We start from the raw sequence: 224,769 nt of genomic DNA, 5'->3' as shown, positions 1-224,769 counted from the left end.
CACGCACTTCTTTGCCGATTAATTTTGTGTATGCTCAAGCCTCTCAGGTTTCCTGTCCTCAACAGGGCTTTCCCTGTCTTGTCGGGCGACATCTTCAGTTTCTCAAGGAGGAGTTTCTGTGGTCAGCCAGAGGCTGACAGTGCGTGTCTACACCCACCACTTTCATCTTCGTGCTTCCTTTGTGACCCGCTGCGTTACAGGACCTGTTGCTCGGTCAACTTGGATCTCACCAATAATGACCACAACATCATTTGGAGATATATTTTCTGTTCAGGACTGAAGATTTTTTCTGCATTGGAGTAGTCTCCTGACCCAGCTCTTACTGTTTTACAGGAAGATTAATCCTGAAGGCATGAGGCATGCTTGCCCTCTCCCATAAGAACTCTTGCGTGAGAAGAAAACTGTATTTTTAAATTCCAATGTATATTTATTGATCCATTTTTATGCTCAAGTCAAAGTATGGTCAATATGGCTGAATTTTAAAATACTTCCTCTAAATACTTGGGTTGGTTCCCATTCTAGCCCTTTATTGGGCAGTGATCCTTTTTTGTTCTATGCACTGGACATGCAAAGTGCCATGAAACTGCAATCCATGGCCTGGCTTGTTTCTCTTAGTGTCCCACCTCTGCTTCCTAGATAACTCAAGTGTAATCTGTAAACTCTTCAGAGCCAAGACATCGTCTGATACCTACAACCCAAAATTCCATGAGCTCCGAGATGCCTTGGAGTCCAGAGACAAAAGATTTATAATTCCTAAAATTATAAAAACCTTATGTATTCTCCACTGAAAGCTTGAAATTGGCAATGAACATATTGTTCACCCTTTTAATAATACCTGGTTCAACAGAGAAGCCAACACATCCTGATGATACCCTAGTTCAGATCAGGTGCTGGCCTGTTTCCAGGCACGATCAGTGGCAATCTGTGTGAACCCCGAAAGGAGACAATATGAGTAAATCAGATATTTGCTTTTGATGCAGCCATGTAACGTCATGATAAAACTTTTCTTTTTCAATTCTTATCTGCAGAATATATACTCCTCATTGTTGCATATTTTGTTAAAACCCAACAACTTGGTTTGACTCCAGAGGGAGTTTTGCTTTTAGGAAGAGGCTTGCATAAATTGAGACACCAAAATTAATTTCTAGAAACAAGCAATGAGTTTCTCTTAGTTCTAGTACATCACACTGCATTTTTGCCTTTGCTTCTCTTAGAAATGAACAATAAATGTTCTTAAAGAATTATCTTAAACAAAACAAACTGAAAGAAATGTAAAAAGCGGTGTTCTGAGGACACAACTGAAATTCTGTAAATGAGTTCTATGCTGTAAATGACTTGTACTCACCCTTGTGTATCCTTTTGAAATATGTTAAATCAATTTTTGAGACTTCTGCAAGTGCAATGTATTCATCTTTATTCCACATAACATTCAGATGCAATGTTGGAGATTTAAAAAAAAATTAATTTTATTTTTTCTAGATATTTCTTTTCAGAGGAAGAGTTCCTAACATTAAATAAGTCATAATTGCTACGTTTAACTGATAGATTGGCATCTGGCATAAACTTTTAACTAACTTGTGTTGAGTAATGCTAACAGACAGCTTGCAAATACCATACAGCTACTAAAAGGAACTAAAACATCTAAAGCCAAAACTACATTGGATTCCTTAAAAGACAGGGTCAATCTAAACGCTTACGTAAACAGCTCTTTCAACCCAAGATTATGAGAAATGAGAATGTGAGAAGAGAATATGAGAAATTATTTTAAGATGGTTTTGTAAAGCCTTTTAGTTAAGACAAACAAAAATAGACTATAAAATTAAACAGAGTCTGATTCTTCAAGCCTGATGGACAAGTCTTCCCTGGCCTTCAAAGGAGTTCCTTCCCAGCTGTACTTTAAGGATAACATCTGAAAATGTTTCATAACTGTATTTTAACTCCTAATCAATAATTTCATTTCTTTTTTTACTACAGAGTCAAAGTTCATCTAAAAATAAGCGTATCTGTTCTCTTTTTCCTCTGAACTTGACACTAAAGCTTTTGCTAAAAAATAAAACTTGAAATCCCATTTTTAGTAACTTGCTGCCGAAAGCAGATACTGATGATTGCACAAACCCAGATATAAATGAGCAATGGGGAATTAAACTTCCTAGATACACTAAAGCTAAATGAGTTGATTTTTCCAAAAGAAAACCAAACAGCTTGTAGGAAGCAAGTCATTGGTAAACAAAAGAAACCACAAAAGCAATAAAGAACATCATAAACCTATTAACATTACACAGAAAAAAATGCTAAAGAATAATCTCCATTCCAAAGTAAAAATGATTTGCCAAAATATTAACAGCAACAAGCAAAAGGCAGCCTTGCATTAAAGGCAGGGGTGGAACAAAGCACGCTTTGGGGGAACACACACACTTTTGTGATAGAGCCGTGTCTTGCTGGATCGTGTCCTTTCCTATTTGGTGACGTGGGGCTGGCTGTGGTACTTTGATGCCAGTCCCACTGCCCCACCTCTGCTCCCATCAGCTCTCTTTCTCATAGCTCCCGTGATCAGAAGCAGCAAGCAACTTCCCAACACACAAAGTAAACCAGCTACCTAATTTCCTGTTGCCCCCAGAGCAGTGCATGAGTTCAGTTTGAGGGGGGCAGGCTGAGGCGTTTACTGTATTTTATTTCATTCTCATGGTTTCCTGGCGAAGTAAAGGGATCCTTAGTGGTCACTGGTGCCTGATCTTCTCAACAGGTCTCCACATAGGCGTGCTCTTGTTCTGGTGGGTGACTGGGTGCATGGCCACAAATGACAAGAATACAAGCATTTTCTCTTTAACCCAATTTAAATTAAAGCTCCAAGTGAAGGCTGTGGAGGGAAGCGTGGCACACTGCTGCTTTGCTAGCTTCTCACTCTGTTTCCCGACATGAGACCACTGTGCCAAACCTCAGGCGGGAGGACTCCTCCTCAGCACAAGCTTGCCTGACGGCTACTGACATACCAAATACATTCTCTGTAATCTCAGTACTCCTTAGGTGGCATCTTTATGGTTTCCTAATGCATTGCCTCCTGTGCCTCACCGGAGTGAGGGCTGCTCTGCTATCTACCATGAAAGGTTTCCCTCTTCTCAAGGCTTCCCCCATCAAACCCCAAAGAAATGACAACAAAACACCTCCTGTTGAGTTTGTATACAACTTTGAGAATAACACAGCTAGTGTCATGCTTAAAAGGGATGGATACTTCCTCATAGAGTGGTGAGATTTCTTGGTGGTTTTTCCTGAGACATTTGCCCAGTCCATCTTTTGAGTCTGTTACCACAAACCTGTCTTGAAAGGTTAAGCTTTCACCCCAGCCAAAACAAGTCAGACAACTGGAAAGGGGAAAGAGGAAGAACCTTGACAGCTTTACAGATAAGTCTATCTCATATAGATAGCGGCCAATCAGGAAGACTGATCTGGACCTAGGACTACTGGCTCCTAAGGCTGTAAGAAAGAAAAAACATGTAACATGCACACCCATGTATACACGGATACACACTATGTTACAGCTAAAGAATGTTAATCTGTAATTGCTAACATTAATTTTGCTGTGTTCCTTGTTTTACTGTTTAAGATCTTATGTCTAACTGCATTTTGGAATAAAAAAAAGTTATTTACTTTTTCATTGGGACTTATTTTTCCCCCAACACTTGCTTATTATAACCTTGAATTCCTGAGATATTGCAGCATTCCCTGTCACAACTAAGGGACTTATTACTAAGATAAAGCAACTATTTGTTACACGCTCACCTTCTGCAATACAATTAAAGCAACATAATTAGGACTCAAATTGTAGCTACAGCTTTTTATGATAGAATGAAGATTTTTGCTTCTCATTTACACTATTTGTTGAAGAGGTCTGAGAGACTTAATGCACATTCATAGATCAATGTGCAACTTTTAAAGCCTGTATCAACAGTCTTCTATTTCCAGTTTAATATTATCATCATGAAGGTAGACAAACCAGACATCCACACAGGATCTGGTGGAATCATCCACCAGAACTAGCACACGAGCAGTTCACAGTAATGAGGGCACGAACCACATGAATTTTCCTTTTTGATTTGGGATAACTTGATTTGTACGGATTGCGCAAGTGGTTTCGCCTTTTGGACCTCTGTCTTTGCCAGGGAAAGAGAACTGCTGTGTTGGTGGCTGAGATGATGTCCACTCTTTCAACAGGAGATGATATTGCCGTGACGTTCCTGCCAGTGGCCACTATTAAAACCTGTGTATCCTCTACGCTACTGCACAAGGTCAGACTCCACAGGGGAGTAAACAACACTATTCCCTAGAACAAGAGTACTTCCGTATGGAGGTCAAAAGCGACAACAGTTCTGTAAACCAAACTGATTGCACTAGAACGACATAAGATTATTGCATTAGAAACTGGGTTAATTAAAGTTTAACTAGAGTAAAAAAAAAAAAGAGTATTTTTGATTCAGCTATTATGTAAACAGGACAGACAAACCCCCCTAAATAACAACATTTATAGCAAAAGAACAACAGACTGCTTTAAAAAGGACTTTTCCCTGTTTGCTTCCACACTTCTTTGGCTCCTTTAATGCTTTCTCTTTTCACACACTTCCAGTAACCTTGAATGCCTTGCTGTTGCGGTACCTGTTAATAAAGTTAAAGTATGTTTAGTAGTTACACAAAAAAGACTCTTATTCACAGACCGTGTAAATATAATATGTGATGCAATGCTGTTTCTCCCATAGTTCACATGCATAATAAGAAGTTCTTGGTGGCAGCACTCCTCCCAGATTCATAAGCAGTAAGGAATCTTCAGTTTAAAATATAACTTCTTTTTATTTGCTATCGCTACTTGTGTTTCTATAACTGTTAACAAGATAGTTGTAGCAATCATCTGTGGTATTTAAAAACAATGATGTCAGCTTGTTACCCTCAAACCTCGATGAATTCGGTTCCTCAGGACTCCAAGAAACTCGCTGTGGCTCAAGCAGTCATCTCCATCTAGATCAAAAATCTTGAAGATGGTATCCAAAACATTATCTGAGAGCTCCTGTCCTGTTGCCACCTTCACTGCTCTCTTAAACTCAGCTAGTAAAGACACAATATTATATCATAAGGGATTGAACTTGCAAAGAAATGGAAAACACATAAATAGCAGGATTCTGTGCAATTTACAATGTCTCATGAGTATCCTCACTGGAGAATTTGAGATGTGTGAACTAGTAAACTATTAGGAGGCCTCATGCATTCTTGAGCTTGCTTCACCTTTCATAACAATCTTCAGTAAGTACGTGATAAACTTTTGAAATGCACTACTTCTCAAGCAACAGTGAGAGTGGTAATTTTTGCTAGAAATAGCTGCATGCTGAAAACTTATGTACTTTTGGCTGATACCAGTGCACATGGATGACAAGTGTTTGCCTCACTATGGTCTCATTAAAAAATACTACTATTTTATCTCAAACCAGTTTCATGCTGATTCATTCTGCAAGAAAAATCTTCTCCTCAGAGAACAGTATTTTACAATACGCTCCACCTCAACCAACAATCCCCTCAGCAACTCTGTAGAAATACAAATCATCAAATACTCAACGCACTGTTTACAGCACATGGCTTTATATACCTGTAGTTCTGTTCTTTAAAGAAGTCTGTTACCTTCTCCTAAATCCTGATGGAAGAATTTATGAGGATTTATGGCAGAAAAAGCTGTCATACCTCTCTGGACATCTACTTTCCTCTTCAGCTTTTTTGCCTTCTCTCTTTATAGTACCATAAGCATTACAGTAATACCTACTATCTCCACTTTTGGTCTTGTGGTGTAAAGAATTTGGAGTTTTGACTCAAGGAAGATGAGGAAACGTGTGGGGTTGCCATAAATCAGAAGATAGCAAGAGTGAAACGATTATTGTTTATGACAGCAAGCACAATCACAACACATGAGTTGGGTGCATTTTTGAAGGTATCACAGAAGAGTGAATTTCAAGGAGGGACTGGAGGTTATTAAAGTACAGCAGTATTGTAGGTTATTACAGCAAGTTGTTCAACAAAGTCATAAATATAGTAATAACGTGGTTCTGCTTTCATAAACAAGTGCTGTTTATAAATAGCGCTATAAGTAAGATTAGTTCTGAAGCTTACTAGAGGAAAGAGCACTCCTGACTTAGCTCTGATCTTTGCCTCTGAACAATTCCTGTATAAATGCAGTTGATTAATTTACAGTTGATTTAAACATAATTAAGTTGAAAATCCTTCTGTAAAAGGATATGCCACAATTTGAAAAGGACATGAAATATGGGATGCTTATAGTAGAGTCTTAATTTTGCCTTTAAAAAGTTGTTAACTCTTTTAGCTCTTGAAGGTAAATATAAATCCAGAGGTGGCACTGCACTCTTTTGAACAGAACATGAAGAAAAGAAGGCGGCTCTTCTAAAATGGTGGAGCATAATAACCTTCAAAGTCAGAAGGGCCACCTTATCAGAGAGAAAAGATGAGCTGCTAACTTATAAGAAAAAAAAGTCTAGAATAAAAGGAAGGTCTAAAGGACTGTCTTATTTTTAGATAAATATTCATATGTGTGTGAATACACACATGTACACACATGCAAACAGCAAGACAAAGAACTTAGTGAGATTCAGGAAAGAATTAGACATGTATACATGTAACATCCGTGAGTTACCTCAGGAGCTGACTGTTTTCGATCACAGTATGGTTCAGTGCATAAACAGAGTCACAACTGCCTGTTGGTTAGGTATGAGTTTTTACAAGGAAACATTACCAAGGTCAACATCAACTGTTGACCTCATCAACCTTTGGCACTTAAAGAAGTGAGCTAAACTCTCGTATCTCACCTATGACTATTATTTCACCATTAACTCATCCTCTTCCCTCTCCACTATTTGTACACCTTGTGCAAATAAAATCTGTCTCCCCCCACTGAAGAAAGATGTTGTCAAACCAGCAGAGGAGGGCCATGAACCCAGCTGGGAACTGGAGCACATGATGGAAGAACAAAAGCTGAGGGAGCTGGGGAGAACAGAGGTGTAATGGGGGATCTCTGCAGCCCTCGGATCACCTGAAAGGGGTTATAGGGAAGAGAGTGCTGTATTTTTCTTAGGGTGCATGGAGGTAAGACACAATTGTTGTAAGTTGCAGCAAGAGTTTGACACAGAAAAGTCTTCACGATGAGAGTGGTTAAGCACTAGAACAGCTGCCCGGAGAGGCTGTGGAAGCAAAACTCTTCCTAAAGGCTGGATTAACCAGTGATGGAAGTCGCAAGTTGTAACCCCCTCAGTTTTGGCCTTCCTTCGTTCAAACGATGTTCACACTTCTCTCTCAAGAATAGTGAATTATCTTCCTGTCTTCTCATATATCTCTCACCTTTTTCACATGAGCCCATCAAATACTTATTTCAATGAACGTTAATATCTCAACAAATTTCCTTAGGGACTCTTTACGTTGCTGTTTTCAAATAACTTACGAGAGCTGTCTTTCAAGTCTAACAAGTAAGAACCACCTCAGGATTACAACAAAAAGCATTTTTATGTCCATGAAACTTTTGTTGCATTGCTCCTATTTCTACTACATGGGAAAGAAGCAACTTCCCTCCTCCAAATCTTTATTTTAGAAATCACTTTAGTACACTGTTTTTCATAGCCGTGATTGCATAATGGTACATAAGCACATGGAGACGGCATGTGGAGGCTTAAGTGTAACACAGCAAGATGCCACAGATCCTGCAAAAGAGGAGATTTCTATTGTTTAGTTTCCTCAAAAAACTAGTTTCACTATGAGGAAAAAGCTTTGTTACCACAAACTGCTACTGAAGCATGTATTGTTTCAATAGATCTAGAATTTAGATTGCACTGAGAGCAGCCCTACGGAGAAGGACTTGGGGGTACAAGTGGATGAAAAATTGGGTATGAGCCAGCAGCATGTGCTTGGCAGCCCAGAAGGCCAACTGTAGCCTGGGCTGCATCCAAAGCAGCGTGGCCAGCAGGCCGAGGGAGGTGATTCTGCCCTTCTACCCTGCTCTGGGGAGACCCCAGCTGCAGTCCTGCATCCAGCTCTGGAGCCCTCAGCCCAGGAAAGACATGGACCTGTCAGAGCGGGTCCAGAGCAGAGCCGCAAAAATGGTCAGAGGGATGATACAGCTCTCTTGTGAGGACAGGCTGAGAGAGTTGGAGTTGTTCAGCTTGGAGAAGAGAAGACTCCGGGGAGACCTTATTGTGGCATTTCAGTACTTAAAGGGGCCTTATAAGAAAGACGTAGAGAGACTTTTTACCAATGCCTGTAGTGACAGGACAAGGCAAAATGGTTTCAAACTGAAAAAGAGTAGATTTAGACTGGACGTAAGGAAGAAACTTTTTACGATGAGGATGGTGGGACACTGGAACAGCCTTCCCAGAGAAGTTGTGGATGCCTCATCTTTAGAAGTGTTCAAGGTCAGGTTGGATGGGTCTTTGAGCAACCAGTGAAAGATGTCCCTGCCCATGGCAGCAGCGGGTTGGACTACATGATCTACATACATCTTCCAACCCAAACCATTCTACTATTTTATGGTTTAGTCTGCTGTGAACTGTTCAGCATATTAGAACTTACAAATCAAAACATTTTGGGAACTTTATATTCCTGTTTTTTCATTAAATAGAATTAATTCAGAATAAAGAGCGGTATGGTATTTTTGGACTTCATAGTGCTACTTTGGGATAACTTATTTACATTAAGTCTTTAATAAAAATGCATTATTTCTTTTAAAAAAATATGTGAAAGGTGTGCAGCACTTACCCCGTTTAACAGGACGATTGGCTACAGTAAACATCTGCATGGCAATAGAAAAGTCTTCCAGGTTGTTTGTAAACTTGCAAAAAGTCTTGAATTCTTCCAAACTGATATTCTAGAGTACCACAAAATTGAGATGGTATATAATGAATAATACATTCACACCCTAGTAAATCTATTTCAGGAAATCTGGTGAGACCTAGTGTTTAAGTATGATTGCTTACTCATTGTTGATATTTGTATTTTTCAGTTGGCAAATTATCTTAGCCGCATAAAATGCAAAAGCTGCAATAATTCACCTGGAAACTAGTTACATTATTAGATACTCATATTCAAATGAAAACCTGTACATACAAATGAAGAAGCAAAACAAAGCATATATACCAACCTCTCCTGCCTCAATTCTGTCTTTCACATTCTGCCAGTAAATTTCATTGTTTTCCTCATCGGTGAAGTACAGTAACCATTCTGCAAAGTCTTCTTTTCTCATGACATTCAAACCCTTTGAAAACTTTATGAATTCCATTTCTTGGACTTCTGTTTGCAGATTTTCCATGAATCTAAGGGTAAACGGATATCATCCAACAGTTGATACTTGCATCACTGTATCACTTCTACTACCTTAGCTACTAAATGCAGGAGACACTAACCCTTAATCACAAATACTATCTATGTCATTGTTTAAAATGTCACTGGTTTAATTTTTACCTGTGTGTGCAGATTTGTTTCCACGGCTGCATTTCAATAATGACACCAGTAGGGTGCTCTCTAAGTCTGCATTCATAGATTGCTGCTGCCAAGATAATTTACTGATACACTTGGCATATAGTTTTTACCAGTGTTTAAAAAAGTGCAAATAATAAGATAAAATGATTGGTAAGGCAGTATTATAATGAGTGAATGAAAAAGAACATGGTGACTAAAGGCCTGACACATGATTTATGAAATTTCATATTAATAGAGAGAAGAATGACAAGGTTGGAAAGTGCCTTAAAAGATGAGGCCCTAATAATCACAAAGGTGAAAGAAAAGAGGAAACTTGAAATCATCACTGCAGGAAAAGATGACTAAAAGCCTCAAAGATTATAACTGCAAAGCGGGGTTTGGCAAATCAGTTCTGCACTCACTAGAGGATGGATTAGAGAGGATTACAACTGACGTGTACAGAGTTCAGAAAAGCACAGAAAATGATGTTGCAGGTGTTTGGGAAGGTACGAAGAGACCTGTCTGAAAAAGGAAGGGGTGAACATCAAGGTTTTTAGGAGACACCCATTCTTTTAGAAAGAAGAAAAAAACATATCACGAGAAGCAAGTAACAACCTGCAGGTACAGAGCTAGATCTATAAGCAGAGTTGTAGCTTTGAGTTTCCCCAGTTTGGTCTATGTGGCCATTATAACTTCTTCTGATATGAATTTTGAGTAAGTAAAAGACAATGCTGTGCGATCCATTTGGTAATTTCCACTTCAGAAATGGGGCAATCCAAAATTGCTGATTTTTAAACATGTGAAGGATAAAAACACAGTGCTGCTTGCCAGAATCCCTTTAGTACTTTGAAAGAACCCTGCTTTATTGAGTTGCAAAAATTAGTGATGGGAGAGAATTAAATACTCCTATACTGGGACAAAGCAATTAGTTGGAGAAGGGAACAGCTAAGGGTCTGTGTAGCCAGTATCAGTAGGGGCTCATTTGCTCATAAGTGTTTGCATGGCCTCACTGGGTTTGAATTCTTTCCCCTGAAATTGCGGCATTTTAGTCCACACAGCTATCTTTAGTTCTTTAATGAGATCACTTGGACAGTTAGTAGCTTGAAGATCTGTGAAGTCTATATGGGATTAGCTGAAGACTGCTGTCACAGCATAAGCGCTCTCTTGCATTTTTTCCTCTAATAATTAGAGCTGCACATGCAAGGGCCAACAAATACTTCGCATTTGTTGAAGCTCGGGACACGCAGGCAAATGAAAGCCTGACAGTGGAAGTGATTTTATGTTTCAGGCTAGTTTTATTAGGGTAATACTGAGGAGGGGTACGATACGCTCTCACATTTTATATGGGCTTTTTTTTTGTCCAGTAAAGGGGGTTACAAGGCCTCCACAGCATAGTCAAACACGGGTATCTTCCTCCACAGTCCACCTTAAAACCTGTCTCCCTTTCATGTCCCCCAACCGTCCCTCTCACAAGGGGATGAAACACAAAAGGACCTGTTTGTACCACCAATGTGAAGAGGAGGCCCCTTGTCTTACAGACCGGCGAGTGCTTACTTGCACAGCTTGCAAACCACTCTTCAGTTTTCAGATGCAGCTTGTGAGGTGACTGCTGCCTGCGGCCAGCCCAGCACTCGGCACGTGCCGGGGAGATCAGCCAGCACGGGCTGGCAGAACCAAGTCCTGCCACACCACTTGCACGAGCCTCCATGGATCCTGGGAAAGGAGGTCAAGCTGTGGGTGGAGAGGACAGCATGGACCAGGCATGCGGACCAGGCATGGAGTCAGTCTAGCAGAGACTGACTAGGGCCACTTGGCTGCGTTTTCGGAGTGTCTGTCAAGGGCAAGGAGTAGATGGTATCTGGGACGTGGGGCTTGTGCTTGGCTGGAAGTCACAGCAGAGAGCATGCAGAACCGTAACTGCATCTTTGACTGTCGTTTCCAACCCATGTAACATCTGGTCTGGGGGAGGAGAAGCTGCTGAAAATGAGGTCACTTTCAGAAATATGCCTAAAATGTGGATGTAGGGAAACAAGACACCACGTGCTTTATTTTCTTGGCTTTTAATCTATGAAAGGTAGACACATTTTGCAACAGATTTAAGGTCTGTTATTGGAAGTATGAATTCTTGGGGAACTAACACTCAGTACTGGTCAGTAGCCACAGGTGATGACAAACCATGTATTCTTCCATCTTTTCTAAATATTGTATTTCCTTAAGGAGAAAACACTCAGTGACCTGCCCTCTAGCCATACCCATTAAAGGCAGGACAGCTCAAAGACCAAGCATGTCTACGTGTTGAGGAAGGAGCAAGTGGCCCATATAGCCACACACATAAGCCAGCTGAAAGGTGCAGCAAAGCCAAAGAGGAAAGTGAAGGGTTTGGCTGTGGCATTTTTGATGTGTTCTTCCTTCTGAACCCTCCTCTAGTCAGACAGCAAATGAAGCATTATATTTCCCTAGCTCCACTGTGGGTTTTCCACTGCCTTTTCTCAGGCCTGAGTTCTTGCCCTCCCCAGTTGCTTTGAGGCAAGGACACCCTTCCTGTGGCACAAGAGCTGTGCCTCTTGCTGCCCTGCGCAGATTAGGGAACGGAATGGGAATTAGTTATTTAGGTACAAAAAAATTAATGGGTATTTCATTTCAACTTGTAGGTTCGCTCCTGGCAAGCCAGAGTGGGAAGATTTCCTGCCGTACCAAATGCTACTTGGAGCAGCAGCTGAAACGTGCAATTTAAAATTTATATGTGATAGCTTCCCATATTATAAAAATTAAAATACTATGAATCATCGCATCAGCATTCTAGGTCACTCTTATTCCCAGATGTGAGAGTTGAAAATCCTAATGAGTTTTTTTAAGTTATTAAAAGTTATTAAAATAACTTTCTGGTTAGGATGTAAAACTTGATACTTAAATGCCAAGACACCACTAGGGATCCTTGCTTTTGTATCTTCTGGATCACAGTGTGATGAGTTTCAGCTGGAAATTCCTTAAAAATTTCTTCAGGTATTAGGAAAAGCAAGCATAGGTATGAAATTCCTGCTCTCCCAAAGTCAGGGGCAGCTTGGCTGGGGACTTTGAAGGGAGCCATAATTCAACTATGGAAACAGGATTCTGACTGTAGATGTGCTTTACAATTAAAAAAATAATTACACTGGGAATAGTCTTATGCTATAGCAGCTTGAAAATAAAAGCAAGCCCTAAGTTTCCAAATAACAAAAAGGAAGGTAAATCAGAGAAAAGTCTGGGAACACACAGTACTTTCTTTAAGATAGCCTGTTTTATCCGCACTCTCTAAAACACCCACATTGAAGGCCAATGGCCAAATTCGTTATCGTGTTACAACAGCATCCAGAAACCTTATCAGGATTTATCCCTCATTTTGTAATGTGCTTTACAGATCTATAGAAAGAGGGAGTCTCTCAAGACTTTTTGGCAACTCAGCTTTAATAGAAGCAAAAATGCAGTAAAAGTGGGGAGACCTGAGGAATGCAGCTGTTCCCCCTCCAACCTGAGATGTTGCAATGAAGTGCTAGGAACACAAAGCAGTAGAATGAAACACAAAAGGAAAGGTTAGGGAAAGTTTTTCTTTCTATACCTCTTGACCTGAACTGAAAGTCTGTGTAGAGCTTTAATATACTGATACAGAACTGACTCGTTCTTGTTGCACTGATTTATAGGAAGGAAACTTAACAACAAAGATAGTGATGGATATACCACCCTGGCATTTGTACTCTGCTTTGGCTCCTCTTTGGATACCCAAGTCCTTCTGAAGACCTGATAACCCTCTCTGCACCAAAGGGCTGTTGCAAACCAGCTGCAAGGTTGCCTTTTTGCAAATCTGAGTTTCAAAACGGAATATAGAAAATCTAATAAGGGCTTGACCATTAACCTTTACAGAACATTTAGACCTATGCTTGTAAATTCAGTTTTGCAAGTGGTAAGACAGTTAACCAATCTTACCATTTTCAGAATTACAGGCAAAAGCCCCTTTGATTTACTGTCCTCAATGTTTCCAAACCAAACATAACAAAACTACTCACTTTCATTTATAAGCATCCTGTAGAAACTAATCAAGCTATTCCTTTGCTAAGTATATAGGAAAGGAAGAAACAGAGATTCTTCTCAGCATCATTACTAAACATTTGGAAAACATTCAGATTCAGCTATGATAGGAATACACAATCACGGTGCCAGATTTTGTCCCCATCTCTACCTCCTCCCCGTCTGATCCTGGTTGCACAAGATGTCATCCCTACGTGTATTAGGGGTCTATACACACGCACAGAGATACAAGTGTAGGTACAGAGACAAATGAGGAGGCAATCACATTCTGTATCTGCAAAGCACTTCCAAATCCCTAGATGAAAACCACTGAAAACATACAAGCTATCATCACAGCAAAAGCACTACTGGTTGATGATGCTACCTAAAAGAGATCCTGCATCCATGCATTGGCACAAACACAGCATAGCATCAGACAAATGTCAGCACTAGCAGAGTGGTTCAGCCTGGACCATTCTGGTTTCTTAAATATAAGGTTTCAAATGAAATGTACCAAGGAATTCAAAATACTGAAGGAAAAAAAAACAGGCCAGGCAGGGAAAAGGCATGTTTCGTGTATGACTATATAATTTGGGACCTTCAAGCTAAAGCGGAAAATAAAAAAGAAACCATGATTAAACAGTATTTCTGCTTCAAAATTCTATGAGGAATGTGGAAGCAACAAACCAGATAAGAAAATGTCATGAATTGGATCTGAAATGTTAATTTTCCTTACATGATTACAAGATACCCATTGTTTAACCGTACCAGGAAGTACGTTTTTGTAAGCCGTCCCAGGAAAAAAATACAAAGTTTTTTGAATATTTTTTCCATACTCTCTGCACTTTTTCTTTCTTTTTTTCCTTCAAGGAGATTGTGAGAGATTTAAGTTTGCTTGGGGACAGATTACAGAAAAAAATAATAGCAGTCGTAAACTGTTTAGGGAGTGAATTACTGTCTCCTCTTTTATTTGGGATTAGACATACTTAAACAAGATCAGTAAGGGACTTTTTCAGGAAAAAAAAAACAGTGGCTGTCAGGAAGAAATATTTGCTATACCTAGAAAGCTAAATAGTCTTCTACTCTGAATAAAAAATAGTATATACAATATAGCTGGAAATTAAAGCATAAGTGAAACATTTTTGGAAGGAAAAGACCAAAAATTATTTGTCTCAAAAAACAGGGGAAACTGCTATGCATAAGAAAAAAAACCCTGGAATCCCAAAGAACATCTGACTTCATGATTGAAATCTGACACTCTGTAAGATGGGACCTGGTATTAGAAGATGACGTTATTGTTGAGGTGTAAAACTGAGTGGTGGTCATCTGAAACAGAAATTTGTTCAGGTCTTCTGAGAAGAAAGTCTCACCTGGTTACAGCTTCTTGTGTTAAATTTAGCCTTCTGTTACATGATTCTAGGTAGGTTTGCTGCATATTGTTTTATGTTTTCTTAAACTCATACAGGGTAACAACGATTCCAGCTGCACTTGACCAGGAGGCACCACTGTTACTAGCGATGTACATAAACATGCTCCAGAATAATTTAGATTTAAATTTCCTAACTTTTGCCAGGGAAACAAGCTGACACTTTTGAAGTGGTAAATTATTAGTAATAATTATCATATTGTCCTTATGTTACAGACAATACAACTGTCAGGAAACCATGTAGCAGTCTGGAGCTGAACATGTGTTCCTTGAGTCCTACCTTAGGATCTCTGAAACAGCCTTGTTACTATGGGAAAGACACAGGATGGTTGGGTGGGCTTCCTGGACTGCTTCCACTACTTCGAAGCAGTCCCTGAAGAAGGAAGCGGGAGTCCCACCACTGCTGCTCAGCAGAGAATGAAAAGAAGCAGCTTTGGTTGCTGTTTTGACTATGCTCTGGAGGATAGTGAGAAAAGAGCTTGACTGGTGTCACAAAATACCTATGAAAATGTTATTTCTCTACTCTCATGCTCCCAGCAGCCCAAGGAAGATTGAAAAGTGATCTGATATTCTGTTTCATTCCTTATGTCCAGTAAAAAACTGCCTGAGGATTGTCCTTGTGTGTATCGCCTACCTATGATTTCCAAAGACCATGAACCAGGTGGAGACAGATGGAACACAGCCGGCTTAACCATTTTCCCTCCCTATAATCAGTGTGCCTCCCGTGTTCAGGGCAGTAGGAAGGGAGGCACAAAAGCTGGCTTACATCAGGTCCACGCTGGCTGAATGATGTAGACGGTTTCCATTTTCTGTGTGCCATCTGAATGCAAAGAAAGGAGAACAAGGCAAATTAATTGCCCTGATATATTGACTGTGGCTGCCCAACATGTTTTAAACGTTTCAACTATGGGCTAAAAGGGTCGGACATCAGTGGTGTACATGTAGATACAGATGGCTGCACACTTACAAAAGAATTTTTTTAACGTCCGCCAAACTGAAAAGGAGGAAGCATGAGGAAAATATACGTAAGTAATGAGGTGAGAATGCTAGTCTCAGCTTTCTGAATTCCCATGTAAGTACAGTGAAATTTCACAAAGAAAGCATTCCTGCTTTTCTTTTTTTTAGTTTCAAGGACTCTACAGCACAGCAATATCTGTGTATTTAACTAATGTGACAAGTTTTAGTGTATCCTAATCAAATCTAATCACCCCTACTTTCTACTAGGTACTACACTGATCAATGGAAAAGCTTTCTAGGCAAGAACTTGGAAAATGATAAAAGCATTTGCCATCATTATTTTCTGCTTTTGACAATGATCTATGTCTGTACAGCTCATCAGTCATCTCTTGTAAAAACAGCGTGGCACTTTGATCAAACAGCCAACAATAGCTTCCCGCGTAAGGTAAAATGTTATGAGAGGCCATCAGATAGAAATCACATTTTCTCTGAACAATAGGAACCCAGAAATGATGTGCTTGATTTACTTGCAAATAAAATCATGTGAAAGGTGATATGTTCACACAGGTTAAAAAGACAGTGATCCTTTTATTCACCTTTCTGAGTGTTAAACAAACTTCACTGTCATGTTGCAACTGAGATGGAGTGTCTATGCAGTGATAAAGAGGCACATTCCAGCTCTACAAAACATAACTGCCACTGTTGAAAAATTACCTGCATTAAACCTTACACTTATCCCACAAATTTTAAGAGCAAGATGTGGGAGTTTGATTTTGATTACAGGCCTCTATCTGTGTGGTAGGTAAAGGTCTTTAACCTACATGTACTAGGTACATAGTTTCATCAATGTCATGCCTCATTGGGTCAATGCAGGATTTTATCTAAAACCTAAGGCTTTTCAGTTTACACTGTATATGCAAACACAACCTTTTACTGGTGCTTTCTGCCTTTCGTTTCATTGAGGGGATCTATGGTATTTATAGAAAAGGGAGCTGGAGGCGTCTTAAACTGATTTTACTCACTTTGATTCCTATTGAGTTGAGGTCTTCAAAAGAGAAATTGTGTTTATTTGAAGACCAGTGTGTGCCAGCGCCAGTGGAGCCGAATGCTCTTTAGTGTTAGAAAAATTGTCACTCTTCCTTTTCTATTCTGGCTTTCTCCAAACCTCCACTGATTGCAACAACATTCATTTTTAAGAGGGCTGACAGATTCCTCTTCTTCTGAACATAAGTTGAATAAAAACATATTATCCCAATTTATTTTTGCAGTCTGTAAATGACTGATTATTTTTGTACAAAAGGTAATACTGATGTAGATAACCTTCTCTGGATGTGGTGCTACAAGATGTGTGTCAAGATTCACAGAGGTATTTAGGCACTTCCATTTATCTCAAAGAAACTGTGCATTAGGCTTCTAGGCCCAAGTTCACATAGCAAGCTGTGTCTGGAGTTCATACTAACAGGAGACATTGATCTCCCAAGTAATAGAGAGTTTTAACCAGTTAAATTGTGATACTGTGTAGGTGGTGGTCATCACGACTGATTGAAATAAGCACTGGAAGAAAGAATCTCATCCAATTAAACACTAACAGCTGATACCTGGTTGGGTTTTCAAGTCAAGAGCAACCACAGCAGAACTTCCTACTCCAATGTAGACAAGGATTACACCATCCTTCTGACATGTATATGATGTATAAACTGAATGATTCCCTACACTAGTCTTAGAACTTTCTATTAACTTCTGATTTTGCAAAGCTTATGGTGAAATAGATGAGTATACAACATTACGTTTCCAGGAGTAATGGCCACTTGGTATTACACAGCAGTTTCAGTCTGATGTGGTGTTTGCCATAACTTAATTCCCAGTTCCGACATAAGTGCCACGAAGTATCTGCATAGTGCCATTACAAAAGTAATTCAAAGGGTAAAGGAAAAGGCACAGGTAAAGTTTCAACAGAAGCTGGAATTTGAAAGAAGCAGAGAAGTTGCCTGTAGCCTACCATGACAGTTGTAATGGGGAGGGGGGTGTCTCAGCTCAGAAAAGCTTCTTTGATTGATTAGAAGTCACTCTTCTGGTGATTTGATCAAGAAAAAGAAAATACTCGTGAATCATATTGTCATGATCAATTGCTATGCTATTGCACAGTTGCCAAGAATGGTAGTCTCAACCCTTACGGCCTCCAGGCCCATGGCTGCTTTGGAGTTTTCATGGTGCTCAACTCCTCCTGCAGACAACAGACTCAAGGAGCTAAACTAGAAATTTAAACAGGAAAAATCATGAATAATCTCCTGCTTGATTACCTGCTTAACTTTCTGAACCAGCACAGTGTGAGGTCAGATTAATGCCAATGCTGGTGCAAAGTAGAAGGGGTAGGAACAGGACTGGTTGCTGTTAGGCTTGCCTAGCTGAAAAAAATACCTGAAAAACTCAGAATAGCGAAGTTTTTCCTTTCCTTCTTTTCCAAAGAAATGTACCAGCAACATGGTATTAACACCAGAGCTTTCCAGTTCTGCTCCCTATAAAACAAAAAAAATGCATGATTAATTATTATGCCTTGTATGATTATTACTATTTATTCACCACAAATCTGGAAATATTTATTTTAACTAGAATTTCACAAGAGATACTTGCAATTTAATTACTGTTCCCAAAGCTATCACACAGGATCTCAGAGCTGAAGAGTTCTTTCACATCAACTGGCAACAGTGTATTGTATGTTCTGCTTCTAAATATTCTGTATGAAAGAGGAGTACATTTTTTACACATACATCTGTATGGAAGATGAGCACAATTTACAACCACGATCAGTGTATTTTATTATTCGAACTGAGAGGGTTGCCAGTTAAATCTTTAAAAACCTTTATGCTTAGGTGAATAGAGGCTTTAAGTAAAGTTAACATCTTCATAAAAAAGTTTTTAGTCAGATATTTCTAATTTGATACAGCCATTTAAAAACATTCATGATCGTCTAAGAAACAAAACTAGAAAAATACAAATATTCAAAGTGCTCTATTATAACATAGTCTTACAAGGCTTCTTGCAAATTTTCAGTGTTAGTGACTTTTCTAGATATTTTAAAAATCTGATTAAGAGATTTCTGCAGAAAAAGGATGCACATTATTTCAACTCAACAGCATCTTTAAGAAGCCTAAAACCACACATAACGCTGGATTTCTGTTCTATTCTTCTTTCAGCACTAGCGTACTGGCATTTCTTTGAAAGCAACACTAAGCAACATGAAGAGATTTTTTTTTTTTGTAAGTCCGGAGGGATTTCAACAAACTATTCTTATGACATCTAAATAGCCTCTGTGTCTTTTATCTGGTTGAAGAGCTAAGATGAAAGACAAGACTCTATTCATAAGATTTAATACTAATGGTTATTTAGCTTTCAGCATCATCAATAACAAGGCCCATTAGTCCACTGTGTATTTCATGCTTACTGCATATGTGACACAGTTATTTTATAGTTAAAGAAGTAACATTCCTCATTTCTACTGCAAGCTACAATTCACTAATGCCAGTGATACGACATACGTATGAGTGAACCTAGGAAAAAACCCAACTTTTGAAGCTATATACATACTGTACTTATTGAACTTTACCATTTAACTGCAGGCAAAAAAAATTTAAATACCCACAAGATCCATCCTTCTAAAGTTTAAACACTTCAGATTACTGTGAAGATTGATGCATAAACATTAGTATATGCTTTTTTGAAAGTCAGAAGTCAAACATTAATGTATGCTTATTTGAAATTCAAACCCAAACTATTTATGTCAGAACACAAAGTTTTCTAAGAAGAAACAGAGAAGAATCCACACATTTCTCATTGCAGTGAGATTCTAATCTCCTTTTTGTGTTTTTTGCTTACATGTTTAAAAGCGACTTGAAAAATGCAAGAAATAAATTTGTTGGTGTAATTTTAAAAACTGAACTCATGATTATGCAATTTAAGGCTTCCAAATTAATTACTTCATGTTAAAATCAGTGCTGTCCTGAAAACAAACTGAAAAATGAGGTTTAAAATAACCTTTTAAAAACTAAGTCTGCAACAGAAAAAGTTTTTTTCTTTTATTCATGTTTCTCTAGTTATAAGCTAGAAGACATACAAACAATACCTATATCATCTTATCTAAGATGACAAAGCCTACCCCTGGATTTAAAACAAATATGCACCTACTTGTTGGCTACCCTCTTTACCAGCTGAAATTCCAACGTGGAATTGGCAGATGTCCAAACGCTATGTTAGTGAGAGTTAAATGTATTTTAAAACTACAAAACAGTACATTTCTTTAAAACAGAATATGCAAGAGCAGACCACAGAGACTACAGCTTAAGGGTAAAATTTCAAAAAATTGCTTTTCCTAGAGTTAATGCTATTAAATTTAAGTACATGTTAGTACATAATTCCTTTTTGTCCACAGAATCATTAGAAGCTTTTGCTGCTGAACTGTATAAATTAGTACCGACATGACAAATCTTTGTTAGAAGATAATGAGAGCTCTATTAATATTTCCAACACCTCACCCTCCTTGAGCTTAGGTAAAAGAATAACTTAACGTTTGGAATGTCTCTCTTGGCAATGAGAATGAAATGGTAACCTAATCCTGGAGCTGTAAAAAGGACCAGACTGGTAGCTTTGAGTCACAGAGCTACTATCTAAATTGAGTGAAAGTTTGTATTCTGGTGTATCTGGTGGCTTCAGCCTGGGCAGGGTGCAGCACAGAACCCTTTTGGGCTGTGTGCTTTACAGAAAGCCAAGGCACAGAGTGGAGAAGGGAGGGTGATGTTCTGAGTTTGATCTTGATACAAGCACAGGATGGGGCAGCGACATGTATCTCAACTGGGGAGCTCAGACATGTTCCTGGGGCCCTTGGTTCACACAAAGAACCCCGAAGACCAAGCTCTGATGCCACACAAGTCTATATGATTTAATGAACACGTGTGTACATATTACAAACATAAGCTTGTGTTCCTAGAGTAATGTTAACACCTTGTACACTTTTCAAAAGCACCATGAACTGCTGAATTATGCAATTATTCCTTTTTAAGCAAGATCAGATAACACAACATTTATTTCCTTATTACATTACACAGACTGTTAACATAGAAGCCTGATGCTGCAAACACTGAGTCACGGGCACAGACCCACCTAATCCTGTAGCTCCTCACTGAGCTTTTGACATTTAGGACCTGATACTGCAGCAAGTAGCAACAAGCGCCACTGAGAAGAAACTTATCACACAGTGAGACAGGATTTTCAGAATAATGTACCTAGCTGATTTTCAAAACTCATCTGAAATGTTAATAGACTTACTGTCTCTAGATTCTTACTACCTTTCATTGCAGAATTTGCCTGAGGCATGACTGGAAAGCATTCATCATGATTAAAATCTGTAATATGTTCCTTGTTCTCTTACTCGCTTCCTGGAGATGGTATTTGCTGTTCAATGTCTTATTTTTACAATTTTTATTGAAACAATATATATTTTGGATTGAAATTTTTTTTTTGTTAAGATAGAAGGAGAGTGAATAGATGAAGAACAGAGGCAGAAAAGAGAGAAGGGTCGAGGACAACAATATCTTAGTTTCTGTCTGCTAGTGATGTCCCAAGTCTTTCCAAAGGTAAGACTAAATCTTTGCAAATATTTCTGAGCCCACTTCTTTGATGTTCTTTGTTTTTCATCTGCTAGGTCAGTCAATTCATCATGGCAGGCTCCTATCCGTGGAAGCAACGTAGACTTCAATCTAAGCAGCCTAGCCTCAAACACTGCTCAAGACCATCAACCTTTCTATCATTTTGAGAGCCTCCAAGGCGTTGGGATATATCCTACAACTCAGTTCTGGGAAGAAGGTTTAAAAAATGTATCCATTATGAAATTAATCTTGCCAGGTACAGCTAGTCAAAAGAACTGAGAACAGGCAAGCTAGTGAGACCAGGAGATCCAGATCTCCAAAAGCAGTCTTTTTTAGCAAAGCCCAGGCAGCCTCAAGTGGATGCCAGAATGAACAATACATCATTTTTTGAGTAATCAGCTTTTATCACATAAATCCATACTAAAGTTTTAATGTTTTGCAAGACACTTTCTTACAAGGCAAGATTCAAGAATACATCAGGTCTGATACAGATAGGGTAAACTGCACGTTTCTCTTTCTACAGAGGGTGTAACAGACAATATCTGAGAAGAAATCCGATGGAGTGTTTTCTAAGCAATTAAAAAGCTTATATCCAGCATTCAACGACACCCAGCATTCCCATTACCTAGAGATGAATTGTTTTTTCATGACAACTAATGCCATGGAATTGCTATGCTGTACTGTCAGTGCCTTTAGCAAGGAGGAAGATGTAACTTCATGGACATCCTCACCTTTCAGTGCGTCACCCACGGTTCCGCATCAATTCACAAGGAGGTACAGAACAAAAACGGTTTCCAGCCAAGTGGGCTAAAGCTAATCTGGGAGCAGACATTGTAGGAGGTACTTCATGAAAAAAAATATGAACAGGTTGAAACTAGTCTTGCTGCCAGCAGGTTGAGAGGGACTGCATCAAGCAGTCAGGGAATGGCACTGTTGCACTGCGAAGCCTGAGGCTGCCTGACCAGTGCACTGCTGCCAGCCGGGAAAAGTGGCTTCTGTACACAGTTGGGGACAGCCCCTCACAAGAATTCAGACCCCCTCAGGAGGGATGATGTTCAGTGACGGACGCTCTTTTGATTAACATGGACTTGGCCTCAAAGGCAGAGCACACCCATTCTCAGCACACATTAACCTCCTTGCTCTCGGCGCGAGCATGGACACAGTTCATGAGGAGTCGAATTCCCGCACCCCGCTGTCCGAACACATCCCCAGTAGTCCACGTTCAGGCTGCCACGCCAAGTTTCAGTTATCACAAAATGCCAAGTGTGCAGGCTTACGTGCACCATTTCCAGTTTACTCCAATTAATTTTACAAGCAAATACACTAGGTAGCCATCAGAGATTACAACCAGATTCATACTGGTTTGGATCAAGGACTAGAGCTGTTAGTGCAAAGCCAAATCGTGTGTTTTCCTTGGCCTGTCAGGAGCCCACACTGCTATCTGGCTTCTCTACCTATACAATTTAAAGCACTTCAGACTAGGTTAAGTAGCAGAGACTAAAGGGGTAGCCTTGCCTCACACATCTGTGCAATGGAAAGGAATGTTACTGTGACCACAGCACGCTTCCAGATGAATTCCTTGGGGGAAGAGACTTTTGCTATACAAGCCAAATTCGATGTACTAGCAAAACAGGTACCTAGAAAGATGCCAGAAAGCACGTTTCTTTGTCTCTCTTCAGCTTATAATGTCATCAGATCACGTGGAAAAATAAAATAATGTACTTGTCCATGAGGTAAACAATAACCCAGCAGTTTTTTAATAGCTTAATATTTTAATGCCACACAGCTTGGTTCTTTATGGGGTTTACCTGCCTGGAATGCTTCCTTTAAAACATGCAGGAACACTGCAATACTCCTTGGTTTAAAGTATCTAAAAGCTTTTCAACAGAATTTAATGTTAATCTGCTGATAGGAAACATACACATTTAAGTTGGAGAAGACAGGTCAAGAAAAAAATGTGCATTCCATATGAACTGAGAGGTGACAAGATTAATGACACACTCTTTTGGGGAGGGATATTAATTTTAGTCTTGGACCAGATTCTTGCAAAATTCAATGTGCTGCACAGATATGCTGCACCTCTGTATTACTGCACTAGAAGAGCATCGCTGTCAACTACCATCCTTCTCCCTTCAGTTTAGGCAGTCTTCAGTCATTCTGGGCCCAGGGCTTTACAGACTTTGAAGCTATGGGTACAAAACTTCAAGTTAATTAGAAGTTCTAGGGAGCAGATGGGCAGGTTATGATGGCCCGCACAGTCTCTGTGCCGGAGGAGATGCATCACAATGCTCCAATGTCTGACGGTCCAAGTGTAAAACCTTGTGCTGACCAGCTAAGCGGTGATAAATGTGTGAATGAATAATGAAGAAAGAAAAGTAGAGAGCTTAAAACAACTGATACACAATCAATATGAAAATATCCATGTGTGTGTATAAAAGTATACTGCTTCTAAATCAGACTCAATTTTAGTTCAAAATTTTTCTGTTTAAAAGAGATTAATGGCTGTGTCCCCAAGTACGAGTTAAATGTTTTAAAAAAAACATGTAAATGAGATGCTTTGTATGACAATGTGTTCATTATGGAATCCAGAAGCATATGTTTAATCATTTGGAAATGAGACAATGCACGTATTTCCCAACATGAATTCCATTTTAAGAACAAATATAGAACATTCTGTATCGTCATTCCTTTCCTAAAAATAGCTAAAATTAACTTCTAAGTTTAGCCATTGCACAAAGCATATTAAATTAGAGGTGTTGAAACTACTTGATAATTCATTAATCTAAATTGAAGCACTCAAGAGCAAAGTCCCTGGTCTAGACGAGTGGGCTGTACAGTAGATATCTGCAACCATTAGCATTGTTTTCACTCCCAGAATGCTAGTGCACATATCACTATTACAGTACCCTTTTAAGGAGCTCAGGGCATTAAGACAAAAGCTGTTCACTGGGCAACACCTTTTTCAAAACACACCAAACTGTTCTAGCACATGCACTTTTCTCCAACACCCTACACCACCTTCAGGAAAGGATTCTGCCTCTCTTCTTCTGCAAAGCATGGCCAAACACTCAGCTGGATGTCTCAAGTGAAGCAGAACAGCTGTGCTAGGAAGCCAAGTGCAGCATTTCCTTTGGCCTACGGGAAGATGGGTGAGATGAGATAGTCACTGACTCTGTTGACTTTTGCACTGATTTCTCCAGTCTAGTTAGAAAGAACCAGGTTGCCAGTCTTGTACGTCTGCCTGCATCTCTCCTTCATTGTGTGCATGCATGCCTCTGCCATGAGTAAATCAGATTGCCTGCTCTGCAAAAGTCAGCAAGGAACTTCCCAAAAGACTGGGCCGGCTAAGGCTGGGCAGATTTTCTGGCTTTTCTTCCAGCATCAATTATAATATTGGAAAAAGAAAATCCCTCAACTGAAATATATTTCTCTGGATAACGGAGTCCACTGCAATCCCATTCAAGGGCCAGTGCTAGTGGTGAAATCTTGAATTTTAGACGTGTATGTGCAAGTCTCAGTAAAAGAGGCAGAGATACAAGCACCCTGGGAGCACAGCAACCAAACTGCTTTTTCTTTTCCTAATACAGTATCTCAATGGGTATTAAGTGGCATCGCCATACAGTAAATGAATAACTGGGACCTTTGTCTACATACTGGACTTGGAACATACCTGGATATACCTGGTGGTTAAATAAAGTTGCAGACTACCAGCTATACCTTATTTTCATAAGTCAGTGACATTTTCCATCTGGTATCAGAGATTGGGATTACTGTGAAAAAAACAGCAAACTCACATGCAAATTTTGAAAGTGTTGTGGAAATACAGAACTATCCCAAACATGAAACAGTAGTATCTCAGTTGCAGTATCTCAGCTTTCAAAGAACACAGATATTTTAAAAACTGTATTTTTATGCTTTATCTGCTTAGCTGGAAAGTAATACTATGACTGTCATAATTATTAAAAACAAGAGGTAAAAACATATGCACTGACTACATTGTATAGTCAGATTCACTGCTTATAAAGATAATCAACTTCTTTTGTGAGAGACAGAGACAGGAAAGAAAATAAAAATTAGAAGAAAAGCAGTAATTTGGACTTTGCCAAGTAGAAATATAGAGACCAGAAGAATTTCAAGATAGCTGTACTTCCCAGAGCTATTTAATTCTTCTTTTGAACTGACTGTAAATCCATTTATAATCTGCTACAAAATCGTATTAAATAATATGTTCTGGTTACAATAACTTCAGATTTTTCGCAATGGAGAATTCTGAAGACAAAATCTGAAGCAAGACAAAACCCAAAATAGACACATTCAGGCTCAGGTATTTAATCAGCACCCAATAAGCTTATGTGTTTATAGTTAAATCTGTCCAACTGTATCAAAGTTTCTCTGGAAATGTTATACTATAGCTGTGCATTCATGCAGAATAAAGATCCTTTTTCTTTCACTGTCATGGCAGTTAAGTCTCAATTGAAATTGGTTTTGAGGAGCAGACAACCCTATTAATCCTAGGTATTTTAATCTGGTGACTGATGAAAAGATTCAAGAAAGGAGATGGTTATTAGTCAGTCAAACAATTTTTAACTGAACTCTGGATGCATATTGAGGGAGCAAAACCTTTATGCATCAGAAGACAGTTTTTGTTTATGCCTAGTAAATATTAAAGGTGTTCGCAATACTGCCATTTCCATTTTTTCCCCAGGCAGGTGAAAAAGTAAAGAACACAAGCTGGACCAACCCTTTGTAGAAACTGCTGATGCAGTTTATAGGTTTATACAGCAGAGCCCTGTATAAATTTCTTACTGAATGCTCCCAACATGAGCAGTCGCTGCCCCGTGCCTAATTACCCATTTTCAGTTTACAACTGAAAGGAAGTTTGTGATAAGAAAAATATCCTTCAGCTACACTATCCAATTTAAGCACACAACGAAAGTTGTGCTGCTGATGCAAGCAGCGCCTTATAGTAACAGCGGGAGATAATCCATCTGTACTCTCCCCCTCCTTTGCCCTGGTTCATCAGCTGCTTCTGAGGTGTTTTCAGTATGCTCAGGACTTCCCCCTTTCTGTTTTCAGTCTCATTCAGTCTCATCCAGGCTACATAATATCTTGTCTCTGTGCTAACTAGAGGCCGAAGAAGACATGGCAGCTAGCAAAGACTCAACTCAGAGAAGAAGGTAGGTTACACTGGCAGGATTTGGGGAAAACAGCCAGAAGCGAGCAGGAATTTACCTGCTCCTTTCATTGACGAGCTGTATTTGCCATTTGCTAACGGTCTGCAATCCAGTGAAACTTCTAACCCAGTCAGAAGTTCATCCTCTAAGACTGTCTCTTCTTCTGGTCTGCATCTAAGCCATTTCCTTCTGGAAGCAGACCTAACTAAAGTAATCCTTGCCTTTGTCACCTCAATGACAGCAATTACATTTCGAACTAACTCAGAATAAGCTGGTATTACTGCAACAGCAGCACTTCAGTAAGTTTAAGATACCAATTTCTATTTGGAAAGCCATCTTTTCATATGGTGATACAGAGTTTTTTCTGAGTTTTTCATAAATAGAAGAGTGTTACTTTGAAACAGAGGCTTACAGAAACTAATGGAGTGACCACACAGTAATAAAATACATGAAATGCATACATTTCATCAGGAGGTTCAGTTAGAAAATAGCTGACAAATCATGCACTTTCATTTAATTAAAGCACTAATACTGATGCTTATACACTTACCTAAAAACTCTGAAAAAAACCCAAAGTTCACAGGAAATACGACAATGCTTTTGTAAATATATCTCTATTTCATACCCGAAATACTGTTTCGTCTCCAGCTGTTTTCAAATCATCTTCCTTCCCAATGATTCTCTGTAGCTGTATTTGTTAAAACATGAAAAAAACCACAGGAAAATTACAAATTGGGTCTTACAAGAGCCTCCTTTTTCAGAAACTTGCATTAATTTCACCTTTTCTTAATTATAAAGTCATTATGTTTCTGCGAGGTTCTTTAGTCGTGACAAAATATTTGCATACTTGAGGATATTTTGCTATTCAGACACACTTTTTCCCAGGAATGTCTTATCTACTGTGGTTAATATAGCCAAGCAGAGCATATGAATCTATCTCTTGCAGTCCAGCGCTTACCCTATTTTTAGAACAGATTTTCTTGCACTAAAAGCTCAGCATTCACTCCATAAGATTTTGAAACTCAGGGGTATAACACCAAGGGTCAGTTGGAAAATAAAAATTATCCCGTCATATTCACGCTGTCCTCCTAGACAGCTTTACATAGTTATGCTACAGACATGATTCTCTAGACTTGAAAAACATACCTGTTCAAATGAGGTAGTATACAACTAACAACAAAGAATAATTTAATTAAATAAGCAAATGTATTTTCAGAACTAGCTTTAAGGAGAATGTGGTTTGAGTTTCCCCTCCACCCTACAAATAAAAGAATCTTGAATGTGTTAGCTAAGATGATTTTTAGAAGTACTGAAATGAGTCACATTTAAAAACACAACTTCCACTGTCCCAAACAGAGCTTGAAGGTAATATCGAAAGTGCATTAATTTGCAGGACCTCAAGTATAACTCAGCTGCAAGGTTTCTTCGACTGTATTTTAGCTTGGGAGGTCAACACTGCCACAAGAATGAGTGATTAACATAGCACAAGGTATACCTACCTTTCACAGACATTTGCGTGAATCCTCAAAAGGACAGCAAAAATGAAAGAACAAGGGACTTATTATCTTTCAGGTATAGATATGGACTTAACACCGAACACTCTGGATTTGGAGACTTTAGGAAAGAAGCTTTTAAAGATCAGGGTTTTCAAAGCTGCTGCTTTGCTTCTCAAACATTTCTGAGTGATTCCTCACCCTGTCCATTCAAACTGGGGAAAAAAATCCATGACACAGCCGTTATTTTGTGGGGTTTTCAAACCACTTCTTAGGGCTTTATTTTTTCACTTTTTTTGTTATGTTGTTCAGAGAAGCAATAGGAGCTTGTAAGTAGCGAGCAGGGAAAAACTGCTGTTTGTGTTGCCAAAGGTCTTCCCTTGACTTTCAAATTTTGACTAATTCACCTGTTCTGGTTTTTTTATAGCCTCATTTTTGAGCTCCTCAGGATAGTTATTTCCTATTATTATTTTTAAATGGCATGCATTGATAGTATTTATCAAAATAAATACTGCAACAAGACAATTAAATGGTACCAGTCCTTCCAAGCTTCTCCAATTCTTTTAATTTTTCATCATTTACAAAACAATTGACTAGTACAGTAAAAGCATTATGAAGTTCTTCATGGCAAAATAGCAATATAGAGCTCTGGATAAAAACACAACTGCTCGTCCATATTCTCACTGAAAAAGTACATTTTTTTCTTACCTGAAAAATCCACCTTCTGCTCACACACAAGAAATACAACCATAAATACTTTCCAAACAAGAGAAAAGAAGAGTTTTTCTTTTGGATTTTATTTTTAAATGACTCTTAAAAAAGTCTGCAGAGACTACTAAAGAACACAGACACACAGTGTAATTTTTTTTCACATGTGTTCTGGAAGATTTAGTTGATTGTTTTCTTACACTGTATGTAAATCCTTATAGTGCTTGAAACTGTTTCCAGTAGTTTGCGGATTTTTTCCAGCACAGTGCAGCAATTACTCACAGAGGGAGAAGAATTCTGCCCTTGAGAAATGGACTCTAATATTCAACTGCTCCATGTAACATTTATCTGTATTTAATATTTATCTGTTCATCACTGGAAGATACTAATGGCTAATTCAAAGATAATGAGACCTATTACGCAGAACTGATGCCTCTTTACTGAAGACATACCAAGAAGTAATCTTTTCTGAAGAAGACAAGAGGTGGCAGAAAGGCTATGTCAGTCTTAAAAAAAATAAAGGTGATTTTGCATCTTCTGTTGTTTAAGAGAAGTTACTGCTTGTGCATGTTCTCGGACTGCAGAGGTGTCCTGTCCCAAACCACCACAACTGCTGACAGTGTCGGCTGCTGGTTCCTTCAGTCCTAGATAAACCTCTACAAGTTTTTTTGTGGTATCTACTGTCCAGGACAAGTGTATAACGACAGTCTATTTAGACAGTCTAAATCACATAGCTCTTGCATGTGCCATCACAGTTACCCTACCTCCATTCCAATAGTTTCAAACTGTCACTGATTCTACTTAGAAATCTTTCATCAGGACAGAGTTAGGGAAATTCCTCACTTGCTGGGGATTTCGGGATCTTTGGTAGCCTTATTCTTGATGGGAGGTCTCAGATTAATGTGCATGGGTTATTATGTGCACATGTCTGGAAACCCCCCTCACCAAGTCTCATGTCTTGGAACTGCAGAGCACACAGAAGTATCGTACTGTCCTCAAAAAGATGCAGATAATATGGCTCTGAGAAACAATTCTTTGCCCTCTGGCAGGGGCTGATTAAAGGATGGCAACTAACATCTATGAATATGCCATTTCTACTACATCTTCTTCACCCTAGAGTTGCAGGGCAAAGCAACAAATCCATGCAGGTGTCTACCTCAAAATACAGATTGCTGTGATTCTGGGCCCCAATACTGAAATGTCTCTTGTATTGTGAATGTTTACCACTGAAACATGGATGAAGCAGAAATTAAAAACAGACTGACTTGAATATAAAGAAATAGGGAGGAGAGAGAACAAAGAGTCTTGTTCTTGGGAAGGGACTGACTTTTAACTCCTACCAGAAAGGAGGAAAATGTGCACAGAAATGGAAAAGGTACGGAGCACCTCTCTCCTTCAAAACATGGAATTGCATGCAAGAACTCCTTTCCTAAACATTCATTCATATATATTAGCAAAGGGCACTGAAGCTACTGGGAAATCCTGGATCTCACCCTCCTTCAGTGTCCGATCCTATGCCCCCTCCCAGATTCTTGTGCACCTCCCCGCTGGCAGAGCATGGGAAGCTGAAAAGTCCTTGACCTCCTATAAGCACTACTTAGGAACAACTAAAAACATCAGTGTGTTATCAACATTATTCTCATACTAAATCCAAAAACAGCACTACAGCAGCTATTAGGAAGAAAACTAGCTCTACCCCAGCCGAAACCAGGATACAGACATGTTTCAGTGATCAGGGTACTGCTACTCTGATAAAAATTCACTCGAATTGTACCAGGTTTCGTAGGTTAAAAATAAAGGCTTTTGTTAGAATTTGATTTTTTTTTTTAATCAGCAGAATAATTAAATTTTAACAGAGCAAATTCTTCAAGCTTAAAAGATTTTCCTCAGCTACAAATGAGGGCAGGGTATCTGCAGGCTCAGTTAGGGGCTTCTGGGAACATTGTCTTGGGAAATGGTCTAATTTCAAGTATTATTTTCAAATAGTACTACTAAGTCAAAAAGTATTTTAAAAATATTTTTAAATATATTTAAGTACAACTCACCAATTGTAATCTTGCTAAGAGAATTCACTGAAAAAATGGCTATCAGTGCAAAGCACAAGCTAACAGCTATAGTATCATTAATTCAGAGTTTAAGGCTATGAAAGTACATGCAAATAAATTTTTGGTAACTTCTCTATCAACAGGTGCATCTTTAAGTTTTAGATTCTTACCTAAAGTCTTACATTCTTAGTTTTGGTTCTCTAGAGTTCTTGCATTAATGATCATCTTTAACTTTATCCTAGTGACAGGAAATAATTTGCTTTGTAGTAGCCATTTCAGTTTTTTGTAAAACGGTCTCTCTAGTTACCTCCAATGTGAATGAAGGATCTGAATTAGGCTGACGGAGTCTATTAAAAACTATGTTTGTTAACTTTACATTTGAGTTTTGACAACAAGTATTTAGTTACCAGCCTCCTGTTAAATACTTAAAAGTTGAATAAGTGATATAATGAAGCCTATTCTTCTTTAAAACATCAGAGCAAGATTTTCTTCATTTTGAAAGCATCTGCCTGTCTCCCCCATATTTTATACAAAACATGGGAAAAACTGCTGTTACTCTCCAAAGTGTGAATTGCTAAAAACCCTGTGTAATAGCAAACAAAACTAATAAAAAACAAGAGAGGATGGCAAATTTTAAAAATTATTCAAAATATTTAGAAAATAAAAGACTTTTCCTGATGATTATTTAAATTAGTTCATGGGATTAAGGGATGTACACCAACTACCTTCCTAGTAACAGATCTTTAGACACAAGTCAAAGGTGACATTTATAAAAGTGGATTCAGATTTACGAAGTACTTCTATAGCAATGCTTTGGTATATGCTCCTTTCATATAAAGTAGTAAGTATGTGATCATAGATTGGACTGAAAAACAGGCTTGGAGATTTTAATGAATCTTCATTTAGCAAATATAACCCATGGAACTATTTAAATGCGTTGGAATTAATACGCATATAAACACACATACCTTAAAAAATTCTTTCTTTTCAACTTGCTCGTTGCCATCTGTATCCAACATTTTAAAGGCAATTTGAAATCCAGTCTGGGGTTCTGCAACAAATTGCGAAAGAACTTTATTGTAAACACACACACACACGTACTTAATTATTTAATGCAAAAGGAATACTGCCCATGGTTCAATTCTCCATTGTTATGCATGTACATGACATTTCCAGTAAACCATATGTAATTCCTCCAATATAAGCAAACTTTTTAAACACCTTTTTACTACCATTTCAAGGGATAGTTAATGCAATGGCAAAGCACGAAATGCCAGCAGTGCCTAAGTACAGCCATGAATGTCCATCTGATCCCAATGATTGTGAAAATGATTGTATGTCTTACTGTCCTGGTCTTAGATATTCGCTATAACTGTCTCCATAATCCCATGTCACTTCTGAAGTCTAGCTCTGCCTTGTTTATTAGAGCTCTTTTTCAGGTGAGAAGACTGGAAAGTGCCTTGAGAAATCAGTAATTACTCCCAAATGGCATGAAAGAGCTAGTGTACTCCTCAGGTACTCCTTGCACGCATTACTGTATGCCAGGATTTGGAGTCTTCCCTGGTCTTCCCTAGCAAACAGACTGATGTTGTAATCGCGGCCACCTCGCTCGGCTCCTGCTCCCGCTGTGTTAGCCCCAGGCCTTTTTTTCCTTCCCTTCTCCTCCCTCTCTAAACAATGTACTCAAATGTTACTGAGAAGTAATATGCCACTCTTTCTGGCCTTTTTGGACAAAAGCACGTTTTGTATGACTGCCATCAAGCTGATTTTTTCAGGAATTTTGAACAATTTTACCCTGCATTTCCTTCACCGAGTGGATGTTTCTTTTCAACACAAAAAATGTAATGAGTTCTGAGTCTTGCAGGCGCTATAAAAACACAGTGTGTTTTGAGCTCCTTCCCACAATTTCCTGATCTTACTTTGCTTACAGGAGGTGGCCTCGCTCATTAGCAAGCCCACACAGGAGCAGCGTGCTGCTGAAATGTAGTTACAGTTCACTGCAGTAGCAAGAACTTATTCCAGTGATTTTTGGAGCAGGTGAATTAATTCCACAACCCAGTCAAGTCAGGCATTAATATGAAAGCCACTGACTTAACGTCTCTAGAATATATTCATGTTTCCAAGAACAATGTTGGACTCATGAGGGCAGTGAAGCAGTATCTCTAAAAAACTCCAATGCCTTCAAAGTTTTTCTTTTGGAAATATATTCTTCCAGCTCCATCCTGTAAAGTTTTAAGTCTTGCTTTATATTTAGAGGATCTTTCTGCAAAGGGAACAAATTAAAGAAATATCCCGTTCTTTTTAAGCCATAACAAGACGGTTAAAGACAGTACTATTTTTACATTTTAGTAATAACTACATCTTCAGCAGCCAACTAATGTTCTCTGTGGAGCAACCTGGTGATGCAGGGATATTTTATAAATACTGTTGCAACTGCATAGCAGAGGTCCTCCCCAGCAACTGGGTTGTAATAATCAAAACTGGGTTCCTTTCCATGGAAATGCCACACACTAAATTTGCATTACTAGTACAAAAGCAAGAAAAAGCCTATCCTATAACACATTTAGAGAATAAAAGTAATTGATGCATTTAATAGTAATTCATACCATCTGTGTTGCAATTTTCAGATAAGAGAGCTGTTACTGAAAATATAGGACCTAAAGCTGCTTATACTGTTCAGAGATGACATACTTATCTGATATGATGTAACCCCAAAGGTATGTGTTCGTAAAATAAGCATAGTTCAAAGACTACCTCAGATAGATTTGTATTTAATTAGAATCAGGCAAAATTCCAAAATCTGAACAGAAGAGCTTCATCTTAGCTGTGAGTGCAGGTAGACTTAGGTGCTTCCCCTGCAACCATTCCTACATTGACCAAGCTGTGTGACTGGCTAATGGAAACGAAGCTTTGAGTCAAGGTGACAATTTCAGTTCCTGGGCTCCTTCACCAGAAGCTCCATTAACCAATTGCTGGAAATGAAATTCAGTACAGCACTGGAAAAAAAAAGATAACAATGATACAAGGCATACAGAAAGAGAAAAGGAGATCACAGGGGGCAAAATAAAGCCTTTGTCTGCCAAAGAATTACATTTTCAAGTTCAGTGTTGTTACAGATGGTGCTTTTGTATGACGGGCAGCTGGGACTCTGGAAACATGGTCACTCTTTCCCTGTTTCCCTATTGCTCTGTTGGTGACTTAGAAGAAGATATTTAAATATTAATGGCTGCTTTAAGAAATTTCACGTTAATTCTCACTAGTGAGAGAGACATGTTGTGTAACTGGGGGCTGACTGACATGGGATACTTGTTAGGCAAAGATAGAGGCACTAACACTTGTTGACATTTGCTTTCAAACTGATCGGTATGATAACCCTCTGTGCAACCAAAACAGCGATGTTAGCACTGCATTTTTATCCTGCATCAAAAGGTGCCTTTGTTTTTGCAGTTCAATACATTCCTATATAAATTCTGTAAAAAATAATGTTACTTGATTATCTGGAGAAGTGGAACAACTTGCTCTGATACTGCCTCAATTTTCTAATTGTTTCAGCCAATAAATCAGCATGAATTTACTTTCAGCTGCCACAGATTTTTAAGGAAATAGAATCTTTGGCACATATTTCTGCAACTTTAAGCAAGCTATTCTTCTGAAGTTATAATGTGGTTGTGCTTTTAAAAAAAAAAATCCCTCTTCTTTGAGTTGCCATAAATATTTTTAAATTGGCTTTCTAACTGGGCTAGACGCTTATTTCTGATTTTAAAAAGCACTTGAACTCATGTTCAATCTTGTGTGTAGCACTGGACAGTCACTACTGGTGAAACAAACATTTGTATGGTAAATAGGTTATATTAATATGCATATACTACGTAATATTGTGTACTAGTTGAAGTTCCTAGTAGAAACCAATGCAGTTCTGCTGAGAAATGATGTAAGCTGTAAAAGGCCTACCTAAACTGTGTGAGAGGTGTCTACCGACAGACATTGTCTGTGAAGACTGGACTCTGGAGACCAACACTACCATGACGGAGTGTATTTCTAGAGGAAGGAAAATTTGTCAGTTTGTTTAAGCCCTTGCTATGGACCTTGCAGCCATGGAAGTGATGAGGCTCAAGCATCTACAATCTATTGGGATAAGAATGACTGATTCCTTCTCACCTTTCCCCATCCACTGATACCATGAGATCTACTATGCCTGGTTTTGTCCCTTGCTTAAAATGTTAGACCTGTACAAGTCAGTCAAGCAAGACTGCATGCGGACTATTACATGGACACGCATGTGAATTACTTCACTACTGGTCTATGGGTCTCACTGCGTAATCCTCATCGCACACATCTTATCTCAAATCTCGGTATTTTCCAGCATCACCTACACTTCATCAGAACTGCACAGGGAGGTGGCAAGCATGGCATAGTGTAAGTATGGGTGAGGAAACTGAGAAAATCCAAGATCACTTCCAAGGCACAATCAAAAAATGCCTGCTGTTTGCAGATAATGCAAGTACAAAACAAAAAAGTTTTTAAAAAGACTGTCTGATAGAGAAAAACAAAGGGAGCAAAGGAGAGGGCAGAAATACATGCAAAATACTTAGAGGAAATAAAGTCAAAAGGAACAGAGAAAAAAAAAAGGATTAAAAAGTCAAACAAAAAGACACTGCAGAAGTCTGCTGCTTATGTATATCATCCATTGCATATCTGAACACATGAATAACAGGCAACAACCTTTCAGACACCACAACAGCTTTTTACACCACTGCATGGGCAATAACATTAACATCTCATTGTCCAAAATGACTAAAACTACCACCCAGAAGACAAATTATTTATCTTCCCCCACTGTTCTTCTTCCCCTTATTATGTGGTCCTGTAACCAATATCTCTCCTCTCTCAAAGTCTCTTGAAAGACTTTACTGATCTCATGGTGCAGGGATTATCATGATTTTTGAAGTACTGCTATGGACCAGTGATGACACTATGGAAGTAAGTTGCAATCAATTAAAGTTATATCCATTTATATTAATGCCTTATCACTCTATATACAATAGTTCTTTATGTTTTACTATAACGTAGAAATTTAGAAGTTAAAAAATATCAGAAGAAGTTCCTGGAAAGCTGTTAGTAGCTGAGTATTTATGCATATGTATTTTAAAAATATAATACTTACTCGTAAGGATTGTCAGCAAAAATAGGTACTCTGCATAAGATATCAACCCTGAAATAAAAGAGTTAAAAAATGACTTGCAAGGAAAAATTACTTATAGCAAGACTTGAAAGATCAAATCTTATAAATATAAAAAATGTAGTTTAACATCGTATTAAATAGGTTATTAAAGTAAGCCACATTACTATTTAATAAAGTTTTTACTTCTGTTTTTAGTGCTCTGAAGGTAAAATTCCCTATCCAGAGACTCATCAATGTTCATGTCTAATCAAGAAAGTAAGGTTTATTTGGTATTAATAAAAGGCCTACCCTAAATCTTTGGATTCTCACTGAAAACATTCAATGTTTATTTAAAAGGCAAATAAATTAAATGCGCTTTGTCACATTTAGTACCTGGGAGGAGAACTACTCTAACGTTACCCTGAAGGATCAAAGTCCTCCATCCCTTGGCAGGCTTGTGAAGGCGGAGAATAGCTTCCCTCTAATTCTCAAGGGGAACATGGCAACACGCAAAGCTGCCAAGCTGCTAGATTGTGCTGATAGCACTGCTGGGCAGCACGCCAAGAGGAGGCTTCTTTTTTTTTTTTTTTTTTAAATAGGAACATGTCCTTTCTACAAGGTGAAAGTATTTTCCCCCCTTTTGAAGGAAAATTCCAGTGTTTTCCTTTGAAATACCACTTTAAGTGAAAAGCCTGAACAAACACAAAGATGTGATAGCGTCAAAATAGAGCGTATGAGCTAAAGATAGTGCATAACCAGGGTGGTTAAACGACAGAATCTGAACCATCTGCCCTGCAATAATGTTTGGGGGGGAAAAAAAAAAGTAAAGGGCTTTTTTATAAATCACTTTTCAAAATAACTGGGCTACTTTTAACTTGTGAGCTAAACGTTGTATAATGCTGAAGTTGCTCCAAAAAATGAAGTTCAAACATGCCTATCTGTGCAAAGATAAACTATTTTTTGTAATTTATATTTAGTTAATTGATAGATAAGGAATCTACTTAAGCTTCAGAGATAAACAATAACTTCTGATAAATTACTATGCAGAGCTAACAGCATTTGTATTTGACCTCAGATAGTGACTTAACAACTTAAGTTTTAAGTACCAGAGTTTAGAAATATTAAATTGCTGAATGCAAGAGTCTGAAAATCTGAGAACAAGTCTTAGCTAAAGACAGGTCTAATGCTGATCTTGTTGCCAACTCACTCTGGTTCCATATCTCAGCTTTCCTCTCCATCAAAATAGGGCTAGTAATCCTATTACCCTGCATGCATCATGTGTAAGTCAGCACAAGTACTACAGTCATACGATAAACTGTGGAAATAAAAAATACTTTAAACTCAAAGATTTAGTTTTGCTTACAAGTTTTAGGGTTACTGCCATTGCAAGAATGTAAATTATTATTTGCATTGCTGTAAAACTTGGAATTGTGTTCCTAGACAACAAGTCCAGGATTTCTACAAATTTGAAACCAAACAGAAAGAACTCCTACCCCATTATTTTAGCTTATATGTCTAAGTATAAGACAAGATAAAAAAATGGCTAGAAACAAATAGGGAAGGAAAAGAAATTAAGAAAATAGTGTGACAGGCAGTGATCAGGATTCCTGCTCCCTAATTTTGTGTGTGTCACAGAAAGAGGGTGGTTAAAGGAAGAATATAAAGTAAAACAAGGAGGTAACTTTTCAACTCTGTATAAAATACACCTCCCAACTGTGGACTGCAACGGTATCAGCACAAAGACCTCTGCCTGAAAATTTAATCAGCAAGTTATGAAGGCCAGCATCACTGGCAAGGAGAAGTGGGAGTCTGCCTCTCGGCTGTCTGGAGATGCGCTGCACAGGGATAGTCCAGGGAAGAGCTGTAAGGTGAAGACAAGCAGCTTATGCCAGATAGAACAAGGAGAGCCCAGTGTTGGGATACAAAAGAAGAGATGACACACTCAAAGGAGCGATGTAAGAAAAACATCTTTATCAAAGCAATTTAAAGGGTATTTTACTCTGGAGAAAAGGAGGCTGAGGGGAGACCTTATTGCTCTCTGCAACTACTTGAAATGAGGTTGTAGTGAGGTAGGTGTTGGCCTTTTTTTCCCCAGTAACAAGTGATAGGCCATGAGGAGATGGCCTCAAGTTGTGCCAGGGGAGGTTTGGATTTGATGTTAGGAGAAATTTCTTCACCGAAAGAGTTGTCAAGCATTGGAACAGGCTGCCCAGGGAAGTGGTTGAGTCACCATCCCTGCAGGTATTTAAGAGACGTGTAGATGTGGTGCTTAGGGACATGGTTTAGTGGTGGAGTTGGCAGTGTTAGGTTTACGGTTGGACTCGATCATCTTAAAGGTCTTTTCCAGCTTACACGATTCTATGATTCTATGATACCAACCTGGAAGATTATTTTGTTAAAGTCAGAGAAAAAAAAAGTCATAATAATTGAGATACAAAATGCTGAGGACCTGGAGAGTTTTAGCTATATGGGTAGACATGGAACATTGTACTTTATAAAATTTTGCAGAAAGAATCTGCAAAATTTCTATGGAGATGGTAGGATGTAAAGAAAAGATCAATTTAAAGACAACACTCTGGTTATCGGCTCAAGGGAGACTCCTGATGGCTCTATGCACTAAAATTGCAGAGGGTTGGAAAGGAGAGCCTTGCAAGAAATGGGAGAGAAGAGACACAGACTCTGTTTTCATCATCTTATCACAAGCTGTTTGAAAAGTCACTATAGTGAAATAGGTAAAAAGGTAAATATAATAAAAATATGTAAAATTTTCTTGACTGTTCTTTAAAACCTGTCTCAGTGCCTTAAAGCAAAGCCACAGCCTGTAGGACATTTTCAGGCAGACTGATTATACTAAAATAATTTGAGATAAGATTTTTTAACTTGTGGACTCATTTCCATATAAATTCTTCTTTTAATTTTATTGTCCTTTTACTAACTGTAGTGAATGACCTTTATTTACCATAAAGTAGATTAAATATTTTGGTAATCTTTTTTTTCTGCGGTAATCATTATGAAGTTACTCAAAGTAAAAGATGCAATGCAAGAAATTTAAAAGAATAATAATCACAGAACATTATATTCATGTCCAAGCAAAATTTAAAAGATAAAAGCTTCACATACTGCTGAATGACTCAGCATACTTGCAGCCAAGTGTTTGCAGTTAGCATTGGCAAAATACCGTCATTTTCTAACATTAAATGAACCTTCCCTAGTCCTCCCTGGAAATCTCTACCTTCAAACTTTATAGCAAATGCTGACAGTACAATATTCTTGTTGCTGAATAAATCATAAGTATACCCACAAAAAAACATGAATTTAAAAACTGCCCACTAGAAGGCAGAATTCCCTAGCGTTATGTGTTACAAACTGGACTGATGACAGTTTTCTCTCTACTTGATATTTAAATAACAATTTGAAGGTAGTTAGAATAATCTCAGCTAAACAGTGGAAGAAGTGTAGATTCATTATTCTGGTACTTGTAAAAGCAGCTTTTAATACATAAATATTTACATTTAAAAATATAATACTAATGCATCTCAAAGCAAAAGCATCAAAGTCACTAAAGAGGCATCATGACCAAAACCTGTGAAAACTCCATGTGTTGTGGAGGCCTATGGATGACTGCACTGAATGTTCCTGCATCATCTCAAACTCCTACCTGACCTTTGAAGGACAGAGTATACAGACCCAGTCCTAAGCACGGGGAGATCAATGCCTTGTCCAGAATGCAAAAGATGCCAGGCTGAGCATATCATCGAGCCCACTTTCTGCCAAGCAGTCAGCTGGGAGAGGTGCAGTAAAAGGAAGCTGTGCTGATGTGCATGTTTTCACTTTCTGTTGGTGGATTCCCAGCTTTCCCAGGCAGAGTGCTTTGGGGACTTGAGGTGTCAATCACTAAAAAAAGAAAGGCACTAGGGAAAGCAGGGACAGAGAAAAAAAATAGCCAAGAATTAAAGACTGGGAATCCTTTAAACCCAGTCCTGGGAAGGCGCATGATGATTGGTAATTTGAAGAGGTGGGAATGGCTATTCAATACAAAATCCAGCCTTCTCTGGGATAGGAAAAAATTGTTCAACTTGTTCAGAGATCTTTCAGGGCTGCTGGGGTATGCTGGGGCTTGCAGGAGTGGACTGACAAGCAAGGTACCCAGCTGAAGACCCCTCCACATCTGCACAAGGACGGAAGAAATGAACCGCACACGGACTATGCCATGAGGCCAAAGGGCAGGCAAAATGCTGCAGGCTGAGCTTGAGGTCTGCTCTCTTGCACAAGCTGCCAGCCATGCCCGGGGATCTGCTGTGCATGGAGAGAGAGTGGCTCATGCCTGCCAAGGAATTGCAGCAGTGCAAAGGCTGCTTTATTTTCCAGGAACATCCATGGGATAAAGGATTCAGGCCGAACTCAGTGATACAGAAGGTTTCTGAACAGACACTGTTGGTCTTTCTCATTAGTTTGGGGATTTCAGTCTTTGTTACTGGTGAAATGGTTAATTACTCATCTCTTTGGTTTCCTTGATCCTTGTTTGTTGTCTCCTTTCAATTAATTTATGCTAATGATGTATTTATTTGTTGTTCTTTAATTCCCTGTTGTTATACAAACAATATCCCAGCTCTCAGAATTTTCTCTTTATGTAGCCCGATATAAGGTGGAAATGCTGGGTGAAAAGAAACTGAAGCACATTGGTGCTGTGAAGGGTCACCGAGCTCCTGAAGAGGGGGAAATAAGTTCAGTTGCTCTTGGAATCAGGGATGTCACTTTACATAATTATTTTTATTCTTAGTTTCCATGCATTTAAGTTATACAGTGAAACAGCAGCTTATTAACAAGTAGTTTTAAAAGTCCATTTTGTACTCAAGTTTAGCCCCTTTCTCTTCTCCAAATAGGCCTTCTGATTTCTTTCACATCTCCTCCTGCACCTCAGAAGGCTTTCAACTCCCAGCCCTGCCTCTTTACTTTCTCTTGCATAGCTGAGAGATTTGCCAAGGAGGCAGCTACTGGCTAGAGGGGGATGAAGTCAAATCCATGAAACCTTTAAAAATACATTCAATTCATACCATAAAATGAGATAAAAAGAAAGATGTACTTTTCGATATCAAAAGTGCTTGTTACCTTTATCACCAAGCTCTCTAAAAAAGGTTGGTCCTGGTTTAGCTTTGGCAACACATAGCAGTGCAGCATCTACCTCCTTTAAAGACACAAACAAGAAAATATAAAGCCAGTTTTGAAAGAAAAGTCTATTCAGTTGGGTAACAAAGAATGAAAGTTTTTTGAAGAGCAAAAGGAACATTTTGCTTACCTTTTTTGTGAGTTTCTTGGCTGAGGCTTTACCTATAATAAAAAAAATCATCATCATTCAATAACAAACTGACTTTAAACTTTGATCAGGTTCTGTGGCATTTCTTCAGAGTTTTAAGGGAAAATGCTAAGTAATATGAAACAGAGTATTTTGCAGCAGGCAGTTTGTTTCTAATTCCCACAACGATCAAGAAAGGACAACATTTAAAAATAATATGAGCAGTCTGTTCAAATGTTCTTGCAACCTAGATGAAACCATAGACCACTTCGGTGCCTATGACTGACTTACTAGTGTGATTTTTGCATACTGTGAACTACAAATGTAGTACAGAGTCTAAAGCAAGATTATACAGCAAGAAACAACTATATTATTTAAAAAGGGATTTGCATGGACACATAATAACCCTTCAAGTGCATGTTGAGTATGCAAAAGCTAACAAATACTAAAAAGGAGAAAAAAGAATGAAAATCAAAGAATCATAGAATCATTAAGGTTGGAAAAGACCTCTAAGATCATCAAGTCCAACCATAAACCTAACGCTGCCAAGACACTAAACCATGTCCCTAAGCACCACGTCTACATGTCTTTTAAATACCTGCAGGGATGGTGACTCAACCACTTCCCTAGGCAGCCTGTTCCAAAGCTTGACAACCCTTTTGGTGAAGTAAGTTTTCCTTATATTGAATCGAAACCTCCCCTGGTGCAACTTGAGGCCGCTTCCTCTTGTCCTATTGCTTGTTACTGGGGAGAAGAGACCAACAACCACCTTGCTACAACCTCCTGTCAGGTAGCTGCAGAGAGCAGTAAGGTCTCCCCTCAGCCTCCTTTTCTCCAAGCTAAACAACCCCAGTTCCCTTAGCCGCTCCTTGTAAGGCTTGTTCTGCAGACCCCTCAGCAGCTTCACTGTCTTTCTCTGGACACGCTCCAGCACTTCAATGCCCTTCTTGGAGTGAGGGGCCCAAAACCGAACACAGTATTCGAGGTGCGACCTCACCAGTGCTGAGTACAGGGGCACAATCACTTCCCTACTCCTGCTGGCCACACTATTTCTGATACAGGCCAGGACGCTGTTGGTCTTCTTGGCCACCTGGGCACACTGCCGGCTCATATTCAGACGGCTGTCGACCAACACCCCCCAGGTCCTTTTCCACCAGGCAGCTCTCCAGATACTCTTCCCCAAGCCTGTGGCATTGCATGGGGTCATTGTGACCCAAGTGCAGGAACTGGCACTTGCCCTTGTTGAACCTCATACAGTTGGACTCAGCCCATCGATCCAGCCTGTCCAGATCCCTCTGTAGAGCCTTCTTGCCCTCCAGCAGATCAACATTCCCACCCAACTTGGTGTCATCTACAAACTTACTGAGGGTGCACTCGATCCCCTCATCCAGATCATTGATGAAGATATTAATGAGAACTGGCCCCACTACTGAGCCCTGTGGAACACCAGTTGTGACTGGCCGCGAACCGGATTTAACTTCATTCACCACAACACTTTGCACCTGTCCATCCAGCCCGATTTTTACCCAGTGAAGTGTACACCCATCCAAGCCATGAGCAGGCAGTTTCTCCAGGAGAATGCTGGGGGAAACACTGTCAAAAGCTTTACCAAAGTCCAGGCAGACAACATCCACAGCCTTTCCCTCATCCACTAAGCGGGTCACCTGGTCATAGAAGCAGATCACGTTGGTCAAGCAGGACCTGCCTTTCATAAACCCATGGTGAATAGGCCTGATACAAACAGCCTGGTTGTCCTGTACGTTCCACAGGATGGCACTCAAGACAAACCTGCTCCATAACCTTTCCCCACACCAAGGTCAGGCTGACAGACCTGTAGTTCCCTGGATCCTCCTTCTGGCCCTTCTTGTAGATGGGCGTCACATTTTATAACTTCCAGTCAATTGGCACCTTGCTGGTTAGCCAGGACTGCTGATAAATGATGGAAAGTGACTTGGTGAGCACTTCCGCCAGCTCCCTCAGTACTCTCGGTGGATCCCATCCAGCTCGATAGACTTGTGTGTGTCTAAGTGGTGTAGCATGTCACTACCCATTTCCCCTTGGATGATGAGGGCTTCATTCTGCTCTCCATTCCTGTCTTCCAGCTCAGGGGGCTGGATACCTGGAGAACAACTGGTCTTACTATTAAAGACTGACGCAAAGGCGGCTTTAAGTACCTCAGCCTTTTCCTCATCCTTTGTCACTATGTTTCCCCCTGCATCCAATAAGGGATGGAGATTCTCCTTAGCCCTCCTTTTGTGGTCATTGCATTTGTAGAAACATTTTCTATTGTCTTTTACAGCAGTAGCCAGATTTAGTTCTAGTTGGGCTTTGGCCCCTCTACTTTTCTCCCTGCATAACCTCACGACATCCTTGTAGACCTCCTGAGTTGCCTGCCCTTTCTTCCAAAGGTCCTAAAGTCTCTTTTTTACCCCGAGTTCCAGTCAAAGCTCTCTGTTCAGCCAGGCCAGTGGTCTTGCCTACCAGCTTGTCTTTCAGCACATGGGGACAGCCTGCTCCTGCTCCTTTAAGATTTCCTTCTTGAAGAATGTCCAGCCTTCCTGGACTCCTTTGCTCTTCAGGAATGCCTCCCAAGGGACAAACATAAAAAATATTGATGTTTCTATTAAGCAGAAGTAAACTGAACAACTCTGCCTCCTGAAACAGCATCAGATGAAAACATGCAAACTCCTGTTTTATTAGCAGGTTCAAGTCTGTGTGCTCCAACAGGGAAGCCACTGGCAGCAGTATAGACTGTATTCCCCTGTAAATCACCCGTTCGAGGAGCTGCCATGTATTATCAGTGGAATGTTTCAGCTGGTGAGGCAGGGAACACAGAAATCCTGTGGTCATGGACTGGCAGGAGCTGTGCTCCATCCCTTCTCAGTCTATCTGCCCTGTCACACCAGTCTGTCTCCTCGGCACTTCTCCTCGTACAGTTCGTAAAACCCTGTGTCCTTCACTCTTACCACTCTCAGCCCATTGCTCCCTTCCTTCACCACCAGTTCCTCTGGATACCAGCCAGCCACTCCCTTCTATTTATTCACACTCTGTAAGCGCAAGCCAAGCTGCTCGCGTTTGCTCTGAGGAGTGGTGCCGCTGTGTGCAGCAGCCTGCTTTGCTCCATGCTCAGGCTCCACGGCTTACTCTGCTGCACCACGGGCATCTTGCATCCAAAGGGTCACCAGCGCTGCACTGCTCTTTGGAAACTGACATGATGGAGGCAGCCTGGTGAGCAGCCATCAACAAACTTCTACCAAGCGTTTTCACAGGCCCATAATTTAGCCAGATGGAGGTCCATTCGCAGTAAAACAGTGAATTTCCATAATGCTGGCAAAAGACACGCCCAGTTGCAGGGGAGCCTCCACTGGCAACTTTTGGCTTCGGATGAGAGAAGCTGCTGGAACATCTCAGCCAACAATAGCTCATTTTTCAGCACAGGCAAACCAGTGCCCTGGCCTGGGCTCCTGAACTGGCAGTAACAGTTTTGCTGATAAATTCCTCTCCCTGCCCCCCTCCCCCAAATCAGCCTAAGGCAGACACCTGGCACATAACATTGCAACCCAAATGTTTAAGTTTGACAAAAGTTATAAGCAACTAAAATTAGGGTTTTAATACCGGAGTGTTGAGTGACCCCAGCGACAGGTGTTGCCAGCACCACCTGTTAGTGTGGATGAATACATTTTTGTGCAGTGCACGTACATATGTTTACACACATATATAAAGCTACACAGCTAGATACCTTCTAGCTCAAAGGAAGTGTGAAATCCTCTACTTTGCCTCTTTTGAGATAAAGGAAGTCAGACTAATAACAGTCTGGGAGATCAGGTTTAAAATGCCTATATCCAGCAAGGCTGAGTCCTGAGCAGTGCTATGTAACACCACAGTTCAACACTGCTGACTGCTGCAGAGCATTTCAATGAATGGTTACTTAGCAAATTAAGTGATTCAGATAATCAGTTTTGAAGTGTCACCTCCTCTGCACAGTGCATTTCAATGTGGCATTAAACTACAGCAGCTCTTTCGGCTCTGGGCGACCCACACGGCAAGAAGCCTTACCAGAGGGAATGAGTCAGGCTGTAGGTCTGCAAAAAACAATGTCTGAAAGAATAAAAGGGAAAACCACCCTGCAGTGATTTTCACTGTAAAGGGTCAACTTAGTTGCCTGTTTCGAAGCCAGCCATGCACTCTTATTTGGTTAACAGCAGCTCCACTCATTCCATTCTCCTGGTGGCCCCAAGAGCATCATATCTGGGACAGGAACGGCTATCGCAGCAGCGTACTGGGCAGTAGCCTTTTGCCAGCACTCAGGAGGATGACGAAGGGAGACAAGCTGAAGTCTGTGAGCTGGAACCGCAAAGGCATGAATAATTGATGCAAGGTAAGGAGAAAGCACTGGGAGCTACAGCTGAGACAGCAGTTGGCCAAGTATGCGAGGCTCTACACTTGCTTAAGTCCATGTTTCTCTTCTTCATGTTGTATTCAGCACAGGAACTCTGAAACGCTTCAGCTACCCAGTTTTAGGGAACATACCCTCAATGAGAATTACTCTACAGTGATAAAAATTAAGGAAGGGAAGGAAAACCTGTTGCAGACATGTGGACCCTCTTTTCACCAGTCCGCAGTCACACCTGCAACTGCTTAGAGCTCATATAAATGGCTGCGGCAGCCATCAACATCCGCCCTCTTGCATTCAGCTATGGCCACCCTCCAGAGGACATCTGAGATGTTGACATGCCTACTGAGCTGGTTCAGAGATGAAAAGACAGCAACAACAACAATACAGAGGTACTCGTGCTACCCTTGACTGGGGAATCTTGGCATGGGTGAAAAGACTACCAGAGGAGAGGAAGCCTTTGCTGAGTGGCAGAAGAGGAGGAGGACAGTCACATCACCCCAGGACTTGGTGAGGAGCAGAACCAGGTGGGTGAGTGTTGGTCCCTACCACAGCTGACTCCACAAGGGGCTGCTGCTACAAGAAAAGAGGAAAAAAGGTAGGAGGGAAAGGGACAGACTGAGAAATAAACAAAGGCTTCGCTACTTTTCTAAGTAGTAAATACAGCAGAGTAATAAATGTGGAGCCTTTTAATGGTGCTCTTCTCACATGGGCTTCAAAATCAGAAGATTTAATAACCTAGTCAAATGAAAATGGCATACACATGTCAGCAAGCATGTGTACTGGTAGGCCAGGCATTTTTTTGAAAAAACTGACATTTGTGACACTAGTGTTATTTTCCATATTGTCATTTGTGTAAAAGTAAACAAAGCTACAGGCTTGGGGAAGAGTGGCTGGAAAGTTGCTCAGCGGAAAAGGATCTGGGGGTGCTGGTTGACAGCCAGCTGAACACATGTGTAGACGTGGCACTTCAAGATATGGTTTAGTGGGCATGGTGATGTTGGGTTGACGGTGGACTTGATGATCTTAAAGGTTTTTTTGAACCTTAATGATTCTGTGAAGTATTAGAATACAATCTTATAATAATGTAATAATTTAAACGGTAGAATGAGTTTCCTCCAACAATTATTTGAATATTTTCTACAAATTAAATCCAGTTATATTCTTTTGGTACTGTCACCATATAAAATAATCTGTGAAGACTCAAATTCCAGTTTCCACTTGGAAGCATTAGATATTTTTATTGTAGCACTCATAATATTCCTTCAATACAAATTTAGCTCTTGGTGCTTATTCTTTCCATTTATTCACTTCCTAACAATGAGATCCCTTTATAAACAACAATAAGGAAAGCTCTGTTAGTATCGCACACTACCATACCAGACATACAGCCCTCTAAGGAACCAGGTCTTTTAAGGCCTTGTCTACAATAATTAGGAAAAGAAGGTTAACTCCTCTTTGCAGAAAATGCGCTGCAAAGGTACGAACGGTTTTCTTAGCCAGTTTGGACGCTGAAGAAAAAAATAAAAAAGCCTTTTCCTTTCTATCAGTTAAATCTTGGTGCTGTCATTCCTGACACATGACTACAAATATATTAGGATCTAAGTCTCCCTCTAAGGAATACAAGCAATGGTTTAAGTAAAAGATCTGTATGATGCATTTTTCTATTGTTTTATTCCTTTACCTTGATAGAGTCTCACTAATACGTAAATTAATGACATATTAGAAAACTTGTTTGTAGTAGGAACAGTTTTACTTTGGTATCAGAAAAAGAAAGTTGGAATTTTTATTGTTTTGAACTTGAATGAATGAGAAGAAAAACAACTTTTTTTTTTCCTACAGATCTGCCAAGACTATGATGGAATTCTGGCTTAAAGGACAATGAGTATTTTCAAGGGTGTCTACATATTTTACAGATGCTATCACCTAATTTTCACCATCTATAGTGGATCCATGAAACAACAACAAGGTACAGACACACCTTTCATGGACAAAAAGCCATTTTAGCTTTTTAAGTTGAATGAATAGTGAGTCTACTTAGAAGCACACAAATTCTGTGCTGTTCGCCAAGAAAGTAAGTTGACAACTGTAATTAGGAAAACACTGCCAAGAGCAGCTACATCAGCCTTAAATTGCCGTCGGCAAACTTGGGTATTTTGTCACATACATTTCTTACAATAGAAGTGTTTCCATCATCTATCAGGGTTTTTTTACAGTAAGATGCAGAATGGACCCGACATCAATGTTAGGATTAACATGAGGAAAGGGCTGAATTAAACAAGTACCCACTTGCACTCAGTAACACCCATTTACACCTGTATAGCTAAGGAAAGGCTTAGATCTGACAAAAGACATTTAGAGCCAAAGAATGAACAAAATCGCTATGACCAACAATTGTAACAACAATAATCAAATGCCAAAACAAAAGCAGAGAAGTTACTACTATCTGAAGGAAAGCATAATTTTACATGTCTGTAAGATTGCACTATGTTTGTAACATGGAAATGAAAATCAATTTTTTAAATGACCTTTCTCCACAGCCTTAACTTCAAATGCAAACAGTACAAAATAGCTATCTTTTCCTAGGAGGACAACAAACTCCTGTCCCTTTTATCAGGAAAGTCACTGAGATGGTTTGACCAGGATCTCTTTTTAGATCCATTTCAGATAGACACTGTGATAAACAAGTAAAAAACAAATAAATTTGTCCTCGCAGTTTTTTTATTATAGATGGCAACTATTGCTATCTTTGCTGAAGCTTGGCAAGTTCAAAGTCATACTGGGGTACTAGGAAACCATTTGTTTTTTCCTGAAAAAAATAAGAGAATAGCATTAAGTATGTTACAGTTCAACGAAACCCTGATTCTGCAAAACGAGGAGTGAAACAAACCTTTTACGCTGGATGGGATTTCAGGGCAGTTGTAATCTGTGGACAGGATCAGGGCATTTTAAAACCTAAACCCACTGTGTGCAGCTCATGCTGTGGCCTTTACAGCAGCGCCCACCTCGCAAGCCTTGCCCGCTGTGGGAACAAGAATTTGTATTTCTCCCTTTTAGCCAGCTGCCACCTTTCACACAGGCTGAACTCTGAGAATCCTGCCCCTGCGCCCTGGAGAGCTGGGTTAGAAAAGAATCGTGTATGTCAACTTCCTAGGGGAGATCCCATTAAAAATTTTTGTTTAAATTGGCCTCAAATAGAAGATCATTGAAATGCAATAGCTTGTATTTCATTCCCAGCTTGCTCTCTCAGATATTTTTTATGATACTGGACAAGTACCTTATCTCAACAAGGTGTGCTTTTGTTTACTCGTCTTATTTACATTTTCAGCTCTTTAAAAAACATTTATAAATGCTTTATCTCAGCTCTATGTATTTACAAAGTACTTACTGCTAATGAAACCAATAATGTAAAGGGCAAAAATTCAAGCCAGTAATTAGTTCTTTAAGGCCTCCTTTTGAAATATTGTTGATATTGGTCATATTTGAGATAAATCAAGGATAACAAAAAAAAAAATCAAGGCTTTTTGAAAGCATGACAAAGCAAGTGGTCAGATTGCTATGACAGCTCCTGGCAAACCAATATCTGAACAATAAATGAGCTTGCCATTTAAATGAATTAAGAATCCATTTCAGCTACTAAGCTTTTACTGAAATAGTGCATTGCTCCACTGAAAGATAATTGATAAAAGTCATTTCAATCACACAAATTAGTGAATTGAACCACCTGAATTAAAATCCAAGTATGCCCAGTGGAAAAGGCAATTTGCAGTAATAGAAGCTTCTGATATGCTTTACAAAACAAGCTTTGCATCTGTCCTTCTTTATTTAGAGCAATCGTTCCTCTGAGGAAACGAGAAAGATAGAGTCCTGGGCCAAGGCCAGCGTTGGCAAATCTCCATTTCAGAAGACAAGTTGCATCAGAGTCAGTCAATACCAGAAGGTTTCTCAGTGAGTAAGGCAGCCCGGGGAAAAAAGGGTGGGATGCTGATGCATGGAGAAAACATCAAAGGACAACACAGTCTTTTAGGAGACTGAAACAGACTGAAAAATTAAGATAAACCAGTTTTCAAAACCTGTTAAAGAGACCGTGGCACCAAGTCACCAGCAGTGCCAGGAGTTCCAAAATAATCAAAGGCATCAGGGTAAAACCAGATTTTTGTGGTGTTCACTACAGAGCACATGAGCAGCTCACTGGGACCGTAGCTGCTGTCGGGACGGCAAGGAGAGCAGGGGAACAATTTTTCCTTAGGTATTAGCCAGGGAAAGTGACTTGCTCCCAGATCTGCTCTCTTTCTAATAACAAATCCAAACTGCAGACAGGAAAAGCTGAGAAGAGGTTCAGACTTCCGGGCTCACCACTGCAATGATATATAGCATACAGAAAGTTATTTCTTCCAAAACACCAGAAAAGTCTAACAGGCCTGTGAGAAGGCAATCGCAGATGAGCATCTCTCCAGCAGGAGAGGCTGCCAGCCCTCTGGGCTGGTTCTGAGCTCAGGACTGGAGAGAGCATCCAGAGGAAAAATGTGTCACGTGAAATGCAAGTCCTCAAACTCCCAAACAAGAACCTCATGCTTGGTTCCTCTGGCTTCATTTAGATGTCTAAAAATTAGATGCCTAAATCTGAGTTAGTGATCTCTCTGATGCTTTGCTATAACTATGATGGTGTAAGGACATAAGTAGAAAAGGATTTATAATTAGCTTTGAAATCTGCTGCTCCTATTTCAGATCTGAAGAAGAGCTCTCATGCCCAAAAGCTTGTCTAATTTTTCCAACTTAGAGCAGCTGGTCTAATAAAAGATATCTCTGTCTACAGATCTCATCCTGACTAATGACCCCAGGCTCCTTTACAGTCAAAGGACAGAAACAGACAAGGCAAAAAAGCAATCTATTCCAGGTTGACAGACAGCTGTCTAGTACAGGCCTTGGACTTACCAGTTTCCTTCTATTAACTTTAAAGAGATGCTATAATCACTCACTCTGACCTGCCACTCAGGTTTTATATCTCTAAATTGAGTAGATTAATCCTTCTGCACGCAACCAGATAACTCACACTATGACTGTTTTTGTATTTGTTATGTCTGTAATCTGTTTTTTCCAACCTCCTATCTACCAGCCTGATGTTAGCAGTGCTAAGGGCACGTATTCTCTGTTTTATTACGAACTTAATCAGATACAAGGACAAATTGTAGTACAGTTCAAGAGGCAGAGTGGCTGCGTAATTGGAGCAATAAAGTGTTATGAAGGACAATTAAGATTACCTGGAAGGAGCTGTTTCCATAATACATGTTTCTGAGACCAGAAGGGTAGAGAATGACTCCTGACAACCTACAGAGAACATTAGGTAGTTCCAACTTTTGGGATGGACGGCATCCCTTGAATCTGCACAAAACCATGGACCTTCCACAAAAAGCAAGCAGGCAGAGCCTCAACTCAAGAAAAATGCCTGAGATCGTAGCCAGTCTCATCTAGCAAGGAGAACAGCATAAGCTAGACTAAGCCTTCAAGAAGACTCAGTTAATGAACTCTGATCCTTCCCTGAAATAAAGAAGAGATGAGGTCTGTAGTGTCGCTATGCTTTATGTTGTCATCTCCTATTGCTAACAAAACCTAGGTTTTTAAATACCATAGTGCCAGAGCATGTGCTAGGTTAAGGTACTAACGACAGATGAGGAAAAACTATTATGATAGCCTCGTAGTACTAGAGGTTTAATTCTGTTCCTCTACTAGACAGTGTTAGAAGTCATGACCCCTGTTCTAAGGTCTCTGTAAGCTACTTTACAGCTAGAGAAGGCAAGTATAACAAAAATTAGATGAACAAATAAAGTAGGATAAGAACAACAATAAAATGACACAGTTAAAGATCTAACTGCATGCATAACTTGAGGAAATTGCATCTTAATTGTAAGCAGAGATTAATTTGGATTCAGAATGAAAATGTGTGCAAATTAATCATTCCACAATCCAAATGAAGGAAAAGGTCGACACCTTAACAGCAGCAGAAATTGATTCTTACTGTGATACACTGTAAACTCTTTTGTTCATCAAACTTTGTGTCAGATGCCTGTGATAGGTGTTATACAATTAAGTCCTGTGAAAGTTTTCTTAAAGCATTAAAGTTTAGATGGTAATGCTAAGAATGAAAGAACTGTATAGTAAGATGGAACGGCATGATAAGAAATCGTTGCTTAACACCTTGAATACCCCTGGCTACAAGACAGAACAAGCCCGGCAACAAGACAGAACATGCCCTGAGGTAGAAGGGGAGGGGGGAGCGGAGTAGATTGCAATTGGAAGATTCGAAAGAAGGCGCGAGTGAAAACGGATTGTGATTGGAGAAACTGACAACCGACGAAAAGTATAAAGAGAGGACCGAAAGACTGTTAAGTTGCCGGCCGTTGGTGGAGCAGGAGACTCCCCGCCCGCCCCAGCGCTGTTTTGCTTACTTGTCGCTTGCTTTAATAAATCAAAAATTTCTAATTGACCAGCCTCTGTCACTCAATTAGACAGGTAAATTTATAACGCTTACCTCACTGTGTAAGACTTGATTTAAGCTTCTGTGCTCAACAGAAAGCCACCATCACCACTGTAACAACAATCTCTATCGTTCCTCATTCAGCCATATCCTTTAAAATTTGTGGTGTTCCATACATCTGAAGATCTTCCCTACCATGACAAACTGTTACTTTTCATGTGCATCTTAAAAAATATAAAAGAATATAATACAATTAAAGACTAAGGACAAGAATATTAAACACTGTTCATTATTACAAATTGGATTAACTTGCTGGCAAACATAACTGAGGTGTCAGTTGAAGAATTCGTTCTTTTTGTGGGGATTTATCACTAGCATAAAGCTACCTTACTAAACCTGGAATAAGGAAAAAGAGGGCACATGTCAGAAAGGACTATCTTTTTCACCTTCTTGGTTTGATGCAACTTATCCCCTAACCAGGAACTGTGAATCATATAAAACTGTGTCAAATTGTATGAAGTAACTGTATGGTTTATTTATTGCACTTTGATATGTAACAAACACTCCAACATGCAAGAGTTACAGATAACAAAGCCTGAAATGACCATGTGGGTCACCTACTTTGTCCTGTTGCTACCAGCAGACTTTTGCTCATGCATTATCTCATCAGTTTATATACACATAAATACATGTTTGCACATTTTGAAGACAGTATTAATACTAAACTGTAGTTTGGGGTTCAAAAGACAATAGTGACATTAATTCAACTGCTTTTTTACACAATAGGTTGCTTTTTCTTAAACTTACTCATACAAGTACAAAGTTCAGGGTACTGTTGATATTGTTTATTCCTAGAGGAACAGAAAAAAAAGTAATAACTTGATATAATTTAAAAATTAAAACTCAAAATATTTTGTGAAAAAATTTAGGCTATTAATGGTATCAGCATGAAAAATGCAGTGCTGTTACCATAATTCTGTTCAGATGCAGGGCATTTATAGCACTTGTATCCAAGCAGTAAATAGCTGACATATTAGTGCATCAAACCAATTTAAATTACTGCAGTGGGTAAGTAACTGGGAGCACTGACATTTCACATAAATTGAGTGGGTTCTCAAGAGTCCTGTAAATATAAAAAGCTATTTAGATCCAGTTTATATAGTAGCTCACTTTTTTTGTGTTTCACCCTATCACATATCAAAATTATTTACACCATCATTAATGCTTTCTTTTTTGTTAAAACAGTATTTTTCTTTTAAAGATTAATTTACTTCCACTACAACAACATGCAGTAAAATTTCTTAGAAATATTGCAAAAAATGTTCCAAGAGGTGACAGCTGATTGGAAAAGTACAATGGAATTTTGCTACAAGTTTGGGAAACTTTCGTTCATCATCTCCCAGCAACCCCTAGTCAGACCTTTGGGAGGAAAAAAAACCACAACAGAGAAATGGCTGAGGTCCTTCCACACTGCTGTTGTGAAATCTGGAAAGCTCATCAGCAGAATGCCCGATTTCTATTGCTGCACTATTCTAACGATGGTGGTAATAGTTGCTCCTGTTTCATTCTCCTAGTGCTTTGTCCTTCCATCAAATATCTAGAATTTGACTCCTTTAGGGCTGCCCTACATGTTCCACCGACTAAACACATCTTTTCCAACATCTTATTCCTTCCCAGTAGTAACTATTCAAGGGAATATAGCACAAACAGCACCTTTTTGGTGATTGCGGAAGATCGTCTCAGAAGTTTGCGGGAAGACGCATGAAGTGGGGCTCCTCTTCCTCCCAATGAGGGAAATTGCCTCATTCACAGAACAGTTGAAATTGACCTTTAAAGGTTCCTTCCAACCCAACCTATTCTATGACAAAGTTGGAAGGGAGCTCTGGACATCATTGTAATCAGAACGTCCTGATATTCCCACAGTTACAACTGGAAAAAGCTCAAAGCAGGGTCAGTCAGGGCAGGTTGTCCAAGACCATGTCCGGTTGGGTTTTGAATATGCTTGCAGACATTTGTTTCTAGAAGGGCTATGAATACAAGACGTCTCTCTAATTTAATACAGTCACCTGAGCAACTTTGTAATAGGAAAATATCAGGTTAGGTGCTTTTGTAACCTACACTAGCACCAAATACAAGCAACAGTTGGTAGGTTTTATATGGAGTTTTACGATTTTTCCCCCTTGCTTACATCAAAGGCAACAACATTCTTATGCAGCTGAAGACTGTACCCTGGCTTCCGTTCTCACCAACGAATCAGGAAGGAAGAGACAGCATTTTTACCTGATTCATCAAGACATGAGAGTACTAAGTAGTGTATTTAATGATGAGTTTGGGCATTTCATTGAAAGGAAACAATTCTATGTTGGTAATTTCAGTAATGAGAGCTCTGTGTTTAAGCTCAAGGCCTGGGATATTTTTTCTTGCTGTCCAGAGGACAGTAAACACAAAAAAAATTCAGAACCTTATTATGCTTATCTTCCAGAACATAAGCCCCATTCATGAACAAGCAATTTATGGTGACTAGATGTCTGAGGGCATAGCTACTGAGCTTGCAGAACAATTTGTAAATTATAACCAATATAAATTCTGCTTAGGAATGAAAGGATTAAGTGAACACCCACTAGATGGTGTTCAGTTACTGCCTGGGATGACCTGGGCTAGGTACAGGTCTAGCTCCTGTTCACCTCTGCTTTGCAGCAGACTTTTTGTGAAGAAACAACAAATACATTTGTATAAGAGGACAAAAAGGGCTGAAGTTACCCTCTTTACTAGAAATTTGGAAATGCTTCAGTAAATTAATTACCACTTGTGTTGAATGTAGATAAGTGGAACTTCTAAAACATATGATAAATCTAAACAAAAGAAAGTACACAAAATTGTTTTGGATCCACTTGCTAATATTCTATGGTGTTACTCAAGATACTTGTATTTTTGCAATTGGTGATATTATCCATCTGTTCCTCACCCTTCCACATTCTCCTGACATCATCCATTGAAAGAAACGGGTGAATAAACACTCACCAAAGAAACATATCCATTTTGGAATTAGTTTTATTAAAAGGATGAACTGAATTAGTGTGTCTCTTCTAGAAGAATCTAATGCATCACTTTCTTTTTCAGCAGAACTGTAATAATTGCAACTAATTCCCATTAGTGATTAGTGAATCAGCATAAGGAAAAAAAAAGGATAAAAGTACTATTTTAGGGGAAGAGGCTTTTGGCATAGGTGCAGTACTGTAGCACTTAACTTCAGATATTTTAGATTTCTGGAGATTACAAGGATGACTAGTGATAAAGGGAATTGCTATTCAGAGCTGAATTAAGCTGATCCTGCCATGTCAGAATTTCCAGAAGGAACCTTTTCCCTTTATAAGGCTCTGAAGTGCAACCTTACATGAAAATTTTAGGAAAGCCATTTTAATGCAGATGACCCCAGTGATGACATTACTTTTTCCAATTGCCACTGTGAGAAGATAAGGACATTCTAATGACCATGTTTGGGAATTTTCCTACAGAAGACTGCCTACTGCTTTGGGCATTTTACTGATCCTGCACAGCTTTACTTCATTATTTCCATAACTCTCCAGGTTCAGGCATTATTGTAATCTCTAGACTTTCTTTCTTTCTTTCTTCCTTCTCATGCTTAATCGGAGTTCCTTTCAGTGGCTTACTTGCTTTCCTTCAGTTGATGGTCCACATCATTCTTGCATTTACCTTTAAATTAGCCAGGAGTTTCTTCCTACTTCTAAGATTAGCTCATTCTGTTATTAGCACATACAGAAGCTCTGAGCAAACCAGTGGCAGCCCCTGCTGAGTCTGACTTGTTTACACATCATTAACATCTGTCACATAGCAATTAACAGATGTTTGGGAAGTCTTTCTACAGCAGGGGCTCCAAGGGTATGGAAGTGATAACAGAATGCTCCTGTATTTTAAGCTAAGCAAGGTTTATCCTATTTTTGCCACACAGAAAGACTACTAGAGCAATGTAGTTTTGGCCAGTTTTTGAGAGTACCAGAATGAAATTACATAAACCTAATTTGAAACGTTGTCTTTATTCAGAAGATAAGGTGGTAATGGAAAGAGGAGCAGGATCATGAAACATCTGAGAACTCCCCTAAAAGATCAGAAGCAATGACAAATCATAGAATAGCTTAAAAACAGATGTTAATCGTGCCTCATCACAGTGGCCAAAATGGTTTGGTTGATTTGCAAGTTAGAAAAAAATAAATGCTGTCAATAGTACATTTAATAATAAATTACCAACACAATGTCCATCAGCCTTCACTACTAGTAGAAAAAAAAGTCTCATGCACCAAGTAGAACACCTCCTCCACTCTAAGGGGTGAAGACTGAATAAGAGAAGCAAAGATAAGCAGTTTCTTGACCCTGTGACTTCAAACTCCTCACATTCTAAAGAAAAAAGTTCGGCAGAAAGAAAAAAAAAAATCTAGACAAAGATGATCAATATATCTTTCAAAAAAATGAAGTTACTCTTTTCTAGAATTTTCTTATTTTCTCCAGGGAAAAAAGCTTTCTCCCCTCAATTCAAATCATTTGATGATGCAAACCTCAAAAAGACATTTAGCTTTACCCTGACTTTAATTTTACATTCAGATTTTCTAAGGAATTCTGATCTTACTGAGCACCAGAGGGAACACTGTACTAGGTCTGTCAAAACAGAACTAGAACAGAAGTATTTGTTCAGTAAAGCTAACGGACGAGACAAATCTAAAAGCATAAATACACTTTACATCAAAATTCCCACTAACATCTTCTCATTTAACTTGTAGTAGCCTTCAGTATACTGGGCTGCCTCCAATTATCCTTGCATTGTTTGCTTCCTGCCATACTCAGCTTCTCTGACAAAACTAATTGGTCCTCCAAGACCAATCTTGGACTGAAAAAATGAACAATTTTTCCTGTTCCTGTGCAAAGGTGTACATTACCTGGGGGCATCAAGACCTTAACCTCCCAAAAGGATGTTCTTTGCCAGATCTGTTTTTTTGTCTTAATCATGATGCCATGATTACACAAAAACTTTCTTCACCTAAGAACAGAGAAAATAATTTGCTTTGCTGTACTACCCTCAGCCTAGCATGCACATGGAGCTACAAAAGAGGACCAAAGCCCTTGTGGTGCTGGAAGCTGTTCTGCATGTAGCAACTGTGAGTAAAAGCACAGGCTAAATGAGTTTGTTTTGCTCTAGTGAGCATTGCTTTGTACTATTTTTCTCCTTGTCTGAAGCTGCAGTCTGACAATTCAGATGTTTCAGCAACAGTATTAATTTTAAAAGTTCCTGACTTCCATCCTTGTTCCATCCCTTAGGCCACAGTGATTGCTACTGGATTGTGCTGTGAGTCAGGGAATGAAGCTGGCTTTATAAAACGAAATCAAATTCAGAAAAGCATGGAATAAAGCTACCTACATGAATCCATGGAATGCATGGCCTCACCCAGCCAGAGGAGATAAAAAGAAACTTGGGTTTGCTTAACCTAACAAGACCAGTGCTGAGTAGTAATATAATTATCTATAATGCATTATGGGGTTAAGACTCAAAAGAAAAAAACCCCTATTTTAGGTAATGGGAAATGCTGGCACAAGAGCAAGTGGGTTTAAACACACAGTGATTAATTTTACGTTGGATATCAGCAGAGTTTTCAAGCAGCAGAGGAGGTACTGTGTCACCATTTTCCAATATAAGCAGTGGTTACGAATGATTTTAAATTGAGCATGAAAAATTTATAAAAGGGCTATATTTTAAGTTTTTAAACTAAAATAGGAGCTCACTTTTGGAATATATATGATAAATTTTGACATACTTAGCCATGAAATGCTAAAAACCAAGTGCTAAGCTGTTACATATCACCCTAATAGAGGACACAAATCCTTAAAAACACATTACAAGATATTACACATTAACTTAAGCGAGCTGTGGTAATAAGTCCAAATGTTCTTACAATGGTACAACTAAGCAGATATTCTTTTTCCTCCTTACTGCAGTAATGGGCATAAAGAATAGGGACTGTCCTCCTGAAATGAGAATTTATTTTAGCTGCAAAGGAAAGAGACTGAATTGAAATTTACATCGAATTCTAAGTGGCCTTTTTATAATTCTTGAAGTGGGTGCAAATGAAAAGCAAACAATAGATGGCTTTCTTTTAGTGAAAGAGTAAAGTCATTTTATGTTGCCCACTGTACTTCTAAATTGACCATACTGGTTTAAAAGCCCGTCTTACTTTTTCAGCAGCAGACACTGCCTTTACCACCACACACATACCAAAACATGTTGCTCTTTTCTGCTAAATAATTGTGCTCTCTGCCAATTCAAACAAAGACAGAGATGCAGATGAAATATAAAACCTAACATTCAAAAATTTTCTCCCAAGAAAGTAACAGCAGAACAGAAGTGAGCTCTCACATTATCTATCACCAAAAAATCCATGTAGAAGAAATAATTGCTATGTCAGGGTGTGGGTGACTGTTCAGAAGTTGTCAGACACAGTAAATAAACACAGTCCCAATGGAAAAGCAGATGTCCATCCACATGAGACAAAATGACTAATTTTAGTATTCTCTATTATAAGAATCTGCTCTGCCAGGCCCACAACTGTTTGGATCCAGTCCACAGTTAAGAACAAACACACCTCTCTCTTCCCCAGGAAAAACAAAAAACAAAACCAAAAAATATTTGGAGAGGAACAAAAGATGACAAAAGTAGTCTGTTTTCTGGAACTGGCAGTTTCTCCAGTGGGATACGTGACTCAGTGCTTGCCAATACCAATGCAGCAGCAAGACTTCTTCTGTCCCAGTAGTCCCAGCAGTATCGGAGGAATTGGCGCAAAGGACACAAATTCAAGACTTGAAAAGATGGCTAGGCACTTGGGAAAACGAGCTGTATCATACTAAAGACTTCAAATGACAGCTCTTCTGAAAGACGACTGAAATAGTCTGGATAAGGTCAAACGGCAGCTGGCTTGGCCATGTTTTATATTCAACTTGCATATCAGGAGCCCATTTTTTAATTTTTATTAAGCCAGGCAGGATCGCAGCTCTTGGTGAACGAAGACCCAGGATACTGGCATTTTCTATATACTGATAAGCTAACTAGAAAAACCAAGAATGGCCAGTTAGGACCTAGTAATGATGATGAACTACCTTTCACCTGGCAGGACAAAGGCAGGATTTGTTGGAAAGCGTGGTATCTTTTGTTAGCTATGGCTGAAAAAATCCTTACGCTTTCAGGTAGGTGCACAAACCTTTTCCAGGTCTGAGAGGAAAGATATTTAACGAAAGACATAGCCAGCAGAATGACCAGGTGCTCGCCAGCATTATGGATGGTGGTGTGGGGACCAGAGCTCTCTGATGGACTGGACAACGTTGGAAGATGGATTCAATTACTAAGATGGCTCTCGGCTACATTCTCCTCTGCAGTAACAAAGCTGGTAAGCCCAAGAGAAGGCACGGCCATGTAAGCAGGTGGCTCTAACAAGAGAAACCTGTGTGTTTTACACATGGAAAAAAGTCTCCGAGCTCAGTATTTGCTTTTGTTTCACAGCAGATAAGAAAGGCTACTGAGCACAGTCTGTGCTATAACCACTGCAGGTGCAGGGCTGGGGAGTAAAAAAGAGAACATAACATGGGGAGTTTCTCCCCTAGGAAACTGATGCCAGTGTTTTGCAAAGAGGGAGCAGTGGAACTTCCCAAAGGTCTCCCTGGAGACCGCAGCCGTGTGGCAGGTAAGGACAGCTCCTCTTGTCTACCAAAGCAGGCTGCACACCTTGCCTGCTATTATCGTCCAGAAGGAAAGTGATTGATACTTGATGGTTCTACCTTAGATATTAAAAAAAAAATAGTTACATTTCTTATGAGAACATGCAGGGGAAAGAAAAAAATCAGTCTATATCAAGATTACTCACAAAAGGATAAATCATACAAATAATACAATAAAAATTCAGCGTTGGCCTAAGGAAAAACACAGAACCATCAGCACCGAAAGAGTTACAAACAGCTGAAAATGTGAGGCTAGAAAACATGCCAGATTTTGGCAAGAGCCTGACCTGCACTCCTGGCACCTGCTATCGTCCACTGAGGGTCCGCCAGATCCCCATCAGTTCTAAATATCTGAATGCAACCCAAGGAATTTTAAAAACAGATTGTACTTTGCAAGTACAAACCAATACCTGTCTGTGTTAAGGACTTACATTGCAAGAAATTAAAACACATTTAAGAGTGATAAAAATTAATTGAGTCTGATTTTCACGCTACATCTGTTAAGACTTAATTGTCAGTTAAGCAGGATGTTTCAGAACTGATTAAGTTCCACTGAATTTATTAAAAAAATAATACTGAAGTAATCTGTCAAAAAGTATTCAGAACCCGTGGCAGAAAAAATCCCAGAGATGTTTTCTGTGGTATGCTGACAGATTGTTATAAATGTAGTTGAAATAGTGTGTGGTGTTCTACAAAAATAAAAAAAATCTTTACAAATAGGAAAAATATTCAGAGACCAAGAATGATTGTACCAGTTCTTGAAATTTGTTCATATGTATAAAAAAAAAGTGACTTCTCTGTTAAGTATTTTAAATATCACAGTAGTATGTCACAAAACTGGAATACTTGACTAAAGCAGAAACTGTTGCAAGACTTCTGAAATTCTAAGGCAGCTGATGTTTATACAACAAGCAGACTCCTGTTATTAATAACTAAGTATTTCCATTACTTGTACTACAAGTATTCTGTATGCGCACAATATATTTTCATTTGTTTCAAGGAATCTGTTTTCCATTCAGATGCCATTAAATAACCAATAAGTTTCACACTTTAAATAACTAAATCCTTCAAGATGTGCATTGAGACCACTTGCTTCTTGCTTGCAACTCTGCTGAAACCTGACCAGTTTTATTATTGGTACTATTTTTGTGCTGAGTTTTAAAAAATTGCTTTCATTCATTGAGAAGTTGCAATATATCTTCTCATTAACAAGTGTTTTTCAGAAAGCTAAATAGCCAGCAATGTATTTTCAAAACATAACATCTTGCCAAAGTTTTTACCTATCAGTAAGCACTGCAGTCAATCAAGACAAGAACTGTGCTTCTGTGTCATTGTCCAGCTAGGCAGCAATGCAAAGGGAAAAACAAGAATTAATCACAACAAAGCCATGAGGTTATTATAATCTTACTGTCGTCTCATGCAGTCATAACCACAAAAATACAAATGTAATTAATACAATGTCAGTATAATTCTAAGGATCAAAAATATATTTTCCTATTTGACCTTACATGGAATGTATCTCAGGTACCTTCAGCACTGTCTCGTAACATGGTTCAAGGCATGGAGATGGAACAGGGGACAAAGAAGGCCAACTTCTCCCTGTGCAATGATACGCTAAAATCTGCTGCTGCTTAAGTGATTTTGCTCCATGGGTCCCTTTCCCCAAAACATCAGTGCTCAATCCTTCCTCCTGCTCCCCCATCCGACCGTGCACATTTCCTTGCTGCTGCAGCTGCAGGGGCTACAAACACTGGAAGCCAGCCCTCGCCTAACACCTCTGCTCTAATTGCAGCACCTCTTGCATCTATTTTCCAGATTCTCAACCTAACAAGTTTTTCTGAAAAACGAGAGCAAACAAATAAATCAGTGCAGTGGCCAGTAGTTAATACACCAAAAAAGCAGCCTGGTCAACAAATCAGATTTGATTGCTGTGGGGTGGAAGACCCCATTTCTCCTCAAGAATTCCATCTCCAATTCTGCTACGTAGTACCTCAGGATGCAACTGCTATCTTCTAGTCTGGAGAAGAGGAGGCTGAGAGGAGACCTTATCACTCTCTACAACTACCTGAAAGGGGGTTGTGGCGACGAGGGTGTTGGTCTCTTCTCCCAAGTAACCAGCGATAGGACAAGAGGAAACGGCCTCAAGTTGCGCCAGGGGAGGTTTAGATTGGATATTAGGAAAAATTTCTTCACTGAGAGGGTGGTCAGGCATTGGAACAGGCTGCCCAGGGAGGTGGTGGAGTCGCCATCTCTGGAAGTGTTCAAAAAACGTGTGGATGTGGCGCTTCAGGACATGGTTTAGGGGACATGGTGGCGCTGGATTAATGGTTGAACTTGATGATCTTGAAGGTCCTTTCTAACCGAGTGATTCTGTGATTCTGTGAAAATGCATTAGTCTTTATTTTGATTTCACAACAAAGCTTATGTCCAGACATAAATACACATTATCAAAATTGTACGAATTTCTGCAGTATTTCTACTGTTTCTAGATAAAGAACTATTTCCCTTCAAATTAATTTTTAGATAAACCAATCCCATGAAGATCATTGCTGTTCCATCAGACAGCCTATGTAACCAAGTTATCAATGTTAACATACTATTGCTGAGGAGAAAAGAAGAAAAAAAAAAATCTTATTTATCTTATCTATTTACCAACAGTTGGCTGAGGTACAACGTTTTACCCAAAATGATCTTTTATCCAGAACATCAATTTTTATGTTGTATTTGGACACTTAAGGGAAAGTAAAAGGCCAAATGTATGTAATATGTAACTTTAAAGACTTTCTTAGGGCTGCAGCAGGATTTCCTAATGCTGCTTGGGTGATGAAAGACAGCTGAAGATGAAAAATTCACCATATGGGCTGGTTACAGAAGCAGAAATTTTCCGCAGTCTGCTTATCTTCGCTTACGTGTGCAGATCCCTCAACAGGAACATCACTTTCCGTCGCTCATAACCCCACTTTAAGAAATGAGTAAACAACAATGACTAAGAAGCTTTGGCTAGAAATGGCTGATTTGGTTTCATTTTTCTAAAACTCAGAAGAGATTCATACAATGACCTTAAACCATCATGCTGCTGCTTTAGCTTTGCTTTACCTTCCATCTAGCACTGGGCAAGGTATCATCGCTGTCCTGCATATCCCAGCTTGTAGAGTTCTCTGCTGTGTTTGGAGGATTTGAGCAACATCTTAATCTTTAACTTTGAACCGTAGGTTTTAGATCTTACACTCATGCATGACTCATATCAGTCTTGTTAGTTATTGTATATGAAATTCAGGTCAAAATGAAGACACTGAAGTATAGGGATCTGAACTCTCACTGGAGGCAAAAACTCAAGATCCAGAAACGAAAAGACTGACTCAGCTCATTCTGAGGTGCCCATTTACTGGCTGGTCCCTCTTGGCTCTCCGAACCCCACCAACTGCACCAGCACTGAACTCCACTAAGGACAATGGAGAACTCAATTTTGTAACCATCACAGCCTTGCACTGTATCCTTTCCTCAGATTCATCCACAGTCACGACCATGCTGACGCTGCAACAACATGAAGCCACACATCCTATCAAACCTTGCAAACATACCACGACTTTGCACCAACCGTGTTTCCACAGAAAGCTTAACCAACTCAAACAACTTCTCTCAGAAAACTTAAAACACGCTAATACTCACTGACAGGACTCTGCGTGGAAATACTGCCTCTGGCACCCTGGTGCTACAGAACCCACGAAAACCTGTTTTACCACAGATAAAGAAGTGGTTTGGGACGTGAAGGTGCTCTGATATATTAGATCTGGACTGAGTATATACAGAAGGATCAAGATCTTTATTTACCATGTATTAATTGTCATCAGACAAGCTAACCTCAACGTTTGTCTTCTACTTGAAAGAGGAAGGTATTTCTGGAATAGAATAATCTCCAGAAAAATGAACATATACACAGTCCAGATTTAATATGCAAAATCATAATTTTCGTCATTCTTGTCCTTTTCAAAATTTAATACAGTTTTTCTTACATATTCTACAACAACAGCACACTAGAGATGATATTTCCATGGAAAAGCTCTAACACAATATTGGCTGTATAATCTGGAATATGAGTCTAAGTATGCACAACTGTTTAAAATACAAGTTTTACATGAAGCTGTAACGGTCTTTTAAAAACACTCCTGCATTGTAATGAAAATTCAGTGTAAGTCAGCTGAGCTTTATCCCTCTTATACCTGTTACCTTAAAAATTCTAGAATTTCTGATGCACCACAGCAAATTCATATTATTCTTATTAGATATTACTAGACATTGAGAAGTGTTTACATCACAATAAGAAGAGTAACAGAAAACACTTTTTCACTAAACCATCACTGCATCAGATGTGATAGTTTAGATGAACATCACACAAATTACCCAGATGACCTTGGCTGGTTTTGCAATGGTTTTCCACACATCACGGTGGTAACATTGTTTTAACAGGAGATTACATGCCATATAGCCATGAATCCAAAAATCCCAATGGGGCATTTTGTATGCACTGTGTTAACTAGCACAAAATTCTGTCATAGATGTTTTGTACCAGCACAAATGCTGTGCCAAACGACCACATCTCATTTACTGTTTGCCACTGTTTATAAAGAGGTGGCTGCTTCCTTTCATAAAATAACTAACGGTAATAGAATTAGGCAAATATTTACAAAGGTAATCCAGCGTGAAACACTGCATCTAAAAGCAAGCAAATTTTCTTTGGATGGTGCCTTTCTTCCTTTATAAAGCTCTTTGTCAACATGCAGAACAAAATCAGTCTGTCAAGAAACTCTGCATTTGTTATCAGCTCATTCTCCTTAGATGGCAGGACTGTAAATATTTTTCTTCATTATCACCCTGGCAGTAAATAACTTTGCAGGTGTGATTTAATCAACAGGAATGCCAAGATTTCACAATTTTTGGCCTGCCTTAAAGACAATCAGTAATAGAGAAACCCATGCACCAGGAAACAAATGAGCAGAACTAGTGAACTAAGGTCTATCAAGCAGGGTTCAAGATCACCTGGGTTGGATGACAGGTGATATATTTGCACTACAGTTCATCTGTTTTCTTATCTGGGAAAGTGTTCTATAATAAATCATAATTTATTGCATGTTTTGCAACCTTGTCAAAGGGAACACCTAAGATTTTTGCTTCAGTAATAAATTCCACCCAACTGTGTACAGTAATTCACTTGACAATCTGGACATAGCTAAAATACTTTGGTATTTTCTAACGTCAGCACTTTTGATCTAGCACCAACGACTCATCTGGTTTACACACCACCACATTTACTTTCTTCTAAATTTCATTATGCTTAACAACTAACAGGGGATTTCAAAGTGATTCTCCAATGACAATCACCAGTGAGCAAAAAACCGGCAAGCCTGTTGGACAAGGACCCCTATTCCTAAGTCGTAAGTGCTTCTCATCCCCTCTTTTGACATGCCTTTTTGTCCTTTGGGAGTGTTTACCTCTGAATAGGAACAAAGCAACAGAATGTTGTGATCAACCTCAGCAATATTTCTTGGTGTACACAGCTAAATTGCTCATGAGGCTGGTCATATGTTCCTGCTTATTATCTGTAAAAAAGATAGCAGAAACAAAACTTTAGAACAGCCCTAAGCCTTCCACATTATTATATACCTTATATACAGCAACCAATGGGCAAACTCCAAGCAAATATTGATGAAGACGAATGGTTACTGCCAGGGTGCTTCAAAATTTTCCTAGAGTTGTTTTTTTTAATTAGTGATTAATCAAAAATAGGTAGCGAATAACCAAATTGCTACAGCTTTAAGTTCAGCATTATAAGACTCACCATTTGTATACAGTATCACATGTTAAAATTGCACCTCAGTATGCCAGTAAGTGAAGGGCTTTCTAGGATTAGTGTTGGCATGCCTGTTTTCCTTTCTACAACCACTGTTCAGGGTGAAAGGGAATTAATTTTATGATCTAAGCAGAAAGTTTCCAAAAATAATTGCCGCTTTTTTCATTAGCTATGAAGTTCACCATCTTGAGCTACTCTGAATATACCTGGAAGGACACTTGAAAAAAACAGACAAAAAATCTTGTTTATTTTCCTTATATGAAACTCTTCTAAACCCAATGAACAAACCACTGCCTTTAAAATACTTAAAACACCATACTTCTCTGCTAACTAATGCTATGTCTGTTTGCAGATCTAAAGAAAACCTAAAATCCCAAGCAATATGGCTTGAAGAGAATTGCTTACTATTGTGTTTATGTTACTGGCCAATAAACCCACACCAATGATGGTTAAAAAATGTTTAGGAGCATTAGATTAAAGTATAAACATTTTTCTATGAATTGTCTGTGATGCTATTGTTGTAAGCCTGACCTCAATTTGAAATGCTAAATATGCATTAGTGCAAAGATTTTTTTCTTGTCATTATTTTCTCTTTTCTGTTTAACGCTGTTTCCTACTCATATTATCAAAGTAACTGAAATTAACTTGTCTGAATTACAAATAAATCTTACCCGCATACCACTTCATTAAAAATCTGCATGTGTACTATTATAGTTGGAGTAACCAATTAATATGTATGAACTGCTAAGACTGAAACACACTTATCTTTCTAACCTTGCTTTCACAGACAACTGTCTGAAACCCACACCTTCAAAACTGAAATTTCAGCATTCACTATCTTTCAGTGTTTCGCGCTGGAAAACTCAAAAGAAAATCCCTTCTAGGTTTTTAACTTTATGACCTAAGTTTCGAAGGGGAAAAAACTCTTTCCGTTAGCCATGTATTAAAAAAACCCACTTATTTTCAGAGTCTCCAGGACTCTCAAGGTCATAAAGTCCTTTTAAGGATTTATATGCAGCTTTGTAGAATATTAGAAGCTGTGTGTCAGCAGTGCAGTTGTGTATCCTTATCACCTATAGATTTTTGGCAGACACAAGAAAACTTCTTTTATTACAGGTTGTTGTGTCCTATTCTTTGATCACTTGCAGCTCAGTAAGTTCAATTCTGCCCCAGGTTTCCCACAGGCTTGAATCGCAGTGCATTCTTCTCCTTCTTCCTCCCTTGCCTCTCAAGCCTTTCCACATTACCTTGAATTCCCTTCTCTATTTCCTGCTCAATACCCCCAAGTCACTCGGACATTCGCTGCTAGCTGGGCAGAGCATCCCAGGCTATGCTTGGCTTTTGCTAGACAACGCGCTCCCCTGGTCACTACGTGCAGACTGCAGCAAGCAAAGATTAAAGGTTGGGATCTCCTCCTCTTTCCCTCAGCAGACATACTGACAGAGTATTCGTCCTCTGAATGACAATCCTCTCTGAAACTTTGAGAACTTAACCTTTCTACAGCAAAAAAATTCTTGGGATAGCTGTAAAAGCCATTTTTTTTTGAGGAAAGACATATACCATTTAAAAAAAACTTACTCTAACATGGAAATTACAGAAGATGATACAAAGACAGGTAAAAGAAGCTTAAGAAAAGCTTAATGGCAGAGTTAATGAGGCCAGAAAACCAGGAGGAAAGTAGGACCATTTGTTTGCTGGTCCTATCTTCTCCTCAGAAAGCATGCTTTTAAAAGTACTTTTTTAAAAACCTGCATACAACTGTGATTTGTTCTTAACTAGGTTTTGTATAAACCAGAGGAGATTTGAAAACCAGAAACCTAGAGCTGAGCTCAATGCTTTATTACACTCATTCAAGTCTCTCCCATCACCGCCTCTTGTAGCAAAAACGATCACAGAGTACTTACTGGTGAAACGGAGAGACAGTTAACAGGGCCAGGAATGGTATGAACACTATTATATTACAGTCCTACTACTTTCTGTGGCATGTAAGTAATTGAGGAACTACATACTGCTCAGACATGCAAATGATGCAGAGACGTAATGTCATCATCAAGTCACCAGATTTCTAAATTTACTTCACTGGTGTAAATGGTGGTGGTGCCTGTGAGAATCCATATGCACAACATGTATAAATTGGCTTCTGCTGGTTTATGTCAGATAAAGGATCTTATCCCAGTGATTTGCAAATTACATCTTTAAGGGAACCTGCAAGTTTATTTTCCTTCACACATACAGTGATGAGAAAAAAAACTTACGTTCAACTTGATCAAACATTACTGAGAACAAGAAATCTCTTGGTGTCATGTAATATTCTCCTTCATATTCCAGTGATGCAAAATGCATGAAGCGATGCTTCCGAAGCGACAGTCTTTCATCCCTTTCTGCATTAATGACATCTTCCTTCTGAAACAGAAAAAAAAATCCATGCAAAAAGATGGTTGCTTTTGTAGACCAACTCTGTAATTAGAAAGAATACTATACCCGATCTTGATTAACCTCAATATTTTGCGGGTAGCCACAACAAGAGACTACCAGGAATTAAAGCTTTTATGGCATGGTCTTAATGAATTACATGCTTACATGACATTCAAAGTATTTTTTGGCTTCACTGTGAGCATGCCTTAACAACACAGCTCAGGCAAATTAATGGCTTGCTGTCACCAAAGGCTGCCCTTGCTTCCCACTCCCCTGCTCCTGGACATATGGTCCTACACCTCCTCATTTGCCAGCCCTGCTACTTGTTGGACTCTCTGCTCAGCCAAATTCAGCTCGCTAACTCAACAAATAAATAAACTGACCAAACAGCAAATAGCATTTTGCCAGCTTTGTGACTGGCTCAGCAAAGGTTGAAACATGCTCTGCATCTATGCAAATGATCCACTCCTGAAGTTAATGATCAAGTTGTGGAGCAAGTCCTAAGATGGAAGAATAATGATGTTCTAGTTTAAGTATGGGCCTATCTTTCAGAGAACATAGAAAAATGGGAAAAGCAATGAAAACAGCAGGATGGATCTGCAGCTAGGTCAGTGCCCATGGCATTACTCGGTGTGTGACGCAGATGAGCGAGTACACCCCAGGATCATTCAGATTATTCCTATGGACTGCTTGGCATATGAGCAGTCCAGTACAGTGCTGATGTATGTTGCATTTTGCAAATTGGGTTACTCCTGAGAGTAACTGCAGCGTAAGCTGCTCCTGGTTACACTCAGAGCAGCTGCAGGTGCAGCGAGGGTCTCACCAGTTGATGTTAAAACACAGGGTCTGCTGTGCTGAGTGTGTTCAGGGGGCGAACTGTGGGACACAGACAGGCAGACAGGATGTGGATGGAGGAGAGGGAAGACCTCGCTTGGTTTTGCTGAAGGCAGCACTGGTTATATTGATGTGCAAGGTAACAGGCACGCAGCTGCACAGGAAGCTGTTATGAAAATCAGGAACGTGCACAGATATTTGCAAACAGCGTAGCAGGCAAACAGGGCACCTGTGTGTTTGTGTGTATGCATCCAAGGAGCAGGCAAGTGAGAAGAGAATGGGACACTCTGAACCACTTAAAAGCTGTGACCAGATTTCCGACACTTTAGTTTTAACTTGCTATTCCTCCAAGATGGGGACTGCTAATTCAGTCTCCTCTGCTGAGTTTGAACCATTGCAGAATCAAGTGCTGGCAGTTACATTTCCTCCACCCAGCTGACAACATGCCAGGACTTCGGTACGAAGTGGCAAAGGCAGGAGGAGAGCTAGCTGATAACGATGAACATACAAGCTATGTTGGGACAATAGCTTCTAGCTCTTAGACAGAGCTCTGAAGTTAAAATAGAAAACATTAAGTTTAGTGTGAGGCTTACAAGAGAGAAGAAAGAGACGTAGGACTGATATTGATACAGGCAGCTCCAAATAATGGAAGCCATGGTGGTCTGAGAGTAACGACCCACTGCTTCGATGTGAAGCACTCTGGGAACAGGAGTGTGGACCTCAAGCTGTGGCCAATAACCAGTCCATTGAAGAAAGCGTGAAAAAACAGTTCAGAGGACAATGAGACATCAGAGAAGAGGATGGAGCATTTCAAATTTGTGTCGTTAGGTTCCCTTATTCTCTACCCACCATGGTCCCCAACTGGATATGAGGACCATATGTGTGTACGATTTGGGGATCTCAAGACAAGGGGTACAACTGGCAAACCTATAGCCATAGCCTGGATGCAATTATTACCATCATATATGATATTACACTTAATTATAGTTCTAAACAGAAGGCTGCAATTTGCCATTTAATCCCACGCCTTGCACCTTTGTGTTAGCATTAAGCACTTGTTAAAATTCTTCACTGAGTGATACAAGCACCTTTTACAGTCAATTTTAGTTTCCCCTTGTAGCGTGTTTGCTTCCCTCAAACCTTGGGTTTCAATGAAGGCAGGGCAGGAGGGGACCACCAACAAGGAAAAAACCAAAATACTCATAATTTAGAATTAAAAGTGTCATATTCTGATATGCAAGGAGAATGAGGGCTACTTCTAAGTATCTGAAGCCAAGGCTTACTTTGTTTTAGATAGGACCATTTCATATCAATATCCCTGCTTTAAACTTCTTACATAGTATGGAGCTTCATCATGGCCTACAACCAAGCTGCACTGCTGCTGTTCTATCATTCACATCTGTACATTCTGGAAAATGCTGTTTAAAAATAAATCTAATGCAATGAGAAGTTTAGCTTTATTCTTTTTAAAACTTTGGGGGACAAGTGACTCTGTAATTGCTTGACTAACAAGATTCAACAAATGTTGCAGATATCGAATGAATAGTTCATAGTTGCTGAGTATTAACATGTGGCATTCTTATTAAAAACATCTCCTTCTCAGAATAACATGAGCAATTTTTGCCCGATGGCAAATTTTAAAGAAATGGAAAATTGCTTCACAGTTGTCCTTTAACTAAAATTATGGAATGAAAAGCAGTCTTTCCGCACAAATACAAATTTTAGACAAGAAGTAAAGTAAACCAAACCAAACCAACTGGATTTTCAAGTTTCTTAAGTCTTGCAGTATATGTCTGAATTCTCCTAAAGCTAAACTTGTTGCTGATACCAAAGCACTGAATTTGAGCAATCCACAATTTTAACTGAAACAGGTACAAGTTCACATACTAACTCTGAAGTGCGCCTCATATTTAGAAGGGAACGTATTCCCACCAAAATTACAACAATGTGTGACTACAGATTCATCAAGCCCCTTTCTTTTCGTGAAACTAGCACCCCCAATTTGCAAAACCGCCTTGGGAACATGGGTCATTTCTTACAAAGTCAGCTTCAAATACTAGCACAAATGAGATAAGCAAACCTTACAGGATGAAATGCATCAGCGTGTCATCTCCTACTTTGTTTTTAAAGCTTTTGCAGAATTCCTGACATCCTGTTACTGTATGAGAAGCTCAGCGTCTGCTAAAAGCACTCTGACCCCTCTGGACACCAGCACGAGCTCAGCATGAGCTACACTAGAGCTCAGCTGCTCACATGTAACTGCTTGCTACTTCTGAACAGCATGTGGCCCTCAGACTGAAAAACCATGGCACTCCAATGGCAGTAAAACAATTTATACTGGTAACAAAGCTGACCTGCCATCTTTACGATGACAGGTATCTTTATTTTTGCTTCCCCCCCACACTTTAGTATGGTTACTGTGACGGTCTCTACAGCATGCTCCAAGTATGTCAATGTTAAAGGGAAAAAAAAAAGACTGCAGCAATCAGGAGTGCAGAAGTATAGCATGAAAGCAAAATGTTTGCAATTATCTCATATCCCATTATTTTGCACTTTAATTTATGAAGGAGCACAAGGCAGACCTCACTGAAGGTCTGGGAGAGAAACATGTACAGACAAAATAAAAAGCCTTTAAAAATATTTCAAAAACACTGAATAAGTTTTACCCCCCTTGACAGTTATGAGAATAAAGACTGAAATTTCCCCAAGTGGCTCTGCAACCTTCACAAACCTAAGGAAAAAAAAAATCTGAAAGTTTTTATTATGATACTTTTTACTATAGAACATTTGGAAGCTGAGAGAACTGGGCTTTTTCAACCCAGAGAAGAAAAAGCTTCAGGGGGACCTAAAAGCAACCCGCCAGTGCCTATGCAGAAGTTACCAAGATGACTGAGCTGGGCTCTCCACTGGAGCTTCATAGAGCCACACCACCAGCACCTCCATTAAACGTGGTGAATCCAGGCCACCTTTATAACAAATGGCAAGAACAGCCATTCTGGAGTGCAATTATAGGGACTTTTTTAAAGCTGTCTGGACAGACAGTTCAGAAGATGCAGAAAGGGATAGAGCACTACAAAAAAAGGTGACCTTCCTTCCCAAACACGTTTGCACAATTTTATTGCCTGAGGGAGTGAAAATCTGGGCAACTGTACCAGAGGGTGGAAACTCAGAGGAAAAGAGGTGGCAGCAGGCGTCTCACATCACAGAATCACAGAATCACTGAGGTTGGAAAGGACCTTCAAGATCATCAAGTCCAACCATTAATCCAGCGCCACCATGTCCCCTAAACCATGTCCTGAAGCGCCACATCCACACGTTTTTTGAACACTTCCAGAGATGGCGACTCCACCACCTCCCTGGGCAGCCTGTTCCAATGCCTGACCACCCTCTCAGTGAAGAAATTTTTCCTAATATCCAATCTAAACCTCCCCTGGCGCAACTTGAGGCCATTTCCTCTTGTCCTATCGCTGGTTACTTGGGAGAAGAGACCGACACCCTCGTCGCCACAACCCCCTTTCAGGTAGTTGTAGAGAGCGATAAGGTCTCCCCTCAGCCGCCTCTTCTCCAAGCTAAACAACCCCAGTTCCCTCAGCCGCTCCTCAGAAGACTTGTGCTCCAGACCCCTCACCAGCTTCGTTGCCCTTCTCTGGACATGCTCCAGCACCTCAGCGTCCGTCTTGTAGCGAGGGGCCCAAATCTGAACACAGGATTCAAGGTGCGGCCTCACCAGTGCCGAGTACAGGGGCACAATCACTTCCCTCCTCCTGCTGGCCACACTATTCCTGATACAGGCCAGAAGAGAAAGTGTGTAAGGAATACGGAGATTTTTACTCTCCAGAGTGAAGGCGGGCAGCACCAGTGGCCACATACTCAAATAGCACATCATGATGACGTAAGGCCTTTTAATTGCCATCTTTTGCACAATGTTTTCCAAACCCAACAATAATACTGTTCAGATCGGTTTAATACCAATTAAGGACTTGAACCTGCTGCATTTGGCATCGGAGACTAGTAATTCACAATCAAGGTGTAGTGACATCGAAAAAGTGATGACTCTTCAGCTATAAGCCATAAAATTTATAATTTGACAAAAATATTCAATATGATTATTTGTGCAATTTTAATTAAACTGAATGCAGCTGGATGTTTGCCCTTTAAAGATCAGTACTGATGATCTTATGCTTAGTCGTCTTAATTTCTTCCTTAAGCATACTGCCAGCATTTAACTAAGCTTTGAGTGACATCTTTCTCACATTTTGGTCATCACACTTTCATTAGCCACACTGCCAACTATCACTCTCACACTGCCTCGGTTCTTCTCCATTTCACCACACAAAACCACCCTCAAAACCTAAATAAACAATGTGACCATAACACTTTACTATGATTATTCTCCAAATCAAAATAATCATTTCAGAAGGAGTTCTGGAGCATAATTTCCAAACTCTTTGCTTTAACTGTATCACTTCTTTCCACCAAATTGTTTGCTGTTTCTGGACTACTATTGCCAGTGATCAAGTTATTCCTGAAACTATGGTTTAGGACAGTCTCTAATCCTAAGCAAAAGCAGATCTACTGTCTCAGAAAAGGGGACATGGGCATCCTGAAGCAGGTATAGGCCATGTCACATGGCTAAGAGTAAAATATAGACAAGTCTAAAATATCATCTTACACGCTCTTTTATAAGCTGTATCCCCTTCCTTTACCATTGTTCTCTTCACCAATATGTATCTCTCCATGTCTTTGGCAAGCACGGATGCCGGACCCACCAAAGACAGTTGGTAAAGGACGGAAATACACGGGAAGAAGTAGAGAGCTATGGATTTTTGAAAAAAAGATTAGAAGCGTAACTCTCATTTGCTCTGAGAAGGGATAAATGTCTGAATAACTATTCTAATCACTATTCCAAACACCTAACCAAAGACTGAATAAAAATGTTTTGAAGAAAAGGCTGATTCAATCACTTAATTTTAAGATTGATCTTCTTTTCAAGTACCAATTTAAAGCATGCAGAGTGGAGCAATCTCTCTCTCAACAATTCAGTATCCTTCCCACTTCAATTAAGTCCTGACTAATTTCCAAGTCATCTTTTCCTGAGTCACCCAAGTAGTCCTTCAGATAAAGGAGATTTGACATTCCTGACGTTTCTAAAAACACTGTCAAAGCTAATTTTGCTCATAAAAATGCACGTACAGGGCAAAACACAGATTTTTCCTCTTTAATTGTATTCCACAAAATGAGTTTCAAGTAAAGACAGGTATACTGTAGGAAACAATTATGTATTTAAGGTTGGACTTCAGGTATTAAGGTATCTGTAATCTAACACCTCAGCAGTTTCCAACAGTGCAAGCTCAAAGCAAGCAGGATACAAAAATGCAGATTTACTGAGAGGGAACGGGTGAGAAGAATCTATTACTGTTGCTTGCACAAGATTCTTTTAAGCATAATTTAAAATGACTCTGAGATTGACTTGGGCTTATTTTTGTCTTTAACAGTGCTATATAAGAAGAAATCAAATCATAAAGAGCTATGCTGCATTAGCGTTAAGGCTCAGGCTGAAATTCCATCCTTAACTTGTTCTATTGTGTGTGGGTACAGCCGGGGCTTCAAACACTGGGTGTTCCCACACGCTCCACAGCACCCCACACAACCAAGTGAATTAAGAATGAAGTTTCAGCTTTAACTTGGAATTTAGTTGGCTTTGTGGTTTTATGTCAAGCCTCCAACGCCAGTTTGAGAATGTCCATGGTAAAGCTATGATAGTTGATGGTAAATTAGAATTGAATGACATAAAATGCGCTCTAGAAGGATGCAAGTGTTTTCCTCCATAGTAAACATGTCAAGGGATCAGCATCTGACCAGCCACTGGCGTCTGTAAGCATTACCAAAGACTATGGTTTCCTTCTCAGCTTCCTGCACTGAGAAATGCCTACGGGCAACAACAACAATACTTATTACAATTAATTTCAGATTGATGTAATGAATCTGTTTATCTGTCTCTTAATTTAGGATGCTAATAAAGAAGTCATGGTGTTCAATTTTTGGCTTTGATTTTTTTTTTGTATGAAAAATAGCAAGCTTAAGTCAAGTTAAAACCTTATATTCACTGTAACTTTGAACTCTTTTAAAAAATACGTTAAATAAAAAAGAAAGTTTACATAAATAAAACTTTGATAACCCTTACCTGTGATTTTCTTAATACTGCTGATCACTGTGATGTGATTTTGGTAACAAATTCTGCATCCATTCAAAATGTAAGTACTTGTGTACGAACGCAAGTATTTGCAGCTGATTATGAGTCAGAAATGACTTAAGCATATACATTTATCTCTCCATTAAATTTAAAATGATGTCTTCCACTTTTGTTCATTTTACTTTTTCTCGCTTTGCACAGAATTTGGTGTTTTGATGTGCCTACGCCTTTCATATGCTTTCCATCATTTCTGCTTATAAAATAGTCTACATTTTCCAGTTAATTTTTCCCAACATAATTTTTCTTTCTTCACTGTACTCCTTTCCATATAACCTACTTATTTTGCCTCTTTGTATCCTTTCATTGCCTTTCTTTCCTCCACTATCTATACACCTTCTTCCACTTCCCCTTTCCCTTGGGAAAAGAATGAAACCATAAAACTTTTTTTTTCCTTCCTCTGAAAAGAGCATCAATGCTTTTTTTTTCTTCTCTGATCTGGAAGAGTTAACTTGCACCACTCATTTTACCTGCCATAAGGATAACTAAACCAATGTGTGGGTTGTAATTAAAATCCAGTTGGTGCCAGCAGGCTCTCTGGGAGCCTTAGGTTTGGAACCATTAGTTCACACTAGATCTACAGATGGATTTAGCAACCCTGTATCAAATTTCTGTATGACTGATGAAAACTTTGCAGTTAACTTGTGTCATTATTGTATCTCAATTTCAACTCAATTCAATTTGAAGTGGTCAAAATAACAGAAAATGTAACTTAAGCTCAAACTCCGCTGCACATGTTAACATACCCAGCACTCACGCTGAATGCACAGAGGAGAACCTTTGGAGCTCAAGGTTTGAAAGTTTTATACGATGCAATAACTGATAGATGAAAAACAGTTTTGACAGGAAATCCATTTGACAGAAATATGTGAATTACAGAAAGCTCAAGACTGTAATATTTAAGAAAGTTTGTATAAGTACGCGCAAAAGTAGTTTGTGCTCTCACAGTAAAGAACGAGACTCTGTATTATACAGAGTCTCGATCAAATGCACCAGTTACCAAAACGAACATCAAGTTAAAGAGACAAGATCAGAAGCAAAATGTTCTCATGAAGTGAATTGATCTGTATGACTTTTTTCAGCATTATATTTTTTGACCTAGTAGATCAAACTGTAAGCCTGGGCATAAAGTAAGCCAGTAAGAAGAGGAAAAAAACCCACTGATTTCTGTTTGGAAATAAGTTCTAAGTATTTGAATGACTGTTTAGCAATGTGAAACTAAATAAACAACCACATTACTAAAAGCTCTAACAGCCTTGAAATTCCTAAGTGGGAAATGGACAAAAGATTAAAATACCTTCTCAGGAGCTACTTCTGAGACAGAGAACAGACTGCTAAAGAAGGACAAGCAGAGTACGAGAATGCAATAGCCTTATGTCTGGCTACTCTTAACACTGCTGAATATGAAGACTCCAAAACTAGATTAAGCTCTTTCTATGCATTAACAGGTGCCACTCCCCTTCTTTCTTTAAAATAGCTGCTCAGACAATTCTGCTGTGCTAGTACTAATTAGTGACGGTTATGTTTGAAGTAGCAGCTGAACAGTTTATTTGCACCTAAACCCTTGACATCTTTGGTTTTAATTTTTCCCTGCCACTCTGTATTTCACTGAGTTCAGACTAAACTGGTACACACAGAACAGATCTTTCACTGCTACTAGAACCCATACCAGATGAAGAATTAACCCAAATATAAACTGAGACTCTTCTGTATTATCCTTTAGAGTTTTTTTAATTTCACTATTCAGTTCTAGAAATTCCATCCTTAGCAAAGCTTGTTTTTAAACATAAAACTTAAAAAGAAGTTGGAAATGAACACATTTCCCCTAACAGAATATAACAAAGACAGATAATGTGCCCAAGCTCTAACAAGCCAGAGAACCAGTTCATTTAACAAACCATACATTTACACCTCAACTTGCAAGTTCTCACACCGCCCTGCTTACACGTTCCCCTCCCGCAGGTGACACACTGCTCGAACGCACTGGTGCAGAAGCGCTGAATAGATACAGAGCAGCCGGGGGACCACAGGGACACCTCAAAGGCAACAAAGCCTCCTCCTAAAGCTCATCATACTGTTGTATTTGGCAGTCAGTGGATTTAAGTGAAACATGTGTTGTACCTACTTCTCACTGATCTTCAGTCAATCACTGCACATTGAAGTGCAGTTAAAATGTGAAGACACAAACACATTTATCTTTCAAGGTAAGATGAGTTAGACACTTTTGATAGATGCTACGTGCAAATGTGTAATCGATACACAGAGCTTAACTATTTGCCTCTAAAATGGCATAATACCTTTATTTTTCCTCCCTCATCTCAATTCAAATGATGTGTGGAGTGCCTCTTGGCACATCTTCTCAGGAGGAGCTGTGAGAGGCTCCCAGTCATCTGAACTTTTTGCTTACCCTGGTCTTGCAGATCTTTAGGACTTTTCAAGTTAATAGGAGTTTACTGCTTACATGTGCTTGTGCTGTACAAGGAAACCATATGCCCTTTTCAAATATCTTCTCTCTTTGTTTGGGTAACTCAGTAGCTCTACTTGATCTGTTCTGAACTACATCAAGAGATAATCCATTTATTACCTGGCAGTTCAGTTGAACTGCACGCCCTACAGAATGGGACTATATATGTCCAAGTTTGAGAAGTACACCTTCAAACTGGGGGAATTTTTGCAGTCCAACTCATGCCAACTGCACGGTGCTATATATTTACCTGACACTTCGCAGCTTTAAAAGCTTTTCATTGTCCTAATGTTTGGTCCTGCAGCAACTGTACAAACAGGAAAAAAAAGTTAATAGCTTTAATAGTAGGTGGTTGAATGCTAGACCAGTTTTTGTTCTGAACCAGAACACAAATGAATTCTGGACTCACTGCTTACAAGTAAGAATTTAAAGGAGTAAATAAACTGTTTAATGGTAGACGTAGTAGCCTAACCTAAGCGCAAGGACCTAAGAGAATGCATACCCAAAACCAAGACTGGGAGAAGACGACAAAAAGAGGAGATGACTTGCCAATAGGTAAAGTAAGCAGTACAGGTTCAAAAGAAAATTGAAGAGATGAAAAGCTGAAGATAAGGCAGATAGATTTGATGTAGCAGTATGTAAGAAGACAGTCAAGAGTTACATAATAAAAACCCAAAGTGGTTCAATTTTCAAGATTTTTTTTTTGTAATTAAACAGATGTATTGTGTTAGTATTTAACGGTTGTGCAGATTTAAATATATACATGTCCATATATGAATAAAAGAGACTAGAAAGAAGGTGGCTACCATAACCTGTGTAAGGGCTGAGCAAGAAGTGGTAAATGCAATGGAATGGGGATTAAGACAGTAGGGAGTTTAGTGATAACAGGAGGAGAAAAGTTAAAAAAAAAACCAAACCAAAAAAACACCAAAAAAACCAACAACAAACAAACCAGAAATGTACCGGAATTGGTCTTACAAGCTTTTAAAAACAACTTCAAAGTGCCTCTGTCAACGGTTACCTACACTTCCAACAGCTCTGTACACCCTACGTTTGCAACACACCAAAAGCATTCCTGAAAAGGCATTACACTGGCATGACATTTTAGAGACAATGTATGTGCTTCAAGGGAAACACTGTGAAAGAAACTGCCTCCCTGTCATCAGAGAAGACTGTCGCTTTTCGAAATGCTTTTCAAATGTTTTCGAAACACATTTCAGAATATCAGTCTTGTTTAAGCACTGTTGTTAACATGCTTGCACATTCAAAATGTTTCCAACAGCGGCTGAATGCACAGTGCCTTCCATAAAAGTAGATGTAGAACAGCCTTAGATTGCCGTATCACTCACTGAAACATGCCGCGTGCCAAATATAATTACACATTAAAATGCGAATCCTGTTAATTTTTAACCTAGGTGCTTTGGATTTGCCTTGCCAGGGAATTTTCATCACAACACTGGGACTGCGTTAGGAGAAATACACCCTGTGTTGCAGTTGCCGACCAGGCTAACACAGTACTGATCAAAACCAACCATGCAGTGGCAGAACCTATGGACTTACAACTACTTCTCTACCAAGGACAAGCACCCCCAAAGCATAAATACCCTGTGATTTCATCTTCCTGGACTAAGAACTATGTTTCTGTATAGAAGAGTAAATGCAACTCAAACCAAACAAAACAGGATGCCTACGCAAGGCTTAAAAAATATTTATATTATACTACCAGAGACTGAAAAAAAAGATTACAATCTTAAATATGCATCATATATGCTAGCTGTCACCAGCCTCTGTAAATGAGTGTTTTATTTAGTCAGCCTGCAAATACTTTAAAAGAAACTTGTAGTTGTTATGAATTTATCCAAATTTCAGCATCTCCCTTTTTGAAGGTTTTGACATAAAGAAAACTCAGATAGTTCAAAAATGTGTTGAATCTTGGACAAAAAGTCTATATAAGATTTTAAACCCCACTATTACCTATGTTACACCAAGATGTTTTCTCAGTTCTTGGACAGCCTGGTACTTAAAAAGGTGCCATAAGCGATGGGGAGTTAACTGATTAGGTTGCCATAGAAAAAGACTACCAACACCAAACCTCCCAAAGCATTCAACAGCATCTGGGAAGTGTGAAATTCTTCACTTTTAAATACAGTGAACTAACACTATTAGATAAAACTTCCACTGTGGTAAATTAATCAGAAAACAGCAACATGGAAAGAAAGAAAACGGAATCTCTTTAAAGCTTTCCTTTCTTGTTTTCTTTTTTTCTGTATTAAAGTTTTGGTCACATAGATGAAAAATGGCTAACAAGTTAAGCGCTTTAGAAGAGAGGTCAGAATTATGCTTAGAGGATTTAGCAGGTCCCAGGAGGAACCTGAAACAAACATCCGTATGTCCTGTAAGATTAATACAACAATAACAAAGTCACTGCAACCAAAAGAAATGTTTATACTATAATTAAGTTGTAAAATTATATTTATTTCTCCATAAAGCTGCTGACTTCACTTCTAAACGAATGATTTGTTTTCTGTAGGAGTCACTGATCTTGTGGCAAAGTTATGTGTAAAACTTGAATGTCTTAAAATAGTGTATTTTCCAATGACCAGACATATTTTTCCTCATCTTGCTTATTTTTTTAAACTTTCTACCTATGCAGAATTTTTCTTCTAAAGCATTTTCATTTGACACAGAGATTACACATGGAAAGACCAGATGAAGAGAGACAGTTAAGACACTTCTGCTATGCCACTTGTCCAGAAAAACAGAAACCACAGTGAAAGTTTTATCTAAATTCTGGTATTCCCATTTACAATCAAACATTTTCATCAACATTCTTTCTAAAGCTAAAACATTCACAATAAATTCAAAATATTTGAAACAAGAATTCAGAAATCTAGAATTCTGCTTATTCAAACTGACACATTTGCTTTGAGCTAAGCACACATCATTTAATCAAAGATATGCGTAATATTTTAAGTTTTCAATAGATTCCAAAATGCATCACACTCAAAATTCTTAAGAATGACCCTAAAAGTTCTAACAGATTGCTGTGTAGGTCAGAATTTTTAAAATCAGTTGATGACAGCCTCTTAACAAAAACCCCACAGAAAATGGAGCAGATGAGACAAGGTTAAGGGCATCAGCAGAAGGTAACAGAAGCTTGCATTCATTACATGTATACACACACTTCATTTGCAAAGAGAAAATGTCTTACTACCTAAACCAGGCACCAAGGAGATGATTGTCCAGGACATTAGATTTACATCAGAGAAATTAAAAAGATCTTTCACATTCAGTAGTTTCAATAACAGTTATCTTGAAAGCCAAAATGAATTCAATATGAAACACCGTGAAGAAGGTAACACTGACAAATATTTATTTTAATTGGAGCCATTACAGAGTGTAAAAACAGTGTATTCCTGATTATAGCATAGTTGTAATGACCCTTCATTTTTTACTAGCGTTTATAAATTCCATCCTCTAATTTTGAACTTTCCTTCTATAATGAAAGTTCAAGTATGTTTTCTCAATCCTCCCTTCAAAGCCCATCACTGCTGCACCTTCAGCAAGACTGCAAGGTCACAATGCAGCACAATTTTCTTCTCTGCAGCATCTGAATCTAGCAAAAACCTGTACCTGGTAGGTCATCCATTTCTCGGTGCTACATTCCTCCATACCAGAGATAAAGTTGTTTTCAGCCATCCTGGCTGCACCTTAAACAGCTTTTGTAGAGGATGTAGTACCATTTAAGCAGGTCATCAAGCATCTGCTGATTTTCTTTTTCAAGACCTCAGTGGTTATCAGTGTTGCCCCATTTATCAAAGCTGCCATATTCTTGGAAGCAGGCTGTGCTGTTAGCACAAACATTACATTTCTTTGGGAGGTCCAGAACTCCATCTGATGCAATTCTCTCTTCTCCTCTTCAAAGTTTTTAAGATTATCTTTATCGCAGACTTCTTCTGTGCAATAGTTTGACTCCAGCATTTAATTCAAGAAGGATGAAATTGTGTAAAACCCAGATTGAGTCAAATTAATGCTATATTTGTCCAACCCCTTTTTCTCATGATAAAAAATAATTTCTCATCCATCCTAAGACCTCAGGCATGCCTACATTTTTCAAAGACAGACTGCCTATTTGTAAATGTTTACCGTAGTAACTAAACATAATGCAAGATCTTTTTCCCCTGCTCTGCTGGAGAAGATTCACTAGCCACCATTATAATTTAACACTTTGAAAGCACAAACTGATGACTTGATTTCTAGCTAGTACTAACCATCATCCACAAAAAACAGATTCACCCTGGATCTCTCGATGGATACCTATTCCAAAATACATTAAGTAAAAATGGAACCTTTCACTGATTTGTTAAAGTCTTAAAACTTACTTTGGAAATAACTCACACAGCCAACGAAGACAGAATGTTTACCATGCTAAATATATTTTCTAATTCAAGACACTGATGACATTTTCCAAAATTCAAGATACTGCTGAAATTCTCCAGAGTATCTTTTCAGAGAGAATGACTTCTATGTGCTAGTTCACCATTTGCCACAAAATTTCAGAATCACAGACAGAGAAAGAGCCCAGAACAGGTTAAAAACAAAGACCAGGCTAGTTGGACCAACCATAAAAATACAGAATTTGCTTAATTTAAAAAATAGGGATATTATGCATTTATCTATAGCATCTGAGATAGTAATGCCATTTCTTTTTTACAGTACTAAAATGTGACAATGCAATCAGTATGTCATTAGCAATACCAGCAAACAGTTCTTCAAATCCAGCTCTGGCCTTTGTTTAGTGGCTTATTACTAAGAGAGGAATTAATTTTGGACAGACAGAACAGCTGGTCAAAGGTTTACAGTGTAACTAGTTAAAGTAACTTTATTTCTCTGCTCCACTCTTTTCCATGTTTCCCCAATCATCTGCTTACTGGAAAGAAAAAACAAAACCCCACCAAAAACTAACTGGTGCTCAATCTCGCAGTGCACAACAGATGTGGCTTTTTTAAGATTTAAAATAGGAAGCCAAATGTTCCTCCATTAAAGTCTTCAATAAAGATAACCTCAGTTTGCAGAGCAACCTGAGGCAAATATCACCTGGGCTCTTGAGACCAGCTGTCAGAGATGCTGGTTCTGTTACATGTTCTGGTCTGACACGTTTGTCCAGCAACTGAATGGAAGAAGAAAGGACAAAAAGGAAGATGAGGTCATGTCATGCCTATCCCCGCACTGCCCCATTCTCTGCCCATCAAAGATTCCTGCTTCTTGATGACAGGAGATCACAAGTGCCCCATTTTTGTGAAGAATAGGGAGATGCTATTTACTCTGCAACCACAGAGCTTGAAAACAGTTCTGGGGAGGGCAGGGAGGAATTTGCACTGAAGCCAGTATTGAGAAGGGTAGAAACTAGTTATGGGGGTAGTGAGATCAATCTCACTGTGCTTAGGAAACACCTTGTTCATTTTGAATGACAATGAAAGAGAAATGCACGTTTCTTAGGTCTCCACTGCATCTAGGGCATGGGCTCAATCAAGCTCAAACTCTCCTTGTCATCACCTGCCCTCAGGGAAGTGACCTCTGGGGAACATCTGCAGTGAAGAACAGGGTCCCAAGGTACCCCTTACTGCAAAAAGACATACAGGGTTGCATAAACTCCATAGCTACCTTGAATGTCATCATGTCTTTAATATTTTTATTGCTCATGAAAAGAGAAGTCATCCCAAATAAGAGTTGGTTAGTTAACTCAGTAATATTTCGATTCTTTTAATGGGGAAACCTTTGGAGGATATATATGACATTAAAGCTTATTCCATTGTAAAATATTCATTTAAAGCAGTTGCATATATACCCTGCTTCTAACTGCAGAAAAAGTGCCTTAATACCCATATGTCCAAGGCACTGTACTGCTCTATAGCCTTGATTTTGCAGTCAGGATATATTAGTTTTGTGACCTGCTGGCAGATACACAGATTTCAAAAGCACTTCTATTCAGAAAAAACAAATAAACACACACATACACAGTACGACTTCAGCTCATGCTCAGAGCTAAACTCACACTTATGTCTAGCCCTACCTTGCAAGTACTTAAAAAATATTTAAATGTCTTCCTGTGGTCAGAGAAGGTCTCAGAAGAGTGAAGGAACGACTGAGCTGGGTCAGAACAAAGGTCTACCTCATCCAGTATCCCTTCTCCTTCCTTACGGTTTGTGGCTGCAAGGATAGAGCATTTGAATGAGTCAGACATTGTACTTAAAATCCAATAGCAGTGTGTCTGCATCAATTCAAGCATTGGCCATAAGCAAACGCTTAGGAAGAAATACAAATATTCTCTGAGTATTAATCTATTTTGAGCTCAGGGACAACCTGAGCTGGATGTGGTTCCTATGTATTTAACAACCCTTGGTTATGTCACTTTCTGGCACCTACCCAACTTCTCCTTGAGTCCATGCAAACTTTTAGTGACTTTAATGACTATTGGCATGGAGTTTCACACTTCTATTGCCTATTGTGAAGAACTGCACAATGGATAATAGACCCTGTGAACGTCAAGTTCATGTCAAATTATATGCTAGTTTTGTGACTGAGGCAAACTTAAATATAGTTGATTATTTCTCTCTCCAGGATAATTGTTTAACACATGTAAGTTTTTCAGCTTCACAGTAGAGGTGAAAAAACTCCCTAAGTACAGTTTCCATATCACTTCACAAACTGTACTAAATAATAAGATGATATCACCACAATATTTTTCATTAATGACCTATCCAGGGACATAAAACTTTACTTCTAGGAGAAAATGCTGTTTCTTTATTCCACTAACCAGTCTTTTAAAAATTCTCTTTTACAGGCCACCTCTTAAGTCTTTTCTTATCCATTTTAATAAACATTACTTAATAGCTCTGCATGCTGCCAAAATCCATTATCTTAACCTGTAAATTGATAGCTGGAAAAAAATGCTTGAACTTTAAGCTGAATAAAAGCATTGTGCTTGCTATATATTTTGTTTTCCGCAAAACTGCAGCTGCACATTTCAGATTAAACTATACGTGGTTGTATGCAATACTGATCTATTTTCTCACACTTCATTGATCTCATCGATCCAGACAGAACAGTTTTATGATTGCCAAACTGTTTTTAAGGTAACATCTGATGCTCTTCAGACCTGAATCTAATAATTATACATGCCACTCTCCTCTAACTCTTGGAAACAATCTGAAGTGATGTTGCTTTAAAAAGTGGGTCAAAAGCAATGTGGTTGTCAAACAGGTTTTCTTGTATTTAATTATTCAAGATTTGTAAAGATATCTTTGATTTAGACTTGTTCCTGAATTCAACCGCTAATTGGGAGGGGTGTTAACAACAGAATACATTTTTGGTATCTAAACTACAGAGATCCTCAGCAGGGGACTGCTTCTTCCCACTGATTCCAGAGTGACTTAAAGACCAAGTTCCTCAGTTAGGTATCTAAAGGTATGTAAATGCACATGAGCAAAGTAGCACGAATCTCTCACATAGCATCAGTTTATAAGTGAACTTCGGCAAGGCTTTGACTACACTGTGGGGTTATCAGGACACACTCACCAAGGGAACTGCATCTAAAGGAGCAGTTCTAGTTCAGCACTGTGCCTGCAACAGGCATGAACAGAACATATCCCCAGAAGGGCTTAAGCCTTCATGTAAGAAATTCTTGTTGGCCAGAGATGTTTTTAAGTGTAGTTAGAGTAGTGCCAAACGGCATGGGCATGGCCATTGTGATAGCCCTTCCTCAGGACTAAGCAGGGAAGAGGCAGAGCTTGCTGCCTCTTGGCCATCAAGTTTGCTGAAAGTAAGGATCCGTCTGCAAGGACACAGAAGGCAGAGGGGATCTCTGTACAAATATTTTTGTTGTCTCTCCTAGTTGCCTGAATTTTCCCTGTTTAACTTTCTAGCTTTTATTCAATTAAAGTCAGTTTGCTCTTTTTGTGGAGCCTCCTGTGGGAGATGTTGCAGACAGTTCCCTCTCGGACTGTGCTTGACTTGCTGTCCCATCATTACATACCATTAAAGATAACGAATAATTAAAAAAAGTACCATTGGCTTGACTTTTCTTCTGGCAAGTCACAAAGTTTTTAATGACCTGCTTTAAAGTGATTTTATACCTATTTAGAAATCCATATTGTAAAAGCTGCTAGTTTAAAAAATGAGAGAAAAATGTAACAGGAATTTGGTTTATATTAACTTTATCCTCAATCCTAAAATCAAACATTCATATATATGAAGCTACTGTAAATATGATCTGGTTGCCAAGACTGTCTTAATACACAGCACCAAGTTTTCCCCATTTACAAACTAATCTGCTGACAGTTCCTGGTCAGATGACTAGAAGCAAATTTCTGACATGGCAGAGGAACAACACTGGGAAGCAAAACACTCAGCCTATGGGAAAGCCAAAATCAGATTTTTACTGCAAGAGCAACACCTTGCTTATGATACAGATGACAATGCTATTCATGACATATATGAATTCTGTGTCTGTGTCAGCATTAAGCACAGACAGGCAATACGTTTGGGTTATGCTTAAGGACTACACTGTTTAGGAGCTGTTACAATAAATGCCCTAAGCCCTGTTCTAATCAATATTTTCATTAGTGACTTGGGTAATGGAAATGGAAAGGGAAAAAACAAAACTGAAAGTAATAAGTATGTCTAGAAACCATGATCTATGAGGAAAAGCTGAAGAAAGGCCTTTATATGGCAGATAGCAAGGTTGCTATTTAATTTTTAAAGCCCTTCAAGTTCTGTTTCTGCATGCTGCCAGGAACCACCTAAATCTGCCTTGCCATAAGCAAACTGGTGCCTGTGCCTATGCCTATGCCACTGCACCCCAGTTGAGATGAGTGAAGAGGCACCACCACACCCCAGCAATCAGAGCAGCACCCACTCAGATTTTTGCTGACACATGGCAGGACTTGCATAGAGCTGCGAGAGGAAGCAGCTCTGTGACCCCACAAGATCTCTTTTAACATGCACACACACACTGCTACACGTCAGCAGTGTGTGTACGGCAGGCTCTTCAGAGGAAATCAGAGGGAGCTGAGAAGAAAGGGTCTTCTGCCTTTCACAGAAATATGATACTACCCAACAGTCAGCGACTTGCTTTAATGAGGGGCTACCTTCCAACTTGCACTAAATTATCATTCAGAATTAACAGCAGAAGCAGTGCTGCCTTTCACACTGGTTTCATTCTGCTGTCTACAAAGCTCCTGGGATTCCTAACTCCCCTTCTGAGCTTTCCCACTCCCTTGGTAATGCATATGTAATGTATATGGAATTTAGGCATCTGCCTTGGATGTAGTCTATTCCAGTCTCACAAGTATCGACCTAAAAAGTAGAATCACAACATCAAATATTGAGTGCGGGGCTCTGTTGTGTGCCTCCACAGAAGTCTTGAGAGAGAAATGGCCCCAGCACATTGAACATAAAGACTACTGCAGAAATGTCCTCATCACCACAGCCATGTGACAACAGAGAAGCAGCTGGAACCAAATAACTCAAAAATTTTCAAAGCGGGGTATCAAAATGGAAAAGGTTCCCAGGAGCAGTTTACAATTTACACCAAGTTTAACAAGTTGCTTTCTCAAACATCAACCCAGTAACCCACTGCATTTGATTTAGATCCAAAGATGCAGATAGTTAAATGCAAATTTGAACTGAAGTCTATGGAGTTACCCCTTATATTACCCACATGCTGTCTTACTGCTCGTGCAACAGCTAGCTAGGAATTAAGTAAAAAAAGAAAGAGCTAAGCATCCCACCCAGACAAGTGTTGAAACGGAAATAAAAAGTTTTATTACTTAAAATAGTTTAATTGCTTTAGCATATTTTCTCATCTTAACTATAATTTTACCACTTATATAAAGTCAGAATGCCATATTCCTTAATATGCTTGGCCCTCTCCCAATTTTTTTTAATGGAAGAACCAAGATCGACAGAACAGCAAATGCTCTAAAACACATTTCCAAACTTGTGGCATACTGTATAAGTCCATCATAATCCTGAAATGGCATTACAGAGACACTGAAGAGTAAGCCTTAACTTCTAGTTGCAGGACTTTGAAATACAGAAAAGTATAGTGTCTTTTTTTTGGCTGGGATTGAGTTAATTTTCTTCATAGTAGATAGTATGGGGCTATGTTTTGGATTTGTGCTGAAAACAGTGCTGGTAATACAGGGATGTTTTAGTTATTGCTGAGCAGTGCTTACACAGAGTCAAGGCCTTTTCTGCTTCTCACCCCACCCCACCAGCCAGGAGGCTGGGGGTGCACAAGAAGCTGGGAGGGGACACAGTTGGGACAGCTGACCCCAACTGACCAAAGGGATATTCTATACCATATGACATCATGCTCAGCATATGAAACTGAGGGAAGAAAAAGGAAGGGGGGGACACATTCGGAGTTATGGCATTTGTCTTCCCAAGTCACCGTTACGCATGATGGAGCCCTGCTTTCCTGGAGATGGCTGAACGCCTGCCTGCCCATGGGGAGCGGCGAAAGAATTCCTTGTTTTGCTTTGTGTGCATGCAGGGCTCTTGCTTTACCTATCAAACTGTCTTTATCTGAACCTACGAGCTTTCTCTTTTTTCTGATTCTCTGCCCCATGCCGCCGTGGAGGGAGTGAGTGAGTAGCTGCGTGGTGCGTAGTTGCCAGCCGGGTTTAAACCCTGACACACAGGCAGAATGAACACGTTATTCCTAATACACAGCATGAAGAAGTCAGCTGCTCCCCAATGTACTTATAAACAGTTTTAGCAGACCCAGAAGCATAATTCATAGATACAAACTTGTGTGCCCACCCTCCCAGTTACAAGCTGTAGTAAGTCTGAAAACTGGTCATCCAAATCACAAATCTTTGAGAGGGAAGGGAAAACAACTTAACATGCCTGCTTTCAAATTTAAAAACTCAATCACAGATTTAACACTGTTTGTCATTCTCTTTAATTCTCTTTATGCAGTCCATAGAATTTACATATATTCTGTATACCAACAGACTTTCTGAAATGATTCATTCCAGATCCTTATCACTTTTTCTGTGCAGTTCTAAGTTGTCCATTTCTAATTCCCCATTGTTAAGATTACTCCTCATTTTTAATCCTGTGCAGAGAAAAGGATGTATGTATCCATTTTACTGGATCATCTTCCCTAATCTTTACACATAAAATATTTATCTTTGTTACTGCTTTTGCACTCTTTCCCAGACAATATCTTCCTTGTGTGGCATGGTGACCAATACTATATACAGGATTCCAGATGGAGCCTAACACTCCTGTAACTGTATCGCCTCTTATTTTGTATTTTATCCCTCTGATACAACCTAGTAACTTACTTTCTTGCAGCTGTGCACAAGCCTCATGGTTTCAATGATTTTTCCACAATAACCTTCAAATCCTTTCCTAGTCAGTGTGCTGAATGATTGTTCCATTGCAGCACACACTGTATTTCCTTCGGTTTCTTGCTCCCAGACTAATTATTTTACATTTTTCCACAATGAACTGTGTTTGCCAGCTGTTGGCCCAGTCACCTAAACAGTTCTAAATCCTTTTATATCTGATTGTATCGTTCCTAATTTACTGCTCTGAATTTTACTACAAAAAAAAGGTGGTGGGAAGGATAAATCTCCACGCAGAAATATACATTACTTATATGGGGCCATATGCATGTGATCAGTAGAATTTATCATATGGTTTTGCAATCTATCAGGCAGCTTTGCCCACCTCACTTGCATTTTTCCAATAATCCATCTCTGCTGGGACTACTTCGAACACTCCACACTTCTGAGCAGCTTCATACAGCTGCTGTGAAAAAAAACTGCCACAAAAAAATCGCTTTATTTTCCCAAATGTAATCCTGCCACTTCAAATCACACTTACCTGAAGTTCAATATTCAGTCCTGAATAGTGAGCGATATTCTGTCTGGAATCTGCAACAGATTCATGGCTTCTTCTTGTGAACCCTTGAGGATGGAGGTGGGAACTAGGTTCACCAAACATCCACAAACTCCACCTATTTAAGGTACATTCAACAGCTGTTTCCAGATTCTAGTTGGAAGAAAACTATCAGAATTTAAAATAACAACACTCTGTGTTCTAAGAAAATTTTTAGTAATATTTAAAAGATTTTAGTTTTCCTTCCTAATTATACTACTGATGTAATGTTAAAGGAGTCTCTGCTCATCTCACACCAACAGCAATTCAGGACATTGACCAACTCAGTGTGTGTATGTAAAACAATTCTGTAAAACACTCGAGACTATCCAAAACACGTTTTAAAGAACCATAAATGATAAGTTTGCAATGCCATTCCTGTGGCATTACAAGAAAATTATTTTAAAAGAACAAATACTAGTTAAATCTAAAACCTGATATAAACTTGTACTGATTTGCTGACAAAAATGGTGTGGGATGTGAAATAGCTTTGAAGACTGCATGCAGTGGAGCATTCGTATTTGGCAATACGCTAGTTCTACCTGCACTACAGAAATGCTGCAGAAAAGTAATCTTCAACTCCCAAATTAAATGTGCTCTGTTTCTTATTTATAGAAATTTGAAATAGCAGTCTGTGCTTAAACAGATAGAAAAAAAAAAAACCCAAAAACTTTAAAGGTTTTAACTTCAATTATTACTTCTGGCTTCTGCCAGAAATCCATTAAGGCCACAGAATCAGAGCCTCGTCAATTGTCTGATATTTGATGAAGCAGTTCTCTCCTGCATTTCTTTTAATTTCAAGTAGGTCTTGTTTTGTTTTTTTTGTTTTGTTTTTGTTTTTTTTAAAGCATTGCAAACAGCCAACACTTTAATGTTTTACTAGAAACCACTAAGTATAAGTTATCTCCAAACAGAAGTTCAACCACCCTTTGTAATGAACAGAGAAGTTGACTGCTTAGTTTCTCCTTTTCACTCCCTCACAGTTTACAAACTGCAAAGACCATTTGCTCTGGCAGGGGCACTGAAGTGTTACATTAGTTCCACTTTTTTCATTACTTACGGTGTTAAATAAAAGTGCAAGACTTCCCAAAAAGGAGTTGAAAGCCACACTGAAGCAGAAGCCTCACTTGAGAAAGACAGATATAAATTTATGTCTCAGAAAATGAAGTATAAGGATAGGAGGTAAAGCCAGTAATTTCTGGCCACCGTAGCAAACACGGAGAAATGAGCTAGTTTGAGATTAGATTTCTATTTGGATGTCAAAAAATAGTTAAGCAAGGTACATCTGGGATGATGGACAGGTCATTAGCTCAAAGCCCCCAGAACGCCATTAACAGATCACTGTCTCCTGACAACTTCCCAGATTCAGCCTAAAAAGTGAGAACTTGTTTACCTTTGATGACTCCTGGCTTTAGCAAAGATGGGTGTCTCTCTCCTCACAATATTCGGACACCTAAAATTTGATTCATCCTCTGATAAATCTATGTCTGACTTAACTCCTTCCTTACCAGGTATAGTAAAAAATGAGACAGAGCATGGAAGTTGGCCACAATAATCAATCATAACCTATGGCTCATATGAATAACTCCAACTGCCTGGGAAAGGCAGGAAATCTTTATCGAGGAAAATAAAAGTTCCAAGCACTATTACTTTCTTGCCATAACTCAGGAAAAAAACTAAACAACAGCTAATACTCAGGCCACAGCAATCACAGCAGTTGTAGCTCTGAGGGCAGGGAAGAAAATGGGAATGCCTATTCCAACCTGTTCCCTTATTAAAACCCAGTTCTGCTTTTCTTTATGGAAGTGTAAATGGGGGATCTATCATAGAAGTAAGCACTGCTCAAATATGGATAAATTTGGTCAAAAAAACCAAATTAACTGTATCAGGAATTAATGGTATCCATTACTTTTCTAATCCCAAAGTTATAAAAACCACCAGAAAATCCTGCATTAACACCTACACTCATTATCCAGAGAAAAACACAGAGGTTTGATTTTCTGAAAGTTAGGGGTTTTTTACTTTTATTTTTAAGGTCATATACATGCTGTATTTTCTAAATGTCTAAAATAAATATATGAAAAATTATACATTGACAGCCATGATTATTTTGCTTGAAATTAAATAGTAGGTCATTCGCTCTTCTGTAATTCAGATGCTTGATCACAAATATACCCTATGTCTCTGACTAAAAAGCTGCTTTCATTTTCATTATTTTATGCTATTAGTTTGGAACGCAACATAAATACAACTCTTTACTATGGCCATCAGCTGCTACTCCAAGCAACGTGCTAGACGACTAAATGTTTCGGGTTTGATTGCCCAGCTGGAAGCATGAACTTTATACCACTGTAAAAATGCATCTCAGCAGAATATGCAGGCGATGACCATCCTTCCAAATTTGAAGATGTCAATGGACTGACACAGTAACAGCCTGCCATTGCACCCAAAATCATCGCACCCTGCTGAGTACTACCACCGTAGGGAGCCGAGCAATGAAGGGAAGAGACACCCACTGACAGATGGGTGGTACCACTGCTCACTGTCCAACAGCACTTACCCGCCTTAGCTGTAGGAGAAACGCTGTGATTTTGTACCTATGAACAGTAGCGGCACAGATTTCAAGCTTTGCGTATGACTGAAGGGATTTTTTTAAGTCCAGCTATTGAACGAGGGAGCTCCAACGGTATCTGCAAGCGCAGTGTCAACATTCTGCTGTTACACCTATGTCACTACGAAAATAGATGCACTTACAGCTTATTTGGTAAGGAATCAACTGCTTAAATATGATGCTGATTCAAAGCAAAAAACTGGCTTTGAAACCCCTCACTTAGCAGGACATTGCCCTCTACCAAGCCTCTAAAAGTATACCCAACCTCATCAAAGCATATTTAGTACATAAGAGTGCTTCCATTGGAGAACATGTATTAGGATTATTGTGAATAGCTGAAACCAGGATACATTTTGTTTGCTTTTTAGCCCATCTTTGACAATGATAATGCATTTTCAAATGTTAAATTTTGACAGACTGTGCATAGTGCAGAAAGCATGCCTTCCTCCGAAGTCACAAGGGACAAAGCTAACATTGACATGTTCATTGTGTTTAAATTCCTTTCTGTAGCCAATTAATGTTTTATAATGGTAAAAAACTGGAGAGAAACTCCTTCTTTGTTTAGTATAATATGTTGCGAGCACATCTCTGTCTTAAAAACCAAACCCCCACAAAGAACCAAAGGAACACAGTTACATAAGTTCAAGGGTGGGAGGGGAAAATCTCCATTCCACCTTCTGAAGTGCAAAAGGAGAAAAAGAAGAAAAATTAGTAACATATAGGATTGGAAAGGACCTCTAAAAGCATGAGGTCTCAACCTTTGCTTATCTTTTTCATGAACTACTATGTGCATCCGAAGAAAAACTAAAAATGGACAACACGGGGTGAGTTTACATGTGTTCAAAGCACAATTATCTTGTATGCTTAAGCCTAGGGCTCCTGGGGACTTTATAACAAAAAATCACCTGAGTCATTATAGGACTGCCACTCTCTCTAGCTGCTTTGATCAGCAACCACATAGTTATCACCCACACTCATATTTTCAGCAATCAGCACTTCATTTAAATGACTAGAAGAGACCAACCATTCCTGCAGATCTATGCTTTCAGAAAATCTTGAAAAATTAAAGATAAGCAGATCATTGCTTATGTTTATATTTGGAGACTTTCTTCAGTCATAGGAGACAGAAATGAATGCTATAGAGTTTCTGCATTATCTATGGAAAAGGTGTTTTAATCCTTCAGCTGAAAAGACAGAGATGGTGTTATACCACATCTTTTGCAACGAATTACTACTTAAAACGAAGGAAAAAATTCACTATTTGAACAAGCCAAGAAACTGTAGCTTTCAAACTTTATTTCAAAGAACTTTACCTGGAGGAGTAAACAATACTTTATAAATTCTACCAGCATCAGTACTTGAAAATAAATCTCAGATAACCCTCACAACATATGATGTAAGAAGCTACTAGGGTAAAGGAAACAAGGAAGAAAAAAAGATCAGCTAACCAGAAGAGGTATCAGAGGACATTTTCGGAAAAAGATGTATTGCAATAAACTTCTGTGCATCCACATACAACTTATGGCAGAGCTAGGGAGTGAGACGTTTAGCAGAAATGGTGAGCTGCATATTCAGAATTTGTTGGCATCGAGGTAGAATGTTTTAATTGAGTTAATTCAGCATTTACTCAACATTGTACTGAAGGGCCCAACCTGACAGATGTACAGCATAAGTGGTAGCTGGACCACGTGAAGTGCGTAGCCGAAGCTTTTTTCCCACTGGCAGCTACCACCCATGAACAAATCGGGGTAAGTGCAGGTGCATGAGTTTCTTTGTGGTCCTGAATTTGAAGAGTAGTATGCTGATGGGATGGAGTAACAAGTCCCCCCTGCAGATGCCCACAGAGCATTGCAAAGCCAGAAACTTCTCCTAAGGCCACTAGTATCTGAGTTTCTATGGGTATGAATACTGGAATATATATAAGACACTGTCAGGTCACTACTTGAATATTTTCTCATTCTCAAACATTTCTCATACATTGCAAAGTAAATTTCACTCTGCGATAGAAAAGGTAACAGCAGACCATCTGTGATAGGTATGACCCTGAGCACGAGCGCTGAGAATGTGAAAATCAGTTTTGCTGAGTTTTGCATACACTACTTGGAGAGCAGACATACAATGTGTCAGACAGCTATTTCAGCTTTTCTATACTGGAGGCATTCTGCTACATCTTCAGTCACATACTATGCTACTCTAAGAACAGTTTCTTTATTAAATTGTTGTGCAACCAAAGCAGAAAACCATAGATTTTATTTTAGCAAAGAGGTAAGTCTTCAATTACAAAACTGGCAATGCAGTTACAATGCACAAAGTCTGAAATAAGAAAGCACAGCCTGGAAATAAATTTGAAGCTAATCCCTTCTCTGAGTATCTGTTAGCTAGAAGAGCTGAGATCCTGCCTCAAAAGGTGGTCCGCTCTGGAAAGACAAGAAGATCAAAGTCCCTTTTGTCCCAATTACACCTGATGGCTATCACGACACTATACTGTGTGCGAGCAAAACTTCAAAGCAGTCTTAAGGGCTCTTACTCTTTTTTTCCCTAATAAATTTAACAAAACTCATTGTGTTAGCAGTTTTGATTATCTCTGGATTTCTCTGACAATACAAATGAAAGAGTTTCATGTTACACATTATCTGCACATTCCTTTACAATGCCCAGACCCTGCACTATGCTGATTTTTTTCTCTATCCATCTTCCTGCTTAGGAAATGAAGAGACCTATGCTGTCATCTGACAAGAGCTTCTCTGTGGTCTTCTCTAAAGCTTTATCTCAACTTGCCTATTACAGAACACATTATCTGTGTAATATTTTGAAATCTTAGAATTCAACACATGGGTTCAACACATTCAATGCCAGGTTTTTAAACAGAGCACATATAGTTGAAGTGCCTCCATTGCCCTTTTTAGTTGCAAACATTCAAACTAACTGAAACTCAGTAGTTATTTCCTGGATTGGCAAAGTACACCAGCTGAAATGCAAAGAATTTAATCTCAAGTTACTACTTGATTTTATTTTTTTAACATGAAAGCAAGAATATATCCAATTCCAACATGATAATCTTATAGAAAGGTTCCCACTATGTTCAAACTGAAACAGGTATTTTAATTTATTAGTACAAATGTAGCTAGAGAGAGAAGAAAATTTGAGGGGGATAAAAACCCTGGAAAAGTAGTGGGACAAGAAGAAAACAGCACATGTTAAACAACAGCGTAGCTTAATCAGCACTAGAAAAGCATATTACCTGGGTATTCTAAATATAACTAGATGGACTGATATATGACATCATACTGAAACAATATTTGGTATAAGAGATACTGTAAGAAGTGGAAGGGTCCCTCCTCTTGCATGCTTATCTTAAGGTTTCCAAATCCTGGATCAGAGTTAGGCAGAAGATGGTCTTACGTGGAAGCAGGCAATGAGGGTAGGCAGCAGTGCGAGCCTAACCGCCCGAGGTGGAGGAGAGGGGCTCTGCGCCGAAAAGGGCTGGAGAGTGGAGGAGCCAGAGAAGCAGCACACCTCACAGGTACAGTGCCTCCCCTGAAAGAACTCAACACATATTTAATCTCCTGCAAGTGGGAAAAGAAATTACTAAAAAATTAGTTCTGATGGGAGACATACCAGTGTCCCTGCCTCTGAAGAGTATAGGAAGCGAAGTTAAGTATGAGTGAAGAATAATAGCTATTTTTCAAACACACTACGAAAGAAAAATTGACAGGCAGATGAAAGTCCAGCTTGGAAAATTAAGATTTTAAAATAAAAGTCAGACTCATGTACTTGACAGACACCACTCTGTTTCCTTGTACATATCAGAAAACATAGTATCATTTCAAATAAAGAACTCCAAGTGATTCACATCCTTTCCTGCCTTCCTTGCAAATAATTCTGTACCTGGGAATTGTTAGGGACTTTTTTCACATACTACCACTATTTATAAGAATACTACACTGTGCTCTATGAGAATAAAAACTTACTAAACTCCAAAACCGGGCAATTAATCACACTGCATACGCGATGTATGCTTTGTAAAACAGATAAAAAAAAATTCTGCTTGTCATCCACAGTAAAGTGAATTTCCACACTGATGAATCAGTTCCCACCTTCCAAACTGAAAATTAGATTTCTGAATGTTGGACAGGAAGTATTTAAGTATTAAAGTGTAAACTTGACAATGCATTAGCTTGAAAAAGTGTGTCTACTTTAATGATGTGGTACACTTCTAGAAAATTAAAATCTCTAAGAACCGGGACAAAATACACCTCACCACAGCAGAAGCTATTTCATAATTCGACATTTCGGAACAACAACTTGTGAGCAGCACATGGAAACTTCTTACAAACATAGCATCTCACTTAAAATGAACCAAAAAAGGACATTGGTTAAAATCAGTTTCTTTAAGTAGATTTGTGATTTAGTTCATCTTAGCAAGAGTTGTCTAAAGACCAGAAGCCAACTGTGTAAGCCCACACAACTGGCTCTCTGAAAGACAAATTTCAGTACCGGAAAAAGCCACTGAACTGTCTTTATAATTCACTCAAATTACTAATGGGATATCATACCTTCCATTATTTTCAGTACCCTACAGTAACATAGGTACTTTCAAAGGAAGTTTACTTAATTATTCCGAGTTACATGGCAAGTTAAAAAACATGCAAGATCCCTCCCTTAAGAGTATTTTTTTAGGACATCGAAAGCACGTTTTCAAACACACCACTTTATTTTTGTACAGCGGGAATGAAGCTGCGTGTCACAGATTGTCTCCCTTTTCTCAGAAGCATCATTCTCCAGCACAGACCCATCAACTAGTGAACAAACTGAAACAACATTGTTTTAGGAAGACAAAGGTGTGTGAGATTTCTTTCTGCGGCTGAGACAAGGAGACCTGGTTTTAATCTACAATATAAAATATCCAAAATGCATGCTATAAAAGCCTTTTACTCAGACTAACATTTATGTCTGTATCACGTTTTATTTTAAAATAAAATTGTGACAGTGAAGACCTTTGATCCTTCTGTTATTATGAGTTAAACTTTTGGGCTGATGCCTTGCATACATTTCAAGCATGTTATGACTACTGTGCTATTTAACCACCCAGGGATTATATGGGAATTATTACAGGAAGTTTGATCTTTAAAGGAAAAGCAAAAACTCAATCACCTTTGTAGAATTGATTTTTAAGGTTCAGGTGGATTTCTTTTCTTTAGACAACTTTCAACATACTGATCTTGACTTAGAGTCACAGAAATGATCTGGCAAACCAAACTTTAATAGAAGTTAGACAAGACTGAGGTATGGTGAAAGCTGCAGTGTAGATTTTTGTACCAAACCAAACATCTATAAAACACAACTAAAGGGAATGTCAACATATAAAATTGTAAAATGAAATATTTCACATTTCACCTTATAGTCACAATTACATTAGAAAATAAGTATTTTGTTTTGTTTACGATGGAATAGCAGATGCAACACACTATTTAAAGAAATACATATTCTGATTTTGCAGGCTGTTGATGGTTCAGTTTATGCTACCAGGTTGTAAAAATTAGTGAAAGGAACATCAATTATATATATATTTTTTTATATATATACATGTATATTTTGCCTTTAAGACAATGTTAGCCTAATTGTCACCTGTAATAAAAAAAAGGAAAAAAAAAATTAAAAAAAAAAAGGACAAGTGCATTTAAGTTCAGCAATAACAAGGCTCCTCAAAAACAAGTTCTTCTATACTACAGTCCCAAATTATGGGGACTAGTTTATGATAATTTTTTTTTTTGCAACTGTTAGTCAGTTACTCCATCCATTGAATTTACATATTGTAAGAATGACGCAATTATGTAAAAAGAACCCTTGGCCCCAGCTAGAGATTAAGTAGTCATGTCACACTCTTTCTATTCTGCCACCTTGAAAACTATTTCAAAGCCATTCTAAATCCATGCTAGGGTTTTAAATACAGAGTGCTTTCAAAAGCCATCTGCAAAACAAAGCATGCTAGAAATAAGCCAGCTAGCTATTTTAAAAATTTCTGTGATTATTAATCTTTAGACACTCACAAAAGGCTTCAGAAAAGTTCAACTCTAACAGCTATTTACAAAGTAATTAAAAAAAAAATCAGTACTCAATCTAAAGCCATAAGCATGAATCCAATTTGATAGCTGAAAAAAGTAAAATATCAGTTAACAATGTTCACCTGTTCTGAGCTTCACAGTTATCAGTATTTAAATCTTTATTAGAGGTTACTTCATGCCTGAAACTATACAATAGCAGAATCAGTGCTCGTAATTTGTTCAATACTGATTAATTGGAAAGCAATCCTAGAAGTAACAGAAGCCTTGCAACTTAACCTAACCTTCCCTTGCTAGACAGAAAACGTAAGGTTGATCTTCAGAGTTAGCAAGAAAAGAATTATGCTAAAAATGTTTCAAACAATAATGGAGTATGCAACCAATAGGAAATACATTGCAGCTTGTTCATAATTTTTTATTTGTAATTTCAGACTTTAATAAAATGAACTGCTACACAGCTTATCTCCATCAGGCCTCAGAAAATCAGAGCTACTTTATGGTTTCCAACTGCACTAGTACATGAGTGCAACTCACAGGTGGGAGTCACTTAAGATTTACATGCTAAGCATTCATCATCTTCTATTACCACATCTGCAAAAGTCTTTTTTCCACACACCCTAAGGCACAGAAATCAGTAGTCCAACCAAAGATTAACAACTCTCTTTTTCTTCACAGCACAGACCCCAGAACAAACCTGCAATATGCTATTTCTTGATGGACCACTTCAAGAATGACTCTCTAGGTAACTGGACTAGCAAAATTACACTATAACCAGAACACACAAAATTACTTTCTCCATCATCTGAATCAAACCCACAAACTTCCTCATTGATTTCTACTGCAAAGACATCAACCTCCTCCCTTCACTGAATCACCCTCTGATACAGTCCTGCTCTAAGGTCATCTTCCTAGGCGCCACAGCAGACAGGCAGAATACAACACCTTGCTACCACAAGCAAAGAACCCACAGCCCAACACACCTGTCTACATAAAAACAGCAACTTTACCACTTCTGCTCTGGATAGAGACCCTCATTGCACCATTGCACCCTAACCAGCCTGAGGATAAGCTCTGTCCAACAAAAGTACTCGCAGCAGGAAAAGACATTGTCTTCAAACAGGACACAGATATTGCATAGTAACATCCTGCAGTACAAGAAGATCTCTGTCTCACGTCCTTCCTGCAAACGTGTACCTATCTGTCAAACTGCCCCATGCTGGAAACCCTACAGGGCAAAAAGCATCAAAGAACAATCAATACATATTTGGAAAAAGGTATATAATGCAAGGCATGTTTTCCAAACCCCATTCTTACAACTTCTTTAGCCTTACCTAACTCATTATCGGTAGCAAATCTCCAGTGGTTTGTGGAACAGAACAAGATCTGGCAAGAATAAACCATTCTTGTCATTGTCTCCACAATAACCACTATAAATGCCTCCCAATAAATGCCTCCCAATACAGATTCATAGTTTGCATTTCCTATGTGAGTACATACCAGATGCAAAAAATTATTTCATGGAAACCATAGGATAAAACCACTAACTAATGCACAGCAGAATGAACTCACACAAATAAAAACAGAAATAGCCAGTTACCAGCAGACCATTTCTCAAAACAAAACAAAAACCAAACCAGAACCCCTCTGTCTCTGACCTTTCAGTCCTGACTTCAAATAAGGCTTACGAAATATTTCCAGAAAGTGAGCTTGCAAACTAAAATTTATAAATTTTACTATACACTAAATAGAACAATGTTGATACCAACACTGGTTTTATGACTCTTACAGTCCTACAGTTGTGTTAACCATAGGTATTACACACTGCTTGCTTCTCTGTTCAGAGCTGGCCAATAATCTTCCTGTAAACATATCCCTCTGCCCTGCAGGTACCACCACCCTTTTATCTTAATTTGTCTAACTGACATTTTAACATTACATTCAGAGCAACTGCTCTTCAGCCATCCTTCGTTTTCATCAGATCTGAGGAACGTCTTGTGTGATCAAGATGTCACAGGAAAAAGTGGCCAAAACACAGCTATACCATCACCTGTAAGTACCTGCTATCATATGCAAAATTATATTTAGAAAGAAAAATGGTAAAATCTTCTCATTCTTCTGTACCTGTCAGATGAAGAAACTGTTTTTCAGTTGTGTTAACCATGCAAGACAAAAACATCACTGTAATAAAGAATCTGTATATCCCTGGCACAGAATACGCTCCTCTGCTCATGAGATGAAAGTAATCCTAAAGACAATTAAATCAACCTACAATCAGGATGGAAAAGCAACAAATGAGGTTCCCAAAAGTTTTCTTTTAGTGTAGCAGGCCTAACCTAACAACTCTTGCCTTAGGATCAAGGAGAATTAACAACCTAACAGAGTTGGTCACAGGTCTTTAACTGGAAGGACCAAATGAAAGAGTAGGGACCAAACACAGCTTACAACAGAACAAAGGGTTTATAAGTATAGTATTTAACAACTGGAGTCTGTCTTCTCATTTGACTTGAACATTTAGATTCTCTTACGCAAGGATCTGATCATAGCCTGAAATTGTCTTTTGTCTCAAACAGCGTACTAACACATGGAAAATACAGGTTTGTAGCATGATGCCTCAATAAAAAGCATTAAGCTGCCAAAACTAGAAACAGATGTAATTATCATAACAAGGTATTCTTGAAAAAGAAATGTGGGTTTTAATAGACTGGTTACTCTTTGGAGATACAAATCATATCCCAAAAGACAGCAAAGATACATGACCAACTAAAAGGTATTCTTATATCTTAACGTAAAGTGGCCTTTTTTCCTAAACACTGTTTTTTTACCACACAATTATTTTCATATCAATGATGTATTAACATTTTTGACAAAGCAGGATAGGTGGACAACATTCAAAGGTACGTATATCGTGGCTGTTCTGTAAGCAAAGGTCAACTTGGGGAGCTTGGAAAAGTCTGAGTTCAAGATGCCTCGCACAGTACTGCCTGCAATGTTAGTTGTAGCCAGTGGGCAGGCTACTGCCTGCAGCCCACTTGGTGAGGTCTGTCCAACAGAGGCAAGGTGGACACTGTCATGATCGAATTACCATGTCCCTCCACTCTTAGTTAAATGCTTGAGCTACTCTTTGTCTATGTGTCTTCAAATATCATGGTATACTGATGATGCGTAAATTACCTTTCTGCCACTAAACTTAACTAATTCAATCCACAGCTCAGTCCCAATCTCTGGGAGCCACTCTTGGCTGCCTACCCATCTTCTTACAGGTGAAATGACTGACCCAGCTCCTTCTGAGGAGTTTTTTATATGAATTTTCATATGAGCTTTTTACATGAATTTATACGAATTCTACTCCCTACTTCATTCTTTGCACTGTTGTTACCAATCTTGCTGTTCGAATTTTCAAACAAGGAATCATCCTCTAAATGCATCTTTCATGTAATGCAACTACCTTTGCTACTTCTTTTTTTCTTTCTGCATAGAAACACTTTTCAGCAAGTTTGCAGCTGACACCAAGCTGAGCGGTGTGGCTGACATGCCCGAGGGATGGGATGCCATCCCGAGGGACCTGGCCAAGCTCCAGGAATGGGCCCATGTGAACCTCATGAGGTTCAACAAGGCCAAGTGCAGGGTCCTGCACATAGGTCAGGTCAACCCCCGGTATCAGTACAGGCTGGGGGATGAAGGGATCCAGAGCAGGCCTGCTGAGAAGGACTTGGGGGTACTGGTGGATGAAAAGCACAACATGAGCCGACAATGTGTGCTATCAGCCCAGAAGGCCAACCACATCCTGGACTGCAACACAAGAAGCTTGGCCAGCTGGTCAAGGGAGGTGATTCTGGGCCTCTACTCCGCTCTGGTGAGACCTCAGCTGGAGTCCTGCGTCCAGGTCTGGAGCCCTCAGCACAGGAAAGACATGGAACCGTTGGAGCAGGTCCAGAGGAGGGCCACAAAAATAATCAGCAGGATGGAACACCTCTCCTCTGAGGACAGGCTGAGAGAGTTGGGGTTATTCAGCCTGGAGAAGAGAAGGTTCTGGGGAGATCTTATTGAAGCCTTCCAGTACTTAAGGGGCGCTTATAAGAAGGATGGGGACAGACTTTTTATATCAACTAGATCTAAGGAAGGAATTTTTCGCAATGAGAGTGGTGAACCACTGGCATGAGTTGCCCAGAGAGATGGTAGATGCCCCATCCCTGGAAACATTCAAGGTCAGGTTGGATGGGGCTCTGAGCAACCTGCTCTAGTTGAAGATGTCCCTGCTCACTGCAGGGGGGTTGGACTAGATGACCTTTAAAGGTCCCTTCCAATGCAAAGATTCTATGATTCTGTGATTTAGAGAGGACTTTAACATTCAGAGCTGCCCAACTTCCCTCCAGGAAAATGACAGATAAGATCATGAATTGTGCTGAACATTGTGTTTAGTGTCATCTTCTCCTCAAATCTTCAGTGTTTTTTTTTAAAAAAACAAAACAACAAACACATACACAATTAATTCAAGCTTTGCCCTCAATTTCTAGTATTTGGACTACTTCATGCTTCTACTCACTGCATTTTATACTGTAACTTTTTGAAAATAGTGCCACGGGAAGGATAAAACAGTCCACTTTGTTGAACATTAAAGCCACAAAATCAAGGACTCAAAAAACTGTCCTAATTAAAACTGCTAGTTCAGTCACAACTTAGCCTTCCTTCTTCCATATACAATGTAGTGATATGACTCTAAAAGTTCTTTCAGTTGTTTCAGCATGCTGAAATACACAAAAACACACCCACGTTCTGTTATATAGCAACATCTTTACTCTGTAACTACACTTCTCACCACAGCATGTGCCTCCCCTGTTTGAGCTGAGGGAGTAATTGGTAGATTCAATAGGATCTTATCTTGATTGACCGAGGGAAATAAAACCCCACACCTCATCTTTTACAGACAGCAAAGGAACGTACCAAGACCAAACTTCCTAGAACCCAGACTCAACAGAGACTCTCCTGCCCCGGTTACTGGCCCAGCCTCACTGCCCCGTCCCTCAGCTGTTCAGTTTCCCCTTTGCTAATTCCTTTACCAACCCTGCAGCCGCCACCTCAGCAGCTGGTTTTAGCCTTCCATGTCCTGATCGGAGTCTGCCCCGTTCCTGTCTCCTGCACCTAAGACACTTCCCTGAAAGCGCCTGTACCTTCCATTTCATCTTTGCTGCACAGTTTCACAAAAACTCAGTCTAAGGCTGACTCCTGGCACAGAAAATTTCAGAGTGAGCAGTCATGTTTTGACACTTGTGAACAACTGGAAAGAGGCTTGTAAAGAAAAAGGTTGAGCAACCTTATCTATCTGCAAAGCCACTGGCACTACCTGGAAACTGTAAGCATCTGCGACTTCAGAAATCCATTAACATAAAAGTTGTCCCATGCAAGTGTTGGGGCACAACTGTTGCCCCAGCTCCTAAAAGCATGCACATATGTGTATATATGTATCTGTGTGCCTGTAAATACAGAAATAAAATTTCACAAATTTATCTGTCCTCTTTCCAAACTAAATATTTATTGGCAAAAAATGTCAAGTATTTTACCATGTTATATCAGAACACCAAGGTTTAACCATGGAGGCACAAAAAGCATAGCCCATTCCCATTTCTGTTGGATGCGATATAAAGGAAAATTATTAAATCACCAGTAAATAGTTATCAGCAGATGTGGATACAATGCTTTCACAAACTAACTTGCTTCAGCAAAACATGGTTTTGTGGGGAATAATAGAATAGTTGGGGTTGGAAGGGACCTTTAAAGGTCATCTAGTCCAACCCCCCTGCAATGAGCTGGGACATCTTCAACTAGAGCAGGTTGCTCAGAGCCCCGTCCAACCTGACCTTGAATGTTTCCAGGGATGAGGCATCTACCACCCCTTCGGGCAACCTCTGCCAGTGCTTCACCCCCTCACCACCACCATCCATTTCCTTATAGCTAGTTGAAATCTGCCCTCTTTTAGTTCAAAACCATTACCCCTTGTCCTATCACAATAGGCCCTGCTAAAACGTTTGTGACCAAACACTTTTTATAGTGGAGAGGTGCAAACATTCTGATGAATATTTCAAGATGTGGTAGAAGTTGCCCACACAGCCTTTAAAGTCCATACAACACTGTCTATCTTAGCTACCTTACTTGATTAGTTGATAATACAACAACTATTGCTAACAGCTGCTTTACCAAATAAATTTCAACAGTTTATGACAAAACACAGACAGAAAGTTCAGTGAAAATCATCCCTTTCAGAAATATTTGCTTGCCCTTGCTGTCTTTTGGAGTGCTGCTGTGCACACAGACAGAAGACTGTTTCAGAAACTTTAGTGATAAAGAGGCAGTTTCAAAATAAGACGGGTGAAACGTAAGGTGTTTGCTTGGTCTAACAAATAAACTTATTTGTAAACCACACGATGCTGAAAATAAGCATGACTTCTACTCCTGCCTCTGTAGGGACTATCTCTTTTGGGAGACCAAAAGGTGCCTGCAGTCACTGTAGCTTTGAAAAGTGAAGGCTCTACCCCAAAAGGGTGTCCAAAATGCATCTTTTGCAGCAGTCCATAATATGCAATGGCTCACCACTGCCACAGGGTGTCACAAGTTTAATAATGTTTAACAGAATACAATGTTCAAGTGAAGATGACAGGCAGAGTCCAATTACAGCTTAACACAGGCTATTACCTTAGTTAACTCATCAACAGCAGCTGTGAAATTTGTTATAAATTTTAATGATCAACAGCAGCTACAAGCAGGACGGGGAGGCAATGAAATTACCACATTTCACAATATGTATCCACTTGAATAAGTTACTTCTACTAAAATATTCTAAATGTCTTGCTCCTAACTGATCTTTTGCTCCTATTGAGTCTGGAAAACGCTACCATTAAAAATAAAAAGATGTCCTGCTTCAGAATAACCACCATTTCTTACTTCCAAAGGTCAAAAGTAAATAAACAACCGATATATTCCACAACTTATTACCACTTTTGACAGTTAAGTTACTTTTGCAAAGCAATCATCATTGGTTTCAATACTTGCCCTTTCTTGGACTAGATACATTTCATGTGGTGATACTGAAGCATGAAAATACTTGGCAGGGGGTAGGAGATGAAATCGTACGGGTGAATTTTAATTATTGGAAGAAAAAAGCCACATATCCAGTTCGGAATTTTCATACGTGTGTGTGTACACACTCACACACTACTACACATGCACTGCATTTTACATATGTAGACATATACACACAAACAGATAAAGAGAGGGGGAATATTCAAAACAGCGTATCATTTTATCTGTTTAATATTTGAAGGAATTGTACGATTCACCTAAACTTCAAATTATTATAGTTTTTCAAGTTTCCTGTGAATGTGCTCCCAACTCCATGCCAACCCTTCACCCCATTTCTCCAAGCAATTCAGCAGGACCGTTTGCTCACATCAAGCTTCAACAACAACTCTAATGCTTGTGTGCAATCACAGCTTCCTAAATTTTCTTTTAGAGAAGGATTTAAATGTTGAAGAGGCTGAAAATGGATATCAAATTCTTCTATTTTCACTCAGTAACTTATTTTGTACTTAGCTCTGCAAATACTGATATTTGATGATTATAGTTTAGTTGAGAAGTGGCGAGGGCAGCAGTTTATAGGAATATCACATGCTTTGCTAGGTTTCCATTTCTGCTTTTTAATACTACAAAGGCAGCCTACTGCTACAGATTGTGAAGAGAACATAAGACATTAAAGCCAAACATCTTTGACCCTGTATCTCTAACCTAACAGACTGTGGTTTTATTAGACTCAGTAATACAGGTAAGAGTACTCAGTAGATCATGGCAGATCAGAACATTTAAACACATGCAAAACTTATTTAAGTCTCTTTCCATTTGACAAAACACTTAAACCTGTGCTTAGCTTTATGGTCATATTTGTGCTCAGTTAGTTTAATCAGAACTTTAAGCAAACAGGGATTAAGCATAATCTGAAGATCTCTTTTTCAAAAAAGTCTTTTAGCCTGCTTTCTTAGCTGAGTTGCTGTACCACATTTGAAAATTAAGTATAAAAACTGATGCGCTGTGTATACACATAGATTGGTCTCTCTAAATGACATAGCCCAGAGAAATTCCTATGCCATTTTTGCATTTTCCCCATATTCTGCATTCCAAAGTTAGGTCATGGAGCATGATTTCCCGACTCGACTTTCTGCTTTTTTATATTTGATTTTCAAAGTGACTGTAGGTCATTTTAATTTTGTCCCACATGCCTTCTCCCACTTTTTGCTATCTAGTCTCTGCTCAATCCTTCTCCTTAGTAAACCAGATGAAGCTAGTATAAATCAGAAAACTTAGATGAAGTTAGTGGATTTATCCTGATTACATATCAGAGAGTCTATTTCATTTTTATTAACGTATTAAAAAAATTACAAACCTGACTGATTCTGACATAGTACTGAGACTGCTAAGCGCCAGCCTTAGCTACAACATACACATTTGGGCAAGCAGTGATGTTTTTATTTTAATATATATGCACACGTACATAAATACAACCTGTTAAGGGAAGAGAGAAAAATAATCCTAATTGTCTTAAAAAATTAACACATGGTAAATTAACTGTGGATTTTTAAATAAATACTGTAAGCCACTGTTTGAATTAAGGGTTTTTTTCCTTGTATATTCCATGATTAAAATATTCAATTACTTCTAAGTTATAAACTGTTTCTTCATTAATGCCACAAATATGGAAGTAAGAAATTGTAAGATTTTTCACATCTGTCTGCCATAGGTTTTTGTTGCTGTATGAGAGCTTTCTGCTGATGAGGCAAGCTATTTCACTCCGTGAAGATACAACTAAATTCTCTTCCCTTGGTGCAGTTTTGAACAAGGTGGCAATGTGACCAGACTTGTGTCACTAAATTTTTCTTACAAAACACCTGAGAGTTTTCTTTTTTTTGTTTAAAACAAATTTAGGACAAGTATTGCACATTCAAGGAACAAGAAAAACACTTGCTACCATGCAGTAAGAAAAACTCTTCTACCCTTCACCATTAGGACTAAGAAAAGTAACACAATGAAAAGCTCCCTGAAAGCCGAGAATATGTACCAAAGCTATGTGAAGCACAGACAAACTTCATGTCTCTAATGCCAGAAACGCTGGATCTCTGTCTCTTTTGCTTTAGTCCTCTGGGGCGGGGGGGATGGAAAATCATGACAGGAAAATGCTGTAACAAAACCTGTTTGCAGCATGGTCAGAAGAGAGTACATTCTCTCTTCCCTAACAATAAAATTCTCTCTTTCCCCAAATCATAACCCTAATCAAAATATTGGACTGACAGCTTCCACAAAGAAGGAAGAACAGATGCACAATAATGAATTTCTAATCTCCTAGGAAGCACAACACAACTGAAGAAAGCCAAAAATAGAAAGTCAGGCCATCAAGGTATCACCAGAGACTGTTATTGTTCACATTCACAGCAATCTTTCCCCAGATTCTGTAAAAGACTGAAGTTAATGGAACACAAGCAATGGCCTATTAAAATAAAAATAACTAACTGAGAAGGGTTCAGTGACTTCCATTGCCAATGTAAAAGCATAATTTTGGGAAACTTACTTTTCTTCCCGCAAATTCAGACTTCCTAGAGAGAGTTTATTTCCTACACTGTTTCTAAATTTGTCTCAACTTTGAGGCTCTAATTTTCATGCTCATCGAAAAGTTTCTGTAATATGAACCACGTCCAGGCACATACTCGCCTTTTATTCTTTCCTTCTCTGACAACTGCCACTTTTCCATGAAGATGGGAATGCAGGTACACCATTGTAATTTTCTGATCAACATTATGGCATCTAAACCTTTTAATAACCAAGCTGATACAGTAATGCTCAGAGAAAGGAAATAATTGCAACTTCTACAACGCATGATAAACAGCAATATGATCATGAGTTCTTACTTCAGATCAGCAGAAAAGCTTTGGCATTCACTTAAAAAGAAAATGTAATAAATTGAAAAGCCTTCTCACTCCATTAGTTCATCTAAACAAAATATGTTAAATTAAGATTGTGTATTAACTGTTCTGCTGAACTCAACGTTTATTTCAAACTGGAACAACAGCCATGAAGCAGCACAAATAATGCAATAATTGTTTACATGATATTTTAATAGAGAAAGCCAAGGTATTAACAGTCTTTTGTGATAGTAAGCAGTTCCTTTTAAGAACTATTTTTTTTAATAAAACAAAAGCATAAATAAGAAATCCCTCACAAATAAACCACTGCAGAGATTTCAGCTCCCCACCCCAAAGCATTCTTGCTCTCGAGTCAGATAGCATTTTACAGGGAAGATACAGAGCTTCCCTTTGAGTAAAAAGGAAAGAATGCCAATAATTAGCCACCCAGGAGGCATTTGTTTCACAATATTTTTGTTACTCCATGGCTTCCATTGTGATAGGATTTGTGAAGACTTACAAGCAGGCTTGGAATATAGCTTCTAATTCAACAATGCTGGCTTGCCATAAGTAGCCCTCATTTGTTTGTCAGAAATCATCAAGGTCATTACGTTTTCTTCGACACTTTCAGTGGCCACAGAAAAGCCAGGATTTTATTTGTGGTGCACTCCAGAAATTTCAGCTAAAACCAACAGCAATTATATAATGCTGTTCTCACTTCCATTTAAAAGCACAAAATTTGTTATTGTTTTAAAAAGCAGAATAGAATACTTATGGCCTACTTAATACTGGCAGATACAAGTAACTCTGTAAAATGCTAATTCTTAAAGCCAATTTTAAAAAGACCTAAATATTATAACCTCAGATGCAAAGCTCATGAGAATGCACCAGGATTCTATCCAAAGACACTGGAAAATATAAGTTACAGAACTACTGAAATAGGTGAAATGACAGAGGTAGATAGAGGTGCTTTCTTCCTGGAATGATGAAAAATAATTCTCATAACCAAAACAAATAAAAGGTTCTCTGAAAGGACTATTACCAGTATGTTTTTACTGTGTTCAGGGTCACAGTCTGGAAACAGAAAACACTGTCATCAAAGCATGAGAAAGCCAAGTTATAGCCTACTGAAAAAAACATGGTACAATTTTCATACACAAGTTTATATTTCTGAAACAGGACAGGATTTTTATTTAAACAAGGAAAACCTAGGCCTTCTGTTAACGTTCTCAAGAGGAAAGGCAGAGATGGAGCAGGTAAGACAACCACACCGATCTACCCTCAATTAGGTAGGTGCTTCCTCTGTGGCAGGCGTATTACTGGGACAATGCAAAAATGCCATGGGAAGTTTCTTGCCTTTTTTCTCAGCAGGTTTCAATGTGGAAGCATCAGATATACAGATACACATACGTGTGTGTGTATATATATATATAAGTTTATTGATTTTTATGAATTGTCTATATAGTAGTCAAACACTTTAGTATATGAATGTTCTGAAATAAATCACATCTTGGTTTTGCACAATTTCACTTCAAATCTCAAATCTTATTTAAAAAGCTAAAAAACTGCAATACAATTTGGAAGACTCCTTCACATAACCCAAAATTTTCAATTATATTTGCCAAATAGGCATTTTTAAAACTATCTGCCCCAGAAAAACGATTTTGATTTTTTCTTTAAATCAGTATACTTAAAAAAAAATGGACTATATTTCAACTGTAAAACTACATACCTAGAACTTTAAGAAAATCAAATGCATCCTTACTCAGACTTTTACTGCGTTTTTCCTCTACTTAATCTGTAATGCAAATGCACACCTAGCATTAGAGAAGATAAAGTGAAAAGAAAAACCACATTAAATTATTGTACAAGAATTTGAATGTAATCAGTAGACATTAAAGTTTACTCATCAAATCCACAGCTATCTGAAGTGGTAAAAATAAATTACTACTGAGCCATAATGAGTAAGTCAACCACACTTCTGCAACTCCTGGTAGTCTCCTCAAGTACACACCTCCCGTTCTTGGGCCTAAAACAACTAAGGCTTCCCTGGCAAAGAATAACTTAATTCCTTGCTCTCAGCCAGGGACTGCAGGCCCCATCTATTTGATATGATGACCTAAGCAGGTCTGATTTACAGCAATCATCATCTTCTGCAGGGAACTGATTTGCTACGATGACTGCAGCCACTGACGTAACCGAACTCTGAAAGTACCATTTAGAACAAAAGTCATTATCATTTGGAATAAAAGTGCTTTAAAGAACACAAATCTGTCTTCAGTCATTTCCAGACGATAACATCCCCATACATTCTCAAATAAAGATGTTATTACAGTTTAAACAAAGGCAAGGCTTTGACATCCATCAAATTAATGACTCAAAAACCCAGACCACCAAAAAGAGACAAAGAACTCCAGAACAGATATAGAGTTCGGAGAGAGAACAAGTAGAAAGAAATATTCTCCTACCTATGAATCTAATGTAATTACAGTTAAATATTTGAAAAAGAATCATTTATCCATTATTCTAGTTTTAATCTACAGACAAAAAAAAAAAATCTTTGTAACCACACATCTAGATTAATCCTGCAATTATAAGAATAAATTAATTAATTAACATAAGTCTCTAAGCAAAGCTACTATTCTGCACACAGAATCCAATTCTCCTTTCACCTTAAGGTGTCTTCCCAGTTCTCAACAAGTAGCAGCACCTCAACAGCGTAAGAGGACAATGGAATGAATCAGTTTTAATAGAGTATGTTACTATCATACTGTGTATATACTAACTTAGGAAGAAATCACACAAAAATTGCACAGTTGTCAAATACCAACACTAGTATATACTAGCATTTTTTCCAAACAGCGGAAGTCATACTACAGTATGCTTCTAAATTCCCACTCCACACCCTCATTTTTGTAAGTAAACAGCTTTTAATTCAAAATTAATTATGCTTTAATTTGAAATGGCTCCACTCAAAAAACAAGCAAAAAAGTTCTGGTTTATATATTGGCGTTAGAGAGAAATCTCACAAACTCATTCACCTCAGACAGAAAACTTAGAAAAAAGAATTTTCAGATTTTATTCTGCAACATAATGAATTTGGGCAATTGACAGGCAAATCACATTCTCTACAGGAAGACTACCTGGAAGTCCCAAATAAATTGGTAGTCATTCCTCTAAAGTCATACAGACTTGCTGGGTTTGACCTCAAGAGTTGTGGAGTGATGGTGCCTGGCTAGGAAGCCACGCTCCGTGCACTTCTGTCCTGCAAACCAGACTGTCGTGACACAAAGGTGGCAGCTGGCCCGATTGGAGGGGTCACGGCTTTGCTCAGGCTCAGCCTCATACCCCCACCCCTGTTGGGTGCTGTGGGAGATGGTGTAGGTGAAAATTGAACCTGGCTTGGGATAGCCCAGAGAGAGCAAGAACCTCAGATCTGACAGGTCTAGAAAGTTGAGAGTCATGAAAGAAGTTTACAATTAACCAGGGGGAAACGGGAAAAAACAGACGAAAGCAAATAATGATCCAAAACACAGAGGGAAAGACTGACCTTAAGCTAGGGTACACTTTTATGACTGTAGACTCTGGGCTTAAAAAAACTTAAAATTGATTTTATTAAGTAAATGTGAGTTGTCAACTGGTTCGGAGTGAACAGTGCCAGCAGTTCCAAAACCGTGGTAATTTTCAGCAAGCGCCGGCACTTCAAGAAGAGCAACAATTGCAAGCAGATATTTGGGCCTAAGAAACAGATTTAAACAAGTCTGTCTGGGAAAGCTTAACACACAATGTTAGCAGGAGAAAAGACAATGAGCTGAGCCATTTGGAGCACGGCTCTACCACTTGACTTCCAAGAGCAGTACAGGTCACATCTTTTCATTCCACCGCAGTTAGAAAATGCAGCTTAAACGCTACAGATAGAATTAAAAAGTGGATCTCAGTGGGAGGAAAATAGGAAAACAAAAAGCCTTTAAGTAACCTATCGGCATGAACCACACTTACAGAACTCTCCTGGAGATCGGCATTTTCTAACCTCTGAGATTATATAAGAAACATTTGACCATGTCTCACTAACAATATCACATTTATCAGAAAAGATAAACCCAATAATGATCAGAACACATTTAAAAGACAGAGTGGTTTCACAGGTAAGGTAGAAAAATGTGCATCTTTGGCACTTGTTGAAAGTACATAGCATACAGTGTTTTCTAAATTTTTCTTACAAGTTTTAAGGCTGCAGATGTGGAAAACTAGTTGAAAACCTGTCTACTGGCACCTCTAACTACAAAAATCACTGGACCATTACTGAATTTCTCTTGAAAGTTCTGCTCTCGTCACATCCCACGGGGCTTTGGAATTCTACTGAATCCCACCCAATCTTGACAGAAGAGCTTAAGTTACTTCAGTAGCATCCTATTCATATACTATGACTTAAATCCTCTGAAGATATATGAAAGTACTGACAGCATGGGCAGAAGTTGAAGTAATATTGTTTGAGGATTTGCTTTTTTTTAAATTTTATTTAAATGATATCCCATGCAGGCTTCCAGAAATTTTAGCCAACATTTTGAGCTTACCAAAATGTGACCTCTGAAATGAAATACTTATATAACCAGTTTTATAACAGGAAGATTACTCCTTTAACAGCAGAAGAACCTACAGACTTGCCAAATCCTTTTCCTCCAATATAGCCATAGCAGTTCTGGAGCGGGGCACCAGGAGGAAGAGGGGCATATAATAGTGTGAGGAGTGACACTGGGGTGGGAGGAAGGAATCCCCAACCCTGAATGAGCACAGACCCCCAGAAGGGAAACTGCAGCCCCCTGGCCCTAACAGAAAGGAAATGTCTGAATCAGAGAGCCCTTTTCCCCACCAGGGAGTTTGTCCTTCAAGGCAGAATTCATGAAAAAGGCTTCATGAACTGGAAAGACAACTGGAAAAAAAAGGATAGATTTATGCGCTGCAGTACAAGCAGACACCCTTTCAAGGATGTGCCAGAAGGCAGAAGGGTACCCACAGGAGGCGGAGGGCCACCTTGTGCCACCAGCGAACACTGACATGCAACCACGCTGCAGCACTCACAGAAATCGTTTGAGAACTTCTGAAAATGGCAGACTCAAATTTCAAATAAAAAAGGAGACATTGAAAACAAAATGAAAATATATTTAGGTCAAGATGAAAAAGAATCATACTAATTTTTCATTTTGTTTCATGCGTTTTCATGTATAAGAGAAACATGAGCTTCAGCCAGTGGCTTTGCACTGCTGGAGCAGTCAATTCTTGCACTGCACCATGGATTTACCACCTTAAACATGTCACACCACTTACCGAAAGGTGCTCCGCAAGGGTATTTCGCATCCCACCAGATGAGAGCTTTGAACTTCACATCAGAGAGATTAAAACCATACATCAGGACCAAACCTTCTGGTAATTTCATAAAGACACAGAGAATTTAGCATGTCTAAAAATACAGTAATTATTCCTAAACAGGAAAGTTTAAAAACTGATGCCTGTACAGATATATAGCCATTAGTAAAATCTGCAGTTTTCTCTGAATCAATAAACTTTTGTAGTTGCTTTGCAACACACAAAGTAGAAGAAAAGGTTTCTTTTAAATTTTGACAGCTCGTGGTAGAAAGAGATGGTTGTAAAATAGTTTCCAGCACTGAAAATTTGATGTCTCATGCAGAGATACCACAAAACAAAGACAGGAATCAATTAAATTAAATTATTTAATTAATAGCAATTTGTTCTACAACAGTTTAAAATATGGATGAGACAGCCAATTACGCAGCTGCTAAACAGAACAACTCATTAAATAATTTAATTGTATTATTAATTTTCTCATTTTGATGTAATTTATTTGTATGACATACAAGTCTGATTTACACTAAAGGTAGAAACTGATTTTGTGATAGAGTTGCATTTTTCTAAAATTATTACTTTGTTTCTAGCAGTAAGTGTTTTATAAACACTCAGCTTATTATTATTTTCAAGTACTAGGAAGGGCAAACTGCCTAGTACTCACATAAGAGGGAATCAATACACATGCTGCTTTCAAATACTTCTTGGAAAAGAAAAAAAAAAACCCGAGAGAGGGTTGAGGTGGGATGTGCCCGTACTGCAATTCTATTATACAGGGACAAGAAAACATAAGACAACCTCTCATTCACGCAGGACAAATAGCTGTGCCAAAAGCACAAATTACACCTAATTACAGGGTATAACTCTGTCATCTTTCTTTTTATAACCTAGCCGTTTACACACTTTGATTTTTGACTTCCATTTGGGTTTATTAACATCAAAGCTTTGTCATCACTTATCTGTTTCTACAGACTTTTTTACCTGAGGCAATAAATAAAAACTTCTTTGCATTTCAGCTTTTCGGATGCAAGGAAGGTTTAGTCTACATTGTTCTTATGATGTCTCATGCTTATTAAACTTTTGTATTTTGTTGTAAAGTTTATTGCCCTTGGCATACCAATCTTAAATGCACTATAATTGCACCTACTCTCATTGCATATAAATGCATTAGCACTATCCTATGATAAATTTTATTCTTACTGTTAAGGCTATTTTTCACATAATTACACTGTCCTGCATAAAAGTGTAATGGACAACGTAGTGTAATGCATTGTTTAGCTCTTTGTCAAACATAAAGTGGCAATGAATTTTTAATTAAGTTATATAGGGCTTCTTCTGTATATACAGATTATGGCAAAAAAACCCTACATGGATGACCATCCGTGAAGTTAGTATTAGAAGGCTAAAGTAATCTTGACAGTCATGTTGAAGAGATCCCTCTCGAATTCAAATCAGAGAAAGGTGAGGGACAAACTTCTGCCTGAAAGCTATGATTATACAAACGCATTGTCTAGAACTAATCTGAAGATATCAACTGCTAGAATTCCAAATTCCTACTAAAGCACTAAAAGGATATGTAAAAATAAAATTTCTCTTAAATCAAATATATTATGGTTGAATCAAGAGAAAAGTCTATCAGTTTGGCCAATATGAATAAGAATCCTCCTGAAAGAAAGACTTCTACAGTTTGGAGCAAATTTTTTTAAATTCCCCCCACTCCCACTCTCATTATTCCTTTTTCTTCTGCAACAGCCTTTTACATATTAGAAAGCCACACTCTCTTATGTCGCCTCTTCTGCAGGCTAAACAAATGAAAATGGTTTACTCTTCCTCAAAGGGATGCTTCCTACGCTTCTGATCCCCTGTGATGCCTTTGTTCAGCCTAGAAGGGGTCCAGTCTTCCTTGAACTGTGACTCCCCAAGTGGAATACAGTGTTCTAGCAGACTCCATTAATGCTCAATTAAGAATAAAGTTGACTTTGCACATTTTTCTGGCTACACTTCTGTCTGTACTCCCAGTGGAAGAGTAACCTTTTGATACAGTATACAGCTATCAAATAAAAAAAATTAAAATCCTTTTCTGAAAGACTTCTATGATTTGTTCATTAATAAGTGTCACATAATCTTATCTCCACTGAATTACACCTACTGGCTTGGAGATTATTTTTCCAGTTTTGCAAGATCATTCTGAAATGTGATCTGGTTCCCCAGCACAGTCCTTCCCCAGTTTTGTGTCATCTGCAGAATGACTCCAGCTACTCTCTATCATTTAGTTCACCAGGTAAAAAACAGAAAGAAGAACCAGACTCCGGGCAGGTCTCTAAAGAAACCCTGCTCAATGTATCTTTTCATTTTGAGAGCAATTCGTTGACAATTAATCAATAGCAATACTAATCCAATCATTTTTACGTTTACTGTACACTAGTTTCTTCTAGATCACATTTCTCTGCATTACTTAAGAAAATGTCACAAAAGACAGACTTACAAAAGCCTTTAAATAAAGTCAAAACACATGACAGCTACTGCTTTTTTTCTATTCACAGGTTCAGCTGGTTTATCATAGAGAGAAATTAAACTAGTTTGACATCATATATTCTTGATAAGCCCATGCTGGCAATTATTCATCTCTTCTTTACCTTGCACATACACAAAAACAGTTTGATAAACTTTTTTGGGATGTCAATATTAAGATGACTGCACTCTCTCTCCTCGACTCCTCTCCCCACTTTGACAACTGGTACATTTATTTTTTCCAGTCCTCCGGTATTTAATCCATCCTGCACCATTTCTCAAAGATAAGGCTGCTATTACATGACTTAGGAGGTGATCTGGTTAACTCAAGTAGCAAATGTTGGCAGCACTGCCCCCACATGAGTTAATATGGCTTTATCCTTCCTTCTCATATTTCCTACCTAGGCACCAAATGGAAAAAATCTCAAGAAAGGGAATTTGGAAGCCAGGATTTTTCCAAGGAGCAGTCTATTTGCCCCCGTACCCCCAATAAAACCACTGTAAAAATACTGCATTAGTCTGAAGTCATCTAAACATGGTAAGTTCTTTGTGTTTTGTCATGTGTCTCACCTACACCTATGTTCTTAGTGCCTTTTTTCCACTTTGGTATCTTCCAAAAATCATAAACTAGTGAGGTAAATCCAACAGGATTATAACCACCTGCAGCACTTTTCCCACTTAAGTTCCAGGACTAGGACCATACAGTGAGGTATCAGGGGCATTTGGATACAGACAATTCTGGTAAGAGCGTATCGAGATCTGAACGTTGCTTCCACTTTGAAGGTGCTAATACATATACAGACCTTCCGCCTTTTCTATTACATCTTACTTTATTTTTCTAATCTAAAACTGAGCCAGTAATTTCCACTTCAGTTTTAGCCACGTGTTTCATTCCAACATTATAAATACCTAACACCAGCCGTTTCACTGTCTTCAGACAGGAGGATCTTTATGTACTTTTCATAGAGCTTAATTTGCTCGACTTCTAGCATGTCTCACTATCCCCTCTGACCTGTGTAGTCAAGCTCCTGCTCTAGTCTTCTGGATTTTGAGGTGCTTATATTTTCCCTTATGTTTGGAGTCCTTCCTGGAAGTTTCTCTTTCTTGTTTGGTATTAAAATTTCAATTATTTTCTGTGCTTCCTCCATAATTGAGCTCCTATGCTCTTAAATCACTGCTTTATTTAATTTCTCAAAGTTTGTGTTTGAATTTGAAACTAAATCAAACCAGAACTCTTACCATTTTTTAATTTTATTATTTCCACTCAAACTTATTTTCACATCTATATACTGTTAGTCAAGCTTCTACAACATCCTCACTGAATAAGATCTAGTCTACAATTAGCATATTCCTCTGCAGGCACACAGCTATGCTGTGAAAAAATGTGGCAGCTGTTACACCCGGGAACACACAGGCTTTACCATCGTTATTAGCATTTGTTTGCCAGTTTATAATTGGGGAAAAAAGATTCTGTTGTGATTTCCACTAGTACCTCTTTCTCAAAGAGTATCTCAAAGAGATACTTCCATTCAAAATCAAATCAAATCCTGAAGGTCTGAAGCACACATTCTAATGTTATAGGTGATGAGCTGAACTATTACTATGATCAGGAGAACAAAGAATACATTGAGAGAGAAATACGTCAAAGAAGTTTGGCTTCCTTGGCCTAGCAAAATGAAAGCTAGAAGAGATAGAATTGTTCCATATAAAAATATCAAGTTGCAAGGGAAAGGTATCCATTATTAATAAGAATGATTATTGTTTTCAAAAATGTAATGTGTGGGCAAAACCATGACCAGAAATAAGGGTAGCTTAAAAATAAGATGGTCCCAAACTACATAAAATTCTGGAACAAACTTCCAATTAAAAGATTAGGAAAATGGAAGTTAGAAGCCATAATGAGTTAAAATGGATGTTGAGCAATTTGTGACTTGAATTATATAGGATATGCTTACCTGCTACAGAAGGGTTTTAGATTTGAGTTCCCAAAGGACCCTAATCAGCTTACAGGTTCCTAAAGATCTACTGATCTTTACAAATTGTTCTACTTTTTCTGCCATTCCATTTCCTGCACCTCAGTTTGCGCCTCACACAAAAAAGATAAATTCCCCATGTACCATTAGCATCTCTTTCTTTACCTGATGCAGTAGTTCTAGCTCTGTTTTCTTGACTCTCTGCTTTGGCCTATGGATATTGCAGGTCTCTCTTTGAAACTGATACAGTGCCCTTTCATTAAGATCCCGTCCACTCTGCAAACAGATGTTTCAGCTAAAAGGAAGCTATTTTCCTTCCCTGTTTTCCACTGCTCATTATTGTTTTATCACCAGTGATATGCCCTAATGTAGTCACTTTTGCCTGAAGCAGGATGGGGAATGTTAACATAGTTTGGCTGTGGGGAGAACAATTGCCAGCTGATGAATGGTGAAAAAATGATTAGAGATGATCACATTTCCAACAAACTTAGGACAAAAGAGAAAGTCTGCCCATGAAGTAAATCTTACCTATATTCTGTATTTTCCTTGCTTTCTGCCATTTGCATCCTGCTCTCATCTCTTCCTTTACAGCTATATTCTCATTTGCTTTACTTCTTCCTCCAGGGTACAAAGACCAGGCAAAGAAATTTCTATGTCATTCTCTCAAACTTTCAACTTCTTCCTTGCTCTCCATTTATATCGGACCTTCTGTCCCAGAATAACCAGACACAATTTGCCCCAGGCCTTTAATTGGGACACATCCATTGAAGAATCATCTTCCTCCAACTGCTTTCCAGTAACTGAAGAGCTCCAAATCTTCATCATTACCACCAATGACTTTGTGATTTTGTTGCATCTGGACCTTCCTTCTTTAAGATGTAGAAGGAGGAAAGTCACCAGGACATCTGACCATCATCCACAACTTGCACTAGACTTGCTTCATCACTTCAGCAGAAATTTGGCAGTGTCATCCGTCACCACAAAACGTAACTAAGAGACTTCCCCCCATCACACACATAGTACAACACTTTTTTTCATCTTGTGTCCACATATACTATTCTCATTCTGCACAAATGTTGTATCTTTCTGATTTTAAGTTTTAGAAGTTGTCACTTCTTCATATCTCACACTGAAGTTTCCTGGCCAGGATTTGACATTTTGATTCAGGGCTTATTATAGATATTTCACTGAACATTATAATTTTAATATTTTCTGCCAATGGGAATTAAAAAAAGAAAAATCCTGGCTACGAGTATGGATATCATGTTGCCTTCACACATGAGCTCATGAAACCACAAACACTTGAGTTCAATTTTGGAACTCATTAAAAAAAAGCAGCAGATAAGGTACAAAGATGAGCTACAAGAATGATTCAATCTTGTAAAACACATGTAGAGTGAATCTATTTCTCCCATCTAAAAAGATCAGAGAGCAATTTATTTCAGTGCTCTTCTTACCTAGAAAAATATTAAAGCTTCTCTGTTTTGACATGTATAATCTGCAGGCATAACAAGACTAAACAAGAAGATGCAGGTTTCAGATTGGGGAGGGAGCATAAATAACAACAGTAAACAGGTGAATGACCATATCTGTAAGAGCAATGAAGATGGCCTTCTCAAGCTCTGTAAGAAGCAAGTAAAAAAACAAGCAAGTAAAAAATAACAAGGCATTTAAGATGGCTATACATACCTTGCTCTGCTCTTTCATGCCTTGCAGAAATAATTTAAGACAGGTAACACTGGAAAAAACCATCACTGGAACTGGTTAAGGTGCTAAAAATCCTACAAATCTAGAAGGCTAAGGCACACTAGCTGCCCAGGAAACATTAAGCTTCATGCACTGTACATAACGTTGATGCTAGATGCGCTATGTCACAGCCTAAAGGCTGAACACACACAGCTGGAACCACACCAGGCAGCTGCCTTAAGCTGTGAACTACCTGACCTGGGAGTATGCCTCTCTCCCCCTCACAATCAGTGCATGAGGGATTTTTTTTTTTGTGATAAAAATCACTGTTATCTTATTTTTGAGGACTTAAATAGGGTCAGATACTCTGTGTGTGTACATGCACAAATATAAGCACACTTACACAAAGAGCTATATATAAACAGCTGTACACAGCATTCTATTAACTGGAAAATAATGGCATTGGTATAAACAAGCAGCTTATGAAGTACATAGTGTTAAGTATTATTTTGTGTGTGTTTTTTTCCCTCTATATGATAGAAAATTAAAAAACCTGATATTTAAAAAGATCTACCTGCCTCCTAACTGCATCTTGAAACACAGCAGTAAAATTCTATTAGAAATAAAAACTGTAGAATAAAGTGCAGAAAGAGGTTATATTGATACTATTTCTTTACAACAGACATTTGTCAATACATCACTTGAATTTTAAATGGACTCTATGTATACTGCTACAAGCAAATTGCCCAATTTTTTTTCACCCTTTTGCTCAAGGGAACCAGCAATTTCTTACTCCCAGACAATTTGAGAATATTTCAAGCTCAAAACAGCAACATACCTCCAAGCACCAGCAAACACACAATGCCACAGAAACCACTAACCTGGAGATAGCCCTATATAGTTTATCTGTATTGTCTTCTCCACTGTAGGTCACTGTAGGACCAGGCAACTTATATATTTTAACTGCTACAAAACTGTTATAACCTTACATCCCAAACTATAGACTGACATATCATTTTCTCCAAAGATACATACATTAAAAATAGTAAATGTGCAAGAAAATATATTTGAACATTTACTTTTGTCGAGTCATCTGTTCACAACAGATGAGGGTCTGGAAAACCACCACAGTAACAATGACAGAATAAATGTACTTAAGGACCATAAAATATTAAATGAAGACACTAAACTGTATTTTCTTTCTTTGACTTCTAACAATGGGAGTGTACCTATTAATGTTATCCACTCTAATTTGATTAAACCATTGTCATTGTTGAGAGGGAACTGCTGAAGCACAGAATCAACGACAGCAATTACAATTCCAAAAGCTATAAAGAAAGGCAGTAAATCAGACCAAGGAACACTAGAAAGAGAAGACAAGCGGAAAAAATAGAAGTCACTGAGGAACAAAAGATGCCAAAATGTGAGAACAGATCTTCAAAAATGTTAGGACAGTTCCTGAGGGAAATAAAAAGGGGAAATTAATTAATTAGACATCCAAAGCAATGCAAATAATAGAAATAAGTGAACACTAAGATTATATATTGATAGAAAACTAGCAGAGAAATACATGAACACTGACAAGCATTTTTCCATAAAAATGTTAAACGCAGAAGTTTTAAATCATAAATAAAAAATACATCTGCAGCAAAACATTGTATGGCACAAGAAGGATACCAGAAAAAGAGAAACCGTAGATAGTGTGTGGCATTCATCGTTAAAGAATGTGACTAGAGATGTAAATGTCTGAAGTTTCACAGGTCGTAATTGTTACCAGCAATGTAAGTTCAGCCAGGTTCTTCAACTCAGATAATTTTGGCAAAAAATAAGCTCCATGCCAGACCGCAATAAGAACAAGCGAGTTTGAGAGACACAAGTTTTCTGAAAAGGACTAGGTGAACTGTGCTGTACTGCGCTGTACTGCAGGTAATTGCAATCCTTCCTGGCTTTGAAATCTTTATGAAATTTAAGACTTATCTGAGCTTTTCTGTTGAAATTACAATGGAAAGTAAGCATAATACTTATGCTCTTAGAAACTACCAGAATCCTGGTAGCATAGAGCCTAACTGAAACCTATTACCTGCTTTTAAAAAGACAGCGTGTTGGCTATCACGCTTTTGACATGGCTGGAACCAAAAATTAGCAACTGCCACCTACATCTTACAGATGGACGAAGGATCCTTTAACCCACGTAAAAAAAGAGCAAAACTTTTTCAGCACAGCATACAGTACCCCCCAATTCCAATGCAGCTCTTTGTTAATTTTAAAGACAATTCAAACTACCCCCTAGTATATCTTTCACTGAAGGTTCTCAGCAGGATCAGTCATGCTGTGGTGATAAAACATGCTACTGATTCTGGGCCACCAGCAAACCAGTTCAAACTTTGCTTCTGCATCTCTTGATTAGTCTGCAATTTGGGATCATGATGTAGACCAAGCTCAAGAAATCCATCATTTTCTTTATGTTGTGTAAAGAACACAAAAAGTGACCTTGTCTTGCAATGGCAATCTGCATTATTTCTTGCTCTAAGAAAACTGCTGAAGATAGGATGAAATGACTAAGCATAACCTGTATGAAACAAGTATATTCACAAACAGAGAGGAATGCTGCATAAATATCTGCTGCTGCATATTTCTGCAATCAGTTGTGCTAGATTTCTGAAAGATTTCTGTATTTACAATTCCATTAGTTATTACAAATAGGATTCATTATGAAAGATAACATTGTTACAAAGATGCTTTTAATTTAACTTTATACTTGTTAATTATACATTTGAGATACTTTGCACTGTATTCAATTGCAAATACAAAACTTGGATAAAACACTGAAGTCCATTTCTAGCTTCTATTTTGACTTTTACCTGAAACATTAAAAAGACGTAGCTGTCTTGGATAACAAATGCTCAAAACTAATAGGAGACGGCTCATGAAATAACCAGCTGTTAAATGCTGTCATTTTATGCTGCAGACACTAAAAGTTTTTGCGTTCAAGTGAAACCTGGAGATGTTCATTGAAAAGAAAAAAAAACAACCCTGAAAGCCAGTAAATACTGAGCCAAAGATGGTTTCACCTTAGGCTGCCAAACCTCAAGTGGACAGAATACTAGAAAAAGTGCCATATACACTTGCCCAATTCCTCTGTTCTTCCTTGGCTGAACCTGTATGGCTGTTCTCATGTTTTTATGAGAAAATGATCACTTCTCAACTGTAAAATCAGAAATTTGAGGGAGTTCAGTTAGCAGAGGACAAATTAAAAAAGCTTTGATACACTTTAGCTATAAAGAGTCACTTTATTAAAATTATCAATTATCAAAATATGTCTTACAGAGAATTTCAGGTGACAGACTTTGTTAAGGCAACCAAGAACAACAGTGAAACCACTCTTACTTTTTTTATACCAAGTTCAAGAAAAGAGGGCTACGGTCTAGCGCAACTGTAACCAAAGAGAACTTCCGCAGGAGGCTCTATCGTATAGTACCAAATCCCAATTGAAAAATATGTTTGAGGATATAATGGAGAAAATAATACTGCCTCTACAAGTTAAGAACAGTTCAGACAACAGCAAGTTTTCACTAATAGTCTGGAAAATATTTAATCTTTCATTTAATGTAGAAACTTTATGTGATTTTCCACAACAAATAAAGGTAGGGCTCCTATGTATTTGACGTCTCCAAGTTACTGACGTCTAATGATATTTTTCATCTCTCCATTTATGCTTACACTTTCGCAAATCTGGAAGTGCCTGAAAGGAGTTGTTTTTGCCTATACATATTTTCTGTTAAGATTTTGTTTTCATGTCTGTATTCACAACTCTCCAAACCTGTTAGCTGGAACATTAACACTGAAATAATGACTACCTGTGGATTCCATAATTCTAAATGTTATTACTCTGCATCAAGCAGTGGAGTTGCAAAAAACAAAATCACAGGACCAGATACAGTCCAACAATACTATTAGATTGTACGTCTTGAACAGCATTCTAACCCAAGTACTGTGGAATGGGAACACCACCTAACTGCAACAGAAGCAGCACAAAACATTCCTCTTCCTTTTATTTTAGGAAATACAACATTAAAAGAATGTTAGAATTACCATGTCAACCAGTCCAAAGTTAAAGGGGCCAAAAATTCAACATTAATGTAAAAGCCATAAAAACCCACTGTGCACCTCTACCATATTTGTTACATTTTAATTTTTTTTTAAATATCCAGCTAGATCCTCTTTATTTTAATTTATGCCCACTGTGTCTTGCCCTCTCCACCATTCACCACTGTGAAGAACCTGGCCCTATCTTCTTGATGATACGGGGTCTGATATGAAACTGCCTCTTCTCCAGGTTTAACAAGCCCAGATCTCTCAGCCTCTCTTCACACAGCCAGTGTTCCAGCCGCCACACATCTTGGTGGCTCTCCACTGAACTCACTCGTTTGTCGATGCCTTTCTTGAACTGGAGAGTCCAAGACTGGAAGTGGTTTTCCAGATACGGTCTGAAGAATGCCAAGTTAAGGGGAATAATCCTTTTCCTTCCCTCAATCTACTGTTAATACAGCCCAGGATACTTCACCCTCTTTGCAACCAGGATAACTCATGTTCAGGTTGCTGTCTGCAAAAACCTTTAGATCCCTTTCCATAGAGCTGCTCCTCAGAGAGTATTGCTGCAAGGAGTTCTTCTTTGCAGGTGCAGAACTTTGCATTTGTTTTTAGCATTTCATGAGGTTCCTGTTGTCCTGTTACTCCAGCCTATCTAGCTCTCTCCAAATGACAGTTCTGTCTATCAACAGGTTCCCCTCAATTTGGTGGTGTCTGCAAACTTGACAAGTGAACCCCATCACCTTCTCTGGTTCACTGGTAAAGATACTAAAGAGGATGGGTCCCAGAACAGACCTCCACAGCACTGTACTTTCACTGGCCTCCAGGTCAAGTATGACTCATTAACCATTACCCTCTGAGGCTGATCATTCAACCATTTTTTCACTCATCTTGTCCACCCATCCAGACGGCAGTACCTTAACTTGGAGGCAAGAACATCGGGAGAGACAGTGCTGAAGGCCTTATAAAAATTTGAAGTAAATGGCTTCCACTGTTCTCCCCTTATCCACAAATCTACAGGAAAGCCAACAGGTCTGTAAGCATAGCATCCTCCAAGCATAAAATTAAGAGCTGTACTTATGTAACTGATGTGACCAAAAGTTAATGTAATAGTACATGCTAACGAAAACTGCAGAACTTATGAAAGCAGAAACGCAACTATTCAGTAATTGAAATTCTCACTGTTAGATACCTAAATACGACACAGTTGTGAAAACTGTTCTCAAAGCCAGCTACATCTTGAATCAAAGAGCCACTAACAGTAACTGTAATATATTAATATTAAACCTCTTTGGAATAAAAAAAAAATCCATTCTTATAAAGTTACGTTTCACAAGAGTAAGCTATACGAAAATGAAAAGGCTATTTAAAAGGAGCATCTTGAAGCATAAATACTTGCACATGACAAGGATCATCTGCAAAATGGTTAGAAGCTCACAGTAAACACACATCACTTATTAAAAACAAGCAAACAAAAATAACAAAAAAGCCCCAGAAACGCCAGCCTGATTAAAAGCAACATTGGAGAAAGCTATTTTAGGTAGAAAAGCTTCTTTTTAAAAGTGGGTGTTACTCCTAAACAGTGAAAATGGGGTGAGGAAGGACTCCCTATAAACTTTAGCTATTGAACTAGAAGTTGTAAAAAAGCAGAGCAAAAATAAGTTTTAAAACCAACTTTTTAATAACTCTCTCAGTTCGCAATGAAAACCTGTTCCAAGAACAAGCATGACGATAAGAAAGAATCAGTATGGTAAACATGTGATTGAGGCACGAAGGAAGAGCTCAAACAAAAGTACTGGAAAAGCTACCTTGGGGGTTTTTTCCATTGATGGAAGTTGCTGCAGCAGAGTCTTTCTCCAGAGGGGTTGAACAGAGAAAGCATTTTAAGCAATCATCAGCAGAAGATAATCTAGCAGACGATAATCTAGATAAAGCCATTAACAAGAAGTTGTCAGGATCAGACACTATTTACTCAAAATTTCCAGACAAAGAAAAATATGAAACCAATGATCTAACAACTGTACTGTGAAATTTTATTCCTTAAAACTACACTATAAGACAGCAATGACAGAGGCAAATACTCTATCATTTAAACAAAAAATTAGCTTTCTGGGTGCAATCAGGGAATTTTGGTACAGATAAGTCAAAGCAAACAGTTTAAGCTATAACAAAACCAGCAAGACTAAGCATATGGATAAATATATGGGAAGAGTCAACAACTTTTGTAAAGGGAAGTCATTACTACTAGTAGCTGAAGGATTCATAAGGTCAGCTGCATAAGTGTGACTTTAGTGACAGAACAGATGTGAGTTTTCAGGAAGTTTGGACAAGTTACCTAAAAAAAGGTAAGGAATCTCCTAAACAAACTGTGCTAACACAGGACAAAAGGGAAGGTCCTCACAGAATTAAATAACTTGTTAAAACAAAGCAAAGCAAGAGCGGAAATAAAGTTTTTCATATGACAGATTTTGCCGGTAGAGTTCCTAAAGGGTCAATGTGGATTAGCACATCTAAGATCTAGAAAGCTAGTTAAATTTTAAAAAGTCAAAAGGCTTACTAACTATACAAAATTATTTTGTGTAATAAAAAATAAATCTGATCAAAAGGTATAAATGACTGAAGGATAAATATCCATGTAAATGCAAAAGAAAGCACATAGAAACAGAAATTACATGATACCAGTTCTGTTACAAGTCAGGGTGGAAAAATTTAATAATCATATATAGTTCTCTACGTACAGCAGCTAAAACCCCAATAGTGATCAAAAAGACAAATCGAAGGCTAGGATCATTACTGAATGACGAAAGAGTAAAAAAAATAAAATCACTCTGCCACTAGTGTACCCACATTTTTTAATACCGTACACAATTCTCACCATTCTTCAACATCTTAAAAATGTGAATGCAGAGCCAGAAAAGACACGGAGAAGACAAATACTATTACAGGTATGGGTTAGCTTCTAGATACAGAACAAATAAACCAAACAGAGCAACACAACAGAAACAGTTAGGTTAACTAGGTTAACTGTTCCTAGCTCTGAACCTACAACCAAAAGAATCACTAAACTTTTAAAAGCTGCAGCCTCAAAATGAGAACATTAACTTCTACTAATTACCAAAACCAATTCAAGTGCAAATGCCAAAAAAGAAGTCATTAGATTGGACGTGTCTCCCAGTTTAGCAATAGAGCAAAACAGACTGGACTGATGTGCTCAGAGGAAAGGTTAAAGTTTAAGCCCACAGATCAGAAAGCCAGAGAAAGTGAACCCAGTTATCAGTGTACCCTCCAAGTATGTGTGTAGCAGGAGGCAAGAAAAGCACAGCTTTCTCCTAATGGTGACATTACAACTTTCAAACAAGTATTTTCATTTATTTGACGCCAACTCAAGAGTTTTGCTAATGTCTTTGACAAAATGGCCTTGTCTGGTACCTCCATTGACAACAAAACCATAGAACATGTCTTTTCAAGTTACTAACAAGAGAGTTTAATACACAACAGGCTCTAAACACAGCTTGGGACTTTTAAGGCAGGACCTTTTTCTTAATATCGATAGCTTGAAAAAGGAATTTGAATATTGATATTTAATAAAGATATAGAAGATAAAGCACAATTCCAATGAAAACAGCATAATCAGGCAACCAAGCAATTAATATGAGAAATTAAGTGTACTTGCACACTTCTGCTCAAGGTGCAAATCTTTCTCATTTTCTAATACTTACATATTAATAACAGCTGAAAAATAGTTCTTACAGGTGGTATGTTGATATCTTTATTACTACACAGCAGGGTACTAGTCTTTTGCAAAGGTCGACTTCTTGTAAATAGTTGTCAACAAGTCTATGCATGACTGAAGTCAAATTACAAATAGTAAAGGAACAGGTTTTTGAACTTAATGCCAGCAAAGTATCGTGTATCTAATCCATGAAAGAATTACAGACCTCAACACTGCTATTATTTTATTATCCATACCATTTACTTTTTGGTCTCTTCCACAGCTTGCTTTGAACTTACTAATCAATGGTACTTACCACTGATACTTTACCAATAACAAGTCTCTACATATATACAATAGGAAACATTTTTATTTTTAAATTATCTACATATTTTATTACATCAGCAAAAGTTACAAATACCTAGAAATGGTACCAGCAAAATTAAAGACACTTTTAGCAGCAAGCAACTTGGTTAAGTCCTCTGAAATCTCTGCATCTAATTTTTAGAGTTGTGCATCAAGTGCAAGTCTTTTTTGTCAATAAGAAAAGATATGAATGACTGGAACTGCTTCCTAAGAGTAAAACTAGGAGTAAAAGTCCTTGCACTATAAAAAAAGAACAATAAAACAAACCCAACCCACACACCACACAAACACTAACTTGCCGCCGCCACCCCCACACACACAACACAAGGACAACCCCTACTTCATATTCCGTGCTCTGCATAAGAAAAGTCTTACTTACTAAAGCTCACTCCCAAGCACACACAACACAACATGACAGCATCAATGCTTCTGATGGTCCTTTGGAATGACACGCAGCACCGATTTTGGCCATCTTTCTGCCATGCCAGTTTAAAGCACTGTAATTTTACTCATAATTAAAATGAAACCACATATATATTAATCTTTATTTAAATTACTTAAGCTACTAACAGCTTAAGAAAACAATCTACACAGTTATTTAAAGGTACTGAAAAAGGCTTGTGCTACAATGAAAATTAATTTTTTCATAAAAGCACTACTACACAGAAAACACTTTCTTGTCTTCTAACACAGTAAAGAGGTATTTGATCAAGGAACACCAGAGAATCACAGTATTAATGATACAATACAGATATTGATATATATTAATTATTTCCTATTTAATCATAAGCACAAATTATTTTTTTCCCCTCTCCTCCTGGTTTTGCATGGATGAGGAACAGCCTTAGAAAAATTATAAATCACTTCACAGTTTCCAATTAAATCCATTAACTGTTGCTAAGAACAAGTGATCATAAAACCAATATAGGTTTTGGGTTTTTTTAAAATACACATAAACCTGTTAAGGATCACTGTACTTCCATTTTTTACATAATTTTATAGATGATGTCTAGAAAGCCTGCAATTATTTGTGACTTTATGTGAAAAACTAGGAAATGGAATTTGACTGCCTGGTCTGAAAAAACAATCAAATGAAAACCCAGATCCAAGAGAACCAAGAGTGCTGAATTAATCCTCCCTGGGCACCACATTACTCACAAATTCCACGTCCTGTATATTTAAATACGGTCTCCAAGTAAGGAACAATCACAGGCAAAAGATTTGAAGAAAGTATGACATGGAAGATTAACGATAAGTAATGAAGACTATGTGAATGGTCTGTGAATGGCCCGGCATAACACAGGATTAATGTGTCAGAGAACAGTATCTTCTCTCACAACTGCTACATGCCATCACATCACATAACAATGCTAATAAAATGTTAGTAATCACCAAGCCTTATCCTTTTTAAGATGCAGACATCAAGTACAGACACATATGGACAGAGTAACTCAAGAAAAGCAAGAACTTTTTGTTTGTAACCATGAGTGACATAGTAAAAACTCACCAGTTTTTTTTTTAGAATCACGAAAATACTTGGGGAAAATTGATTGCAGATTGGGGAAAAAAATACCCCACCCCTAGTAACTGACTTCATTTATATATAGAAATCAAATTTACACACAGAAATTAAAAGCATTCTACAAATGAAGCGACTTCAAATGGTCAACACATTGTTAGGGATGGGAAAGAGGTATCCCCAAATAAAGTCACAGCCCTGCCATACCCAGCAGTATTCAAGGAGCATAACTGCCTTATAACTAAAAGCACCTCATTCAGACAGGTAGCACAAAACTTGCTTCACTAGTTAAATATCAGTGAGCTCCTTCTACACAGTGTTGGTCATTACTAAGCTGGGTCATAGTTTTGTTTCCTCTTTGATTAGAACAAAGTATAGGAAGGAAAGCAATTAGCTGCGCTGAGCAGTAGCCTGAGCAATTTACTGATAATTATAAAGTACTAATTCTTACAGTTTCTACCCGGGCTTTAGATAAAACAGTCATTTTGATTACAATCTGCATGTATAATAGCATCCAAAAGCATTATCTAAACAAAGTTTAGCCCGCGTCTTTCACTGCAGTTTTGCTGTCTGGCATCTTTAACTCTACAGGTCACATGTCAATTAGGCAACCACTTATTAAATCCCTTTTTCTTGAAGTAATCTTCAATCAAGTTTTTCTAAGCTATTATTTTTTCCACTTCAGAAGATTTAAACACCAGAGATCAGAAGCTTTGGGATGCCACTCCCACATCAGTTAGCAATGTCCATTTTTTATAATGATCTGGAAGACCAGAAAGGAACTTCCTAAGTACAAGTATGAATTTGGAGGAATACCAAACTACAGAAAGTTAGGTACAATGTGCATGCTTATATCTGTTGTGCTTCTAGTTTTTCTCAGCTATGAATGTTATCAATTTAGTTCAATCCAAACATTGAGTGTGGCAAGCATGATGCAAGCATTTGATGTCCCAGTTAAAGCGCTGTTTTCCACCCTTCTGAGGAACTAGTTTTGGCACAAAACTGAACTCAAAAGCCCATCTAAAAGCCCATCTCTCTCTACTTCCCCTTCTCCCCACCAATACACACTAAGAGGCGCAATATGTATTTCCAATAAAACCAAGTAAATCCAATCACCAAAAAAAATAATTTCAGAGGTTTTAAAATAAGCAATATCGAATGAGGTTTCTTGAATCTCTAGTGAACCTCTAGTCCTTTTCGCTCTGCTTAGAGAAAAGAGTAAATTATTAATCCAGTCTTGATTTCAATGAAGTGTCAAGTCAAATGGAGCCTACAAAGCAATTACAGCAGTATTTTTCGTATCCTGTTCATGAAATAAAACTAATTTAGCATTTTAATTAGCAAAAACCTTTAAAGAAAGCTTTACAAGTTGATACTAGGCAATGCAAATTACAGTTGTTGCAATTTTATTCATTAATTATTCTAAATCTGTTAATTACCCCCATAGCTAATGTTATGTCTAAATATTAATTCCCTAAAAGAAAATGGCTTCAAGCTAGTCATTAAAGCTTCTACTGAGGGAAGCCCAAGCTATCTTTAATATGGTATCTAGAAAACCCTAACACATTACAGAAGGCAACTAAACAGAACGCATTAACAACTTTCAGTGCCAACACAAAGCAAATCTTAAAAAGTAACGTTCCTTTCCAATTAATATTTTGTGCATATTTTCATTATTTATATTTAACATTTTGCATCTATTTACTAAGATATACAAGTGCGCATTATTTATTCTATCATAAAAGCAGACTGAAGTTTATGGTTCTGTATACTTTCTGACTTGTAAATCACGTAACACTACATTCTGGTTGGTACAGCAGTATCTGTACAAATCAGTTGCAAGAATTTTTAAAAAGTGAATTGCTTTGGTTACTTGTGCATGGACAACTTGAAGCACATATTTTGACTCTTTAAAACAATACTAAGCTCTACTACTTTCTGTCTAACTAACTTTTCATGGTTATTTTTTAGTTTCAGAATAGGATACTGCTTTTCATTCTTCCTCAAATAAATCCTTGCTTGCTTTAAATCAAAATGCATAAAGACAGGCTGGATGTTCAAAGCAGGAAGATGGTGGCTGAGGATGCTCTTTAGAGGCAAGGGGAAGACAACATAAAAGCGAACTGGAAGAAAGAATTAGAAAATTCTTACCTATGAAGAGAAAACAGTAGGTCAGAAGTTCCAGTGGGCCGTTTTCCCACTCTACACTACACAAGAGCACCAACATAAGATTTACATACTTATTTTCTTATCTTTATTTTTGTAGAATTATGGAATGAATAGATAACAAAGTTGAAAAAGAGATGACAGGCTATTTCTCAGTGTTACATTTTTTTCTCTCAATGTAAACACTGATGCCTTTGGCTTAGTTTCATATTAATTTCTCTTTAGATACCCAACACTCTAAATGCTTGGGAAAGCTCAGTAAAAGTTACTAGAAAAGTATAGTTAAACTGCTGGCAAGTAGTTCAACTACAGTAACAAAAAATACCTACTATCAGAACCAGAGGAATTTGCCAAAAATGAAGCATGACTCTCCTGTTTGCAGAACAGACTGTCTAGTGTAAGGCATATTTTATACCGTTTCACACTGCTATTGCTGAATTACATTTATTTGTTCCTAAAACTCAAGTGCTTATGGCTCCCCATATTTAACAGAGGTGAGCTTAGTGTCAGTTCTCCTAAATGTGTAAAACATGAACAGGGTTAGACAAGTGCTCTAACCAAGAAACAGTGTTCATCAAAATACTGTATTTAAAAGAAGTCTCTCCTGTGTTAGGGTAAGGAGCTATAACCATCACCAGGGTATAAGCTGGCAGCAGCTGTGAACAGCTATTTAGGTCCCACGCGTAAATAGCTTTGTTCCAGAAGCAGAGAGAATGTTAAATGACAGCATCAAATTAAACACAAGTTTTTTGGACCTTGGCTTCTTTTTGAACAAAGCTGTGGGAATAGAGGAGGACAGATGTCAGTGCATTACGTTCCGTTGAGAAGGAAAATGCCATCCCTTCCTATATGCTTTCCACTGTCCAGTGTTTCTAGTTCTTTGCATCCACAACTATAAACAGCATTATGTACCACTTAAAGTAGGAAGACTTTCTAAGGCAGCAGGAGAAGTGAAAGGTAAATCAGTTTAATTTAACAAGCTTAGCTTGTAATAGTACATCTTTGAATAAGGATTAATTGCTATCAACACATCAGAAGAACAAGCTATTTTAAAAATAGATTTTGGGCATTAGGCTCTTGAAAAGTGAATATAAACACTCATGCTGAAAATGCAGGTCATTTTATATTTTCAAGGCACAGCATCTCAATGAAGTGCAGGTCACAGTTACCTTGGGCACATTAATATCTTAAGAATAGTCTCAGCCCAGCTTGACATTAAATATTTATCTGAAACTGCTTGTCACAAAACAGCTTTTCAATAACAATGAAAAGTAATCATAGCCCTTAGCAGGAAAATTGATATTAAAAGCTATAATATTATAAACATTTATATTTTGTTAAATGCTTTCATAACATTTCTTTTTTATATAAAGGTTGCAGAAAATCAAACATACAAAGCTACAGTCTATACATTCAGGCTTGCTCTGGTTGTTCCATAAAACAAATGGCCAAATAATCCTGGTAGTCAAAGACAACCTTGGAGGAATTCATTTCACAAAATGGTGTATGCTTGGAGATCTGAGGTAACACACCCCTCTGCACATAGGAAGGAGCAGGAGGCCAACCCTGCAAACATTTCTGAATGTCTTTGAAGTTTTTACTCTAGGAGACGTAACAGGGAGTTGTATGCCTAATTCATCTTGCTTTTAAATGGCCAAGAAAATGGGATAAGGTGGAAAATGAGGCTGGTGGGGAAAATGGGAATGTTGCTGCTTAAAGGTTGGAGGATGTAAACTTCCATCTTGGACACCTTTAGGGAGTGAGTTTTACTGCATTGCTTGATTACTTCTTGAAATATAAAGGTGCCTTCCACTGATGAAGAATTCCTTTTTCTTTTTGTTCTTCCTTTTTGTGTTCACAAAAATGGATCATACAGTTTTTTCCTCCAGGGTTGCTATAAGGTAGCAAACAGCTGTAGTATCAGAATAAGTTTCTAACATGATAGAGACATTAAAAGGAAATACCACCACCACTTACTTTTGCATGCTAACACCAATAGCGCTTATAAATTAAAAAACGTAGATTAAAAAGCCATCTTCTTAAGACGACTTGCTTACAACCAGAAATTTAGAGCAGAAACAAGATTCCAATACCCTATTTGAAGTAACAGCAAGTTGAAAGATAGTGCCTGCATAGCAGCTTCCAACAGAGCTACCCATGTCTAAGTGTTCAGAAGTTAAACACTGCCCTAAGTTGAAAAAGTGACCACCAAGAAGTTGCACTGGTAATGAAACTACCTAAGCTATATGCCCGGCCCCCGGCAGAGCGGACCGCAGGGAAGATGAATTACGCAGAGGGCTCAGCACGCTCAGGGAAGGGATTGCACTTAATGCCCAGGAATGCGCCTCGGCAGAATGCCCGCGTCCGGCACTGCTGGCTGGAATCCAAGAAGATCCATTACCTTCCCTTTATACATCAGCTTACCACATGCCTCGCTGACACCACAGATATGCCTTTCCTCTCCCCTTTATTTTTAACTTTAGTATCTTTAACACAACTGAGATACATACTTCAGGCTATACCATTAAGGAGGATTTTAAACCCAGTTTAGCACTTGGTAAATTATTGCGTTATCTTTCCAACTCTAATCTAATACTGTTTTTAAAACAGGCAAATTAAACTAATGATACAGTTCCCACAGATGCTTACATAAGTTACACTGAACCAAGAGTACTTTGAATCCCAAGTTATCTGTGCATGAGCCTTTTAAATGCTCCATAAAAACAATTATTTTGACTCATAAAAACAATTATTTTGACTCTAAGCCTCAGAAAAAAGCCTGTCTTCTTGGTAAACTGAGAGGAGAGAGAAAAGCTGATGATACATTTCCTTTCAAGATTGATTTGTTTTTTCTTCAGTCGTATTTGCTGTATCCAGTTATACCCAAATCTGGTTGGGAGATAGTGTACCTTTGACATTCTGTGCCTCTCTTTCACTCTGGCCCTAAAAGCATAATATTTTATCACAGATAAACAATACGATAAGAATCTAAATATTTTTACTTAAAAAAAGACAACTCATCAGAAAGCTTTTTCTTTTTACATATATACTTAATATAAGACTGGTTTTAAGTCCTGAAGTATCTGGATTGTCAGGAAAACAAGATCAGTTTCAGTATGTCTGAGAATTTTTGTTGTTGTTCAACTTCAAAATAAAAAATCATCCTAGAATACTTAATAAATTGGTTCATAAGACACTTACCTGTGATATGAAAGATGCAGATTGAGTTTTGTGTTGTGTTCTACCCAGATCATGGATTTGAGTCTAATTATTTCATATCCCAACCTTCAGACTCTCCTTATTCTGAAAAATTACCTCTCCTCTCTATTCCTATCTTAGGCAGCAGCAATCTTCCTAAAATTGTCCAAACAGACATATTCCTAAATTGTAGACTACAACAACCTGCCTTGTTTTCAGTGGGGAAAAAAAAATTAATTGAATAAAACTTCTGCCACTTCTCCAGCAAAACCTACTACTACAGGAAAGTGTGAGGCTTTCTGTACGCAAATGCAGATGCCCAGGGTTTCCCAGCATAGGTATCATTGTGCTCAAGTGTGGCCTTGTTACTTTTAACACATGGCCGCTAAAATTCCACACCAAACTTGGCATCATGAACACAGGTATTCCCATTCTGATAAGGAGGAGAATTGGAGAAAAACGAATTGAACCACTATACACCCACACACCCAGAAAACGGAGGGGAATTTTACTCCCCCGGCAAAACTCAACCCCGAATTCATGGCTCAGGTAACATACGCTTGTATCTGTTTTGCTGCAGTGCATGAGAACTCTGTCATTAACAACCATCTCAACATACAAGGCACTGTACAAAAAGAACAGACACAAAGATAATCTATGTTTTTATTTGCTAGATAAATTATTTGCATTTAACAAAAATTTCTCCCCCTCTCTCCCCCCTCTTTTTTAAACTTACAATTTTCTCAAGTTTTCTCTGTGTGGGAATCGATCCTTTCCCCCTTTCCATCTGGAGGAACTTGAAGGTCACTAGCCCTCAACTTAACAAATCAAGAAAATAAGCAATATGGAGCAAATTTATGCTTTAAGGAAAGGAGATAGGATATGAAATGGATAACCAACTAGGAATTCCACAAGAGAAAAGCAGTCATCAGTTTTTACAGCCCTTTTTCTATTACTAAAGGCTTGGTTTTTACTGTGGTAAGTAGTGCAACTTGGCACATCAATGAAGTTTCTTACCTTGAGATTTAACAAATGCCACCAAAGAAGTCATGAAGACTCTTGCTACTCTTGAGTCTCAGGTCAGTGTATAGAAAGTGTATATATACATTGGTCCAGCCACTTAGTTTCATCATGAATACTAGCAAAGTATTTGGTATCATTAAAGTCACATTATTGTTCATAATACTGAGAAAGTATCTCAATTTTCACTGAAAAACTTCTAGCCCTTACAATTCAGAAGCTTCAAGCCTGGAGGTTCAAAACCAATAAAAAGAATCCACATGACCTTAAATAAAACCCTTACATTTTCAGCTAGTTCAATTTAAGGCTTGATTTATGGTTTCTGAATACTTATGACCACTACATCACCCTATTATGAAGTTCAACTAAGTCTCTTGTCAAAGCGTTGTTTTACCATTAACAGGTTGGTTATGTGGTAGGTAAATTGCTTATAAATATATATAACAATAATTTAATTTCTTTGAATGTCAGACATTTCATGGACACTTATTTTATGAATAATGGAAAAATAATTATGCTATTGTATATACTTACTGCATAAAATAATTTTTTAAGACAACTACAATAACACAAGTGCTTTACTCAGTGCCTTATGCATACATCAGTTCCAAAAATATAGTAGAGCAAACTCTGGAGGAGAGCAGATCTGCTTTCTCCTCCCCTGCTTTCCCTCCTGTAAAAGTATTATATAGTATATTATATAGAAAGATTGCAGGATCAAAACTGAATAAAGGACATTTTTACTGCAAAAGCAGAAGAACTGCTTTTATGAACTGCCTATCAGGGAATTTTCTCACATTCACCAAAATAGTTCAATGTAAACAATTATTCACCATGAGTGCTGCTAACATGTTAACTTCAAATTCTTATGAAACTATTAATGGACTCTGCCCTTTGCAAAGTATGGCCTCTAGGACCAATATCCAAACCTATCCATCATCAAAAGCGCATCACTATTGTCTCATGGCAACATCACCATAACCTGATCATCATCAGTAACTCATTATCTGTCTATTCAAAGTTCACTCACAGAGAAAACACATTCTGCAGCTCGGTGTGGTGACCAAAAGCTTGTGTAACCTTCCCAGTTACAGCAGCTGGTCTAAAAAAGGATATTGGCTCTACCAACTTTACTTTGCCAAACGCATTCACAGGGACACTAAATGGGCTAAAGTGTCCCTCAAGCATCCAGTGATGGGAAACCTGACAATCTCCAGATCTGAAGTAGCAAAATAACAGCCCAGATATGAGCTCCAGGATGACAAGAACACTGTATGCATGAAGTGTTAACAGACTTCAAAGAACTGCAATCAACTTTTAAATGCACTTGCAGTGGTCGAGTCAGATCAATTGGATATTTCTGATGGCCAGAAGCAGATGTACATAACATGAATTTATAGAGGTGATAGACAGTCACACACACTCTACTGAACCATATAGAAGGATCTGATTCCATCATATTAACACCACATCCAGAATTTAATCCCTACACAGCTTGGCCCAGACCCACTCTGCTTCCCATTACCCACCACCTTCTAACTCTGTGCAAAGCTGAGCCAAGCCCAGCCCCTCTGGTTCAGCAATGGAGGGCACAGAAGCAAGCATTGCTTCCTTCTGGCAAGTGGCAGTGCAGAGCAGTACCTCAGGTAGAGTCTACTGGTCCTAGAAGTGATGGACGGAGAGTGACCTAACCCATAGGCTGCGTGAAGGGGAGAGGACCCAGGACCCTCTGCACAACTTCATCCTGCAGTGTCTGCTGTGAGGAAGGAGTCCTGCAGGGAAGACTCCCAGGCCTGCACGAAGATCTAATTAACAAGCAATTAGAGGATGAAGAAGCAAGAAAGATGCTCCATCACTCCCACAACTCCAGTCTCACAAATCCTTCCCCCAAAGGATTCAGACACGTGATGACTCTCAGGATAACCATACTGTTTGCTGACAGTACGAGTACTCTGCAATAGTGGAAGCAGTACCTCCTACCACTGCCACAGAGAATGAGTGTGCACTGCAAAGAAAATGCTATCGGTGGTGGAACATTTTATACTGCTTTAAGAGTTTTACATCAAGATATCGGCCCACGAATCACTATTTCTGACAATGCATCTTGATCGCATTGCTGTCATTTCAAGAGGCAGTACTGTCAAGGGACCTCTTCATCACAGATTGTAGAATGAGGTGCCCACGATAAACATTCAGTAAACAGATGGCATATTAACAGATGAAAGTTCTAGAGGTGCTCACATAAAGAATCTGGTATCTATTGCTATACAATACACGCACCTAAATCTTTTTATTTTTCTTTATATTTTTCACTTTTGAGGCTGAAGAGAAGAACGTAAATCTTAAAATTAAAAGAATAACAATGCAACACCATTTGGAAATATGACATTGTCAGTTTGCAAAATTTAACAGCAGCTCGGAAAAAAGCATGTCAGCAATCTCCTACGATGTTTTTCTGGGAGACGAGTAGGAACATTCCATACAACAGGCATATTAAGAATAAAAGAAAACACTGTGTTCTAGGAAAAGTAATTTTATATACTTCACACTCTTTATTGTCCATGATGGTTCTTCAGTTAAGCTGAAAAATCTACAATCTTAAGGGATTTTTTTTTAAATCCAGAAACAGAAGAGTTGCTTTATTTTTTGCTGTGTTTTTTTTTTCCCATGTTGAGTCTTTCCCATAGGTCACAACCTAAACGCTGTTACTTATGACTTTTAGGTCTTTAGTGCTCTTTTCAAAAAAGTTGCTGGAGAGACCTCAAGAAAGACAGGCACAAATTTCTTTATAAAAGTACTTAACTACAGCCCTATGTGAAAAAATACTTTTTTTTTCCCCAGAAGGAAAAACACTGCAGCAGTAATACACACGCATGCAATAAACACCAAGCTATAAAAACAAACTCCAGCTCTGATATAATACAGAAATTTATTTACTTTGAATATCAAATTAAAATACACATTTTAACTGTATACTACAAAGGAGAGCATGTTTAGCTCTATTATAAATTAATCCCAACATATTTTAAGATTTTGTTGAGAAATTTCCATATAGGAAGGTCTGGCTACATCAAATTTAAACAAAAATAGTTTGCGCAGCTTAAAAAAAATTGTCACTTAAGTAAAGAAAAAATAGGATCATCCACTGGCAGATGATCTGGTGGAGGGTTAGAAGAAAATAATTTCAGACAAAATAAGTCACAGAACAAGAAAAGCATCTGCACACTGTAGAGCTCACTCAACTGAGCACAAATGGAATCTGCATATTGTTTAAGTAGCTCTATTTCCATCACTCAGTTGTTTCTCACATGCTTATAAACATCCCCAACCTAACCACAGGATTTCTGTAGAATCAGAATATGAAAGACTACATTTCTCCAACTGCAAATTTACTAAAACACATCCTCATTTTCTAAGTAGCTTCTGTAACTGCACCACAAAAGTATTCCTCTAAGTTACATTAGTGACACAAAAACTTCAGGAAGACAAACCACATCTTGCACTTGCCTGAAGCACTGAAAAAATGTTTTCTCTGGTCTATGCATTTTAGGACGAAAACTCTTTTAAAAAAAAACAAACCTACAAAACAAAACAACTCCCCATGACGTTCTACTGTGGACACAACTCACTGCAAAACGTAAAAAAGCTACTCTTAAGTGGAGATGGATCTCATGAAGAACAGTTATGCATTAAGAACCAGGAATCCATTTAATGTGATCAACGAAATCAATATCAATTCTCCTCATTTGTTCCCTATTGAAAAGTACAGATTTTATATTAATGCTTTACATTAGATAAAAGCATCTAAATTGCTCTGGGAAACCCTGGTTTTAAATTGATGCACGTTTTGTATTATTTTTTTCTTTTTTTGGCAATTACAATTTTTATTCCTGCTGTTTCACATCTTCAGCAGAAGCCTGTAATTTTTTACTTATTCCCAAATACAGCAGTGATACTACTGTACTCCCTTATGCCTAAGACAATCAAGAGTATTTTTCAGTACAAATGGGTGCCAGATGTTTTATCAATCAGCTTTACTGCATTCCTAAGTAAGAACAATACTCTAATGCCTTAACCTCAGGTAAATGAGCAAGGGAAAACATTTCTTTTTGTGACAATTCCAGACTACTGAGACCACTGCCACTTTGCATTTAAACAAAGTAAGTTTATAAATTAAAGGTAAAAAGCTGTATCTCAGTCTCCATGCCAAGTATCATTTTGATTTGCACTTCCTTAAAAACCACCAAATTACTAGACAAGTCCACAACTGCTTCAAAAACAAACCTAGAGAGAACTGGTACAGAAGGTGTACTGCAGCCTTAGAGCAATTCTTTTGCCAGTTATAGCATTAAGCTCTGGCGTCTTCTAATTTTCAAAGTTTTAGAAAAGGAGAAGCAGACCGTCAAATAACATGGTCAATAAGTAACCATTTGCACTGAAAAATAAAGTTCATTTTGGCAACTTTGTGAGAGAATATAATATTATTACCAAGCCCATTTCAGCATGGTGAGTGATAAAACAGGACAGAACTTTGCACTTTTCTCCTTGGCAAGATTTCACATCAGTGTGCGCACGCAGTCAAGTTCAAAGCCCGGCCTGGCTCAGCAGCACGCAGCCCTCTGCCTCTTAACAGGGCCACCAGAAGTAGCCTTTGATGGAACTTCAGGCAGAATCCATCCTGTAAATTCTAGGCATAGCTGACAATTTAGATTAGAAATTTTCAACATAAATCCCATAACTTCATTATTAACACAGTATTGTATTTATTTTTTATTACTGCATTCACACAGTCTGTATTTTAAGTATATTTTATACAGATGCATACTATCATATCCTTACTATTCTACATAAAGCATAAATTTACATTATAAACATATATATAGCTTTATAGGCAGTTCAATGTATTTTGTTTTAATAATGCATTTCATAATAGATTATTAATGTAATATGGCAGTACCTCCAACAACAGACATTATCCAAGAAAATGCCTACTTTTAAAAAAAAGAAAGATTAAGAAAAAATTATTTCTGGAAACACTGATTTCCTTAATTTCATGTAAATTTTTCATCTATGCTAGAGTTAGTCTCTGCAGTTTTTGGAGGCAGATGAAGGAGTTTCTCTGCTAATTTGGCAAAGGAGCAGGGAAAGGTATCAGTGCTGATAAGATAATATTTATTAGCTACATCTGCTATAGCTGCTTTTTATAGACTCCATCACTGCAAGACAGTCAGTCTTGAAATTTCTCCTACCAAAAAGGAGAAAGGAACACAAACCTTGAGGAACTACTTTAAATGCCGTTTGGTGTTTAAAGCTGACAAGACTCCTTTCTCTCAGCTTTCAGTTCATAGTGTAATAAAAACCCTCAGGAATAGCAGTAAGGGGTAGAGCCTACTACATATATCCTGAATGAGCACTTCACACAGTTTTATCTGTCATTTATCTTTGATGATTATCTTAGCTAGTGTCTTTCTGGAATATTATTCAAACAAAATTAAGCCTAGTTATGTTAAATAATCTTATTATAAGAATCACAGTAAAAGAAAATTAGGTAACATTACAATGTACCAAAAGGACCTAGAAGTACCCACTGCAAAAAATCAGGAGATGGAATAAATAGCCTTATTTCTAGTGGCTACTTATTTTGCAGCCAAAGACTCTCAAACACCAATCTTTTATTACACTGCAATTAAAACAGTAGCTAAAAACAAAACAAATGCGTGCAGCTTAACTCACCCCATCTGTCCACATGTATCAAAGTGCCTAGAAAGAATGTTACATTTTATTTAATAACTGAAGTCATATAGCAAGAATGAATTCAAGTAAAAGGTGACAGATCAGATGAAAGATAGTTAAATTTTAACCTCGACCCCTAAGATTACATTTGACATCATGTTGTTTTAGTATCAATGAAGACACCTGCACAAAGAATCTCTGTGCACACAGAGAAGGGAATAAATGTAAATATTTTCAAAGCCAAAAACTTTAGGATATAAATATCTCACATTCAAAAGCTGAAAAAGATACCATACATTTAAAGTTGAGAAACAAATGCACATCCGTAAGTAATATTTAAGTCTATAATTAATTATAACATCATGGTCCTACAGATTCCATACTCTCTATACCACATTCTATTTTAGGCACACAACATGACAATGTCTGTATGTCACTAATGCGGAGAATGATGTTTGTGATATATTTAATATCTTGGTTATTGATTTAGACTGCTTGGTGGATACCTGATACATACAGTATTTCCATAACACAGTGAAATACAGAATTAAACAAGAGGTAGCTAAGGTTACCCTGGTTGGCTGCACAAGAGGAACAGTTTCAGAAAGACTGAAGTATATTTAAGGAGAAGAAAAAGTATTAGGGTAGGCTGAGCTGGCAATGTAATTCCAAAGAGCTCTTCTTTCAGGGGAGATTCATATTTATTGATGCTTAAAAAAAAATGGAGGAATGTTGTTTTAAATTTTTTTTTTTAACGTATACTATTTTCATAATATTTTGGGACTCCTACTTGAAACTCATTCAATCTAGATGAATTAGGAGGCAACAATGTTAAGGCATTTAAACACACAGAAACAAACCAGTTATATCGCAGCACTTCAGTTTACTTCCAGATGCACGGTAAAGAAAAAACTTGATAGGGATATAATCACACAACACACCAGAGTTAGAAGGCATATACATGAACTGTGTTAAAACTGACTCTTACGTAGCCACAGACTATCAATCTCTCAGTCATGGAATAAAAAATTGACTGCCCATTTCCTGTTCAAAAATAGGAAGTATTTAATGTGTTTACCTACGAAGTTGACTGCCTTGCCATGATCCGAGACAACACTTTTTGGTAATATTTATCAAAACAGTAAATATAGCAGTAAAGATACAGTGGAAACCAAAACATGAAGCTGGCAGAGGGATGCTACTACATGCAGACAAGAGCACTGCCTGCAGCTCACTGCACCTCAATAATGAGCCTCTCCAGTGCTGGGCACTGCTATAAGAAATATCAGGAGGTCAAAGCAACCTTGGGTCCCGCCTGAAGGGTGTCAGTTTTGCAGAGTCTTCAGTGGGAAGAAGACTGAAAGGCACCATCTTGCAGATGGTTCAAGGACCCAACCTAAAGATGCAGTAAGGAATCCTCTAACGCCCTTCCAGCCATGCTACAACCAGAACAAAAATCTAAGGCTGTGCAGGGGACCGCTGCCTGGCTCCGTGTGCTGCATCCCGGTCCACTCCATACAGCGTAATACATTCTGTCACACAGAGAGAACAATGGTCAGCAGAAAAATAAGATGCAAAAAATGGAAGGAGAACATTTTAAGGACGGAACAAGATAAAACACAGAACAGATTTAAAGAAAAAAAAAAATCAAAAATACCATCCTTAAAGATGCTCCAACCCACAACAGCAATGGTAATTTCAATGATTTTTACACGGCCTTGTTTTACTACATAGATTTTAAGCATTAATGATGTGACCATGTGGTCAGGTTTGCACCAGCTGAATACAAATATGACGCTTCTCTGATGCCTGCAAGCTACCACTGAGTAGCATGTTTGATGTAGATTAAAAACATTTGCATTAAGTTTAAAAAGCCTGTTACAGCATTATGCTGCAAACTTATTTTATACATGCTTAATTTTACTTTCTGAGCATCCTAGTAATCTATTACATGTGCTGCGACATTTGCATTCTAGATTAATTTCTAGTAGAATAAAGACTGAGACACTTTAAAATATTACATAGGACACAAAATCTATTCTAGGATTTTTTGATCCAACAAAAGCGGGCAATTTTTTTCTTTTCACGACAGAGTAAGCACAAGAATCTTCCTGTATATTTCTCAGATTAGACTGCACATATTCTTTCTGGTTTTATTTTAGAACCACATTCTTCCCTCCAGGCGATTCCATACATCACTACAAATCCTTATGCAATTTTACTCCTGGTTCTATATTTATCAAGACACCTCATCTTAATAGCAATGGTTTTTCTTCAGCATGAACCAGGCTTTTAAAAGAGATTACAAAGAGACCCCCACAAACATTGCCATTCTAACACTATTCACCAGTGTCTCACAATTTAAAGCACTTACACGTAACTTAAACAATGGTTCCTACAATGAAATACACTTTTTATTTTTCTATTTGGTGACTGAATTCAAATGCCACATATATACTTTTTATCTGGCAAAACCAAAAGTTCTTCACACGCAGTTATAATACACAGCTTACCTTCCTAAATAACATCATCTATTACACAAAAATATTCAGAAAGATACTGAGTGAGAAAGTGTGGGCTAAAAGTAGTGTAAGCATAACTTAAGTCACAAAGTGGTCCTGGATACAAAGGATGTGTAAAAAACCATTGACACCCCAGAGCTATGCATTGCTCTGAAGAAATAACTTCAAAAGATTTAAACAAAATGCGGCTTTTGACACTTATGCAACTGATTACATTTGTTCTGGAAGCATATAACAAGGGCCGCTGACAACACCATGAATATATTTTACACGTTTATGCCAGAAGTTACCAATCAAGTAAAAATACACTAAACAGGTAACATGCTTACAGTAGACACTATTTTGCAAACCTTCTATTGATTTGGATTGGAAATTCTCCCTGAGTGAAAACCATGCACAATATAGCAGAACTTGTCTAAAACAACTCTAACTCAACATTCATCTCTTTGAAGACACAGTGCACATCTCAAAGTGTCACCAAGAAAGCTTCAGAACTTTCAAAACCATTTTTATCAGCTTCCAAGTCTGGGAGTCCAGTGACTTCTGCTAAAACCCTTGTAAACTTACAGTTATATTTAATTTAAGCACTCTCCCAAGATTATCCTATGAACTGTGGCACTTCCTGAGTTCTCTGTATCCCTAGGATTTGTGAAGAGGTGCTCCAGTGGATTATTTTGCCTCTTCTGTAATGCTAGAACCAAGAGGGTCTTCCCTGAACAAAACTGGTGTTTGGGGAATCCTTTACAGTATCCTGGGTGCTTTAAACGGTGTTAGGCAATAGTTTCAAAATTATACATTTTTAAAATAAATTTTGGTGGTGGTTACACATGCAACCCCAGAAAACTAATCTAAGCTCCAGTTTTGATCATTAGAAGTATTTTACGCATAGTTGCTTGGAGTAACAGTTTTCATATCTTTGCGACACACAGTCACCACTACCGCATGTGGCCATCTTTGCTTCTCTTAAGAATTGTTAGCATTGGTAAACTGGAAAAGGGCAAAACATTCAATGCAGTTCAAGATGAAATAAAACACTTAAAACAGTCCAAAAGAGGACTGTTTCAAGAAACACATTTTAAATAAAACGAGAATTCCAGAAATATCAGACAGTAATTAAAAAAAAATAAAGGCACAAATGTTTTGTTAACCATTGTTATAAGCATTATCTTAGAAGTTTCAGTATGATCAAACACAATGTATGTATTTGTTTAAGATCTCCAGGACAGGAATAGAGTCTCTTCATATCTGGAAGAACTGTAGCACATTGCCAATGCAACACAAGCAGTAGTAGAAAAGGTAAGGTAAAGAAAACCAATTAGACTACCATCGTGTAACAGAAAGTATTAACAAAAACAGACAAAAAAAATGCTGTTAGCAAGTTGTGCTTTCCTCTTTACCTCAGGTAAATTTCAGTATCAACTAATGCTCCCACAACCCTAGAAAAAGAATGATGAAACAAAAATCACATTTATCAGCAAACAGGCATGGCTTTGCACATGTGTAACTTCATGTATGTACTAGAAACAACTCCAGTCAGTCTCATTTGAAAAACAGCGACTTAGGACTCAGCACAAAATGTGATACTCTGCAGGGATGGCAAATTTTCAAGAGTGACTCAAATTATATTCCTTCTGAAGCTAATGACTAAATACATCCATATAAAAACTCAACAGGGGCAGGAGATGCTGCCTCTGGCAGCTTGCTCAGAGTTTTCTTATCATTTGTAGTTTGTGTGCATGTGAGATCAATGCTAACGGTCCCTTGGCAACTTCCAAATTTAGTTGGAGTGAGGAGGCAGGAGTCATTGCCTCTCACAAAATGCTACAGCCTCAAGATGCGTGCCATTCCAAACTCACTTGCACGCTCTTTTGCAAATACGTACTTGATTCTTGACCCTGATAAAGGTAACCTACTGACTGCAAAGCTGACTTGCGGTAAACAGCACACTTTAATCACAGACTTCCAACAGCTTTAGGCCATATAATGCCACATTAGTATTGCAAACTGCAAGTTCTGAAATAATAAAGACACAGTAGACAACACTGCCAGTCTGATCAAGGTTACAAATTAAACATGATTCTGTCATTTGAATTACACCATTAAAGAAGAAAAGCAGCCTGTAGAGTATCACTGCAGTGTAGACATTTTTGACCTGGCTGTGTAGGTTAGGATAACAGAAGAAACATTTCTAGTGAACTTCATATAAATCAATATATGAATATGTTCACCCTTACCCACCTCACTTTTTCCCTGCCCCTTATACAAGCTGACTAGCTCATTTCATGTGAAAAAAAATTTATTTAGTTTTTCCCAGCACAGTCTATATCTGATCTAGGATATTGTCAATGTAAACAAGAAGTGCAGATAGAACTAAAACCTGGTATCTGTAAAAAATAAAAAAGGTTATGTTAATTTTGCTATAAAAATCTTTGTACAGTAGAGACTTACAATCAGCACTAAGGACATATCCCAATATATATTAGTAGTATGTTTCTAAACAGTAGGTCAGCAAATGAGGGTAGAGAATGAAAATAACTTCATAAATCACTTACTGAAGCTCTAAAAAGACTGTTAGTATGAAAGATTACATCTGAGGTAATCTTACATTAAATGTAGAAAGTTTTATTATTAATATGCTACCCACTTAATGTAAGCTGTCAGAACAGACAGGTGGCAGTGAATATGCTGATTCAAAAAAGGGCCAAAAAAGTTAAAAGAAACAACAAACACCTGAAAATTTATTGCCAGAATAAACAACAATTATATTAGAACAGAGTAACCAAACATAAGCCACTACAAAATAGAACAGACACCATCCATACAACTCACAAACGGAAAACAGATTAACTGACCCTGCAGGACCTTTGATTCTGCAAAGATTTGTAGACAGCCTTGACTTCATTCACTCCAAGCAAAGTCAGAAGTGCCAACGACCAACATGAGCAGGATTAAATCCACTGCTGCAGCACCCAAGGACTGGAATTAAATAAAGATTTAAGAAAATAGGTACCAAAGGTATCAGTCTTTGATTTTAAAATCATGAATAGCTTTAGAGAAAAAAAGAATAAATACTGAATATGTTTGATCCCTGGAAGTGTTCAAAAAACATGTGGATGTGGCGCTTCAGGACATGGTTTAGGGGACATGGTGGTTCTGGATTAATGGTTGGACTTGATGATCTTAAAGGTCCTTTCCAACCTAGTGATTCTGTGATTCTGTGCTTCTGCAACAGTTACTAATGGTTGTTACATCTCACTTAGGACAAGAATGAGAATTTACTCAATGGTTCAAATTATGCTTACACCAGAGGCCCATACATACATGAAACTGGTCTTAACAACAAGACTTTTTAAACACAGTGCAACACTGCCGAAAAATGTCACACAACTAAACATAAAATCGTATTCTCTTCGCTCTTTACAGCATGGAGACACATTATCACTTTGTCAAGTATTTTAAATAACTACCACCCATTTTGCAGCAATTAATTCTTATGATTCAACAGTAAAGACTATATTACCACAGAAAACTGGGAAACACTGTAGCACAATCTCACTGCATTCTCCAGAGCAAACAGTAGGCCTGGTTGATGAGACAGACATATAAACACTTCCACTACATATTCCTTTATTACCGCAATGATAACGAAAATTATGCAGTTTAATTTCAAATACTTGCCTTAACCTGTACAATTTCACATACCTACGCTGCACACGTTTCCACTACATAAGTACTGCAACATGAACTAACAGTTCAGAATTCTTTGCCAGCACAATCTCAAGAAAGGCTGCTCCAGATCAATTATAGTGAAAAGGAATAATAATAGAAAGTAAAGTTATCACTGTTAGAATGTGAAAAGTATCTCCATTTAACAGGATTGCAAAAGCTCTGAACTGTAAAGAGATCACTCCAAAACATAAAATAAAGGTGATATGCTTGTTTCAACATTCTGTTTTGCTTTTGAGCATTTCCTATTTCTGTCAATAAGAAGCCACAAGTAGCATCTAAGCTGCTTAAAAGACTGGCAGCATGCTACTTTGGCTCTATCACTCTCTTCCTCATGGTTTTTACAATCCAGTTCCACCTTCAGTTTATTGGCCTTGGTGTCACACGCTGCATGGCCAGTTCATTCTTAGGTAGTTTTAAAAAGTCCAATACATTAATTGCAGCAACGTGGAGTACATGACATATGGAGAACGTTTGCCTGTAACTACGCTAGTATCTCCAACAGTCTTTTTACCAGAAAAAGGAAAAGTTTAAATTGAATAAATTACTTAACATTTGCAGAGTCCAGCAATTTACTGTCTCAAAAATTTAGTCAATTAAGTAAGTTGTAGACTTCCCACAGAGAACTAAAAACCGTACTTCTAGGACTGTCCATGCATTACATGGAAGCTACTCCATGAACACATCAGCATCAGAACTACATCACTTCACTCAACACTATTTAAAAGTGATTACTTCCTGCATTTAACACTTTTTATACACACCCACCTACACGTCTACTTACACAAGGGTCCCATACTTACATGAAATTGGTCTCAACGACAGGACTTTTTAAACATAATGCAACGCTGCCGAAAAATGTCACATAACTAAATGTAAAATCATATTCTGTTGGCTCTTTACAACAAAGAGATACATCTCCAGTAGGAGTTCTAGTGGACTAACTGATGCCTTCCTCACTAGAAGCTGTATACAGAAAACCAAAGTTTTAACATGCGCTGTCCAATGAATCAGGGCTAATAGTTAATCTACTTAATAACATGCTTATTTAAAAAACCCTGGAGTTTCCTAAGAAGCAGCTTAGAAATTCTCCACAATTAAGACTGCAATATTAAAAAATAAAATAAAATTCTTTCTTCTTAAGAATAAAGGTTGCTATATACCTGCCTGCAGTTCAGTCTGTTCAATATCTGTTAAGAGACAAGACATTGAAGCATACAGACTGTTGAATACTTCCAAAATTTTCTAGATATAAGTAGATGAACAGCCCTGCAAGCATACACTGACCTCCTCCCCCTATCCCACTTAAACCCTCTGGCCTAAAAACCGTTCAGGTCTTCCAGGTCCAGGTCTTCTACCTAACCGACTCTAATTGATGGTAACTTCTTCTCTGAAGGAAGAACGGCAAAAGTTCACTACCTCCGTGAAAAGAATAAAGTTGGGAAGCGTAACTGTATTTTCGAACTTGTGAAGATTATTTTGTAAATAATGACTATGTGTCTGAGTGCGCACTGATGCTCCAAGGTAAACTATGTTTCAACATCCATAGCACACATTTTGAGCACATTAAGAGGAAATAGTCCTAACTGTTAAGTGATGAATTTCAGACAAAGCATGAGATACAAACACACCATTTTTGTGAAACATTCCTTTTTAAAGGGAAAAAAACACGCACGACTAACACCTGATGCGTAGACCGGGCATCGGGGAAGAAAGACGAGCTCTGAAAGTCACCAGCAGAACGAGATGCTCAGTACAGGCCGTGTGCCCGTGCAAACCACGCAGGTTCACCAGGCTGCACGGCCAGGGCTGTCAGGCGAGCGGGGGAAACGCTCGGTGCTACGGAAAACCCTGCCTTCTCCCGGTGAAGCAAACGGCAAAGCTCCCGCCGGTGAGACGAGGCAGGATTAGTTTAAGTGACGTGGTGCTGATCCCGGCTGCTGCCCAGGGGGCCGGAGGCGCGCATTACCGGCCGGACGACCCTCCCGCAGCCGGGTCGTGCCTCACAGCGCTGACGCAGAAAAGGTCTGATCACCACGGACCCCGGCCCGCCCACAGGCCACTCTTCCGCGCCCGTCGACGGCCGCCCGCGGGACACGCAGCCCCGGCTCGCCCCTGCGGCCCGCCCGGCCCTGCCCGCCGGCGGGAGGCGAGACTGCCGGAGCGGGGATGCTGTCGCCTTACCTGAGCCAGGACCGTCGGGAACACGCCCGGCCGCCCCCTGTAACACGCCGCCAGGAAGCCTCCCCCGACCAGGGCGGTGGCGGCGACCCTCCAGTTGGGCGGGCGCCGCTGGCTCCGAGGGGGCCGCAGCCCAGCGAGCCGCCCCCTCAGCGGAGCGCGGGCGCCCGCCGCCAGCGCCACTCTCCACGCCGCCATCTTCCCGGAAGCCGCCGTGGCGCCGCCGACATCGAACCGGCCCCGCAGCCGCCGCCGACTGTGGGGCGCATGCGCAGGACCGGGCCTGAGGCTGCGGAGCCGCTCGCTGACCGCCTGGCGGGGCGGGGGCGGCTGTGTCCCGCTGGGACTGCGCTGTCCCCGCTCCTGGAGCGGGAGGGAGGCTACCCGCAAAACCGGAGGGGACGGAGCTGGCAGAGAGGTAACGCAGGCAGAGGTGCGCAGGATCTCACAGCAGTGACCGGCGCCGCAGGGCCGCCTTCCCGTCTTGGAAATGCGCCCGGCTCCGGCCTCTTTAACCCGGGACTGGCAGTCCCCTCAGGGGTGAGGGGAGACGGCAGGGCTCCTGCTTCAAGCGTTTCGCTGAAAACAGCTGAAACGGAGGGGCCATTCGGCGGGCGGAGGTCCTGCGCGGCTGTAGCTGCCCCTGGCCCTCGCGTGGGTTCCTGGTGGAGAGGGAAGGAGGTAGCAGGGATCAGGTATTTTGTTTGTGTCAGGGAAGGGGTCACCGAAGACCTTGCCTGTGCGATGGGGAGTGAAAAATGGTGACATTTTGTCAGAGTCCTCCGGTCCCGAGGGTGCCCCTTGCCACCTCCTGTGTCTCTTGCAGAGCTCAGCTTCCCGTTATTCACCGGTGTGACTCTTCTTCCAGAGCTTTAAGCCACTGCTGAGTACCTGAAGAGCAATGGGCCATGAACTGGGTTTGAAACCCAGCAGGAGGCCCAGTGTACAGAGCGAGGCAAGTTGGGTGAGCTTGCAGTAGCAGGGCTGACCTGGCGCCGTGTGCTGTGCAGTTAGGGTTTTCGGAGTGTCGGAGGCGTCGCGTATGGCTGCGTTTCTCTGTGTACGTTCCAGACAAGCAACAACAAAAGCATGACAATAAGTTTAGAACATCCTTTTCAAGGGCAGAGTAGAGTTTCACATGAAATACAGATGATAGACAATACTGTTTACAGAAACTGTTATGGCAGAGGTGATAACTGAAAAGCATTATAGAGTGACTTGACGAGCAGCAATCACTTGTGTCAAAGACAACTATTCATTGGCAATGCTTCAGAGTGCTTTTTTGTCTACTACCATAGTTTTAACGAAGCTCTCTAGGCCTTGGCTAGTTTGAGTTAGTCGATCACACTCAAACATTAGTTTGTTGACCACATTCAAACATTGTGCCACCTGGGAATTAATGATGTGGTCACATGAAGTAAAGCAGAGAGGAAAATAAATGTCACTTGTAGTTTGGCAGTGCCAGTATCCATGTTTTCAGAGTAGTTCACCTAGTGGCTCCATGTGAATGTGGGAAAAGGCTGGAGAGAGAACTGTTGTATGTAATTTCCCATTATTTTGGTCTTCAAAGGCCTTCAGTAAGTACTCAGTCCATTTTAGCAAACTAGTATCTTTCTTGTCTTTCTGATATGACAGCCAGTACTGTGTTGTCAACATTACAAATGCTGTGATACAGGCTCTGAAACATGAAGATGCCTTTTTGCCCTCTATCCACTGACAAATTGTGATCATCCATCAGTGCCACTAAAGTAATTGTAGTTCACTCTCCTTCCTTGACCTGAATTCACAGTCATGAATTCAGTTTCATAAATGGTAATTTCAGTCATCTAACTAATGGCATGTCAGAATTTATCCAGTCTTCCATTAACATATGTTGTTCACTGAGTGTCATTCTGTGAAGCGTTTGGGACATCTTCAGGAACATGCCACCCGAGTCCTTAGCAGGATACAAACCCTTCAAAAACACCTTCTCTGGTGAACACAAATGACTGCTCATTGCAAAATCACCCAAGAGCGCAACATGCAGGTTGGATGGTTTCCATTGCAAAATCTTTTTCCTATCCCCAGAGACCTAGAAAGTAACTCATACTGGAAAATCCTTTCTAATCCCCAGATACTGTAAAACATAGCAGCAAAATCCCTCTATCATCATACACAATCACACACTGCAAAATCACACTTCTGCTGTAGACATGTAAAACTTGCAGCAAATTCTTGTCCCCTATTTCTGCTTCCCTCTAGACAGACAAAATATTTTCCACCCCAGTCTTACAGTTTGACACAGAATATTTGCACAAACACATTAAGAGTACTTCCCTTTCTGTATCAGCCAATAACAAGCACTTCATGAATGCTGGCAACATCCCAGAAACATTGTAAAAGATGGCTGAGAGATGTGAATTCTGAATGCCAAATCCCTTCATGTTGAACACACAACCACAACACAGGTAAGCACGTTTAGTTCAGCACCCTGCCAGGCATTTTCAGTTTTTCTTTGAGTAAAAATGAATAAGTAGGTCATTTGTCTTTCCTCAGATGACATTCCTGACTGGAACAGATACAACTGCAATGTGAATGGAGAACTATTCTCATATGACTGCAAGCACGCAATGCTAATGGAGAAGTTAAGTGTCCTTAGCCACCCTTTCTCTCCTTGCAGTAAATTCATCCTGTGTACGCAGTGTCCAGGATTGCAAAGCTACTGCTGTGCTAACGTGGCAAACACCTGTGTTGCCGTAACGAGGCTGGTATGTTTGTGGGTGCTAGAACATATGCCTAAGTAGCTAGAAAACCTTTGACTATTAAGACATGGTCCTGTTTCACCTCATGCAGTATCACTGCAAGGTACTTTATGACAGAAAGCAAACATCACTGTAGTCTATAGAAATGACACCGACAGACTGGTAAATATAACAGAAGTTTCATCAGAAAAATTGAGCTACATGGTGACAAATGTCATCAACTACTATGCCCTGTGGCACTAAAATGTTAGTTCAGAGGCTTCCTTTCCCATCCTGCACAGTTTGCTCTTCCTTGGCTCTTGTAAGCAGAAATTATTACATTTAGCAAGCTGACACACCTGCTCTTTAATAAGAGCTTTCTATATGTTGACTTCAGACTTTGTTCTAGAGATGTTTGCGTTGCTGAAAATTTGCAAAAGCAAATGAAAAGCCTAATAAAATATTTTCTTAAATGTTTAAGAATGTAATTTTCCTGTAAGATTCAGTGTTCTACTGAATTGTTACATAACAATACTTAAATGTAGTTGTTTCTTGTTAGGCATAATGAACATAATGTGAAGTTACATCAAAAGGTGAAAACACATTACCATGAAATAAAACCCTTGTGACTTCTCTGATTCTTAGGAAATCATGTTTGGCAGAAACTTCATTTCTTCTAGGTTTTCTTACAAAGTTAAAAGCAAAAATTAAAAATACCAAGTAAACCTACAGCTCCACATGCCTGAAGGTCCACTTCCACGACTCAGTGTCTTTTAAGAGCATTAGGCCAAGTTCCAACAGAGATTCACTCTCTGCTAGAACTCCAATCCCCTCAAGAGCATTAGGCTTAGTGCCAGCATTCATTTACTCTTGTAACAGCTTAAATCAACTCCTGTTACATTCAATCTAAACCCTTTCTTACTATTTTAGATAGAATAAGAGTTGAGAGATGGATTCAGTCATCCAGTCTGAGGGCCACCCATCATGCTCATCTGTCTTTCAGGTTTTCAAATGCAGCATAAACTGGATTGGGGAAAGCGATGGTGTGAATTGAGGGAGGGGCTGGCAGGCCACCTTTTATATACATGACCCCATTTCATGAGAAATAGCATGGGGGTGGTCTGACTTTTTTACTGTATGTACATTTGACAGTAACCTCCAACCAAAAGTAAGTTTTTAGTGGGCTAGGCACTGTGCTAACAATATTTCAGATACTCTCATGGAGGAGCTGAACAGACAAGTTAATTGAAAGCCAGGAAATATCACTGCTTGGTTTTGTAGGTGAAGAACTGGACCGTAGATTAAATTCTCTCCAAGTCAGACAGAAGACTGAAATGGAAGGTTTCACAAAGCTAGGCCTTCTTTAGCCCCTTCAAAATTACATTGGTCCTCTTAAGAATATCACTTTACAGACATGAGAGCAATCTGTCTGCCTATGACTACAAGGAAAACACTGTGAAGCAGTTAAGGATATAAGCACAAAGAAAGAAGTTATGTTAAAAGTGATAAAATGAAATAATCCTAGTGCACTTTGGAAACTACAGGGTGATTGGATAAAACTGGACAGTCGTTAAAGTTGGATGGCTGATACTTTATCTCTGTCCAGAGTCTCAAAGGTCCTGTACCAAGGCTGTTTATGGTGAAGCTTGGGAGTTGACTTCAGGGATTTCCAAAGCTGCTTCGTATGCTAGAGAGACTATTATTCATAGAATCACAGAATCATAGAATAGTTTGGGTTGGAAGGGACCCTTAAAAGTCATCCAGTCCAACCCTCCTGCAGTGAGCAGGGACATCTTCAACTGGAGCAGGTTGCTCAAAGCCCCGTCCAACCTGACCTTGAATGTTTCCATAATTCCTACCTATCCTTCCTCCACAAGAAAAAAACCCAAACAGATGAGAGATCAGGAAGCTGAAATAGAAGCCTTAAGATCACAATGTGCTGTTAGTTTACAGAAAGTCCAGTTATTTTACAGGCTCTGGAAAATGGAACTAATTACCAGATGGTCAACATTCATCCACTACTAAGACTGAAAATAAATGTGAACATTTTGTGGCTAGATAACACTGTTCAGCTCATAAATAAGAGTTCATAGCAATCTTTGCATTTAGGACCTAGGCCATAAATATAGCTTATCTTCAAATATTTTCAACTTGCTAAAGTTACTCGAAAGCTTATCATGATAGAGTCCATTTAAAAGGAAAAGAATTAAAATTTATCTAAGATATGTGTCCCCAAATACCTCTCATAGCATGAGTTTCTATTGACCTTTCTAACACACTAACTGTCTTCCCACATTGTTCCTATGTAGTTAGCTGAAAATCACCTTGCTGGCATATGTAACATGTTCCTTCAAACTTCGGAAGAATTAATTTTTTAAGTCAAGTTGAAAAATCAGAGAAAAAAACTTGAAAGCAAAATTCTTATTTTTAAAATAATAAATTTGAGACTTGAAGATACTAGTAATGTAATTGGAAAGATTTTAGAATACAGTTTCTAAGTTGGCAGTGACCTTTTTGTGATAAAAATTTGATTCATAAAAGAAATGGTATGCAGACTGTTGAAATACTGCTTTTATGTGAATAAAAAATGCAGGTCAAAACTGATACTCTCTTGTGAAGGAACATGCATTTTTTTGAATTTGAAAAGTATATTCTTTATGGGCTTTCCAAGTTAGGTTGTAGGTCTCAATTCTGTGAAGAGCTACATATATTATGCCTGATTTTAAGCATTTTGAAAAGTTCTGTGGTCTTAAGCAAGACTAGTCCTACTGCATAAAATTAACTGTATACATAAATCTTTGAAGACTGGGGACTTGCTTGCTATTAGATGAGAACTGTGGCTCAACTGTTGTTTTATCTTTTAATGGTAAGATGCTATGGTACTTTTGCAACAATAATTGAGGTCCCGTAGTCCCCTGAAAACATTTTGAGTAGTGGAATTATATTATGTGCTTTAGTGGTTAATATTTTCCTCATGGTTCCAGCTGAATAAGTTATACTTCATTTTTCTCCCCTTCCAAACATTCTTCTGTAGTGTTACTACCACTGATTAAAAAGATAGACTCATAGCTAAGTGAAATGCTATCCTTTTTACTTTTTACCTATATTTTTATATACATACATATATATGCACATTTGTATGTGTACTTTGCCTATAATATATTAATTGTAGGACTTCCTCAAATCTTATCACTAGTACTTCCCATGTAAATATAAAATTTTATTGTGGGGACCTTACTGTATTTCAGGGAGCGTTTCTTCTCTTTTCTTTCATTCTCTGAAATCAGTGTGAGCATTGCCATCAATTTTAATTATACCAGTATTTCACCCTAGGTTTTATAGGAAGAGTTGGCAGCAATAACTATAGTTAAGGTTGCCTAACACTTTCCACTGTATAGATACTGTACTTAAAAAGGAAGAGGGATAGAAATTGTACATACAGGTACTATAAAACAAGTCAAGATTAGCAAAGTTAATTTTATCTGTGTTACTTGAAAAACCAGAAGGATTTATTAGGGACTCAGACTTTATATCTTTAAATGCAATGTGACTGATACAATTTTAAATAATTATTGTTATGTAGTTCAAAAAATACAATAAAGATGGCAAAGACATTACTTCACAGTATAACTAAAGAAACAAATATAGAATTACCAGTATTTTAATCTATAAAATATTTTTTAAATATATGTTTTCTGGAAATGTTGAAGTAGAAGCATCATTGTATATGTGCTTTCTTGTTTCTTTTCCCAGACAGCTGTCTAAAGCTACTATTAATAACACTTTGTCGTACTACTGTGATTTATTAATGAAAGTTATCTTAAATTATAACATCTTTAATACTGTTGGAGATGGTGAAGTGTATATAATTATTTCTTTGAAAAAGAAAGGAATTATAACACTCTAAATTACTGTTTTCTGCAAGATAGTCCATTATTTTAAATCGTGTTTACTTCCTTTGCTCAGAATACCATTCATGATCTTTGCTTGCACCTATTTTTGTATAAGCAGGAGAAGGCATGATTATTTTCCAAATATGTGTGTTTAGTTGTTTAGTAACTAAAATTAGTATAGGGTCTGATCTAAGCTAATAGCACGAGTGTGTGGCAGACACATACCTTCACTATAAAAGGTTCTGCGATCCTTTCATAAAAAAGTTGAAAGTCCTAATACAAAGTTAATTGTGGTCAGCAGTCTTTCCGTTTCCACTGATGTCTGCTTTTGGCTCTTACAGAGTTGAAAACCAGCTGTACTATTTGTGTAAATATTGTGGGCAGTCTTTGTATATTTGCTAGTGAGGAGTTCCTTAGTCTGTAGCTACATCAAAGGGACTGTTGGAGCCACTCACAAAGGCATAGTAATAATGGCACTAATAGAAACCCCCAAAGAAACAGTGGACAAAGCTGCTCTTTGGGGAACGATCCCCACTTGGCACCATTCAGACAGGAGCTGTTGGCTGAGTACACCCAAAGAGGATTTCCAGTCCATTACAGGACCCTCCTCTAGAGAAGAGAAGGGTCTTGAAGGAACTTGAGGGAGTTGTGACTCTGCAATGTCTGAATTGCATGTGTCCAAGGAGGCATAAGCTATAGCAAGAGCAAAAAGTCAAGATACACAGACTGGCTCATGTTCACAAGGCTTAGGGGATCTCCTGTTCACATTGCATTCACGGCATTTATGGGTCTTCAGGTTCACACAGCTTAGGTATGGCCTCTTGTACCTGGTCTGCAGTGGAGAGATTTAGTTGGAGCAGCCCAGAGCACAGCCAGGACAACTTTATGGTGCTGGTTCTGGTCCTTGAGCTCAGTCCCTCTCTTTTATGTGGCACAAAAGATGTACTCATACAGTATTAGTCAGGATCTACAGCTAATCAGCTGTAACTTAATTTCTGAGGGAGAGGGGGGACTGGTGAGACTAAACCATGTGTAACAGGGTTTTGTGCAGAATGGGAAGGGTATGTAAGATATGGCTAGGATTCATCTGGCTAAAAATAAATGTCTACATAGAGGTGCCTGCACCTGAACTTGTTGCCTTATGCTCTTGTTACAGTCAAGGGGGAGAAATACGCATCTCTGGTCATGATTCATCTCATCCTAAAATAGATGTTTAAAGTGGCCCAGGTGAATCTCAACCAACGGAATACCCATTTCACTTTTCCCGGCTGTAAGGGGAACTGAGATGATTTTAGTTCAGTGGTAAATATCCACACTATAAGCTGCTTTTATTTACTGCTTTCTGTTGCTGAAGAGATTCTTGAAAAGGAACTTGCAAATCTTGATATCAAACTTCTTGGGCACAAGTCGGGGTTGGCAACAAAGGAGATAGACGCAGTTTGATTATGGGGTGCCACTTTGATGACAGGTGGAAGCACAGAATAACACAGAATGTGTTACCTCAAGGTGCATCTGAGGGAAAAATGCCTTATTGCTGTTGCATGTGAGAAGTTGTGATACCCTCCCTACCTAAGTATTAACTTGTTACTAGGCTTATGAACATCTGTATTTGGGAACACTGGAATTTACGTGTCTTTTGTATTTTGCCTTGTGTAAAAAATATGTATATCCTCTGTCAGTTCAGACATCACTCCTATCATCTGCTGCAGAGAGAGCTTACAAAGGCATCGGTAAGCTTACAGATGCTTACCATCGTCCAGTGTTGCAGAGGTTACCTGCCTAGTTGCCTGTGTTAGTTGAAGGAACTTAGGAGTGGTAGGCTTACCATGCTAGGCTGCCCCTAAGCTTAGTTGGATGTGGCTCTGTGAGTAGGGAGACGGCAACTGATGAAAGCAAGCTGTTTGTTGTTCTCCACAGCAGCGAGAGAGACTGCCGTTTTGACTCAAAGGGCCTGAAGTCAGTCTGGAGCCTCCCACTCCATAAGCCCTGAGAAGTTCAAGGAAGCTGTGGCAGCAGTGGAGGACTGAGGACCAGCAGAGCCTATAGGTAACCTGCTGGAAACCATGTCCCTGGTGTGATCTTAACCCAAATCTACCCATGACACCTGATAACATCCCAGCACTCAAAAGAGCCCACTCTTACCAACCTGGATGGACAAAGTGGAAGGCAAGTTTGAGGGATAAGTATTGCCTTATTATATTGGATAAATTGTAGGTTAGCAGTTGTTGTTACAGACTAAGCAGGATCTAAATGACTTAACACCCATTCAATCTGTGTCTATTCTCTTCTCCTCTTTTTAGTCTACTCTGGTCCTTAATCTCTTTTTATATAACCTCTATTTTATTAAAGTCCTAGTGTGTGTATTCAGCAACTAGGTTTACTTGCTGATCACCAGAAACTCAGCTACCAATGGTGATTGGGGAGGTACCAGAGTCCCTGCAAGGAGAGCAACAGGGGACTCCACTGCTCTAAACGGTTAGTGTACCTCATCAAGAACTAGGTATTACAGCATCTGTGGAGGGTCACTAGGGTTTGATTGTCCTTTTTTGGTACCATGAAGCACAGTAGGCTGAAATGACTTGTCTAAGATCTTAAAGCAAAGCAGTGACAGAGCTAGAAATAATCCCTGAAGGCAAAAGCTATTTGTAACATATCTTCTGCAAATATTGCACTATTTGGATGGTTTCCAGTTGATTATTGCAAATTAAAAAAAAAAAATTTCTGCAGTACTGAACTTTTGGGGTCCACATTTGATTTTAAATTCAAGGATGTCTGTGTCTGTCTTCTGCTACTACTCATCTACCATCCTACGTCCACCTTACATGTACTTTTTAAATTTTCCTAGCTATAACTCCACTGATTCTAATTTGTTGTAACTTACATTCTGAAAAGACAGGACAGACTATGGTCCAATAAAAGCAAGTTACAAGAAGATGTAAGAAAGCAATGGCTAAAACATGGTGGGAACCTCTACCATTAACTTTATGCCTTATTTAGTGCACCTTATTCTAGTTTGTCTGCATCTAAATGACATGAGTTAAAAATCCCTTCTATTCCCTAAGACTCTGAGACAATTTCTAATACCTTAATCTGCTTGAAGTCACTGGCAAAACTGTTCTGGACTTTAGTCCAGAACTTATCTTTTGTACTTCTACATATGCTTGATAGCCTAAAACTTAACCTGCCTTATTCATCATCTTTGTTTTTCCCCTAGCTTTAGAAGTAGCTTATCCAGAACAAATAGTGAATGTCCTGCAGAAGTGGTTTTAGATTCCATAAAGTTGTTCTCTCCTTTCTGCAAAAACTGTGCCATCCTTAGTCGTGATCTGAATCATGTTTTGTCCCCAAACTAGCAAAACCCCAGATCATTACGTAGTAGCATTAAAAAAAAATTACCAGGTTGCAATTGCCTCTTAAGGATTATGTTAAACATTTTAATTAGTTAGCATTCCCTTTGGTAACTTACTTTTTTCAAAGCTGTAAACTTGTTCATTAGCCAGCATACCACATATCTGGCTAATTTGGATGCCTACATGTAATAAATACGGGTATCATGCAGACAAGCCAAAGTTTCTAACACTTCTCAAATGTCAGATAGTCTTCAAAACTCAGAAGAAAGGTTATTGCTGTCTGGATATTAAAATAATTTTTAAGAAAGAGAAGATACTTGGGTAAGACACATACATTCGCATTTCCTGCATCTACCTTCTGAAGTAATTCAGGAATTACCCCAAGTAAGCATTGAATCATTGCCAAGCATTTCAGATATCTTTGAAAACTCATGGAGGACAGAGGAGACAGTAGAGGATTGAAAAAGGGGAGCATAATAGCTTTTAGAAATAGAGATAGGGGAGAAGCCAAGGGAGCCAGGTAGCCTAGCTATCTTCCACCCCTGGATTCTGGAACAAATTATTAAATAAGCAGTGTCTAAAGGCCTAGAACATGGTAAGGTGATAAAAACTTGCTGACATGCCCCTGTCAAGAATATATCATGTCAAACCAAACTAATTTTCTTCTTCAGGATATTGCCTAGTACATAGAGACGAGGCAGGAAAAATTACTTATGTAGAGTTTAGTAAGGCTTCTGACTCTGGTCCCCGTTGTTTTTTATAACTAAAGAAGTACAGCCTAGATTAAATTACTAGAAGCTAAGGAGGGACGAGGGCAACTGATCAAAAAATACTGCGTTGGAAAAGTGGTTATTGGTGGCTTACAGTCAATCTGAGATGGCATTTCATGTAGGCTTTAGGAATTCACAGACAGTTCTCTTCAATGTGATGGGGTGAGTGACTAGGCTATATGCTTATAAATTTCAAAATTTATGTCAAGCTGGAAGAAATTGGAAAAAGGGATCAGAATGGTAAAATGATCCTCCCAAGTTGCAGACATGGCTTAAAATCTACAAGTGCTATAAATACAGGTTCTTACACTGATGAAGGAGGAATCAATTGCACAAAAGCAAAACAGACCAAAAAAAACCCCAGGTGGGACAGGAAGACTGCAAAGACGACTACATAGATCTGAAGAAACTTAAAAACTAAATTAAATCAATAAATGCTAAATGCAATCATGTGACCTAAAGCCAGTTCTCGTGTGTCATACATACTGTCAGGGAGACAGAAAGATGAATACTTCACTACAAATGATAGAACAGCTCAAGTTGGAAGGGACCCTGAAAGATCATCTGGTCCAACCTTTCATAGGAAAGGAAGCCTAGGTGAGCATTCTAGAGGCCTGAACTGGTTTACTGTATCCAGTTTGGGACATTAAACTTTAAAAAATCTAAGTAAATAGAAGTGAGTTCGGCGAAGTTCAACAGTATAAGACAAGAGGAAAAAGTGCAATTTAGTTTAGTCTAGACAAATAGAGGAAAATAGAGGAGGGAAGTGCTGACATCTCCCAGTATGGAAAAGACTTTTCTAAGAAGAATAGTGATCAGTTGTTCCTCAATGTCAATTTAGGGAAAAGCAAGGAAAATCAGCTTAATTTCCAGGTTAGAAAAATCCTTTTTGTTATGAATATCAGGAAGCAGTGGAACAAGCTATGTAGAAGGGCTGCAGAATACCCTTCATGGGGAATTTTTTTCTGGACAAACTAAGTAACTATCTTCTGGGACCATTCTTTACATATTTCATTCTGTGCCAGTGCTGTAGCTTGAGAAAGTAACCTCTTGAGATCCCTTCAGCCCTAAATTTCTGTGATTCTATGAAATCTGTACATAAATGTGCAAATGATACAAAATGGATCTTTGACATTTTCTTCCCCTGTGAAAATGGAATGGGAAAATTCTGGATCATAGAGTCTAGCCCATAATAATTTATTACATTAAATTTTGAATTATGAAAATTATAATATTATTTTGTTGTTGCTAGATACAGTTGATTTTTTTTATTATCTCAAGCTTTCTATCTAAATGGCATAAATAAAAAGCTGCTCCCCCTAGATGTGCTGTAAGTAATTCCAGGACATCCATAAACAGAAGCGATGAAGCTTGGTTCAGGTGATTGAGTTCTGAGCCAAAGGACAAGAATGCCATTATTTGTACTTTACATTTCCATTGGTTTCTCTGAGTCCTTTAATGTGTTATTGAAGTCATCTGCCCTGCCTTCTCCTATGAATCCTGGAGTTATAATATTGATACTGTACAATACACAACGCTATGGTCATATAGGTAATAATATTTTGTGTTAGGCTTATGAATACAAAGTAGTGGTTTATTGTCAACCACATTTTTCATTCTAGAAAATCAGAAAAATGGTAAGATGTTTACTCACAAAAGGTATCTTGCCTGGTTTCTCCATACTTGATATTTCCTTGGCAGTTATGAAAGTAGAAATTGCTGCTATTGTCTCACACAAAAACAGGGACTCTGCAAGAGAAGATTTAATGTAATTTGGAACACTTTGTAGTCTTCAGAATCGGCCACATTTTCCCCGCCACCCAAATTATTTTAAATTGTAAGTAGTTTTGCAAAGCTGTTGGCATTATTTTCTCAGCTCACCCAATTTTTTTTGCAAGACATATTATCTATGATGAGTCACAACATCTTTTATTAAAATAGTTATAAGACCATTAAAGCTGTCAGGTATAATTTGCAGCTTTTTCTCCTTTAGATCCAGCACTTTTTCTGAAAAAAAGCTAATTTAATAACTAAGGAATCTAAGTTACAATCAAATTTATTATATTTCCCAGACTTGAATTTCAAATGAGATACCATTAAAATGTACTCGAAGAGGAAAGAGCAGAACTGCCAGTGGGCATTGAATTAGCAGCCTGAAAAATGTCTAATAATGTTGTGATCAAGAGTGTTATGATGATGAGAGAAAGAAGAAGAGGAATTCTGTTTGTCTTTCTCTGTATCTTTTACATGTGCAAGCTGAAATGAAGGCTAGAACCTCAGCCAAAGCTTCAGTTGAGGAGGAGTGTCCTCTTTTTAGATTTTTCTGTGACTTACAGTATGCCTTTATAACGTAGCACTGAAATTCTGCCTACAAATCTCTAAATTACTGTTAGAGAAGTAGATGCTGTTGTTTATGTGCATATATGAGCACTTGCTACTGTACGCTGCATACTGGATGTAATCCTGTGAGTTCTGCACCTACAGAATTTCTGCTGAATTCTGGGTGAGGTTTGTGCTTGGAAGGCTTCTGGATCAAGGTTTTCATGTCAATAAAAGGCCTGTTCAAAACCAACCAAACAAAACCCAATAAAAAGCAGTCATTTCCTGTTGCTGAGATTAGTCTCCTCTGAGTCTCAGTTCCTCAGCCCCCTTAACCAAGTCTGTGATACAGATGATATTTTATTTACAGGTATATGTTAATGCAGCCTGTTATTTTGTGATCACATTAGTTGCGTTTGTACTGTGGACATTTTTAATCCTGACAGCTTTCCTCTACACAATTTAAATTTAAGCAGAGTTTTTGTTCTTCCCAAGGACTTCTACTGACTTTCATATTTAAAATCTGAAGTTGTGATTCTCGTTGATTCGTTGTCTGTTAAAGAATGTTGGCTGTACTAGAAGTGTCAAAGGGTTTAAACAAGAAGAAAAAAGCAATATTCCAGAGAACCAGGATACCATAAAATATTTCTTTGCCGAAGGTGTGTTGCCACCTAGCAAACCGTGAGAATAATGGTCACACAAATAGAAAAAAAGAAAATCCACAAGACCTAGGAAACTTTGCTTGATTTTGAAAAGCTTAACTGAAGAAAGAGCTTGATGTTTGAGCATTCCTACTGAGCTCTTTGCACAAAGGGGCTTGTCTCTGTATGGATGTGGCACACCACGGGCAGGACAAAAATGTCAGCTGTTCACCTGGCTCTGCTGTAGCATTAACCCTCCACAGCTGAGAATATTCACATTAGGAAGGGAAGGAGGAGCATAATATATTGACTCCTTCTGGCATTTCAGAAGATGTGTATCCTACAATGCAGAGCCCTTGGTGCTGAAGGTAGCTTTGACAAAGAGGTTATGGCACAGGGGCCATAGCTGGTACAAAGATACAGGGTCTTGCTCTAGAATGCTATATTATTTTAATCTCTGTTTTACACATGTTAGTTCTTTGAGGAATCTCATAGTTTGAGGATGACAAATTCGATAGGAAAAATGGAAGATGATCACATAGTTACATAGAAGAACTAAATTAACTTTCAGAAGGGTAGGAACAAGATGAAGTGTCGCAATACCCAATGCAGGGTCATAATACAAGGCGTTTTTTTATTAAGGGCAAAATACTAGAATTTCTGCTCTAAATGCTCTGTGATTAAGAGCTTGAGGACTCCATACATGAATGAGTATTTCTTGCTCCAGTCATCAAACAGCCACACCAATACATGACTAAGATGAAAGGCAAGGCTGTGGTGGAATGTGGGGCTGATGAGATAGCTCCATACTGAGAGCAAAACTGGACATGAAATCAAAGATGGATGAATTGAGTTGACTGTACCTTCCTGAAAAGGTAAAGAAGCAGAGAAGGTTAAGAACCTTCCAATAATTATAAAAAATCAGAGGGAAGAAACAAAACCCAGAAGACAAGATGTGAAAGCAGCTCATGTGACATTGCAATCTTACAGCTTACACTGTCAGCAAAAAGAGATTGGACGGATTTCTGCAGACTCAACAGTAATTGCCATGCGGCAGCAGTTAGTACTATTGAAACGCTGGAACTGATGGGAACCAGCTAGGCTGTAGTGACTGGGAACAGATGTCCTCAGAAGAGCATGAGACAGCATTCTGCAAGGTGAGAGAAATCCTTGCCTGTCAGTCTAAACTGATGGCTTGTTTTATGGACTGGGGTATGCATCTCTCATTAGATAGGAATTTTAGCTTTTCCCTTCTTTCGTATCAACAGATACCCAGTCTGGTACTCAGTGAAGCTGGAACAGTCTTTTTTGTAAATGCAGCCTAACGGCTGTTAATTTTCAGCAGTTACATATGTTCTAAATACCAGCATTAGGACTAGCAGGGGTGCCTGCATTTGTGAATATATTCAAGGAGTGCAATGTCAGGAACAGTTCCTCTCCAGCTCAGTGTGAAGTTATGTTCTGTCATGATCTAGGCGTAACTGACCTTGAGTTGTGCTATTTATATTCGCCCTTGAAGTAAGACTGGAAATTCATTAAGCAGTGCTATACCATCGAGCAGTTGCAACTGGAGCCACTTGGGTGAAGCTTCCCTCCCTGAGGTTTGAGGTTGCTGCCTAGTATTTGCCCAGTGGACAGAAGTAGGATTTGAATTTGCAGTCTGCCAAGGATGACTGAAGTCCTGAAGGTCAAAGCACCCACGTTCAGTCCCTGTCGGGAAGAGTCCCTGAACACGCAATAGCTGTGAGCTTTATGCCCATGCTGGCCATCTAAAGTGAGGGAGGAGGAGGCAGGCTGCTCTGTGTTTAATAAGGAAAGGAGTCAAGACTGTGATCTCTGTGCTTAAATGCTGTTCAAAAGATAAAAAAAAAAAAAAGTCATTATACAACCTTCTACTCAGAAGTAGTTTATCTAATTGACTACTCTTGAAAGGACTTGCTAGTAAGGTCTGGCTGGAAGGCCAGTTACAGGCAGAATTTAGGATTAAACTAATGTTCTTTGTGTATCTTGGTGTATATTGCATACAGGCCTTGCTTCTGTCTTGTTGCCTGCACCAGCTTTTCTTCTCAGTTTGCTTAAGAAGAATCATACCGCTAAAAAGGTACCGTGAATAAAAAAGTACCATGCTTATCAACCTTCTTGGCAGCTCACGTCTGTTCTCCATAACCTGGCAGGACTACCCCAATGACTACCCAAATGCTTTAAAGCAAAGATCAGAGCTGTATATCCTGTGCAATAGGAAACCTTTAGTGATTTCTGTATATCCTATGAAATAGGAAACCTTTAGTGATTTAGACTTGGTTGACATAGTTTTCAGAAGGGCTAAGGAGGTATGAAGTGATGTAAAGCAAGTATTTTAAATTTTCATGTGAAAAAAATGCCACAGATTACTGAAAGTGTAATCTCACTACAGAAAGATGAGGCCAGGAATTTAAAACAGTGGGAGCTTAAAACCAGGCACTGAAATCCTTCTCCTTACTTAGGACATAGGCAAGTAAATAGTTAAAGATAGTAAATAGTTAATAGACCTAATTTTTTCTGTATATACTTTCTGAAGGTCACTTAGTGAGCACTCATATGAGGCATCTTCAGAGATTTTGAAGGTAATTGCCCAAAAAGAGACACCAAAGAGCAGTTCTGAGAATCTTACATTTTCAGTCTTAATTTAGGCTTTGTTTTTTGAGTATTTGCTCTTGCCCTTATAAAACGCATAATTTAAAATCATTTCAGTAATGGAAGTTATTTGATCCTCTGTTCCTGACGAGAGACTTCATTTGTAAAAACATTCTTATAAATGACCCACTCTTTTCTAGCATATTACCAGTATGCTGTTATTTTTCAAGTGTAGCATTTGTATGTCTTACAGATTTATTTTTACCTTTCAGAAATGCTAAGAAATAAGCATCATTCTCACTGTTAAGTAAATAGACAACTCTAATGCCTCAACTTTTTAATAGCTTTGGAATGTAAAAAATTTGAAATATTTGATAGACTCTGCATTATATAGACTTTGCTTACACCCAAGGGAAATTGCAAATATAATAATAGCTACAAGAGTCGGTCTTGACTGAATACTGTACAAAGATGTTTAAAGTGACTAGACAAAAAATTATGAAAGCAGCATATGACTCAAATTATAAATAAAATATGGAGACTACTGGACCAAAATCTGCATGCGGGAAAAACTTAGTGACAGTCAAATCTACAGAGAGGATTATTCAAGAACATTTACTAAGGACTCAATCCTCAGACTTTTACAGTTGAGAGTCAAGTATTTTGAGCAGCTGGACTGCAAACAGTCTTTCCAGAAATTCACTGAGTGCCTCTGTAAATGTTTAAAGTAGTTCTTAGATCTTTTACTCATTTCCCCGTGCTTGGTGTACCCAGGCTTTGCTTTTGTCTATCCTTCTCTGGTGACTTCCACAGTTTTCTGTAATTATGGAAGCTGTGGCCAAGAATGGCCCAGAAATTCTGAGGGTTTGCAGTGAAGAACTGTAAGAGGGCTTTTCACCTGAGGGAATAAAAGAACCAAATGTTCTTATCTTCTGTTCATATCAATTGTCAGAGCTCCAGCACTTGGGGTGGTGTCGTGATAGTTTACCTAAGCTGAGAATCTGCTCAATTTTTTTTGAGGAATGGGGTTTGCAGTGTTGTCACCATTACCCCACTGGAAGACACAACCAGAAAACACATACTTTAAAGAAGGCAGCGAGCTTACAAGCTCTGTGTATTGGAGCTCTCCTTAGCAGCCCTCAGCAGGGCAGCAGAACCAGGTTCCCAGATACAGAGCTGGAATGATCAGATGATTACAAGAATACAAGGTATGAATTCCAGAAAGTTCAAGCAAATTCCTTCTGCTTGTTCATATCAAGATTTATACAAGTAGCATTAACATGAGGCTTGGCAAGATAATTTTCCATCAGTTTTGCCATGTATTTCTTCACAAGCCTGTCCCCCATTAAAAAAAAAGCCGGATACCTAATACTAGAGGTCTGCCTGATGTCTCAACATTTGCATGCGTAGTTCCGTTGGCTGCAGTGCTACTGCAGTAAGGGCAAGGTAGTCGGAGCCAATTTGTCTGTATTTGCAGAAGTGAGTTCTCAGTTGTTGTGCTATAAAGCCAGTCCCTGAGAATCCCTGATGGAAATTGTAATTCTCCTCAAACCCACAGCAATGTTAAAGCGGAGGAAGCACAGGAACCTCCTGAACAGTTTCTTCCCCCATTGCCTGTCAGCGATTTCACTGCAATGCCTAGAAAAAGCAAAGCAGTTCAGATGGCATCTATTTCTGGTGTGAAATCCTAGTTGTGGATTCCCAGTGCTGATGTATTTTTCAGACCCTCTGGTGAATTTCTAAGTTCGCTTGGAATAACAGCTGCTGGGAGGGGACTGGAATCCCCACGGTGGATTTCAGGTTCGCAGACTTTGATGAAATCTCTAAACAACAGGGTGGGAAAGCTGTTTTTTATCAAGAGCAGCTATGAAGGCAGAGAAGCAAACTCTTGTCAGTAAAGAGCTTTTCATCTCCTTGTCCCTTTTTTCTGAGAAATGAAGGGTAGGATGTGGAAAGCCAGTATGAATTTTGAGGGCTGGGAGCAGAGGAGTAGATAATCTTTTCTGTTCAGCTCGTCTGTAGGGAGGTATCCCAGGTAGGAATAAAGATATAGCCTGGTACTCTGAAGTGTGTTGGTGACCCTTATAAAAGCAGTGCCTTGAGAGGCAGAAAGAGGGAAGGGGAGTCACATGTAGTAGGCTGTGTAGTACCTCAGAACCACTGTTGCTGGTTTCTTTTTCCTTTTCTTGAAAGCCTGTTTTTCACATATTTTAAACCTATAAGAGACCACTGTTACTGTTGGTTAACTCCCTGTGTAACATCAAACATAGGTTGCAGCTGTGCACAGCAAGGCTCTGGAGGAGAAAAACACCTTATCTGAAACACCTTAGTAGTTGCTAGGTCACAGGCATTTCCAATTCTTCACCGGCACATGGGATAATACATAAAATGCTTCTGGTGGCTTGCAACAGCTTGTGAAAAGATTTCACTGATGGCAATTTGTACGGTGCAGTCCCTTCACTCCCCCTTCACCTTGTCAGTGTAGTAGTTGACTAACAGTTGTCAGTGTTAGGACTATAGACTGGCCACTGATTAAAGAGCACTGAATGCCTTAAGATGGTGAATACTGTCAAATGTAAAAAGTCTAACCAATGTCATTTAATGTCATGGGATGTTGCTGTTATCTGAGGATCAGCACACCACCATGTTAATGTCTTCACCACCACTAACTTTCTACTAGCGCCAAACTTAAGTTAGTTGTGCACAGCATCAGCAGTTAGCCAAGTGATCAAGACTTGAGATACAGTCTCCATGGTTAAAACTATATTCACCAGAGCTATATAATGATCAACACCTGGATATTTCTCTGGTACACTAAAAGATCCATTATATGAAAGGTCCACTGCTTGCCGTATCTGTGATGATGGTCACACTGCAGATACTGTTAAAGAATTTAGTATTGATTCGTTCCAAAACATTTGACATACTGTACACAGAACTTAGGTTCCTTGACCAGTTCCTGGAAAACTGACCTGACAGTGAGCAAATAAAAGCATGTCCCTGGGATTCTTCTGGCTGAAATGATTTTGATAATCTGCCTTGTGAGCTGCACAGAATACATTGCATAAGCCCACTCACTGAGCCCATTTTCTATCATCCCTCACTTTAGCTTGATGTTGCCTAAGTTTCCAGTAATGTTTATAATGTTTATTGTCTTCTCAAGGGAAAGTAAGACCCTTGCACCTCCTGGGTGCCTGATGAGAGGCTACATAGACCGGGACTCTTCAGTTTGAAGAGGAGAAGGCTGAGAGCAAACTGTAAGGTTTACAAAACCATGAAGGGAATGGATCGGGTGAATGAGTAACTATTATTCACCTGTTATTCAACAGTTACAGCACAAGGATTAGGAGGTATTTAATGAAACTAATAGAAGATTGGTTTGAAACCGATAGAAGAAAGTTCTTTTTTTACACAGAGAGTAATTAACTTCCAGAATTTGTTGTCATAGGAGACTATGGAGGCAGGCTCAAAGCAGCGTTACTCAAATTCAGGGACAGCAGGACTATAAGCAGATATTAAAGGCAATATGCAGCGTAGTACCTTCTAACATCCCTAATCCAGTGATTGTGGTTGCTGGGGGAGAATAAGCGGGCCAGACTGCACAGAGTGGCCAGGAACACATGTACTCCCTAAATGGTGTTTTCCACTGCCACTGCCATAGAGAAGGTAGTGGCATAGCTGTACCCTGGTCTGCTATAACCATGTTCTTAAGTTCTTACGTTAACTGGGGAATCAAACCTGTCAGACACTGTCTCTCAAACACCAAAAGACGGTGTGCATTTTCCATGACTTTCCACTCTCTCCAGAATGTAAAGCATTCTTTCTCATACTTTTGCCCAGTTCCTTTATAAACTTCTTCAGATTGGGCAAACAGAAATCGCTTAAACAGAATATGGCAGCCCTATATGGGGAATGGCTTAGTAATCTTACAGTCCCTCAGCTCCCCACAACTACTGACTTCTCCAGAGCAGCAGCCTCTCCTCCCCATACAAGAGGGAATGGTCTCTGGTCTTGCTGTAAAAGCAGGAAGTTCAGGAGAAACAAGCTGAGATTCTAGTCAGAGATGCTTTTGTCTTGGCCAGTCAAAAGGAAAACATTAGTACATACCCAGGGTAATTATTTGAAGAAAATGGTTGTATTATATTCTGTCCCTTCACATCACTGAATCAGAGTGCAGTTACATACTGTTGAGTTATTGGTGAAATAGCAGCAGAATGATTAAGGAAATCAGCAGGCAAAACCATGCAAAATATGTTAGTTATCAACAAAGTAATTGGATAGCGTTTAAGCAAATGAAACAGACATAGGCATGCAAAATATTACAAAGGATTATACTAACTGTAGCAGAGAGTGGAGGTTTCCAAGTGACTGCATTCCAAGTGACCCGGCTACATTCACTACTGGCAAACAGGACTTTCCTATCACTACCCTACTCCAAGGAACCACAACAAGAGGCAATGGTCACCCCAGAGGTATCAGGCTTTCCCAAAGAATGGGAAATTATAAATGAGAGCAGGAGAAGGAAAGCTTTAGAGAGGAAGAAAAGAAACTCAAATTCTGAATTATGTTAAATGGCTAACAAGCCGTATTTCATAAAAAGGATAACTTTTAAGCCTGTTGTGGTTCAGGGGTTATAACAGCAGAGAAAAAATGCAATATGTAATACTGAAAATAATTTTTAACATGGAGAGGGAGCAAAAGTATAAAATTGATTTACAAAATGGGGAAAAGTGATAAAGTCAAGCTGAAGACTACAGGAAGAAACTCACAGGTTTAAAAAGAAATGCAAATTTTCTAAAATATTTGTAAAGTAAGAACTCTCAGTGACGGTGTAAGATCTTTTGTTAGATGGAGATAGTACATTTAAAATAATGGAGGAAAGGATAAAGTTTTTAGTGATTTGGATCTGGGAAGGAAGAAGACGATGGAGATGGTGATACTGAAATAGTTTCTAATTTGTCAGCAAAAAAGGAAAATTTTTAGTAAACACAGGCTAGACAGCTTAAAGAACTGGTCTTCCTATGGTACGCCAGAACACCCCACACGAGCACGAACATCCTCCCTTCCCCAAGCACAGCCACCAGCTTCACTTGCATCCCCACTCGGCCATGGGCTCACTGCAGAGCTGCCTCCAGGTCCCTACATGGCAGGGCCATGCCTGGGGCTCCCTTTTCCTCAGCAGCAGGGAGCACCTGATGTCTGCCCAGCGACTGGGGGTGCACAGCCCCATGCTCCCCTTGGGGCCCACCCATTGCTCAGCTGGCTCTGGTCCTCGCAGTGGGGACATGGTCAGCCACCATGACCAGCTGAGGGGATCACACCCGTCAAAGACGAATGGTGCCTCTGACTGCCCCATCCCTGGAAACATTCCAGGTCAGGTTGGACGGGGTTCTGAGCAACCTGCTCTAGTTGAAGACGACACTGCTCACTGCAGGGGGGTTGGACTAAGATCTTTAAAGGTCCCTTCTAACCCAAAGATTCAATGAATCTATGATCATGGTCTTGCTCATCAGCTCTTCGTGCTGCTTATTGAGGCCATGGCGCTGGGTACCCCTCCCCGCTGCCGGCTGAGTGGTGGCGGTGGCATTGTGGACAGGCGCTCTTCAGGGCGCGCTCCTCTTGCTGTGCTGTCCAGCCAGGCTGCCCACTACCCCGCAGCACAACTGCCGGCAGCCAAGGGACCAGCAAGCCCAGGACTGGGCTCGGCCCCCGGCCGCCTGCTCGCCGCAGTGGGGCGAGTGGGCTGTCCCCGGTACGGGAACCGTGCGGGCCCCAGGTTCTGGCGTCGCACGGCGAGTGCTGGCCCGGGCTGGCGGCGGCGGGGGGCACGGCGGGGCCGCCCCGCTGGCTTTGCCCGCTAGAGGGCAAGAGAGTCCCGCACAAGCGCGGCGGGGCGGCTGCCCCTGCCCCGCGGCCCTCGGCGCCCGCCTCGCCCAGCCCCGCTCCTGCCACCGAGGGCCCGGCGCCGCGGCCCCGCGCGGAGCCGCCCCGGGAAGGCGGCTGCTGCGGGCAGGCGAGCGGGCAGCCCCCGCCGCGGTGCCTGCTGGGAGCGGCGGGAGCCAGCGGGCCTGAGGCCTTCGCCTGGACTCTAGGCGATGCGAGAGGAAATGTCCTGGATGGCCACGGTGCTGCTGTACGTGGGGCGGTGATCACTTCCAGCGGGAAGGCCAGCGAGGCCTTCGGCAATTCCAGAAGGCTGTCATGGAGAACCTTCTCCACCGGCAGGAAGCCGCAGCGGGCTGCTGTGCCCGCTGCAGTGCACGCAGAGTGGTAAGTGGGGCATGCACCAGGCTCCTGCCACGCTGGCAAGTGCCAAGAGGCACCTTCTCCCTGGTAACTGGCCTAGCACTGGTAAGTAGCGTCTAGCTGATGGTCTGGGTATGTGCCTTGGCTGGTATGTGAACACCGCCTCATCTTTCAGATAGTGAACTGTCTACAAAGGAAGCATATCAGGCAAAGGAAGAACCTCAGGGACGCCCTGCAGCCTGGTGGCAAACCTTGCTGCGCCTGCAGTCGCAAACGAGCACCGACGGCGTGGGAGCACGAAGGAGGCAGAAACCTCTTTGATTAGACGCCGTGTGTCCTTGGGCAGGAGAAGAGCACAAGGCAAAAGGTGGGCAGTGGCAGACCCGTCCTCACAGTGAGTGGTCCTGCGAGCCGTGCTGCACAAATCATTTGCCAGGCAGAGGCCTCTGCAGTCACATGCCCACATGGCAACTACCCTTTTCTCCTTCCAGTTAATGGCCCTTTGGCTCTTGACCTGGAGAGACTTGCAACATCATGGACAATCAATTCATTACTAAAAACAGCAGCTGCAAGCCGTGTACAAATACATTAACTGGAGAAATTTTAAACATACTTGGCAGTTTTCACACTTGTATCACCGTATCTACCTTCAAATATCACCAACAAGGACATGCATTCGAAAAGACACTATCAACACCTGTGTCAATGCATTCGACTGTATCTGACCAATAATGGCATTACTCTTTTTGTACTTAAGTTATCTTAAAACACGTAACCTGATAATTCCCTCCCTAGGACAGTCACAAAGATCATATTCTACCAATGCTTATTTAACATAGATACGCTAATTCTTGTGTGCAGCAAAATACCGTAACACCCTAAGAAATCCATGTTAGATACCCTGCTGTGGCTGTGTATCGCATGGTGACAGTGATGCTGGTATTTTCTTGGATTTTTCCATCTAAATTGCATGTTTTACACTCCTCTGGTCTGAAAATTTGGTGAACTGGGAAACAGGCCTTTTCATGTGGTCTTCTGGGATTCTTACAGGTGATTTTTTTGGTCATAAATACTCTATTTTTTCTATAGTTTCTGAAGTGAGGAAGCAAATACATCAAGTTTTCTAAACTTGTAGGCACTTCTTATGTTAATCCCGTTATCCTGAATCACATGACTAATAGGCTTTTCACAAATATTTTATTTATTTCCAGGCAATCTAATGTTTCATAGTCATGACTTTCAGTAACTTTTCGTTGCTGAGATGAGTTTTCTTTGAAGGATTAATTTGTGCAGCTGTATTAATAGTTTAGTGCCCTCACCAGCCATTCTGGGGAAATGCTGAATCACATGCATACCGCAGCAGGTGGGATCCACCCAGTCCTATCTAGACCTCTGTCATGTAGAAGTCTACATCTAATATAGGCTCCCTTCACACACGAGGAAGAATTAAGCATCTTTAGAGCATGAGTCATATCATCCTAAAGTAGACGCCTAGAATTGGTCAGATGATTTGTGCCCTAAAATTGTTCCTATTTCTCTGCACTAAAGAACAAGTAGTTCTCTCCATTGTAGCAACCTCAAACGCTACATCATACTCAGATACATGCTTCAAAGTACCCTAAAAATTCTTATTTGTAAAGAAAACTGAAAATAGCATTACTTTCTATACTATTCTCAATTTATAAAAAAAGCAGCTTTTAAAAGTTTGCTCACTTAGTAAAAATGGCAAATGCCATGTGTTTCACGGGAAAGTCATAGCGCCTCTCTTTTTAATAATATAAAACTTCAGTTCTCCATTTGCAAGGTTGGGAAATAAATGAGTTGGATACACTGTAGGTCCAGAATAGGGTCCTGTACTTTTGGTGAAATTACGCAGTCTGGGGGAATTAAAAAAACCCCAACATTTTATTATGGCAGGCTGATTTATTTTTTTAAATGACACTCAAAAATTTATATGTGAAAAGTTAATGTAAAGCTGAACTGGTTGTCAGAGTACAGGTGAAACAGGTTTTTTTTTTTTGAAAAAAAAAGTCATAATGTCTAAAACTTGCTAGAGGTGTCACGTTAATGTGGTACGTGTGAGGAGAATGTGTGCCAGGAACTCCTCAAGAAACGCAGGATCCTTCTGACCAGCTCTGCTCACAGGAGTTAAAATCCTGCATAAAGCTGATGAGTAAGTTCTTGATGACTCACTGTGACAGATGCAGTCTTTAATTCCAGGAGGGTATAAGTGAAGTGGGTGTGAATCTCAAGTAGAGGGGAGCTAGGGGTAAGGATGTTCCTGCCTCAGTGTCTTGGGGATAAAAGTGTAGGTTTGTAATACAGCCCCAGCTATCAGTAAAGCCAAACTTCTGTACGGGGTAAGTTTGACATTACACATCACACATAGATTTTATGTGAAGCAGGGTTGGAACACCACCTACTCACAGATGGGCGTAATTTTGGGGATGTCCTGCATAATTCATGTGTGGCTTTGATACTTATGAGTAATTCAGACATCAAAGCCTCAACTTAGATAACACTTTTCTAACACTAAACTTCCTATAGCAAATAATCTGTGGGTTTACAAAAAAAAAAAAAAAGCAGCTGTACTAATACTTTCTTCTTTACCTTCAGATTTTTTTCATAAGGTATGCTGGTGTGAAGTACAAGATAGAAAATACTGAAGCCTGGACTAGAGAAAAGATTAAAATTCTATATAATACTCTTCATTGGGACTAGGAATGTAAATTTTAAAGCACTGGAAAAGAGGTGGGAGCCTCTTGCCCAGTTCCTAGACTGAGACCACACCAGATACCAGACCCCTCAGTCACTCTGTAGTATTCCCTCAGCTTTGCCAGTAGCCCAGACCTTTTCAGCAGTCCAATTTCCTAACAAGCCATTTTATGTTCTCTTCCAGCCATTATGCATGGAAAAACCTTCCCATTAATAACCGTAAAGCTCCTTTATTGTTCTCCTTCAAATCTCCTTAAAACTTCCTTCTGACACCAAACACTTGTCATTGGCCAGGCCTGTTGCTTTTTATTCTCAAGGCTGCTTTTCCCTTATCCTTCCCCCATGGGTCTGTAGTATACACCTGTTGTCTTTCATCATGGGTTAAGATCATAAGCTCTTTGGGCATAGACCATCTCTCTTATTACATGTGTCTACTGTATCCGACACAATGGGACTGTGAGCCCTCAATGGGGCCTCTGGGTACTGCCATGATAAAGAATAATGATTTTTGACATGGTGAGTTCTGCAGTTTTTCCCAAGTCATTCTGCAGTTGTTCACGTGGATATAACTGGCGTGTGTGTGTGAGCAGTGTCCTTAAACCCGATAATGTAGGGTAAATGCTATGGAAGTATTTACCAGAGAGCGCTGACTTTCCTGCTGTGGGGTTGGGGGTGCTTGTCTGCTCTTGCACGTCAAAATGCATGGACTGACATGCAGCAACTGTTTCTTTTTGAGGGTTTGTACGGAACGAGTGTGATGGGACCCTGCTCTGAAGCTTCTGAATCCTGTCCTTCAAATAGCAGTAAAGACCGATGGAGTCAAATGAGAGGGAGGTGGCACATGGCCACTGGCATGGAGCATGTCAGTTCCCTGTAGGTCCATGGGGATTTGGGATGCAGCCGTTCCCTGCTGCAGTTTCCCGGCTGGACACGGAAACTAGAGGTCTCTCCCTCCTCTCCCTCCAGTCACGGTGGCAAGTGGGGGGATGCAGAAAGGCTGCACCGGGCAGAGCGGGGCTGCTGGCTTTTGCAGTGGGGACGGGGCAGAGAGCCGGCCCCTCCACCGCATGCCCACCGCACAGGAGGACATGCAGAGAGTCAATTATTTTTAATTAACCCCGTTGCAAAATTCTCCTCTGGAGCTCTGTTTCCAGCCTCCACCAGTGACCTTCCTGGGCCGCGAGCGGTGCACACCATCATTCACACCATTCAACCTCCCCCCCAACCCCCGAGATACTATGTTTCCTCTCCACTTCTTCGCCCCCCGCCCCTCCCCAAAAAAGCCTGTCTTTAGGTTTTGCATTTAATTCAACGGGCTCCCGGGGCTGCGCTCTCCCTCATGCGAGCCTCTGCATCATCCCTGGTGCTTGAGCGCTGCCCCAGCAGCCCTTCTGCCAAGGCCGGAGACCCTGCTGTCCCTCCGCTAATTAACGCTGCTCGATCAGAGCGCGGCAAAACCACGACACCGCCAGTCCTCGCATCCTAAGCAGCAGCAGAAATCCTCTCCCCCGCGCCGGCTACTCTCCTGCCGGTTTAAATCACTCTTTTTTTTTTTGCTTTGGGGGACACGCACTGAGCATCGGCACCAACCCCCCCCCCGGTGCCCCCTCCCGCCTCTCCCCGCCCTCCACCGCGCTCTTAGAAACTTGGGCCGAGCCCGGGAGCCGCGGTTCGCCCCCGGAGCGCCCCGGGCGGCGACGGCACCCCCGAAACTGCCCTCCCAGCCTCTTCCTTCTCCTCCTCGTTTCCCGGCACCGGCCTGCGGCTCGGCAGCGCTGAGGCAGAGGCGGGAAGGCTGCGGAGGGCCGGAGTGGAGAAAGAAAAAAAAAACATGCGGCGTGGGCCATAACGACCCCTCCCTCCGGCTCCCCCGCAGCTCCCGGCTCCCAAACTTCCCGCGGCCCCGCCGGTTTGCCTTCCCGAGCCGAGTCTGAGCCCCGCTGGGGCCAGCGGCAGCCCGGTTACCTGAGGCGCGGCCGGGGCCGGCTGGCGGGGCGCTGCCCGCCCCGCGCCCCCCCGCCATGCCCAAGGGGGACTCGGGCTGTGCGGGCAGCTCCCCGGGAGCCCGCTTCCCGCAGCGGGCGGGCTCGGTATATTTAGCATCGCGCCACTTTTTTCCTTCCCCTCCACCCCCCCAAAGTTTCGCCCACTTATTTGCGTGTCGGCCTGCGCTGCGCTGCCGCAGAGCAGCAAGGGCCGCTCGGCGCCCTGCCTGGCGCTGGAAGCGGCTCTGTATTGCAGCAGGTAGGGCTGAGCGCTAGGACCGCGGAGAATCCTTCCAGCGGCAATCGGGACTACCTTAAACCCAGCCCAATGCCTCTTCCTGCGCCACTCTGCGTGCTGGATGGAGATCCACAGTCAAGAGCTGCAGCTGGGCGCTGGAGTACAACATTTCACAGGGAGCCCTGCAGAAGCAACACCTGTTCCGAGCCAGCCAAGACAGACACAAGCACTTGTATGTTGCTGCTTTGCTTGTGGATCGTCAAAAATCCTAAACCAGTGGACATCTGCTGAGCCTCCTGAGAATTCTGGATAATAGATTTGGACGTCAAAAGTTTTTTTTTTTCCTTTTTTCTTTTTTCCTTTTTTTTTTTTTTTGGATTTATCTCAGCCAACAACGTGAGATTTCCCCCCTCCCCCTTTGCAGGATTCATGCTGATGTATGCAGTCTGTTATAGAGTAAAAACAGCGCATGCCTTTCTGGAGTCAGAATCCATAAATCCTGACGTAGCCTGTGCATCTTAAAAAAAAAAAATCCCTATAACGCCTAGGTATTTAAGTTGCTATGGTCATTCTTATCTTAAACCAAATGGAGAAACTACGGATTTTTTTCTTTATTACAGTTGGATGGGCTGAAGACCGTATTGCTTGCTAAGAGCTGGGGATATATGCATTTATATAGATATACACATCTATATGTTTATAAATATGTCAGTGTGTGAGTATAAAGTGGTGGTTTCTTAGACTAACTGGTTTGACCTTGAACCTGTACCAGTCAAAACAGAATATTACTTTTATTTATGCATTTAATGGATTGAAGAAAGAACATTTTCTCTGTAACTGCGCTAGGGAGGGGAGAGGAGTGGAATATACCTAATCTTATATCTCCTGGGTTTGGCACCATCATTATTGTTTATTCTTATTCTCTAAAAGCAGAATCTTCTGATGGCTCCCTTAGGTGAAGTTGGGAACTATTTCGGTGTGCAGGATGCAGTACCCTTTGGGAATGTGCCCGTTTTGCCGGTGGATAGTCCGGTTTTGTTAAGTGACCACCTGGGTCAGTCTGAGGCAGGTGGGCTACCCAGGGGGCCTGCGGTCACGGACTTGGACCATTTAAAGGGGATCCTCAGGCGAAGGCAGCTATACTGCAGGACTGGATTTCATTTAGAAATCTTCCCCAATGGTACTATCCAGGGAACCAGGCAAGACCACAGCAGATTTGGTAGGTATTATCCTTAACCCTTTAGCGGTCATGTGATGAAATAATGGGGCAGAACTGCGGGCGGGGGGACGGCGGAGGGTGCGAGGCGGGCGGGGAGGGGGGTTCGTGCCGGTGGCTGAGCCGCCGAGGGGGAAGAGTGACGGTGTCCGGGACCGCAGCCGCGCAGCAGCGGCAGCCCCGCCGCGGAGCAGGAGCCCTCGCCGGGTGCTCGGCAGCGATGTCGGTGTAGCCCCAAGTTCTGCTTCAGAGCAGACACGTACTGGGAGGTGGTGGTGGTGGAATTTTTGCTCGGGACGTTTCTGCTGAATGGTTTGATTTCGCGAGTTTAAAGTGTTTTTAATCATTAACCACTACAATTTAAAATTCGCCGAGTTTCCTGAAGGGAGTGGCTGTCGTCCTGTACGCAAATTAACGAGGGCTTTTCTTTCGTTTTCTCTGCCGATTACCTGCCCTGGTAACTGCCTGAATTGCAAACCCGGCCCCGTCGGCTTCTCGGCGGGGATTCGGGGGCCGCGGGGCTCCCGCCGCCCGCCCGGCGCCCCGGGGAGGCGGGCACGCAGGTGGGCTCCGCGCTCGCCCCCGACCCGCCCGCCCCAAACCTGCCTTTCCCCAGCCGGGTGGCGTGTCAAGCGGGCCGCGAATTTGGGAGGGCATTCCCTGCATTTCATTTCCAAGGGGGACGTTATTTGTGACTCAGCAGCGAGGGCTGGAGGGCTCAAGGGCTTCGGCCGCTCTTAGGAGCCGGTGCGTGCACACACGCACACGCGAGTCAAGTGGGCCTGGAGCTTCTTCGCTGCCAGGGAGACTGTTAAAGGCCCGGCAGATAGAATGTACGAAAAGTAACTAAAACAGCCTGGATGAACTGATTCTTTGGTTTGTTGTTTTTGTTGTTGTTTTTTTTTTTTTTTTAAGGAGGGGTGAGGAAAATATGCCAGGTTACTCGCCACGCTCCCAGCTGTTGGAAGGAGTTAACTTGTGAGTGAACCAACCTGACAGCACTTAAATTCGGTCGTAAAAACAAAAGACCTGTGGTGATTCCTCCCCCCCTCCCCCGTATTTTAATGCCAGATGTTGAACGATATCTAAACTGTATTTTATTGCTTTGTGAAGCTGTTGAGATAATGCCGGTGTTGTAGGAGATGATCTCCAAAGGGCGCAGAAGAGAAGGGGCGGGGGGGGAGGGAAAGGCAGAGGGCTCAGGCTCGCATGGTCGCAGGTTTATCCTCCATCCCCGGCTCCGCCGCTGCTCCCTGACACTCTCACGCTGCTTCCAGGCTCTGCTGCCCTCCCACGCCGCCCGCCCGGGGTCCCTGGGGGGTTGTGTGTAGGGGGGAGGCGTGTGTGCGGGGGTGGCAGCTCCCGGGGTCGCAATATCCATGCAGAAAAAGTGCGGAAAGTGTTTTGGGCAGCCGCGCAGCGCGGGGAATGGGGGAATTGTGCACCCAGGCGTTTTCCTTGACATAGGCAAGACGCCGTGCGTGGCTGCTGAACTGCAGCCGCAGGTTGCCCCCTACGCGCCGCGGCTGCGGGCGCGGTGCGGCGCCGGGGGGGCGCGGTGCGGGGCCCGGGGGCGCGGTGCGGGGCGCCGGCAGGTGTAGGCAGCCGTGGCGGGGGGGGCCGGCACCCCGCGGCGCCCCGCCGCCCCCGAGAGGGCCGCCAGCTGTTCCCTTCGCAAGGCGGCGGTGACCACGTTATTCGCGGCGTCTATTTTTAAAAATGGCTTTCCAGCCGCAGCTGTAGGAAGCTGACAATTCTGAGGGGCAGCTCTTCCAGCCCTTGCAGCGCCTTGGCTTTAAATAGGTGTTTTTTTGTGTTTGTTTGGGATTTTTTTCCCTTCTCGGTTTGATCGCCCTCTCCTCCCCAAGGTGCGCCCTGGTGACAACTCTTCTCCCGTGGAGTGCGCCGGTGATGCCCCTGCTCGGTCCGGGGTCGGGCACGGCAAAGCTGTGGGATGCGTCGCGGCTACCGGCTTATTTGGGGGCGGGGAGGGGTCGGTGCCGTGACATTGCTGTTGTGTTTGACGGGAGGTCACCGAACAGCAGATGCTATTTGGGTTTCAGTGATTGCAAAGTCTTCCGATGATCCTGGGAAGGTCTGCATCCTAACTCGGGAGCTGCCCGGGGGAGAGCAGGCTGACTTGGTCTCCTCTGAGCGTGTGCGGGAAACCTGCGTGTGTGCGATTGTGCGTGTGCGTGGCGGGGGACGAGTCAGAAGGAAGTTTTCCTCCAGGAATAAGGAGGACAAAGAGAAAACCCCGGGGGCTGCGCGTAAACTCCTCTTTGGGTTCTGCCCTGTGGGAATCCCCCTCCCCGCGCACACACACACGCACACACACACACGCACACACCTCTGGAGAGACATCAGATAAGAGTAATTCTTTTGTGATGCTATGTTGGATGTGTGCCTACTGCATACAATAAACCGAGCCATATTGTGTGTCTATACTCGCCCGGTTCTGGGAGCCCTGGCGTTTCGCAATTCCTGCAGCAAGATGTCCATCTCTAAAAGAAACGCTCCCCGGGAAAGCCCGGCTCGGTCCCCCTCCTGCAACGCGGTCTCAGGTGATCAAAGCCTTATCTCTCCTGGGTGACAAAAAGAATTGGGTTGTGGTTTTTTGGGGTTTTTTTTTGATGCAGTCTCCTTTAGTCTAGGGCATTTGCTAGACAGTGGAGTCATTGTAAATTCAGGAACTCTGTAACAGCGGAGAGGCGTGCCTCTGTGCGTCAGCACAAGTACTGCATGCACAGCATTAAAAAAATAGGAGCATGCAGGAAAAGGAAAAAAAAAAAAAAAAAGGCGCTTGTCAGCAGGTGACCTCCGCTCCCGGGACCTGCTGCTGCAAGGAACCGCTGCGTTCATCATCTGCGGGAGCCGCGCAGCCGCCCGCCCTCCCACCTCGCCTTGCGGGGTGCGGGGGGCTGCGGAGCGCTGGGGCTGCCCCCCGCCTCTGCGGACTCCGGGGGGAGCCGGCAGGCCAGGGTGGGGAGGGAGGATGGTGCCTGCGGAGGCCTCTGGCCCCCGGGAGACGGGTTTTCGGGGTCCGAGCGGCCCCCGCAGTCTACCCCGGTATTGAGCGTCGCAGCGGGGAGGGGACGCGGGGGTGGCTGGCGGCGGGGGGGGGTGGCTGGGAGCGAGGGGACAAGGGCGCTGTGAGAGCTTAAACGCTAGGTAGGGCCCCGCTGCCCCCCGGGGGGCTGCGCCCTCCGCGCTCCCGGCGCGTACCCGCGTCCTGCAGGCGGAGCGGCCGCTGGAGGCGGCGGGGGGAGCGCGGGGGGGCCGCGGCCCCCGGCCCCGGGCTGACCTCCCGGCAGCTCCCTAGCCACGAAAGGCTTTCACTCGCCTCGGGGGGCGAGCGGCTGCTGGCTGAACACAGGGCCGAGCAGCTCCGGCCGCCGGCGCTCCCCGCTCCCCGGGGGTCGTACCGAGCGGCGGCCGGCGGAGATGCTTGTTTACCGTGTTCCTTGTCGCAGATGATGCGTTACGACGCTAAGTGGAAGCTAAACGGCTTCAATCCAGCCATACAAAAGAAAGCCTGTATATAGCCAAAGACAAAAATGTGCAAAGGGTGGACCAGCAACAACAAAAAGATGCGTAGTTGCAGGGATGTTCATTGCTTAAAGCCAAGGCAAATGCTTCCCTAGGTCATTTCTTCACCAGAGCTACACTAGATGGAAGTTAAAATTTCACATTGAGTGAACGACCCACCTCCTCTCTCCTATGAGCCTGGCAGGAGAGCAAGGCTGGCCTTAAAAGGTCCCTTCCAATTCAAAAATTCTATGATTCCTGCTGCCGTTCAGCATGGCCGAAGTCAGATCATGTGGAAAAAGGTGCCTGATGGGCTGATGGGGACATGTAAGGAGTAACTTTCCCCAAAACTTTCTTCCTAACCTCTCTATGGAGGAGTGGGTCTCTGCCTTGAAGTGGTTTCATTAAGGAAAATGCTCAGTGTCTTGACAAGAAGATACTCAGCATCCCATGTACTGAAACAGTTATTTCCTCTCTCCTTGTCTCCCTTTCCCCATTTTTGGCTATAAATAGGGCCCTAGCTTTTAATGTTTGGAGCTGTCCTGATTTTTCGTTTGGTGCAGCCTCATTTTGAAGAGGAATATGTATTTTAAGATCTTGTTCAGTCCTAAGTAATACCTGTATATTATAGAAACTATAGAGTGAAAATATTCACAGGAGTGTTGAGCCAAATCATGCAATCCTTAAACTGGCAAGTCTTGTGTAAGACTGCATGCTTGGCCCCAGATAATCTCTTGAAGGACTTAACAGTAATGTAAAACTTGCTGTGAATAGGCTTTTGAATGTTTCAAATGAAGAAGTCTCTATTCTGATCTCAAATATGTGGATGCTCTTTGCCAAGTACCTTAAATGCATCTTCTGCACTTACAAGAGGATGTGACAGTGCTTTTTTTGTTCTTTTGACACACTAAGGAGCATGCGCCCAAGTATTTGAAATGAGGACAACAATTAAAGTCTGATGTGAAAGGTGCCAGACTTACTAACTTATCTATAGTATGGTATAATACACTTAACATAAAATTTAACCTCAGTTAAAATTGCTTGGTAATATGTATCAGGTAATATGATAGTTTGGTAAAAGCTTTACAGAAAAAGCCTTAGTAAGAAATCTGGAAGTATTGCGTGTCCAGATATAATGGAAATGTTTAAACTGTTTCAATGGATCGATTGTATCTGACATACTAGATATAACGGATAAACAGCATGCTACCACTTTTTATTACTTTAAAAAAATTTCCACAATTACTAAATATTTCCTCTCAGTATTTTTTATTTCTGCATATGTAGAGACTAATTTAGGATGCCCAGGCCTTCAAACAGGGTTATCAAAACAATAAGACTATGGTGTTTGTAGTACTGAATAATATATAAGGTAATGATCAATAGTCCCTTGCAGGGAATACATTTCATCTTTACATTAGCCTGGCCATAAATTTTCCCTATTGGCTTCAGCTTGTGCTGTGTTAGATTTATGTCATTCATGCCTGTTATTGATTAGTGCACAACTATTTGGTGGGAGTTGCCAAATTAATTGTTCAAAAAATCCACAAAAGTGCTTTTTTATTGGCCACGTGAGGCTCAACACATACTATACTGTTATTTTATTATTTTATGTAAGTATAGCTTGCAGTAAGCTTTAAAAATAGTTACGTGGTGTGCCGAGACGTGAAAATTCACAAAATATATCGAACATGCTACCCTGTGCTTTCTTTTGTGGCTCAGAAAGTAGCGTGATGCAGCAGCGTGCTTCTGAGCATTGCTGGATAACTCCTGTGAGATCACCATGGTCTTGCACAAGCGCTCCCAGATAGGAAGCAATTTCCATTTTTTCCACAAGACTTCTAGGTTTATGCAAGGTTTGGCTGGTAGCATCCTCATTGAAGAGGTAAGCAATTTGCAGGGCAGGCTGCCAAAAAAAACCCCAAACCCTCAGAACCAGATGAGCTGATATTTGATGCAGATACTTGCTGTACTGTGCACATTGATGCTGAACCTAGGAGCTTTGCAGAAGCGGTGCTTCTCTGCACAACATTCTTATCTCTAGTGCTTAAACGTCTGCGTGAGCTTGCTGTTACGTGCACGGGAAGACTTAATCATTTATGCACTATTGCTTGAGTTTAGAATATTTTAATTCTCGAATTTGAGATGAGTAATAAATAACCCACCAGAGAGAACGGTTACTATCTAGACAGAAATGTGTGAGACTCTGGACTAAAGATTTTAATTTCTCAACCCTCTGGAAGATAATACTGTGAGTAAATATTTCCCCATATTCCTAATGCACTGCTGCCTGGAAGTACATCTTTTGGTTCCATGTGTAATGCTGTTTTCATCGGGCAATTCTGATTCAAATGTATTTTTTCAGAATTTATTTTGCAAGACAAAGTTCATGGGTCCTTTAATACTGCTAATTTTGGCAATCTAAAAGCTTGTGTGTATTAAAAGCTTGAATGTATTATATGTTGTGCAAATCAGAATATGAGTGAGCTTTAGATCTGTGTTTACATGAGAAAGATTGAGAGTAATCTTTTAAGGACTTCACTGTTCAAGTACCATACTTTAAGATACATTCATTTATTCCTCATCTTCCTCCCAACAACTCTCAAAATGGGAAAACGCTTTTGAAAATAGCTTCTTGTCGGGCAAGAATCAGTCACATCTGAAAAGAAGTATCTTTCAATGGAAACAATATCTACACTGTTTGTTTTTTCCTGCATTTTATAGGTATACTGGAATTTATCAGTATAGCAGTGGGCTTGGTCAGCATCCGAGGAGTCGACAGTGGACTCTACCTTGGAATGAATGAGAAAGGGGAACTGTACGGCTCGGTAAGTTCCCACTAGCCTTGGGCAGTCATGATCCTTACATTCCGTGGGAAGAATACTTGTGATCTCCTACAAGCCCCTCTTGCACCCCCCAGGTGCTGTACAGGCACTGTTTCTGCTCTAAATATCTTGCAGTCTGATTCGAAACAAGACCCTGTGGGTGGTATAACAAATACGGGAGAGGGAAAAGGTGACAAAATCAGGAATGAGGAATAATGCGGACGGACAACAATTTAGATATAAGCAATGGAGACTGATGGCCAGAGCTGGTCACTGAAGACTAAAGGATGTACTGTAAGATTTGTAAACACGTCCTTTCAGTAGAGACCTAAACCAAGACAAAGTCTATGTCTTTTGTGCTTAGGCAGAGAGCTTTCTAGGAATTGACAACAGAAAGTAGAGGGGGATGTAAAGGGTGGCGTATGTGGATGAGGGAATGAGAAATAGGAGTGGACAAAAGTTATAAAAAATATAGGAATGAGGGCAAGAGGCTTGGTGGTCTTGTCCTGAAAGTTCAGCTGGTGCTCCCTGAGGAATGCAGCAGGAGGGAGTAACGGGTGTGGGAGAGGAGTAAAACTTGGTATTTGAGATGTGGGAGTTAGGCTGGCGAAGCAGCCCACCTGCAGCTGATGGGTGACTGTTCTCGGCAGCACGGGCTGCCTTGCAGCAGAGCAGTGTGTGGGTGTGTGGGGACCCTGCCTGGGAATACTTGAGACATCTGACCTGCACTGGGGTTCACACCCTGGGTAGATCGTGGGCAGGGGGAATCTGAAATCGAGCAGGTAACTCCCCAAACAGTAGAAGGCAACCTCTTCTAGCATTAAAGTGTCAACCTCCGAAGCTGACAAGGACTGGGGAAGCAGCTGTACTTGAGGAAGAGGATGGCAGGCTCGAAGGCTTAAGTGAAGGGAGGCTGTGTATTCACTGGGGTTCATTAGAAGCACGGATGAGAAGGTGACAATGTTGACTGATGGTGTAAATTGTTGCAGAGAGAGACTCTCTAAAAGGAGTTAAAGTGATAGAGAGTGGCTTTGGGTGTAGCTGAAGATACCTGTGTCAGAGGGGAGTAACAGTAACTGGGAAAAGCGCAGGCGGGGAACGGAGTGGGACAGCAGTGAGAGTGGGAGGAGACATGAGAAGGCGGTGATGAGTGGGCAGGTGAAAACAGAAGGAGTAAGAGGGAAGTCCAGCTTCCATATATGTGATCCATGGAGGAGTGTGAGGAAGCGAGACCAGGAAGGTCCCGCAGAAGTGTTTTTATGGGGGTGTCCAGGTTCACTAATCCTCTTCTAATAACATTTTGCGTGAGAGAGGGAAGGTAGAGGGGGAAGAGGACGGTCTTCTGAGCAACAAGCAGGCTAGGGGAGGCAGTCAGAATGTACAGATCATGACAGTGTATGTGGGAGGCAGAAAAAGAGGCGGTAGAATTGAGGGGCAAGGCTGGGATGGAGAATGTGTGGACATGGGAGAAGGGGAGATGCACAGATAGTGAGAACCAGTGAGTGGGAAAGGCCAAAGAAAAGGGTTTTAGCATAAATGGTAATATAGAGGAGGAAAAGGTTGGAAGGATGGAGAGGAAGAGAGAAAGGGAATGCATGCCATGACAGAGGTAAACAAGTTGCCTGTGAGTAGTGAGTAAATTGTCGTAAGTCATAATCTTTGTGCAGCTGATAAATGGGATAAAGAACTGGCGAAGTCATGAGTACGTTTATGGTTCAGTTAGGCAGCAAAAAGGCAGAACAACAACAGTAATATGAATCAGTAATGTTGATAATCATTAGTAAGAGTAATCATTTAAAACACATAAACAGTGAATCAGTTGCTGTACACTTCAGATACTCAGAAAAAGAAAATCTAGTTATTGATAGAACTTAAATACATAGACTTGGGAAAGCAAATGTTACATCACTTTTCTGTGCGATTTATATTTTGTGTTTGACTTCAATATGTTTGACTGTCAGAGTGAACTACTCAAAACATTCTTTGCTGAAGAAATATGCAGAAGAAATCCTTTGTAAATTACTATGCTCACCATGTTAATGAAATAGTTGTTCTGTGAACAGCAGTTCTAAAAGAGTCTTCTTTCCTAAGGGTTTGTGTCTCACAGTCCAAGACATGGGTCTCCCTGACCTTTTGTCCCTGCAGGAACACAAATTGCCTTTTGTGTTTCTTGCATGGAGGAAGAGACAGCGTTAGCTGTCCATGCTCACCAGATTGTCACTGTGCAGGGATTACAAAGATCACCACTCCCAAGTGGGACGTGCAAATGATTTCTCTTCTTTACCCTGCCTCTGATTAGTTGCAAAACTGATAGGAACTTCATTTTCTTGAAGACCTTTGCCTCCTGATTGAAACTGGCTGAAAAGCTAAGGACAGGCAGGCAGGCAGATGGATGTACAATATAATTGGATAACCTCCTTTCCTTAAGAAATGACACTAAAAATATGAAGCCATTCATAATGGAGAACTGGCAATCTATAGGGCCAGAATGCAAAGTTCAGGTTAAAATCTGATGGATGATATGGCTTATTGTCAGCCTCCAGAGATGGGACACACTAAAGAGTGATGGTAATTGAATTACATTACTTCCAATGAAATATAACCTCTAATGGCTACTCAGTGTGATGATGCTTTAAAGTCTTGTCAACACTAGCAGTCCTAGTGCCTATATTTCAGCAACTGTCAGCGCTTGTAGAAACACTGAGATAAGCAGGCCTCAGAGCAGATTTTTATGTAGAATTCGCTGGACATTTTTAAGAGACCGTGTTTTGCTTTTGGTTTTGTTCAAAAAAAAAAAAAAAAGCAATTAATTGAAAGTGAAGTTCTCTGTTGGGAATAAATGTTGCAGTTTGAACCAGAAGCAAGGCACAATCCAGCACAGAATTATCTTTCTGGCAAGAGAGAAGATCAGTTTAAATGAAATTAGTTTTGAGGCTGATAGGTGATAGAGTGAGGTTCAAGTTTTTCACCTGAATTAAGTGGAGCAGTCATGTGAGTTGAACTGTTCTGTAGCACCAGTAAGTTGTCCTTGTGCTGCCTGTGCTGGGAGGTGGGTCCCTCTGATTTGGTTTCTTCACTAAGGGCCGTGAATAGCATCAGCTTTGTCATGGAGCAGGTATGCTTACGAGCCTCTGAACATGTTTTTTAAGGTGGGAAAACTGTTTCCCATGCACAACTGAGTAACAACCCAAGAAATACCTGGTCCTTCTCTACATCAGCATTGTGGATATAAGCAGGTGTGTTTCTGAAGGCATTCAGTACTGCAGCACTTGACGCTGTCGGAATAGATGCCCTGTGTCTATGACACTATCATATTTATATTCAAATTACTGCGTGAAAAATACGTTAGGTGTGAATCAAATCAGTGACCTAAAAGACTTCTATTCATCTATATTTGTCTTTGAAACATTTGGCACGGGAAGATTTTTCTCAGCATATTTGTGGTGCCACTGGAGATGGGACATATGGCGAAGCAGAGCAGCCAGGATGGGCTATCGCTGCCAATTTTCATGAAAGGCAACAGTAAAGGCAGTTTCAGCATATCTTGATCCAGACATGTTCTTCTTGGCCTTCTCAGAGTGCTGCTTTCCTCCTAGATTAGCTGCCTGACAAACTCTTCCCAACTTGCCACCATTACAGGGAGCAGTTCCTACTGCATCTTCTGGTTAAAAGAGCACAGCGACTCTCACGCTGCTCTCAGGCTGCAACGTGTAACATGGCGTGGCTGTTCTCAAGTTCCTCCTCATCCCACGGATTTAGCCAGGGAAAGCTGAAGATAGATGTATGTGGTACTGCAGTGAAGCCAGTGGTAGCGATGACTTGGAGGCTGGTTAGTGACGGCAGCGTTCCCTCCCGTCTCGCTCTGTTCCTGCTCTCCCTTACCTTGCCTTCCCCTTGCAGGCTGCAGCTATGACTCATCATGTTTCACAACAGCTACTGTGCTTGTCACTGGAGAGGAGGAAAAATCCAAACTACAGACAGGACCCGAAGGGTGTTAAGACGAGACACGAAGACCTTTTTCCTTCCCAAGTGCCAAACGGCTCTTGCCAACACCTCTGGCAAGAGTGTTAGCAAACGTGTCTTAGCTGTGCTCCTTGGTGCCGTGCCATGGAGGTCTTTCTGATCAGTTCCACGACCTTCGTGCCTTCATGGGCTGTCCCCACCCGCAGCCTGCCCTGCACCGCTGCCCTTGGGAATAGCGACAGTTGGCACTCACATGGCAGGCAGTGATGAGCACCCACACCATGGGGTTCTCACTGCAGGCTGTCCTCTGAGGCAGTCCTGTGCTACCTCGAGCACAGCAGGACCATGGGGCACCCTCACCTCAGCTGCTCTTGCTGTCCCAGGCTCTCCTGCCATAGAGAGCTGTGCTACATCCCACTGCTGGCATCCCTGCCCCACCAATCTCCCATGGACACAGACCTGACCCACTCCTCAGGCTAGATATAAAGAAGAAATTTTTTATGATGAGAGTGGTGAAACATTGCTGCCCAGAGAGGCGGTAGATGCCCCATCCCTGGAAACATTCAAGGTCAGGTTGGACGGGGCTCTGAGCAACCTGCTCTAGCTGAAGGTGTCCCTGCTTACTGCAGGGGGGTTGGACTAGATGACCTTTAAAGGTCCCTTCCAACCCAAACAATTCTATGATTCTGTGAAATGCTGGTGTCTCCATTGCTCCTTGTGTCCTTGACAGGTGGCAAAAGGCAGCTCAGGCTGGATACTCAGGAGGAAAATTGGGAGTTGGAAGATCTGGAGCAGCTACAAGGGGAGCTGTGCAGCGGGGAGGAGGAAGGCAGGAGGGGAGATGGTGGAGTTGTTGGGGAGGGAGAAGAGGGCTAGGAATGCTTGGAAGGAGAGGGGATGGTAGAGGGAGAGAGAGGCTTCATGTGCCCACAGGGCAGCTGGGGCAGAGCTGAAGAGCCCAGATCTGGAGCCAGGGAGGGAGGCTCCTCACCTCTGGCTTTCAGACTTACAGGGTGTGTGCAGCAAAGTGAGATTTAGGACTGCTTATAACACGGTAATAAATTGCTGTCCTTCAAAAAATTAACTGAAAATTTGTTTGTCGCAATGTTTTTGGGACACTAAACCTGCTTTTTGCTCCTAAAACTACTGGGGAGCGGGAGGAGGAGGAGGAAGAAAGAGAGGGAGAGTACTGTCCTTGAAGAAACATGTTTTCCCAGTAAGTGTGCAGGGAGGTGACGATACGCCTCTATTATCCCAGCAGGGCTGCACCTGCAGCGTTCTGTGCTTTGTTTGGGCCCCCACAGTCCTGGAAGGACTATGCAGCTACAAAGACGGGTGAACAGAAATTTTTTTGACAAAAAAGGGACAATTCTTCCGTTTACTGAAAATTGCTTGGTGTAGGTAAGGATTTGGTTTTCCTGCATTCAAAAAGTATCTTTTATGTCCCGGTGAAAACAAGGGAAGGGAATTGTTCAGCCCTTCAAATGGTAGGTCAAGGTGCACAGGAACAACATGAAGAAAAAAACAGGTTGAAGGTGCATGTTGGGAACGGCATTTGGGCCAAGTATATGGTCATTACAGAGATCTAAGAACAGGACAGATAAATAAATTACCATGCAGTATCATTCACACTTTCCTGATAGTGTTAAACACCTCCAATCTAAAGCAATTCCATATGCTTCAGATTGATTGATTTTTTTTTTTTTTTTTTTTTAATAATCTGTATTATCTGTCCATCATGGTACATGCAGGCACCTGTGGCTGAGGTGAACCTGGAAACAGGACAGTTGCAGTGCACAACAATTTTTGGAGGGAGAATGAAATGCAGTTTGCCTGAGTGAAGGCACAGACTTCTAGGCTGAGTGGTCAAATCCCAGGAGGGATAACGGCTACGGCAGGAGGTGTAACACCCTTCCGCTTGTGTGTAAAATAATAGAAGTGCCTTTTGGTAAACAGTACAAATGGTGAAGCGGCTGAGCTGCGAGGAGCGGTCAGGCTTTCTGCGCAAGCAGCACTGCTCTGGAAAACCTGGCGCTCCTGTGATCAAAAACCTGTGATGTCTTTTAGCCGTAACTGTGATTCATGTCTTCCTGAGTAAATCCGTATTAAGCAGAAGAGTTGCAAGAAGCAGGCCTGTAGCTAATTTGAAAGGGCAAATTTTGAGGTCTGAAGAGGACCAGTTCAACAAGGTGCTTATGGCTCTGAATGTGAAGGCAACTTGAAACTTCATCCAAGATGCAGAAATCCTGTGGAAACGGTATCCCAGCAAGGGTGAATCTGCTGGGAAGGGTTTGGAGACTAATAGGCTGTGGGCACTTGGCAGAGGGTTTGTGAGGAATGTGAGAAGAGCAGGTTGCAGAAAAGCACGCGTCTTAAGATGCACAGAAGCACGGGGATGAAATGGAAATTACTGCAATAAAGCTGACTGGGGCCCTGAGACGTATACTAAAATATAAGGCAAAAACTTTTTAAGCTATATAAATGACAAGGGAGCAGGAGTCTTTACAAACACAGTGTATTCAGGCGGGAGTGTAAATGCAGTATAGCCTGAACATGGCTGCTAACTGGGCTAGCCAGTATTTCTGATAGACTCCTTGGCGTGGTAACACGGGGCTGGGGGATCCCCTGTCGTGTGATGAACAAAGGGAGCAGGGGCAGCTGACACCACTGCTGAAGGAAGTGGCTATTTTCCTTCCAACCATCCATCCCCTCCCTTCTGCTGACACACGTGTTTCTGTTGCTGCCCAGTGAATTGAAGCAGGGGACTGGAAAACAATCTGGCCAAGCAGAAGGGCTGTCTTCAGCCACAGTGTTTCCCTCCTGGGTCACTGCAAGATGTGGCGCAAAGGTGGGAGCAAGCCCGGACGAGGGAGAGTTTGCTTCTCTCCGAGGCAATGCAGGCGTTCACCAGCCTCGAGTGTTTGTGGACCCTCTGGCCACACGGTTTCTGTGTGTTTGGGGGCACGACTGAGGAAGCTGGAGGGCTGTCAGTCCGACTTGAGTTGTGCTTGGGGTGTAGGGACACGCTTTTAAATGAAAGACTAGAGGAGGACCTGGAATTATGTGCCAGATGAGTTAACTGAAGCTGGATAAATAGTTTCAGCCAAGCCTAGTATTTCATTTTTGGTAGGAGTTTCTTTTTCTAGAAATGGGAAATAAGGTTGTGCTAATCAGCAGGGCTGTGTTAGGTATGACCTGCAGAAGAGAGCATTTGCTACAGTGGGTCCAATAGATGGTGTTAATAGAAGATTTGTATGATAGATGGTGAAAAAACTGAAGAGGAGACAGCTATGGGGAGTGTTGAAAGGTATTAGACTGGAGTGAAGCTATTAGGGGAGTTTTTATGGATCGGTCCTTGAGCTGGTTTTATTCCCTGTTTTTATTTGGTGCATTAAACATCTTGCCATAAAAAAAGTTGTAGAGTGTTATTGAAATTGTTGCAAAGTTGGGAATTATTTTCAGCACAGAAGGCAGCCTCACAGAAGGGACTTGGTGACATGAAGTGCCCAAAATGTTTACACGTGGGGCTCGGGGAGAGCTCTATCGGTGCCACTGCATACAGACAGGTAGGATTCAGTCTAAATGCAAAGTGCAGTTGGTCACTTGCATTAAAGAAGATGAGTTGAAACCAAAACAGGTGCAGAAAGGGCTTACTGGGATGATCAAAGGGCTGAAAAGACTGTCAAATGATAGAGTCTAAAGATCTTGGCTTATTTAGCTTGCAGAATGAAAATTGAGAGGGTATGCTCTCGGTCTCTGTAAATATATTGAGATTTAATACCAAGGAGAGAGAAAAAAAGTCATTGAAATGAAGGAGAAGAATGACTTGGTTTGAATGGGTCACCAGAAAGCTTAGGCTGGATAATGAGGATGTTTCAGGTCAAGAGGAAGTGAGATTTTGAGCTGGCCTGAGGAATTTTTGCAGGGAGGTAGGAGAGGAAGCATAAATGCTTTCTCTCTGCACCGTACAGTCAGAAACAGCTTTGTACTTGCGGACATTTTCTTTGTGGAAGGCACAGGTCTGAGAAAAGCCCTGAAAGTTTAGTTACTTGGGAAGATTTGTCTACAACCTCAGCTACTTTGCCGTTGCAGACAGCCTCTCTCTGAATTTGGATGGGCAGCTTTGCTGAAAGCTGGGTACTGTTGAACGGTGTTCCTCACAGGTACCAACGCTGGGGATGCGAGCAGGAACTGCAACGCCCTCAGCAAACTATGAAGGACTCTGTAGAAAAGAAAGGACTTTTGAGATGTGGGTGCTGGTGTAGGAAGAACTGATAGGTGAATCCGTATGCTTAACACAGGTAATATGGGAGAAAGCTCTGTGAGAAACTGCAGCTATGGTGGTTCTTTTTAAACTAAGGCTTCGGTCTGTTTTTTAATCAGAATTTCACAGATTATAACACCTGTCACCGAATAGGGACACCTGCTAATAGTGTCCTGTGGGATAGATGCTACGCTTTTCCTCAGGTCTTTGATTTTCCTCAGAGGACTCCATTCCAGGTGCTTGCTAGGTCAGAAGGTAATTTTATACAAAAGAAAACCCTTAGTGATCTCCTTACCTTGGTCTGCAATTCTGTGCTGAACTTGGAGTCTCACTACATGCGTGGGACAGGAGAGTATTAAAATATCTTCTACATAAATTATATATGTTTGTGTGTGTGTGTGTGTATGTGTAAAGCTAAGCTTTGGTAAAGCAAGATCCTACTCAAACCTTAATTTAATGATTTGCTTTCCCCTAATGAAAGATGTCTGGAATTTTGTATTCTTGCAAAAATGGGAGCTTGGAGGTGCTGCTTGAGGAGGCAGCCAAGGTGACCTAACACCTTGCAGAAACCCCCTTCCAGAAAGGGCAGTCCTGGTTCCCCGCCTCCGCTGTGTGCTTCTGCTTCCTTCCTTGCTGCGACACCAGCCCTCACCTGACCTGTCAGGAGGCTAATTTAGGGATCTAAAGGCACAGAAGAAAGCTTGCTGGGTTTTTTTGTAGGGTTGATTCTCTGACGGTTTAGCTCCCCGAACTGGCTTGTCGCCTGTTTGGGCAAGCACTCGCGCTCGGTGGGGAATCGGCTGCAGCGTGGGGTGGGAGAGGCGTTGAGTACTGCGCTGTTGACAGCGGGTGGTTGTTAAAGCGGCATAACCGCATCGCAAACCTGAGTCCTACCCAGCGAGCAAGCGTGGGGCATGTTTGGTTTGAACGTCCTCGGCTTCACTTCTTTGCAGTTGTGTAGCTCCCCAGTCGCTGCAGCCCTGAACATTTCGGGAGCTGGCCGTGTTAACGGTGCGGAGGCGTGGAAAGGTTCAGCGGCTTCAGTTGATCTGAGAATACTATGTTGAAGTGACATGCTAAAAGAGCATCATCAGCAGTGACATACTGAGATATGCTTGGGGATTATTTGCTGCATCAGATAAAGATCTGATGTGCTCTGTTTCTGACTCAGGAGCCAGTGGGACGTGAACGTGGCACTCTTTCCCACTTTACCATTCATCATTTTCAAAGGCAGGGTAGAAAAAGTCTGCCCTGTGGGGACTTCATTAGGGATTTTGTCTAGGCTGAGGTTTGCTTTGCAGTTTGCATGTGCTCAGGCTGATCTGGTGATGTGCAGTAACACAGTTCATTCATGTCACATTTGAAAAACTTAAGAAATAAAGCTTGTTAGAGTGCAAATCCATTTCCTCCCGTTTCATATAGCCTTTTTTTCTTTTTCACTGTTTTTATAAAGGCAGACCTCTGCCATTACTTTCAATTTGAAGACCAAATTTTATATTTGTCTTCCACGGCTGCTGCTGAGGAAAAACTTGGCTTCTGGTGTGGGTGCTGCATGCTTTTGAGGTCTGGCCCAGACTGTGTATCTTTAATCTGCTAAACTTTAGTCTTCAAATTTAGCAATTATGGACACAATTGTGACTCAGGAGAAATTTTGACTTGATTCTATTAGGGTTGAAATGCCATTGAATTCAATGGAATCAGGATTGGACCTGCTCCCGTAAAACCACCGATTAATTTTATGGTTGTGTCAGCAGACCCCAATCAAGATAAGAGGTCTACTGTATTCATCATTTTAAAAACCTGAATCTAGACAGGGTTCCTATCCGTGAGAGTCTGCAATCTACAGACAATCTTTTAACATGTAAAAGTTTATTGCTTTTGCATAGCAAGGAGGATTTCGGCCTCCTGATGCCTTTGTTAGGACAGCATCTAGTGTATAATCTGGACTCAGAACAGGAAACTTGTTGGGAAAGACTTCAGAAAAATCCTTTGAGTCATTTTAGAATATACCAATGTTATAAAGTTTAAACAAAATCGTCAGGTTTTGGGGTTTTTTTCTTTATACTTTAAAAATCTGAATTCTTTGGAAGGTCCATGCACTGATGGTACGTGGTAGACCAACTGCCTGGTCTTCAAGCTCTTCAATCACCAGTTCTGTTGAAGTTGTTATTGTATATCTATTTTTTTTTTTTTTCAGACAGATTGACAACTTCTTTCATCAAAGCTGAAATTAACTGCATGGCTAAAGTTTGACCCACTGAAAGACAGATCCACTGATGTGAAGTGTGTGTGAGGAGTAGGGGGCTCGTGGGGGAGCAGAGCCACCCAACTTCTTACAGCTGACCCAGCCTTTGGGAAACGCTGGATCACTGAGAACCTAAGTCAGGGCATAGCAACACCAAAGATAAGTGGATTTTCTGAGAAATCTTAGGGACATATTTTTTGTCCTGCTCAGAAAGTGTAATACTAAAAATTGTGTATCTAGATCCATGACTTCATGGTGAGACTGCCTCTGGGAAAAGGAATGGGAGAAGTGTCCAAAGAGTCATCTCTGGAGAGACTGCTTATGAGAAGTGTTTGCCAACAGAGGAGCACTGCTGTCGAAAAGGGCAAACACAACATCTTTTCTTCAGCAGCAGCTCTTTGAAATGCTGGCCCCTGCCTTTGTGTCCAGAAAAGGTGGGAAATTAAAAGGCCTCATTTTTAAACAATTGAAACTGTATATGCGATTGAGTCCTGCCAGGTAAAGATCTTAGTGTACCAACCCTTTGCTGTAGTGCCCACCAAAGCACTGTAGATTTTAAAATCTCTCTGGCAAATTTATTGGTTTCCAAGACTCCAGTGGCTGTATGGCATTTCAGCAAGGAGGACTGGATATTTCCAAAAGGCAATAGCCTGTGATGCTTTGTTTGTTTGATGAGCCCCATCCAGAATGACAATATGGTCAGTAATGTCCCTGTCCTCTGAGCTAGTACTTAGCAGGTAGCTTTACATAAAATCACTAACAAAACATAGAGACAGGCTTTTGTTCATCAGTCCTTGACCAAGTCACCTGGCTGAAAGAATAAAACATGAAGTACTTTTATAGAGTACATTTTTATCACTACATATGTATTATAATTCTTTGGTCCCCATGGCAGAGTTTTATGAAGGGCCCTGAGCATTCTGCTGTTTTTATGATGACACCTTGTAGCTGAGGAATAAGGTGCTTCTCTAATGATGGATAAATCCAGTTTGGGGGTACTCACTGAGTGTAGAGGCTCATGCAGTTTAAGTACTTTTTGTGACCCACTTTGCAATGTCTTTTAGCCTGTGGGTTTAGCTGCTCCTGCAAAAGGCAGCACTTTCTGCTGAAGGAGGGCTATCTTTCCTTTGACCCGGCATTCTGTGCTTAGAGAACCACAAAACACAATAAAAAATACTGACAAAACACTTTGATGCCATGCTCCGTCTTAGTTGTATTTAAGGAAAACATGTTTTATTTAAAAATGTCTATTCGGTTAAAAGCTTAACTCGTATTTCAGGGTAAAGAGTGTGTGTGTAGCTGTAGGATAAAAGCCCTGGTTTGACATACACGTTGTCTTTTGATAGAAGAGAATCTGTGGAGCGGGGAGCAGGGGGAGGTCAAGTTACAGCGTTCAGTAAATCTAAGCATGCCTGAAATGGTTCTTTTAGTGTCTTAAAATATTTGTTGCCTTTTTATCATTGCAAGCCCGATCCAAGTTCCATTTAAGCTGATGGGAACTTTTTTCCTGTGGTCTTTAAAAATTGGCTCTGGCCCCCGTATCAGGTTGCATACCACCTTGCTTTCTGATTCTTGGAAGGGTTCAGCCAAGCGTTATGAATTAGATGCTTAGATAACATTGATGACTGCAGTTCTTGATTGTGCCAGGGAGACCAAAAATAAAATAGAGGTCAGAAGTGTGACTAGTAAATGGCGCAGCGTGGGCCCGGTCCCGCTGGCGTGGAAGGGAGGGCAACACACCGGCTTGTTTGTTTGTTTTTTAAGAGTTGACTTCTTAAAAATAAGTCATCGCCCGGTCCTGTTCCGTTGTGGCGCAGAGAAGGATGCTCTTCAGCTTCCAGAGAAATGGTGCTGTGGCAGCTTATGTGGGGTGAGGCCTGTCCCTGGAGCGTTCTGGTGGCTTCCAGCGGCAGCACGGGCGGACCCTGGGTGTTGAGGTGAAAATGAGTTTTCATCTAACGCACTTGGCTGGGCATATCTAAGTCAAACCTTCATGGACGTAAGCATGGCTGCTGGTAGGCAGCCTGTGCTGGCAGATGCGAGTTCGAGCACAGTGGGATTGCGCTTCCTATGATGATTTCATGTCCAGGGGGGGAATGCTTAAAGCTTGACAGATGCTGCAAACTTGAAGTCTCAAAGGAGTGGATATTAGCAAAACCGAGAGCTGTGGGCTTGGCAGCGGCAAAAATGGATGGAGGCCTACTTGGCGTCTTGTCCTCCTGCAGCTCACGTCAGAAGAGGTCTGTAAACAACCCTTGGGATAGCGTGGGGCTGGATGCCAGTCTGGTCCCTGCGGAGGAGGTCCGTGATGGCGTGGAGAGCAAGAGAGTGGGAAAAGAGGGGCAATGAGGCAAAGGGGAGAAGCAATGAAATCCCTGCTGCACTGACAGTCTCCTGGGATTTCATTGTTGACGCTGGAGTCCGCTTGCTTTGTTCAGGAAGCTCTGCTTTTCTGTCGCCTTCCTCAGGGTGTGGAAGCACCATGGTGTCTGCATCTGTGTAGCTGTTGCGGCGCTTGATGATGCTGCTCCCAAGGGGACCAGGTTCTGCTGGGTCTTGGGAATGTTGCAAGCATTTTGTGTGAAAGATATTAATCTTTAAGCATGCTCATAACTGCTGCATGGCAGCAGTACAAAACAGTCACGCTTTTTTTTTTTTCTTTTTTGTAAGTGGGGATTTACGTATAATAAAAACTTTATACAAATTAACTAGAAGTTTAGGAGGGGAAAGTAAGATGAATACTCCATCTCTGTGAAAGTACAAGATGACCTCAGGTAGGGAGAATGCAATTGCCCAACTGTGGTTTTGCCAGGACACCTTGCCTAATTTCCCTCATCTTATAAAAAGTGCCATGGAGTATGAAACGCATGCGAGTGGCCGCGTGGGTGCCTGGATATTTGCTTGGTCTCTCTTCTGGCCCTGCAGGCTTTCCTGCTGTCTTTCTGAAGTCTGTCCTGCTGTCTTCACTCACGGCGAAGCGCTGACACAAACACAAAAAAACAGTCAGCTAGTCCTTTTGGCAGACTTTTTTTTTTCTGCCTTTTTTTTTTTTTTCCTATGTTCTATCGCATTATTAAACAAAGCGTTCCGAAAAAAACACTGATTGGAGAAACTGTTCAAAGAAAACTCTGTGACATTCACCCAAGGCAGCCACTGGATGTGCAGGGCTAACTTGGAAAGGAAAGTGGCACTGCTAGGACACTGGTATTGGGCTTCTCGTTGTGGCTGGAGGTTGTCCACCCAGGCAGGGACTAGCAGGCTAGCGTGGGAGATCAGACACCACCACAGCAAATGCTAAACTACACCTTTATTTATGACAACTCTGGATGAGTGTTAATTATTAGCTGAACTTCATATGTTCTAGAGGCTGTTTGCATTACAGCATGGGAAGGGCCAGCTGCACGTAAAATATGTGTGTTTGTAGGGAGAACAGCAAAGAAAATCACTTTGGGAGAGAATAGGGGTTTTTTGTTGTTGTTTCTCTTCACTACATATGCAGCTTTTATTAACATCATATAGCCATAACAAGGGATATGCATGAACTCATTTAGGACACTATATATTTAAACATGATTTTATTAAGACAGGGTGGATTAACACAGCGATAATGTGCAGCAGGTATGTAGGAAGTGCTACCTACATCAGATGTACTTTTTGTTAATAGTTACTTGGACTATTAGCTGCTTCCTTGTGAAGTGTCTACTGAATCAGTGTAGCAGTTTGCAAAAGGGAAAACTATACGTTGCATAGAACAGGATAGTTTGCTAGACATGATGCATTTGTTGTGATTTTAGGAATGATGGTCTGAAGAGGTTGCCTTTTGTCACGTTACAAAATAAATTGGAGTTACCTCTGTAAGGTTATTTAAAAGAAAAAATGAATATTGATATGTTTTATACAGGACCCTGTACTGTGTTTTCAACTACCAAGCAGCGCAAATGTTTTACCATTCTTCAGTCATGGAACCATTCTCTGGGCAGCGTACATGTGTTTTCGCCTGTTTCCACTTATTTCCAATTAGCTGCTTCACAGGGATATCTATTTTTAAACAAGCTGGCAAATCATTCGTTGTGATGGCTGTAACTATCTACTTCATTAATTTACAATTTCACTTTTAACCGATCTACCTGGAAATAGGATAACATAATTATTTTTCTCCCTGTTTAGATGCTGGGGAATGTAGGAAGGGAGAGGGATTCTGGGCTTGCTAACACTGACCAGGCATTATCAGACTGCTGAATTAAGTCTGCCTTGGGTTTCCACCCTTGTGATATGTGCATCTTTGCACAATTCAATTATTGGAATGTTCTGAGTTAAATAACAGGTTAAAAAAAACACAGGTAAAGCATGGAAATGTAGTAAAATGAGAATCAATCGCTTTGTGGTGGAATACTCTATGAACAATCCTCATAGAAAACATGTGGTATGTGGTGCAACATCTGATTTATATAATTTTGAGGTCACCTCCTTATTTGGCCCCTGAATTAAATGATTTGATCAAGGCAGGCAGCCTCCCCCTTCACAGGAATGCAGGTTACTTTCCATAGTTGTTTCAGTTGGGTATGTTTGGTATTTGTGTCAGCCTTCAACAAAGATGCCTAATGACATTACGTATAATACAAAGAAATATTGGCACTGGAAAAATGGTAGAGAAGTTAGTTGCTAGAATAAAAGTATGCAAAAACTGTGGTATTCTAGGGCTAAATCTTGCTTTTCAACTGTGTGTACAGGGACTTTCTAAAAGGCATAGCCAGAAGGGGAAATGCAAGCCACTTGTGATCAGGAAACACCATCTCCTTCCCATACTGGGAGAGTTGGCTTTCAGCAAGACTTTCCCGTCCTAAGCTGGTGAGGCAAGAAGGTGCTTGTTGGCAGCATGGACCAGCCTCACCCCTGTATTATGCTCATTTCTGGCTTGAAGAAAGGCACGTGTGCTCAAAACATGAGTGTAAGCTAGTGTTAAGTAATGTTGTAGTAGTGCATGGTTTAGTGGTGGACTTGGCAGTGTTAGGTTAACGGCTGGACTCAATGTTCCTAAAGGTCTTTTCCAACCTAAAGGATTCTGTGATTTTATGATTCTACATAGATGGCTATCCTACTGGATATTGGTTTCGGTCTGTCATGGTACTAGATGAGCCATTATCGTAAGGTTCATCCCGAGCATGGGAAGAAGGATATGCTGGGATTTTGGTTCCCACATTATTTACGGGGCTTGATCCAAAGTCGCTGACACCGATTTACTCTCATGGTCTCTGACTACAACCAGAATTTCTAGGTGCCCTAGAAGGAAAGGTTTTGATGAATTTATAAAGCAATTATTTCACTTCTCTGAAAGTGCGATTATTATTAGTGTCCCTACAAATCTGAACCCACATCCCAAGTTCACGTTGAAGTATTTGCCTACTGTCAATACATGAATTTCTGAGAATTTTGATGGAGGACAAAAAAGATGTAGCTGTGTTGTAAGAGTATGAAAAGTAAAACCAGGATAAGCTTGTAAAATAAAGATTGAATTTGTAAGCTTGAAATCCGTTGAAGTCATCCAGAGTGCAGTACAATGCAAACCCCCTTATTCAAGGTCTGCTAGTTAAGTGTACCACAGCACTGTCGTGATCCATCAAACCTGCCAGATAAAGAGAGGCTATTTTAAAATTTCTCCTTCAGGGCATGGGGAAGTACTGTTCTTGCAAAGATAGAAATTTATGATGATGCTAAAAAAAATGCAGATGAAGTGAATAATTAATGAGTTCAAGACAGGATTGAAATATCTCCCTAAAATGTTGCTATTTTTAGCAAGGAGTGCTTCTGCAGTGTATGTCATGTGATTCTATTGCCTTCTGAGAGCAGGAAAACAATTTGAATTAGTTTCTCTTTCCCCACGGACCTGTAGACGCAGCATATAGTACCCGTTAGCATCTGCTTCTTCCTTAAAGCAAACAAAGTGATTTTAAACCTCATGCAAAATAAAACACGAGAGAAAACTGTACTTAAAGCCAACCTTCATAGCAGCTGAATAATTTTTATAATAGTTTGTAGGCTGAGGCTGTACAAGGTGGCTACCGCAATGTGTCTAACTTTGAGCTGATGCCGAGGTCCAGTAATATTCGTGACTGCTGCAGTTCCCAGCTGTCCGAGGACGTAAGGGCGATTGTCAATAGGAGGTTGCAGGGCCTGGTCCATAGATAAGGATTTAATGTAAACAGGTTTGTGCTTCTTTTCTCTATAACCGGTGTGGCCTGTGGCTGTGTGTGAGCTACTTGGCACATTAAAAACGTTATAGTCAGAAACGCCTCTAACCCAAACGGTTCCATGCAGCCCGGCTGCGCACATGCTGATGTTTCCGCACGCGCTGCTCGGCTGGACCTGCAGGGAGGGAAACCTCCTGGTCGAACCGCAGGAGAGGATACGAGGGCCGGGACTGCCATCTTCTCCTCCGGCCCAGGCTGCTCCTGCGACTGTGCGAGCCACGACCAGCTGGGTCCCCACAGGGACACGTGGTGAATACTTGTGTGTTTTAACCTCCCACACTTGGTCCTGCCAGGGATTTCTCCTTCCCGAGGGGTGACGACGCTCCCAATGACACATCAAAGGAGAAGTCAGGAGCTGCTTGCTTGCTGCCTTTCTCGCCTGCTGGAGTTGCCACAGCTTGAATTTAGAAGAAACCTCCAAATCCCGAAGCTTTAGGCACTGAGGAGGCCCCTGGCTTTGCGGCCCAGTACCCAGTCTGGGGGGCGCAGGGGGGTGCTGGCTCACTCTCCCCGGGCGCAGGGGTTGCTCTCCTCACGTGGGACGGTCCCTCGTGGCTCCTGCCGGGCGTGCAGAGCTCCTTGGACCTGGCTGGGACCCCGCTCCCCAGCCCCAGCGGGCTGCAGAGCTCTTCCCCGGAGCAGCGTGCTCGCCGGGCAAAGCCGCAGCAAAACACGCAGGCCGGAGCGTGTCGCGTTGGGAAGGGGCTGTGAGCTGCGTCCCGAGCAGCAGAGGTGGCCCCGAAGGCGGCTGCAGCCCCGGGGCGTGCCGCGAGCAGAGGCGATGGTGGGTTTGGGGAAGCTCCGGCATTAAGCCGCAGATGGTGGCTTCCTGGGGGACGCTGGAGCTTGAGCTGTGGCTCAAACCTCAGCCTGTAGGTTTAGGTGCTGTGAATGCTTTGCTGCATCTGCGCCTTGGTCTCTTTCCCCTTCTCTGTGCATCCATCTAAAAGGACTGTTTTAAGATTTCATGTCTGTAAAACACACGCACAGAAGTCTGCGTTGTGTGGGGCTTTGTAGTAAAGAGGAACTGATCCTCAGCTGGAAGCTGAGTTTGGTAGATGTGAATGCTATTCAAGTGAGAACTCTTGTTATGTAAAAATGTGTTAAACGATCATTATTTTTCACATATATATATATACACTTTTTTTTTTTGGTGCCAGCTGAAAAATACTATTTCTGGGCTTATTTTCCCAGCTTTCTATCAGCTCTCCCATGATAGAGCTCACCACCTTTTTTCCAGTCGTCTTGCTCAGTCACTTGTGTGAATCCTTCCTAAAATAAATCAGGTTATCAGGTGGCTGCATTTTAAGCAAACCCCATCTATTTAGACCAAAAGAGAGTAGGAGGGTACACCCAGACTGAATAAACATCTCGTGAGCTGACGAGAAATTAAAATACCTGTTTTCAGTTTTGTGGCTGCTGGTTTGATTTGACCAAAGAGGCTTTTGGAGAATCATTTTTGCTTCACATAGAGATCTCCACCCTTGTGACTGCTTTATGAAAGACCCAGCCATACGGCTTTATTTAGTTAAAACTGGGAATATTGAAATGGTTCATTGGTGAATTGAGCAAGGACCTACTGATTTCAAGCTGTGAAAATAGTGCATCTTTTAAAAAGAGCTTATTTTTGTGGCTATCTATCTCCTTACTGCTTTTTCTTTTCTTTCCATAGGAAAAATTAACCCAGGAGTGTGTATTCAGAGAGCAGTTTGAAGAAAACTGGTATAATACATATTCATCAAATCTATATAAACACGTGGACACTGGAAGACGATACTACGTTGCGTTAAATAAAGATGGGACTCCAAGAGAAGGGACTAGGACTAAACGGCATCAAAAATTTACACATTTTTTACCTAGACCGGTGGACCCTGAGAAAGTACCAGAACTATATAAGGATATTTTAAGCCAAAGTTGACAAAGACAATTCCTTCACTTGAGCCCTTAAAAAGTAACCACTATAAAGGTTTCATGCGGTGGGTTCTTATTGATTAGCTGTGTCATCACATCAGCTCCACTGTTGCCAAACTTTGTCGCATGCATAATGTATGATGGAGGCTTGGATGGAACATGCTGATTTTGTTCTGCACTTAAAGGTTTGTCCTCCTGGAGGAGAGCCTATGCCCACTCGCTTGATTTAGTACGAGAGGGAGCGCGAGAGAGTGAGTGCGAGAGAGAGAGAGAAAGGGAGAGGATGAATGGGAGTGAGAGCGCGAGAGAGAGGAGCCAAGGGGAGGAGGAGGAGGAGGAGGAAGGCCTGATGCATGCTGGGGAATAGACACGCTTTTAAATTTTTGATCAGTTGTACTTCGTCATATATCAGCATAGCTGCCATACTTTGATTCATCAGGATTTTTGGCTGGTGGCCTGCTCAAGTGTACGCTGCATTTTACAAAGGCATGGAGGGTGCAGTCTTACTTAAATAAGAGACTTTTCAGTTAATCGCTCTCTGGGTCTCACCCCACTGAGTTTAAAGCAAAGACCTCTTAGTAAAAAAATAAAAATAAAAAGTTAAATTTATTTATAGAAATTCCAAAGGCAACATTTTATTTATTTTATATATTTATTTATTATATAGAGTTTATTTTTAATGAAATATGTACAGGCCAGATAGGCATTTTGGAAGCTTTAGGCTCTGTAAGCATTAAAATGGCAAAGGCCACTATGAACCTGTGGTAAATTCATGCAAGTAAATATAAAGGTGCATGGATTAAAAAACAAACAAACAAACAATAAAAAGGTAATAATAATAATAATAAATTCTAGTGACCCTCATGTACTAAAGGCGACAATCTCTTTTGTGCCCGTATTATTGTACAAGTATGCACACCACTCATGACACTGAGTCCTCACTCTTCTGACTGCTTGTTTCATAGCTTACCCCCAGAGGATTAAAGAGAAAACTGGGTCTTCAACTTTTTTTCTGTGTCTGTAATATTTCCTCTCTGATAAAGTGACTTCTTACATTGTTGTAAACTTCACAGCTGTGGAAAACACAGGGGTTGGAATATATTCTCCTTGTTAAAACCTATTGCAGATTATACCAAAGCTAAATGATAAATATGCTTCCCCCCCCCAAGCAGAATTCCAGAAACAACATAAGTAATATCAACAACTGTACTAATTTTAAGGTTCCACAAATAGCACATAACGGTTTCAGAGGGCAAGAACCAGGTTAACAGGATTACTCTTGTAAACATGTTTGTTTGTGCACTTGGCTATCTACTATGAAATTATACAAGTTCCACAGGGGTCATTGTAACATCTTTTATGGAAAATTGCTTTCAGTGTGAACTGTCATAATACATGATATTAGCACCCTTCCTAAAGTAAAACTTGCAAAATGAAACTAATAAATCTCTATCAATAATGACAATGAGGGGGACAGTATTAGACTTTTTTTTTTTTCCCCTAAAATACATTCAAATGCTCATGAACTGTAAGTGAGCTGACAGTATGTAATATTTAAGGAGTTGTAGCATTTGATGTTAAGCACATGAACACGTTGATTAGCAGTTACCACTTGGGAGTTAAGAGGCATTTAAGAGAAGAGGCATTTTCTTCCTCAGTACCCTGAAAGGGGGGAAAAAAAAATTAAAAAAATCATAAGGTCCATAAGACAAACACATTTCGTAGTTGTTGCATCCCTTAGGATTTGAATCCGGTGCCATTAAGTTGAGTGTAGCCTTTGCCATTGGATCTGTGGGGAGCGTGGCTGGCCCTGACGCCCCTGGCCGTCCGCAGAGCGCGCAGGCTGAGCGGAGACGTACTTTGGGGGAGCTACACATAAGTTTCTAGCCTATTCATAATTAAGTAATTTTTGCTCTCAGGCACTCTGGTCCATGTGATACATATTGTTTGAAACGTAATTCTGTTCTGGAATAACCTCTGGCGTGGTGCCCTGAATGAACGTGACCTTTCTGCACTCCCGCAGGGAGGAGGGGCCGCGTCTCAGCCGGCACTATCAGTAACCTTAAATAAAATGTGGCGTTTTATTATAATTATCCTTGAACGGCAAAGGTACGTAAATTACGTTAGTTGATTTGTAGGATACAGTTAGACATACCTGTCTAGGGGCTGTTGTTGCCTGGGAATTTACAGCCTTCGACTGCAGCCCACGTGTGTATTTTGAACCCTTCGGGGCTGCAGTTCGGCTGCCGCGGGTTAACCGGGTGCTGACCCGCTGGACCCAGGCGGTGCAAAGCCGTCCTGGACCGTAGGACGAGGAAGCGAGCTTCTGGGGAGGATGAGGGTCCATTGCTCGGTGTTAACCAGATCAATCCTACCGCAAGGAAAGGGAGGCTGCAGCTCTGCTTTTTCGGGACACCTGACATACACCGGGAAATTAATCGCAAGGGTTAAAAATGTTATGAGTTGAGGCCGCAGTACTAGGCCACAGTTTGAGTCGTAATGTTAAATCGACTTGGATTTTTAGTCATAGGCAAATCATTACTACTAGTTAACATGTTTTATTTATTTTTTTTGTATTTTTCTAAAGAAAGGATTAAACCCAAGAAAAATGTTATGAGTTTATGGCAGTCCATATAAATAAACTGTAACCGATTTACTCGAATAACCCATAACGGTGTGTAAATACTGACTTTATGTAAATAGAGCAACATGTAATTTAACATAGGCATTACTGCGAGACTGGATGGTCCAGGAGCTGGCAGTCTGCCACTCCCTGCAGGTTCACTGGGTCAAAGTCAGCCCTTTTCGGGTAGCGAACAACAGATTCTGTTCAGTCCCTTGTGTAAAATGAGTTATATCTGTTTGTTTTCTGGCGGGGGGGGGGGGTGGGTGGGCAAAACCATCGTTGCCCGGGTGCTGCTTAGCTCTTTTGCCAAGGCGTGGAGGGGTACGGATGCCCTCCCGCTCCTTACGTGATCCTGCTGAAACAGGGCTGGAGAGAGCTGCCGTGGCAGAGCGGGGAGGCTTGCGGTGCCGCTCCTCCTGTGCTGTGGACAAACAGAAGTCTTCATTTTCTAGTGCTGTCCATCTGGCACCTTTCTTGAGCGCTAAAATTCACTTGAAGAAAAATCTGAGGGAAAAAAAAAACAATTGGTGTTATTTACTTAATATTCTGTAATGGTGTGTAAATACATACAGAATTCTGTAATTTGTATAAATACATTGATATAGAATTTTGAAAATTGGTATTATTTGCTTGATGTCCCTTCAGAGCATTTTCTTACAACTGTGCATATGTGTAATAATGGGATTGCAAAAAGATGTCCCTTTTTATTCCTAGAAAGGGTGTGGGGAAATTCCAGGAAGACCAAAGCCATTAGTATTTTCCATGTCTTTTTTTTTTTTCCCCCTAAATTGGGAAAAAAGGGGGAGGAAATCTTTTTGGCAAGAATTGCATTAGCATTTCACCTGAAGCAGATCTGTCTGGGCAAGTGGCATGGGCAACAAGGTGATGGAGATGGAGAGCAATGTTATTGTATGGGCTGGTTTTGAGCCGCACCTGGTAGCGTGTCAGGCAGTGCTTCCAAATGTCAGCGGGGTGAATGAAACCTAGCAAAGCTGGGCAGTGCAGAGAGCGGAAAGAGAAATATCAGAGGAAAATTGTCTTAAACTGTCACCAATCAGTGCAGAACTTAAACTGCCTGCCAACTGGAAGGAAAAAACCCTGCCTTTCATAAATGACTGGGTGTAACATGTGGAGGCTGGAGACGGGGCTCTCTGGTGTAAAAAGTCAAGCATTGCTACTGTCCCCCCGGAAAAAGATAAATTTGTGTTTAATAAACACACAAATAAGAGGGAGTTGAAGAGACTGCTTCCAAGGCAGTCTTTAAGGTTTTTTGGAGACAGAGTATGGCAGGAGGTAAGAGACGATGCATCTGCAGCGAGTCTTTCGGAGTCCCTTGCATCATTTGCTCTGCGTGCTCTTGTATGAAGCAGAGGCAACCGTAAGGTCCATCTCTGTTTCCCATGATTGTTGGAGTAGAAACAGGAGGGCTGTGAGCTGAATACCTTTTTGTGTGAACTCCTGTGGCAGCTGATGAATTCTTACAAAGTCCCTGTCAGGTACATCAGCAAACGTGGAGATGTGGATATGGCCAGGCCCCTTACAACTGCAGTTCGTTTTGCAGAAATGTGAGGTTTTGGATTCTTTGAAATTTTGATGAAATCTTGGAAGCTCAGCCCCTGCTCACGTAGCTGTGTATGGGTAGGCAGCTGTACCTGGAGATAGGGAATCTGGGGGAAGAAGTAGTCAACAACATTGTCCTCAGTGTTTTCTTCCGCATGGCGTATCATTTACCCATCTGATAACAGAAACCAGAAGACTTGTCTTCCAGATTTTATCTCTGTTCTTAAACTGTTAGAGCTCTCCATGGGTTGCTTACAAGTCAGTCTGTCCTGCCTTGGTGTTATCTTTCACATTACCGTAACCCTACAAGCTGGTTTTGTATCTGGCCCCTAAATAAGTACCAATAGTATAATTTAATCTCCTCTTGTCAAGATGCTAGAACAGCCTGTCTTAGCATTTGCTGCTGAACAGTTTGGCATTGTGAAGTGAGCAGGGCATGGCTAATTAGCATCTTAAATTTAGGATTTATAAGATTTATCCTTCAAGGATAAGAAAGACAATTAGTGATTATAAACAAAGAAATGCTATCGTGCAAGGTGTCCTGTCAGCTCAGTTGTGTGAATTTTGAAAGCAGAAAATGTTTCTTGACGTTCCGGAAATTTAAAATGAGAACAATAATCAAGTTCCACCTGCAAAGGAGTTTATAAGACCCAGTTTTGTTGCCTTTTTCCCCAATGGTTATATATCTTTAATAGCTTGTGTGTGTTTTCTTCTACCGGATGGTATTGGAAAAAACACTTATTTTTCATTCATTATTTCTGAAGTCCAGCTGTCTTGGTGTAATTTTTCAGAGTTATTCTGGTCTGAACCGCAGGGCAGAAAAGTCTCCATGTGATCCTGGGTTAGGACAGAGGATCACATGCATTACAAAAGTGCTGCTGTTGTGCTCGGAGTAGTTGGTACAGTCCATAGGATGACCTTATCTTATTGTAGCTGTCACACAGAGGGCTACAACATTATTGTCTGTTGTTGTCACCATAGGAGAGATCTTTTCAAATGATCCTCAAGTCATGCAGGCTTTATTAAACCCTCGTCTGTCTCTTGAACACATGCTCGCAAATATCCTGTCATGGAGAGCGTTGTATAAAGTGAATTTTAGCTCCATACTGCTTAGTGATACAGAGGGGTTTCACCACATAGAGAGGGGGGAAAAAATTTAAAAAAAAAACATTCCCTTTTTCTTTAGGTCAAGGGAAGTTATTTTTACATGCAGTATTCACAAGTAGCAACTACAACATACTCAAAAGAATTCTGGAATTAGACTGAACTGTCAACATGTTTCTCACATTTCTGTTTTCTTGAGAAATCACAGACCATCAAATTATGGTGATATGCAAAATATGCCCTGTAGATTTTTTTTCTATGTCCAGAGGGCCTGGGTTTATGTATATCTTACTGTTGGAGGCAGTAAGTCTAGGTGAAAAGAGCATTTCTGTAATGTTGTAACTCATTCATTTTATTGACAACCTTCTCCCTCCCCCTGCAAAGTGTAGCTATAGTTAAAATTATTATTATTTCCACCCTTGTTGAGAGAGTAGATGTAAACATTGAAACAATGTCTTGAAATATTCCCTCACAGCTGTACTCTTGAATGCATACTTCTTTCTTTTATATTTCTTATGTCATATAATTTCTATTGCTTTTTAGAAACCTTTATGCTTATTATGAATGTCCTACACAGATTGAATTAGTTACAGACAAATTATGTATCTCTGTCTTCTTTGGTTAAGCCAATTTTCTCTTTCTGGACTTCTTGTGTTTTGGTAGGCAAGTCAGTAGCTTCTCATTAGGACCCTTATTTTTGCTTTTCTCTTCTTCCTGCCACAATCAGTCTTTTCTATTCATGGACTGTAGTTAGTCTCACAAACCTTCACAAAGAACCTGCATGGTAAGACTGTGTGTCCTGTCTTACCTTCATTCCAGGGAAGCAGAAGACTTGCTAGTAACGATCCTTTGTGCATTTTCACCCTTGAAACATTGTTTGGTTTGACTCGAGGTGAAATCAGTATCTTCCTTTTCAGGATGGTTTGGGGCTTTATCTGCCCCATGTTCCTAATAGATCGTTAGAAGGTTGTTCCATATAGAATGTCAGTTTATTCAGATGTGGCATATCCATTTCCATTTCTCCTTCCACAGAGTGTTCTGTGTAAGCCCTCGTTTATTATCCATTAAGATCAGTTAATATCTAAAGTCCATTGTAGACACCACCATATTGACTTGAAATCTCCTCATCAGCCAGTTCGTATTACTTCATGTTTACAACTCATTTCATCATAATGGTTTTACATGTGTGTTAAAGATGCAAAGTTGTGATAGGACAAGGGGTAATGCTTTTAAAGTAAAAGAGGATAGGTATAGACTCTAAGGAAGAAATTATTTCTTCTAATAAGGAAGAAATTTTTCATACTGAGCGTAGCGAAGCACTGGCACAGGTTGCCCAGAGAGGTGGTAGATGCCCCATCCCTTGAAACATTCCAGGTCAGGTTGGACGGGGCTCTGAGCAACCTGCTCTAGTTGAAGATGTCCCTGCTCACTGCAGGGGGGTTGGACTAGATGACCTTGAAAGGTCCCTTCCAACCCAAACTATTCTGTGATTCTATGTTGTAAGACCTGAACTGTTCTCTGAAGAATGAAAGTCTTGTATATGTCCCCAGTTCCTGCAAGGACATTTTCCTCACTGGCAGCAGTCCACCTTGTTGTCTTTCAGAAGAAAACAGTTCTTTTGGCCTCCTCAGTGTGCATGGAAATCAGTCCCAAATGGTCTGCTCTATCACCTGCTCTCCTGTATTAGCTCTTTTCCTTTTAATAAAAAACACCCTCCTCCACGGAGTTTTTTTTTAACTGCTTCCTCCTATCACCTTAATCTTCCTAATGTCATTTTGTGGTATTTGGGTGTTGAGGCAGATACTGTTAATGAAACCTGTATTTTGTAATTGTTGTGAGTGGGTCCAATGTATTCTCATTTCTAATCAAGCCAGTCTTTATCCAGTAAAAAAAAATGGAAGAAACAGTGAAAGAAAACTTCATGTTGCTACCCCTTATCTCAAGTGGGTTTGAAGGAGAGCTAATGTGAACTTGCTTATGCTAAGATTCCTCTTAAGAGATTTCCATACTCTTAACTGTCTTTCTGGGGTTCTATAATGTCCAATTATTTACCAAGTGATATTATCTGCCATCCTAGCAAAAGCTTTTTTCATGTACAATGAACTCCTTGAATGCTCTGCTAAGAGACTGTTCTTACACACTGCCATGGCCACCAACAATTTCTGTTTCTTGAGGTCAGCCTGCTCTTTTCCAAGCTGCATTTCCTGCTTGTTTCAGCCTCCGTAAGAGCGTGCCTGCTCGGTATAGAAAGGAAGATGCTGTCTCTTGGTTTATTGTACTGCACAAGGAGTTTCCTCAGGAAGAGACCTCCTTCCTCGTTCCAGGAACACATGAAGGAATTCAATACTTGGCTTCAGTAGAATTTGCACCTCTTATCTTTCCCACCTCAGCCCATATTCCACACACTTAATTAATGTTTCTATTTTTATGGCCTGATTATCTATCTGAAAACTGCACTGCTGGTTTATGCCAGAAGGCTGTTATAAGCAGACCGGTGTTCTCCTCCTGGACTGTCTTTGTATTGGTACGTATACACACAGCTGCATCTTCTCCAAAGGACGGCTAGAAGCATCTCATAGCCTTCCTTCTCTTTAAGACAAACAGGCCTGCTGGTTAGCTTAAGGTAGAATACTCCACCCCAGGAGTATCCCCACTCTTCTGCAGCAGCATCATGGAAAACAGGCAAAATTCTTGTCTCAGTTGTCAGTAACTCTCTTCGCTATATAAACTTGGTAGCTGTGACATGTTAAAAAAAAAAAAGATCTAGATGGAACAATAGGCTTGAGAATGCATGCCAAGCAGTTTATTTCCAGTTCCTCTCTTACTTCAATAACCAATTAAAAGTCAGCCAAGATACTCTCGAGTTGAAATTTTTAACTCAAAACCATGTTACTTGTAGTCGTAGTGCCAGTTGTGATAATAGTCAGGCAACTGCTCAGCTTATGAAGAAATGTGCAGCTGAACACTCATTTCTTTCTTGATGGAAAATGTGATTTGTTCACAGAAATGTGGTCTTGGAGACCACATTCAGCTGTTGCGTGGGTATGTGGAGCCTCTACTGCACAGCAGAAGTGCTTACTACCCACCTGCTGCAGATGCCCATTAAACCTTCCCCTCAGCTGCCCGTCGCCCAGCTGCAGGGTTGAACTTCCACCGGGGCAAAGTGCTTGCTCGGGCGGGCTGCGGCGCTTCTCCGTGCCGCAGGGAAGGTCTCTCTGGAACAGGGGAAGCCATGTCCCCGTGGGGAGGGGAGAGAGGCAGCAAGGAGAGCAGTGGGGAAAACAGGGTTCATCTAAAAAGGGGTACAAGGAAGGTCCTGGGTTTGCCAGGGGAAAGTTAGCACAGGCTGGAAGCAGGGACCGAGGCATCCGTAACACAGAAATACAAATGTTTCTGTTTCTTCTCCTTTGCTTTGCCTGTGTACTGCCCCTTTTCCCCCAAGGACATCTGCTCTTCTTCACTTTCCAGCTATCCTGAGTTGAAGTGCCTGGAGCTTCTTCGCAATTTTAGAAGGTCACGCGTTGCACACCTTTAGTGGGTGATCCGTCTCAAGGCTTAGTTCCGTTCATCAAGTGGCACTACAGATTCAGACCACAGAAGAGGGTTTGGTTTGCAAGCAGACCTGCCTTGCTGGGGTTAGGGCTCCCTTGCTCCATACACCGAGGTGCGTAACAGCCTCGCAGTTGCCATGAGCGGGATCTGCAGAGCCTGGTCTGCCAAGGTGTGTGCTGGGCTGTGGTGGTGACAACAAAGGTGTCTGCGGAGCGGGGGCCATGCCTGGCCTCAGGAAACGTCTGTGGTCCTTCTTTGCAAAATCCCTAGGTGGCCGCAGGCAGCTACTGTGGGCAATTTGTTCTTCATCTTCACATAAATGAGTTTAGAGCTAAGCCCTGGCTTGGAGGAAACGAAAACCTGTCTGATCAGTATAACTGATGCAGCTATGGAATTAGGCTTAATAGTGACAGAAAGTAGGATAGCCTTGAAATTTTCCTTTCTTCCAAAGTGCTGCTTGTCACAGACATGAATCAATGGTTTTTATAGAGGTGCGCCTCTTGCTAGGGCCATGCTCATTCACTGCTTGGTCTCCAACAACCAGTTAGGATGTATTATTGGAGCTGTGGAAACAAATACATGGAATGAAAACAACATTGTGCACATCAAGTAGGGTGAAAATAACATGAAAAGAAGATACAGTTAGTTCTAGATTGGCCTGAACCAAAAATCAGATATCTGAAGCAGGACATCTTGGTAACCTCAGGTTTGTTCCACCGCTGCTGTCCTCGGGACCTTTTGCTTGTCTCTGTGGGCAGGGCAGGCAGGGTGTACGGTGCCCCATGGGGCACTCTCCCTGCCCTTGACTCACCCCTCCTGGTGTGCTAGGGGCTGGTACAGGAGGGATGCGGTGGCCCTCTGCTTGAGAGGAACCGAGGACCAGCTCTCCCAGCCTCCACGCACTCAAGCAGTGGCACCGGTGGGCAGGACCAAAACCATTGCAATGCTGGCATCAACGTCCTTCAGCTCCCTCTCTGCAAAAGCACCCTGGATTTCAGAATTAACACCCGGTTTAAAAATGAGGTTTTCTAGAGTTAATATTTGTTTAAGATAAATGGGAAAATTTATATGTGTCTCATTTTTTCAGGCTATCAAGCATGTCCCTGGATCAATGAATTTTTTCCTCTTTTCTTTGTATTTTACCCTTCCTAGTAAAAACCAGCCAAACAGCAGCTTTCCATGAACTGTCTCTGCCTCTTCTCCTTCCCACTCTCAAACTGAGAATTTGTGTCTGCTGGTAATTAGGGTGAATAGGGCTTTAATCATGTCGATAAAGCTAATGCCTAAATTAGGGCCTTTAAAGACAAACAGAAATCCATTGCAGTGTGGTTCTTCTAGGAAGAAGGCAGGAGATGTGAGCTTAAGGAAAAAAGCTGGCACTTTGACTTGCTTCTACCTCCCAAAAGGGCAGAAAAAGTCCCTTTATAGTCTCTCCAAACACTGACCATCAAGTATACCGGTGTTTTATCACCTGAGGTGGTAACTGGCTATTGAGATGGAAGCAAAATGCTTCTGCTTTTACTCACTCCTTCTCAGAGGTGTTTGTTAGGATGCTGGGAAATATCAGAAGCACAGAGCTTGTCAGCTATTATGTTTTATAGAAGATCCAGAAAATGAATTCACCTTTCTTAAATCAAGCCTCCTGCCCAAAGCAAACAAAGAAACTACCCTTAGACCTTGGCTGAAAACTTGCATTTTCTTAGGACATTGTGCAACAACTACGATTATGTCGTACAGGATTTTTTAAAAATTTTAAACCCTCCTCATCAGGAGCTACAGTTTACATGATCTTGTACTAGTTGCTACCCCTCCGTTCACCTCCTGTAAGAGTAGGCAGTTCTTATGTTGCTGCTCATGCTTGGACCATGAAGCTTCATGCTGCTGTTCCTGCCCTGGCTAGAATGTGTGTGCTCTCCGTGATGCAGGCAAAGATGTTGCTCATCCAAACAGAACATCGCCTGTTGAGATGCACAAGAACCTTCTTCTTCCCTTTCCTGGTGGAAAATACAAACTGGTGGAAATACAAACTCACTCCACTGAGGTAACAGCAGGATAAATCAAGCTCAAAGACTGAGACTGGCTCAGTATCTCCTACGCAGCTTGGCTGAACTGGCAGTATCTTAGCAGCTCACCTGCAGCTGTTCTTGGGAAGTGAAGTCACAGGCAGCCACCGAAGTGCCCCACGTGAATACACTTGAAAACAGTAGATTGTCACCCTGCCTAAACAGGCTATGTCTCTGTGTGTGGCAGCAGAGCTGAAGGGCCCCTGATCTCTGATAGGGAACATTTATTTTGACAGCAAGATTAAGTCTATCGGACTGTGAGATTCTGAGCAGAACTTGGCCCTGAATTGCTCTGAAAATTACAGGGAACCACATACAATTGCCCACTCCATTTTACCTCAGGGAGGAAGGATTGCACTAGTCATTGGTTCTGGGAAGACATGGATGGGGACATCTTCAAAAAATGTGAAAACACCCAGGTATTTCCCATTTTATGACTAATGAGTTACAGAGGAGTTCTGGAAATAACCTGCACAAGCCGAATCATTGCAAGGGGACTGGAACAGTAAGTTGATGAGCCAATACCTGAACGCATATTGTCATTTTGGGAGGCAGCCATTTAAAATTGCAACCACACAGCCTGTGTTTGACTATATGCTTAATAGCAGAATATTCAATTTCTGAAGCTAAACGAGAGAAATCTAAAACATTTGCCCCGAACTGCAACATTGAAATAAAGAAGCTCTGGAAAGAGTTATTCCCTTTCAAAGTTTTGGCTTTAAAAGTTTTTCCTAATCTTTTTGGGGCTGAGTGTTCAGCACCAACACTCACAAGTTGTGAGATCCATAAAAAAAGGACTCACTTGCTCCTGAACTCTCTAAATCATTGGAAAATTTACTTAAACAGCAACCAGAAAAACAAATAGCTACTTAGTGAGATGAAGCAGAAGGGTCCAAATGGCAGTGCTTGGACCTTTCCGCTTCATCTCACTAAGTAGCTATTTTATTTGCAGTCTTGGAAGCTCTTTGGCTTCTCCTTGGTGTCATCTGCCCTTACAGGTCATTTGTTTTAGCTATTTTGGTCACTCTCCAATTTAGATCCTCATTGGGTTCTTGCTATCCCTCTGTATGCGGACGGTGCAAAACTGCACAGCATTTCCCCATACGCCCTAATTTTACGCACTGCAGACGTGCCCCACCTCCTTTATTAAAAGGTTCTCCAAAGAGCCAAGTCCCTTTCACACCACGAGATGCAATTATTGAACCCTCATCCTTTTCCTTGTGTCTGCTTTAAAGTATTAGATGGGAGCATCGTGTCCAGTTATTTAATTGCATCACAAGGTGGAGATCTTCAGAAGTGCTTGGCCGACAGGACTAAATCCCTGCGCTCGCTGCAGAGCGCGGTGCAGCGGAGTGCGTTCTTCCTGGCTCCTTCAGAGCAAAGTGACCTTCAGTAGCGAAATCCTTTCTCTGAACATAAAAAAACATTCATTTGGAATGTTAACTAATCTGCAGTTAGCAGGCTTGGTTTTAATTTGCGTTCATGACAACACATATTTCAGGAGAAGCAGCTGAAAAAGGGTCCATACTTACTGTGGATAGTGGACGAGGGGAACTAGTAGGGGAATTTTTCCCGTTTTGTTTCACATGCAGTGCTTTTACTGGAATTTTTTGTACTGCCAGTTTTTGGACAGACCTGTCTGAATTGCATGAAAAGGTAGCTGGAAAGCAAAGTACAGAGAAACAGATCAAAATGTAATTTCCACTCATGTGACATTTATTGCTTTAGTGCTCACTCCACACGGCAGCGAGTGGGGAGGCAGTAGCTGTGAGCCCGGGCGCGCGGCACCGAGGTGGGCGACGCTGCTGCTCCCAGAGCCCGCCTGTGTGAAGCTCGAGGCCAGCACCCAAAGTGGTCCTCAACGCGCAGCCCCCGGCTCCAGCAGCGCCCGAGGGGCTGGAGGAGCACAGAGGCACCGGCAGCTCCGGCGCTGGGCATGTGGCTGGCGCGTCTCGGGGGCGCTGGGAAGGGTCCCGCAGGCTCGGAGGTGGGCTTCAGCTCAGCTCCTGCTCAGGGCACCCTTTGCTTGCCCTTCTTTTTGCCATCAAAATAATACCTATCGAGGCTGACGATTCGGCCCTGAAAGCCAAACATTATGACAGCTGCCAGGTATAACACTGGGTCTTGTCTAATGCGCCAGGTTTGATTTAAAAAAAAACCCAAACAAAAAATCACTGCCGCTGCAGTGAGTAAGCAAAAGCAGAGCTCCCGACCCCAAGAAAGACCAGCAGCATGAGTCAGGATTCGGCTAAGCAAGTTCCCTGCTGTTAGGTAGCTGTCGTTGCGTAAACTCAGCTTCCTCTCCTGCTGGGACAGAAAAAGAGAAAAATTAAGCAAACTGTACAGTTCTGCTGCTGCAGATACTGTGTATTTTCAGCATTTCTCATCCTTCCCAAAGAGATTTGCCTCCTCCCTAATTCCTGATGTTCTAACTAAGACAGATACTGAGAAAGATACTCGACGGGCAGCGCTGCTCCCGGCTGGGTACGGCTTATCGAGGAGCCTGAGTGAGCTCAGCTGCTGTTTAGTTTTGTTGATTAGGCCAGGGACTGTCATAATTTTCTGCCTCAGACAGCACTGACCACCCGACCAGGCTTTAGCAAATAAAATACCACAAATACATTCTGAAAAATGTGAACATAATACTCATTGAAGGACTATTAATGTGTGCAGAAACTATGCAGGCTGCAAATACACCTTCGTCCTGACCTACAACATTCCTCTTACTTTAGTCCTGGTGGAGACGGCTGGTTATGGTTTTATGATACAGATTACGGGTGAGCGCCTGTTGCTGTTTGTGCCAATCAGAGTTTTGCTGTTGGCTTCAGCAGGGTCTGAGTTTCTCTTTTTTGTGTCTAAGAAGAGGGAAGCTATACAAGTTACTTTACCAAATGATTTCCTTATAAATATACACAAAGGTCACTGTTATTTCAAACTGGTGTGTATTTTTTTTTTTAACTTGACAGACTATATTTGAAAACACGTACCACAGATGTGAAAAAAAATAACTTCTTAGGACATTGTGCAATGACTAGGATTATTTCTTATTGGATTTTTTAACATTTTAAACCCTCTAAAATGAAAAGACTCCATCTCAGAGGCATAGGAGTCCTCATTTGCTAGCAGTGGAAGAACAATAGTAACCAAAACTTTCAGTGAGAAAACTTTGTCTCGGCTAGACAGTTCAAGAGGAGAGTCCTGTGTCGAAAATATATTTTGGATATGTAACATTTGGAAAATATTTGTTAGACATTTTCAGTAAGACTGGAGTCTGAGCTCATGGAAGGCCATGCGTGCTACTCTCGTTTTACATACTTTTTTCTCCACAGGGGTCACAGAATCACAGAATCACTAAGGTTGGAAAGGACCTTTAAGATCATCAAGTCCAATCATTAATCCAGCACCACCATGTCCCCTAAACCATGTCCTGAAGCATCACATCCACACGTTTTTTGAACACTTCCAGAGATGGCGACGCCACCACCTCCCTGGGCAGCCTGTTCCAATGCCTGAGCACCCTCTCAGTGAAGAAATTTTTCCTAATATCCAATCTAAACCTCCCCTGGCGCAACTTGAGGCCATAACAAGAGGAGGCCAAAACAAGATGGAGAAATTCAAACAGGGATTTTCGGAGTTCCCGCAACCCACAAGGATGTCTAAAGGATTGAGTTGCAAAGTGTTGAATTGTTTTGTCATTCTTGTTATGGCAGACCAGAAAGAGCAAATCTGTCCATTACTGTCTGACACAACGTTATTTTCCTGGAGGAAACAGGAGGTGGCCTTTCCCCTTCACAGGCTGAACAGTTACCTTAAGTTGGGACCCACCCGAACGTGGCAGCAGCATATCTGACGTGTCCTACTTTGATGTCATTTCAGTTGCAAGAAAGGAAATGCAGAGAGCTGGTACCGGCACGGCCGGGGTCGGAGTTACACGAAGGGCTCAGCGCTATGAACGGTTCACTCCTTCCAGCTCCACACTGAGTTTGATTTCTTACATTTTCCATTTGACAGTATCTTTCTACTTACTGTTAGCATAGGTGTGTATTTCCTGTATGAAATCATCAAGTTTTACCCCTGCTCACCAGCAGCCTCCGGCTAGACGGACAGAAAGATGGACATCTGGGGTGAGATACCTCATCCTGGTATGAATCAGGAAAAGTTTCCCGCATCCAGCGCTAGCAACACTGTGGGATATCCCCCGGGGAAAGAGTAGCACCGTGACTGTCCTGAGCTATTCACCCCTTACTTGTTTGGCCTTTCCAATGCAAACGTTCCTCCCAGAGTATCTGTCCCCACATCACCGGTAACGCTTATGATTTCAGGAGAAGTGGCTGCAGGTCGCTGTTTCTAAGAACACCACACTTGCAAATTCCTAGAACACTTTTGCTCTGTGTAAGTAAGCTGGGAACGTTGTTTTGCTAGACAGAGTATGTGAATGACAACCCAGTGCCCATCTACTCAAGTCCTCTGGAATGCGAATAGATTTCCAGCACGAGGCTGAATACTTCTGTTTGTTAACTTAGTGGAAACCACTTGGCAGAGGAACACGTTCAAATCATGATGCAGGCGTTTGAAACTAAGACAAAGCGCTCTCGCTGACTGGGGATCCAGCTGCTGAAACCAAACCACCAAATTCGTTTTTTTCGGGTTTGTTCACTAGAAAAGGTTCTAGAAAGTCAATGCTGCAGATTTTTCATTTCTGCTCTGTCAAAACTGATCCTGAAAGTTATCTGTCCCGGTGTACCAAACTGTTTCTAGCCCAGACAGGTTATGCAATACTGAGCGTCAAAATGCAGGAGATATCTAATGAATCAAAATAATTTTTCAACATTTTTTCCATGTTAAATTGTGGCAGGTATCAACAATTTCCTGGAATTGAGAGAGATGGCTGTTCGGAAAGCTGCTATGTTTCCTCTCTCTCCAGACCCAAGTGGCTTCACTGAGACCCTGCTGGAGGCAGAACCTGTCTGTGCCACCGGTCACTGCAGTGCAGGCATGGCAAAAGCTTTCACGTTCAGCTTCCTTCAGGTTCACAGTAACGCATGTTTTTGTGCTTGGCTGGCATAGGGACACAAAAAAGTACAAGTAGGAGCCTTGCTAATTCAGGTTTTGTGAACTATTAATTTCTATAAGGCTAAAATTCAGCACCATGTAACATGTATTTCAGCGTATTACCTTCCTTTGTTAAGAGCGTGCACTTCAAAGTAGGACTACTCCCAGCTCCCTTAACGGCCTCAGCTCCCGTTCTCAGTTTAACCCAACTTCAGCTGCCGCAGCAGCTACTGGAGCTGATGACTGACCACGACGCTTCCAGTGCTCAGAGTTTCACAGCGCAGCCTTGAAAATGTATTGAGAGCTGAAGCTGAGAGGAGGAAGTATGATGATGCTGGAGCAGCGTGAGGCTAAAATCTCACAGCTCATGAACGGCTGGCCAAAGTGAATCCATCTTCTCCCCTAAAGGAAAAGGATTTAATTTTACATCAACATACTTATAGCTGATCAGAGATCTTCAAAGTTTCCCAAGGTCTGAATTTTTGCTTTAAATTTCAAACAAAAGTGCATGTGATTCCAGTTTTTTTTAGGTAATCAATAGAAGTTTTTGTGTAAGCTTCAGTATTATTAATCATGGTCTCTCAGAAAGCTGTGTTTTTGTAAAATTCAACTGCAATGAAGCGTTACAGATGGATTTTTATTTTTTAACTAGGTTTAAAAATAACTTCATACACAAGTGAATTGATTGTATTATAATTTGGAAAGAGAAGCCCAGTGTAGGAATGGCATTCTGGTGGGGCTGGCTAGATGAGAAATTAAGGTTACAGAACTAAGAGTAAGAAAATTATCAGCTCCTTTCTTCTTCTCACTGTCTTACTCTCTGGCTGCATGAGACTAGGGAATTAGAATAAAATGAGAAACCTGTCAATCTGCAGGGTGTCCTATACTTGACATTGGTTAAGACTGAAGGTTATCTGCAGTGCTGAATGAGCCGAGTGGGATAATGAAGGGTATGAACATCTGAGCATTTTAAATCGTGCTTTTCTCCACAGATGCGTTTCAGGATAACTTCGGGGAGAGCCCAGTGTTGTCTTTGCAGCCAAGCATGTCAGCACCTACTGCAGTGGCTTATAGGCATTTTTTGCTAAGTGTTTCTAAGCAGATAGATAAAGGAACAAGGCAAGAAATCACCTTGAGGGGGGGAATGGGGTAGAAATCCCTCTGCCACTAGTGTCGGTTGTGGGTTTGGACAACCCTGGTGGGTAAAAGGGGCTCAGCTGAGCAACCTCTGTGCTGCTGCTCCTCTTCTTTGGACAGGCTTTCCCCTCTTCCCCCAGCACTCTTTCATAAATAATTACAGAAAGGAAACTAAGACGAGTATGTGCTGCTGCAGCCTCAGCCCAGTCCGGTGTTATACGTCGTTGCCTTCTCGCCTATGTGCTCAACTGCCAGTGTAAGCAGTAGGTTGCTTTTATATTTAGAAAGCAATGTATTAGCTGAGTGGCAGTTCGTCTGGCATGTGGTTTGCTATCTTTCTTTGTCCAGCTTTGTGTAATTTAATTTTAGGAGGCAGCAATTTCCACCTTCAAAAGAACATCTCAGCAACGTTTCCTCCAATTCCTATGTGTTAGAGGTTTTTATCAAAGAAAAGGTTCCTGCATGTTGTGCACAGCTTGCCCAGTACAAGCTTCCTTCATTGCCTCTAAAAATGTCAGCTTGGCTCCAGGGGAGCTGACACAGCATCCAGTGTGTCGGGCTGCACCCAGCCGTGGTAATGCTGTCCCCTTTGCCATAAATACTGAAGTACCGAGAACTTCATTAGGGCCCCGGTAAAGGCAGCCAAGAGCCGTCGGGAAAACGGAGGCGAACAATACAATACGGGTAATATTTTTTCAGCTGATAACTTGGGAGAAGTCTCATTGCTCCTGGTGGATGGAACAAGGCACAATTCAAGCTTAAGATGAGAATGAAGTGGCTTTTCCCTTACAGATTGGGGTGGTGGGAAGGGGCTGCCCAGGAAGCCAATGTTGGGCAAACCTGTGTAGTGGCAACTGTCTGTATGGGACAAGGAATGGAAACCGGTGGGGAGCGGGTGGGGAGGGGGCAAGGGCTGCGGGTGAGCGGGGAAGCCTTCGAGGGACGAGGGCAGGACATGCTTTGGACTGCCGTGGGGGATGGGACAATCACTGGGTCTGTGAGCGAAGAAACCATCTCCTCAGGTTTGAGTCCTGCTGGGTTCAGGGCAGCAGGGCTCTGTGTACAGTCTTTAAATAAACAGGATTACAGCAGAAAATAAAGACCGTGTTTGTGTCATCTCTTCCCATGCAGTTAAGCACGATGTCTTCCCCATGGGAACAACATGCAGGACGCTGTAGTTTGGCTACTTACTCAAGTTGCAAAAAGGCTGGGTGCTAAAGAACAGCAGAGGGAAAGGGGATATTCATAGATGGCAAATTCTTTAGAAATGGGATGTGAAGCAGAAATACTTGGTGAAACTACAGGAGAGGAAAATGGATTTTTTCCAGTAACTGTTAACCATAAAGTAAAATTGAAAATGATCTCTCTATCTTTTGTACATAGAGGAAGGCTGGGACAAAGCTAGTGGCAGAGGGTATTCCAGTTAGGCAATTCTCAGACCAGAGGTACAATTGTTGTGGAGACATTTGTAAGCCTGTAACAACAAATGGTGTTCATAAGAGAGTCAGTTCAGCCTTCAGTCAGAGCATATTAATTTCCAAAATTAGTAGGAGAGTCGATCTGGCACCGTCATGACGAAGGATGACGGGGCTTTTGGAAACAACTTTCTCACAGGCATGTGGGTGTAGGTCCGGAGGGTGCACACCTCGAGACAGCTCCGCCCGCGGTGCCCGGCGCTGCGGAGGAGGCAGCAGCGGGGTCTGCGCCTGCCAGACCTGGGTGGGTTTCCCCACGCAGCAGCCAAGCGCAGCAGAGAGCTGCAGTGCAGCACGGAGAAGGCAGGGAGTAACGCAGCCCCGAGCGACCCGGCTGACTTACAGTCAGCACGCCTGCCACCCGTCTCATTTTTGCCCTGTGCAGGGCGTTTTTGCCCGTATTGTGGCGAGTTAAACCACTGCCGTCCTTGACGTGCTGAATATGCTGAGCCTGCCGTGGGGGTGAGATGCTGCAAGCTGGGCTGGACCGCTAGTGCTTCCCAGAAAGGTGGTAGCTGACAGCATGCAGCAGTGCCAAGCGTTTTTTCTCAGCCTTTAATAAAACTGTGAGATTCCTTTTACAGCTGTGCAGTCCTGGAGAAGCTGGAGGCTTGCGTGGATTTACGCGATGGCAGAGTTTGTCCCTGGGCCTATAGGAGGGGGAACTGTTAGCATTCTTGTACAAAGAATATGACCAGAGACAGCTGGCAACCTATTTCTGGTACTCACCACTTCAGTTTCTCAGATGACATCTGAGAGCACCTACCAGCATTTAATTCTCATTAGTACATTCTCGACAATTTTTGTAGTTTGCATGATGTGCGAATTCTGCGCCTCTTTTCCTTCGCTACACATTCGGAAAAAAATCGTCATAGAAGACACCCATCCAACTGTTTTCTCCAGCCGTGTAATTCCCATTGCTGTGAGCTTTGGTTTGCATGCAGCCATCACTGCCTTTAAATAGACAGCGTAAAGATTACTCCACCCTCCCCTTCCTTTGTTTCTCTGCTCTAAACATAAAGAAGTGAGGAATGAGCCAAAAACTGCCTCTAATGCCACAGTGTATAAAGGATTTGTGGCAGCAGTCAATAAACTAAAAAATCTTGAATGCTATGATTTGAAGTAGTATAATAAGGGATGTCTGGAGTTTACCAGTATATGATCCAGGGGAAAAAATAGGAGGGAGGTGGCTCACGCTGTCTGCTTTAGGCTAAGTCAGGCTTCAAACTGAGGTGCAATTCAGTCTGCTTCGGGCAGGTACCTCCAGGGCATGCCTGAAGTGAGATGGAGACCCTTTCTGGAGAACAGCCCTGACTTGGAGAAAGGGATGGAGACAGCAGTCTCTGCCAGCTTTCTGGGGAGGAGGAGGAGGGGAGGAGAGACTGGGCTGATGGATGATATCCCCGGTGATTTCTACCCGCAGTGAGATGGAGGAAGGCAGCTTGTCCTGGTGATGAAAGGTCACATAGCCATGCTGGGGAAAAAGAAATGGAAAGTCCCCCAGATTGAGGAGGAGGATAATGTTCAGGCGGGCGGTGAACAACTCTGAGCTGGATGGAGGCAGCTATCTAAAAAGGGACCAAATGCATAACCAGTGCGTGAGGGCTATCTGGCTTTCAGAAATGATCAGTTTTTCTCTCCAGCTTTCACCGTTCTTTGTGAGGACTGCACTGTCTCTGCTTCTGCTTCTTCCATTTTACACTTTCGCTTTAGGCTTTCCTGAATTCATCTTTAGTCTGGAAAAGAGAGAGGAAGAATTCATTTCAATTCAAATTGTGAGTGAAAGAGGGCTTGTGCAAATCTGTTAAATCTCCAGATCTAGACAGAGTTTTCCATTTTTCGGCTGCTTCCTATACAGAGCCTGCCTTGAGTCTGAAACCCTCTCATCTTGGTAACAAAGATGGGAACAAATGTGACAGTATCACACATTCACCCTACCTTGAAGTGGGACTCCTGGTAGCATGACTCTTCGTGAGGTAAAGGTAACATGTTTCTATCAAACAGTACAGTGAGTTTTTTCTTACATTTTGGTGAATAATTTTAGTCTCTGACTAAAAAGAGGAAAGGAGACGAGTTTTTCTTACAACAGAGCAGCAATAAGGAAATAATCTCCATTCTGGTTGGTATATAAAAGGATTTAAAAACATAAAAATCACTCTGGTACTCGGCAAGAAGAAAGGCTAGCCAGCCTTAGGTCTATCAAGTTTTCCTCCTACTTCAGTCCTCCAAGGTTGGCCATCACTGCAAAGGAGACCTGGCCTACGCTGTAGGAGTGGAAAGTGTTTTTAGACCTTTCCTGGCAAGTA

The 224,769-nt window shown here is 40.4% G+C and overlaps 2 protein-coding genes across 3 annotated transcripts; one reads left to right on the top strand and one right to left on the bottom strand.

Annotated features, from left to right (window-relative positions):
* Positions 1-4,173: 4,173 nt before the first annotated feature.
* On the bottom strand, positions 4,174-150,441 carry MICU2 (mitochondrial calcium uptake 2). Its single transcript, XM_082014218.1, has 12 exons — positions 150,208-150,441; positions 68,168-68,315; positions 41,427-41,458; positions 41,240-41,315; positions 36,134-36,181; positions 31,938-32,020; positions 27,349-27,411; positions 18,329-18,426; positions 9,170-9,341; positions 8,788-8,896; positions 4,934-5,091; positions 4,174-4,647 (listed from the first exon to the last, which is right to left on the bottom strand). The coding sequence occupies exons 1-12, from the start codon at positions 150,400-150,402 to the stop codon at positions 4,543-4,545; spliced, it is 1,287 nt and encodes a 428-aa protein (XP_081870344.1). The 5' UTR covers positions 150,403-150,441; the 3' UTR covers positions 4,174-4,542.
* Positions 150,442-176,711: 26,270 nt separating this feature from the next.
* On the top strand, positions 176,712-203,963 carry FGF9 (fibroblast growth factor 9; the record flags this gene model as incomplete). 2 transcript variants are annotated; one of them, XM_082014099.1, is made up of 4 exons in its annotated part: positions 176,712-177,926; positions 178,650-178,913; positions 185,163-185,266; positions 203,656-203,963. In XM_082014099.1, 4 exons carry the CDS (start codon positions 177,785-177,787, stop codon positions 203,899-203,901), a joined length of 756 nt encoding a protein of 251 aa, XP_081870225.1. In that variant the 3' UTR covers positions 203,902-203,963. The 2 variants fall into 2 exon arrangements, with proteins under 2 accessions (XP_081870225.1, XP_081870226.1); XM_082014100.1 differs by lacking the exon at positions 176,712-177,926 and adding an exon at positions 178,388-178,409.
* Between the last annotated feature and the right edge of the window lie 20,806 nt (positions 203,964-224,769).

The sequence above is a fragment of the Phaethon aethereus genome (assembly GCF_964289735.1).
Source record: "Phaethon aethereus genome assembly, chromosome: 1".
Taxonomy (NCBI): domain Eukaryota; kingdom Metazoa; phylum Chordata; class Aves; order Phaethontiformes; family Phaethontidae; genus Phaethon; species Phaethon aethereus.
This window is presented reverse-complemented; position numbering and strand designations above follow the sequence as displayed.

Coding starts and splice junctions, on each gene's coding strand:
- MICU2 (XM_082014218.1), bottom strand. CDS start 150,402: ATGGCGGCGTGGAGAGTGGCGCTGGCGGCGGGCGCCCGCGCTCCGCTG. Junction 41,459..68,167: donor AATGTTTGATCAAGTTGAAC/GTAAGTTTTTTT, acceptor TTTTTATTATAG/GTAAAGCCTCAGCCAAGAAA. Junction 9,342..18,328: donor CGCTATTCTGAGTTTTTCAG/GTATTTTTTTCA, acceptor GTTTACCCTTAG/ATTCATGGAAAATCTGCAAA.